This window comes from Grus americana, chromosome 28 (genome assembly GCF_028858705.1).
Source record: "Grus americana isolate bGruAme1 chromosome 28, bGruAme1.mat, whole genome shotgun sequence".
Taxonomy (NCBI): domain Eukaryota; kingdom Metazoa; phylum Chordata; class Aves; order Gruiformes; family Gruidae; genus Grus; species Grus americana.
The window spans coordinates 2285619-2500053 of record NC_072879.1 but is presented as its reverse complement, the minus strand read 5'-3'; the positions used below and the strand labels follow the sequence as shown (position 1 = coordinate 2500053).

At 45.9% G+C, this 214435-nt stretch overlaps 9 protein-coding genes across 33 annotated transcripts; 4 read left to right on the top strand and 5 right to left on the bottom strand.

Annotated features, from left to right (window-relative positions):
- Window positions 1-5822: 5822 nt before the first annotated feature.
- KLHL26 (kelch like family member 26) lies at window positions 5823-25655 on the top strand. Of its 7 annotated transcripts, none has more exons than XM_054805817.1 (4): window positions 17961-18166; window positions 18317-18499; window positions 21639-22768; window positions 25294-25655. In XM_054805817.1, the coding sequence occupies exons 1-4, from the start codon at window positions 18102-18104 to the stop codon at window positions 25368-25370; spliced, it is 1455 nt and encodes a 484-aa protein (XP_054661792.1). In that variant the 5' UTR covers window positions 17961-18101; the 3' UTR covers window positions 25371-25655. The 7 variants fall into 7 exon arrangements, with proteins under 7 accessions (XP_054661787.1, XP_054661789.1, XP_054661788.1 ...); XM_054805815.1 differs by having other exon boundaries at window positions 17963-18166; window positions 21639-22995; XM_054805812.1 differs by lacking the exons at window positions 17961-18166; window positions 25294-25655 and adding an exon at window positions 5823-6537 and having other exon boundaries at window positions 21639-24581.
- Window positions 25656-33505: 7850 nt separating this feature from the next.
- On the top strand, window positions 33506-84841 carry CRTC1 (CREB regulated transcription coactivator 1). Of its 8 annotated transcripts, XM_054805329.1 has the most exons (15): window positions 33506-33683; window positions 53520-53636; window positions 55182-55229; window positions 58139-58276; window positions 59066-59127; window positions 59795-59889; window positions 61196-61281; window positions 61690-61733; window positions 62043-62263; window positions 65044-65180; window positions 65764-66015; window positions 68219-68320; window positions 73461-73547; window positions 74394-74574; window positions 75289-84841. In XM_054805329.1, the coding sequence occupies exons 1-15, from the start codon at window positions 33558-33560 to the stop codon at window positions 75498-75500; spliced, it is 1908 nt and encodes a 635-aa protein (XP_054661304.1). In that variant the 5' UTR covers window positions 33506-33557; the 3' UTR covers window positions 75501-84841. The 8 variants fall into 8 exon arrangements, with proteins under 8 accessions (XP_054661304.1, XP_054661305.1, XP_054661312.1 ...); XM_054805330.1 differs by lacking the exon at window positions 55182-55229; XM_054805337.1 differs by lacking the exon at window positions 68219-68320 and having other exon boundaries at window positions 74475-74574.
- Window positions 84842-86737: 1896 nt separating this feature from the next.
- Window positions 86738-124586, bottom strand: COMP (cartilage oligomeric matrix protein). Of its 3 annotated transcripts, none has more exons than XM_054805778.1 (24): window positions 123978-124586; window positions 121798-122828; window positions 104902-105023; window positions 104631-104701; window positions 104009-104115; window positions 102875-103126; window positions 100691-100776; window positions 98453-98504; window positions 96116-96288; window positions 94698-94835; window positions 93814-93891; window positions 93505-93663; window positions 92845-92949; window positions 92555-92662; window positions 91935-92094; window positions 90598-90716; window positions 90103-90155; window positions 89472-89665; window positions 88859-89037; window positions 88592-88640; window positions 88146-88342; window positions 87829-88001; window positions 87527-87666; window positions 86738-87348 (listed from the first exon to the last, which is right to left on the bottom strand). In XM_054805778.1, exons 6-24 carry the CDS (start codon window positions 102948-102950, stop codon window positions 87302-87304), a joined length of 2286 nt encoding a protein of 761 aa, XP_054661753.1. In that variant the 5' UTR covers window positions 102951-103126; window positions 104009-104115; window positions 104631-104701; window positions 104902-105023; window positions 121798-122828; window positions 123978-124586; the 3' UTR covers window positions 86738-87301. The 3 variants fall into 3 exon arrangements, with proteins under 3 accessions (XP_054661753.1, XP_054661756.1, XP_054661754.1); XM_054805781.1 differs by having other exon boundaries at window positions 121798-121972; window positions 124375-124511; XM_054805779.1 differs by lacking the exon at window positions 121798-122828 and having other exon boundaries at window positions 124375-124514.
- On the top strand, window positions 124334-147564 carry UPF1 (UPF1 RNA helicase and ATPase). Of its 2 annotated transcripts, none has more exons than XM_054805777.1 (24): window positions 124334-124558; window positions 130963-131105; window positions 131538-131627; window positions 132171-132338; window positions 133242-133422; window positions 133996-134157; window positions 134827-134911; window positions 135087-135185; window positions 135377-135485; window positions 136327-136486; window positions 136609-136727; window positions 137001-137165; window positions 137384-137498; window positions 137694-137837; window positions 138267-138480; window positions 138699-138816; window positions 140374-140530; window positions 141543-141685; window positions 142391-142565; window positions 143276-143357; window positions 143655-143816; window positions 144164-144381; window positions 144849-144971; window positions 145093-147564. In XM_054805777.1, exons 1-23 carry the CDS (start codon window positions 124334-124336, stop codon window positions 144966-144968), a joined length of 3354 nt encoding a protein of 1117 aa, XP_054661752.1. In that variant the 3' UTR covers window positions 144969-144971; window positions 145093-147564. The 2 variants fall into 2 exon arrangements, with proteins under 2 accessions (XP_054661752.1, XP_054661751.1); XM_054805776.1 differs by having other exon boundaries at window positions 135368-135485.
- GDF1 (growth differentiation factor 1) lies at window positions 147551-151981 on the bottom strand. Its single transcript, XM_054805960.1, has 2 exons — window positions 151768-151981; window positions 147551-150726 (listed from the first exon to the last, which is right to left on the bottom strand). The coding sequence occupies exons 1-2, from the start codon at window positions 151979-151981 to the stop codon at window positions 149891-149893; spliced, it is 1050 nt and encodes a 349-aa protein (XP_054661935.1). The 3' UTR covers window positions 147551-149890.
- Window positions 147551-166553, bottom strand: CERS1 (ceramide synthase 1). Of its 2 annotated transcripts, XM_054805783.1 has the most exons (8): window positions 159150-159227; window positions 158818-159048; window positions 157613-157772; window positions 156869-157049; window positions 156390-156551; window positions 155374-155521; window positions 154623-154771; window positions 154132-154270 (listed from the first exon to the last, which is right to left on the bottom strand). In XM_054805783.1, exons 3-8 carry the CDS (start codon window positions 157725-157727, stop codon window positions 154228-154230), a joined length of 798 nt encoding a protein of 265 aa, XP_054661758.1. In that variant the 5' UTR covers window positions 157728-157772; window positions 158818-159048; window positions 159150-159227; the 3' UTR covers window positions 154132-154227. The 2 variants fall into 2 exon arrangements, with proteins under 2 accessions (XP_054661757.1, XP_054661758.1); XM_054805782.1 differs by lacking the exons at window positions 158818-159048; window positions 159150-159227 and adding an exon at window positions 166236-166553 and having other exon boundaries at window positions 147551-154270.
- Window positions 166554-168931: 2378 nt separating this feature from the next.
- On the bottom strand, window positions 168932-173925 carry COPE (COPI coat complex subunit epsilon). Its single transcript, XM_054805101.1, has 10 exons — window positions 173757-173925; window positions 173348-173410; window positions 172822-172922; window positions 172463-172615; window positions 171933-171986; window positions 171379-171460; window positions 170640-170795; window positions 170328-170396; window positions 169813-169887; window positions 168932-169284 (listed from the first exon to the last, which is right to left on the bottom strand). The coding sequence occupies exons 1-10, from the start codon at window positions 173880-173882 to the stop codon at window positions 169237-169239; spliced, it is 927 nt and encodes a 308-aa protein (XP_054661076.1). The 5' UTR covers window positions 173883-173925; the 3' UTR covers window positions 168932-169236.
- Window positions 173926-174051: 126 nt separating this feature from the next.
- Window positions 174052-179095, top strand: DDX49 (DEAD-box helicase 49). Of its 2 annotated transcripts, XM_054805095.1 has the most exons (13): window positions 174055-174239; window positions 174324-174447; window positions 174546-174631; window positions 174912-175033; window positions 175132-175319; window positions 175460-175600; window positions 175933-176008; window positions 176132-176208; window positions 176676-176773; window positions 177163-177237; window positions 177755-177843; window positions 178232-178303; window positions 178590-179095. In XM_054805095.1, the coding sequence occupies exons 1-13, from the start codon at window positions 174062-174064 to the stop codon at window positions 178764-178766; spliced, it is 1503 nt and encodes a 500-aa protein (XP_054661070.1). In that variant the 5' UTR covers window positions 174055-174061; the 3' UTR covers window positions 178767-179095. The 2 variants fall into 2 exon arrangements, with proteins under 2 accessions (XP_054661069.1, XP_054661070.1); XM_054805094.1 differs by having other exon boundaries at window positions 174052-174447.
- Window positions 178036-211053, bottom strand: HOMER3 (homer scaffold protein 3). 7 transcript variants are annotated; one of them, XR_008574269.1, is made up of 15 exons: window positions 210447-211052; window positions 201200-201344; window positions 199181-199337; window positions 198108-198239; window positions 197573-197680; window positions 194013-194134; window positions 192904-193060; window positions 190909-191019; window positions 189897-189977; window positions 188165-189029; window positions 187143-187470; window positions 186864-186903; window positions 184580-185027; window positions 183823-184029; window positions 178036-178442 (listed from the first exon to the last, which is right to left on the bottom strand). XR_008574269.1 is itself a non-coding variant. In XM_054805096.1 (10 exons), exons 2-10 carry the CDS (start codon window positions 201211-201213, stop codon window positions 188841-188843), a joined length of 1071 nt encoding a protein of 356 aa, XP_054661071.1. In that variant the 5' UTR covers window positions 201214-201344; window positions 210447-211052; the 3' UTR covers window positions 187963-188840. The 7 variants fall into 7 exon arrangements, 4 of the variants coding, with proteins under 4 accessions (XP_054661071.1, XP_054661073.1, XP_054661074.1 ...); XR_008574271.1 differs by lacking the exon at window positions 187143-187470 and having other exon boundaries at window positions 184580-185032; window positions 188747-189029; window positions 210447-211053; XR_008574270.1 differs by lacking the exon at window positions 187143-187470.
- Between the last annotated feature and the right edge of the window lie 3382 nt (window positions 211054-214435).

Below are 214435 nucleotides of genomic sequence, written 5' to 3'. Positions count from 1 at the left end.
GGGTCCCCTCCTGGGATGGGAGCCGGGCTACAAACCGTGGACAAGCTCCTTGCCTTTAAACTGGAGTCAGATTCCTCGTTGCTGGCTCAGGGTGCAGGAAACCATGCCCGGGAGCAGGTGAGGAGGGACCCCACTCTAACAAGAAGGAGACGCATGAAATTAGCTGGTTCCACTCCCCCCAGCAGGCAGCCGGGGTGTTTTCTGTCCGACGCTTTTCCTTCTCATTCCCTGTTCTATTTTGTCATGGCGGAAGCAAAATTCATGGTGTGTGGCCCCATCGGCAAAGAGAAGAGCAATGGGCGAGCCAGCCTGTGGCAGAATCGCACCCTCCATCCCACGGCTGGTGGCGAGGACGTGGGGGACCACGAGCCATGGCGGGTCATGTCCTCGCGGCGAGCATCTGTGTACCCACGCTTGCCTCCCGCGCGTCCAGCCAGAGGTCAGCAAGAAATCGCAGGCCGGTAGGTGGGGACTGTTAGCCACGCTGCGGCAAGAAGCGGCCTCAAAAAGCGGGGGGAGGCCAGCAAGCTGCTCCCCACTCCTCTGCCGTGGACCCCCGCAGCATCTCCCTGCTTGCGTGATGATGCCGTTGCTTGGCCTCCGTGCTGGCAGTGGGTAACTGAGGGTTGCGGGGATCTCGCTGGGTTCAGCGGTCGCCTCCGGCTGTTCTCTCCGTGGCTGCATTGGGCTGCTGTTCTCACCTCTGGAAAATGCCCCCTCCTTTTTCCCGCCCCCGGCAAATCTCAGCTGCCGGGAGCTGGCCCGGCTCCACCACCGCTCGCACACTCCAGCTGAGGAGCCAGGCCACGCAGCGAATGCATTTGCGCATGGATTTCCCTCCCCTCTTGCCGTCTGCTCCCGACGGTGTCGTTCTCCTGTGCTCAGGAATGACTTTGGGAGCGCTCGCAACTCCTTGTCCTGCTGTCGGGTGCCCGGAGCCCTGTGCCGTGTCCTGCCAGGATGTCTCTGCTTGGGAAGAGTGTTGGGGTCCACGGTCCAGGGATGCACGCAGGGCAGAAAGCCCAGGACTGGGGCTCCGAGAAGTCCCTGCCTTGCACACGTGCGTGCGGATCCCTGTTTTCATGATCTGCGATCAATTCTCCCGACTCAGAGCGGACGCGGTGTTGGTTCACCTGGGTCTGCACCCGTCGCTCCCCTTTGCTCCTTCGCACTCGCATCCTGGGGAGATGCTGCTGGACACAAAGCAGCCGGGGGGAGGTTTCTTCTCGTCTCGTGTGGGAGGAATGAGGGTCTTTCACGAGAAAGCACAATAAGTAAGGGTGAAACGGCGGGTTTGGGCCCTGCCAGAGCGGGGCCTTTGAAGATGTCAGAAAAAGAGCCTGGGCTCCTATCTCAGCTGGGGAAAGGATATTCTCTAGCTGCTCCAGCTGCTTCTCGCTGCCCCTGGCCCGGCTCCTGCTAGCACATGGCTGAAACCCGGTGCTGTCCTGACCAACACAGAGCTGTAAATTCAGCTTTAACCCCAACGGAGCTAAGTCTCCATCCAGAGGTGGAACAAGGATGAGGATGCAGGGTGGAGAGTTGGACGAGGGTTCAAAGCGAGCTGGCCGCGGCACCGTCCCGACCCCGCACGTGGGAGCCGAGCCCTTGCCCTTACAAATGCTCCTTCGAACCACACCAGGCACCATCCTGGAGCCAGCAGCAAAGCTCATGTGGCCTTCAAGGATGGAAACCTCACAGTGCTGCCAAAATCAGGCAGCCAGGCTGGCAGGGGAGCACCATGCCCCGGACAGCCGCCCAGGAAAACGCATCGGTGGGTTTCCTCTCCCCATCCTCCTTCCTATGACCTACCCCAAGGAAGCGGAGCCGCAAGTGATTCAACAACAACAAAACCAAACGAAAAACAATCTCCTCGTGCTAATGGGATTGGTTCTGTCCCTACCACGCACATTCCAGCCCGGCTCGAGGGACCGCTCAGGGCGGGGGGGAAGGGGAGGCTAATGAAGCCAAATTATTCTCTGTCTTCAAATGTCAGAGTTCAGCGCAGTGCCGCTGGCTGGACCTGGCGCAGCTGCTGCGCCGTGGTGATGCCGTGTGGAGGCGAAGCACCCTCTCGGCAGCCGGCACGGAGCGCCTGCGCGCATCCAGCCCGCCGCCAAGTGACATGCATTTTCCATTCCCTGGGCTTCATTACATCTTGGAACACAGACCTTGCTCGCCGGCCCGCGAGGGGCTTCGCTTCCCTCCGTGTTTATTTTTGCTGCTGTGTGTTCTTTTGCCAGGTGAGGAGCGCAGCCAAGCTGGTCAGGGAAAGCAGGGATGTATGGTTGTGGTTTGGCTGGGCGGGTGGGAATCGGGCTCCCTTAAGTGCCGACGCGGCAGCACGGCACAGCACCTGCTCACCTTCAGGCGCTGGAGCCATCCCACTGATTTCATGGGGACAACACGTGTGCCTAACACCGTAGCACGTGCAGAGGGGATTTGCCGGATCGTGGCCTCGCACTGGTGCCGAGTGGCGCTGGGGACAGCCAACACCTCCAGCTGGCGTCGGAGCCGGCTCCCGCAGGTGCCGCATGCATCAGCTCGCCCCGCTGTGCGTGGGAGTGGAAGGAGCCCAGGATTCGTAAAAGAAGGTGTTCAGCCTTCCGCCCAGCCAGACTGCACGTGGCTCTGCCGTCTGCTTCCTGCTCCTCCCGCCCGCTCTTCAGCGCAGGCCGTGGCAATACCTTACACCTGCCAGCACAGGCGTACGCACACGCGGGTGTTATCTGTGCTGGATGAGACGGCACTGCTGCTCCATGGGGTGGGTAACACTGCCGGGGTGGGGGGGCAGCCTGGCCAAAGAGCCAGGTCGTCTCCATCCCGGCAGGGAGCGGATGCCGCTCGGCCGGTGTGTCGTGCCGGTGCCTCAGTGGCGGCTGCTGTGTCAGTTGGGGTCTGCAGCAGGAGATCAGGGACCTGGTGGCCGGTCCCATGGGGCTGGTGGCCGGTCTCAGCCATGGAGTTATCTGCAGTGGCAACTGATGGTGCTCAAGGAGGGAAGGAGAGGGCATCTCACCTTCGCCAGCCTCCCAGGAGAAACCAGTCATCCCTCGGGGAGCTAAACCATCTCCCTGCCTGAACACAACCGTGGGGAGATGCAGGGTATCCTGACGGGGCAAAATAAAAGGGAGAAGGATCAGCTCACGCAATGCCATGGCCCATCTTTACACAGAGACCCCCGGCTCCACCAGCACATGCAGACGCACCCCAGCCCGCATGCTCAACACCCCCCCCGGGCTCACACGCTCGCCGGGATTACATGGGGATTAGCAGAGAGCAGTCTACCAGAAATCGAGAGGGAATAAAACCAGCCAGGAGCACAGGCACCGAAAAAGCCCACAACACCCTCCAGACACGGCTGACAAGCAGGAGATGGAGCATCGCTGATGCCGTGCGGAGGCAGGGAGCGAGAGGGAGGTCACTCACACACTCCTCCATAACAATAGCAAATAAAGGAATGGAGAGGCTTTGTTGTGCTGGGGAAAATCTAGCAAGAATTGGGGAAAAAAAACCCCAAAACCTCATTGCGGCCAGCTGTCCGCCTCCTCCACCCAACACAAACCGCGTGGACCGATGGTGCTGCGAGCTGCGAGGAATTCCTGTTTCTGAGCGCTTGCAAGGATGAAACGAAAAGGTCGGAGGAAAAAGGCAGCGCTGCCAGCTCATGATTTTGTCATTAGTCTCACAGTGTTGGACGCAGATTTTAAAGCCCCAGCTGTGGGAGTCGTGGGATATGCGAGAGCTTGGCTTGCAGTAAAAGGTACATTGCTAGACCTCATGTTTTGTAGGGGGGGGAAAAAAGTGAAAATATGACTCAAATACATCCTGATGGCTTAAAATGAAGATCAGAAAGAAGAATATAAATAGTTTGGAGTTTATTCTTTTTTTTTTTTTTTTAACCCAGTAAGTTAGACTTGTGATTTTATGGGCAGACCACCGCTCTCCACAGTAGGAATACCAGGACTGCCTTGATACACTGTGTGTGCGGGATAAATATATTAAAGTTGTGCGAGTTGCTCAGATGCTGTGCTAACACTGGTTGTAAAAATCACCTTAGATATAAGGCAGGCTCCTTGGGGAAGGGGCTAAGTGCACTCAACGAATAATGAATAGAAATAAAAATAAATATCAAATGGCCCATAAAATCAAACAATAATGGTAACTAAAAAGTTCCTGGATTTGCTGTGAGATATAAAATCCCATCAGAGGTCTAAAATAACGAGAAATACCCCCTTTTGGTTCCTTCTCCACATGATACAAGTCAGCGCGCCTGGTCACCAGAGTAGTTATGGAATACATCTTCCTTCCAGCATCGTATAAATGCATTTTTCATGCTTTGAGAGACCTTCTGGGGTTCGATTTAACTATGATCTGGGGAACATGTGAAAGGCATTTACAGCATGCGGCACAGCCTGTTTTTTCCTGCAGGGGAAGCAGAGGTGTAACGTTCACAGCTCCCATCCGCCGACCCACCTGGGACGGAGAGGTCCGCAGCGAGCGGGCAGCCTGGCTGGGCTAGCTATCAGCAGGGCTGCTTTATTGCTGTGCGTTTATCGAACCAAATTAGATGCACTTAAAATATCTATATGGACCTAAAAATAATAAAGGGAAAGCGTTTATTTTAAACCTTTTAAAGAGCGGGGTGTGCTGCAAAGCTAAAAGCTACAGAAAGCGGCCCCAGGAGAAAGTGGAAGGTATCGAATGAAGCAGAGCTGGTGTCTGAGGAAGCAGGACAAGCGCGAGGGGTTGGGAAGGAGGGGCAGGAGCCCCCAGGCACCAGCAAAATGCACCGAGCAAACGTCGAGGTGGGGGGAGAGCTGGGGTGGGAGCCACACTCGCTCCCGCAGCTCCAGCAGCACTGCCTGGCGGAAAGGGCACAAGGGCGAAACACTGTGGACGGACCGCTGCGGGCTCTGCCGATGACTTACGGCATTAACTTTCATCCGCTGCCTCTCCCCGCACTGACATCTCCTCTTCTGTGTAGGTCGGGTCTAAAATAACAGGGCCCCGAGGTCCTGGCTGGGGTCTCCGTGCGCCGCAGCAATACAAATAGCAAATTAATAAGTACTGCTTCCTTTTCTCCCAAAGGTTTTACGAGGCTTAATTAATGAATGTCTGTAAAAAGCATTTGGAGCTGGGAATGAAATGTGCTGTGGAAATGCCAAATATTTTTAATGCTCCAGCAGATTTAGAAGGTTTAAATAAGAAAAATACACAGCTTCGCCTCTGAAACAGATTGCTCTCCTTGAAGCGGAGGGCTCCAGAACATGAAGTTTTCATCAGGCTGACTTGAAAGAGCATTTTCACGGCTTTCCAAGTACGTTTATTCTCATGTACGAATTCCCCCTTTCCCTTATACAGATGTGGACACCGAGGCATGGGAAATCAAAGAAATTTACCCCCGGTCGTTGGCAGAGCCATCGCTATGAATAATTTCCTGATTTCCACTCCGACCGGAATGCCCTCTAGACCGTCCGCTCTCTCCAGATGCACGCTGGCTTTAAAAATTACATGGACCCCGCGACACTTGGCTGTGTCTCCACCAGTCGCTTTAGGGAGAGCCGGGAGAGACTCTGATGCCGACCATGTGTGGGGATGCGGGGCGGCGAAGGCATCTTTGGCACCGAGACGGCACAGCCCGAGTGCTGCGATCTCCAACAACAAGACTGCACCCTCTGGAGGGTACTGTTGCTCTTGCACAAAGCATTTATGGCAATAAAACCTGGTCCATAATCATCCGGATGGTGTGGCAGGAGGCTTCGTCCCCAGGGTGATGAGGAACAGGGTTGTCCCCACAGTCCTGGGCTGGTTGCACACACGATGGTCCCTGCAGGAGACATTTAATGGTTGCAGGTGAAATCCCAAGGGAAAGCATTAAGCGGTTGGGCGCAGGCTGCAGGCAGGGGCCATCGGCTGCTGTTGGATAATGGTCGGCTGGAGGGTGCTGGCACGAGGAGGCCCATGGCAGCCTGTGGGGTGCTGACAGACCCCCCCGGGACCCCTCAGCCATGGGGCAGTGAGACACCCCCCCTCCCCACATCCCCTCAGCCCCGGGACCCCTCAGCCGAGGGATGGGGACAGACCCCCAGGTCCTCTCAGCCACAGGACAGTGACAGTCCTCAGAGACCCTGTGGCCACGGGGAGGTGACAGACCCCCTGGCTCCATGGCTGTGGGACAGTGACAGCCCCCCTGGCCCCTTCAGCCGTGGGGCACTCACAGCCTCGGGGCCTCCTCAGCTGTGGGGAGGCAACAGATGCCCGGGCCCCCTCAGCCCTGGGGAAGCGACAGCCCCTGGGCCCCCTCAGCCGCGGGGCGGTGACAGGCCCCGGTGACAGGCCCCGGTGGCGGCGGGGCGGCGCCAGGCCCGGCGGGAGCAGAACGGCTCCCCGGTTCCCGCCGCGGGCCCCGCTCGCTCCTGCGCCTTTAACGCGGCGGCTCCCGCCGCCTCCCAGCTCGGGGCCCGGCGGCGGCGGCAGCGCAGCGAAGATGGCGGAGTCCGGCGGGGCCGAGTTCGCCGCGGAGCGGCCGACCAGGTGAGCGGGACCCGGGCGCGGCCTAGGCCGGGGGTCCGAGGGCGGGCGGCGGCGGCGGAGCGGAGCGCGGGGGCCCGGCCGCGGCGGTGGGCGGGGGCCGGGTGGGCCCGGCGGCTTCCCCGCTTTCCTCCGGCGCCGACAAACGCCCCTGTATTCTTATTTTGCCTTTATTTTTGGCGTTGCCGCTCCCCGGGGGTTCTGGTGGGGCGGAGAGCCCGGCCTTGTGTCTGGGGGGAGGACGGGGACACGGATGGATGGGGAGGCCTGAGCAGGGCCCGGCGGCTGTGGGTCATCTGAAAGATAATGATAATAATAACGCTTTCCATGGTGGAGTTTATGAGGAGGAAAGCTGACGTTTGAGGGAGACTGTAAAATAGAGAATATTGTGAATCACACCTAGACCCCGCTTAGGTAGGGTTTGTAGAGTCACTGGCTTTGTGGGTTTACAGAGACACCAGGTTTTGGGTGTTTCAGGCCCGTTCTGTTGCCCCCCATCCCCTCTGTTGCCCCCCCAGGCTGCAAACCCTTCTCTGGGTCTCTGGTTTTGGTCCCCGTGGGGTCACTCAGCCTTGGAAGGTGTTTTGGTGGGTGGATGGTTGTAGTGGTACCTGTACGTGGAGGAGTTTCTGTTCCCAGGGCTTTTCTATCTGTCATCATCCAAAAGTTACCGTGTTGGACAGTGTTCAGAAAGTTGTGTTGTCTGTCTCTCGGATGTTTTGCTGTCAACCTGTCACTTCACTTCAAAGCGTCATTTATCCTCAACTTAACTCTCTCTGTGTTCACTCCTGAAATAACCACCCTGTATGTCACGCCAGAGAGAGGGAAGCTCTTACAGTCATTGTTCAGCACTGGAGAAGCCTGTCTGAATTCTCACCATATATATATATATATTATTTTTTTTCCCTAATGACCACCTGTGTAATTTATATGCTGTGTTGCCTGGGGCATTTCATTTTATCTCTCTGCACCTTCTTTTTCTTCCCTCTCAGAACAGGAACAGCAGCACTTCGTTCACACGGGTGTCGGTAGGACTGCTTGCTCGGCGCTTGGAATTTTCTTGGTGCTGGGTGTGTAGCAGTGAGAAATGGAAGTAATTTGTTTCAGGGCTGTGATAAATCACCCAGACTGGAGCTGCAGCAGTTTTGTTCCCTGAGCTGTAGCTCTGTTGTGTTCCCTATTGCTGCGTGTTTATTTTCTTTGTTAGTTTTAAAGTAAAGCCTGTTGAAATTTGGATACTGCTTCTTGTTGGTCGTTAGTCTTGTGTTTTAGAGGATGGATTTATTGGAGAATATAGGGGAGAAACCCGATGGGGGACATTGGACATGCTGTGTCGTGTCTGTAGAGCAAGAGGAGAATTTCAAGGGCATTCCCTGTCAACAATGATTCCTTGTTAGGTGCTTCCACTTGTGACTTTTTTGCACTTACTGAGTATTTACTCTCTAAGGCAAAAGGACAAAGTCCTCTCTTGCTGTTACACACATGCCATTTCGGTGGTGCGCTGTTACTCAAACAGCACGGACAGAATTTCCATCTTTGGAATTGCTACCGCATGGCTGCTGCTAGTTACCCGTAAGTGTGCTAGCTTCCCCAAAGCAAGAAAATGAACTTGTCTGCTGGGGATCCTGCGTTTTCTTTCGATAAGGAGCATGCTGCACCAGATGGTATGGGCAAAAGCCTTTGGCACACTGATGGCATGAGATAAGGCCATTACTGTGCATTGAAAAGCAAATGGCCCAAATCTTCTATTTTGAAATAAACTTGCTTTTTTTTTTGCTTTTTTTTTTTTCCCCTCTATGGATAGAATTTCATGAGTTACAAACGGCTTTCATATTTTACTCCCAGCCCTCAGTATCATGTGGAGGGAGAGTTTCAGGCTACATAATTCACTGTGCAATACTGCGCTGCTCCTGAAGATGTGCTTTGAGATTGGTGAGCAAGTAAGTACAGAGGAAACAGTGAAATCCATCGGTACCCTCGGTGAGAGAAGTTTTCTGTGCTTTAGACAGCAAGGCACGTGAATTCCGCTGCAGTGTTGGTTAGGTAGGGTTGTACAAAGCAAAATGACAAAGATCTAGGAAAAACATCTCTTGAGATGCTGGAAAGGATGTTATCGGGCAGGCCTTTAAGCAGGAATTAATCGGGGTGTCCAGACAAGCTGTGGAGGAGAGCTGCGTGTCTCTCAAATCGGGAATAATCCCTTGAAGAAAGGAAGGCAGCCAGGTTGTATAAACACTTTTCAAAAACCTCCCTAATATTGTTACACGCTGGCGTGTTTGCTGAAAGCGGTCCCACCTGTCAAAACCAGAATGAATGGGTGAGGGAGACCTGCAGGTCTTCCTTATCTAAAAGTACATACATCTGGGTTCACATCAAGAGAAAGTTGACCTGAACTCCTCTAACCTTATTCCTTCTGAAGAAAGTGGTGGGAGAGAGCGAGCAAATGTGCAGGAGGATGGAGTAAAACCACGTTGGGGGAAGATAATGATAAGGGTTGTGAGTGTGCCTTGGTTTTGTCCTCCTGTAATCTTATATAGCTTCAATCTTCAATTAGACCTTTTCTTTTTTCTTTTTAAACTGTTCAAAGTTTAGTTTTGTGTGGTTTCTATGTTCTATACTCTGCCACATGGCAATTTTAAAACAGATTTAGTTGTTAGATCTGGTAGATGTGGTGTAAATGTTTACACTCTAATTGAATCACTGTAAAAATAACTGCTGCTTTCCTTTTCAACATTGGGAGACTTCTGAGCTGGAGGTTTTATTTAGACCAAAAGTAAACTTCAGTGATTCTTTAAAGGTTCCTGTCTTACCTCCAAGTGTTGCATAGCATTAACTGCTTTGTAAGGAAGAGCCTCGCGTCACGGGATGATGGCTAAGGAGTCTTTTCCAGTTTCTCATTTATATGGAAGCTAAATGCTGAACTTGCACAGAAATCAGTGAGCTTTAAGAAAAGCTGCTGTGCTTCTGGTGGTCTTGGGTTATTCCGTTCAGATGACACAGTGAGGGTGGCACGAAGCCTGTGCAGAACTGAACTGCCCAAGGAGCTGAGAAACATAATGATGTTTAGAATGGGCACGAGCCTGTCAGAAGGTAAGTGCAGAGGATTTAGGTAACGAGGGAAAGGGGCTACAAGCAGCTGCAGTGGTAAGAGGATTTGATTCTGGAACTGAATTGGAATTGGTGTTACAGTGCCAAATGCTGGGGCAGCTGCAGCATCTGCTAGAAAACAGGACTTCTTTAGTTTGAGTTAAAGTGATGGTAGGTTTCTTCTGTCATCCACTGTTTCATCATTTTATGTTGCTTTTGCTTGAGATCCCTAGCTGCTCAGGGGCAATAATCTGGAGGGTGGAGGTGCAGGGAGAGGAGAGGCATGCTGCGGGTCACTGCATGCTGTAGTACCTACTCTGCGTGTAACTAGTCCCGTCGTTTTTATTGCAAAACTGCCCAGAGGATGCAATCGGATGCCACAGAAACAGGCTGGGACAAACACTGGTCCGAGCACCTCGTACTCTGATTTTGAAGTTTTTTCTAAGTTTTTCCAAGGCATGGAGCAAAGAGCCCGGTATGGTTGTGTGGGAGAAGGTCACAGAGTGATTTGCGTAGTGGGGGGAACTTTTTGCCCTGCCAGGGGCTGCTACCAGAGCTGAAACGGGCCGTCCCCAGGGGGAACGTGACCCAGCCATTGCTGACTTGTGACGAGCCGGGAAGCTGAGACAGGTCCTGACGGGTCTTCAGATTAAAGTGGTGGTAGCTGCGCCACGGATCAGCTTTGCTCTGTTTATGAAGGCAAAAACGCAATGCTGGAGTGGGGCGGATGGAAGAACAGGGGTGGAGGGAAGAGCAGGGTGGTATCTAGAAGGCCAGCAGTGAAGCAGTGCTTGGCGCTGGGCTGGGTGTCACTTTTGGGGTGGCCTTGGTGGCTCTGCTGTGCTTCCCGACACCACTAGGTGCCTCTCGGCCTTTGCACAGCGGCTCTGCCACGGGTGCTGCTGGAAGAGGTGTGCAGGGGATGGCGGGCACAGAAAATACCCGCTGCAACTCCTGGCTGCTAAAACGACCGTGGTGGTGTGTTGTAAAAGGATGGTTCTGCTTTTTGCAGTTTTTTGATCCGACATCGTTGTAGCTTTTCTTTTTCTAGAGCCGGGGTTGGCAGGGTTTGACCATATGGTGGGGGAAACATGGAACTGTTTAAAGCAGCACCGTCATCAGGAGTATTGAGTGTATAAAGAGCCTGTGCTTAGCTGTGTACCGTGGATACACAGGCAAATTTTACGTGGTGTAAAATCCACCGTCCTTCTGGGGGTCCTTGTGTGCCTGGCTGAGATTGGGAGCAACAGAGAACAGCTGACTTTTTCATTGCTGTGATACCGCCTGGGGCTGCCAGAGTAATTTATATGCTTAGAGTGATTTTTATATTTGCTCAGTTTGTTCCTGGCTCAGCGGGATTAGGTTTGGGGCTGACAAGAATATAATCACGGTAAAGTTTGGGGGGGTGGGGTAGTATCTTCCCGTTCTTGCTCATTGTAAAAATACAGGTTGAGATTGTGGAACGGCGGGATGTTGTTAGTGATGGGTGATGTGTGTCGCCTGCGCCGGCTCCATGCGCTCTGCTGCCGAAAGAGGTTTGGGGCAGGGTGCCCCAGGAAAATCCCTGTACAGGATAAGATCCTCTGCGATAGCTCTGGATATGGGTAGACAGAAGAGAAATGGCAGATCCTGGGGAATGATCTCAGCCCAACATTTTGTGCCCCTCCAAGACCCCAGTGTGCAAATTTGGTCTTGTGGAGCCCCTACCTGAGAGTTGCATTGGCCACTTTGGTTGCTGAATGAAGAGGACCAAACTGCTTTTCCCATTTGTCCCTGCACCATCATAAAGATGACTCTGGCTCTGTGACAAACATTTTTAATAATCTTGTTCTTTCTTCCCGCCCCCGCCCCAAATTTGTCCCGGGTATAGCACGTACTGACCAGTGCCTCACGTTGAAACTCCATGAGGTGGCACAGAGTTTAATGTGTTCATATATTTCACCCTCCACTTCTTTGTTCCGTGCTCCAATGCTCCATTTTACCAGGCCAGCCAGCTTTTGACAGACATCCAGTTTTATTAGTGCTTTTAGCAGTAACCAAAATCCCACCTCCTTTGGCTTGCAAACAACCTACCGATTGAAGCCTGGGAGCAAAATCTATTCGTGTGTGTGTGTCTGCTGGGCCCTGTGTGAGTCCAGCTTGGAAAAAAATAAAAACATAAATTTGGAAATGTGTCTGGGACTTCTCAGGGGACAAAAAAATAATATTAAAAAAAAATATTGAAAAGCCTCTTGCTTCAACTTGCTGCCTTACCTTTGGGTTATAGGGTTTCCTTGATTCCAGCTTGGGAGAGGCAGGATGCAGATAAGCAAATAAGGGGATCAGCAGGACCTGATTCAGAAGGCACTTAAAAATGAAACGTTAAGATGCCTCCTGGCTTCTGTGAAATATGTCTTTAATTGCCGTTTTCACTAAATGCAAGGCTGAATCAGGCGTGGGTTGTGTGGCAGTGGAGAGCGTGGGAGCCCAGCGGTGCCCAGTCCCGTTCCAGCATCAGGCAGTCCATCTTTTGAGACCACAGTTCCCTCTTTGTGAGAGGGCCAAGCCTACTGGGTCCCTGTAATGCAAATAAAAAAGCTTGGTTTGTTGGGCTTTGTTCTTTCTTTAAAATAGTGAATGTTACTTCTTCTCCCTTTGCCAAATGCTAACTTTCCCTAAATTTTGAGACTCGAAGTGTAAAAGACTAAAGGCAAGACTTGTCAAACTTCACTATTCAACTTCAGGCACTTTACAGAAGACCATTTTTTACACACAAAGTATTACCTCTTCGAAAACTCAGACCGATTTATAATCTCTTTATTTGAGCACTTCAAATTGCTAGTCACTTCTACATAGAGATATTAGTCTCAGGCTTTCTACTTGTGTTTATTGCCTTTGATGAAAGAGAGAGTGTCAGGAGAGGAAAATGAGTGGAGGCAGAGGGGAGGAATAGGAGAAATTAAGGGAAGGAGGTGGAAAAGGGAACAAAGAAATCGATTATATGATTTTGCTCACATATCTTTCCTAAGGATGATTACGTTTCTCTGGAAAACATCCCCTCATTCGATGTGTTAATATTTATTTAGTTGCTGATCATTAAGTGCTTATTGTTGTTGCTAATTTGGACAGGGAAGCAATGGTAAATGGTGTTTCTGATGGGCTGCTGGTGACAATCTTGCTTGCTGCTGGGAATGTAAGTAGGTTAACAGGGCAGGTATTTTTAAGTCTCATTGCCTGGCAGCATCTGATCTTCCTTGCACCCAAACTTCAAGGAAACCTCTCGATGCCTTTTTGTAGGGGGGTGCAAAGGCCACGAGTGTGCTGTCCGAAAGTCCCAATACGAGTCCGTGAAACAGCAAAGCTAGAGTAAAGGGTTTAGCCTTTTTGCCCTAACGTAACATTTGTTAGTGTGAGGTGCTGAAAACTCATTTTCATCGTTTGAGCATGTGATATAAAGCCTCAGGATCTGAAATATTATAGTAACCATGGCTACCAGTGACTTATCTGAGGGAGTTTGACTTTTGTTTTGATTTTAAGTGTCTTAATTGTAGTTTAAAAATCAGAATCTGAATGTGTTTTTTACTTAGGCATGAAACTAAAGGCATTAAATGATTTGCATTATTAAAATATCTATAATGCTGCCTTTCAAAGGTTCTTAAAGAAGGTCCTTAATATTCATACCCTATGTTCTAAATAAAGTTACTCTTCAGCTTTATGTTAGTTCTGCTGCTCTCGCCAGAAAAAATTTCTCGCAGGCTTGAGTGCTCAGAAGGTGCCTCCCTGGGTGTTTTGCAATCCCGAGTCCTTTGTTTATCCACCAAAAAGCTGTGGCACTACGTACTTGATGCATGGGAACACACGCACACGTGCACACACACACACACACGTGCACACACACGCGCGCGCACACACACACACACGCCGCCGCCGCTGCTGCTGCTTTTCCTCCCTCTTCTTTTGTACCCCAGCCATGCCCCGCGGGGTCCTACCTTTAGAGCTTGTGTTTACTGTAGAGGCTGGCTGTTGGAAGTTTGCCCTGCTTAGAAATCTTGCCAACCCCCTTGAGTTTCTCCCATATGAAAAATTACCAAGCACCACCTGCCCAGAGAGTGGTAAAACGCGGGTGAATATTAGCAAGGATGCTGAACTGGGATGGAGAGCGAGCCTCGCTAGCACCGAACTATCCCTCCTTCCAAGGAGGCCCATGTTATAAAAGAAGAGTAGGAAGATGACAGGCAGTTGTGTAGCAAAAGATTTTTCTTATTCTATTCAATCACTGAAATGTTATAATCTGGCCTGGTATAATTCTCTCCATTTGTACTTGTGCGGTAGTTGCAAACATGCTGAAATATGAACTCATGCTTGGTAAGCCTTTAATTCCAGCTTTGATGTTTTTAATCATCAGTACAGATTTGGTAAAAATGATTCATTAGCTTGAAATGCATCTTGGATTACACATGATGTTGTGGAGAATTGAGGAGGCAGAGACAGGGGACACTTGTTCTTTGGGCCTCATCTGAACTGATTCTTGAAGTATGGCCCTGAAATATGTCTCAGCCCCTCACCTTTTGGGTGCCCAGCCCTGCATTCAGATGCCTCCTCACTGCATCTGTTTCTGGTCAAAAAAATCAAGCAGTCCTCGCTCAGAAACATGTCAGCTAAGGATGTGCTCAGCGTGCTTGGGGCAAGGATGAGCACATGGCCCAGCTCCTGCAATAGGTACAGCAGCAGGAGGAGGATTTCTGAGCCTGTTTGTTTGTCTTCCCTACCTGCTGTCTGGCTGGAACCACTCCCTTAACCCTTGCTTTAACATTTTCACAAGCCTGCAATGTGTGTACAGTTTTGGGTTGATTTTCCCCAAGCTACGGTCAAATACACCATGCTGAACTCTATCCTGCAGTGCCTGGAGAGGATTGAAAACAAGCTGGCTTCAGAGCAGCAGCTTGGAGACAAATCCTCAGTCCTATTACTTGTACCCTGGCAGTCCCTTTTTGAAAGTTGGGTACTGGCGATGTTATCGGAGTCTTTGCGGGTGCTGCCCAAAATGGATCGCCCTTCTGAATCAGCGTGACTATTGAATTCTAGCTGCCCCCACCATTTGTGCAATGGATGCAGTTACATGAATATAAAGGTGCCTTTCACTGCTACAGCTATTTCCATATGGAAAGTGGGATTTCTGTTCCGGTAAAGTCACCTTTATACCAATATATTCATGTTAGAGGCCCCGATCACGTAAACATTGACTTGCAGATCACAGTGGGACGTGCAGTGGAAGTGCTGCTTGATGTGAATATGATTTTTTTTATGTTTTACACTTTTTCAAAGGATAAATTTGACTGGGTGCAGCCAGACACACTTGACCCCACTCTGAGCTAGTGTGCTCAGCCCCTGCCGAAGGATGCTTCGGCCACAGAAACCTCCGCAAAGCTCTGCGGCAAAGGAAGGACTTCACTCAGTGCCGTCCTTTTGAGGACAAAGACAAAAAACTGAGGAAAATTCCAGAAGCTCTCCAGCCCTGCCTCCATCAGAAAGGGAAGGGGGAAGGAGCAGAATAAACACTTTCTCACTATTGTGTGGTGAAAGGCTTTTATCTTGGAGGCATGTTCTGAACTGCCGAGAAGTAGATGCAACTCTTCCGAAGTTTGTCTGCAAGGCTGTTTCTTCTGTAACAAATTGTTAACCAACAAGTACACGGCATATTCAGATCTCAAATAAGATAGGGACAGCCTCACAAAGGCACTTTCAGATGTTCAAGGCTTCCTTTTGTGCTTATTTTTATTATTTTTTTCAGTCTCTGACATCCAACTGCTACCTTTCTTCTTCATCTCTTCCTAACTCAGCGCAAGGAGTGGAAAGCAAGGCCATGCAGCATAATGCACGCCGCTGCTATGGTGTGCCCCGTGGTACGGCAGCCTGCTTTGACCCAAGCCTGCTTTTATCACAAACCCCTTTTACTAACCGTGGTGCAAACAGCATTTGTTGCTGTTTTCTCACCTCTCCTCCCTCCAGCTTTGGTTTTTGTAAAGTCTCTTACTTGATTTCTTCTGCTTTGTGTAGATTTTATTTTGCTTCCAGCTTATGTGTTTCTTCTAAAAATTCTTTTTTTTTCCAGACTGAAGAAAACTGGACATTATCAGTGTTTCTCTTACTGTTCAGTTTTGTTTTGTTTTGTCTTTTCTCCCCCCCCACCCCCCCCGATTGTGTAATCATTGGATCCTTTTATTCTATACCTGTAAATAGACAAAGGAACTAGTACAGGGAGTTTTTTTCAGGGGTAGCTGTTCACAATTACCTATTGAAATGAATTGCACATGCAAACATGTTTATTCCAGCACAGAAATATGTACCCACCCAGCTTTAGTCCTCCATCTACCTTAAACTTACACTCTGGTTATCAACAGTGCCTGTAAAAGTTAATTGAGAAAAAGGAAAAAAAAAAAAAAAAAGAAATGTTTGTTCAGGTAAAGCTTGTTGTTTGAAGAGGCACCCGCGATGGGAACGCTGTGGATATAGTGAAAGCAATCCTACATGGGTGAGCCCTTAGGCTGGGAAAAGGAATATTTAAAATTCATATATAAAAAAAAAAAGCTGAAGAAAATTCCCATGAGAAGAATCCTGCAGGAGATCGAGTCTAATGAAGTTACGGTAAACTCAGGAGTTACTATCTCCCAGATGAGCCACCGGAGCTCTCTGTGTATTTTACCTGTCCAGCGTGAAGCAAAATGGGTTTGCTCGGTGAATGATACTGTGTTCAGAGGCAAGATCATTTCCTTGCTTATGCTCGATGTTTCCTCCAGCGAATCAAAGCCATTGTTCCAGAGAGGAGAGTAAAATGAGTTTGACGTGATGAATATTCATGTACTCGCTCCTTCCAATCTCCTTCCTCTTTCGCCGTGGGAAGAGCTGGAGTGGATAGATGTTTCTTGGCTCACGGAGTAAAGGATAAAGGTCTTGTCAGCAACTGACTTTTTGCTAATCCTTCTTATTATAGGAAGGATGTCGTAGCTGGACTCCGCTCTCTGAACTAAGACTTTTTAGTATGCTTTGACTTTAAGATAGGAATTTCAGACCTGTGCTACAAGAAGCACAATTGACCGGTATCAGTCATTCCAGTAGGAACTTGTATGAATTTTGAGGCACGTTCCCAAGCCTGAGGAGTTTTGAAACAGACTGCAAAGATTTGATATCTGCATCCTGCAGCATCCCAAAGAGCTCTAGAGCTACTCACACAAAGCGGCTTCCCTCTCAGTGTTCTGATGAACATCACAGATTTCCCCTAACTCGCCTCTTCTGTAAAGCTAGCAGGAAATTGCAATCCGATAAGTTAGGCAAGTAGCAAGTCCTGACCATTGTTCCTTATTGTTTGAGGACTGTTTACATCCCCTTTTTTGTTATCCCATCTCCCTGACTCTTCTCTGACCTTGCCTACTTGTTTCATCCATTGTGTGTGGCTTTTGTTGTTGTTTAGGTAGTGAACTTTTAGGGACAGTTGCTAGCGAAGGATGGGATAATACAGCCCCTAGCACACTGGGACCTAGTCTCTGTACTATTTATTTTTGGCTTTATTGGTTTATGCTACCTATAGTAATAATACCCTTTAAGCACAGTGTGCTCTCCCACTGCGGACTTGGGAGCAAGTAATGCAGCTTTCCAGATTCGGTCTGATCTGCTTGGGATTTTTGTTATGTCATGCTTCCATAAAATATTTCTTAAAATGCGGAGACCAGATAGCAGGGTGCTTCTGAAAACATAAAACTCATCCTGAATACTGCTTCTTGTGCATGTTTTCTTCCCAGAAGGACTCGGATCTTGATCCTGAAAAGTAGTTCAGAATTGGATTAAATTTGCAAATGAATTTAGGATTTCATGCTTCTGTTGGCGTGAGTGGACCCCGTTCAGTGGGCAGGGCATGCTGGCCTACTATTGCCTTACTCAGGAAATCAGCAGCATAATTGTGGTTATTTTCAGAGGAGCACAGAGCACCTAATAGTCTTTTCCACTTGTGCAGAGATACTGCTGAGGTTCATCTCCAAATGCAGCATTCTCATTGACAAGTGCATCTGAGGCCAAGTGAATCTAAGAATGATGCTCTCTGCGCTGGGGAATACGTGTGAGAGGCATTGGGAAAACCAAGGAAATATTTACACTGGGAGGGGACTGTTTACAGTGCAGTTCAAACAGCTGATGTTATTTAGAGCAGCCAGTCCTATGTAATATTTTGCTTTTGCTCTTCATGAGGGTCAGGCATCAGGAAAGGATCAAATAGGGCTAGCAGGGCTGTCCTTGGACAGTACGGAGTATCTAACAGCTGCAGGCAGGATAGGTGGTGAGAAGAACAAGCAACTGTGATTCAGTCTCGTGGTTGAAGTCAAGGTCAGGGTGGACTCTGGGGTAGTTGTAGTGTGGGGACACCAATGTTCGTTGGAGCTTTTGGCCCCACTAGCTGATGTTTGCATGGTCTCTGAAGCCCCTGTGTGCTGCAGCGTGACGGGTTGTCAGTAATGCGAAAATATAATTTAAAACTTTGGAAGTCTCTTTTGTACTGGGAGAAGGAAATACAACTGAGGTACTGATGTCATGATGTTCTGTGTGGCTATTGAGCTGGGAATTTGCGCTCCAACTGTTCATGTTACAGTATCTTCCCCAGCATGCTTTGTAGGTATACCACATATTGTTTTAATTTAAAACCAGCCTGTCTCTCTTGTTCTGTTTTTAGCATGGCTGACAAGAACAGCACCCTGAAATGCACGTTCTCTGCTCCTGGCCACAGCACCACTCTACTGCAGGGACTGGCCTCGCTCCGAGCTCAGGCTCAGCTGCTTGATGTCATCCTCACTATAAATAATGAAGTGTTTCAGGTTCATAAAGTTGTCTTGGCTGCCTGCAGTGACTATTTCAGGTGAGAATCTGATAGGGAAGCAGGCATTTTTACCTTTCCCATCAGTTTTCTGTTTCCCCATCCTCCCCTACCCTGACCTCCCCACCACGCCCCAAAATCACACCCACGCACAACCCTCTGGAGGTACGGTTTGCCCCGCAGACCTTGGTGGGATTACCTGCAGGCATGTAGAGGCTCGGAGTCAGTCCCTCTGCGCGCAGATGAGGTTTGTTTGACTACAGCTGCTGGGCCAAGATGCGAGTTCAAGCCCAGGTCTTGAACCCACCTGGGCAGCACGGGTAGGTGCTCTGCCTGCTGAAGGAAACAGGATTTTGCCCTGGAGCTACTTGAGCTGATTGCAAAGTGGCAGCAATCTGAAATGAGTCATCCCATTGAACGATGGTGCCCATTGTAGATACACTCATGTTATCTTTAAATACCACTGATCTGTCTATAGTGCTGTTCACAGGCTGAAGAGTGTGATGCATTGTGTGTGTGTGTATTCCCCAAACCCCAGGACATCGGGGAGAATTGTCCTATTGTGAAGCATGGAGAGGAGTTTTCTCAGCCAAATTAATGCAGAGTGAGCCAATTGCGGAGCAGGAAATTCAGTCTTAAGTGAAAATTGGTATTCATCCATCTCGCCTCTGTCAAACTCCTTTGTAATGGTTCTCTGACTTGGAATGACTTCTCCTTTGAGTTGGGGATCTTTTCTGGCAGCACCAGCGGCAGCGTCAAGTGAGGGGCGTGCTGGAGGCGAGGGGTGTAGTGGAGGTTCAGAACAACAGAGAACTCCTCCTGGGTGTTGTTCTAGACTGCAGGCCATACCGAGGGAGGGTGGAGAAGGGCTGTTCAAGGGAGTTTGCAATCCCTTGCTGTCTAGGTTCCTTCCTGACTTGAGCAGGCTGGTTTGCTGAGCAGGTAACCAAGAGCAAGGGACTTCAGTGTCCCTTGGCATATCTCCTGGATCCCTTCGCCCATTTCTTCAGCTGCTCTCATGATGTCTGTCTTACGTACGCACAAATTTTCTAGGCCGTTCCCTTCTCTCTCCCTTTGGTAACATAAACCTCCCAACCTTATCACTCTCCCTAATGGGCATGCAATTAATGATGGAGCTGATCTCCCACCAAATGCTAATAGCACTATTTGTATTCATAAATGCTGTATGCAGTGCCACTGCTAGTGTGTTTTCACTGTCGAACTATAATTGCTGAGTAGGTTTCTTGTTATAACTTCTGTGGTGCTAAGGAAGGTTGTCCTGGGGAACAATGACAGAATAATCTAGCTTTTGAAAATATGCTGTTTTTATGCAGAAGGGGGGAGGGAAAAGAGCGAAACTGAGGCATTTATATAATCAGCAGTTTAGAACCGTAACACTTTTTAAAGGAATTGCATTCTATCTGATGAATTGTCTTCATCATGGCAACAATAATGCTTTTCTTTCCTTATGCACGTTCAGCTCTGTATAGCTAATGCACGAGTACACATATGTCTGCATATCCTCTGGGGCAAGGGATCAGGGCAGCGCACTGTTCTGTGACATGGGATATGCAGGGGGATTTTAGCAGAATGCTCTCATTTGCTGTATGGACAAATAATTGCGAACAGTATTCCTGGTCACTCAGTTACAGAAAGCTGATTTCATATGCAGGTATTTCCTTATTTAGGTCATTTAGGATTTCTTGGGTTTATGCTGGACAGCAGCAGGTTTTCTAGCCTGGTTTGGACAGGAAACTTGGAACTCCTGTCTTTTGACAGTATTCCCAAGATATTCCTTTATTCCTGTGTTGATGCAGAAGAGCAGGGTCTGTTCAGCATTTTTTCTTGCACCTTAGAGTCACTGCAGCTTCCTAAGGCAGCTCTAATGACACAGTGCTTTCACAACCAATTTACCTTTCCGATGGAAAAAGAATAGGTTATCGATGGTGGGAAAACCTGCCCAAAATGTGCAGGCAGCTGCCAGCAATTTAAAAGGCCTTTTGTATGATGGTCCATAGCCTTGCTGGGATGTGCGTGTGATGGCAGTGAATGATGAAACTCCATGTGATGGTTCTTCCAGCAACCTGTTTTGACTTTGGTTTCCCCACAACTGCTACCGCTTGTTCTATACTACACAGAGCACAAACCTTTGCCCCCGAGCTACCCATATATAACAAAACCTGCTGAAATTTCATGTAAACGTATTAAAAAAGCCAAATGTGCAGTTATGTCCCCATCACGCCCACAGGCCCCATAGCTGGGAAATGCAGCGCCGCTCTAGAAGAACAGTTTACGAGATGTCTGTGCGCAGTCCTTGGCGTGGTGTGTGCTTCCTGTGGAATTTAGAAGCCTCCCAAGGAGGTGATCTAGGGCCTAATCTCTGCGTGGCCTGGTCAACTGATGTGCTTGCAGCTGTGCTGTAACCAAATCTTTTCTTTTTTTTTTCTTTTTTTTTTAATTGCCTGTTAGCCCCCTGCTGTCATACTGTGACATGACAGACGTTTTCTGAAGTGGCTGCAACTCCTATTTTCTTAAGGCGTTGGGAATGAACCTTGGAGAGGAGGTTCTGTTGTGTTTACCAAAGCTGTTCCTAAGATGTGTTACATCTGCAGTATTTAAGCCATTTCATAGCTAGCCTATGCTATAACGGGCTGAAATCTTTGCTTAAAGGCAGTGCTGCAGGCAAGCTCAGAGGATCTAAGCACAGGTTTCTTCCAAAGTGTATTCTTTCTTTGTGCTTACAAATCCTGCATACTTTAACTCTTTAGGGTCTGGTTACCGATCTCTGCTGGTGCAGATCCCGTTGTATCCTTTGGTTGTTGAATATCATGGATTCATCTGTGTCCAGTGTACTACGGTCCCTGCTCTGGTAGCTGTACCTACTTCCTGAAGCTTTGTCCTGTGGACCACTCTTATTTATGCTGCCAGATTGAAAAACTTAACTTTCTGATAGCTGAATATTACTTCTCAGTGCACTGTTTATGCAAGCTTTACGTAAGTAATTGCATACTCTAATTTCTCCTGGCTTTTAGAGATTTAGCCTTGATTTATTTCCCCCCTTCCCCATCCTCCCTAAGAGAATCAGTATGTTTAAAAAAATAAAATAAAACTCTGAAGTGATGCATCATTTTACGTGTATTTAAAATGGGGGAAAATTTTTGTTTGTGTTCTTGACCTCCAGGGCAATGTTCACAGGCGGGATGAGAGAAGCCAGCCAAGATGTGATTGAACTGAAAGGTGTATCTGCAAAAGGACTGAAACACATAATAGACTTTGCGTACAGTGCTGAAGTGACTCTTGATCTTGACTGTATTCAGGATGTGCTGGGAGCTGCTGTCTTCCTCCAGATGGTGCCTGTCGTGGAGCTCTGCGAAGAATTTCTGAAGTCTGCCATGAGCGTAGAAACGTGTCTCAATATCGGGCAGATGGCCACCACCTTTAGCCTTGCATCCTTGAAGGAATCAGTAGATGCATTCACTTTTAGGCATTTCCTCCAGATCTCCGAGGAAGAGGATTTCCTCCACCTGCCGCTGGAGCGCCTTGTTTTCTTCTTGCAGAGCAATAAGCTGAAAAGCTGCAGTGAAATAGACCTCTTCCGTGCTGCCGTCCGCTGGCTGCAATATGACCCGACCCGCCGTGCCAATGCCAGCCAGGTCCTCTGTCACATCCGCTTCCCGCTGATGAAGTCCTCAGAGCTGGTAGACAGTGTCCAGACCTTGGACATCATGGTGGAAGATGTCTTGTGCCGGCAGTATTTGCTGGAGGCTTTCAATTACCAGATCCTGCCCTTTCGTCAGCACGAGATGCAGTCCCCTCGGACCACCATCCGCTCGGATGTCCTGTCCCTCATCACCTTTGGCGGCACTCCCTACACCGATAACGACCGCACTGTGAGCTGCAAAGTCTACTACCTGCCGGATGCCAGCGTGCGCCAGTTTAAGGAGCTGACGGAAATGGAGGTGGGCAGCAGCCACTCCTGCGTGGCTGTGCTCGACAACTTTGTCTACATTGTAGGAGGGCAGCACCTGCAGTACCGGAGCGGCGAGGGAGCTGTGGATATCTGCTACCGTTACGATCCGCACCTCAACCAGTGGCTGCGCATTCAGGCCATGCAGGAGAGCAGGATCCAGTTCCAGCTCAACGTCCTCCACGGCATGGTGTATGCCACTGGTGGGAGGAACCGGTCAGGGAGCTTGGCTTCCGTAGAGAAGTATTGCCCCAAAAATAACGAGTGGACTTACGTGTGCTCCCTGAAACGCAGGACGTGGGGGCATGCTGGAGCCACGGTGGGAGACAGATTGTACATATCAGGTGGGTACGGTATTTCAGTGGAAGACAAAAAAGCCCTGCACTGTTACGACCCCGCCATGGATCAGTGGGAGTTTAAAACCCCAATGAATGAACCCAGAGTTCTGCATGCCATGGTCAGTGCCAATAATAGGATTTATGCTCTGGGAGGCCGCATGGACCACGTTGACCGTTGCTTTGATGTTTTGGCTGTGGAATATTACGTGCCTGAAACAGACCAATGGACAACGGTGAGCCCTATGCGCGCAGGTCAGTCGGAAGCTGGCTGTTGTTTACTAGAAAAAAAGATTTATATTGTAGGAGGGTACAATTGGCATCTGAACAATGTTACAAGCATTGTGCAGGTGTATAATACAGAAACTGATGAATGGGAAAGGGACCTGCATTTTCCAGAATCTTTTGCTGGGATAGCATGTGCTCCTGTTATACTACCGCAGGTAACGACCCAGAGATAACTACGCGCGACTGCGTCAGCCCGTGAAATCACCTCGTGTTGCATGTTATCAGGATGCTGTGTTGTTTCTTTGTTGTTTGCAAATGGTATTGTGCATTTTGTGGGTGAGGGAAGGAGAAAAATTGCTTGTGTTCCCTCCTCCATAAAGTCCCTCCTCCTCTTATGTAGTGTTCTGGCAAGCGTGTTTCATCGGAAGCACTTGTCAGCTAGTTAGACTTAACAGATGTTACAGCTGGAAAAAGCTTTTCTCTTTTTTTTTTCTTTCTTTTGATGGGGGGGGTGCATTTTGCCAGCTTTTCATTTTTTTAACAATGTTACACATTGCAAACATTGACAGCTCAGGAGTAACTAACTACTGTGGTATGTTTCAAAGAGTTCAGGTGTGATTTTTATCAATAGCTCCAAAAATCATTGTACGTCACTTAGTAGTTTTTTAGCAAACGAAAAAACCAAAACCTGTGTAACATACTGACCTCCAGAAGCAATAAAGGGACAGTGGGAGCTAGAAGAGCTCAGGTGCTTGGATTATGAAATCATATTCTTGCTTTTCAAAGGTGACTCTTTTTTTCCTCCGCCCTCCTAAAAGGGGAACACTTATCCCTGCACACCTCTGGTCTTCGTTGGTTCTTCATTTGCTTGGATTGCGCTGCAATTCCAGATCCCTTCCTCACCCCCTCCAGATCGCAGCATGATACTCGAGTCCAGAAATTCTCCCTTAATCGGGGCATCCAGAGTTTGCAACACTAAAGCCATGTCGATAGCTTGATTACATGTAAACGGGCATGATATTTTTTTTAATAACTGCCAAACATTTCTTTGGCTTTACTGGCAATAAGAGCTCTGCAGCTGTTCCTCTGGGCTGAGCCACTAAAGCAGAGAGCACCCGGAGTTTCTGGTTAAGACCTTCGCCTTTCCGATCGCTCTACCAATACACGCTCATCCAAACTCTTTTCGTACCGTGAAGGAGGTGGGTGCTCCTTGTTCATACGCTTGAAGGTTTTCTCCCTTGACATGTAAATAAGATACTTGGCATCATAATATGATGGAAGTCAAAGTGGAATGGGTTTTTTTGTTGTTGCCAGTGGGTATTTTAAATGAAGAGATTCATTTTAAGATGACTCTGCCATTTTTGTAAAATCTGTGTTTACTGCACAGAATACTGTTACTTCCTGAACTTTCCTTTCCTCCAAGCCATTTTTTCTAATTAATTTGACTGATTAATGAATTGAAAGTTTCTCCTTTTATCAGGTATTCTGTTTCAAGGGCTTTGTTTTGTACCTGTAGAAGTTTGATTTTGATGTATGCAGTCCTCTTTTTAGAGAAACTGTTGCATTCTGCTGTTAAATAAATACTGTGCTGTAACCTTTAGAGACAATATGTAATGTCTGTTCTGCTAACGAATCACTGAGCAGGTCTGTGGAAAGCATGAACTCCATACCTCAGATTCACTTAAAGATATTTTTCTTTATTAATAAAATCAAAGCACCTTTGGGTATGTTACGGTGAGGGCGCATGCTCCTTAGTTAAGCTCTCCATTCTAAATTTTAGATAAAATGATGGCATAGTTTCATCTGTTCCTATCTATTTCCTGGTTTGCCAATAATAAATTAATGAAAAGTACTTGTTGTTGTATAATATGCTAAAGTCAGTGGGCAAGCTCCACTTTCTAGCTCTTAGGCAGCTAATTCACTCCATTCTCTGTTCATTTGGTCTGGCATAGAAGCTAGAAACACTCCAAAACAATCTTGGCAGATAACAAGCACATTTTGAAAGGATGAAATGTAACTCAATACAAGCTTCAAAGTTACAAAATAATGGATTTTCTTTTTTAATGCTTCCATATGTTTATGAAAAGGGTACTTTCTTAGGTTAGTAACAAATGGAAGGTTACTTGCTTTCCTATTTGCAAATACGATTAATCCTCTTATGAGTGTGTCATTCCTTCATCATTGCCTTCTTAAAACACTTAAGTATTCTTCCCTATTTTATTTAAATTTTCCTACCAAAAGCATTTCTATGGCAGGAATTGATGGTTTGGGTGTTCTCTAATAACTGAGTTTTTCTGAACGTGCAGCCGTAGTGCTCATAAGCCACACTACATCAGATGACTGGAGAACCCGTGCGATGACCATAGTTGGCATCTCTTCGTAAGGAAACCGTGCTTTATTTTTCCCTTCAAGCTTCTAAGGTACGTGTGCGTGTCGGAGGGGGTGAAAAAAGAAAAATCCTTGGAAAAAAGGAACCTGGGAAAGGTTTCCAGGTTCTTTCACTGAGGCTTGTGACAAAGCACTGCTGTGCACCACCTCTCTTTGTTACTGGAATGTTCTTTTTATAGCAATATAAATAATTATTTTTCATAACGTTAGCTAGAAATATTCTAGCTGTTCTAAATTTAGCTAAAATATTTGTGGAAGTGCATCTCATCTGTATTGATAATAAAGTTTGTTTTACCCCTGTGAAGTATGCAGTTGTGGCTCTGGGCTGTTCTGTGCATAACCTGTCTGTTATTCTGAAAATCAACTGATTTGATTCTTTTGCTGTATTGAAACGACTTGACAGCGAGATGAAGGTCTTCACATAAATATCTAAGTGATCGTGCTCCGTGGGTTGGGGAAAACGCTTCGCAAGATGCCCCGCATGAAAAGCAAGTGGCCTGGGCTCCTCTCTTCCTCAAGAATGAGCAAAGCCAGATAAATGTTTGATTGCACTCGGAGTCATTTATTAGTCTCAGAGCAGCAATAAACATTATAGGGGTAAACCTGATTTGGTACATTTTAAAATACCCTTGAACAGATGGGGAACAGTAAAAGCACAGCATCATTAGTTCTAGGTATTTGCAGAGTATGCATGTCCCATTAGGGACTCCTGTCATGGCCAGGATAATAGCTTCTGTCTTCTCTGATGTTTTATGGGCCTGAAATTGTACTTAAAACTATAAAGAAAGAAAGCACTAGAACTCTTGGCAGGGTGCAGAATGGCTGGAGATTGGGAATGTCTGCATCCTATTAATGGTGTCACTGACCCTTTTCCAGAGGGTCTGTCGGCTCAGCAAGCCGACTGTCATTTCTCCCTATCCTAGAACCTCGCTAATTCGCGCAGACATGTCCTAGCTTTCATACTGAGGTCTTGGAAGTTTAATGGCAGCGGAAAATTTCATTTCTTTGATTTACAATGAATGAAGGCACTCCCACTAGCTCTTAGTACCCTGGTGCTGATTTAAAACGATGCTATGCAACAGAACTGCTCGGGACCTCTTGTAAGCCACATCAAACCTCGTCAGACGTTTCCACTTCCATGTCTGTGATAAGGTCTTTAGTTGCTGAAACTCTGCAAACTTTAGGGACATTTATCATGCTAGGATTATTGAAGCCAGACTACTGTCAGAATAAATAAAACATGTTTCCCAGTGCAACTCTAATTATGATTTTTAGCCAGTTGTGTAATGTGCAGAACTTTATTTACAATAAATCTTCTAGTTGCTTGCATAAATGAATGAGATTTCATCACTTGTGACTTAAGGACCAGGAAAAGTTAATGTGGCTGAATAAATTTACAGTCTAGCCTGGGTGCGTTGGCATGTCAGGCGAGTGAGGGAGCAGAACCGGCTAGCGTTGCCTTCCTAAGAGGGCTCAGCTATCTTGAATTTCACCTGGGAGCATATATATATATCATATAGACATGTCTCCCTTCAAGTTATTTTTTACAGACACAGCTTAGATTCTGCTCTGCATTTTAATAGTGAGTAGGCACAGTATCATCCCACAGACTCCAGAACTTTTGTTTCTCATTCCAAACTAATAACTGAGTTTCAGTAACACAAGTTTAGCACTTTTCAGTTTAATATTTCAACTTTAGGGAGTTTCACAGAGAAGTTTTAAAATTTATTTGTGGGGTGGGTATGATTTCAACTGCTCCAACATCGAGTGTTCCATAAAATGAACACGAAATGTGCTTTCTGCTTGGAAACAGCTGCTGGTTTAGCTGTGCAACCTGAAATTAGCCTCAGATTGTAAGACAAAGGGTAAAGACTTAGTAGAGAGCGATGGTGGGGGCCTGCAGGAGGGCAGCGGTGGAGTAGTGTGTGCAGTTTGCAATGGAAAATAGAAAAGCTGTGAGAGCAAAAGTTTTTCAGAAGGTTTTTATAAGCTGTAGAGAGCAAATCAAAGGTTCTTGGCTTGGTCCCTGAGGCTTTGCAGTTGCTATTTCACACCCAGGCCCCTGTCACGTAATTAGCTAGAACTAGTTTGTATGGCTCCTTAAAAAATGAAAATCTTTTTTGCTTGTTTATGCAGGCTACAAGCCAGTCTGCTTCTGGCTACACTGCTCTATATCTGGAGCAATTCCTTTGAAGTCACTGGAGTCGCACTACATTAACACTGGAGTACCTAGAGCAGAATTTATCCATTTAGCTGAGTTTAATATTTTTGATGTGTATCTTCCGGTCACGATGCTTTGAAAAATGTACTAAAAACTATTTTACATGTATGTTTGTAATCAGGCTGCTAATCTGTGTCTCCCTACAAAGTTTGCAATTATTAGCTTTAAATTCATCCTTCTTTTCCCTCCCCCCCCCCCCCCCTTGCCTGGGGTCTTGTTTAAACATGTGATCCTCCTTATGGATGCAGATTTACTCTTTGGCAGTATCAATACTTGCATTCAGTATTAGTGCCTTAAGGATAGTGGTTTACAACTGGATTTAGAAGGAATGTATGAATTTCACTGAGGTTTGGAAGAGAGAAATTTGCCCCATGGTGCTGTTAGCATGTCTGGACCTTAATTTTGCATGCTTCAGGGTTCTCACGTGATGAAAGCTTCTTTATGCCAAAAGCGTGTACTGGCCATTTCTTAGGAAGAAAATCAGAGCATGTCCCATGGAAGGGGGGTCACGTTTAGTCCTTGGATGAGTAGAGATGCTCTCCATGTGCAAGCACATGTGTGTTTGCCCATGAGTTGTGCAGGCTAGGGCAGCTGTCCCGTGCTTCTTGCAGCCTTCCTCTGCTTTTATGGGGCTGCTCCATGCTTGAGGCTTTTCCTTGTGGTATCCGAGTCTTTCTGGAAGCCTGGTGCGTTCTGTTGGACTGCAGCTGTTGCAGTTACATGGGGGGTAAGAGAGGGAAGGAAGGACGACTCTGTCCTTCCCGCTTTTGTTGGTAGTAAGTGTCCACCCGTTGTAGAAATGTGTCCACCCGTTGTACCGTGAATGACCATCAAAGCAAACCTTGATCCCAGGCCAGATGTTCGGCAGGTTTTCAGCTCAAGGCTTATAGCTTGCAGTGGAGAACCTCCCATTTTCACAGTGAAAAATAAGTTGTTACATTCCTTCTGAGGACTTTTCAGGACACCAGTTAGAGTTCGAGCGAATGACTTGCTGCTGCTATCCAAGAGGCCCGAAAGGAACTTCTTAGAAATGCACTTTTTTCGAGGCACAGTTCCCTCATCTGCAAAGCCCAGAGGCTTGCAAGTAGCGCAAGGCACACATTCTGGGAGGCACTTCAGATGGTATTGCAGTCCAGTGCAGAGTTTGCTGTTAAATATACGCGTAGGTATTTTGCTGAAATAGGGTATAACCGCCATGCACTGATGTGCTCTGCTGAACTGCAGCCTTAAAATGGCTACAGCCAGATCTGCGCTACAGACTTTGCAAGAGAAAACTGCCACTGTCCCTGATCCCATCCAGCGGGTTTATCAATGCAGCTTGTTCTGCTTTGGTAGCAGGAAGAGGGAGGGAGAAAGGAGGCGCTTATACTTTACGGCTACAAAAGAGTTTGTAAGCACGGCTGCATCATAGAAGAAATTAATTGCTGATAGGACACACCACTGTTCCTGTCCCAGTAAAGCAATCCTCGCAGAGACGTAACCTGTGCTGCATTTGCACACCTTATTCGTTTGGTGTGCAAGTGAAGTTGCTGCGCGTAGGGCAAAGAGAACGGCTCTGTCCCAGAAGTTGTGCGGTTTCACGCCAGGGATTGTTGCCTACCCTGTAGCTGTTTTATTATACCTGAGTGCTCAGGAAACGTCTGCAAAAAAAGTTTGGATTTTAAATCTGTTACTTGTCACCCTTTTAGCACACGTCTCTAGAGCTGAACCGTGAGATTTAAAAAGAAAATATTTTCTGCTATGTTCTGTATAGAATATCACCAAATCTCTGAACTTTGATGTGACAGACGGCTATGGAAGGAAACATCTTGCGCTCTGCCGTGCTTCTCTGCCTGATCTACAATTTGATTTGCAATGCTGTAATCTCCTAGTGGTAAAAAAAGTATTTCCCAGTTTCCTGTTTGTTTCAATAAAGTGCACGATTCTCACTGGTGCCTCCCTTTTTAGTGCTGACTGTGACTTTACCCGCATAGAAGACCTTGCCTACCATTCAAGCATTATCTTTAGAAGGACACAGAGTGGCTGCCGCTTTACCGGCTCACCACATCACCTGAGCATCATGGGAATACGTCTTGCTTCAGTGGGGCATGAAGCCAAGCCTTGATTCCGGGAAAAATAACCGTAACAGAATCCTCTGTGTGGTTGCCAAAGTATTTCAGAGCAACAGAAGATACGACTCGTAGAAATGAGAGTAATATCTTCTAGCAGTCGGTGTTTGCTTGCTTTCTGTAATTTTAGAATTTAAAGGGAATGGTAGAGAAACTAAACTGGAAGGATGGTGAGGGAATATTGGTATAGAGGGCAGAACCGAGTGTTCTGTGTGACTCTGAGTTGGTTTGCTTGGACGGCTCATCAGATTTGATGAGCGGTGTAGAGAGGGTAATTCAGGTGCTTTTATCTGCCCTCTGGAAACAAGGATATCTTCAATTAAAGAGATGGTCACAAATTACAAGTGAAACAAGAGAATGTCTTCCCCCTGAAAGTATGATTTGGAGCTCAGTTCAAAATAGCATTGGAACTAGGGACTCTGTGGACTTCAGAGGATATTCTTCTCTGAGGATAATGGGAACGTCAACAGGAACATTAAGTAGGAAGTGTGAGAGATCAAAATCTTTGTGTCTGTAGGCAAAAAAATGTCAGCTTATTTGTCAAGCAAGGCGCAATCTCCTGCTGTCTGCTGTTGTGCAAGTTGTTCGACCTCACACCTTCCTCTGAAGCCTCTAAGGGAGAGTACGGAAGTAGCTGGATCTCGTCTGCCAGAGCAATTCCAGAGGACCTGGAGGATAACAAACAAGTGGTAAGTAAACACAACCTCCTCCCCGCAACCTGCGTGCTCTCAGCTGCATCTGCTCTAAGAAGCTGCAGGTTGCTCAGTAAGGAGTTTGTTTGCAACAAAAGCAGATGTGAACACGACAGCCCGGTTGTCTGATGATTCTTTGCTTCAGAGCAAAGCTCTGATTCTCAGTTACAAGAAACTTTTTAAAAACGCGTCTGGAAGGCTGGGGGAGATAGGACTGCTGTCTCTGGGGATCCCATCGCAGCTTTCTAGTGAGATCAAGTTGTTCTCACATGGTCCCATATGTGCTCAAGGTGAAGACGGCAGGAGACATAAATAATACTTATGGTATGAGCTCATAATTTTGTCAAATGCATGGCATATCTCCTTCGGTGGAGGAAGAAGGAAACCTGGCACCCGTCTCAAATGTCTCCTTGCCAATGCCTTAATGCAGTCAAGATTTACATTGTCTGCTAGGTCATGCACTTAGCAGCCATTCAGATCCACCCACACCCCAAAACGTGGAGCCGTGAGTGGGTGAGAAATTCCAGAAGCAACTCAGCAAACACAAATGTTGTATCGAGGAGAAGTTTGTTACACCAACTGTTTTAAAATTGGAGAATTTAAGAGCAGAAGCAGGGTCCGGGTTGCACACTGGAATTCAATCTGATAAAGCTGCACAGGCGAAACAGTAAGAAAAGGGAGGAAGATGTAACCCCCCCACCTCCCTGGCCATCTGCATTCCTTCCCTGCCAACCACAAGCAGGAGCAGCCGTCGGAGGGGAGATTTCACTCTCTTCAATCTTGGGAGATCCAAGAGGGGAAAATTTATCAAGTTTCATCTCAGGCACTTAATCTCTTGGTGCTATAGAAGAGGCAGAGTGGCAGCTGGGTCTCTAGATGTTTGATATTACCACCTATGGTATTAAATCCAGGGTAACTCAACAAATTATCGTCTCGCTTCTCAAGCCAAAACAATGTGCATAATAGGTATCTTAATTTTAAATCTTTATGATTTATATGCTTTTAGCATGACAGGCCAATTTTGTAGGTCATATGCTGTTCATGTGCACAGCTACAGGGTATTTAACTGAATGTGTGTGCTGGTTGTTTATTCCTGGTGAAAAACGCAAGAAGTGGTTAGACTAACATCTGTCAGGAATGACAGAGGAAGGGCTGATCCTGCCAGGGCCTGGATGATCTTTTAAGTCCTGGCTCTGTGTTTCTGCGATGGTATCTCACACCACGTTATAAACTTTAAGTGCAAGTTGGCAACAAGAATTTAGGGTGGGACGTGACTTTGTGGCTAACGCTAATCCTGACAGTTGCTGAACTGAGTTTCATCCATCCATCTCAAACAGCCTTGCAGCGGTGGATAATTATCTCTTTATTTTTATGTGGGCAGGAAACGCTTATAAATGACTGGTAAACTGACTAAACCAAGGCCACAAAGGTGATCTGTAGTGGAAGTGAGAGCAGAGTTTAATTTCTTTGATCCGATAGTTCAACCATGACTGGATTTGGTTACTGGAGCAAGCACCAAAAAAGGAGTGTGTCCATTTTATCTCTGTCACTTTGTAAAAAGGAAAGTGTAAAGGGCAACGCGTGGGTGTTGGGAAACAGTACTGTCAGGATTTATTACTGCCTAATGCGTGTGTCCTGCATATCGCAGTGCTTTGCACCAATCTGATGTTAACACAGCTGGAATCAATGGCTTAGCAGCCTAAGCTTGTGTTTTGAAACGGCTGTACTCCCTAGAACTGCCCACTCACATCCCAGCAGGGTCATCTCTGCCTGTCATCCCGTCCCCGTGACAGATACGCTGCGTCCCACGCACATCACTGGCTGTGTTGGCCAAGGTCCTTACTCCTTGGGGAGAGGAAACAAGTCTCTGACGGTGTTGATGTAGAGTTGAGGGTTCACCGCGAAGAAGCCTGCGTATGCAGAACGCCACGGGAGAGGGAGAAGGGAGTTTGGCAGTGAAGACGTGCTCGTGTGGGATGACTGCACCGTTTTGTTCTGTGTTGTTCAGAACAGCTGTGGTAGCATCTTCTGCTCACTGTGCACCACACCTCAATGGACCATGAAAACAGGAGACACTCCCAATTCCTAAACCTCTCCCAGAAATAATGCCTTTACTTGGTATCTTGGAACTAGATTTCTGATGTACAGGTATTGCCTGTCTTGTAGCTTCACATCTTACCTTGCAGGAAGAGGCAGAGTAGGAACTGTTGCTTATCTGAAGACTTGCTAAATGAATTCGTAGCTTGTTTTCCTCTCCCTGTCTTTCCCTGCTGCAGTGGAGGAGCAGGAGCTGGCTACCTTTTTCACCTCGAGCCTCAGCAGGGCCCAGCAGCTCTGTGTGAGGTGCTGGGACAACAGATTTGTTCAGGAAATTCTCCCAACTGTTTTCAGAAGTGGGGGAAAAAAAACCTCTGCAAGAAGCCAACTAACATCTCAGTAACTTTAGATAGAAAAAAAGTAAAATTGAGATTTTTAAATTCGGTGGTTGAAAAATACCTGGCGTTTTAGAGATTTGGGATTTGCCTCCCACTTCAGGATCGGGAGTTTGCTATGTCAGTGCCCAGCGGCAACACACGAACGCACACCACACCCCCCCCGTTGCCAGGCCTTCTCGGTGTGCCGCGCAGGACACCGGAGGCGACGCCACGGACCGCGTCGAGTTTCGGCGGGAAGCGCCCTCAGCCGCGACGCGCGGGGCCTGCCCGAAGATACCAGCCCGCCGGGACAGCGCGACGGCGGGGATGCCCGCCACCTCCGGGGGAGGATGCTGCGGTCCCAAGCGAACCAACTCCCGGGGAGGCGATAACAAGGGGTGTGGGGGAGAGGGGCGGGCAGCGGCAGGAGCGCAGGGACACCGATGCCGCCGCCGCCGCCGCCACCTCAGGACGCCCGGCCGGCAGCGCGCATGCGTGCCGCGCGCCCCCTCCCCCCTCACGTCGACGGGGGAAGCCCCTGTGCTGCGCAGGCGCGCCGCCGGCCACCACCTCCCGCGCGCGCCGCCGGCTGCGCCGCGCATGCGCTCCTCCGCCCCCTCACCGCCCCCTCCCGCCCCTCGCCGCCGTCGCGCAGGCGCCCTGTAGTCCCCCGCCCGCCCGGTCGGCCCGCCCGGCGCATGCGCCTCGCCCCCTCCGGCGCGGGGAGGGGGATGCGGACGGGGGAAGATGGCGGCCTCGAACAACCCGCGGAAATTCAGCGAGAAGATCGCGCTGCACAACCAGAAGCAGGCGGAGGAGACGGCGGCCTTCGAGGAGGTCATGAAGGACCTGAGCCTGACTCGCGCCCACCGGGTGAGCCGGAGCTACCGAGCGCGCGCGCGCGCCCCCGGCGCTGCCCGGCGCGCGCGCCCCCGGCGGAGGCGGGCGGGGGGGGGAGGGGCGGCGCCCCCCGCGGAGCCCCCCGGCCCTGGGGCAGCGGCGGCGCGCGGCGGGCGGGGCGGCGGGCAGCGCCCCCTGGCGGGGGCGGGCGGCGCCCTCGGTGCGGGGCGGGGGGCCGCGCGCCGCCCCCACCGCTGCTTTCCCCCCCCCCCCCCCCCTCTGCCGCTCCCGTTTCCCCGGCACCGGGCCCAGCCCGCGCCCCGGAGCATCCTCCGAAGAGCGGCACCTGCCGCCAGGCGGGCCGGGGCGGCGGGGGGGCAGGTGCGTTCCGCGGGGCACCGGGGCAGGGCCCCGTGGGGGGGCAGTCCCCAGTGTCCCCGTCGGAGGGGGGCGGGGGGGGCCTCTGCGCCGGGGCAGGGGCGGGGCAGCCCCCCTCACGTCTGCGCCGGAGCGGGCCCGGCTGGGTGGGAGCTTCTCTGTGGCGGGGCTGGGGGACCCCTCTCTCCCCAGGCCCGGTCTGAGGGGAGGGTCCCGGTTCCTTCACCAAGGTCTGAGGGGAGGGTCCCGGTTCCTCACCCCGGGCCAGGCCCAAACTGGGGCGGAGGGGTCCCGGCCTCCCTAAGGAGCGCTTCCCGCGGGGCCCTGCGGAGCATCCCCCGCTCCTTCAAGTGCGGCGGGGCAGGCTCCGGCCCCAGGCCCCGGTTCCCCCGCTGCGGGGGCATGTGGGCGCGGAGCGCCCATGGGTGTGCAGAGACCTGGCGGGAGCTGCTGGACTCGTGTCACTAATGTTGTTCCTGTTATACTCCAGTTGTTGTAGGCACAAATTGCTGCACTTCCAAATCCTCCCTGCCTTCTGATGTCTCTGCAAAGCCCATCAGCAGAAATTAAGGGCATAACGAATGCGCTTTCCGAACATCAGATGCCTTTTCTGCTTTAGGTATAGGGATGTCAGAGCTTTTCTGTACGGTTCTTGTTTCACCTGCTTGTGTCAATATTTTTGTTTTTCTTTTAACTGTTGAAAGAAAATCTACGATCTTGTTTGTGGCTGAACCCTCACAGGAATGGGAACAAGAGAACATAGAGTTAGATTTGCAGTAAAATGTTTCCTTTTATTCCTCTGTGTCAGGATAGGGTAAATATTTGGTTTGAATTGTTGCTGCTGGTCAGATGTAATAGAAAGGCATGCTGCTTCTGTCAGCTCTCGCCTGGCAAGGTGTGAGGCCGAAGCTTCGTTCATGCTAAACTATTTGTTGATGTTTCATAGAAGATGCTGTCTGAGTCGCTGTTAGAGTTAGTTGAGAGCAGAGTGAGGACGATTTAGAGATGTTTGCAGTTGCTGGAGTCTTGTTTCTTGCACCTCTGTCTGCCTGTGTAAGTCGGTGCCCCGGGGTTTTGCCTTTTGATGGTCAGTCCTTGGCTGCCACTCAGAGCTGGGTGTTCTTGAAGTCTGCAGTTACAGGTTGTCCTTCGATTAACTCTTACGTTTAACATTCATCTTCAGCAAGATAAGTCGGAATCCTAATTCAGTTTCTTGCAAATCTGAGTGTTCCTAATCCAGGTTTTGCAGATGGAAACCCATCTTATTTTCAAGAACCTGGTACTGAGAAAAGGACCCAAGATGAATAAGTTGTCTGAGGATTCTGGGTACTGAAGTGATGGAAACACTGACCAAATAGCTGAGTAAAATGTCTCCTTTGTAGACTTTTTCTTCTAAATTCCATGATTTCATCTGTGTTTAAAATGCAGTATGAAAGCAAAAAGGGGTTAAGCACAACTTTGCTGTTTGCTCTCATTTTCATTTGGCAACCAGCACTTTGCTGTCAGTTTGAAAATGCGTTACTCAGTTTGTGGAAGCAGCCCAAAATTTCTGTTGCCTTTTCGTTATTAGTAATTGTCTTTTTGCAATGTTTACCATCTTGTCTGTATTATTGTTAGTTACTGATCGTAGCAGAGGCAGAGAACTACTGTTCCACCATTTCTTGTGCATACGCACGCTGTTTCTGAGCTTGCTTTCTGACTTGGTAATCTTCCACCTGTTTATGCTGTTTGGTCTGAGATTCTTAAATTATGATACATCTTTCTTGCCCAGGACAAAACAGAGCATGATATTAACTCCTTCTTTCTCTACTGTGCTCACCATTCAGTTGAAAAAAAAAAAAGAAAAAAAGAATTCCCTTGAAAAATAAATCGTTTTGGTTTCAAAAGTGTTCCCCTATTCTCAGGAGCAACAAAATCCTGTCTTTCAGCTGGCAAATTCAAGAATGCGTTTTAGCTTTTCTGGGAGACACAGACCTTGTGAAGAGTCGTGGAGGTGGGTGGCCGATAGAAGCACTGGAGCTGCTTAATTGTCTTGTGAGTGGGACCTTCGTGTTTATAATCCAGAGATTTCTGCGAGTCCCATAGTAACAAAGTGGGTGAGAGGAGGGGTTTTTTTTTTCTGTGTGACATTGACTCCTCTATTTTCCTTGTGGTTCTGCTGCTTTCCTTTTTTTATGTGAAGCATGAAAATTTAGAGCTGCACTGATTTCTGTGGTTTAAGGATGGGTTGTTTACCAGGGCCTTCTCTCAATTTCTGTTGTAATACAGCCCAGTGATGCTTGCTGCGTTGCATGTATTTGCTCATGCAAGGCTGTTGCTGCTCTTTAAGATTGTATTTAACAAAACATTAACATGCAGGATAACACAGATAGTGCTGAGCTCTTCAATGTAAGGCTCTTCAAATGCTAGAGAATAGAAGATTTTAAAGAAAATTTGGGCATAGCTTGTGACCTGCATTTTAAAGGTGCTTCTTATTCAGTTGGAGATGCTCTGAGGTTTCCAGGATTGTTTTTTTAATATATATTGTTAAAGTCACTTAGTTTTGATGGATTTCAGTTGGAGCTGTGTTTGAGCTCCCTCTTATGGACCCTGCAGTCTTACCTTAAAAAATAAAAAAAAAGACATTCCCCCCCCCCAAAAAAAACAAAAACAAAAACCAACCCCAACCCTAACTCCAAAAAACCTGACTTCACCGAGCCCCACCTGCCTGGAGACCTGCGCTGATATTGATGTTACTGGAGTGAAAATGGAAGAAAAAACAGGTTAATGGTGGTGTTTGGAAACATTCTGTGAAATTCCAGCACTACTGGAATTCCAGTCTTTTCCTGCACACAAAGCCACCCGTGTAGACAAATTGCAGAAGGTGTTTCAGTGAGCTACTACTAACAGCACTTCTCAAAAGAGGATTTTTAGTAATAACCCGTCTTCCTCAGTGATCCGAAATTTATTTTCTGTGTTCCAAAGTACATAATTCAATGCTTTGTCAGTCTGTATGATGGTGCCGTGACAGGGTTTGCTTGCATACTTTTAGGTGTTACCAAAAGTTGTGTGTGCTTGTGTTGCTTTTTCAAGTTCTTGAAAACTATGTGAAGTAAAAAGTCAGTGATTATGTTTTAAACCTGAATATTTTTAATATGAAGATCCAATTTTAGTTTAATTTTTTCAACTGGAATATACTGTAATGGCATAGTTATCCACAGATGGCCATTTAACTGAAGTGAAATTAAATAAAAATTAAGTAAAACCCCCATAGTTTGTATTTTTGTGTGAAACATAGACGGGGCACGCCTCCCTGTAACAAAATTTGTACTTAGGTATGAGACAGTCACTCATTTACTTCTTCCTGCTGGCTGCAGAAGAGATCAAAATGTCTCTTTGTACATTCACAGATCATCGTTCAATGTAGATAATATGCAAAACAGTATTTAAAAGCTCAGTTACATCGGGAATGCTAATCTGCGGTTTTAAAAATGAGAAAAGCTGCTGCTGATGACACAGTGTCGCAATGTTTCCTAATATCTTCAGCATGTTTTCATTAAATAATTTGATAAAAAAGAAATTCCTGACTACGTAATGTAGTATTTTTGAATGTCTGAAAGATATTAAAGAAATGCATCAAAATCAGGACCGAGCCCTCCAAGCATGGTGATTAATGCTTTCAGCTGGAAGTAGTTTTGGTCAATTTAATAGTATTGTGATTTTCTCTCAAAACAGAAGTGTTAATTTTGACTTCAAGCTCTAGACGGTGTTTTTCTTCTTTGTTACTTTCCCAAATACAGGGTTTGGCCCCTATATTTGCACATTTCCAGGCCAAGAAACTGGTCACTTAGGCTTCATCCGTGATCTCCCTCTGACTTCTCTGGTGAAGCAGGACACAGAACCAAGTCGGTTGGTTTCCATACTGCCAAATAACGCTCCCCACATCGCAGCATCTGTACCCCTGGCTGTGGCCGTCATCATTCTTTTGACAGACACAGGCTGGGCGAGTAACTGCATTGAACGTGCTGAAGTAACGATGCAACATCGTTAATTCTTTGAAAGAAATACTGTAAATCAGAGAGTGAAAATGCAGAGGTGAGCTACCCGCAGGGGCACAAAGAATCTCTGTTCTTGTGCAACAGTCAGCTTTCCCTAACTCGTCTGAGCTGTCCAAGGTAAACACGCGAGTCGGCTTCTGATATGCCATGCTGGAGAACTTGCATACTTCAGTCAGCAGTGTAATGTTCCTTCTGGTAAACCCCATCAGTTTTTTGTTGTGTTTGGTTTCTTAAGGAGACAATGACTTTTAAAATTATTATTCCATCATTACCATGCGTTACAGCTGCTTGCTTGAGCTCTCGGACAAAGTCTTTTTCTGTGCAGTGGCCAAGTCCGTCTGTTTTGATGATGTAGCAAAGCTGTGAAGGATCTGTAGGCACGTGAAACTGTGATCGTACAACTGCTATATTTCAATGTATAAATTGTAATTCACAGGATGAATGTGTAGAACTCAGCTCGGTGTGCTGCATTTCAAAGTTTTCTTTAACTTCAGCGGTGGAGAACATTTGCAGTAATGTGCATTTATAGATGCTACTCATTTAGTAACAATATGTTCTTGAGGTTATGTACAGTCAGCTCTTCCAACTCTTTGAGGGTGATTTGGGGTTTTCCCTCAAAGAAAATTGCCGAGCTGCAAAGCCATTCTTGCAGAGGGGAGCTTTGCCTGTAGTTAAGATGCTGAAAAGTTTTAGGTCTAGATACTGATTTTCTTGGTCTTGTATTTACAAACTGAAGTATGTAGCTGTGATGACTTTGAGTTATAGTTGCAAATGGAGGAGCTGCAAACCTGTAGAAGTTACAGACATGGCAAAACCATCAGTCAACAGGAGTTGATGCTGTGTTAATCTGAATCATGCGCTGGCATCAGTAGAAGGGCAGAGGTAAACGAGTATCCTCTGCGTAAGGAAAGCATTAAACCACAAAACGGTACGACAGGACTCGTTCCTTAAAGTATTTTTCAAGAATACGTTGTATTGCAAAAACGATTTTAGTAGCCATGTGGCCTATGCACAAACTCTCTTTGGTACCTGTTAGATGAAACAGAAAAGAGCTGTTCTTTGCATAGTGCAAAAAGAAAGGAAAAAAAAAAAAAAAAAGGAAGGGGAAACCCCTAAGCCCTGGAAAGCCCATAATGTGATTGTGTAAGGATGCGGTGTTGAAAAGCAGTTTTAACTGTAGTTAGGTTTCTCAATTAGATGACTTTTTATTTGATTTTTTTTTTAATCATGTAAAATACATTTTTATTTTCCTAACCATCTTGGATTACCTGTGCTAATTTGGAAACAACGCTTATTTTAATCTGCTGCTCATCAAACCGCTACTTCTAGCACTAACCATTTATTTTCAGTTTTATAATCAATTTATCAATGTCATTGATTTTAGTTATGAAGCATACCGTGCCTTATCAGCATCGAGACCCCGATTCTTTGCTGAGACAGCAGTGTTATGCGCGTTTAAGCTCATGTGTTCTTTTACTCCTGTGGCTGCCCAGCGCCGTCCTAGTGCAAGCTCCGGCATGGCTGTGCCCACAGTGGGTTGTGTCAGGGGTTGACCGTATTAAACCAGATGGGTTTGGGGTTTCTTTGAAGTGTGCTTTAGCAGTTTCCTGCTCTGACTAGACGTCTAAATTGTACTGTAAGAAATTATCAAGTATTTCTAGAGGCTTTCGTTGTAGTGGTGATAAAATGCTAATATGGCAAAAAGTAGGCATCTTCTCAAAACTGATCAACAGGGATTTAAACAAAATGTCCTAAAGGGTAAATATTTGTCTTTGGTTTCTGTTATCTACCTCTAATTGCAAAGGAGCATTTTCTTGGGCTGCATTGTAACGGTTTTGTCAGTCTCCCTGACAGCATCGATCAGTCTCTAATGGTACGTTCCACGCTGGCATCAGTATTTTTGTGCCTACTGTAGGATCTGAAACTCAAGTATACTTCAGGGCACTTTTCAGCAAATGTAATACTGTATCGTAAAAAAATAAAATAAGCTTTTCTTTTTTAAAATAACGTTTCTGCTTGCAATGGTTGGAATTTTACCCTGGTGTTTTCGTAGATGTGCTGGAGTAGCTGTTGCTTTGTAGTCGAGGATATATGGTAGCTGACAGGATTGGAGTAAGTGGGTGAAAAGAAGCAAACTGTCAAAATCTGGTAGATTTTTTTTGTGAGCATAAGCTTGCAGTAGTGTTCATTTTGTGACAGCAACCGATTGCAACCTCGGTGCTCCTTCCCTTTTTTTCTTTTGGTCTAAACTACTTGCATTTCAATAAACAGACGCGGTCCCAAGGGCTGTGGTGTAAACTTGAGGTGGTAGCCAAACTTGTGAGTATTAACTCATTAGCTAAGATCAGCGTATCTGATAGTGCGTAGGAGTTAATGTTTAAAATGTGCTTTGATTTAAATGGTTTGCATAGCATGTTTTGTGCTGCGTAAGTGATATCCAGGAATAAGATTTCTGTCAAGATCTCCACTGGTACTTACTGAGCCAAACGAGCGTTGCAAAAGTGCATATTTGTCAACCAGGGATGTTTTTGTATGATCTCATTGGTACTTTATAAAGTTGTAACTGAGTGTTGATAATAGTCTTGTTTTGCAAATTATTTCTTGGGAACTGAAAATTCTTCCCCTTGTACGAGAACAATCCTTTGCAATAAAACAACACCACCACACACCCACAAAAAATAGGTCTTAAATAATGAAGTAGAGAAGAATGAAACGATGTGTTCTGGCTTTAGGCTTCAGTATTAATTCTACAGCACTTCACAATCCTTGTCTAAAAGTCTGTATTTTACAGGCAGATTTTTCTTAATGTGTATTTTACATTCTTGCCTGCTTGGTCTATCACTTTTCTTGATGACTGGGAAAATATCCTCTGTGATATCCCTGCTGGGCTACTTGCTCGTGTTTTTTAGTATGGTTACTTATCACTACATAGTAGTAAGATGTGTTAATGGCAGACTGCAGTTCTGTTAGATGAATTTTCAATTAATTTTGATACCCAGCTATTACTATTTATGTTAGTATTATTTTCCTTGGACAGCTGAGGTCTCCAAGGGGAGGGAATGTGAGCTGGTTTTCCAAAATATATGTATATTCAGGCAGATGGTGATAGTTCTCAACTCAGCGTATCAGTTATTTGTGACTTGCCTTTCTGTACATTGGTGCCTCTTTAGACCCGTTGTAGAAGCAGCATCTCGTAACGATGAGAAGCTGTGCAGAAGATTTCTCTATCTCTAGAGTCCTTAAGTGGTGTTTCAACACCCATAAGCTGCATTAAGGGAAAAAAAACCCGACCTCAGTGGCCAGGGGGAAGACAGTGATTGTTTAATATACTGACTTTTCACCTTCTTCTTTCCTTGCAAAGTCTTATGTAGATCGTATTCATGGCATCCATTCAGCAGCCACCAGTTATTGGAGTGGCATTACTGGGTTTCTCCTTGTTCTCTCTGTACGAGCAACAGACAAGGCTTGTCCTTGTTGCAGTCTTAATCACAATTCCACAAGACCCTGCTCCCCCTCGCCACCTCTGTGGCATTTCTCTTCTAGTGAAGGAAGAACAAAAATATTATCTTAAATATTGCACGAGTTTCCACCAGCCTACTCAGATTCAAATGTCTTATTGACCTTCTCATTGTAATTAGATTTTTTCTCTTGTGCAGTGAAATGATTATGTTGGACGAGTCTTTTGCATTCAAAGAAGTTTGACTCTGATGGCAGATATTATTAATGCCTAGAGAATTGTCTGATGCCTCATCTTAAGAGCTTCAAATGGTTTCTTGAGCTGTAATAGGAGGGCTTAAGGTTGAGCTGCAGTGGGAGGAACTGTTGGAGAGAAGAACATGCTGCAAAGGCCATGGCGGTTTTGGGGACTGGTGAAGTGTTAAATGGTATCATGGACTGAAGGTCATTGTGAAAAGGCTTTCTCTGCCTCGGCAGCGGCTAAATCACATGTTTATTCTGTACCAATATGTTTTTAACTGAACCAGCTGTGCTTGTGGCTACTGTCGGCACAGAGTTAGGTGCTCTCCTGATCGCTGATCAACTCCAAAGAGCGCAAACGTGCCCTGCTTGTCTCCTAATTTACGAAACTTGTAGGGTTACATAACTGAATTTTCATTCTTTAGCTAAAAATAAAAAATGGAACATAAAAGCTATTTTTATCGTGCTTAATGAGGGCATCTCTGCTTTTATTTCATCTTTTCTGAGACATTTCAATAGGAGGAATGGGGATGGTTTAGGAACGATTTTTTAGCCTGGACGCTCGTTCTCTGTTGTTCTCTGAAGCGTTGTCCATCAACCAGCAAACATACGTTGGGCTGCTCAGAACGAGTGTTTTCTTAAAAGTATGCTGTTAGCTAATAATGATCATGAAAATAAATAGATTTTGAGAGTGTCGCGCTAGATTTAAATATATCAGAGAGGCAAAGAATTCTTTTTGCTATCAAATAATCTATGAGCTTCAAGTACGAGTCCTCGCTGATGTATTATATTGAATTATCAGCAACATAAATGCCTTTCTCTTTTTAAAGCCCTTTCAGAAAAGAAGGGCGGCATTTGCAGAACTGACACGGGAGCTGGTTTGTTTTTAAAAGCAGTGCAAATCAGGTTTGGTTCATATTGTAGCTTAGCTTGGCGCTCTGCCCGGTGATAGAGCAGAACTCTGAAGAATAGTCACTATTTTAAGTCTCTAGTTGTGCTGTATCCTGTTTTTACTTGCTACTCAGTTGTGACTGTTAAGTTTTAAACAGTAAACCTTTGTTCACCAGAAATAGCAAAGTGTTTTTAAACACAGACTGACAGCCTGTGTATTAAATTTTATTGTTTATTATTTATTATTATTACTTCATTTATTCAAATTCTGCAAGGTGTGTTCTTACCAATTCTTTGCCCCCGAACCCCAAAATATCAAATAGTTCATGTTAGTTCATTTTTTGGAGAAAGTTAAATGCAGCTAATGCCTAAAGAATTGCCACTATGCAAAGTTCTGCTGGTGTAAAGCAGAAATTAATAATAATAATAAAAAAACCTGCAGCATGAAAACCAACTACCTTCTTCCCTCTCCCCTTCCCCTTTCTCCGCAAAAGTTAAACATTCTGGTTTGTTCTCTTTGGGTGCACAAGAAAAAGGATTTTTGTTCCGGAGTGCAATGCAGATTTGGGGTGGTTTATAAATAGTAAGTGTACGTTAGGGGGTGAGATCTTTTCACTTTCACATGAATTCTAGAAGACATCTGGGGGCAGAGGTCTGAGTATGTGTGTAATTTTTATAACCCCGTTTCCTCAGAATTTTATAGCTGAGGCAATCTGGGGAGTTGGTTGCAGCTCCTGAAGGAGAATGTAATGGTGCCTTGGAATTTGTAGATGACTCATAACAGGACAAAACAATCCAGTTAAGTGATTTGAGGTCTTAAATAATCTCTTCAACAGGAAGGTGAAGAAAACATCATGAACTCATGAGTAATAATTGGCTCTCTTGGAGTGCTAAAAGTGCAGTGATCGCTAGTTGGCCAGGATTCAGATGATTCCTGTTTAAGCTTTGCTGATCAATATATATCTCAGCTCTTATGAATGAAATTTATTTGACTGGACTATAATGCTTTTAGCAAAGCAGCATTACAGTTAGCAGTTGGGAGAAGTTTATTTTAAATTGGTTTATAGAAGTGACGCTTTGCACCTCAGCTGCGCTGGCTGGGGTTACGTCTAATCTTTTCGATCTGCTTTTTCTCCTGTTCTCTGCTCTTTGCTACATGAATCAGCCAGGTGACCAAGATTGTTTTTCAATGAGGAAGAACTTACAATAACGGCTGCACCTCCTGAAACAGAGAGAAGGTGATTGTAGTTCTTTGCTTTATGGACATGCTAGCTGCAAAAATTAAATGGTTTTAGATAGTCCCGAAAATAAACTAATAGGAATACCTTCCTCAAATGACTAGCATTGTCGTGAACACTAGAGATAAGAACTTATTCCATCATCTCCTTTCTCCTTTTCAAAGCACAGAATCATTCACGACTGCCTTAATTTTGTAGACGCTTTTATGCAGCTGCGAGGGACCCACGCGGGTGTTCCAGCAGATGCACACCCTTTGAGACCTCACAGTTTTACTGGTGAGCAACTGGAATTGCAGCCTACATGTAATGCTGTCAGGTAACCTTTAAGCTTAATCAGGTTTATAAAATCTGCAGTTAGCTATGTTGTTCTCCCCTTTGCTCTGCTTAGCAAATATCATTAATGATGAAAACCCCTTCTTCTGATTCCCAGTTTATTTTTTCATGGTGTGTGGGGAGAGCTCCTCTTTCAAGCTCTGGCTCCGTGAGGTAGAGGGGGAGCATTCTGCTTCCCCTTCCCTCCGTGCAGACCCTCGCACTGAGTTAATGTGAGCTGGGATGCTCACGTGCTGTGGCAGAATGCCTTTGGTTCTGGTCCTTGAATGTGTCGCTTCCCATTTTGTTGTCTGTTTCTGAAGTCTTTGGGAAAATTTGGGTGTTTTAGTGGATTGGGAAACGCCTGGATCCTTGAACAGTGTATTTGGTGGCATACTGTAGCTATCCACTGGTAAAAATCAAGTGCAGTGCTGGCCTTGTGTTTGCAGTTCTGCTATGAGTAAAAAGTTGGTTGTGAAGTGTTTCAGTGTGGCAGAAACAAAGCTGTTGCTCTTTTGTAGCGGCTAAATTCCAATATATTACAACAGATTCCTTCCCTTAAAAAAAAAAAGGCAGGAAAAACGCATTTTTTTCTTTTCTTGAATTTTTATTCTTAATGACTGTGTTTGGCTGGCCTGCAGAGTTTTTCTGTTTGTGTCCTGACATATCGATGTGATAATGGAACAAATACTTGACAGTGACTTAATTGGCAGTTATGGGGATGGAAGAGTAAACAATGATGTAGCAGTTCTAAAAGCATGGGTTCAAATCCAGTTCATACCATATGTCTGGATTTTTTCGTGGTAATTTTCACTTAGTTTGTAGTAGACATTTGGCTTCCTGTTTTGGCTTGGTAGTACTTTTCTCTGCAATATCTATTGCGCTAGGATGCTAATAGCATTAGAAGGCCAAATATGATTGGCAGAGGCAACAAGGGAAACTTTTGCTTGGGTTGTCCGCACTTGTCTGTTTGTAGCCAGTGTTAAACTCTTCACTTTTATGAAAATAAAACCATACTAAAATTAAAAAAAAAACCCCACACCATTGCAACACATTTTGTTACAAAGCTGATGATGGAATATTTTAAATCCCGAGTGACCCAGACAGAGCAGCTGCTATCACTGCGGATTATACCTTTCCTCTAAACTTCAGACTTCATTTCCTTTACCAGTCTTCCTGGGAGGAACAGCTGTGCATTTGGATCCATCGCTGCTGTTGGATCGGTACTTGAAACTGCAGGAAATAGGTTACTTTAGAAATCTGGCTTGATGGTGTTTCTTCCTGATTGTGACAGCCCAAATGAGAGAGAGAAATGCAAGGGATTCTCTTTTCTTTTTCTTTGATAAATTAGTCTGTGTAGTCTGTCTCCATTAGCCAGGAAGAGTTGTGAAGAAGCTAGCTATGCTTTTTCTATTCTAGCGTTACTCTGTGCGCCGTGTTCGCTTTTCGTTGTTGCCATGAATGGTCGATTATTCAGAAATAAAAGAACAGTGTCGCTTTACAGCAGGCACATTTAAATGTGTTCTGAATTTTAGAGGAAGACAGTTTTCAGAGTTCCTTTTTTATATCTACAACGTGCATTAGCTTTAAGGGGCTGATAGACTGTATACTTCTGTGTAATTCTAGATGTTTTTTAATCTAGCTCTGTGGCCAAGCCTTTTCTAGAGAATCGGTGTCTTTTGATAAAAGAACCTGAACTCTAGTTTTCTGATGCTGCACCTTTTTCTTTATATTAGACAGAGCAAGCATTAGGTGCTCTGAAAGACAATTTAAAAGAAGTGGATCTACGGCATAACACTTACTTCCCCTGACCATCGGGACATACTTTGGATTGAAAAGAAACCTCTATCATGTACATGCTTCTGCGGGTGCATGCTCAGATGAAAGGGAAAGTATTGATGTTGTTAGATTTGATCATCTAATTTTTAATTACTTGGAAAACAAAAGTAAAGGGCTAAAATTGCAAATAGACACCTATCTCTTCCTTAGCCACCTATTCAGCTATTAGATAAAATGCATGGGTGGATTTTAATCTGTAACATCTAAATAATGGAAGTCTTTTTAATTATTTGCAATAAATTGTCAAAAACTTGATAGCACTATAAAAACAGTCAGTATTAACTTATCAGTTGTACTCCAACTATAAAAGCATTATATAGATTAAAAAGTCAAGCATTCCAAAAAGTCTTTCCAATCTTTCATAATCTCCTGCGTGAGCAGTATTAATTAATTTATCATATATTCACCTCTCCCCTAGTGAGACTGAGACCCCTGCCTCTTTGGGCACAAAAATAGATGATGGTGGCTTACTGGGAGACTGTTAAATATCTTGATTTATCTGCATTGTTCAGTGTGTAGCTCTGGGCCTCAGAGTGCACCCGTCAAACTTCGGTTTGCTGGTAGGATAATTAAACCCTCAGGGAAGTGCTCTGCGCCTTACACTGTTAAGGAGTCTGAGTAGTTCAAAACCAACTTAATCTTTACAATGGTCTTCTGGTGTGATTACTCTCATTTTATGGGAGGATAACTAAGATGCAAGCAGTAAAATAGAAGAGATTGATGCCTTGAATGTCCAATTTGATACACTCGGTAGTCAGGGGAGTGGGGGGAACCCAACAGCAGCTCTTCAGTTTTTAAAGTGCTTTATACACTCATAGCACAGGTCCAGTTGACTCGAGGGGAAGGGGTACTTCAGACCCCAGTTGGTAATTTTGATAGACCCTTCGTATTTTATGTTGAGTAACCTGAAAACTAGCAATTGCCTCTGACAAATTGCTCATCTAGTGTCCTGGGGAACGTTGGTGGCAGAAGGAGGACAGAAATGACAGGTTGCCGTAACGCCAGGCCCCATTCTCTCGTTGTTCGCTTGACTCATTCTTTTCATCCCTTCCAGCTTGCACGAGAGTGAAGGTGAGGTTTGCTCAGACATCAGCTTCAGTAGGCAGCCCTGAAATATAACGTGAGATTGGACCATACAGCTGAGTTAGTCCAAATACTGAAGAACTCGTCCTTTTGTTGGCTTCCGCTGCTCTCTCCTGTTTCCCTTCTGCTATCAAAAATTCATCTGGTTGTGGGGTGAGCAAGTTAAGAGAAACCAAGCCAACCCACAAAGTTTTTCTGCTGGTTCAGCTTCTCTAACCAGATTTCTTTCAGGTCATAAGAGTTCTGGGGCAAGGAGAGGGGCAAGGTTAGACAGCTTTCCCGGGAAAGACGAGGCAACCAGAGCACTGGGACCATGTTCTCCGCAGCGTGATCTGCTTGGTTGGATTATAAAACTACATCCTCCGTGGCTCATGAAACTTTTTTTCTGCTAATAACTTTCTGTGTCTTCTCGTTATTGATATTAATTTTAGGTTCTTGGCTTTAATGAGATTGAGTCTGGGTCTGTTGATGTAGAGAGGGACTGGCAGCTGAATACCTGCTATAATTCATGAAATTGTGGCTAACATTTAAATTTTCTTTTCCTTGACTTACCTGGATTCTCTTTTATTGATTTATGAATCCGTCCTCATTTAATTAAATAAATTCTAGACAGCTTTCATGGAGGGTGGTTTTAGTAAATGAGCAGCTATTTTGATGTATATTAATTTTAGAAATTGGTTGGGTAGCAAGTACAGAGTTTTTAAAATTCCAAATCTAATACAAACTTCAGAATATTAACAGAAAAGGGTTAGTTTGAGGTGAAGGAAGGAGCCAAACTCTTTTGGTGGTCAGAGCAGTTAGTTAATTATTGGATAGTTTTTGGCAACTTGGACACAAACATAAAGAACTTTTAATAGTTAGATGGGTAATTAAGTGATTTTTTAGCTAGCGGCTATATTGCCACTAAGTCTAAACGCAATAACTGTGAATCATTAAATTGATGTTAACTTATCTTTCTTTTTAAGAGTGTATTTGCTTTTCTTATCAACATAAGGATTGTGAATGGGAAGAAATCTGCCTTTGAAGAAAACACTTCACTGACTTGTCTTGAGGGTTTGTTTGACTTCGTGTTTAATTTCATGCTGGAGACAGAAGCCAGATTAGTAGTTTGGGAGTCTCAGCCCTCTGCTCGCTCACAGGAGAGGCAGAGCGTGCACACTCGACCTGGAACGTTTCTCTCTCGCTGCCCTTACCTGTGTAACTTGAAAAGTCCAGTTCTGAGGATGAAAGGGCACTTGATCTCTACTGTCTGTCTTTGGCTCTTCTGCAGAGAGGCCAAAAATAGTGCTAAAAGTGCCTTTTCATTGAGGCAGACATTTCTACCGAGAGCTGGGCTGTGAGTTCATTCCTGGGGAGAGATCAGAAAATAGCAGTGACTTGCTATTGAGGATGCCAAATCAATCCCAGTCTGTTCAAAAACTCCAGGCAACTCTACATTCTTTCCTGTGGCAGGTCCAGCCTCTGGTTGCTTGAGGAGAAAGCCTTCCTGAGAAATTTCAGACGTATCCAACTGGGAAACTTTGAGCTGATTTGAACAACAGGATTTACCTATAATGCAGTCTCTAAAACTTCCAGTCAATCCTTTAAACAGAATTTAATTTCCAATTAAGCTTTCATAAGACATTTCTAATTTTAATCTGCACTTGTTTTGCTGCTTATTAGCCTCAACATGCTAAAGAGAAAGCTTTCTAAAGTGAAAACCTAAAATTTATAAGAAAGCTTGGTATGGAAACTGCAAACCAGCAAAAGAGCAGTTATCATGAAATCTTACTTCCTGTATTCATCAGATATCTTAGGGTTTTTTTCATCAAAAAGGTCACTCCACCCTTTTATTACACTTATGGGAATCAAATTTTTATGTATTAAAAAGGGCATTTAAAATGAAATGGTTATAGTGGATTTTGATTGACTTCATTCCAGTATCAATTTTGCTGTTCGATTACAGTTGAATTTTGAGTTCTGTCCATAAGTTTGTAATTTGCCCAGAATTTTTGGAGAAGAATTTAGAGAAGTTGAAGTGTTGAATTTTAATAAATGCTTCCTTTGATTCACATCTGCATATTTTGGACACTTAGAAATGTCTGTAGGAAAACTGGATATGCTTTTAGGGATAGGTTTCTCTTTTTTTTTTTTTTTTTTAATTTTTTTTTTATTGTATAACTTGAATCTCTCCCTACAAACACAGCTGTATGTCCAGCACATTTTAACCCAATTTAAATGGAAAAATTGAAGTAGTTCATGTAAATGGATTCACATAAAAACTAGTATCTGGAAGAATGTTCCATTGTTAGCAAGTCAATAATTATGTTAAATCTAATATTTTTGATTTCTTACCAAAGTTGTGTGTGTCCAGCTCCATTAACCAGAGTAAGGTCATGTCGTGTTACTCAACTGCTGGCTGAGTTAAGAATGTGATTGCTTGCAAATTCCTAATTACTATGTGGAAAGGTAATGATTCCTTTCCTGTTTGCTGTACAGATGCTGCTCCTGCCTCACAGATTGTTACTCTTGCAGCTTTGCAGAAATTTATTGGTTTTAACTTAACTTCAAATGTGGCGAACCAACTGTGTATCAACCTTTTATTTGGGGAACATTTTCAGCTATTCTAGAAAACTGCTTATGCAGAAGTGTTTGATTTTTAACAATTAAATGGGATTTTAACTTAAAATAATTTTTTTTTCTTTAAGTAGCATAAGAGAAATGCTGGTGGAGGGGAAAATTACATATTCAGTTAAGGTCTGTTGTTTGGGAAACATTACTTCTGAACAAGAATGCCAAGCAGAAATAAAATGGTTTAACAAGCAAAAGCTTTTTCCTTACCAAAAGCTTTCTCAGGAAAGAACTGGAATATTTAGCAATATTTTCAACTGTCAAGGAACTGTTATCTTGGCCACATAATGCATAAATAGAAAAGCTGTAATGTACAGTCACTAAGTTCTCGTGGTTCAAGAAATTAATATATCTGGTGAACACTAAGTAATTCATTATCGTACTTCACTATCTAAATTCGTATAGAGAGCAAGTTGCCACTAATTGAATCTAACCCCAGGAGATAAAGCTAGAGTTGTCATGAGACTTCTTAACATTTTAAGAGTAATCTGAATTTTTCTATTAAGAAAAGACCTTTTTTTTTTTCTTACTTTTAAAATAAAACCCCACAATCCCCCTCTTCAAACCTAATCCCCAGTATACTTAATTTACCTCACAAGGTAGTTTTACAGGAAAAGGAGGAAGTGTTCGTTTTAGTTGCAACCCATGTCTCTTTTCATTTTCAGCGCTGCTTTTCTTTGTGCACAGGTCCTCTTAGCAAGCCCAGAGATTCCTGAGTTATCTCAAAGCACGACAGTGAAATTTTCAGGGTTTTTTTGCCGATCCTCTGCTTCGAAACACTTGACGTCTCCCATCGGAACAACAGCAAGGTCTAACGTTGCAGAACTTAAAATTGCTGTCTTACCAGGTAAAAAGCTGGACGTTTGAGGCGCTCAGCAAACCGGCCTGCTCTGCTTACACTTGATCTTCATAGATTGCGAGTGGCAGTTGTTGATGGTCTCCTATAAACAGCGTAGTCTGGGGGCCGCTCGCCGTTAGAAGGCAGGAGGCTGGAGAGAGGAACAAATACAGATCTACACACTGGTGTAATGATCGACGAGAGCAATAACAAGCAATCAGTTTTCTTATTTTTGGCACGGATCTCCAAAAGTGTTTATCGAAGGTAGTGTTACTAAAATTAATGATACAGCAAAGCCATTTAACAAGCTCGTTTTTGAGAAGCACTTTAGTCCTCGCTCTCTTGTGTTTCCTCATTTCCACTTTAACTGCAGTGGAAAGACAAACAGTGGTGACCTCCCAGTTACATTATGCTTTGAGGTAGGTATGTACTGGGGGAGGCCAAAACATTAAAAAACATAAAGCAGCACCCCCTTCCCCCCATGCTGGGTGCCTTGTAGTAGGTTCTTTAAAAGAAACCAACACCTGTTGAAATCGTTACTTCAATGTTTGGCACAAATCCCAAGCAAGCCTTTTTTTAACAACAAAAACATATGTACGGGCCAGGCAAAAAGCACAGCTAGTTCTGATATTGTGCTTTTAGCGATCTGCAGCTCTGAGTTAGAGGGGCTGTGACTCATTAAGTGATACCGGCGCAGAGCATTTCTCTTAATTTCATGTATTGCTTGGAGAGCGCTGGATGGTAATTGCGTGTCAAAAGATTGCAAAAGAAAAGCTGGGGGGGGCCCTTTCCTGTTTTTGAGATGGGATCTTGTTGAACTGTTTGATACAACATGCTGTGAATATTTTATAAGTCTTCAGACTGAGGGGATTTATCTGCCCTTTGGTTAGAAAAAGCCCCATCAGCCGCTTTGTGACTGGGATCCTGCCCGAACAGTTGAGGCTTTTGAGAGCGCCCTTTCGTAGAGGTTTCATCTCTAAGCACTGTCTCATAAGTTTGGGATTAATTTGGTCTCTCAGCTAAAGCAGAAAGATTTTGGCTGTCTGTGTATTTGGAAATTGGTGGCTTCTAGGGGAGATTCTGTAAATAAAGGGTATTTGAGTTGCTTTCCTAGGGATAGTTTTAAAGTTGGAAGAATGCACGCACTGTTTTCCTTGGGGTGATCCCATTTTCTCCTCCTCAATTCAGGGACTATTTGAATATATATATATGCCTGAGTGTCGGCATGATAGACACTTGAAGCAGACTGGTCCCTTTTCTCTCTGTCCTGTCTCGGTGCTATCAGTGTGCAGTGTGGTATCTTCACTGTCAACACTGCTCAGCATCCCTCCCCATGCTATTACCGTTTTATCAGAGGACTCTGCATAGATCACCTTGTCACCACGGATGGCGCTGGCTCTTCCTCTGCCTTGCTACAAACATCTTCATTCAACCTGAGGGCCTTTGTGCTAAAGGTGTAGAGGCAGGGCTGCTTCTTTCCATCCTGCCATTTCCTTTCTTCAAGAAAAGTGTAAAGAAAAAAAAAAACACAAACAAAACCAACCATGTAAACATCCAGTTTTGGGGATGCCGTGTTTTCTAGTACTTTTCCAAACTTTGCTCTTCAGACTTCTGGCATTGCAAGGCAAAGGCTTTCAGATGTATTTGAATGAGACTAAACCAGATTTGTTGATGTACACACTACAGTACCTTAGCAACCAACCTGCATCTAGTCCAAGATCTGAACATTTAGTCTTTAAACAATTCTTTGCTACCAATCTAGGAATGTTCTTGCATTGCAGAGTGCAAAAACAGCCAGTTGACATCTAGTGAGGAACAACATACATTATAAAATATGTACTCCTCCACAGTGGGAGGAGAGGGAACTTATGTAAGCTCATTTCTTTGCTGCTTTAATTGTAGTTTCTTGAGTCTTTGGAAGATGCATCCCTGGGAGCAGGATTGTTGTGTTCAGATGATTGCAAATTCTGCTTTATCAGTCTAAAATAGGACTTTGGAGGCAGCGTGGTATTAAATCTCGATGTGTTGAGTGGGAACATTACAGAATTGAATGAGAAATTATTTTAAATATTGGTACTACTAAATAAAAAATTGAGAAAGGCCACTGACAAAAGATTAATCAAAAGTCGTAGCTCTTATTAATCAGCTGTTGAGACAGTATAGTCTTCTGAAAGAAGTGACAATGAAAGTAAGTTGACGTTTGAGTAGAAAAGAAATTACTTTCTTGCACACTTTTTGTACACCAGAAACATATACAACTATGGGAAAGCAGACTAGGATATTTCAGTGTAGAGGTGTCATTCAGAACTGAAGAGTGATATCTGGCATTTATTGAAACTTTGCAGACTGTCACATTTATTTTCATGTATACCTGAGTTCAGTAAGGAATTCTTTGCTGTTTTTTTTTCTTTGGTTGGTGTCTCTTTGAAAACCTGTGTCTGCCCTTCCTACAGAGCTTTTCCTGGTGCAAGAAACAAGAACACTTATCTAATGGTGGAAAGCTACATCATCTCTGTTACCTAGATAGCTAAAAGGGTGAATGGATAAAAGGTATACTCGATATACTAAAGGAAGATGACTTTTTTAATGTGTACATCACACACATGAACAGCTTGGCTAATTTTGATACTAGAGTCATGATCAGACTGACATGAGGGTTTACATCCTGGTTTTCAGACTAACAGGTGACATAAGAACCGCGTGGTGGTTATTTGTTGGAAATTGAACTACGAAGTCGATTTTTCTTCCATTGCTTTACGCTATCACACAAGACCTAGTGTGGCAGTTTGCCACAGAAGGTTGCCATGCAGCCACAGAAGTTGAATTTGTTCTGTTTATAGACGGTATCCATTCTCAGTCATAACGGATACGGTGTCAAGTTGAGTCAGTTAAAACAGTTGAAAAATAAATGAGTTGCCCTTACACTTTCCTCCTCCTTTTCTTTTAGTTACAGCTGCAGAAAACCCAATATTTGCAGCTGGGACAGAGTCGTGGCCAGTACTACGGTGGGTCGCTGCCAAATGTGAATCAAATTGGAAACAGTGCCATGGATCTGCCCTTCCAGGTGAGTTTCATAGGATGTTTCCTTCTTTTTGTTGATTAATGCTGTGCCTGTATGCTATTTTTAATTTCACAGGAGACCATGAAGTAGCTGCAAGTTCAGGACGTAGCACTGTGGCCTCAGCACATCACCCTGTTTTAAAAACTTTTGCTCTTTTGTAATGGAACATAGTCATGTATGGGATGTGTGGATATTTTTGTATTGTATATATCTAGTGTTAGATATTAGTCCCTGGTTGTGATGCTTTTGTGTCAAGAATATGCAGAGGCGATGCAATTTCTTTGTCAGCAAACGTTCATGGTGGTGGTGGGGTTTTTTGTTCAGTACCAAATTCTTCATGAAATCTTCTGCAACGATACTGTAGACTCAAAGCAAAAGTGGAAGCAAATAATGCAAGGGGATGTGGAAAGTGCTGGGAGATGGGGGTGTGGAAGAAGGTACCCCACGGCAGCGTGCATGTTCCATGGGAGTAATGCATGGGATTTAGGAGAGGAGAAGGGGGAATGGCACACAGGCCAGTATTGGAATAGTCACTTTTCTTTGGGCTGGCTGAAGAGTAAATGTAGGGATGTACTGGCTGCTTTTTCCCCCTGCAGTTGTGACTCCAGGGGTAATGCACTATAAACAGAAAATCAGTGTTTTATATGAATGTTTTGCTGTTAGTAAGCATGTTTGGACAGAAGGTGTTGTATAGGGGAGAGGAGTAAGTGATGGATACTTCTGGGACTCCTGATTTCTGTAGTTAGTTGATTTAGGGTGCTCAAAATAATTAAAATTTCTGTATTAGTTTTCCTTTTTTTGAGCAGAAACATTTATATTTTCTCTCACAAGGATGTGGTAAGAATTAAATTTTGCAGTTTGTGGTTTTCTGATGAAGGTTGGCTTAATAAATACAGATAAACTATTGATAACATCCTCTATGCATTTTGAAATACACATAGACAGCTGAATTTGTGGAGGTTAACAGCTTGAATCTTGTGCAAGAGGAGCAGCAAACGTCTGTTTTAATTTGGTTGCCTTTAGGGAATACAGTGCAGAGGTTTGTAATGTTATGAAGTCCTTAGTACTACTCTACAAGTGTCTGGTCTCTTCAAGATTGAGGAGGTTCATAGTTCCTGTTCTTTTTAAGCAATAGTATTTCAGTATTTTTGTGCTTGATGGCCATTACCAGTGGTTATTACAAAGACTTTTTTAGTCCTGAAACTAAGGGAGCGCTTGAAAGTGAGTATTCAAAAATTTGTGAATGACTAGAGGAGGATACGGAAACAAATTGTTCTTAAACTCCAAGTTTTTATGTATTTTTTTTTCACACCCACACACAAAAATCCAAAGTTGATACTGTTACAGATAACAAGTGGTGACAAGCAATAAAATAAACCCGTGTATTTGTATCAGTGATGAATGCTTTGCAGGTTTTTCAGTTTTAAGCTAAGATAACGATGAAATTGCCAAAAGATACTTGTACGATGTGCCAATGAGGTGAAGCCTGTCTGGTTGTCTCTGGTGAGAGCGTTAGTGTCTGAGAATCTTGGTTCTTTGCATTTACAGCACAACGGAGCTCTGGCAGAAGCCTTTGGAGCAGTTCCTGTCTCTTTGGTAAACAAGTATTTAGGTTTGTGCAAATACGTATTTAGGACTGGTGTACTGTTTGCCCAGGTAGATACGTATTTTAGCACATGTTACACTTTTTCTGGTATGCACAGTATTTATTTGATTCACCGTCCCAGCTCCAAAGGAGTTATGGTCTGTCACATAAATACAGGTTTTGCCATGCATCCCAGTTTGGAACATGCATAATAATTCCTGTACAGACTCCCTGGACTTGCTGTGATCTGTCATGTGATTACTTATGATTTACGGGGGATTAATTTGATGCAGACGGTGGTTTATTTGGCACTGTCTTGGCCTGTGATTTAAGCAATCTCTGAGCATGTGCACTTAGCCTGCATGTTAAACTCCATCGGGAAAGGCAGAATGATTACCCAAATGCTGCTTGTCACCAGGAGGCACTGAAATGTAAACTGTCAGTAGGTACAACTCCTCACTTTCCCCCTCATCCACCTTGCTCGTTTTTATTTCTTAAGTCTTGATAAATCTTAAAGGGACACTGTTGCTGTAGAGCACTGAGCTTTTTCCTTCCTGTCTGTGAGTGTTTAGGGGGTTTTTAATGTTTTGTGGAGGTTTGGTTCTCATCTCAAATCCTTGAATGTTTCTCAGAGAAGCGAAACGGTTGTAGTTCTTCATTTTCCACATAAAATTGATGCTCAGATCTGGTTGGTGGTTTGTTTTTTTTTTTTAAAAAAATCCCAGTTTACTATAGTTAAACACCACGTGCCCTGCAGGGATGGGGATTTTAATGACGACATATTGCCTGGTATTTGGTTCAGAGTAAGTGTCATGGGATGCTTGCCGAGAGAAGCCAGACCTGTTGGAGGTGATACCCGTTTTCTCAGGTGTTTGTATTCTTTTCTCATTTCCCTAAGCAAATTAGGGATTCACTTGGGATCTTTGTTCCTGGAAAGCCAGAGAACAGCATTGCCCAAAAATTCCTCGCTCTGTAAATTGTAGCCCTGTGCCGGGATGTGGTCCATGTTTACTTGTGCCACTGTTGCACTCAAATTAGATTTTTGTTGTGTTTTCATATGGAAGTTATGCCAAAAAAAGGGAAAACATAACTATTTTTGTATTCAACTAATATGCATTGGCTTCCTTTTAAATTCCAGGTGAGGTCTGCATTCTCTGTGCTTCAGACAGGCTTCTCCTTTTTTAGTACATTGTGGTTGAGACCACTGACATAGGAAATTGCTTCTCCTGTTGACCTTCCAAGCACGCATGTATTTGCAAATTCTGCTGCCTCTTGGGGTAGAATTGATGTATCAACAGCGCAAAGAAGAGTTTGAGACCTTTTTCGTGGTGTTTTAGAATTATGAATATTCCCAGTTCTGCGTGGTGCCTGTTAGGTAGAACCAGATTGTTGTTTAGTGTTTGCAGCAGAGATTAAACCAACCTGTTTTAATTTGAATTACTTAAAATGGAGATGCTATGACTTGAGGTTTCTAAGTCTTTGTGCAAATCATACTTACTAAGGAACTGAAGCAAAACACCATGTTCTTAATGGCTGAGAGTACAGTAAGAAGTCACTGTGCTCTCTTGCTATTCCCATGTTGACCTAAGCAATATTCTGCTGCATATAAAGTGTTGGCCCTGAAACGAGAAAATAAACACCACAGCCACTTTGCATCCATTTATATTAAGACAGGTTGTGTGTGCATAGAGGGAGAGGAGACTAATATTTGCTAAATACAAAAGAGTTTAAAATAGTAGAAAGACTCTTTAAAAAGTTATTACAAACAAAACATTTAAAAATAAATGTAAAACTTTTTAGAAATAATCTTTTAAAGAGCCAAAGCTGGACACTTTAAAAAAAAAAAAAAAAAAGAAAAGGAAGAAAGATTAATGTGGAAGCCAGATGGTTTCATGGCTTGGCAGACAGGACAGTGCATTTGCCACGTGCAGCACCTGAATGGAGGAGGAAATTTTGGATTTCCAAACAGATGGTGTTGAGGGACTCAGCAAAGCTGTTCACATTGGCAAGGAGTGGAAGACTGTGTAGCTTTTTTTTTCCCCCGGAGACCCATATATTGCTGTTGAAGTACGAGTAGAGGTTGACCATTCGGTACTCCCTTTCCTCCCCCCCCGCAGGTATATACTGAAAAGGGCTTTTGGAAATGTAGAAGTTTTCCAGTTTCGCCTGGGAATTTATCTTCCCTGTCTTTTCTCTGCCATCCTCGTTCTCTGACATCAGTTGCTGACAAGTAAACGCTCTCAAGATAGCGGCACCAATAAGATTCAAAGTGGAATCAACCCACCTAGGTTCACCACACAACCTGAACAAAATGAAAATCACTTTAAAAATATTGGATGCTGTAACTTTTTCTAGACAGAGGAGGAAGGAAACTGCTTTTCTTTTTCTTTTAATTCTATCAGTGTCCCCTTAACACAATTATGCTGAAAGGAGGGGTGAAAGGAAGTTTTGAGAGAACGTGGCGTGTTCCGGTGAACATTAGGCTCACTGTGCATCTTCTTCCTGCATCTCCTGCCCTTGTAGTTTAAGCTCTGGTTGTCAGCATGTTCCTTCTGGATGCATGCTGCATGCTACACTGAGGGAATGTAAACAGCAGTTGTCAGTAGGCTCCCTGCCACACTCACTGGTGGTATTTTAGAGATTACGAAGGTTGGAGAGCAGTGCTGATTTATGAGAGGGCAGATCTAGCATGGTCTGCCTTCACTTGTCTCTAGTCTCTGTCTGGAAGAGATAGCCTTGGTAATTGCTTTCCATGGCTGTAGTGAAAATGTTGTTGGAGGAAAAATTTACATGGTTACACTTGTCCATATCTTTTTTGAGTTTTATTCTTTAGAATAAGACAGCCTTGCATCCGATATGAATAGGTTCTGGGTGCTCGTGCGTGTGTTTTTCTGCTTGTAACTTCACGTGTCTCTCTCAGACTCCTTTTCAGTCGTCGGGATTGGACACAAGCAGGACAACTCGGCATCATGGTCTGGTGGACAGAGTGTATCGTGACAGAAACCGTCTCGGCTCCCCCCATCGACGCCCTCTCTCTGTGGATAAACATGGAAGACAAATATCCTTTGGTTTATGAGCTGCCAGGGAACCTTTTCAACAAGATCACAGTTTTCAGTTATTACAGTTCCCTTCTTCCTCCCCTCCTCGCCTGTCAGCGGAGTTGCTTCCCGTCTCCGTGCAGTCAATGTCATCTGCCTTTTCTGAACTGCGATCTAGTCTATAAATACCTACTGTTCTGTAAAGTAAGCATTTACCTTTCTCTGTTCCCTCAGCTCTAAGTGGGATAATGATACACGTGAAGCTGAGAGGGATTGAGATCCTTTGATGGAAAAGGCAAAGCAGTCTTGGTGAAACTGAGTTTCCCTTCAGAACTGAGTAAATCCAAACCAGAATAATTCTTTGCGGTTCATTGTGCATTTTATTACAAGTTGATTCATCAGTTTAGCATTTGCCAAGCACTATTTCTTCTTGCCATTTGTGAAAACGAATTAGCTTATTATTTCTGACTGGCTTAAAATGTGCCGCAATCAGACTGGCTTGATGGGGCTAAAGGGGCTGCGTGAGTAGGGGCATGGAGAGGTGACGGCTTCTTGAGGAGTTAGATGCTCAGAAAGGGAGGAGGAGGATGGTTGTCCTGTTGCTCGAACATTACAACAATCCAGATAATATTTTGTTTTGAGTGTCCTTTTAACGTATGTATGTTCCCTGTAGGGGGTCTGCTTGGCTTTCTTATGTGAACTTAATGGTTCTGACAGGGTAATTTGAATTATTTCTTAGGAAAAGTTTTTATATAGGCCTCCTACTTAAGTGAGAAAGTGGTGTTCTTCCCCTTAACTGATGGAATCACGTGGACAGCTGTCCGTATGGCACTGTGTATCTGTCACCTCCATCAGACACAAGCTGGAGAAGGTTAGTAGCATAATCGTACGCCTGTCTTAGTAGTTGGACTGTGTTCTCTGGTACTACAAAGGCCTTTATTGTTCCCCACAGCAGTTGGGCATCTGAATTGCCATGACTTCCTGAATTTACAAATGCATTTTTTTTTGTCCATTATATTTATTCTTTTAGATGACCTGCTTTTAAACTTAAAGTGTGTCAGCTAATGGGATCGTTTTAAGGGTAAATGTTGCCAGGTGTTCCAAGGCATACCCCAAAATTGTTGAGTTATAAAAGATGCCAGTCATTTTCCCTCCCTATAAAACAGGGATGCTTTCTTTTCAAAGACTAGTAGAACAGAAGTATGTATAAGCATCTTTCAACTTAAAAATTGCATTATTTGATCATGCATAATCCTAACAAAGCATATCAAATTATCTTCTAACTACGGCAACCAATTTATCCTGTATTCCTCTCAATCCCATTGTTGAAACAATTGCTCTTCAAACTTGAACTAATTTGTTCTGTGAATTGATTGTTTCACAAGGAAATTGTGCCTGGTACATGCCATATATAGATTTTGGGTTTTTAATGCAGAGTATTCAGGTTTTACTGAGTTGGTTACATTTATCTGAGATTAAGCATTCTTTTATTTAGAGAAACTGACAATAAAAACATTTATTTTTGGCCTTCCTTTCAGGACAAATTCCGATTCTGCCTTGCACCAGAGTACTATGACTCCAGCTCAACAGGAATCCTTTTCAGGAGGGTCACAGGACATGCAGCAGAAAAGAGGTAAACAGAGAAAACCAGTAAAAATATTTGTAACATTCAAAGTGTTGTACTTCAGATTATATGCACAAGTATTGGTGTTCATCTACTTCTATAAATACATGTATGCATAACACTTTCAAGACTCAGTTACATGGGAACAAAGGACCATATTTACTCTTCTGGGTACTGAAATCTGAGGTAGAGCATTTTCCTGAACCTCGTATTCTGTTATTCGAAGACCTTGCCCTACAGGGAAAAGTAATCTGGGCTCGTGGGACTCTGATGGTCAGACCGCTCTCAGCGGTACTAGAGGTTTGCAGTTTGTAGTAACTTCCAGACAAGTGTAGAGATCACAGGCTTTTCATGGTCAGTGATAGAATATCGTCTTGCGACTTCATCTAGATTTTATTTATAGTGAATATACCCTCAGAGGCAATGCTGACAAACAGTAGTCTGATAACATCTGTGGTTACAAGCTGGAGCAGCGCAGCCCTCCGGCACTAACAATTCTGGTGCCCTCTGCTGGCCCTTGTTCCTGCTGTCAGTTCAAGAAATACACGAAAACCTCTTAAATCTGTGTAGAGAAATTTCATTCTTAAACAACCACCCAGACAGAGATGAACACGCAACACTCAAATGCATATGTGCTGTTCTGCAGCTCTTCCATATACTTCCAGCGCTGTAAAGCATTAAATAGTGATCATTTAAACAGTATTGCATAAATATGGATTTATAGTCATCAGTGTGAAAGGCTTCTGTTGATACATCTCTCTGACTGGGCTTTTTTTTGCTGTTTCTTTGTCACCTTGCTATTACCATGATGAAACAGTCGATTACTTTGAACAAAGAAACGTGCCTGGAATATGGAGAAGTAACAACTTTACAGCGTTTCTCTATCCCAGGGGAGATGGTCCGGATTTTTTTCCCCCTCGAATTGTCCTATTGGCCACCCGTTAGCTGTAACAAGTGTACATCACTTTTGCAAACTGCAAAAGATAGGAAACACTAGTTCCCAAGATACACTCTTTCATTTAGATCTAAGCAAACTACATTGGAGGCCAAAATTTTTGAAGTATTATTTGGGGTTTTTTGGGTTTGTTTTTTTTTTTTTTAAGTTGATAATGTCTCCTTGCTAATTAAATACAATTTTATTCTCTTCTGGTGTTTTTTTTGTTTAAATTTTGATCTCGTAACAGTAGAGTGCCACTGTTTCATATTAATTGATAATAGGTTACTTAAGAGTTTTCAAATGGCTAAACTTCCAGTCTGAAAATTCTTACCAAGAAGATAATATTATGATATGATTCCTTCTGTTCTTGTTTTTTAGTTTTATTACTGACTGTCCCTGGAATGGAGGAAACCACCTCGGAGGCAGACAAAACCCTCTCTAAACAAGGCTGGGACACTAAAAAGGTAGGAATCTCACATTTCAAAGTATAGAGATTTAATTTGTTAAATTTTAAGGTAAACTAATGCTCTAAATATTGTCAACCAAACCAAACTCCTTGCAGAGATTAGAGATTAAATGCTATTTTTAGCAACAAATCACTAAAGATTAGGTCAGAAAGGCACTTGATATGTATGTGTGCATGCGGATGTTTGATTATATCAGGAGAAACTCTTTAAATTTGAGCCTCGTTGGGCCAGTAAAGCAACAAAAGTGACAAATATCTTCTTAGAGCTTCACAGAGCTCTTGTGTAGAAGAACAGCTCTTCTGTAGAAATGTATTAAATTAAATAAAACTTAATAATTGAAATATATCCTAAGCATTAATCTCTGGCAGTATCTTTGCCTTTAAAAATGTCATCCTTCTATTTTAGACTGGGTCATCAAGACCTAAATCATGTGAAGTTCCAGGAATCAAGTAAGTTTTGAGCAATTTTTATTTTTTTTTTTTAAAGAGCATTGAGATCTGTAAGAACGAATGTTATATGTTGAATGTCCCCTTGAGTTTTCAGTTTAGATAGTATAAGACTGCAATAGATACAAGACAAGCCAGAAACTCTGAGTGACCCATTGGCTATTACATCTCTGGTTTATCAGAAATACAATATATAGTTCTGTATATGGCACCTTCCTTATTTAAAAAGATTTTATAAAGATCTGTCCAAGCTCAAATTTAAATTGAGATTTGTCTTTTTTTTTTTTTCCCCCTTCCTTCTCCCTTATTTAGCATCTTTCCATCAGCTGACCAGGAAAACACTACAACACTGATTCCTGCTACGCATAACACGGGTGGCTCCCTGCCAGACCTGACAAACATCCATTTCCCTTCCCCTCTCCCTACGCCGTTAGATCCTGAGGAATCCACATTCCCAGCCCTGAGTAGCTCCAATAGTACCGGGAATCTTGCTGCCAATCTGACTCACTTGGGCATCAGCACTGCCAGTCAGGGTAAGATCAGAACTCTGAGGTGTTTTTTCAGATTGTCCATGTCGCTTGTCTTAAAATTATGGAAGTTGCATTGCTGAATATTACTGTTTTGTCTGAGAGGTAATTGCACTTCACCTTTGATTGACATTTCTTTATAAACAAGTTTTATCAAGCCATTTCTGTACGAAAAAGTGAGAAAGCTGTATTTAGTTATATGACTTACAAATTGTCTTTCATTTTTCTCATGTTCTTGGTGCCCAAATCTGCTTTTTAGGGTGTGTGTTTGTTTGTTTGTTTTTTAATTTTCTGTATAAGACTACAGGAGAGACAGGATCCAAAGCCTTGTAATTCATTGTACTTAACCCCAACAGCACTTGTGTTACGGAAATATCTTCAGTAGATCTTTTGTTTAGAATGTCTTTTTTTTTCAGTGTGAGGATTCTTTTGGAGAAAGAATATTGCTTGCTTCATCTGAAGCAAATTTTCTCTTTAGAGCAATCAAGAATGATGTGGAGCCTTAACGAGGTGTGCTAGTTTTTCTAAGCTTGACTGCTTAAGTTTTGAAAATACCCTGAATATTCACGCTGCAGAATATAGCAGGGCTTTGGGAAATAGTATCAAGTGCACACCTTAATTTCTAACAGCTCTCACTATGGTGCCTTTGTGTTGAAATTGTTGCCTTCCTAGCAGTGCAGTTTTTGTTGCAAGATCTTCTCAAGTGCTGTTGCTGTTTGAGCTGTTCAGCGTGGTGAGTCTGAGTTGTGTTTGTTGGGGTTTTTGGACTTTGGCAATACTGATAATTTTATTTAAAAAAAACCCAACAAAACAACAAACCACAAACATTATTTGCCATGCTGGTAACCTATAGTGTACCGATCACCTGATAATTTCAGTCTCAAATTTAACTTTATAGGCAAATTGCCTAAACTGGTGATTGTTATTTTTTAAATAATTTGACTGGGTCACACTCAAACAGTTGTGAACAGTTGTGTAACAGTTGTGTTTGTTTATTTTAATGTCAGTGACAATTGCAGCCAGTTGATTCCTAGAATAGAAATAAGGCGCCATATCCAAAAATACAAGTGTATTTCCTGTGTTAGGCAGGATTCCCTTACCCACTTAAAAATCCTCTCACATGTTGGGAAGAGGAAATAATTATAATCAGGGTAATGTAGTGTTATGTCTGAGCAGTTCTAGTTAAGAGTGAAGCAAGAAGACGGTTTAACCGTTTGAGTGCAGAGCAGGTCAGCAGCTTTCAGCATCCTTTAACCAGTTTTCTGGTCTCAAAAGAGACTGTACACAGTTTCCAGAGATTCGAGTAGAACTCAGCGAGTCTGTGCGAAGAGAGCTATTGTGTGTATAGAAAGAAACAAACTACTTGCGTGGATTTAGGCCAGATTTGGTGGCTAAATTTTTTTCTGTATCCATAATTAGCAAAGCAAACGGTATAAAACCAAACCAGTAAGTATATAATTGCTTTGAAAACACTTCCTGATCTATCAAAGACATAACAAATTAAAAAGATATACTCACTGATGATTTTCCTGCTTCTCTTTGGAGACTATCCCATAGTTTAATCATTGGCATAGTCAGTGTTTGGTGCTTTTTGTAACTGATTTTTCTAAACCTTCCTTGCCTCTCTTCATCTTCTAGCTCTTTAGCAGAAAACGTAAAGGCTTTTCAACTTTTTGCAGGAGCTCTGCATGTTGCACAGGCATGCCCTCGGCAGCCCCAAGAAAAGGTGGGGAAATAAGCACCTGTCGGGTTATAGAGAACTACCAGCAATTTCAGACTACGCATTTGTGCATTTGAGTTTGTCGGTTCGCTGACATGTTCCGTGAGACGGTGTTGATTTTGAAAACATCGCAGGGGAAGCCAAGGCAGTCTTCAGAATCCGTGCAGTTTGAGCCAGTTTGCCTGCTGGCTCCTTGGCAGCCCGGACTTCCTGGCTCCCTGGCAGCCTGCCTGGAAGCCTTGAATGTTTGCCAAGTGCCTAGGAGCTCTCAGGCTCTTGTGAATTCCTCCTTTCTGGCAGCTCTAGAAGAACAGCTCGCTAGCTAGATTGTCCTGAAATCACTTTTCAGGGTGTCTCGGTTCCTCTAGGGTGAGGCAGAAAACGGGAGGTTTCAAAATTTCCAGATTTTTGTCTTGAACTTGAACAAAATTACAATACTTGAATTGTTTATCCCTACCCCCTGCTAGGTCATGGCTCTTTAGAGTGTGAAGAATATTTCCTGCCTTCTTGTGCACTGGTATGCCATTAAAAATGGAGAACTTCCTGTGTAACCAGTTTTTCTTCTGCATTTTCCATCAAATAGGTGCTCGCTTTTATAATATCGCAAGTGCCCTCTGATTAGTCTTGTTATATGATCTGTTATCTTCTTCCTGAAGTTTGAGCCCTTGCAAATAGAGCAGAATGTGCTTCTCCTGGGTTCAACGTGTGCAACCTGGGAGGTGTGCGAGAACAATACCTATGGTTTCTGTAAACCGCTGAAGCTGCTCTGCCTGTTTCCATTTCAATTCAGTATCTGTGCCCAAACCTGAACAACTGTGACTGGTTTTGGTCCAGGATAAACCACAGGGATCTTCCTCTCATCCTGATGCTCTTCAGCCTGACAAAATTAATTGCAAATTAGCTAACGAGTTTCAGCCTGGTTGGCCAAGGCACATTCAGCACTTTGCCTTAAGTGGTTGTCCACTTAACGCCATTCATTTTTCATCGTTTAGGTAATTACCTCCATATGAGTATCAATAAACCATTGCTGTGTTCCCGTTTAAGCTGGTTTGTTTCTTCCTGGCAGGAATGACGACGACGCCAGCCCCTTCCCAGCAGCACCGTCAGCCAGCCGTCAGTCCTCTCTCGTTGAGTGCAGACTCAAGACGACCACAGTCACAGCAGATGTCTCCTACGCTTTCCCCTTTGTCACCGATTACTCAGGTAGGAACTTACTTGGAGAGAATTAAACATTTTCAGTCACAGATTAATTGTTTTACCTAGGGAAAAGCTGGCTGTAACTTCATCTCTCTTGTTCTGTAATTTTCTTCTTTAAGTATGTTCCTTAATTCAGAGCTGTAAAAAGGGAGAGGTTTGTAGAGGACACAGATTTTACTTCTGCTTTTCTAGACCGTGGGGAAAAAAACATCTATTAGGACACTCTTCTGTAATGGTATTGTCCTAAAGTTAGTTGTGAAATTCGAAAGGCATTTCTCTAATTCATGAGAGGAGCTCAATTACCTTTTTTAAATTGAATTCATAGGTGTGGTGACTCTGTGACTGACTAGGTTATCAATTTCTGACCTGGACGTTCAACTGTGCTTTTAGAGTGTGTGTCTGTTGTACAGTGGAGGTGATATTAAGTCCTTTGAAACATGTTCCTGACTGTTTCTGAACCTCTAGGTAACATTTTTAAAATGCAAGATGAGATTGACTTAGTACAGTTTACTTGGTGTGAAACTTGATGTGCTTGAAAATTAAGGGGAATTACGTGCCAGCGTGGATGATTTTGATTCTTCTTTTTAAGGCCGTGGCTATGGACGCATTGTCTCTGGAGCAGCAGCTTCCCCCATATCCGTTTTTTACCCAGACAACTTCCCAGCAACAGCAGCAGACCCAGGTGGCGAGTACCCTGCCTCAGAATACTCCTTTAATGCAGACCTCTGGTTTACAGCGAGGAACACAACTCCCCCCACTCTCCGTCACGGTACCTTCTACCATCCCACAGTCCCCTCCAGGAAGCCAGACCCAACCGTCAATGGGAATAGACATCAACTCGGTAAGCTTGGGCACTGCCGAAAATGAGCTTTCGTTCAGAAAACGTGGTAGTGTGCAGCTTAGTGTCAAGAGTTCAAGCTGGACAGCCCTTGGAATAAGTATTCTTTTAGGCAGAGTCTGAAGTAGAATGGGTTTGATTGAATCCACGCTTCAATGTTTTATAGAGGAAAATTTGGTTTTAATGTGTGCTTAGGGTGGCCCTGTTTTCATAAAACGGTGTCCCTTATGAATCCTGTGTTTGATTAGACCAGCTTAAATATATCAGCATTTATTTCATACCTTGCTGCTGCCATTGCATTGATACATTTTCAGGATTAAACGGAATGCACCCCCAACACATCGTGTATTACTAAGTGTGCTGTAGGCTGGAGGAATTAACAGAACTTTGATAAAGAAACCTGCTAACAAGCATTTTCCAAAAGTTGGAGATAACCGGGTATTTTCTATGCTTTCTATATTTAGAACCCTTTCATTTTAAGGAATTGTAAAGCATACATTGTTATCTTCAAATATGGGATTTGTGCCTGCATTCAGATGCCGAGGAGAAATGGAGTGTATATGTATATATAGCTATGATTTATGGACAGATTTCTTTTCTTGCTTCTTTTAACGTGGTCTGTTACAAAATGTTGGGTCTCTCTCTCTGCATATGAAAACCCAAAATGCAGAGCAAGATGAGGGTTAGAGGCTAGCGAGGGAAGAACGTCACAGCTCGTTCTCTGCAGGATCTTGGTTGTCCAACCTGTTGTGTCCTCCTGGCAGTGTTGTAGTGACAGTACCTGGTTTGAGAATGAGAAGAAATCATTGTCTATTGATCTAGCAGCACTTGATTGTGGATTTAATTTGTGGATGAAATTTTTAACAGTTGGTGCTAAGTGCTTCTTGAAAGAAGCTGCTTCCCTTTCAGGGTTGGAAGGGGAAAAGGGAAGGACAAATCCAGCAGTGGAAAGGATACCGACCCACTCAAAATGTGTCCCAGGTTTTTGATTCTAATGCTCACGTTGTTGCCAGTACAGATGATTCTGATTTTCATTCTTTGCTTTCTGTGTTGCTTTCCTCATCCTAAACTTCTTTATGACCTTAACTTTTAGGGTGCTGTGCTTATCTTTTAAAGCAACTGAAATAATTCATAAATAAACATAAATTTAAAGCTAGTTTATCAGAAAGCCATTTGGGCTGTGTTACACTCTCACTGACAACTATTAGGCAGTTTTTGTAAAGCAATACTGAAATTAATTTTGCTGTAGTTTGGATGTCTGCTTAAAGCGCATAAGTAGCAATGCATAGCAAAAAGGGTTAAGACATACTTTCTGGAGATTTGCAGAACTGGGTGTCAGACAGCATTCTGCCACACTGCAAAGCTATCTGATTAAATTACTCCTTTTCTTAGAACTACTGGATTGCAGGTTTTCCTCAATCATCTGTTAATTTCCAAAGGAAGTATAATGAGAAGAGCTATACTTACTACTAATGTTAATTAGCGCAACATTCTATTTAAATGCCACTAAGATTATTAATTTGTTCAAATCCAGGGTTCTTTTTGACCAAAAAAAGGTAAATCTTTGAAGATGTGTTCTCAAGGCGACTGAGAACAACGTAAATGTTACTGATACAGGCCTGCAAAGCACAGTGTGAATTTTCAGACGTGGTCTGTTCCACGCCCTGGGGCGAAATGCAGCTTTGAGAAGGATTTCAGTCTGCATGGTTATACACTTCAGTCTCGGTAGCACACCCAGGCTGTTTGAGACTAGGCAGAGTAATACAAGAAGGATTTCCAGAGCAATGTAAACACAGGTTAAGAATGTGTGGGTATGGCAGTTGAATTCAAGAATAAATTACATTACTTTTGAGTTATTCCCAGCTTTCAAGACTTCTTTTCCCTAAATCATTGGCTGACCAGATTTTTTTTTTTTTTTTTTCAATTGAGCATAACTGAGAACAGGGAGAAAATATTTCAAGAGTTTTGCTTATACAACAGCACTGCGCTGCTCTCAGCCGTTCAGTCAGATGAGACCATACCATGCTGATATCTTAACTCTGTCCTTTTTTGCGGCATTGTTCACAGTAATCATGTCTTCATACGTAGCCAAGAATTGCTGAAGAGGATGGTTTCTCCCAGCTTCCTCGAGCTGTATACACCAGAAATTTATAACTTTCCAGCTTTCCATCAATCCCATGGTCTTTAATTCTGTGTTGTTCTGTAGGCTTCACTCCAGCAGTACCGCAGTAATGCTGGGTCCCCAGCCAACCAGTCTCCCACCTCTCCTGTCTCCAATCAAGGCTTCTCTCCTGGCAGCTCCCCTCAAGTAAGGGACTCTGTGCTTCCACAGGCCTTGCTTCTTGTGTTTGTTTTTAGTTGAGTCTCTCCATTACTGACCCATAGTTGTCTCACTGTAATTGTATGTGCTTCATGCATTACTGATGTCTCATCTTGTTTGCAGTTTCATTCAGTTCCAGAGTTTTTCAATAGCTGGTGAATTGCCTTTTTATTGATCAAAACTACTATTTGAACCCTATTAATACTCATGGGGGTGTACCGTGGACAGAACCTCCAGGTAGACCCCTTTCAATTAGCAATATCATGTAGGAGCTGATGGATAAGGCTGGGAGGGCAGGGGAGAGAGGGGGGGAAACTGAAGTGCCTCCTGCAGCAGGATAACTCCTGGGGCACTAAATACCCTTGTGTGGCCAAATGCATTTACATCAGGACCTTCTTTTTACATGGGAAAGAAATAAAACACTGGGGGAAATGATCTTAAAATTAGCAATTGTATCTTGTGGCTTGCAAGTAATGGGTTAGTAAACACGCTTTCTTGCATGCTAGCTGGTTTTTCTTCCTGTGTGTGTATATACTTGTGCAGCCACATCCTATACACAAGTCGTGGCTGGGGGTGTGTGTAATCCTATGAAGGGGAATTTTTATCCGCCAGCAGCAAGACAGTTAAAAACAAGGCAGTCTTTGGGGTTGCCCCCATGTAGGGCAGTGAGGGCATTTTCAGTACGGAAATAATCTGGTGCTGCTAAACCAGCTCCACATGGCTGCCCTTTTCCTAAACCCCCCTGTAGAAATGAGGTGCAGGAAATTCTTACAGAGCATCACAACGGAGTCTGAAAATACATTTTCTGTTTCATCGTTTAACGTTTAAGGCTGTAAGGAGGATCCTTTCTAAATAAGTGCTGCCCCTTCATGGTTCCAAAGCAGAAGCTTCGTCTCTCCTTGCCATTAGCCAGAGACAGGTCACTGGTAAGCTCAGTACTAGATCCGAGTGTCAGGACTGTCTGGATTTTCTTAACCCTTGCTTAATTGCTTAACTTCTCTCTCTTCTGCCTGCTTCTGCCAGTTCTGCTGTGTTCTGTGTGTGGCTCAAAGAAAACAAACACTTAGTCCTCCAGGCTGTCATGTAGAGCAAAGCTGTTGCCAGTCTTGCTGCAACTCTCAGGCCCAGTTCTCATTTGGGCAGTGCATCTGATTTTGATTTTTTGCGTTGATTTTCTTTCCCCCTTGACTTCTCAGATAACACTTTCCTGGTTTCATCCACAGCCTTGTTGCCACTGGTCAGTCCAAAGTACTGGAGTGCAGCAAGCACTCAACTATAATTTTTCCTACTGGGCCTGTTTTATCCCGTAAACGCTTGCTCAGGTTTTGCTGTTTTCAAGTGGGACACCATAACTCCGCGTGAAAGGAAGAGAGTTTATTAATATTGCTTACTTTAGTATTGGCCTCTTAAAAATACCCACATAATTCTTTGTGTTTTGCTAAATTAAAAATGAGACAGCTTTCCTGCCTCCATCGATGAACCAAAAAGCTAGTAGTGGTGAGGGAGCAGTCTGTGGTGGTGGTTGCAAATATTAAGCATGGAGATGAAGCAATGGGGGAAGAAAAAACAGTTCGGAAGAAAAATTTGGGTCGGTTGTGATTATGGGGGCAGCTCCCAAATAGCAGGATCCGTTAGGCTGTAGGTAATCTGCCGAGAGTCAAGGCAGGCAGGTTCCAACAGCAGAACGTGCCCGTTGTGGACCAGTCTGGCGCTGCCTGACAAGAGTGGAATAAAGTAGGTGTGACCGGGTAGGCGTCCCCCACTTGCTCCTGTTTCTCTGATTAATTTTAGGTTAAATTGTTCTGTAGGGTATCAGTATGATGAGTGACACGCTCTAAAAATAGCAATCTGTGGTTTGATTTTTATCACGTAACGGTTCATTCACCAGAAGTTATTTTTCATCTTTCCACATCTCCAAATCTATTTGCTCTTGTGTTTTAGCTGTGGTGTTTGTTATATGAAGGTCTTCCTGTTCAAACATGAATTGAAAAGCTCTGCTTGTAGTTCTCAGCTTTATGTTTGCATGGCTTTTCATTGACAATGGCTTGTTTATTACTACTTCGCTTTTCTCCTCTAACACCTGGCATACTGCTCCAATTAGATAGAAATCTGCTTTTTTTTAGTAGAATGGCTGTGTACTGGATAATATGGTATGTATTTTTAGATTAATAATTTAAGCCAGGGGTTTTGTGGCTTGGGTTTGGTTTTTTTTTTTTTCCTTGCAGTCACCACATCATTAACCCAAGAAGATGTACTGTTGACAAAACAGACCTCATCTAGTGTTTCTGGAGGAGATGGTGTTAGCAAGATGTTTTTTCACAGAGTTGTCAATAAATTATTTTAGGACTGAAGTGTTGAAGTAATGACATTTCCAGTTGATTTCCTTTGGGAGTTTCAGTGCTTACAGATGTAATAACCGGTATACTTCAGAGCTGAGGAATAAATACGGGCTTGTATGTTTTGTTAGGAGTTACAAACGTAGACTTGCACAAATAGATTTTGGTCTCCTGTTTATTATTTTTCATCTTGCCCAAACTTTTTAGGATGGGAACAATGCATAGTGGAACGCAAAGATTTCAGGTTTAGTCCTACTTCTGAAAAGCCCCTGTAAAAATGAAGTGTCAGAAGTTAAAGGAAAAAAAAAATCTTGATCCTCTTTGGAGCTCTGGAATGCAATTGTATTTCTAGTGCCGGTCCAAACTGGCTTTGATTCACGTCGAGGATGTGACACCCTGAAGTGCAAATTTGTCATTAGAAATCGTTATAAAGCATCACATGGTTCTGAAGCCAGGCCTGCTGCTTAAGATGAGAACAGTTTTCCACGATGGAGTTAAGCTTGGCTGGTCCTGATCTGCTTGTTTGGGTTAGCTCTGTGTCCTGACTCCATTAAACCAGAAAGTAACAGGTTGAATAATGTGAAGTTTGAGTAGTTGAGCAAAGTGTGACTGGGCAGCAAGTAAGATACCAGTGGTTTATAGAAAAGTGTGGGGTTTATTTTAAATTTAAGTAGTGCTTTGCTTTTGTTCTTATCAGTTATAACGTGGCTCTTGCTTGTGATGTTTGATAACTTCCTCGTAGCCCTGTCTCATGTGAGAGAGAGAGCAGCCACTGTAGTTTTGAGGACCGGATGATAAATTGGAAGACTGGTTCCAATTACAACCATTTTCCATTTTTATCTGCTTCTAAGGAGGGCATCAAGTAGGGTGTTAAGCTGCAAAGATGTCATTATTGTTCTGTGCTCCTTGCTGTGACAGATCATAAATGCCCAGGAAAGGGAATCAAAATGTTATTTTTGTCCGTAAAACCCTATTCTTGGCTCAGGCTCTATTTAATCAGTCTCGAGGATGAGCTGGCTTCGTTTCGTTAAACCATTTCTTACTGAGAAGTTACCGTTATGATCTTCTCTGACAAAGATTTGGAGGCAGGTGTCTGACTCTGCCAGTATCATGCTTTAAATGCAGCACCGTGGAGGTCCTTGTGTTTCCAGGGCCCTGACGTTATCCAGCAGCGCTGTTCTGCGGCAAATTTCTCTCTCCTCCAAGCGCATTCAAATCGTACCCGTGCCCTCGCATGCAGCGGGTGGGAAGAGCTTTGCAGTGATGCTCGGAGCAGTTCTTGGATCGGACGGGATCTGCTCGGCGAGGAGTTGAGCAGCACACGCAGCATGTGTTGAATTTTCGGCCACCTTCCCCCACGGAGTCTCGTTCTCAGGCTGTGAATTCTTCCCTTGATGCCGCTTTTATCCAAAAGCATCCATGTAATGTGATAGCCGAGGATTCTGGTTCAAGGTGCGAAGGTTTTTGTTTGCTTTACAAAGAATATATGGTTGCTTCTGTCCTGATAGTCCCCTTTCATGGACGTTGTGGGCAATTCAGATGATGTGGGTTTTTTAATGCAAGATTTCCATTCTTTTCCTTGCATGCAACCTGCAAAGAAGCTGCGCTGAGATACGCTCCTGATGTAGGAGGGAGACTGTTTAGAATGTGATGTTTGCTGAAACTTTGACGTTCACTGTAGTGGACATCATCCTGTGGTTTTGGAGTACCTTAATCTTTGGCTGCGGTCAGTGCTTTTAACTGTGGTAGTCTGATATTTCCTGGGCTTTTGCTTAATTTCACATGCTGATTAGGTTTCTAAGGAGAAAATTTGTAGCCTTCCTTTTTAAATGCGTAGATAAAACAGCTGGAAAATGCTATGCAGGGTACTGAATTTTTTTCCCACGTTTGATACAAACTCTCCATGCAAATTGTCTTTCAGAGACACCATCTTTTATAGGTGCTCTCTTTGTCAGTAGATTTTTTTTTTTCCCCCCAGCTGGAGTATCAGAATTTGTGACAGTTTTAAATAAGAAGCGATCTCTCTGTGATTTCTTTTATATCTGACAATTCTTTGAGACAGTACTGAATAATATTAAAACAGTGACCTCAAATTCTTGGTCACTTTTAGAATAATTGATAAGTGATGGGGAATAACTGATAAATGCTTGTCGTGCTAGAAGGGACAGTAAAATTATCAAGGCTGAGGAATTCTTCCTGAGATTCTTGCCTTCGAACTGCTGATAAAATGCTTTACCGGGCTTTCTCATTAACTTTTCTGATCTGCAGCTAAAGTGAAATGACTTTAAAATGTCAGTTTTATTTTGGCACGTTGTTGTCTCGGTGAACCTGGCTGTTCTGTGAACACGAGGTTGCAGAGATTGTGAGCTAGTCACCATTTAATGCGCAGTTTAATTCAGTGTGGGGTTTGTCTTTCACATAAAAAAAAATAGTAGTTCACAAAAAAGCTGAAGTTGCAGAGTGATTTTTATCTCTTGTGTTACCTAGTGCACTCGTCTGTATGCATAAATCAGAAGTTTTATGTGTTGTACGTCCTCCGTGAGGAAGTTTGTTTGGTTTACTTGACTGTATTTTTGTGCTTACTGAAAGGCAGCGTAACACGGAAGGATTCGCGTGTCGGAGGGCATTACTGAACGTTTTACGAATTTGCTGATGGTTAGTGGTGGTTCGTAATAACGGGTGCTGCTAACTAACTTTGAGAAGAATTGGTCGGAAGGCTCGAGACACTCTCACGCCGTGGGTACGTCTGTTTGTGAGATTTTTGCACCATAAAGACTCTGTTTTGTTTTCAGCATTCTTCCATTCTGGGGAGTGTATTTGGTGACTCCTATTATGATCAGCAGATGACAGCTAGGCAGGCTAATGCCCTATCCCATCAGGTGAGCAAATTCATCTCAGATTTTCAGCTATATTTCGGCCACTTTCAGCTTAAAATAAATATAGCTCAACTTCTGATTATTTTATGTGAGATCACATTTTGTCCGTATAGTTTTACTTCTGTTATTTTGAGTTTGCAATACTCGGGGATTTCTTTTCTTCTGTTTGTTTTTGGTTTTTTTTTTCTTCCCCTTCCACTCTTCCTTCCCCTTCCCTCCTCTTAGCCATTGTAGCAGATGGTTTTAAAGGTGTTCTGCCAAGTTTATTGGATTAAAAATAATGAAAATAAATTTAAAAAACACCCCACATCTCTGGCCGTAGTTGCATTTGGGAAGGATTCACTTGTAGGTGGTAACAATATTTACTCCTGAATTTGGCAAACAGCTCGTGCATGGTACCAAACCTAGCCAGCAGACCCATCCGTGCCTCCCTTAGTTTGGCCAACCGGTGCACGGACTCCTTCCACCGTGAAATCTGCTCTGGTAGCAGGAAAAACAGTGACCGCTTCTGAGAGGCAATGCTTGATGGGCAGATACCTGAGTTAGTAGCATGAATTATGGGGGTTTTTTACTTTGTTTTAAAGCTGCCTTTTCTTTTGTTCTTAATATCGAAAGCAACAATTTTATTTTTGCATCCCCCCTCTCCTCATTCCCCCCCACTCTGAATTTGGCATTAAACTATTCTGGAAAGTTAAGTGAGAATAGACCGCATTTTGATCAACGGAACCTAAAGATGAATTTGTTTGCCTGTCTCTTTCAACATTACTTCCCGTCCTTGAGCTTTGTAAGTTGTTTTGCTGTATTTCCTGATGGTTAGAAGTAATAATTCCTTTGTGCCTTGGTCTTCAGCTTGAACAGTTTAATATGATAGAAAACGCCATTAGTTCCAACAGCCTGTACAGCCCTTGTTCCACCCTTAACTACTCCCAGGCAGCCATGATGGGACTTACCGGCAGTCATGGCAGCTTGCAGGACTCGCAGCAGCTGAATTACTCCAGCCATGGAAACATCCCCAACATCATTCTTACAGGTAAGAAAATCACAAGTAAAACCATCCCCGTGTCGGTGTTTCTACTTCGTGGTGCGATGTTAGAAGTGAGCCAAGGAAGGAAAAGGGTGTTGTTGCCTTTGAAGGTTTTGTTTCACCTTGTGTAGATGTTTGTGTTCCCCCAGTGCCGGGGAGCCTGACGGCTCTCGTTAATCCCAGCAAACGGGTAGAGCAGCACCAGCAGCACTAGTTGTCTTACAGACTTTCCCCGCCTCTGAATTTACTCAGCGAGGGAGAAGAGGCGAAAGCCCAACTTCTTCCTCTGCTGCTCTGGTCCAGCTTACCAGCAAAGGATTTTTTTAGTGTCACATACGGTAGCGAATCTGGTCACAGTTGGACGTTTGGAAACAATTTGTGCACAGGTCACTGAGAAAACTGTGGTTCAGTCCATATTTCAGCCAAGGACTTGCTGATTAGAGTCATGTAAATTAAGGTGGTTGCTTGTAAACTGAAGGGAGAAGAGAGACTGAAGTGACCCCACAAATGTGTATATATGGATTTTGGTTTGTGTTAGGCTTTGAGGTGCTCTGACAGACGTGCAACTCATCCAGCTGGAGATGAGGATAGAAGTTTCCCATCTGAACTTAGTTCCATAAATTACTCCAGAATTTTTGCAAGCTGTTTTCTGACTCATCCGCCTGGAGAATATGTATCTGCTCAGTCCTACTGACATCTTTCTCTTCCTCTTCCCTGCAGTGACAGGAGAATCTCCTCCCAGCTTATCAAAAGAACTGACCAGCTCTTTGGCAGGAGTGGGAGACGTCAGCTTTGACACGGATTCCCAGTTCCCTCTGGATGAACTCAAAATTGACCCTTTAACCTTGGATGGACTGCACATGCTGAACGACCCAGACATGGTCCTCACTGACCCCGCCACAGAGGACACGTTCAGGATGGACCGGCTGTGAAGCGTTGGACACCAGGAGCGTGGGAATGACGCTTGTTCCTGGCGCCCAGCCGAACTGGAGAGTCCGATGGGTCAGTCGTGTCAGAACAGGAGCTGCTGAGAGCGGTAGCTCTGTCCTGTACAACGTGTACAATGAGTAAAGCTTGTCGTTCTAAGCTTGCAGCGCTGCAGACCCCTACTCCCTGTCGCGCCGTATTTCACCCCTTTTTCCACTCATTGCCATTAATGAGTAAGGAGTTTCCATCAGCCTTTTCCTCTCCAGAGCCCCCCCTTCCCCCCCACCAAAGCTCCAGCGTTAAGTTGTCGATTTATCCTTTGCACTAGAAAGGGGGCGGTTTGGGGCAGGCGAGGCAGGTTCAGAGCTGAGGGTAAAGAGATTCTTTCTAATGTACCAAATTGTTGGCTGCTGTTTGAGACGGGGAGGGGGGAAGTGCAGATTACGGCTCCCCCTTTCCCCCCCTACACCGATTCGAAAGCAAATCTGTGTTGCCACCCTCCGGGAGGGGCTGGGGGAGCTTCGGCCGTTTTGACTCTGCTTTGTGACAGCTGCTTTGTAGAGTAAAACGCTTCTTCCTTTATGGATCTGCCGTGTTTGTTTTCAGGTTTTGGTTCCTTGACTGTCGTCCTGCACCCACTGCCCCTTCTCGTGCCCCGAGCAAACTCGCCCACTTGGCAAAGCAGAAAAAGCAGCCTGGCAGCCCAATGGCCTTTTGTAGCCAGCTAGTCAAAAAAGGCAACTGTAAACACTATTTTCAAAGCTTTTTTTTTTTTTTTTTAAATATATATGTAATATATATATTTATAAATATATGTATACATATATATATAGCATTTCTGAGCACACAAAAAAGTACTATAATTCATTACTTGATTAGCATGGAGGAAGGATCAGAACATTTTAAAGCAGCTAAAAGAATATAGGAGACTAACCTGCAGAGCATGTTTCTAATTTTCCTTTGTGAGAGATTCCTGGGCAACAGGAAGGGCATTTCTATAGCAATGCCTGGCTCAAATCATGATGACTATTTTTTATTTTTTATTCTTATTCATTACTTATTCTGTTACCATTATTTATGATCTTTTTGGTTGTGTTGGTTTTTTTTTTATTTAAGTATTTGGATATTAGGAAAGTAGCTAAACTACATACAGCCAATTGAAGCACTCTACATAATACTTGTACAGTACATCTTTTTTGTGTTTTTATTCCAGAAATATATTATATATATATTATATATATAGGTATTTTTAACTAACTGGAATTTTAAACAGATGTTGAGCGGAAGTAAGGAAGCCTAAGGCAAGTCTAGATGTTTTCCTTTTATATAGTCAAAATAGGGTGGCAGGAACTTAGATATTCCTTCTTTCACCCTGGGGAAAAAAATAGCTTGCTCCAGTGAATAGCACTGTACCCTCAAAAATGTTGAGATTCTGTTAAATTTATAATAGACTATTTCTGTTAGTCCTTGTTAATATTCTGCGCTGCAGTATAACGGACCGGTGAATGACACTTTATCAATGGCAAATTAAAAACCAACCCGACCCCAAACCACAGGCCGCCCATTGACTCCAAATGGGTGATGCCACCTACGTGTCATGGCTGGATTGATGATGGTTCCCAGATCTCTGGACTTGGGACTCTTCCCAAATTTAAAAAGGCGTTTAAAGATCGATCAAGAGCCCAACGGGCTTATTGTTAAACCGCTGCCTTCGTTACACTATAGTCTGCACAGTAACAGAACCTAGAAGTACCTGACCCTTCTCTTCAGTAGAAGTTACGAATTAATGTTTGAGTCTTATTAACAAATTAAAAGCGACGTTGCGCCTAACAGCCCGAACGTGAGCTGAACCACTACCTGCTAGAGGAAAGCATTTCCATGTGGTAGGGGTTGAACATCCACACCTATTTTTGTTCAATAGAGCCTCAATAAAAGAGCCGGTTGAGTTTTCATTTCAAGATGAGTTGTGTTTTGTTGATCCCCCCCTCCGGCATGGTAGTTCCACGTCTGCTCTTTCGACTTGGTCTGCATCAGCTGGATTTCTTTTTTCTCTAAAAACATGTCTGTTCTTTCTCAGACGTCATGACTTTCAACCAAAACCAAACCCAAATCCAACCTTCAGCACTTCTTCCCGTCCTGTTCCCCTCGAAAAAAAATTTTTTTTTTCCTTTTTCCTTGCTGTTTTCAGCAAGCGGTGATGAAGGTCGGCAGAGGAGCTGGCCTTCTCTTAATGAGTTATACTAGGTTTCTGTGTGCTTCCAGAAATCGGTGGGATGCCGTCCTGGGACTTGTGCAAACACTGCTGAGCAGAATCATTGTTGGGATCTCTCTAACCTGGGTGCGTGTTTGCTCACATTTGTGCCATTCGTTGACCATTTGCACTAAAAAATGTTGGGTTTTTTTTTCTTTCAATCTCTTAGCTGGCGTGTGTCTTTTTTGTTCCTTGCCACGCAACTGAAAGGTTATCCTGCATCTTTTTTGTGTGTGTCAGGATTTAAGCCTGATAGTATGTGTTAACTCCTGGTGTCTGCTTATTTCAGATTGCTAATGCTTTTTCAATTTAAGGAGGGAAAAAACCAAAACAAAGGTAGCTTCAGACAGGAGGATACCCTAAAAGAACGGGAGTAATTTGGGCATAGGGGACTCGGATCCTTTGCTTTGAAACAGCCACAGGTACAGTGTGAGTCGAATACGCTTCTTGCAGTTCACGTAGTTCCTTGATGGGATTTCTGCCTGTATTGCGCTCTTGTTCAACGTGTAAATTCTTGTTTGTGATTTATTTTTTTAAAACCAGAGTCACTTCCGAATGAAGCATCCAAGTAGGAGATGAGATTCCTCACTGGAGACTTTTACAGGGAGCTGTTGCTAAATGCTACCTTCTAATTTTTTTTAAACTACATGTGTATATAAGAGATCTTGTTTATTAGACTTGTAAGTAGACATTTAAAATGGCCTTAATTTAAGAAATAACATGTCTGGATGCAACTGTCAAAATTAGGGACCATCTAGTTGAGAGAAATCCAGGTTTTGTTCCTTTCGTGCGGGGCAAATGGAGAAGGGTGCTTTGGGAGTAGGAAGGAGGCGGATGAAGTCATCGTGGGAAGCAGATGACGGCTCTGGATGACAAGATGTGCTTCATCTCGTAAGCCCCGGTAGCGGGCAGGCAAAAGCTGCTTTTAGTCCCGACCCTTTGAGAACCGGAGCAGTTATTTCAACAGCTCTTGCATTTTGCTTCCCGGGGGGGCCGGTTTCTTGACAGCATCATGTAGGAGCTGAACAGTGAGAGGGATTTTTTTTTTTCCCCCTCTCCCCTTAAAATTTATGTTTTTGTAACGTTGTGTGTGCATAAGGCTGATTTTTTAAAGCAAAACCAATCTATTAAGTTGTCAGATCTAAGCGTGGAGCAGTTCCCCAGTGTTTTTGGAACAAGTAATCTGATTTCATTTGAAAATCTACTAGCGTTTTCATTTTAAATTGTGCACGTAAGGGCGAGAGCTGTCCGGAGCGGCTGGTCCTTCCCGTCCAGGGATGGACGAGGGCGGGAAGAAAAAAGATCACTAAAAAAAAAAAACCCAACCAACCAGAAGTAGTATTATTTATAACTTTTTCAGTTAAATGATGTTGAAACTGTCTGGTGTCTCAAAGGGTTACTGTCCAAACATACCTGCTGAGTGAACCCTACCCCTCCCTACATGTGTTTTTATATATATATATATATATACATTAAAAAAAAAAAAGTTCCCAAGCGAGACTGTTGCATCTGCCAATACAATGGGGAAATAATAGGAATAAACCTTCAGTCTGTAAAATACTGTGATTTTTCAAAAGCAAACCAGAACTCCGCTGTTGGTTGCAGCGCAGGCGGGCGGGAGGGGGGAGGCTCTTGTCATTGTACATAGTCTGCTGCATCCTTGGTCAAACGAACCCGCACGGGCCGAGTTCCGGTCCCTCTGCCGCATGCGTGACTGACCGCGGCAGCACCGAACCTGCTTCTGCATGTCAGTGAACACTTTGCCAGCGGTCTGTAACTGTGCAAAACCTTCCCTGTACAGAGAACCTTTGGGTTGTTTTTTTCCTTTTTATTTTTTTTTTTAAAAGAGGGAAAAAGGTTTCCAGAAAGAGGCTGCAAAATAATTTAAGAAATTGTTAATTATTTGTACATTTCACTACCTTATTTTAAGTTTAATTGGGTTTTCTTTAAACAAGTGTGCCTGAGAAAAACCCTGGCGCGAACCCATGCAACAAGAACGCTTATGGATGAAAAGAAAGCTGCCCTCTGAGTTTGCGTAAAAGCAGCATCTGATAACTGACAGAATTGCTTAAACTTCCCTCAAAAATAAGGTCTTGACTGTGCTTGTTTGTAAAAGCTTGGATTTCTGTAGAATTAATAATTAAGGCTTGAGATCTGTCCCTTAATGAGCATGGTACTCACCCTGGAAACCCCCTCTGTACAAGAAGGAAGAGGAAAGCCCCCTCGTCGTCCCGTAGGTTCCAATGTACGCTGTGCTTTCGGGGAAAAAAAAAAGGCAAAAAAAAAAAAAAAAAGCGTTTATTCCTCTGAAAAATGGAACCCCCGTCACTGTGATGGCAATGTGAAAGCGCAGGTAGCGTTTGTTACATGTGTCTGTTCTTTTTAAAAAACAAAAAAGCTAAAAAAAAACCAAAAACCAAAACCCAAACCAATTTGTAGTGTTCCTGTTCTTTGTATTTTTAGTTGCATATTATTTATACTGCGCAGTGTAGGCATGGATTGCATGTCAGTTTTCTATGCGGGCACCATGATGACATTATAACTGTGTATTATAAATCATTTTTACCTTTTTAAACAGAATCATTGTGTGGAATTTCTATACTGCAAAACAAAACACTACATTACGTACTATCTTCATTTGTGTTATTTATTTTATTATTTTGTTGGGGGGGAGGGGGGTGGTTTTACCTGTGGTGTATATTGCCTTATGTGGGCTTGACCAATTTTATCAAAATAAAGGCCTAAAGGGGTAAAATACGTTTACTGTTTTCTTCAGTAAATTGGCCCGTGGCTGCCGCAGAGGCAGCTGGGGAAAACTCTGCAGTAGAGAGCACGAAGGGAAGCAAATCCGTAGCGTAGAGGATCTGTGCAGAAAGAAAACGCGGCTGTGTAATTAATACATTAACTACAAGTAGGGAGGAGCTCGTCTGAGAGTGGTTTGAGTCTTACGTGGCAATCCGACATCGGTAATCGTGTAGCGAGTCTGAGGAACCTTGTCTGACCCTTGTGTGTCCCGATTTCTGTTAAACTCGACGCGGTCGCCGTCTTTTGGACCGGCCGTGGAAATTTCTTCTCACGCGACCTTACCCCAAACTAGTCCTGCGGTTCTGATCCTAACGTTGCCCACGCAGCAGCGCAGGTGCGTTTAGAAGACCCCCGCTGCTCTGTATCTGTCACAGGTTTTCTGCTTGGGAAACGGGAAGCATCAGTCCGAGCGCTGCAGGTTTCTGAAGGTAACGAGGCCAAAGAGAAAAGAGCAAGAACAGGCGCCTGCACCCCTTTCCTCCGGTTCAGATGCCGCGCGGCCACTGGGGGAACGTCCCTGGCGCCGTGATTCTGGTTGTCCCTGGTACTTTGAGTTCCCACCTGCAGTTTGGTGCTCAGAGTCGGTGCAGATCCTTCGCCCCTCGGGTTTCAAATAGAGCGAACCTCTTCTGCCTCCCTGTTTTTTGTCTGGGAACAGCGTCGCGGTGACGCGCTTCGCACGTGTCGGTGCGGGACCGCGGGGCCGTGCTGGCGGCGGGTGCCGTGTGTCGGTGGGGAGAAGCGGGTGGCTCTGGCGGTTGGGTTCTGGGAAGGACGGTGCCGTCGCATCGGCAGTGGGGCGGCTGCTTTTCCTCCCTGCTTGGATTCCGACCCCGGCTGCCTCCTCGTAACCAGCTCAACCTGCCGCTGCTTTAAGGCTGCACGTGTCGTAACAGCAGTGAGCAGGGAAACGCCTAAATAACACTTGTTTTGGTTTATCTTTGTTCTTTTTACTTTAAATTTGGCTGTTAAGTAGCTACAGGAGAATAAAGCAAATGCTACATGTTGAATTTTCTGATGTACGTTTTCTGCTTGCTGGAGAATCACAGCGATCTCATGTTGGTGTTTTCCGGTGTGTACAAAGGTCCCGTTTTGTTGATTGTGTTTCGGTTTAGTATATTGGTTCAGCTTCAAGGCAACATAATTCAGGGCAGAAAACCCACATGGCAGAAACACCTTTTTTTTTTTTTTTTTTTTTTTTAAGAGACAAAGGGAAAACCGCTGACAGTTCTCGACGTTTGCTGTCACCGTAGGCCTGGTGGACCTTGGTAGCAGATTACCAAGAGCAGTTCGGCTGTCAGCAGCTGATGGCTGTTGATTTGTTCAGGGAAGAGCAGTAAACCTACCAGCGGAAAAACTACTCATAGGATTTGCGGGAGCCGCGTACAGGACTGCACAGGATTAGGGATAAATTGCATTTTCTTGCCAACCTCGGCCCTTCGGTTTTTAGGAAACTGGGATCTGCCATTGCAGGCGGGCACATGGTGCAGAGGTCTGGTTTGGAATGAGGACGTGCTGATGTTTAATTTGTCGCTGGCTCTAGTCTCCTTTTATTAAAGGAGCTTGAAATTCAAAATAACTTGAGTGGTCAGTCCGCTTAGCGGGGATGTTAATGACCCGTTTCCACCGGCTGCGCTGCAAACTGACCGTTCTGTCTGTCTGCAGAAGGGACGGCATTTCCCGAGCTGCTGTAAGGATTCCTCCTCTTCAACAGATCGATTTTCAATAAGGACGGTGCTTTTCCTGCGTTAGTGTAAACCTGAGCTTGAGGTTTGCTTTAATTGCAGTTTTAGTAAGACCTGAGCTACCTTTGGACTAGCGTGCTGGTAACGGTGTGGTAGAAACTTCTCAAGGAGGGAACTTAATCTGGGTTAAGGCTGGGAGCTCAGGCAGCCCTGCCCTGGCTTTGAGTGACCAGGTGTCTTTGCGTTAGCACGGCTTCTGTCGGTCTTAAAATTGTTGGGTTTTAATCTATGTTGGATCGAGTTCTTGGTTTATAGTATTTTTCTTCGTTTTGTGCAGTGGATGAGTCAGAACGAAGCGGGCCTCCCTACGCTGGGAACCGGTGGGTGTTGAACATGCTGGCAGATGGCAGTTGCTGTCGGATGGTATTTGACTCTTCTGCTCAATGTTTTCAAAACCCCGAGAGGCCGAGGGACACACACACAGTTAAACAACGCGAATGCACCTTGATTTCATCTCCCGGGCTGCCTTAGACATGAGAGAATCCTTCGATAAATAAATCTCGCTTTTGTCATTTGCAGGGGGCTGAACCTTCTGCTAGAGCAGAACTGCTCACGTATGTTAAATGTCTCCGGAGCCGGTGTTTACCCCTTCCTTTGGGAGACGCTGCCGGGATCGATCCGTGTCGCGGCACGTTGAGGCTGCTGGTCTCTGGTTCTCTGGTGGAACCGCTGCGTGACAGCACATAGATGGGATGTAAATTTGCCAGGCTATAAGCTCTGATTCATTCCGGTTTTCTGTAGTGAATATGGTTACAACCTCCTGCAGAGAAGGCTTTAACGTCTGGCGAAGGGCGCCCTGTGCTGCAAGTAAGCTGAGAGGTTTTTAATTGCGGTTGAGATTTTTAACTAGGAAGATGCAGAGTTACAGGGAAATGTGTATTCTCCCCCAGGAGCGTTATTGTCTACCAGATGCAAATTTTGCTAAATCTTTAAGGATTAGCGTGAGACCTGTGCAGATTCATCCGCCTTTTGGTTCTTTCCTTCAGTGTGCAATAGGAGTTTTTCCCTCAATAAGCTTAAATTGTCAGAACTGAGTTAACAGTGAAGGGAAGCCTTGGGTGAGGCCCCAGCTGGCGGTAAGAGGTTTATGTTTGTAGTGAATCTCGAGTAAATCTGTGAAAGCAGGGCAGGACTTTGGGTGCGGAGGCGGTTGTCTGGGATCCTCTAAAGAGCAAAGTAGGAGGTGATGTCCCGGGAGAGCGCCGTGCGCGCGCTGTGGGCTCTCAGGAGAGACTTCTGCTTGTGCCGTATCTCACTCGGCCTCGGAGCTGCTGTATCTGTGCAGTGAAATGTAAAGTTCATTTCTATGGATTATTCAATCCAGCTTTTTTATACCGCGGTTTAGGAAAAAAAGGGATGAAAGGTCTCCATTTATACATCTAATTTAAGAACTGGTTCCTGCAACTGGAGTAGTGGAGTTGTCAGCATTTCCTTCAGAAATTCTACAGGCTTAAACTTGCTCATAGAAACCGAGTTGAATTATACCATGCGAAGGGCCGTTTTTTAATTCAACAAAATCTGCTCTGGCTGTTTGTCCAGTCAGAAAAGTGAGCGGTTCTCCAATACCCGTGCTAATGTCTCATGTCATGAGTCTCTGTTTGAAAGGAAAATGTGAAACTCGACTTAGGTTGGGAATTTCTAAGAATTAAAGATCGAGATGATAAATAGGTAAAGCTTCCGTTCTTGCAAAGTAGATGGTGAATATAAAAGTTATAATATTTATGGGGCAAAATGTTGGGGGGGTATAGGGCTTGCTTAAACAAAACGTTCTTACTGGATCCTGAATATTCATGGCATGAGCATCGACGCAGTCGGAAGGTAACTGTGTGTATAAATGTACCACATACGTGTCCGCCGGTCTTCAGTCAGCATTATACAGCGTAGTAATTAAAATGTTGTATTTCAGTCAGCTGTTAACTAATAAGACAGTAGATATTGAGGTTTGATTTTGGGGAGGAATTAGAACTTTTAGATACTTTTTCTTCTGACCCTAACGGAGCCCCCACCTGTGGAAGGATTCCTTGTAGATGTGGTGGAAGTTATTAGTATTAGTAGTCATGAAGGGAAAGTTTGATTTTAATAAAACTAAATACAGCTGCTTTTGGCAGCTTCTCTCACAGACTGGCAGCTAAAAACAACTTTATGTAGTTCATTGAGCTTGGGGAAAAATGTCAGATTTATGCATTTTCAGAGACAGTATAATACACTGTTCTTTACAAGCTAAACTTTTTCTATTAAACTAATTTGTGGATTATTTCACTGATATATGCAATCCTATATTCAGCTACAGCGTTGGTGGCACAGGAACTCTGGAAAAGTTGTCCCTGCGACATAAAAGTTTTATTTATTGTGTTTTTCTATAGGTAAAGTGGAAAACTGAAGTTGGCTTTAAGTGTTTGCAATCTGAGAAATGATGTGAAAAAGCAGCTCAACTCAATGTACATTCTTTTCAATCTTTTCTTTTTTGTGTGAAGGCTTTTGTCTTTGTATCTTTGCATTATTTGTAAATGAAATGTAATAAAAGTTCAAATGTTTTTGTCTCTGGCTGCTTAGCTTTTTCTTAGTTTCGTTTGTTTGTTTGCTTTTCAACCAAGGGGTTTCTGTGCTGAAATATTGGTGTTTTCAACGGTCGTGTTTATAAAAAAAAAAAAGAGCTAAATCAAATTATTTTGGCTAGCTGGCTTCTTACAGCTATGAAAACTGAACTCTTACTCTTCAAGAGGAAACTGCAGACTGATCTCAAATGCAAAGCATTGTGCTGAGTCTTGAAATGAAGACCATCTCCAGACGCAGCCCCTGAGCTCTGAGGTCTCCTGGTGATGGTGTGATGACTTGTCTCTGCTTTTCTCCAGTCAGAGCCTCCGTCCCGTTTCTGGACTGCGGCAGAGCTCTGGAGCTTTCGGGGTAAGGAGAGTCTGTCTGAGTTGTTGGAGTTTTGAAAGAGAAAATGAGTGTGTAAATGTCGGGACTTGCCTGATGAGGTTGTCATACGTGCGTGCTTCAACGACTGGGTGGAGCTTTCAGCACAGTAAATCTTGACATTAGGTTGGTCGTCGAGGTAAGTGGAGCCAGGGAGGAAAAACGTTTTACGGTACGAAGGCAGCCGGGACAGGAGGACCAACCCCCTCAGCTTGAGCAGTTGTTTCATCACTCTTTTGAATGGCATTCATTTTTTTCTGATAGTTTTATGCTTGTCTATGGGAAAGCTTCATCTGCGATTGGTATTCTGACCTGAGGGACGGGGTGCTGAGGGGGAAAGCTGTCCTTCTGCTGGAATATTTTGGGGGAAGCGTAGCTAAGTGGGTCCGCAGCAAGGCCGAGTGAGTGCACCTGACTTTTTGGTGACCAGTGTAAGTGAAAGGTGGTTCATTTCTGCTCTCAGCTTGGGAATGCTCCGTCTCTGGCCATATCCGCTCTGGAATCAGTTTCTTAGAAGCTATATAATGTCCCTTCAGCACGTAAAGCCATTTTGTGTAGCTGTTGTACTTGGGACTACCTCATCTGTTGGGGAAAGAGAATGGTGAATGGAGATGTTCTCTGTGCTGTGATCAGCAAATGAACCATCTCTAAACATGCCCATTAGCAAAACTAGTGTTCTCTTGGCAGAGCTCTGCTTACGCTGTTGCCTCTGGAACGTGAAATTCAAATGCGCGTAGCTGTGGAGACCTGTGCTTGGTATAAAGTGCAGCATTTGCTGTCAGCTTTCCAAGAGGAGAGGGGAAGCTGTGTTCGCACCTTGCTTGTTTGGTAACGGTGCACAGAAGCAGCACATCCAGTGTATGGTCTGTAGCATACGGCCTCAGTCTGGAGTGGAACTCCAAACTAGCTTGCAAAGCTGCACTGCTCAGGATTCGCCAGGAACTGCCTTTCTGATGAAACCATGAGCAAGTCTCCTGAAACCATGAGCAAGTTTCAGTATAATTAACATGAACTGCTTACCTGAAGCATCTTGCAAAATCTGGCTTTTATTACCTCTTTAGGCAGACTGGCATGCTGCTAGGTTATCATTTACCTGGAAAAGACTGGGCATTACAGGGGCGCAGGGTTTCAGACTTTCCAGATTACTGACTACGGAGGCCCTTTGTGAGTGGCCGCTGTTCCCAGCTCAGGTGAGCACCCCTGATACTACCAGCTTCAGTTTTCACAGTTCCCCGACTGTCCGTGGGGGTCCTGGCATGGTGTCATAAGACAAATCAAGCTCAAAGCCTTCATTTATCGTTCTAAAATGAACTGCTGCTTACAGGAACCAGGTAGGACAGTCTAACTAGAGGAAGGTTCTTGAATGAAAAAGTGGCCCTGTGCATTTGTACTGCTAACAAAATTAGGAATTCAGTTGAGGGCTCTCTAGCAGTGCTATTGCTTTCAGCTTTTGAGGGTTTCTCTGTTACACATTTGTATTGGAAAAGTTTCAGAAGAGGAAAAAGCAACATGCACGAGACCATGGAGAAGTCTAGTATTTATTATCCAACATTCCAAGTATTTATTATCCAAAATTCCAGAACAAAGATACTCTCCTTAAAGTGCTTTTTTTTTTTTCTTTTAAATGTTTTGTGAGCAACTTGTACATAGGCTGCTCTCTGTGTCCTTTTCAGACTAGTGCTGGGTTTGCTTTGCAGTAGGTCTTGAAAAGGAGAACAACATTCACACTTGAGAGCCTTTGAGTAGGGAAAAGATTCCTGGGACTCATCCATGCTAAACTTACTCGAACAATTCCAGCTACTGCAGGTAGCTTCTCAGCACATCCTTTTCCATCTAGTGTAGAGAACTAGTGTTTACAGCAGCACAGGCTTCTGTTCATGCTCACTGTCTACACCTCTGCCGTTCCAATAGCATTTAAAGAAAGTTGCTGTTGTAGAAAAGATGCCAGATAATGCATTGAGAGTCGGTGCTGTGCGGAGTGCAGTGGTACGTTACTTACAGTTCTTTATACCAGAACAATAGTGGGGCAGCTGAGCACGTTTTTTTTTTAAAGCAAGTTTGGCTGGACAGACGTTTGAAGCGGAGGTTAGTCTTGCTGAACTCTAAATGTTTCATAGTCTTCTGGAATGGTGTCTGAGGAGGATGAGATTAAAGCAAATACAAATTAGGAGTAGAACCCAAAATAAAAAATAGAATAAGCTACTGCATGACATCCTATTACAGCTGTACGTGTAAGCCAGCCAAGAACAAATTAACATCTTGAAAGCAAAATGGCAAAAATGTCTGTATTTGACTTTCAAAACTAACTCACCATTGCAGCGATAACGCAGGTTTGACCAAATAATGTTCTCTTGGGAGAAGCAGAAGACTCCCAGGCGTCCTCCTCGCATAGTTGTATCAAGGACCACTCCAGTGTCTGCTACTAGTTCAGGGCCTTCGTAGAAGCGAGCTCTAGGAGAGAATAAGCGTGTGTAGGACAAGAACGTGAGAGTGATACACCCTTGTAGAAATTGTTCCCGTGTCGGACGCTCTCCCTCCTCTTTACTACAGAGATGCTGCTTTTATGTGTTAAACTTCCACTCAACCGTGCAAAGGAAATTGTAACCCCCTCACCTGATGTACCCAACTTGAGGCCGATGCTGCAGGAACCAGCGGTAAGATGTCTTGTCCTTCCAGCCAGAATTGCGAGGGTCCTTCCACAGCAGTTTGACCTGGTCTGTGGTGTCTCCGGTGTGCCAGAGAGAATTCCGGAGATACTCACCTGGGCCTGTTTTAGACTTCACTGCCTGCAACAGAGAAGAGACTGGTAAAATGTGTGGATAAAGGATTGATTGAGTGTAGCTGCTTGCCCCACGGTATGTCTCCCAGCAGCACAGCTAAGGAAAAGGCAAAAATCCACAACTGAACTCTTTTTTCAATGGCGGTTTTACCTTCAGTTGAATTCCTGGTTCTGCTACTGCTCGGAAGGGGTTTGCCTGCCAGTATGTCTGTTCCATCTGCTTCCACATGACCACGTAAAAGCTGGAGCTGTCCTGGTAGCCAAATATGAAGCCAGCATAATCATCATCTGTGACAGTGTTGACGTGGAATGTGCCCTCAAAGTCCACTCCATTGAATGCCGTGTAACCTGTAATAGGTAGGAAAACAATTATCTGTATTTTTGAGACAAAATGTAGATCCATTTCTTTCTAGATTCATCTGGGGTAAGTGGATTTTGCTAAGCCAAATCTGAAGACACTGCCTACTACAGAAAATTATTTTCCCAAGAGGTGGATGGAATCATTAAGTAGTGTCTGAAATACTTGTAAAAGCTGCACTGAGAAGTATGCAGTTAAGGAGTGGTGATTTTCCAATAGGACAAAAAAAAGTGCCTCACCTACAGCCAGGCCAGGGTCGCTGTTCATGGTCTGGACAATTTCCATGCCCTGAGAAAGATGAATGTTGCCTCATTAGTAAATTTGTTCCAAACGCACTAACTTTACTGTTGTTAAGCGATCAGGAGAGAGGTACACCAGGACTCCAGGATTAGGACAGTGTTGAACAGTACCATTAAGCCTGCAAAGTCTTTTAATGAAAACTGCATCTAGTTTGGTACAGGCCTGTTCCTACTGACTCACTAGCCCGTTCTGGAGCAGCATCCTACCTGGTTGAGGACAATCCAGTTGGGGTCAATCTGTGCGTCACCCTCAGGGTCCAATACAACCGTCTGGAAAGCCCTGAAGTCTGTTAGTGTCACTTCTGCGTTCTCTGGGCACACATCAATTCTGTCAATCACCATGTCTCTGTCAAAGTCATCTTCACAAAGGTTTCCCACACCGTCACCTGAGAGTGTGAAGGGAGAAAAGGAGTAACGAGCTTTCATCAATTTCTCCTACCCCTTGCACCTGAGGTTTACTTGCCCAGCTTTTGGCTAGCACCATTTAAGGCAGCTACATCTATGCAAAGTTAAGAGGTGTTCAGAGCACTGGTACGCTCTTCCTTTAAGACAGCTGCAAAGAAACCCTGAGGCTTCTGCTTGCAGAGATGCTCTGAACAGAAGAAACGCCTCACATTGTAGATACTGCTGGAGGAGAAATTTTCCCAAATAAGATCCTGATGTCACCGTTACTGGAGATCTGAAAATGATGTCAGACTGTCTCAAGTCAGTACTGAGGCGATCTTGTTTCCTGTTTGTCTCTAGAGGGCAAACTGACAGGCATTGGTGCCCAGGAATGGAAGACCCCCAAGCAGAGCTAATGTGCAGCCATTTCCCTTACCATCTGAGTCTTCTTGGCCAGGGTTAGGGACAAGCCGACAGTTGTCAGGGCCTGGAGGTTTCTCATCTGGAATCCCGTCATCATCGTCGTCATCGTCACATTCATCTCCCAGCCCATCATTGTCTGTGTCCACCTGGGAGCTGTTGGGCACTGATGGGCAGTTATCCCGTGTGTCTTGGTGGCCATCCCCATCACTGATGGAGAAAATTGCAGGTAAAGATTATCCACTGACGTGCTTTTAAAATACGCACGCAACGCCTTTCTAGGAGCTGGGATCCTTGACAAAATAGCAGAAGTTGGTGATTTTAGCTTTGTAAATTCTTAAGCTATTAGTTACACCAACAGTAGATCAGAAATATTCCAGCTGTAGTGTATGAACAAATCTGTAAGTGGTAGCTAATGATGAGCAAGCCTGCTGTCAGCGAGCGTACATCCGTCCGCTAGCCTTTGGGCTATGCTTCCGCTGGCAAGTTTTTTTTGAGGTTTGAAGAAAATTCCACCTCCCTTAATATGTCTTTTTATTGGGTAAGGCAAAGCCAGGTTGTCAGGGAGGTGCCAATGCTTGCCTTTTTCCCTCTCCATCCCCAAGATTTCATGCAACCTAAGTATAATTTTTGCAGCAAGCTCTCACCTGTCCTGGTTGGTGTCACAGACATCTCCCACTAGATCATGATCGGTGTCTTTCTAGTAAAATAAAGCGATAACCATTTAAACTTTGCATAGATCAACAGGAGAATTAGGCAATAAAGAGAACAATGGGAGGTGTTAGCCTCAGTGCTGTGGTCATTCTGACTGAAACCAGAGCTGACAACGGTGGGAGAGTTCCTTCTGCAGTATTTGCAAGTTGCCGTGCTGAATTCAAGCAGCGCTATTTCTAAACACAGATGAAGAAGGTGGGAAGAAAGAAGTCCAGAGTGCAACGCTTCCTCTCTGACTTACTCTTCTGTACCCCAGGACGTTTGATCTCGAGGGGCTATACTTTTGTAGGGCAGGATGGCAGCTAAAATTTGCAAGCAGTAGTGTTGGTGAGTTACCAGGTATTCGCACCTTAGGCAGGTGACACGAGCACTGTCTTGAGGAAGAAAAATGAACCCGTAGGACTGCAAAATTGGGAGTGCTCACTTACCTGGTCTGGGTTACTGACTGTTGGGCAGCTGTCACACACATCTCCTACTCCATCACCATCACCATCTTTCTGATCAGGGTTAGGAACTCTCTTACAGTTGTCCATTTGGTTTTTGATCCCTGTAAAAGATGCAAAGTGGACCTATCAAGGCAACAGGGCTATTAAGGTCTATGCAGCAAGATCTCTTTTAGATGTAGAGATGGCAAAAAACCTAGGACAGCTGAATTCATGTAGTAAAGCAACAATTTCAATTTTCGTGTACATTTTGCAAACTTTTAATTTAAGTTACATCCTAGTAGCTATAGAGGATGGAAGAGATCAGCAGCAACAGATCTTAAAACATACTCCAGACTGCATCATCGGCTATTGCCCATGAACCTGAGAGGAACTGTCCTTAACCGCATTCCTTACAGAAAGCTAAAGAACTGAAGCCCATGTCTCCAAACTGACATCATATCTGTGCAGGAGTGAGTGGCCAAGAGGATGAAGATGAAGCTGTCTGCGGTTCCTTAAACCATGACAGAGTCTTTTTCCTCTAAAGTAGACGTCTATACAATTATAAAATAAGTCAAGGTTAATCTTGGCTACTTGACATGGAAGATTTAGACAGTGCCTTTTCAAGGTCTGAGACAGGACAGGAACAATCTCTAATTGGCAACCTGTATGACTTCACTTCCCACTTCTCTGTATTTACCTACTACACCAGCAAATCATGCCAGCAGGGAGCTACTTGGCAGGATGTAGCCAGACCCAAACAGCGCTAGATGCACTGGAAATACTCTGTAAATAAGTATGTCTCGGGCCAGCAGCAGTTGCGATTTCTGGCTTTTGAAAGCAGGCTTTGTGCATATACAGCACCATTAGCACACAGACTGTTTCTAAAGCCAGCCAGGTTTTTTCCCCCAGAAGACAGCCCTGACACATACTGCCTTGAGCCAGCAGCTGCTAACAACTTGGATATTCCCGTACTTCTTCATAAGTTTAAACTGCAGCACAAAGTAGTGTCCTTGTCTGGCCTGAGATCAGTTTGTCTGTCTTGTCCGACACAGGTTTGGTGTGATTGCGCATAGCAAGAGTGTTAATAAAAATTGTTAGCACTATCCTGAAGATAGATCTTTAAACCCTGTGAGAGCTGAACTGTGAAGGATGCTGGCTTGACTGCTCATCTTTGCATCTTAAGAACTGAGCTGTGCTTCAGCTCATCAGAAATCAGTTCTACTCCTGTAGAGCTCAAGCCTTTGAAGGCTGGTACGTGCCATGAAGATCTCTACCTGCATGCTGAAGAGCTTTCTAGTTCTTAGCTCAGTGTACATGCACCTCTCTGAGGATGCTCTTACCATCTCCATCCATGTCATCATCACACTCATCACCCTTCCCATCGCCATCAATGTCCCGTTGATCGTTGTTCTTCACTTGGCGACAGTTGTCACAGGCATCACCAAAGTTATCCTTGTCTGCATTGCGCTGGTCTGCATTGCGTGTGTACATGCAGTTGTCCTGTGGGAGAGAGGGACTGGCTGAGGGGAAATGTTTGGCACTGAGCGTGCAAGGAAAGCAAAAGTTCTGAGGTGTGTGACCAGCTGCTCTGAGAAGCCCAGCAGCCTGTCTGCAGCCAGTCTTGGTTTCCTCTGTTCCACCTAGTCACTGCCTGTTCAGGGAATACCAGTAGCACCTGAAAATATCGCCAAACAGCACTTGACCGAGAGAGAGAGAGAAGAGAGAGAGAGAGAGACTCCCTAACTCTCAGGGGACCGTGACTTGTAAAGTCCCTTCAGTGTCATGATGCTCTCTCCTGGCTGCTCGTTTTTAGAGTCCTTCAGACCATCCAGATTAAACAGAAATATTGCATGCTGTGATCTGCAGGTTCTCTAAATTCATACTAAAGGTGTAGGCAGTTGCTTTGCAGGACCTCTGGGTACATTTAAGTATGGCAGGGCTTGAGCATTAGAATTCAAACCTCAGAATTTAATATTCCATCTCCATCAGCATCATCATCACAAGCATCTCCAATTCCATCTCTGTCTGCATCCTCCTGGCCAGAGTTGGGGACAGTCATGCAGTTATCCTGAAAGGAAAGCAACAAAGGGCCTGTTAGCAAGATCTGCGTGTCATTTAGTCAGAGTTCTGAAGGTTGGCCAGGGTCTCACCAGCGCCCAAGGCCTGCCCTCAGATCAGAATTGCCCGGTTCCGGTTAGGCATTCCTCTGACGTACTGTTTCCAGCTAAACATGAGACAACTGCATCTTACCTTGCGGCATTTTTTGTCCGAGCAGCGTTGCTTCTCATCAGGGACTCCATCAATGTCCGTGTCCTTCCCACAGACATAGCCGTTCCCTGCCCACCCCACAAGGCACTGGAAGACAGCAGATGATAAACAAAATGAGGCTGCCAGTGAGTCCCCCAATGGCCGTATGCCTCCAAAACTGAAGGCTTTACGTGACAACCAGCACAAAACATTGCAAACCCAGGTACACAACACTCTACAGGAAAAATATTGTCTGGACAAACAGTTGTGCTGTAAATAGTCTTTTAAATAGCTCAGACACAAGCTCTCTGCTTGTTCCTGACATTATAAAGACAGATACAGCAGCAAAACTTTTTGGCTCCAGCTGGTTGCTGAACAGTGCTTCTCCCTGCTCAGCTGCATATAATGTTCCATGACTGACAAATTTGTAGTGCTTCAGGCAAAAAAAACCCCAAACAACCAACAGTGGATCTGAGGTGCCAGGAGCAGTCCACTTCTCCAGAGAGCACTGAAAGAGATGCTGCTGTAGCTCAGGTGTTAATGGAGAGCAAGTCTGTGTCGGGAAGGCATGCTCTCCAGGAGAGGGCAGTGGCAGACCCAGGAGAGCAAGCACAGTGCAAAGTGAGCAGGCAGACCCCAGTCGCAGGGAGGTTTGGACCTTACCACGCAGGAGATGGACCCGTCGCGCTCCACGATGCACTGTGCTTTCTCGTGGCATGGACTAATTTCACCATTAGGGCAGCGTCTCACTGTCTGGCTCTTGCAGCCAGTGACTTGATCCCCAACAAAGCCAGGTTTACAAGCCCCGCACTTGTAGGATCCCTGCAAGAAAAAACAATAGGGGATTAACTACTACATGAGTCTTGGCAAACTTCTGCTGTAACCTTCCTCAGCAGCTGGACTGGCATGGCTAACAGAGGCCCCAGAGCCTGGGGAAGAGAGATCCACATGAGGCTTTCCAGTAATATTTACCCGTGTATTGATGCAGATGGAGTTTGGGACACAGTTTCTGGCAGCACCTGTTTCACATTCATTGATGTCAGTACAAACCTGCCCAGGAGGAACAAAATAGACATTAACTTCACTCTTAAGCAGATACCACATCAGATTACAGAATTAGGGCATTGCTAGATGCAGAAGCAAAGCCCCTGACACACCTTACTAGGACCCACAGCTCAAAGTTTTCCTTCAGACAAGCTTGAGCCAGATCCCAGCAACACTCCTGACCCCAGGCAAGCTGTTCACCCTCTACAGTGTCACCAGAGCTTTTAGCCTGGCAAAATAGCTTAGCTCTGAGCTGAGCTGTCAGAGTATCTCCTTACTGTAAAAGGATAGAAGAGAGTCAATGGAGCAAGAAGGTCAAAGACTGTGTCCTGTGACCACCTAGCAGCTCTCTAAATAACACAAACCACATGCCATTCCTGCTTTTGGCAATATATTCTTATAAACCATACTAGGACTAGGTGGTGTGGGGTTTTTTTTTTTAAACTTTAATCTGTCTATAGCTGTCAGGGAAGCAGGGGGGGCAGTAGCTGCATCAACTCTTCTGTGTCCTAGTATGAAGGTATGAAGGATTCCCCAGGCTGGCTTCACAGGCACAAAGGGGTCAGAGACATAACATTCTGTCCAGCATAAATTCAGCAGAGGTAAGGTCTTGGAGTGGAGGTTGCTATGCTGTTGATGTGCTAGGACATCCTTGGCAAATCTCTCCTCTCACTGCCTCAGTCTTCCCACCAATACAATGCAGTCATCTCATATTTCCCTCCCATTTCTTTGAGGGTTCCAAGACCTTTGAATTACAATTACTGAGGGGAAAGAGTTAATCTGAAGGAGACAGAAAAGTTTCTGGGCCTTACCTGTTTGTTGGCCCTGGCATAAGCTAGTCCAACCCCTTCGACCATTTGCCCAGTGAAGCCGGGAGGGCAGGGATCACAGTGAAAGCCAGGGACGGTGTTAATGCACTGGACCTTTGGAAAGCAGGGGTTTGCGTTGCACTGTAAACAAGAAAGAGGTTATGCAGAACCGTGAGGCAGGCTTGCTCATTCGAGGCCAGCTGTGAAGGCAGCTCTCAAAGCAGGCCTTACTGGGTGAGATCCAGCTATTGTACTTTTTATTTTTAAAGAATAAACCAAAAATGCATAGAAGTTCCTGGCTTCCCTTGCAAGTGGAAAATGTAGCTTCCCCATCTCAGTTGTTCTCCCAAGTCCCAGTATGTGCAGACAAGTAAAACAAATCAACTTTCAGGACTAATTCTTCTTAGGTGACATCAATTGCCCAGGCAAAGAGCTGGCTTCACTTCACACTTTCCTTCCTGGCAGTCTCTGAATCCAGAGAACTGGATAATTTCTTACACTGGTTTTGAAAGACAAGAACAGTTGTTTGTTTACTACTCTGGGAAGCAATTGTCTTTCCAAAGTTGCTATTAATGCTTGCTTTGTTTTCTCTAACACTTCATTATTTTCCCTGAATTCTTACGCTCTGTACTGGCAAATGCATTACATTAATACAGTGATTCCCACATTTTGGTGGCTAATAAATTATCATCAATCTTAAAATGTCTCATTGACCCTTTCAACTTCAGCAGGGTTTTAAACTGAAACACTATCGAGGTGATATGGCTTTGCAAACCACTTACAGGTGCTCGGTGGACTAATCAGCAAGTACAGGACTACGGTTTGGGAACCACGGAACTAAGGAGTCTTATGGACACGCAACATTATTGGCAGAGTAAAGCTTTGCCTACACACAAGACAGTAAACTTGATGGAATGCCACAGTTTCTAAAAAACCCCAAATTAAACAGTATCTGCCTAGCAAGGTTTGATTTAAAGGCAGAAGTAAAGCAATACAAGTAGCATGGTAAGATTTATTGTATAAAGGACTATTCGGGTAGCATTTGATTCTGTTCCACACATAATAAATCTTATCTCTAACAACTCATCAGCCATTAGCTCAAAAGATTGTAAGACCAGAAGGGACTGTTCTCGTCTTCCAAACCCACCTTCCTGTGTGGTACAAACCCAAAGATTTATTTTGTTAGAGCCTGTGTATCTTTTAGAAAGAAGTGCCTAGCTAGACTGTATATAAAACTAACATGCAACAGAGCTTAAGGGAGGGTGAGATACAGACTTCTTCCAGTGAAATTATGTTTCTGTTGAACTTCAGCTCCTAGGGGAATTGCAAGACTTTTTTTTACAACCACAAGACAAACCCACGACAGTCCAAGAAAAGCGAGCCAGTTTTGTAACTTCCAGCCTGTCCTACTTGTTTTTTACCTCATTGATATCTGTGCAATGGGACCCATTGCCTGAATAGCCTGGGGGACAGGGTCCGCAGCGGAAGCCAGTGCCAGTCTCAGTGCAGGCCACACCAGGGAAGCAGGAGTTTGGGAGGCATCTGTTAAACTGTGTCACGGTGATGACAGGGCCTGTCGCCTCGGTGTGCATGCCTAGAGGACAAGAGGAACATTAAGAACAGAGCTGTCGCTGCCACAGACTATCATCAGGCGGTCCCGTCGGCTCAGAAGATAGCAGTGTGCTTCGATTTCCTTGCATCCTTTCTGAGGGTTGAGCAGTTGTAGCTCTATTTTGTAAATGGAGAAAAATGAAGCCAGAAGCAGCAGCTTGACAGATCTCTGAGTCAGACCAGACCAAAAAAAAAAACCCCATAAGAAACCCCACAAGTCTTAGCTCCCAGTCCAAAACTCTTGTCATGCTGCTCTCCTTGTTGGTGTAATGCCCTTGCTTTTGGAGTTCCACTGAGATCAGTTCTCTCCCTGGTTCCTCTACAACTACACCTCACTGATGGTATGGACTCAAGACACCTCACATAGCACAGGCTTAAATTTGGGAAGCATTGCAGAGGGCTGTCAGCCAAAACCTCCGCTGTAGAAGGCAGGAATGTTAAACAGGCCAGCTTGGTCTGTAGCGGGAATACACTTACATCAGGCTCAGTAAGGCTCTCATGCCATGATGTTATGCAAAACATGCTACCTGTTAGCTCCACAGGGCCAGGAAACCTCACTTTGTTCTGGTATGGCAGATGAGAAATCAATCTGTTATTTAGTCAGTCATCATTTCTAGGCTGGAATACAGCAATATGGTCTATCTAAGCATGAAGCGTGTGATGTGTAAGAAATTCTAACCCATATAAAATGCTACTGCAGTGCTATTCAGAAGCACTCTGTGCACATCAAGCCTGTGCCCACACTGCTGCACACCAGCTTCCCTTAAAGTTTTAGGCCAAATGCCAGGTTTTTGTCCTTATCCTCATGACTTGACACACAGCACAAGACAACTTGCAAAATTAATCTGGATGGGATGCAGAACTTCACTGAAGGCCAATTCAAGACTGTGAATAACCCCTCCCAGACACTAGATTTGTCACAAGTCTCCCACACCCACTAATCTAAGTGGCCAGGACACTTTTTGCTCCTGCTTTCTCCTGCTTAAATGCCCAATATAAGAAAAACCTGCAACAAAACAAAACCAACACTCTACCACCAGCAGCAAAACCTTCATGGCCTCCTCTCTTCATGCTTCTCTTTCTAAGAAATAATGAGAAGCACATGACTGCTGTGAGTCACGTTTTTCAGTGCATGACTAAAAAATGCTGAAATTCTACAGTAAGGAGCACAGGAGAAGAACACATATAAAGCAGAATGCAAGTGGGGAAGGCAGAAATCAAGTAACAGAGAGAAAGTTCAGGACAGTTTTATGAGCAAATTATTAAACAATTTCTGTGGATGAATGCATTTCTGTACTGCAGGTCCCAAAAGCTTTGGCTAATCTCTTTTCCAGCAGAAGTACAATCTCTCCAAATGCAGAAATGGTTATTGCTCCACCCTTTGAGTGTACTGGCAAATAATAAAGCATCTCCAAGAACGATGCTTTCTGAAAGCCAGATATACTGGAAGTAAGTTCCAGTCTAGAAAAAAACATTTACTGGGGAGCAGAGGGCAAGATTTATATGGGAAAATTTATGACCCTATTTCCTGAATCCTCTGTAAACAATCTCTTTGGATGGTGGCAGCACTAGGATGGAAGGAATAGCAGAGCAATGCCTCTTGGGGGTGATGTTCTCTTCCACTTGCAGCTCAGGAGTAGCCAACCATATCCCACAGGATACCCAGCGTGCATTCCCAGGCAATTCTAACATCGGCCATGTGCTGGGTTATTAGGAGACGTGGTTGGGCAGCTTTCCGCACTAGAATGCAGCTACCCTGAGAAGTACAGTGTGGTATGTCACAAAACCACTAACAAAACTTATTTCAGAAATAGTGAAGGTAAGTGAATGCTGGGGTTTTGCTGGAAGGAAAGATGAGGTTTTTAAGGCTACTTCTGCACCCCACGCTGAGGAAAGGGGTAATAGCTTCAGCTGCCATTGAACCACGAGAACAGCATGGAACACTGGTCCATGCATGCAGAATGTTGTGGAGGAAAAAAAAGCATCACTAATATTGAGTATTACCTTGTGACACTCAGAATAATTGTGAAACAAGCTATTTCCTTTGGGGAGATGGTCACAGATGGCATTTTACTACTTCTTTGGACACAAAGGTATGAAGGACTTGGAAGAGGCAGTTGAACATAGGACTCAGCTCAGTAACTCACCACAGGCATCACACTCCATGACTGTATTCTTCAGGAATGTTATCTCCTTAATCTAGAAGAAAACAAGAACCACCATTTAGCCAAAGGCTGAGTTGTGCTCCCACGCAAACTAATAGCCCCACTGCCAGAAAACAGGGTGTCTCTCTGAGACTGCATAGCTACTTACAAACAAATTAACTCTTACCCCAATGTCTATGTGGCAGTCTTTCTGGAAGCTGAGGTGGCTTGTATTCCCTGCTGTAAGTCACTCCCTACAGTGGTGTTTCTACAGGCCATCACAGATGCAGGAAACACTTGACTTGGATACACAGAAACAAGTGCCATGAAGAGGTATCTACTTTATTTGGGTCTTCTACTCTAGAAGATGCTGAACTAGCAGTCCTAGAGAGGTCTGCTTTATCTGCAGTCCAGGCATAAGTAAAGTCAGGAGGAGGTTCCCCTGTGAGCCATTTTTGCAGATATATGAATAATCTCCGACGTTGCTTATGCCATTTTTTTGGCCCTAATGCCCTCGCCATGAGGATATTTAGAATCTATTCACGAAAACTCCTCCCTCCAGACTCCTTCTGATCTCCTCTAGGCTCCTGTTCCTTCAAGCTTGCTTCAGTAAAGAGGCAATCTGTAGTATTGGCAGTGCAAAGATGCCGTCCCTTTGCTGAAGAAGGAATATGGGACAGGCACAAGTAAGCATGTCAGTCTCAAGCTAACATTTATATGACTCTAGTATCTTAGATAGCAATCCTAGCAAACCTCTTTCCTGCAAAGGGCTATCTACAACCAATGCTCAGGACCACCCTTCCACACCCTGTGGACTTCATGTTTCCACCATTAAGTCATTTCACTTTGTACTTTGACAAAAGCTTCTACTCATGTCTCTCTGCCAGCTCCCAGGTATAAGAGTAAGCTTTCATTCTATGTTAGATTCTCTCTTCCCTCCAACATGGCCTGGGATCATGTATGTTGAATAGTTAATGCAGAGCTAGATCTAACCCAAATCCCCAGAACATCTCCCATTAGAAGTGAGTGACAGAGAGCAGAGCAGAGAATTTGGAGCACTGCAACTGAATATCAGTGGTTTCTTTCGGCCAAGAATCCTTCAGCCTTTGGCTCAGGAGAGTAGATCTGGCCTTTTTTTGTTATGTCTTTTGCCATCCTTATTGCCAACATCCCAAGATGCTGAATCAAGGAAAATTAGGTTTTAGAAAATCTTTGCACAGATGAAGAAATTATGAACTGCCACCCTGGCTCTCCAGTGGTATATGCAAGCTTGTCTTCTGAGGAAGAGTTTTCTTGAAAGTGCTGTTGAGAAAAAGGCCATGGATAAAAAAAAAAAAAAGTAGGTGGCAAGAGCGAGAGAAAGAACAAATAGAAAACCTGTATAGAGAAGCGGTGCTAAGCTGGAAGGGAACACTGGAAATCATTGCTCCAGGCTGCCAGAAACCATGTCTGACCTGATTCCTAGTAAACACTGGGTATTTATGCAGCAGCCTGAAATGTGAGAGTAACTCAATGCAACAGATGTTTTTGCAGATTAGAGGCCGCCCAGTTTGCACTGGCACAGAGACCTGTCTGCCATTCCAATTATCTGGCAGGCAGAGGCTGCTGCCCTCAGCTCCCAGAGTGGATAAAGGGAGAATGGAACCTTTTTCTATACTTAAAAGAGAGTTGACCAGACAAACCACCATCTCCTCATTAAAATGGGACAAGATCTAAGCACCCAAGAAGTTCCAAATTCCCTAAGAAACAACTGGAGCCAGAAAGGCTTAGGATTAAAACAAGGGGAAAGAGTGAATACAGAGCTTGTTTAGACTCCATATGACTTCCCTTTCCAGGACCCTAATAGATGGCTGAAAGGTCTCTTCCATCTTCCAAGTTTGGACTCTCTACTGATTTCATGAGCCCACAAAACCAAGGAAAAAGTGACTTGTTTTTCCAGTTAAATATATATCCACTGTGTGTGCGTGTCTTTTAAAAGCTCATTCTCCATGTATGCTGTTTTTCAGCAGACACAGTTCTAAGCAGCAGAATTTGGAATTCAAATGAATCCACTTTATCTCAGAATTACAGATCTAATTGTGAGACCACTGCTTGATCTGGCTTCCAGAGCAATAATTCTATTGCTCATTTCACCTAATGCAAAAGAAGTCTCCCCCAGTTCCAGAACTCAGCACATAAGGTAGAGGATTCAGAGATCTCTCTTGTGCAGCATATAAGGAATTAGGTGCCTTTCTCACTTACCTGCTGTTTCAACAAGTCTCGAACTTCTGTTAGCACACGGTTAGTTTCTCTCATCTCTTCCAGCATTTCTGGCCCAACTTCACCTCCTAAAAAACCCAAAGTGGTTGGGAGAAACACAGAAGAGCCATTAGTAGTACAAACCCAACTGATACTATTAACTTCAGCTTAATATTGAAGATACAGATTCCTCCACACCAGTCTTTCCTAGTTCCTAACAAGAAGTTTGCTGGAAGTAACGGAGACTTGCACATGGGGTAGAATTTGCCCCGGGCAGGGCAGACAGTGATAATCAGCCATGCCTGTCAGGTACGTAACAGTTACCCCTCAGCAAACAAATTGGCCTGGCAGTCTGGCAGTTGTGGTAGCTGTTAATCTGGCATGGTCTCCGCAGTTCACACATAGGAAGGCTTTGCTGCCAAAAGAAGCAAATTAATAATTCAGTGCTGTGGAAGCTGCTATGAAGGGCACCGCTAAAGTAAGGCTCTTTGCTGAGTCTATCCCAAACGTGCTGCCAAGCACTGAACGTGGAGAACTGGCACATCAGCCGTTGCCTCGCCTGTTCTCAAGGTACAGACTTTTTTCTTGCTGGAGACGGGTTCTTTTTGGGTAGCGGCAATTTTAAATTGCCATGTAGTGGCTTTGGGGCACAAAGGATACATCCACTCAGCCATGCAACATGGCAAAATCCTGTTTAAGCTATGCTGAACAGAGGACATAAATCATCCTATAAGGTCATCTAGGGCAGATTACCGTGACTTTTCCCTCCCATCTGCTAGATTCTAGACTTGCCTAGTCCTTTGAGACATGCTAAAATCTAGTCTATACTCCAGCTTCGCTCAAGAAGAATGAATGGAAGTAGCTCATTGTTTCTAGAATTATGTAAGTTTTAAGAAAACCTGAACCATTTAAAAACAATTGGACACAAAGTTCAACTCTGGTATTCTCTTGTCTGCCATGAGAAAGTACAACATCATTTCTCTAGTTTTTTCTAGATTAATCGATCTTCTAACACAAGTCACACCTTGCTTACAGTGTAAGCAAACCTTTCTGAAGAGAGAAATAGCAGTATCTTCTACAAACAGCGCTGTGTGTTCAGGGGAAAATCAGCTGGAATTAGGGGTCTGCCTCCTTGAGAATGAAGAATTTACCAGTGCCAAAGGCAGGATGTGAGCCTGTGCTACTGACAGTGCAACTTCAGCATTCTCATGTGACAAATGAGCCTGAAAGCCTCAAGGGTCTTCCCTGCACAAAACCAAGAGGACTTTATGAATATTTGTAACCTCTCCACTACATTTTGGTTTGGGAACTCAATTGAAAGTACCACAAAAGTGTCATTCTAAGACAGAAAGACTGAATTAAAGTGATGTTTCTTATTTTATTGAAACAAGCTAACATATAATTTCTAACTTCAAACAGAGGTTTTGAATAAGTTCTGCATGAAGGCTTCAGGCAGCTTCCGTTATTCCTGGGAAGAATTTTCCATCCCCAGTAGCAAGATGCAATTTAAAATAAAAGTTTGGGGGTTTTTTTTAATATTCAAATTCACAATAATGATTCAACCTCTCAGGCACTATTTCCAAAGAAAATCCGCACTTGCAGACATTTCCATTACCATGCATCCTTCTCCGTGAACTTGTTCTGTCTCCACAAGCAAACACCTGAATCTCTGGTACACAGTCTGAGTCTGCTGGATCTCACAGATCCTTGTGGAGTTAAGCATTCCCCTAACGGTGGAAGTTTTGTAACGAACTTAGCATGGCTACGTCCCTAGAATTCAGGGCTTCCCTGAGCTCTATGTGCACAAGCAGAGAGAATATCTAAGGATACTGCTATAGGACTTGCTGTATGATCTGATTTTTTTTTAACTTAAATCACATGCAAAATGGAGATTAATGTAAAATGTCTTTTGCAGGTCATTACAAAGCACAACAAAATTTCCAGTTGCCCTGGAATAACTTCACTACTCAGGAAGGGAACTAGGGAAAAATCTAAGACTGAACATTTACACAGTTAAGCTTCAAGTTTCATATGAAACTACAAAATTCCTAAACATTGCTTTTAGGCTTCAGAAGATGCAGTCGAAATGTTATTTTCTTCCTCGTTCCCTTCTGTAAAACAGAATTTTCATAGGAGTCTAGAAAGCATACAAGTCCAGAAAATATAGAGATAATTAAAATGACTTACCTGCTCTTCTTTGCTGACATGATGAAAAAGGACAAGAGAGGCAGAGGAGAAAAACAAATGCTAGAGCTGAACTCATCTTTGAATCTCCAGGCAGTGTGGATGTGTGGGCTTCTCTTGCAACAAATTTTTAACCTGCAGGTTTGCCTCTGCTCCCCATTAGAGTCTGTGGTTTGCTATTTATGAAGTTGCATTCCTTCCTCTGAAGTTCTTATTCTCTGATGCTGGACGAGGGGTGGACGTCATTTCTGGCTGCTAGTCCACAGAGAACGTTACAAAAGTAAACAATATGAGAAACTCATCAGGAGAGTAGTTTAATTTTTTTTTTTTAGACCGGCTTGCACCAAAATAGGTCAGAAAATTCCAGAATTAAATGGATTCTTTTTGGATTGGGGTTTTTATTTCTTCTTCACGGACACAGGATAGATGGATGATTCATAGCCCTATCCCTCACAGATTTTCCTTCTAAAAGTGCTCACAAGATCACAAAAGCTACGAGACATCTGGACTTCACTAGAGTTTCAGAAAAGGCTCTTTAAACTCCCAAAAGACAGTTTCACCACTCACACTTGGGGTGGAATTATTGAATCATCTTCCAACTCCAAAGAGGAGCTATCACATCCTACTTCAGAGAGGGATCGGGCAAATGTACCAGCCTTTAGAGGCTGATGTTCTTGTTACCCCCCACCCAGGCTTGTCTAAAGGAAGGATGCAGTGCAGAAGTGACGGCATGAAAGGAAGGTAGACTTTGCTGTTTCTTGTCTGTGAAGGAATGAGTCTAAATCCAGCATTTTCCATCAGTCTCAATCCAGCACTTTCCATCAGAAGACACAGAGCGGATTGAGAAACGCATCTAGAGCAGCCAAAGAAAACCTGCCCAAAGAAAATCTTAAAGCTACTACATCAAGGAAATTGCAAGTTAAACTGTGACCTGTAAAAAAGGTTAGTCTGAAGACCAGTGAAATCCTTGATCACACATTCTCACTGTTAGATTGTGAAATCTGTCAGTACGTTGATCATACAACACCCTTGAGGACACAGACAGGAAAGCCCCAGGAAACAGTAGGTCAGTCTTTAAAGTGTTATAGCAGCAGGATCCTTGGATATTTATATAAAGGATTTTTTTCTCATTTTTACCTCAGACCTCCCGTGTTCAGGAAAAAACTTCCCATCCCTGTGGCTGTGCACAATTCTCGAAGGTAACTGGGTGCAGTCTTGCAGGCGCTGGGGAGCATGCATGATCACTAAAGTAAGCAAATAAGTATTATTAGTTTTATATTATGGGAATGGTGCAGCAGACAGATTTTACACTTTCTTGCACCAAGAAAATTTATACTGAAAATAAAGTTAATTTGCATGTGTTACCTAGGCAGCATTTGTATGATTCTGCTTGTCTGGTGCACATGCCATCTCATGTTACAGACAGCAAGTGACTTTTTGCTGTCAACCCACAGGTAAATCAGCTTTGAGTGTTTGATACTTGTGGTAAGCAAAAGTGGTTTAGCTGGATCTCAAAACAACTCAGTTTCCCAGGTTTTAGCATTTCTAGGTCCTTCTGGACAAATCAAAACCATGGCAAGTGATTATTAAAGTATAGAGAAAATATACTGGTTTTTCTAGTGATGTTCTGGGAAATATTATATACAATTTTTATTTTAGAGCAGCAAATGGGGAGTGAATGAAAAATGCCCTGTCATCCACCCCACAGAGACCGAGTCTTTCACCTGAAACAGTGACAGTTGATGTCTGTCCAGCTTACGTTTGAAGGTGCTGTTGTCAAGAGGTGAGAGAGACATTCAGACTGCGCAGACTGCTCAGTCCAGGACCCTGCTAGATGGCAAGCAAGGAAGCCCATTAGTACCTGTTCTGATAGTGGAGAGTGTTAAGGGAAAAGCACATTACTTCAACAGAAGCCCGATAGGTCATTAATAAAGGAAGGTTCTTGCCAACTATTCAGAAAGAATCTGGGGTTTTTTTTTTCCAAATGGGGAGAAGTCATAAAACTCCAGAAGGAAAGAAATGTAACTCACATGGAATGAAGAATGGACAAGGGTCGCTTGTGAGGTCACCTCGGAAACGACTGACATCATATTTGCTTTGTATGGAGAAATATATGTCCATATAGAATGATGAGACAATCAAAATCCTAGTACTACAAAAAAGAAATGAAAAAAGGAACTATTCAATACAAGGCAAATAAAATATGTATGAGCAGTAATGATGTTTTCTGCTAAGTAAAGTATTATTCAATTATATCAGTACATAAAACCAAACCAACCCACATAAAAAAACCCACCTTAAAGTCAGACACCTAATTAAAAAGTTGCTTGAAAGTCTAGTATCCAGCTTCTATGTTTCTAAGTTTTCAGGCGCCAATGCCCCCCCCACCCCCCCAGGTTTTGAGGAGAGACAATAGGCTGACTGGAAGCAACCACTTCTGAGACCATGAGAAATTGGCTTGTAAAACAATGTGACCCGCAGCCAGCACAGGAGCGGTATTTGTATCTAGGAAGAGCTGTTGATGACTATCAAGGGTCCTGCTTCCTCTGTGCAGAGTTCAGCATTTTTCTGAACACTTGCAGCTGCCCAGGATCACATGCCCTTTTATAATACTATACACTGGTAATCAAGTTATATGTATCATTCATTATATTTTCTAATATGCCTGTTACTGAACATCCAAATGAACTCATCAAAACCGTATTATAGAGGTTAGATAATTTTCTTTGTTTTTTACTATGGACTGAAGAAACTCAAATAATTGACATTAAAAAGAAGAAACTCTCCCAGGCTCCTGGAGTCACTGCAAAGGACAAAAGGCAAAGAGTGAACCCCTCTCTTCTGAAGAATACCTTGTATGGATAAGTCACCAAAGTACTTAAAACATTCAGGGCTATCAGCAGCAAACCTGGATCTCTTCACAGGGAAGAGGACAATCTGCAAAGGGGACAATCTGCAACTACATCACCGTCTGTTCTCCTCTGCAAGAGAGTCACTAATAATGAATTTATTAGTGACTGGAGACTACACTGAACTGGCTCACGAGGAGCACAGAGTTCTAAGTAACTTTGCAGTTAGCTGTGGTGTTACAGCACAAGAGGAAAACTGTGAGTATGTACTTAGACAATGAAAGTTCTCAAACTCAGTAAAGTCAGGACTGTTCACTGATGAAAAATGATGTTTATTTCCCTCAGCAACAACTGGTATAGAACAGCGTGGTGACAGAATAGTGCTTATTATTGCTCACTTATTCTAAATTAAATGAACGAAAGCATATTAAATCTGCATTACACCAATTTTAAATATTTGAACAAGTAAATCTTCTGCATATTAAGGAAGCAATCAATATATCTTTACATTCTTCTAGAAACCTGAAGCCATGTCTCTTTAGTCTGCAACAGTTCCTGGGATCATTTCCATTCATTTACGGTAAGAAAATCACTGTACAAATTAAAACATAGCTAGTTTCTATAGAGCTTTCTTAGGTTGAGCAAGACACGGTGTCTCCACAGGGTGAGGTCATTCCTACCTTTATTTTCCTTGGACTCATTTCATACCTTTCTATATTCAGATCTGAGGGCAAGAAATCCCTGTAAATCACTACTCTAACACAGCTTAAACACACAGTAGCAGATCAGAGGGTGTTTGGTCATGACTTGGTTATTTCTGGGTGCCTGTGTCTGTTTCAAAAGGACAAATTAAAAAGTAGCTGATATATCTGAACATGTTATTATCTGATGGGGAAACATCTTCCAGATTTGTCAATATCATTTTTTAAGCATTACTGATTAAAAAAAAGAAAAAGTGAACAGTGGATAGTGTTTATTTGGGCTTCAGTGTAAAAGTGTTTTTGCACTCTGTGCAGTGCCAGGTTAGTTACACCTTTTTCCCTGACTGGAGCTGACATCACAAATGAAACCAGCACACAAACAAACAACAAAAAGAAAAGCTCATAGTAGTTTAAAGTTTAAATATTTTCCATCTCTCTGTTTTTAACTAATCTTTGCCAAGTGAACAACTAAAGTCAGAAGGAAAAAGTTATTTTTCAGTCTTGTAAGGTCAAGTTCTAAAAATAAGTGAAAAACACCTACACCCTCTGAAATGGTATGCTAAGTGTTTTACAATGTTTCTTATACATTTATGGTCGTAAGAAACCGAATTATATAAAAGATGACGAGTAAGGATTTCAAAAAACATCTCATCCATCTTGTCCCAATACAAGATCAATAGTATCTATGGCACTCTTCACAAAGCCTTCTCTACCCTGTTCTTAAGTGCTTCCAGCGATGGAGACTCCACAACCACCCCAGGCTTTACATTCCCACTGTTAGAAAATGTTTCTGAGGGATGCTATTTAAGCCCATTGCTTCAGATTAGTCCCTTCTTTGAAGTAGCACTATATATTTGAAAACTTGCATTTCAATTCTATACTTTTGTAAAAGAGCCTGGGAATGTATGCAGCTTCCAGGTTTTATACAATCAATATAGAAAGGTGGAGATGAAAAATGATGGTAGTCATTGCAGACTGTCAGCAGTTACGCAGTTCAAAGAGAAATAAAAGTCTTGAAGTCTCAAGTAAATCTTAATCAGTCATGAATTTTGTTAATTGTCACAATACATAAACTATGACTCAGAAGATACATTATCTGTTGTGGTGAACTGCTAGACTACAACTGAAGTTGAACCAACCTGACATGTTTATGCAATACTCATTTCTGTTTCACTCATAAGTAGCTCAGTAAGAAGCCCAGTACATCAGAATTTCACAGCACAGTTTTTTCCCGTTTGTACTTATTTTGAATGCTATTGTCTAAAATTTGCAAATTCCAAAGATACACACTGTGAAAAGGACTGGACACTGAAGTTTGATGCCCAGCTGCCAGCAGAATCTTTAGTCTTGTCCTACCTTTCTACTACGTGCTCCCAGGCAAAACAAAAACGTTTCAAAAGTCTGCAAAACATGATTTTACAGCTTGATTATGTACAAATACTTATTTCATCCGTTGCTAAAACACAATCTCAACAAACAGGATCCCTAAATGATCTGTACTTAGAGCTATTTGCAGTCCTGAGGTAACAAAGTTTAGGTATTAACTAATTGATGTAAAGAATAGCACCAATGCTTTATGGAAGACAGATTAATTATTTAACATAAACACCTGAAGTGATGCAAATATTATACACAAAATCCATCAGTCAATAGGCAAGAACATCCTCATCCCCTCTCCGTATACCTCATTCATTGCAAGATGGAATAATCCAGTACAGGTTGTGGTTTGTTACATGTTTGAAGAGTTACAGCTTGCTGCAGTCTGGTTTATGTCTCTAACTTTGAATTCCTCAGGAAAGCAAGGCACCGAAGACCTTTTATAAGTACTTTTAGTGGTTTTTTTAATTTAATCAATGGCAAAGTGCAATGACAGAGAATCAAGCCTGCAAAATATAATAAATGGACATGGCTCCATTGTGCGCTATGCTAACTTTATCATTCGTTCGTCTTGTTTTCTACTCTACTAACGGAATTTGACTAATGTCAGCAAAGCCATTTACACGTGCTAAAAAAAATAAGTGACACAACTCGCTGTGGCAATAGGCAGAATAATGTAACACTGGGTCACAACCACAGTATCACAGCATTGGCACACTGTGACAGAGACATCTCCTGGGAGGAAGCTACTGCCTCATGCCACAGAAAGTGGGGCCTTCACTGAAGTACGATTAGAGTTCCCCAAGGGTCCGTTTTCCTCCAACACTATTATTTGATGACTTTTCTGCATGAGAAAGGCTGACTTTCAAGGGAACATCAGTTTTTACCCTGAACATTTTCTTTGTTTTAGAATGCTACAAAACACAAACACCATAAAGTTAGTGGATAAAAATAGCTGCAAAATGGTTTCTGAAAAAAGGCGCAGAGATGCCTTCCAATGTCTGAGGGAGGAATCCCACAAAAAAGAGACCAATGAGCTGAGAACACATTCAAACTCTTTGTTTTATCCTCAGCTCCTAACCCCAATCAAAAATAGCAACCAGAACCAGTATGACCTGAGTAGGGGGTTTCCAATATTTTTGCTGTTGAATAGCCAACACAACAAATGCACATTTCAGAAGTCGGAGACCTTTGTAAGCCATCAAACCCACATCAAGAAATTGCTGCCTTTATTGCCTCTTTTTTTTTTTTTAATTCAATGAATGCTAGGGTAGGTGGGGGGAAAAATGGTGCTAGTCTCAAAATTTCTAAGTGTGTCATCAGGATAGATTCCCTGCGCCTCTGGACCTGACCTAGGAAGCTACCAGTAACAATCAGAAGCTCCTGTCCCACAAGGTTTTTTATTTCTTGATCTCTCTAGACTCCAAAGAAGATAACCAATTTGTAGCAACCATGAGAGAGCTAAATGGCCTGACTTTTTATTGCCACATTACTATTCTGAGGAAGGAAGAATCCTGCTCTACAGACATGGAATGGAATCACTCGGAAGCTAAGCAGCTTGCACTAGGTCACACCATGCAAGTAAAGTGAACCTGGAAGCCCAAAGCTCATGCCAGCACTGTGAAAGACTAAACCGTCTTCCTTCTCTGAAGAAGGGGAATCTTCATTCACAAACATTGGCAGGGAAAGATACTTAAAAAGAAAAAGAAAATGCACATTCATCTAAAATAAGTGATACAACATATTGTCTGGGCAGCCTTACCACCACTGTAAGTGGCTGATCTTCCTGGAAGCGACATATTCTGCCCCCCTTGGCTGAGAGAACAACACACAGTGGTATAGGAACTGTGAGGAGCAAGAAAAGCTGTACTTTTACAAGAGAAGAAAACATCAAACAACTATCACCCTGCAACAAATAAAAAGTGTCTAAGTACGCAGTAAGAACATCACAGTTCAGTTTCATCACAGATGTGATACTGAACTTCCAATACTCAGAGAGCAGCAGGAAGCATGAGTGAAGCTAACCTAGACTGTTCAGGTAGTCTTGGTTACTAAATTACTTGGTTACTAGTAGCTCCATCCAGGGAGTCTGCTCAGGAGCAGCTGGAGACGAAGCCAGCGACAGGACTGGTGACAAAGCTGCAATATAGGTCCAAGGTCTATCCAGAGACAGGGCTACAAAATCACCCTGAACATTGTCCTTCATTTAAAATATGGAACTTCCCAATGCCTTGCTGAGTTTTGATAATCTAATTTGTTGTCTCTAGAAAGGTCACAGCACTGTCAAATGTTCCACACTCCTGGGTCCCACACTGATAATCCTACCCCTTCCAAAATGGCTGAGACATGATGTCAACATAATCCTGTCTGAAGAGAACTAAGACACCTGGAACTGAAATGCTTTTTAAAAAAACTGAGGGCAGGAGGCCAGTCAAAGGGCCCACAAATTTCTTACTGGTCATCATTCAGTTTTGCTCTGCCTCTCATTTAAGCCTTCCAAAACCAAACTATGACAAATCAGAAGCCCAAGGGGCTGAAAAGCAGTGGCATGTTCAGATCAAGAAGAGCTGTCTCCCATCCTTCCCTTCTTTCAAGTAGCTTGCTGTAATGAGGCTTACAAATGAGGGTGTAAAATGCTGCCAGAGCTCCTTCTCCCCACCACCACCCTGCTCAAAATTATTCCCCAGCATATGTCATAATCATACACCCAGGAGGGTTGTTAAAACCTTACAGGAAACATCTCACATTTTTTCCTTTACTATTCATGCCATTTTCTATTAGAGACAATAAAGACTTCTAACACTGGATTAAGCTCATTTGCAACAATAAGCTACTATTGCTCCAGGAGCCAGCAGGAGCTCAGACTCATTGAGGGAACTGGGAATAATTAACTGAATTGTACTGGAAAAAAGGAGAAGACTGAAGGCTGTTTTGACCAAGAGAGATGCAAACTGATGCAATGGTGAAGCCATCACATCTTGCTGGGAATTATTGTTGGGAGTATCATTAATGCTTAGAGTATGCAGGTTTTTTTCAGTAAAACTGCTTTGGCCGTGGTCTCCCTTTTTGGTTTTTGCTACTAAAAGACACCTCCCAGAGTCATAATGACAATAACACAGTTTTACTGATTGCTTTCACTCGTTGCTCAGTATGCACTAAGTCACTTCCCAAAACTCTTAGGGATGGCAAACCTTAAAAACAAAAGCTTTTCTAAGCAGACTGGGTTTTCTTTTCCCTTAAATGATGTATATAATTCATCTCAATGGTCAAACCTTCTTATTGTGTAATCCAGGGGTCTTCAGTAAGAGTGTAAACAGGAATTGTCTCATTACAGAAGGGACTGGAAGTGCTCAATGCTCTGAGATCACACATGTAGGTGGGCAGACAGCACGTACACTTTTTAATAGTCTAGGGACCTCTCTTAGGGAGCATTGACTTGGTTTTGATCATGTACCAAGACTATTAACTCAAAAGAAACATCTGGCATTGACTCCTTCATAGGCAGAATACTGAACCTGAGGGACCCTGGAAATCTACTCTGATATGTTGCTGGAGCTGTCTGCACGTGATTAGTCCAGTAGCCATACATAAATGCACATACTGTGTATGAATAATACTATTTCTGTATCATATATACAAGTATTACATAGATGAGTATTTGCTGTCCTCAAATTACTGCCTTCTGGCCACAAGCTGGCACATGCCATTAGCCTTTTGCCATGCAGATTCAAGAAAAAGATGAAGTTTCCATCGTGCCTTTCAGCAAGGAAGATCCCAAGGAACTTGACAATCTATTCATACCTAATACCACCAGAACATCGACACCTTTGGGACAGAGAGCACAGCCAAATACATAACAGAGGGCAGGACAGCAGAAAAAAAGGGAAACATTTGGCTTGGGGCTGCAGAGAAAACCTTGCTTTTTATAGAGAGTGCCAAGAAATGGTTAGCATCCATTCATGGGAGACAGAACTGTGCTTTCTATGGTCACATCCCAAAGACACACAGTTTGAACTTCACAGTTTATTCTGCCTCAGAAGTATGAAGTGGTAAGATACCTTTCCCAACAAGCTGGACCAGTAGTTCTAATAACTGTGTTCAGACAGACCACAAAGCTGTCCTTTCTGTGGACATCTCAAGGGAACATCAAGAAATTTTCCACGCCAGAAGTTATATTAAGCAAACCTGTTCAGGCCTCCTGGATACATGCAGCAAAAAGCTGTAGCTTTTTACTAAGTGTTGATTCAAGATTAATGATAGTCCTCTTGACATTTCCTCTCTTACTGACTGCAACAGGGGCCATTTTTTTTCTTCCCATTTGCTCTTTTTTACATAACCTCTCCATAGCAATTAGCTCTACCGCTTACATTAAAAAAACCCCACCAAACACCACACACCAAAAAACAGAAGGAAGATATCTGGTGTGATTTAACAGCTGGAAATAAGCAAACCCAACACCAAGCAATCGGGTCTTTTCAGGACACCAGTGATCAAAAGACCACTGTTGAGGTACTCTGTAAAACTGCAATTTGCAGTCAGTTGTTGCAAGAGACAAACTTTTTCAGTGTTGAAAATCAGAGTTATCTTGAATACAGACGAAGAAAGGATAGATCGCATTGTATTAATCCCCTCTCACATCTTCACTGGCTATGGGGATGCTGAAAGCATGAGGTCAGAAACCTGACCATTGCTTTCTCCCAACTCAACTCTTCAAAATACTGGATGGGACAGAGAAAGGGGGGAAAGAAGTTGATCACTAAATCAAATACATTTTGTCTCATCTTAGGAAGACACTACGCACTTAAGTTCAGTTTTAATATGAGTACTTTAACACTTGCATGCAGAAATATGACTTTTTCTTACACAAGGGAAATGGGGGAAAAAGCCTTTATGAATTACAATGAAAATTCTTCAAGTGTAGGTGCTTTCTTCAATTGCCATGGAATCAGGATGACTAGCAGATTCATGGAGAGCACAAAGAATAGAGGAATATAGGAAGCACCAGCAGATTGTCAAGGCTATTCTCTCAAGTGGTGTCATTATCCATATGTAAAATGAGAATCTTGAATTTGAAAAAAGAAAACGGGTTTATTATTACAGCAGAGCCTTAGTATTCCACAAAAATTGTTCTTCCTCTTATGATGGTGGTAGAGCAGAATATCGTCTCAATCTTCATTGCTTATACCTCACTTCAACTGATTAATAACTTTTGTTAGATTTTGAGCAAACAAAAATGGATCTTCTTCCTGGAAACTGCCTTTTATGCCTTTATTAATTGTTCCCAAAATCTTGACCACAGAAAGATGCCAGGTCGTCAAGGATGAGTAGAGAATGACAAACCTGGTATCTTCTAGACAGACCCCATTATATCACAAGGCAGTATATTCTCCACGCTGCTGTCCCCCTTCCAGTGTTTGCCTGAGGTGTTCCATAGGCTTTCTGTCAAAGATAATTACGGCTGTCAGGGGAATGAATAGACAAAGATGTTCACAGGGCCCACGCTCTGGGGGTGGGGAAGGACAGGTATCGTCCTCAGAAGCAGGAGCACTTTGTCTCTCTCAAAAGAGAGATCTCATACAAAATGATGATGAATTTTCAAACAGAAATAATAGCACAGAGCCAGGCAGCCAAGCCCTCACTCACATTTGGTTAGATAACAACGTTAAATGCTCAGCTATTCTCATGCAAAAGTATCTCCCCACTCAGGCCTGAAAGCATAGCGGTAGGACTCAAAAATGTTATTCAAGTTGCAGCTTTCACAAAGCCGAAGGGAATGTTTGTGCTACCTGGTCCAGGCCACTAGAAAGTTATTGACAGGTGCAAGTCAAAAGAAACAATTCAAGAGGCCTATTAGCCTTAAAGTAAACAGCTTCATTTGTGAAACTGCTTGTTTCACCAACGTCATGGATTGTGGAAACAAAGAAGCCACTAGCTACTAAATGCCTGCTTTTCCTGGTGCACATACTGTCAGTTCATCTTATCATACATCTCTTTTCACATGCACATTTTATTTTCATAAGCTTTGAGACATTACAGATTACTGGCGTTATCCAAAAATCGTGCTTCTTTGTACATCATTTATAAACTCAGAGGAAAATTTAACATCATCCAGACTATGGGCTGGTTTTTTTTTCACCCCTAGAGAAATGGAAAAATGTCGTGTACACAGGCTCACAAGTGGTGGGAAGCTCTCCAGAAAGATGGAGTCTGGAGACTAATCCAAACCTCTTGAGTTTTCAAGAAAATATCAGACCAAAAATCTCACAGGAATGAACTGGCTCTGGAGATTTCTGGCAATTCCTTCTCCTGACCCCACCCAAAACTGAAAAACAGCCACAAAAGCAAATCTAATATTTTTCACAATATTTTTCAGTATCACGGTCTGTGTAAAGATTCAGAGTAAGTCCTTGCTTCATCTAAACTGCTCTTCCCATCCAAAGGTTGCAAGGATACATATTTAGCCTAATTGTGATGGTCACAGAATTACTCTAATTTTAATTCCACATGGAAACCAGAAGTTTGATCCTCCGTATTTGCAATGCTTCCTTCAATAAAGGCCAATTGCTTTTGGCTAGCACAGCAGTCAGTTTCTTCCATTAACCTTTATTCAAGCCAAAACACTTTGGGTGTAAGTGACATTCAGTTCCTGAGACAATGACGGCCAGAGAAATACCTATCATAAGAGTGGAATCCGAGAGCTCTCCCTAAACTCCAGCTGCCTTGTCTCTCCTTGACATCTTTTCAGCCTTTGAATGCTTTCTGCACAAGCCATTACACCCTTCAACACTTCTTCCAGGAAAACGCACACAATTCCAGGAAGCCCGCGCCTCAGGTGAATAGCAAGGACAAAAGCAACTTTCTACTGGCAAGGCAGGAGACAATGTTGAAACTTTTAAGCCTCTATACACAAACGCAGTAAAGGCTACCATGATGGCCAATATTTCCCAAGGAAATCAAATATCAATGCATTGTTTGGATAGGAGATCTTCTGGAAAGAGTAACGAACATGTCTAACCCTGTATACTCAGCAAAATCTGATCTCACAGCCTGAGATCATTTGCTGGCTTCAAGTCACATCTGGGAGTTACTCCTAACAGCGGGAAAAGAAGTTGTTTCTAGGGACATCCAAGTTCCACTTCTAAATCTCCCTATAAAACAGGAGCTTTTGCCATTTAATACTGCAGGTGCCCCCTCTTTTTTTTTTTTTTTTTTTTTTTTTTTGATGAGGTTTGTGGTGGCCTCTAGTGGAATGTGAAACAAATGGTATAAAAAGGAAAAAAGGAGCAAGGCATGTGCAGCCTCCTACGAAGCTGACCAGGCCTTCAGCTATTCATAGCTGAATTCAGTGGGAATGTGTTTAAAACTGTATGTACTTGCTAGTAAAGGGCTAACCTCTATAACCCTAGCCTGAGAGTGATCCATCAATTCAGACCACTTGCAGCACCATAATGAGTCATCCCATAAAGAAAAACCCTATAACAACACAGTTTTTAAATGATACTGTTGATGTTTCCTGATGTTCATCAAGTTGTCAAGTCTACAAGAATAATATCCCTTGTTCTGTTTCAGTGTTTCTACTTCCTCAGTAAAGGAGATGGATGCACGTTATAACTGGATTTGTTTTGAGCCCCAAGAGAGCAGTTCAAGATCAGTTTGGGATTACAGCAATCATTCACACTGTTCCAGTGCTCCAGCTAGCCCAAGATTTGGTTTCTGCCTTCAAGACACATGGACCCATCATGAGCAAATACACTATTTGACTAGAGTTATAATACCTTCCTCCCCTCCATTCCCTAGTAAGCCATCACACTCATAGAAAATATTGGGTTATTTATCCTGCTGCTCCTCACTATTATTTTAATATGGCTTTTCCATCATGACCTTGCATGCTTTGGACTTTCCACAAGTTCTTAATTACACTGTGCAAATTCTCCTGCTGTAGAAGTTCTGCATCTTGGCTAGTGGCCCTGTGTTGCTCTTGATCCAAAGGAGTTCATTGCCCAATGTTTAAAATTACTTTTTTTGTTTAAATGACATCATTACCAAAGCGCTATTTAGAATTATTGCTCTCCAGACCTTCTTTATAACCTTTTTGCAATCATCTCTTCCAGCAAATTCACATACTGATCTGCTGCCAGGAAGGTGGCCTAATATGTTAGTATCTTGTCTGAGATTGGGATGCCACTTACTTGCCAGAAAGTTTCTCGTAGCACCTTTGCTCTGTCTTCATACTATAGCTGAAATAAAGGCTGTAGGATCTAGTTCAACAACATTTCATTCTCTTAATAACATGTGCTAACAACTACATAAAAAAAATTCTGTGTTCTGGGTTTCCTCCACATGACAGAAGGCTCATGGATTTCTGGACCAGAACTGAGAAGCTGTTTGAAAACTGCTGTTTGATCATACATCAAGCCCAGTAATTACCTTTTTAGTGAAAACAGCCCCAGTTCGGAGTTTCCAGACTCCACGATGGGTTCGTAGTGTTGCCATGGGCCTTGCTCAGGGTCCAGGAATTCAAGCAGACTCCATTTTCATTATAGCACCTGTAGCAGCTTCGGCAACGTGAATCTCAAATGGCACCACTTCATAATCACTGGGCTGCGTGGAAGGACTCATTCTCTATCTTTTCACAGCTCTTCCTGCACCCTTCCATTTATTTACTTGCTGTCACGCTGGCTGCCTTCCACAGTGGGACCTCTGCCTCCTCACATAGCACATGGAAATGCCAAAAGCAAAGGCTAGCTAGGCAGTTAATTTGGAGGTGCTGTTGAAAGCCTGGTAGAAGGCAGATTGGATCGGGTCCAGAGAAGGTCCCAAGGTGTTACCATCAGGCTGCTGCTGCTCCCAGGGCAGGTCAGTGGGTCTTAAATTGGCCAGTCTGAGGAAGTCTCAATAACCAGCACCACCAACTTGGGGTGAGAGAATCACTCCACCTCTGCCCTGGCTTAGCAGCTGAGAAGCTGGCTATGTAACCATACTGAGAAAGGGAAAACCAATAACCCTTAGCAAAGGAACTACCTTAAACACTCCTTAACATCAATCTGATAGTGGGAAACCTTGTTTCAAGCAAGTAGGGGCAAATCTACTGTATTTTAAGCCCACTGTGTTTAAGAAGCTGGTGGTAAAATCAACTGTAATGTTCACTCTCAGGAGTAGTGCCAAAATCTGGGACCCCACTGTCCTCTTGATCTTTTCATTTGCTGTTTGATGAAATTCCACAGTGGCCTGGGTACATTTCCAAGGAACTCATGACTTCTGGGAAAGCATTACAAAGCTACACTGTAACCATTCATGACCTGTGTTCAGTACTGGCTTGGTTCCTCCTCAAATCCACAGCATTCTGCAAAGAAAACATTCTTTCCACTTCAAGTAAGCTTCTCCATCCTGAAACCAGTCTGGTTCAGGCACCCAACCTCTTCTTGCCCTGCACTCACGCCCAGACATCAAAAATACAGGGTTTCCATGATGGCAAAGCAATGGTGACACCTAATAATTTGGGCTCCCTCAATTCTAGATCTGTGTTTTGGGGTTTTTTCAGGCAAGAAATGAAGGAAAAGCAACTGTTAATATTACTAGTGCTACCTATAGCCACTACTACAGTATGAAAGTTCTTGCACTCATTGTTTTCTGAATCTTTAATATTTTGCAATGAAAAGATAAGGCCTAGCTGGTGAATTCTGTGTTTCACATCAAAAAGAAAAAAGCCAGAGAGGATAATTCTTGAGAGCTAGAGACCAGAAAATTAAATGGTTCGTATTTCAGAACAAGGACCATCTTGGATGCAGGTGTTTACTTCAACAGGAATCTGAACCACTCATATAGGTCATGTAGCCACATTATATGTATGGCAAAACACACATTCCTACCCCCCCAGCAAAAGCCAAAGGGCAACACACATCATTATTAGATCGCTTACATTATTTTGTTTTTAAGACAAGTGCCAAATTAACAGACTTCTCCCACAGCAGGAAGAAGGATTTACTTGGAAGGATTTACTTTATATGTAGAGAATGCAAGTATGTTATTCACTTAAACAAAAAGCAAAGAAAAAGATAGGGTGGGACTCAAAAAAATACTGGTTTTCAAATTATTTGTTCTCTTAAGATCCTCTTTACAAAAACAACCTCATATTTAACCCTGTGCATGTTACCTTCCCCAAAAGCTAAAAACATGTCTGTAAAGCACTAATACTTTGAGAAGAGAGCAAGCCTTTACCATATTAGAAGCTGTGTTGCTAAAACTCAAAGTATTTATAAACTTAAATGAGACACCAGGGATAACCTGAAAATTCACCACTCTTCTTTTTCCTCCACTAAAACAGAGGGAGGAACACCAGTCCGCAAGATTCAAACACACATCAAAACCCTTTGTGAAGTACTGGATTTTACATTATACCAAAATAACCTCACTGCTTCTCCATCTGCCTAGGATAACTGCCAGAAATTAAAACAAAGAAACATGTACGCTCTTTGTAGACAATCAAGAGCTTCAAAATTTGTTTTTAAGCTCAGATACAACAACATCTGTTTTGAAGAATTCCCACTTAAAGAAATGTTGATGCCCCTTTAGAAACTGAATATTTTTAACAAGTCTGCTCCTTCCAGAACTCCTACCAAAGACAGATTTAATAGGTAACAGATACTCTCAAATATCTTCTTGAATATATCCATCAATTCCAGCATTTTTTTCCTTGGATTTTAGAAACTATGCCTTTTTGCTAGCAATCTTTAACTTCTGTGGCCAGTTAAAGAGAAGTCGATCACTTCACGTAGGACTTCTGCAACCAAAAACCTGCAGAAAGCCAGCACCTCTGTTCTTAAAAAGATTTTCCCCCTACATTAGTTCCTTGAATTCAGATTCTATGCTAACGTGGCGTTGTTTAGGATGAACACACACTTCAGCTATTCTCAAGGAGTAGGAGTTACAAAGGATTTTAATATATTTTTGGAAGGAAGGATTTCAAATTCTATACCGAAATGAAGTATTTTAATTAGTATTTTAATATTAAGTTACCTTTTAACAGTTTATTAGCTTTTTAGTATCCACTTAGCTTAGACAGTGAAAGAAAACTGGTTTATAGCATAGTTTACAGCTAGTTTCATTTACTGACTTTCATATGCTGCTATTATCTTTTTATGTCACTCATCACCTTAAATATCTAAGTGCCTTCTTCATTCAAGATCACTGAAGAAATGTCAAGATTTTCTCCTCCTTTTCCTTCCTTGTTTTAAGTCACCTACCCATGATTTGCTTCAGGAATACTTTTTATAGCCACAATTGAACCTGCAGGTAAAGCAGTCGAAAGAGAAATATTACACAACTTGCTGAAGGATAAAAGCATTGAGATTCCCCTGATAATGAGTAATAGCCCTTTTCTGTGAATTCTCTGTACTACATTACTCACACTCCTGAAATCAAAGCTGGGTTGCATTTACTGTTGCACTTAGATTTCTAGCGCCTTAGAGAAACTCTTACATTTACACTATAATACTTTTCTGCTATGCTATGTTGTGAAAACATTCTGTGCTTTATAAGGCTTTTTTAAAATGACCGTTCAATCTAGTACCACTTGACAGAGATCTTTTAATGTGATGTTAAAATACCTGTCATATAAATTTAAGCATTAAGACTGAAGTCCATAAAGCTATAATTAAAAAAAAAAAGAGACGTCTTTATTTGCACCTTATTCAGAACAGCCCTTTCTCCAACATTACTGTTCAGATCCCATAAAGCCACATGTCCAACTACTGATGCCTCTGTCTCACCACGGCTGGAAGTAAAGCTTTACTGACATCAGGGATTAATAGACCACATATCCTTAAACATACATGCTGCATTACTTTCAATCTAGTGCATATTAGGACTGTGCTTTTTAATTCCACATGAGCCCAATAAACCCTTCAATATTTACTTAAGGGGATTTTATGGTCCTTTTGTTTCGTGAAGGCATTTATATGAGCTCTGATCTTACGACATTTGCATCGTCAGCCATTCATTTGTGAAAATTAAATAGAAATAAACAAAAATAGCTCCATAACATTCTTCTCCACATCCCTACTAAATGCTGCAATATTTGTTGGTCCAGTAGCTAGAGATGGAAAAAAATAGAGCCAGCATAACCGCTCCCTGTCCTGACACTACTACAGACGTTCCAATAGGAAAAAGCTGAGGAAAGATTATGAAGTTCTGGGAAAAGATCCATTTTAGCTATTAATGCTTATTATCCCATTTTCTAAGGTCTATAAAGCTTTTTAAAGATTATACGGGATGAAGGAAGCTATAGAAATGTAATGATCCCAGAAGATCTTCCTAAACAAAAGGAAAATCTATGTTGCTATGAACTTGCATCAAGCTGTTCTTTTGATTTTTTTTTCCCCCCAGCGCTGCATTAGCTTTCCTTCTATGTCCCTCTTGTGGCAACTGAGAAGAATTGTAACACCTGCAATGGAATAGCTAATTCATAGCCTTCAAAAATTTTTGCTTTGTTGCTGTGTTTTTGGTGCATTGTTTAAATTAAAAAAAAAAATTCCTTTATTGAAATTTTGTGAGTATACAGCAGAATAACAACAGGTATTCTTTGCTGTTCCACTTACTAGTACTCTGGCTAGGTAAATGAAGTAAAATTGAATAGAATTTTCATTTGAAGATTTGTTTTAGGGAAGAGGCAAGCAAAAGGAAAAACAGAGACAGAAAATTAAGAACTTTTAAAACAATATGAGCTACCTGAACATTAAACAAAAAAGAAGAAATAGAGATGTGAAGTGACAGAGCAGATAAGAAGGTAAAGTGATTAATAATGCATAAAAAATTTACTGACTGCATTTATTGTTCTATATGTTAATGTATCGCTAACAACAGTACTAATGATAAAGACGCATGATCATTAGATGTGTAATGTGTGAGCATTCCTTAAGCATTCTTTGTCAAGAACATCTGATCTCTGCTTCATATTCATTTTCCTCTAACCTGAATTGTTTTATCCCAGGATAAAAATACACTTTTTTTTTTTTTTTTAAATCCAACCCTCTCATTTGAAGTAGCAGTTTTGCAAAGATTCCTCACACTCAGTTTGATTGGCTCTGAACCCCTCACGTCATGATGACACTTTCTAGCACTATCTCCATGGCTTGGAGTTTGCAGAGACCAATCAGTTCATTCCTTTTCATAGCAGCTTGTTTTCAGCCCTCTCTTGTGCAGTCCTGAGTGGAGGATGTTATCAAATACCAGCACTACTGTGTCTTGGAATTGAAATGAGTTTCAAGGAAAGTCCTCTGGCAAAGCCAATTATTTTGAATCAGGACTGTGTTATTTCTACCAACACCTAAACTGCTGTATGCATCAGTTTTACACTTATAATCATCAGGAACCTTTATTATCACCTATTCAAGATAATCACCTTAAACTTTTTAGCTCATGGAAGCAAGCAGAAAGCATCTTTTCTTAAAATTAAATTCACCCACATTTGTTGTCTTGGATAGCTTCTTACAGCTAAGTATGTCCTGTGAATTCTAGCTTCTAACCATGCATAAAAATGGTAAAGCAGCAACATTTTCAGAGAATGTGTTCCAGTTTTCTGAAGTGTTACCTTTTTAAATTTCATATTGGATACACAACAGTAAAACCAATGAGTCAGAGTGCCATTTCTCTGCATTAGCCCAGACTTAAAAGAGAAAACTTGCACGAAACATGACTTACACAAAAAATATTGTCTAGGAGCTTTGTGGTGTAGTCTGCATATGTGCCTCCATGTTTATCTTTAAAAGCAGTAAAGTAGTCCAGAGTTTCCAGCATGCAGAGAACCACGATTAAGCAATAATGTCATGAAATTCAAATGTACCCTCTTCACATGCCATGCTTCTATATTGGTATAAAGACTAATCACAGAATCCATTTTTAAACACAGTAGCCAGGAGCCCAACGGCCACAACTAATTGTCAGTTTGATCCCTTGTCAAAATAAATCAAAGCGAACTGCAGGCTTTTCACACCCGACTCACTGTGGTTTTACTTTTGCCTTGTGTGACGGGGCAGCAGAACGTCCGGTGTAGTGGGGGATCTCCTCCCAGCCCTCCAGCTTCAGCACCTCAGACAGCAGCACCATCTTCTCCGTGATCACCAGCCCTCGTTGCTGCCTCCATATCAGAAGATAAATCTACCTTCTGAGCTAAGGACCTGTAATTTTCAGTGAGTTTTCCAAACAACATCTCTTTAAAAGCATTCTTATTTGGTGTATTATGTTGGGGGCAGGGAAAGAAACGCAGCAGTGTATTAAAACTTTGATCGGTTTCCAAAACTTCTGAGGATTCTGTAAACCAGCCAAATGTTGCAAGGACATTCTGTTTATTAATAAATAAGTGTTCATACCAAGCAGCCTACCTAGTTTTAGAAATTTCTTCTTTAATTCTGCTTTCATCCTGAAGTAGGATTTTGTATTTTCTCATCACAGTTTTGCTTTTCTCTGAACGACGAAACAGTTAATTTGTGGTTTGTTTTAAGAAAGCACCGGTTTAGGTCATCCATGGATGCTTTCCAACCAAACTTTCAGTGGGTTTTAATTCAGTCACGTTTCACCTTTAGGAATCAAGAGTCTCAACATTTAAACTGTCTTCTAACATTGATGAACTTATGTATGGGCATACGCTGACCATGTTAAACTGTAGGTGTAACAACTATAGTTAAACTGATGTGACAGTCATAATTCAACAGTCAATTTACCATTCTGCCTTTTGATTTTAGTGGCTTGCTGGATTAACCTACTTTAACCTGAATCCTGAATTATGTATTTATGATGTTGTGGTATGATAAACTATTGGTACAGTCTATTTCTTCATAGAGGCTTAAAGCTAGATTCATTCAAACAGTCTGTATGCAGAAATGATGACTCCTGTATTCTCTCTACTCGTTCTTTTCCCCTTTGTCCTGGGAGCATAATATTCCTAGGACAGGGATGCTTTTCAATCTTCATCTAGATCTTTTCAGCCTAACAGCTGCAAATCTGGTACATGCTGTTTCAGTTCCAGGTTTTATCCTACACCAAAAGCAAGAATAAAAGTTACTTATAAAAGAAGACACATATTTGCATCTTATAGTTGAAGGCTTTAGTAGGGAAGAGGGACAGAATATCTAGCCTTTCATGTCAATGCTTTTCACAGCACACAGAAGTTATCTTAAAAGAGATTTGTTTTGTGCTAATAAAAGGATGTTGAAATGAGGGCTTCCAAATCCAAAACTTTCTGTTTATTTATGGTTAGAAACATGTGCTACGCACCTTCAGTGCACAACCTGGTCTTTCACCTTCCTTGACCTCAGAGAATTTCCATGGTCAGCTCCACTACCCTTACCTCATAGCAACTCAGCTTTCTGACTATCACATTGTTATATTAGGTATTACAGGTATAATAGGTATTACAGCTAGAGCAGGTATTACTATAATACCAGATCCTTCTTAATTACCATGTCTGTCTCAAAACACCTAAAGCCCCTGCATAACTCCCTCACCCAGGCTACATCTCTGTTAGCCCACACCCTAAACACTCATTTCAAACCAGGACAAGAGGCAGGCAGGCCACAGAACCAGCAGTTGCAGCTCCAGGCTCACAGCGGGCACAAGGGCATAAAGGGCCCCACGTTGCCTCCGGAGGGGCAGCTGCCACCACACCTCCCCTCACACAAACCCGGTACCACCACAGGGCTCCCACCACCACCACAGAGGCCGCAGCCTCCACAGGGCCCATCCACCACCACAGCCCCCCAACCCACCGGAGCCCACCACCACCACAGCCCCCTCCATCGCCTCCACAAGGGTCGACGACCACCACAGCCCCTCTCCTCCCTCCAAGCGCCCCAGGGCCCTTCGCCACCACAAGTGCCGACCGCCACCTCAGGGCCGAACCGTCACCACAGCCCGCCACCGCCTCCACGGCCCGCCTTTCCTCCTCATCTCGAGGTCCTATTGGCTGACAGAGCAGTCAGTCAGAAACAGGCTCCGCCCCTGCCCGCGAGGGGGTGTCGGGTGGGGGGGAAGGCTCGCTCCCCCCCCCCGCCGCCCAGCCAGGTGGCTCGCGGCACCTCCCCCGCACGCCGCGGCGCGAACCCCTTCGCGCCTTCCGCGGGAGCTCCGCCCCCTCGCCTGCCCTCCCCAGGTGTGTGCGTGCTACGTCACCCCTCCCACGCGTACGGGGCGTGCTGGCGTCGTCGTCCTCCGTGCGCTCCGCGTCACCGCTCCTGGCCTGGCGCGCGGCGGCAGCAGCGGCCGGACGGTTCCGCTCGCAGCGCCTCGGGGTTCGCTTCTCCGGCGGCGCCCGCCCGCCGCCTCGGCCGCTTCCCTCCGCTGTTGGCTCCGGCCGCGTGGGACCGCCCGAGCCGGGCGGCGGCGGACTCGTTGGTGGCCGGCTCGCGCGCGCGGCCTGGTGAACGCGGCGGATCCCGCCGCTCGCGTAGCGCGGCGCCCGGGCTCCCTGAGGTGAGGCCCGGCCGGCTCGGGCGAGGGGAGGGGGTGGGGAAGCGCCGCTTCTCCTCGCCGCCGCCGCCGCCATGAGCGTGGAGGCGTACGGTCCCAGCTCGCAAACCCTCACCTTCCTGGACACCGAGGAGGCCGAGCTGCTCGGCGCCGACACGCAGGGCTCCGAGTTCGAGTTCACCGACTTCACTCTCCCCAGCCAGACCCAAACCCCGCCCGGGCCCGGGCAGGCGGGGCCGGGACAGGGCCAAGGCCCCCCCGGAGCGGGGCAGGGACCGCCAGGACCGATCGAAGCACAGGTGAGTCCGCGGCCGGAGGCGAGGTGTGCGTTGGGGCGGGGGGGGGGGGGAATCGGGGCGTCTCCGCCGCCGGGGTGGGGGGGTCCGGAAGGGGCGGGCGGGCCCGGCCGTGGGGCCGGCGAGGGGAAGCCCTGGGCGGGATGCGGGGTTGGGCGCTCTGCCCCCGGCAGCGCCGGACGGGGAAGTGGAAGCCGCGTGTGGCTGCTGGCCTGCCCCGTGTAGAGGAGGCTGCCGGCTGGGGAGCGGGGCCGCCCGCTGCCGGTACACCGCAGGCTGGCGGCCCCTGGCCGGTAGCGGGGGACGGGCCTGGCAGCCGGGCGCTTTGCTTCTGCCCTGGAAATACAGGGAGAGCTCGCTGAGGATAAAACTTGCGGCCGGTTGTCCGCTGGTAGAGCCCGGCGGACTTTAAGGCTGTATCGTGACAGTTGTGTCGCCTTTGGGTGCGATGTTGAAGTAAGAAATCAGGAATGCTTCTGGATGTCGCTTTAGTTTCTTTTGCTCTTTACAACAGATATGGCTGTAGGTAGTTGAGTACGGTGGAAATTCAGTACTACTACTTTTAATTTCTTTCTACAACTAAAAGCATATTTTGCTTTTAAGGGTTTTTTGGCCACTTTTTCTGCTGCACGGTTGCTAGGCTGGTTTGTTTTGGGTTTGTATGGGAGTGACAGTTGATATGGCCTGAGATTTAAGTTCAGAGGTCTGGTTCCTGATAGCTTAAAAACAGGTGATTTTTTTTTTTAAATATATATACATAGCCTGTTGATGGTTGGTACATATGTGACAATTTAATTGTATTTATTTAACAACTCACAAAAGCAAAAGAAAAGAGGGAACTAGAGTTATGTGCTCACAAGTGGAGAAGTGTTGCAAATGATACTACCTGTCACTGTACTACATCCTCACTGTGTCTGTAGTAAAAAAAAAAAACCAACCTGAAGAACTCTCCCATGTTTGTTAAAAAGTCAGACTTTTCTCCATATAAAGATCATGGAATATTCTGCTGTGTTTCGTTACATTTAGATAAATACTTATGTATTCCCATTGTTAACAATTAAATGTTTGTAAATTATCCATGTTTTAAAGGATGAATTTAAAGAGGAGTTGAAATGCTTTAGATAAGTTTCTAATCTTGAATCTAACATAGTTTGAGTGGGCTTGATTTTAACTTTTACTTGCAAACCTTGATGTATCAGGGTCTGTAAATGATAGAGCTGTGGATATAAGTGAGCAAACTGAAAACAGGCCAGTGTGTCCAGAGAACACAGGTGTGCAGTGCACGACTGAGGGTGGTATTATCCCATCCTAGCTGTATCGGGTTTATCCCAGGACGAATTGAATGACTTTCTTGTGCTTGAAAGTGCTCAGCACGCTGGGTGTAGCTGCTGTGGTGTGACTTGCTCCAGGTTAGTGTGTTCATAACACAGAATTAGAGATGTGACCCTCATGGGCTGTTTGTTTATTTTCTGTTTACTTACAGATTTTGGGTTTGGTAGACTTTATCCAGTTTGAGCATTGATATATCAGAATTATTTAGTAGTAGTAAAATGTCTCTGTACACTCAGACTAAACATTAATTGATTAAAAAGACAGTTTTAATAAAATCTTAGTTTTTAAAGCTTTAATGGGTTGTGATCATCCCAGAACTCACAGTGGAGAATATGTGGCCAGAAGAAGAAAAATCACCCCAAAATAAGCCTCATAAGCTAAAAGACCAGACAAGAGGATTAGTTTGTCTTTTTTTGTCTAAACATGTTTGAAAAGCCTTTGAAGTAAAAAGAAAAAAAAATATCTGGAGAGCACATTCAGGTACTAGTATGTCTATAGCTATCTGTCCTGCCAAGAAGGAAGGGTTTGTGGGTTTTGTTGTTGGTTTTTTTTTTTAAACCAAGTGCGTTTATGATGTTTCTGCAAACTCCTGCGCTCATCCTGATCCTCATTTTGATCTTAGAAGTGTAGGTTTTTTGGGAGGATGGGGAGAGGGAATGGACTGATTGCAACAAGAGCTCTCAGAAGTGTAATAAGTATAGTGTCCTCCTGAGCTGAAGTACAGCAAAACCCAGATCCCTGGATCTGTTCAGACTTGCATGTTTCAACAGTTTCATCAGTGATAAGATCAGAAATTATGTGTGTTTTAAAGATTTTGGGGAACATTTTGCTGCCTTCAACAAATAATTTAAACTTATTAAGTTTTTTGGCAGGAAACATACTAAATAATAACTTCTAAGGCCCCAAAATTGATCACATCTTGCTTAATTAAATGTTGTCACTGGGATTATAATTAAAGCTACTTGAATAAATAATCTTTATTTGGAGCTGATTAACAGTGGAGGTATGTGCTTTTACTCTGCTATTTTATATTCTGGTATCTTCTTAGTGTCCTAATGTTTAAACAGATTAGTTGAGCAATACAGAGCACCTAATTTATTAAGAAAATGTGATTTATTTAGGCAGTCTATAAGAGCTTTCTTTCTCAATATATATTTAATAGTTTAAGAGGATATTGTTAGAATTGATTAGTGGCCAATTGACAAAAGATAGCAAGAGGTTAGTAGTGCAGAAGCAATGTTTACTGTCTTCTCTTCAGAAAACTGTATTTCCATTGTTTACATATAATTAAAATCAAGCATAGGAATAGATTTTTCAAAGTATTTTAAGGTAAACTCTTAATTTCTGCCTTATTTTTCTTTCACTTTTCCGGGCAAGGACTTAGTTATGATGCTAGGAAGCATTCACATGCACAAGTCTGTAATGGACAAGGCATATTGTGTTAAGGTGTTAGCCAAGCTGTTTGAGTCAGTGGTTGAAGGAGGCTGGATCAGCTATTAGATTTTTTTGGTCAAGACTATGGGGGCTGGATTTAATTTCCAGTTCTAACAAAGTCTTTTTGTCTTAGCAAAATGACTTACTCCTTGTTGCTCAGGTCCCCATCTGGAAATACAGCTTACTCCACACTGCTTTGGAGGTGGTGTGGGGGTGAATGTTCTCAGTAATATCCCCTTCCTTATTTTGAAAGGGAAAGCAAATCAATAATATAATAAGGTATGGTAAATAGACTTTAGCTTTAATGTAAAGAATCTACAAACAACAAATAGTTGGGTTAGCCGTGCAAGTCCAAAAGTGTGTATTTTTTTCTCATGCATGAGGGAAAATTACCTGAATCGGGACAGTGTGACTGGGTGTCCTGTGGCTACTGTGCAGCGTTGAAGTGCGTTGCCACAATTGATTGGACCGCAGTCCTGTAACAAGAGTACTCCTCTAGCAAAATACCTACTTAACTGCAATTATTTTTCTTGTTACAGCTTGAAATGTACCACTTTAAAGTAGAACTGCATTAAGAGGATATAGCTGCATTCTCCTGTGGATCAGCTACTGATGTGGGTGGGGTATGTTAGAAGCACCGGGAGAAATTGGGATGGTAATACTCTGTTACCACTGATCTGGGGAGTCTCTTACATGGTCAATAGAAACCACTGCATAAATCATGTCATCTGGTTTACTATTCTGTAACTCGCTTCCCTGGACCTTTGCTGTTATCTCTTGACTAATATTTTAGAAGCCAAAAAAGGAGCAAGGGAGGGACCGGTACCTTGGTGATAGTTTCAGAGCACCTCAGTGTTCAGATTGTTGTAGCTGTTAAACTTGCTGTGCCAGAAGTTTCAGTCAACACTTTTAAAATAGAGAAGCTCCCCCCCCCCATACCCTTATACAACAGTTAATGGTGCCAGATTTTTAATAATATGCACATAGGCTAACATCACAGTAGGTTTCAGAACAATAGTTGAGTCACTTCCTCATTGTGTGCCTGCCAAGGCCTCGTACTCACTGCTGGATTTTCATAGTAACAGGTGACATCATTGCTGCCTAACTCTCTGAAAGGGTAGGAGCTCCCTGGGGTGTAACTAACAGTCACCTGGTGCAGAAGTACAAATAGCTTGCAGTTGTTGTAGTTTCTTGGTTTTCTGCCTTAAAGCTTTACAATTTTACTACCACTCAGCAATCTGATTTTTTTTTTATGAGCACCCAAAAAATTTGATTAAACTTGTCAGCTGATGTGTATAATAATGTATTATGGTTCTTTGGAATAGGCTGATAGACATGCACCTGTGAATGCCTGGTATTCATGCTTCTAAGAAATTCAGATTAATTTAAGGCTTTGGAATTCTACCTGTTCCATGATCAGTTAATAAGTTATCTTCATATTTTGTAAAATGGCACTATCTATTTAAAATGGATATTTATCTTCAAACATCTGTGGAGATGCTATTACACAGTGAGCTGATTGGATTTGAGTTCATCATATTAATGGGTTCTTGCATGCTACTGCAGTTTCTTTGGGGTTTTTTTTTTTCCTTTTTCCCTCTGCTTCTTTTGCACATTCTGTGCTGGCGGTTCCTTTTGGCTGATTCTTTCTATTAAAAGCCAGTACTTGGAGGTAACATCAATAAAAAGTCATACCATTTAGATTGTGTTTTATAAATGCACCTCATATCATTTGAAGATAATGAAACAAAGCTTGTGTCATTGAGTCCAGTTCCTTACTGCTGAGGGCAAATGTGAAGTGGCTTACACTTCTTTTTAAATTTAACTCTTGCAATTGGCTGTTAAATTTTAATGTGCGATACTGAAACTAGCTTGAGTGGAATCTGAATGAGACTTTCGGAGAAGTAAGCTTGTCTTGATTTGCTTATGAGTTGTAGCTTTAAAATGCTACGGCAATTTTATTGCATTTCTTTTCATAAAAGATTTAGTGTTCTTCTCACTGTGGACAGCTTTCTCATCTCTTGTCAGAATTAAGTTACAGATGCTAGATAAATTGTATTAAATTTCTAAGTGCAAAAGGGTTACTAGCTTACTATATTGATAGACAATTCCTATTTATTAGTTAATCAAAATTTTCAGAAATAAATATTTCTCATCTTGTCTAACCCAATACCTTTTAGAAACAGTTGGGGGTTTTAATACATCTGATGGTTTTGCTCTGACAGGAAGTCTCTGCATCACAGCACTCATCCCAGATATTTTGTTAATATTATGCTAATCATTATGTGCTAATCAGTCACTTTGGTGGTCCCTTTACAGCCTTTCTCCACTCAAAGTTAATGTGGATTATCATATGCTTATCTCCTCTCAGATTTGAGAGGGATCTTGCTGAACAGGTCAAAGAATCCAGTGATGGAGTGCACAAAGTTTTGGGAGTGTGGGATCTAGCCATCTTGGGGGTTCTTGGCAGCATTGTGTTAAGGTGCTGAAGCTCCCCGTGGCTGTTAGTCTGTAGGGGTGCAGCAGTGGAATTAAACTAGAGCACCGGTGAGGCCTGAGGGGCAGCGGCTGCTCTAGCTGTGCCAAAATCTGATTTGTGATGTTCACACTTCTTGATGCTCCTTCCTGGTGGTAAACACACTGTACTCAGTGTTGCCAAAAAGGAGTTATTTTTAACGTGAGTAAGACCTGGTGTGTAAAAGTGGCTGACGCAGCACCAAATGTTGCAGAACTTCATGGTTCTGGCAGTTAGTGTATCTCAGTGGAAAGAGAGCACACCTCGTTTTATGTGCTGTGTTAGCACGCTGGAACTCTGAAGTGTGGTGTTCTGAAAACTCGAGCTGCATTACTAGTTTTGATGGACTTCTGCAGTTTTCTTGGATAACTTGAAGAGGCCTCATTTTTTTTAAAGGAAATCATATTGTAGCTAAAACAAATGTAAGTAACACAACAGTGGCTGTCATACCTGATGTATTTTGCAAGCATGTTTGTTTGATTCAGAATGTAATATGGTTAGTACGTCTTGAATGAGTGATACTGCCTGGAGAGTTAGATACTCTGCTGAAAACCAGTTTCTGTTATTTCTTGCACTTTCAAATTTATTTTTTTTAAGTTAGGCTTATATGAGAACAGGTTTCTTGATTACCTGCTCTCTATTGTCCAAGTGTGATGAAGTCATGCTTCTGACACTTTGGGGGGGGAACATTGATTTGGTGGATAGAGAACAGAAATAGGTGGGGAAAGTCCTATACAATAAAGATCCTGTTTTCAGGTAGATTCCTGGAGTGAAATAAAGGATGAAAAAATAACGTTTGATACTGCTGGAATTGTTTAAATGGAGTCTTGTGTGTTGTGTGAGACTGTATGGAAAAATGTAATCTGCAGAACTGCAATCAATCTCCTTTTGTTAACTTTTTTCTACTTATCAGTTGGAGTTTAAATAATCCTGTAAAATAGGAGCTAACGAAGCAAGTATTGATTCTGTAACTGGCATGTGTTTCAGCTCTCACCAGTATTTTTCTTTCCTTTTGAGATTTTCTAAATTAAACACAAGTTTTTGAGGAGTAGGGATTACTGTCCCTGGCTTTATGTTTTGGAGGCTGTTTTGATGGTATAACTTAAGCACTGACCTTGTATTTCAGGTTAATGGACCTGATGGCATTCTACAGAATGGAGCTGTGGATGATAATGTGGCTAAAACCAGCCAGCTTCTGGCAGAGTTGAATTTTGAAGAAGATGAAGAAGATACCTATTACACAAAGGATCTTCCTGTGCATGCTTGCAGGTAAGACCTAATCTTTGACCCAGGCTTATTATTTCCAGAGGTCAGGAGCACTTGTGTGAGTGAAAGGTGTATGCTTAGAGGGTTTTTGGATTTTGAGAACAGCTTTCTTGGAGATAGCCACGTGCCGGTAGGAAAATGGTGCCCTCTGGTGAGCTCTTGTATACGCTTACAGCTGCCATGTCCAGTAGGTCTTTGACCTCCCTTGAGGAGTAAAGGCTAACCTGCGGAGGGATGGTAATGGTGGGAAGTGTTAAAATACTGATGACTCAGAACAGAAATTTAGCTTGTGTTTGATACTTTCACCAACACTCGTGTTCCCTAATTTTTACTTCCCCTTGTTTTTGTACACCACTAGGTAGTTTAAATCTTGTATTTGAATTTTCCTATAAGTGAGTGCCCAATCACTTCCTGTTTTTTCATTTTTAATTCCAGTTACTGTGGTATCCATGACCCTGCTTGTGTGGTTTACTGTAACACCAGCAAAAAGTGGTTCTGTAATGGGCGTGGAAATACATCTGGCAGGTAAATGGTCAAATGATGGAAATAACAATGACAAACTTGTTTTAGAGTGTTTATTTTGAAGTGGTATGATGGCTGTGACTTATTTTGGTGATAATTGAAGTCTAGTGACTTAAATTGTGAGTCTCCAGCCTCCACTTTCACTTTTCTGCTGTTACTAACTTAGACCTCGATCTCAGCAAAACTTGAATTACTTCTGTGAGGGAAGAACCTCATCCATGTTCTTAGAAAGTGCAGTAGAACTGATGCTCTTGACCTGTGGAGCTTTGATAGGCTTCTTTCAATTGTCAGTAACATAAGAATTTCTTTTTATGTTACCTGTTCTTTCACACTCATCTATCTTGAAGCATTTGTGCACTGAGAAACCAGTGAAGCTGTGTTAGTAGAATCTTTGCTTAGATTTAAAGAGCAAGATTTTAGCAATGTCTGCCACAGTGTAAATAGATTTTGATTGTGTCTTTTAATAACTGAGCTAATATATTAAGTTAGGACTAAATCTGATTTTCCTCTTAACTTCATCTAAATGTATGTCCTCTCTGGTTTCAGCCACATTGTTAATCATCTTGTGAGAGCGAAGTGCAAAGAGGTGACTCTCCATAAAGATGGACCTCTTGGAGAAACTGTCTTGGAATGTTATAACTGTGGATGTCGTAATGTGTTTCTCCTTGGCTTTATTCCAGCTAAGGCAGACTCTGTGGTGGTTTTGCTGTGCAGGTGAGAGAATGCCTTTGCTGGCATGTTTGTCAAGTCCATTGCATGACCTTATTTCTAAAGGGCAATGCTTGCTTTTATTTGTACAAATATATATATTATACTCTAATTTGCCACCAGTTTTCTTTTAGGTGATTGTATAGACTTCACGCGTTGTATACAAGTAGATAATACAATAATGGAACACTCTGTTATGCTGCACAAATGTCTTAGTTCTATAGAAAAGTATTTCTCTCAAATTAAGCAGTCCTTAATGGAAGAAGGGTGGTTTTCCCCTTTGTTAAACTGTGATTTTTTCCAGATTTGGAAGAGTAACAGATCAGTTCAGGAAATTACTCTGGAGCCCTACTGAAGTAGTAACTCTATTACAGAGTATGTTTTTCTGTCAGCTTGTAGAATCGTTTGAAGACGACAGTAAATCGGAAATAGTTCTCTGACAGGATTTATCAGAAGTCATGATTTTATAACTATGTATTTTTATTAAATGCTTAACCATGTATTTGACAGTAGAAGGTGCGTTTCTACGGAATGAGTTTTTCTATCTGTTTAAACAACAGATAGGAAGTAATCCCGAGTGTTTTCAGATACGTTATATGTGTGCATAATCTTAATGGACTGTAACCACTTTCAAAGGTGAGTGTCATATTTAATATTTTAGATGCTGAAATTTTCAGTTCTAGACACACCCAAGAAATACTACTTAGGATACTGAGCCTTCCCAGTGTTGAAATAGCAGATATAGGAACTAAAAAATGAATTGACACAGCAGGCTAGGGTTGTTTTTCCCTTTTAATTGAGACTTGAGTTGTTTTAAGTGCATAATAAACCTATTTTTACACTTTACACACAGACTTGTTCTTACACTTGTCTAATTTCATAATTTTTTTCAATATTTTGGTTGTGCAGGCAGCCATGTGCCAGTCAGAGCAGTTTAAAGGATATAAATTGGGACAGTTCACAGTGGCAGCCTCTTATCCAAGATCGCTGTTTCCTTTCGTGGCTGGTAAAGATTCCATCTGAACAGGAACAGTTGAGAGCACGTCAGATTACAGCTCAACAGATTAACAAACTGGAAGAACTTTGGAAGGTGTGCGCTGCTTTTCAAATACCGGTTGTGTTGTACCAAGTGTTAATTTTGTGGTTTTATGAAGGACAAGACTGTTTTAGCAACTGTATAAGACAGGGAACTTAAATCACAAGGTTTAAATCTGGCAGATTTGACAAGCAATGCAACTGAGAATTGATCAAAGGATTCAGGAGATCATTTATCAAAGTAGGAAAGTTTCATGCTTAGATTTCTTAGCTCTGTTCAAGTTGCACTGTCAGGCAATCTGAAAAAAAACCAACTTCCTCATATCAAGTCTTTTACTTGTTTATCCCTTACATGATGACTAGCTGAGTTAGGGAACTGTTGGTCCGCGTTTGGTATTCACTTCTTTTTGAGGGGGTTTGTACATCCTTTAATGCATAACAAACATGACTGGAGTCATGTGAGTGAGCATGCCATAGAATGTCTTGGTGTAGTTTTAACAGGTTGTTATACCTTGATACAACTTCCTGTAGTAGTAGAACACAGCATTATCAGTCCTGTTGCACAGTGAGAGATTGTCACTTGTTCATGCTTAAGACTTTGAAACAATGTTGGTGCTTTGAATTCTAGGAAAATCCATCTGCAACCCTTGAGGACTTAGAAAAGCCTGGTGTTGATGAAGAACCGCAACATGTCCTGCTTAGATATGAAGATGCTTATCAATACCAAAATATATTTGGTCCTCTAGTCAAGCTTGAGGCAGACTATGACAAGAAACTCAAGGAGTCTCAGGTAGTATGTCTGAAATTTGGCTGGCTGAGGGGGCTTCTGACCAGTTCTCTGGTATCAAACACATGGTCACTGTTAACAGCATAGAAAGAAGGCTCGAGTGAAATAAATATTTTTATTACAGTACTGTTACATCACAGTAGTTACAGTGGTAATGATGACGTATGATAGCAGGGAGAGGAAAGAAAAATCCTCAAATTGAAGTTTTAAAGAGCTTGAAGTACATGGGGACTCCAGTCTTTTCTGTGTTCAAAGTTTATCTTTCCAAGAACCATACTCTATCGTAGAACTGCAACTTGGCCACCTTCTCTTATGTTGTTATCCTCATAACCTGCAGTTACCTTTGTCAGTCAGAGTTTCCAGTCAAACTTGAATTATATGAGGTCATGCAAGCACTTAATGAATGTTTTAAAGGTGGGGGGAGAGGATAACACAGGTGGTGATTAGGACTTTGTTTCTCATTAACTAAGTAACTCTCTTGAACAGAATTATCTTCTGCAGATGGTGTGAACTCAGTCCATAAGAATAAATACAGATATTTGTCTATACTGTGACACTGGAATGGCAAGTTTTGTATTTCTCCCCTATTTTGAAGTAGAGGACAGTGAGGACTGTGGTAGTTGGTGAACAGCTCTTTAAGAACATAATAGGTGTCTTTTCTTTTCCTATTAGACCCAAGATAACATCACAGTCAGATGGGACCTGGGCTTGAACAAGAAAAGAATTGCTTATTTCACTCTGCCAAAGACTGATTCAGGTAATGACAGCTTGATTGTGCGTTTTGTCTGGTTTTTTTTCATGCCTGGTGAATAACATCGGTGCTTAAAGAAAGAACTGTGATGATCTCGCCTGGGATATAAGATATAAGGTTTTTGTGTCGGGGAATAGTTGTTCTTTGAATATTCTGAGAGCATTTTTGCCTTCCTTTGTAGATATGCGTCTTATGCAAGGAGATGAGATCTGCTTGAGGTATAAAGGAGACCTGGCTCCTTTATGGAAAGGAATTGGTCATGTTATCAAAGTTCCTGATAGTATCCTTTACTTAATGAGCCTTCAGGAAAGCTTAATTAAGGTTGAGATCTCTCTGAGAAATCAGTAAATGTGTATAAAAGTAATTTTGAGATTATTTTAATCTGTCACAGGGGTCTGCTAAAAAAATCAAAATTGGGAAAAATAAAATTCAAATTTTTGCTATAGATTACTACTTAACGAGGTTCTACAGATTATGGTGATGAGATAGCCATTGAGCTGAGGAGCAGCGTTGGAGCGCCTGTGGAAGTTACTCATAACTTCCAAGTGGATTTTGTATGGAAGTCTACTTCATTTGACAGGTACTCAGAAGGCACTTCAAAACTTGGCAGATAACGGGTGGAGTTGGTGTATGTGTTTACCTTCGGTGGGAATTTTTGAACAAGCTAGCAATCAGAAATCTGATTATGCCAAATATTTCAAGTCTATGAACACGGGACATCCACTTCATAGAGCAACAGGCCTAACTTTTATTAGAAATGAAATTAATCTGAATGCCAGCAAACTGTCTACAGTTTTTCTCATTTTGAAGGCACAATTAAGGTTTGTCACAAATACATGAAGGTAATGCATAAACCGAAGGGGAGGAATTTACCTTATGTTTAGTAATACTTGGAATATAAGAAGAAAGAATGTTTTGTAGTTCATCTTCCTCACGCTGCTTCATCATGAAGTGCTCCCTGATTTTAGTTGGCCTTCCTAAGCTTTGAATTGCTTTAGCTGAAATTTCAAGGCATTTGATCAACTGTGGGGTCAGTAGGCTTCAGAAATGTCTGTACTGTGTTTTGTAAGATAGGAGTTTGTTTATTACCCTGAAAAGGGCTGTACTGAGTACAAATTTTCTTCAAATCTTGCACCCAAAATTACTATTGCAGATTCTGTCAAAGACTGATGTTTCTCTGCAGATTTTTCTGGATATAATACTTTGTAGTATTCACATGAGGGAGAAACAAGATCTGTGTTCTCAGGGTCTAATTTTTGTCTCTTAATTCTGTTAGTAAGTGTTCTACACTGTTCTCTTTTTCCCAAAGTATATTTTAATTTGTACCTGATGATTGATTAACCTTTGTGTAGGACACTTGTGGATAGCTGTATTTGAGGTCATACTGATTTATTTTTTTTCTGTCCTTCCCTCAATTTCAGAATGCAGAGTGCTTTAAAAACATTCGCTGTCGATGAGACTTCAGTGTCTGGGTACATCTATCACAAACTGTTAGGTCACGAGGTAGAAGATGTAATTATTAAATGCCAGTTGCCAAAGCGCTTTACAGCACAAGGACTTCCTGATCTCAACCACTCTCAGGTAACCTCATCTCCTTTTTACTACATGCAAAGAATATGATAAAGGATTTATGAATAGGAGTTGAACAACTTTGTAACTTCCTATGCATTGAATGTTAAATAGCAATAAAAATGTTTTTATAGGTTTATGCTGTGAAGACTGTCCTGCAGCGTCCTCTGAGCCTTATTCAGGGTCCCCCTGGTACCGGAAAAACAGTGACATCAGCCACAATCGTCTATCATCTGGCTAGACAGGGCAATGGGTAAGAACTATTCTCTCTAAATCTTTATGAGGTCGCTTTGTTAATGGTCAAAGAATCAACTTGATTTTAAAAATCAAAATAATTTGTATCATTTGAACCAAAAAGGTTTTCTAGAAGTATATTTTTCTGGGAAGACTTGTGGCTATTTCAGAAAATGTTCTTCCCCAGCATATTTTTAGGGGACATATGTCGTAACACATGATTTTATTATAAGTCTAGTGGAAAAAAATTCACAGCTCATTGAGACTTGATTTTTGCTTAATTTTTTTCAAGGCCTGTGTTAGTCTGTGCTCCAAGTAATATAGCTGTAGATCAGTTGACTGAGAAGATCCATCAAACTGGACTGAAAGTGGTTCGTCTGTGTGCTAAAAGTCGTGAGGCAATTGACTCTCCTGTATCCTTCTTGGCATTGCACAACCAGATCAGAAACATGGATAGGTAAGAAATGGTTGAGGGAGGGCAGGGGAACAAAAAAAACGGCTTGAATATTGTGAATGGATGCAACTGATTAACTGTGTAGTGATGACAACATTATTTGCTTGATGTGATAGCTTTTTTTGGTTCTGTACATGTGTCATTTAGTTTTACAAATTAGTTCCGCTATAATCCTGCAAAGTTGTTAATTAGGCCATAAAGCAAAATTCCTTTTTTTGCAGCATGCCAGAGCTTCAGAAACTGCAGCAGCTTAAAGATGAAACTGGAGAACTCTCATCTGCTGATGAGAAACGCTACCGTGCACTGAAACGAACAGCAGAGCGTGAATTACTTATGGTAAAGTTCCATTGGTTCTAGCAGCTTAAATAATTGCCTTCTCCCACTTGAGGCTTAGTTGCAATTTTCTGGTGGAGACCAGAGTACAGGTTAACTTTGGGGGCAATTCGCGGAATAGTCTTGAATACTCTTCCACGTAGAAGTCTTGTCTGTTGATAGCCTACTTGATTAATTTCAGTTGCGTTTCTGTCTCAGAATGCAGATGTGATCTGTTGCACGTGTGTGGGCGCTGGTGATCCAAGACTTGCAAAAATGCAATTCCGCTCCATTCTGATTGATGAAAGCACCCAGGCTACTGAGCCAGAGTGCATGGTGCCAGTTGTCCTGGGAGCAAAACAGGTAGGAGCCATTGGATTCCATTAAAGAAAACAGAGTATAAATAGAGGAAGTAGCATCAAGCAGTAACATTCGCAGCGTAGGCACATAGGGATACAAAATCCTTTCCTTTCATGGAAGGCACTTCCATAATACAGATCTAAATGACTTTATTTTTGTGTTAGTCCTGTTAGTTTTCTGTTTCCATGGCATAATCTTTGCATAGAACATGTTGGTCCTGTTGGAACAATCTGGAGACTGAATAAGATTTTGTTTGAAAATGATCAGCTGAATAGCTAGTTGACACTAAAGGTTTATAAGCCTTAGGTTAGATCTGAAGCTTATTACAAACCAGACTGATTAGTTCCAAATATAGTAGGATATTGCTATTGTTTCTAGCTGTTCAGCAAGCTTGAGAAAATACCAACTTGGGTCAAACTTTCTTTTCTACAGCTTATTCTTGTAGGTGACCACTGCCAGCTTGGTCCTGTTGTGATGTGTAAAAAAGCTGCAAAGGCTGGTCTATCTCAGTCTCTCTTTGAGAGGCTTGTGGTGCTGGGGATTCGTCCAATTCGCCTGCAAGTACAGTATCGCATGCATCCTGCGCTCAGTGCTTTTCCATCCAACATCTTCTATGAGGGTTCACTCCAGAACGGCGTTACTGCAGGTAAGCAAGAAAAGCACTTCTGCAAATTACTTTCTTTTCCACTAAGGATAAAAGGAAGGATTCTTTAATCTAGATGAGGGTTTTTAATATAGTCACTTAAAAAGAGAATTGCCACTGCACTTAGTTTTGAGTCTTTAAGGTGCTTTGATATGAAAATCAGTGTTCTTTCTAGTAAAGCAGTGCTAACTTCTTTTACTTACTGTTTTTGTGCACTTCAGCGGACCGTGTGAAAAAAGGTTTTGATTTCCAGTGGCCACAGCCAGATAAGCCAATGTTTTTCTATGTTACACAAGGACAGGAAGAAATTGCCAGCTCAGGCACCTCTTACTTGAACAGGTAAACAAAATTCAACACTGAGATATAAACTTATTTAAAAATACATTTGAGACTCTTAAATGAATCTGTTAATAATCCTGCGACATCCCTTGGAGATGGTCACAGTTAATGAAGTCGAAGGCAAGTGCAATATACAGTTCCCACTGCAAACCAAATATCTAAGCATTTCTCTATCCTTCAGAATCTCTGCAACAAAATCTATAGTATTCTGTATTCACCATAACTTGTGGTGCCTTGCGATGTGAATTAAAGGCCTAACAGCTAAATAAAGGCTTGTGTTTTCAAAGAGAGGAGGTACTTTGTTTCTGTGAAGGTGGTATCTGTACTTCAAATGAGCCAACCCACAGACCTCAAATGTGTGCTGGGATACAGTACTTCAGTGCTATTGATGCTTATGCTCTAGAGTAGTTCTTCTAAATTAATAAAATGTTGTTTCGTATTAACAGCTTTGATTGAAACTGCTTGCATGGTTTTTTTAATAAGAGCTGCCATCAAAGAATAGTGCAGGCTGAGCCACATTTCAGAGTTGATTTGCCTTAGGCTTCCTTTACAGTAAATGAAGAGAAAAAGGCATCTCCACTGGGAGCAGTTCAGATCTTAAGTGGGTTTGAATTGTTCTGTGGAGGTGTGTGTTTTCCTTCACTGGTAGTATAAGGAGCATGGGACAATTAAGTGCCTAATATGTGGGATGAATTTGGGCCAGCAAGTAAACTGCAGTTGCAGCAGGAAATGCTGGTCAAGTCCCATTTCGAAGTCAGAATTCCAATAGCTCCTGAGGCAGAGGCCTAAGTCTTAGATTTTTTTTGTTGGGATGTGAAAGGGATGGGAATTTAATTTTCTTTTTTCTGTCCTTTTTTTCCTGCACATTCCAACTTTTTCAAAGAGTGAGCTTAAAACATTTTGCTCCTCCTGGTGGTATGCATTTGTTCATGTGCCTGGAAGGGAGACCAGACCAACTTATGAAAAATATCTGCTGTGATATTTTTAATCTCAGTCTGTTTCATGAACAGCATGTGCAAGACTGCTGAATGCGGCAAGCCAGATTGTGCACAAACAAATGGCACAATAGTTGGCTGACAGGGAGATTGGCATTAAAAACATTCTATATTTAAAACTTTAAGATAAAGCAACTGAAAGACCTGCTTGCACAGCAGGCTGGAACACTTCTAATGATCACTCAAAAGTACACGTGTACATTTAACTCTACTAAGAAGTTCTGTTTCAGAATGAGGATGGAAGTGTATGTAAGGAGAAATTTCTCTGTCATTCTAGGATGTTTTTTGAGGTGTTGGCTTTTGCACGTACTCCTCTGTCTGAGAATATCTATGCGTGGCCTAAGTCAAGAGGTGATAGTGGTAAATGTTCCTGCAAAGCTTAAACTGAATTAGTCGGAGTGCTTGAGCAATGCAGTGTAAAATTGATCTTTTTCTTGAAGTAGCCTTTCTGCCAAAAGGCTAGCACAGCAATCCTGTTCAAGTGATTTTTAGACCCATTAACTTGCAAGAAGTTAGACCTAATGCCTTGATTCTCCTTAGATAAACAAATCTCTCTTTCTAGGACGGAAGCTGCCAATGTGGAGAAGATAACTACAAAGCTATTGAAAGCTGGTGCCAAACCAGACCAGATTGGCATTATTACTCCTTATGAAGGTCAACGATCCTATCTGGTGCAGTACATGCAATTCAGTGGTTCCTTGCATACAAAGCTCTACCAGGTATGGAGTCATTGCACATGTGAGAATGCTTGGCTGCAGAGAAGCTAGAGGAGTCAGACATGGTGAAACTTCATGATATTTTCATTTTTAGTCTGACTTCTTAGCTGTCAGTCTGTGTTTATTCTTGAGTGATCTTTGAGTTTTTTATTTGAATGTAGTTAACGTAGACCAGGGAGAAGAGTTAAGGAGGTATCAAATGCCAGTAAGTGTCAGGGGAGCAGTTGGCCAGATAAAGGAGAAAGCCCTGTTAAGGTCCCTGTTGAAAGGAAGGCTTCAGTGAGTCCATCCTCTGAGGATTTGTTGAGGCACAGAAGGGAGAGGTCACTAGTGCTTCAGCTGTGGAAAAGCTTCAGTCAGCTTGTGTCTTAGATAAAAGCATCAAGCCAAGAGACACGCAGGAAACCAAGTTCCATAAATTCTGATGGTCATAGTATTTATTTGCTTGGGATTATGTCCTCCCATCAGTGGAACTCCTCTACCGAACATCAAAATTTGTTGCTACAAACAAGGTGGTTCTATGTTTAATATAGTCTGTTTTGCAATACTGAGAACTTGGTCAGTGTTTTCACTGAAGGAAGACTTGGTGGAAAGACTTTTACTCCTGCCAGGAATGATCTGTCCTTCTGATTCAGGTTTCTCGGTAGGTGGGAGCAGCAGTGCTAATTTGGAGCTGTCTTACTATGAGGTTTTGGAATAGCCAGAATTCTGTTTGGCACCATACCTAGGAAAGGGATGCTTTCCATAGTGCAAATGCCAGTTTTGGGGAAATATGAGAACCGTAAAGCAGTGAACATAAAAATAATTTGTTCTAAACTGAGACTGACTGTTCTCCTTTAGGGAAACTATTTAGTGACCAGTGGAATTACCAAATCATTCATCATTACAAAAAAATAACATTTTTGTCAAATGATGGGAACTGCTACTGCATAGCCAATGTGTTTTGTAATGCCTGTTGGTAGCATAACTGTTTTGCACTGTGCTTCCCTGATTTACATGTTTTCCTCTGTTTCAGGAAGTGGAAATTGCAAGTGTGGATGCCTTCCAGGGACGAGAGAAGGACTTTATTATCCTTTCTTGTGTGAGGGCCAATGAACACCAAGGAATAGGGTTTCTGAATGACCCCAGGCGTCTTAATGTAGCTCTTACAAGGGCAAGGTAAAGTCAAATTGGACAGCTCTTTATTCTAGAGACCTAATGTGATCTGCTCAAGCATTGGTACAATCTAACTAACAAGAGGCCTGTGTTTTGTGGGTAGCAGGCCTGTTCCCCACCCAGTTTAAAGGAGCCTTGAGTGATTTCCACATTCCCTACAGTTTACCAAGAGCAACCTCAAAATAAGCACTGTTACCATTTGGCATCAGTAGTGTGTAGATGCCAGCATGTTGTTCCCCTTCGTTTGCAGGACAGAATTCTTCCTTTCATCTGTTTCTTTACTCCTTCCAGCAACTATTTTTTACCATTTTCCTTCTCTTAAAATGGATTTGATTACTGAGAAGGGTGGTGTGGAGTCAAGGCTATATCGGTTGGCTTCCTCGGTTCCTGCAAGCTTTCAAACCAATACAGTGCGGTTGGTCAAGTGCAGTGACATGTTTGTCAAGCCTGCAAAAGGAAGCTTGTGATTATTGAGAAACTGACTGCAGCAATCTCCTTTCAAGTGTTTTGTCATACTTCAGAAATTGTTTGCTGTAAACAAAACAGTTGCATCAGGGTCTCCTGCACCTGCTGTCATGAGTTTCCATTAGATGCCTTGATTTTACTGCAACAGAGATTGACCTCGAGGCTGTTCTGACACTAATGCGTAAGATGGCTTTATTTTTATTCAAAGTTATTTTTAGTTTCTGTTTGTCTGCTGCTCTGTAGGTATGGAGTAATTATTGTTGGGAACCCAAAAGCACTGTCTAAACAACCACTTTGGAATCACCTGCTGAATTACTACAAGGAGCAGAAGGTTCTGGTGGAGGGACCACTGAATAACCTCCGGGAAAGCCTTATGCAGTTCAGCAAGCCCCGGAAACTTGTCAATACGATCAACCCGGTAAGTTGACCTTTCTTGTCTCTCAGATGTTTGTGGCATGAAGCAACTGGGGGTTAATTGATCAAGTACAAATGGATGGAATAAACAGTCACCCACGTACCCTCACACATCCGTAACTTTCATTTTTGTTGCCTAGTTAATGCAGTATGACCCAAGTAAGTTGCTGTTTCAGCTGTTCCTAAGTTGAGCACTTGTAGAAAAGCCTTTTTGGTGCTGTTTTTATTGCACTTTATTTACTGCAAAATTTTATGAGGGGGTAATTTCTGAGGTGAACAAAACGTAAAGTAACTGTTCTGTGAGATGGCAAGATCACTAGGCACGTGAACTTAATAGCATTGTACTCTAATCCTCAGCCTGCAAGTTTTATACTTAGTCCTTTAACATAAGTAGTCATTTTGGGGGAAGCTTGTCAGCCATCACAGAAGAACAGTGGCAGGAACAGAGCAAGGGAGGAATTATCATCGGAACCTCAAAATAGACTGAAAATTGAAGTGTTTCGCAGTTTGAGATAGGTTGCCTGTAGAATTTTTTTCTTGTCATGTTGAAATGATAGTTTTCCATGTCTTAGAAATAGTTAGTTTCCTTAGCACTTGTACAGTATGCATGACCTGTGGAGTTTAACTGGATTTTTATCCAAAATAACTTACACTAAAGTTGCAGTGCAAAGTTTTCTATGCAAAGGCTTTGTCTAACTCCTGTAATGCTTCCAGGGTGCCCGTTTCATGACCACTGCCATGTATGATGCACGCGAGGCTATTATTCCAGGATCTGTCTATGACCGGAGCAGCCAAGGTAAAGGAAGCTATCAAAATTAACATCTCTAAAGATCTATTTTCTTTCCCCCAACTAGTCCTTGGGGTATGGTATCTTACAGACTTCAAACTTTTAAATGTTTGAAGAGCCACTACAGAAAAATAGGAAATTTAACAAGTGAAAATGTTCACGATGTGCCTGGATTTTGCTCTCTGTATGTAGAAGCCCCTGTAGTCTAACTCAATGTCTGCCATTACTGTTAAAAGCAGGAACGTTAATTGATTTTTAAGTATTTGGTATGTCTGAAATCACTGTGGCTTTTCCTCCCCTCCCCAGGGCGCCCATCCAACATGTACTTCCAAACCCATGACCAGATCGGGATGATTAGTGCTGGCCCCAGCCACGTCACTGCGATGAACATTCCTATCCCTTTCAACCTTGTGATGCCACCGATGCCACCGCCAGGATACTTTGGCCAGGCTAACGGACCAGCCGCAGGTATGGGGGCAAGGGGGAAATGCTACAGAAACAACATTTTAGGTCTAAAGTTGGAGAATGGTTTTTGCTACTCTTGCAGCAGTGCTGGTGAGAGCAGATAATGATGTTTCAGTAATAAATCTTAGTTGTATGGAGCACAAACGCAATAGCGCTGCAGCCTCTAGTGAGTGGCCCTTTGCCGTGTCTACACTGGTGGCTCTGTCTTTTGATTTCTCTGCACCTGCTATGCTGAGTACATACAAAACATTGCATCTCGTGAGTGGTTGAGTCTTTACAGGAACAGTTAATTCTCACAGGTTTGTATGTGTAAGACTTCTCACTGTTGGTTGGAATACACGCTTTTCCAGGACGTGGGGCGCCAAAAGGAAAGACTGGTCGTGGTGGGCGCCAGAAAAATCGTTTTGGGATTCCTGGAACTAGTCAGTCAAACCTTCCAAATAGTCAAGCAAGCCAAGATGTGGTGTCCCAGCCTTTCTCCCAGGGTCCACTGACTCAGGGGTATATCTCCATGAGTCAGCCATCGCAGATGAGTCAGCCTGGGCTCTCCCAGCCAGAATTATCACAGGTAAGCAGCATTTGATGTACAGTCTGCTCTTTTTCCTGGGTTTTATGTTGCGATCTGTGTGCGTGCACATACTTGTTTCCTAGTATGGAGGAAAATAGGAATTAAAACCATTTTCTATGACTTAGCCTCAGCACTTCATTCTCCTCCACTTGGTGGACTCTACACTCAGGCATTTTACTTTTAGTGAAATGCTGCGCACATAGACGTCAGCTCAGGCCCTGACTTTGAGCTGCTTGCCTGTTCAACAGCCAGCTATCACAAAAACCTTTGTGGAAATTCTGCAGCAAAAAGAGTAGATTTAAAAAAAAAAAAACCCAAAACAAAAAAACCCCAAACAAAACAAACCCAACCCAACAAAACTTCTCAGACTTTATCATTAACCTTGGCCGCCAGGTATTCTGCTCCTGTAAGGGGAACACTTGAGCTTGATAATGAGTTAGAGGCTTAACACACACTTTCATTTTCAGGACAGTTACCTTGGTGATGAGTTTAAATCTCAGATTGACGTGGCGCTGTCACAGGACTCTACTTACCAGGGTGAACGTGCATATCAACATGGCGGAGTGACGGGACTGTCACAGTATTAGAGTGTAAGGCACCTGAGGTTCACTCCTCTGCTTCTTACTCCCCGATTTAAATTCCTGAACACAGTGTCTGTCTTAAGAGTGACACATTCCTAATGCAACTGTTGTTTTGCTTTCTTGCTTTCAGGTTGAGGAAGAAGAGCTAAGCTTGTGTGGAGCTTAGTTCATCAGCATTTTATTCTGGGTAATAAAAAAAATAAAATAAAATGGATACCTGTTTTCCACTGCTAAAACTGAAGCACCACTGTGTGAGAGCAACAGGAGAAAGAAACCAACCAACGGAGAGGAGAGAGAGAGAGAAAGGAGCGCGCGCGAGAGAGCCCACTGCTAGCTCACTGAGACAAGGAGACTGACCGGAGAGGAGAGAGAGCACCAAAGGACTGGCTGGCGCCTCACTGGGAAGGCAACTCGCCCCGAAATGAGTGGTCAGCCGAGTCCCTGCTCCCCCAGTCAAACAAGCTCGAGAGAAGGGCCTTAAGCAGGTTTCACTTCATTCCATACTTCTCTTTGCGAGCAGGGCATTACTTTTCAGAGCAGATGGGGAGAGGAAAACCCTCATCTCAGAGTTGTTCTCGTTTTAAAGGGGTACTATATTTTAGCAGTAACTGTTTACATTTTAGAAGCAGAGTATCGTGAGAGAGAGAGAGTTCCTGACTAAGTGACAGCAAGCCAAGCAGAAATCCAGCAGAACACAGCTGATGCTCAACTCTGAGATGCAGGTTTTGTTGTCCAACACTGGCTCTGAAATCCTAGTGTCATCATGTCGCCCACATTCTGAACGGGTCTTTTGTGACAAGGTGGTTTTAAAGAGATTCTTTCAAAGGAGCACTGAATTTTTAGAAGTTTGTCTCTGAATTCTTAGTGGTGGACCTGGGAGATCCTTGTTCTGAGAAGCTTACAAAAAGTTTAAAACAAAACTAAATTAGAGCACCAACCTTGAGAACTTTCAGTGTGATTTAAAGTTGCAGCAATCAGCCTCTTCTTCCTACATTGGATAGCAGTTAAGAGTGAAAGGAGCCTGCGCGCTCGAGCAGGAGGAGGGTTTCAAAGTGTTTTCTGTATGCTTTAATTGGCTACTGTCTGGACTCTACTCTGTGAAAAACAAGCCTTTCTGTAAGATGAACTTTGCGCTTGAAAGGGGATGGGTTCCTGTGCCCTTCGGCCCTGGAGGAAAAGATGCTAACAGGCCTGCTTTACTCGCTCCCTCAGATCTGGGGAAGAAGTAGTGGAAACTGGGGATTATATTGGTTTTGAAGTAAAGACTCTACAATGTTACTGAAGCAGGTTGGGAAAAATGGACAAAGCAGGCGGTTGTTGGAAGGTGGCCTCTGATAGCTGGGTATAATTAGAGATAATGGGTTAGGCTTTTGTGTGGCTTCTTCGGTGATTAATGCAGATAGCTGAAAGATTCAGGTGTTGAAAACCAAACCCGGAGCCTATTTTTCAGGTAGTGGACACGGCTGTGCCATCAATGCTGGCTTGAGAAATAGCTGGAAGTCAAAACTGAAAACAGCACATAAGAGAAGCCATCCAATTTCTAAGTTGTACCCATGTCTTAAATAAGTCATATGGGAACACTGGGAGCATTTTATTTCTGTCTAAACCTTTTTAGAAACAGCGCAGAGAATTTAAAATTCCTACAGACCCATTTTTATTGGATCCCTAAATTAGACTAACCTCTACCTCCTAATTGGCAAAGAACAGTAGAGAGTGATTCACTAACCTAGGTGTTTTTAAAGTTTGAATTAAGTTAGCTTTATACTCAAAGGGCTCCAAGTGTTTCTAGTCTTTTTTTGGGGGGAACTCAAAAAAAATACCTCTCATATGAATGTACTTAAATGATGTAAAACCCACTTTTTGTAACTGGGGGGAAAGCCCTTTCATTACTGTCCTTTCTGTAGATTGTTGACCCACTTTCATAACCTGTATTTGCTGTAGTTTTTCAAGAGTGTCTCTCCCCCAGTGCAGACCTGGTGTAGCATACCCACAAACCGTGAGTAGCGTGCACATAAACATGGAACAGGTGTTCAAAATTTTTGTTCAGTCCTGCAGTGAACGTAGTTCAAGAACTGCAAAAGAAACTTTCTGGAAATGAAAACCCATTCTTTTCTTATAAAAAGCCTCCAGAGTTAAGACTTCTAAAATGTGAAAGAATGGAGACACAGGCCACCTTCCTTCCTTGTAAGATGGACTGTTTTATTTATTAACATTGCCGAAGGGCTTTTTAATTTTTTTTCCTTCTGTAGGCTGCGTAGTTGCATAGACTTTTCCAATAGGTTTAAGCTGTAACCCTCTGTGCAATGCAATCCATTGAGTAATGTAACCCCCCCTCCTCTGCCCTCACCCCCTTTATTTCACTGATGGGAATGCTTGCCTCTGCTTTGTGCTAGTTTTTTCCTTTGTAGAGTTACTCTGAGTTTTATAAATCCAGACATCAGTGCTAGCACGGTGTTACTCTTTTTTGATTTTGTCTCAGTTTGTTTTAAACCTGTTTGTCATCAATAAAATATTAATAAACAGCTCTTGCATTCAAGGTGGCCCCTAACTTTCAATGATGAAACCATGCAACATTCATTAAAACTTAGTCTGATTGTATAAATGTCAAGTTTATTACTTCTTTTTTTAAACAGACTAGTACAAAAGTGAGGTGTGTGCATAGCATACATGGGTAAGCAAATGAACTGTAGAAACTCTGTTCAGTGCCCTACCCCTCTTCCCTCCTCTGCTTCACCATCCCAGGGGCTGCAGGAGTTAGGAAAGGCTGGGACTAGAGGTGATAGGTCCTGCCTGGCAGCTCTCCTCCTCTTCCTCCTTCCCCTGTGCTGCAGTAAACATGAACATGGCATTTACCTGCAGTACAGGGCTGGCTCAGCAAAGCTGGGCCTGGCACCACCCTGTGTATCAGCTCACTGCAGCTGCTCCGTGTCGGGGGTGAGGCGGGGGGGGGCAGTCACCCTCCATCATGTTGGAGAACCAGGGATGGCATCTGCCATCCCCACCCTATGTGAAGGAGAGCCTTAGTCTGCCACAGGTACCAACTAACTAATACTTAAAGGTTTTCTTAATCCTGCCTATCCTAAATGTGAAAAAACTGACTCCTGCTTGCTTTAGTTAAGCCCTACTCTAAGCCCTTAAAACAGTTAAGTGCTTGAAATGGGTTTCAACATCACGCTTGGTCATCTGCTGGAGTAACACAGGGCTGGTCTGCGCTGGAGCCCTCTGCTAGGCAAGAAAAACATTTGAACATAAAAACATTAGTATGCTACACAGCTGAAGTACTTCAGCTACTCCAGTCCTGCTCTGCAGCTACACAGCTCAGGGGTGTTAGCAAAAACTGTCCCAGGGGACAGGAAGACAGTTCCTCTGCAAGTCCAACAGTGGTTAAACCTTTAGTGCTTTCCCAGAGGGAGAAGGCCCAGTTTAGCCTGGTAATACTTCATCAGAGCTTGGAGACAACACAGCATTGGTACAAAAAAAAAAAAAAAACCAAAAAAACCCCCACCCAGCAAAAAACAAACACCACCACAATCTATGCTATGGTGTCAGGTTCACAGTAAAACAAAGAGACAAAAAAACAATTTCAAGTCTAATTCAGATTCCTTTTCTGTTCCCCCTTTGCAAACCCCCCACACACACACAAAAAAAAAAAAAAAGCAAAGCAAAGCTGGATCCAGAAAGCTGCAGCTGGACAGGCTGGTGCTAAACCCCAGTCCAGGGCCAGGCGTCGGGTCCCATCAGCTGTTTGACACCAGCCAGCACGACACAGGGACGCCCAGGCCCAGCTGCCCCAGGGCCGTGACTGCTGAAAGGTGGAAGAAAAGCGGCAGCTCCTCCATCGGTGATCACCGCTGCTCAGAGAAGACGGTGCAGGGCTGGGTCCCTGCCGCACTGCTCTGCTCGCTCTTGTTAGCGGCATTACAACACTTGCTAAGAGCATGGCCATGCTACTGCAATGGGCTGGGTACGCTGCTGCGCGGTGCGGAGCTGCCGTTGCTGATGCTTGGCTGCCATCTGGCTCCAGCTGCGGGTCAGGCTGGTCCGGCAGGGCTACACCCACCCCCGGTCTCTTCAATTTGCAAATGAGGTAAATTAACCACTGACTCCCAGCAGGCTGGGAGGGAACAAGATGCCACCGACTCCCCCCCCCCCCGTACCACCCTGTGCCCACCTCTGCATCGGGGCACCGCACCCCCCCCCCCCCCCCCCCCACTCCCCCTTTTCTTTCCTCAGCCACAACCACCCCTCCGGCAGCACCCTGCCCCTCGGCAGCTCGGAGCCATGTACAGCCCCTGCCCCCAAACCGCACAACAGAAGTAGCTCAGGCTCGATTTCCCCCAGCAAGAGAGAACGAAACCCGCGCCCCTCCAGGCTCCGACACCGCTGCGGGAAGGGATTCAGTCACACAGAGCCGCAGCGATGCAGCTCGTGCTGTGACACCATACATCTTCCTGCAGCAGGACCAGAGCTGCCACGTCACCTCCTCCCGGCACAGCAGGGCCCCACCACCATCATTTCACCAAAAAAAACCCATCATTTCTTTTTGCACTAAGCAAGCTGCAGCATTTACCCAAAAAAGCACAAGCCCTGCTGCGGGTCCCTCGCTGGGACCAGCGGCAGCTTGGCCAAGCACGAGGGGTCTGGGATTCACAACCTGGTGCCAGCATCATAAACAAACTAAACAGCCAGCATCAGACTTGATCATAATCCCATAATAAGCTGCTGGCTGTAGCAGACAGCCGCGGGGAGGGCCGAGCACCCGGCTATTAGTAAATCATGACTCCAGGGGGGAGCTCCGACACTCAGCGCCCCAACGGGACCCTCCCTGACCACCAGCACAGAGGGGATTTAACACACTTGGATTTATTCCATCACTCATCCACCGCCTCAGCCAGGAGCCCACGGCACACGCTTCCCCCACCGCTCCGCTATCTGCAGCCACACTCGTCCACCACCATGTCCTCGTAGTGCCTCAGCACCACGTTGTCGTTGTTGTCGTAGTAGAGGATGGAGATTGGGGACAGCCTGACGGGGACGCAGCAGGGCTGGGGGGTCCCCTCCGGGTCCAGCGAGTGCACCATGGTTTGGAGGATGGCGTGGTTGGTGCTGTTCAGCTCCGCGGTCAGGGGAAAGGGGCACTCACCCAGGCAGTAATTAGCCATGTAGCCCTGCGGGGCAATGATCCAGTTCTCCCAGCCGACGTCGCTGAAGCTGATGTAAAGCCGCCTGGGCTTGCAGAGGTTGCTCGGAGTGACGGGGGGGTAGTGAGCGCTTCTCCTCCTCCTGGAAGCCTTGCACTGCTGCTGGCTGAGGGTCACCACCAGGAGAGAGGTGTCCAGGAAGGAGTCGATGCTGGCACAGAGGCTCTGCAGCTCCCCGCTCATCAGGGCTGATGCACCATCTCTGCCACTCACCGAGATCTCCAGGATCAAGCCCAGATTCCTGCTGTATGTTCTCCAGTCCTTCGCCACCCTGCTCAGGTTGAAGAGAAGAGACTTGTGCAGCTGGGCGAAGGACTGTTCCACCAGCAGTTTTCGGCCGTGCTCGTTGGGGGGCATCCCCCGTAGAGAAATCTGGGAGGTTTGGTAGAGCCTCAGCTCAAAAACCTGCCCCTGGCCGGAGGTGTGGTAGGAGTTGTGGCTGAATTTGATCTCTAGCTGAGCCATCGTCAAGCGCTCGCCCTCCTCCAGCACCGAGAGATTAAAGTACAGACGCTTCTGCAGACACAGCAACCTCTGGGGCTGCCCGTTATGAATGAAGTGGCCTGACAAAGAAGGAGAAATAGAGGCAGCGGTGGTTGAAACCTGTTACGCTGAGCAGGATCAGCCTCCCAGTGCTCCAATTTAAGCTCTTGGCTGCACAGCGAGACAAAGATGGGGCTGATGGAGGCGGGCAGCCAAGCACACCCACAGTCATCAGATTGAGATGACAATGATGCGATAGGGTCTATCAGCCTGATGGCATGGCCTTCAGAAAGGTCTGGAGGCACAAACACTAGCCTGGGCTTCAGCCCGTGGCCCTGGGATGCTACAGCCATTCCAGTATCTCCTCTACTTAACGTCTTGGTGAGTTATTTTTTCCTCAGCTGTAAATATCTCCCCCCAGTACAAGGGGGTGGTTGTGGGTGCCAGATATTTGGGATGGAGGGGAAAGGAGGGCGAATAGCAGCAAATGTTAGGAACTGGTAAGCTGCCTGTTGAAGCCAGCCCAAGGTTTCCGTTGGAAACCTTCAATCACAAGAGAAGCGAGCTCCATGGTGTCTTGAGACCTAGAGGACACCGACCAAACAGTTCCCACGTAACTGAGAACGGCTCAGAGAGGCCCCAGGCTGAAGCAGCCAGATGTGCTGCGTGGTCAGCCAGAGGCACGAGGGCAAAAAGGAGGGGGGGGACACGACACAGCCCAAGGGCCGAGCATCCCATCCCCACCCAAAGCTGGGTGCTGGTCTCACTCGCTGCACCCACCACCCCGACGGGTCAAACCAGTCACCTGGGATCAAACCAGCATCTCTGGACTGCAGGAGGTGACTCCAGGACAGAGCCTTACACAGCTCCACACCCTCACCCACCACCTTGTCTACCGATGCATTTCTAAACCGTAAATAATTATCTACAACATCCAGAGGGACCAGAGTTTACACAGCAGCGATTTCTCCTGGAGACCGCTTCTGGCCACTGCCCCGTCCTCCCCCAGCCTCTCCTACCTACACCCAAGAGACAGAAAGGGAAGGACCGGAGCAAATCTCCCAGCCCAGAGAGCAGCGTGGCTTCCAAAAGGCAGGACCCAACCCATGGCGTTTCTGTACCTTGGTCAGCCAAGACACGGATGATGTTCCCAGGGACATTAAATTCCTCCACCCTACAGGCATCCGCCAGGTCTTTGTTTGTAGAAGGCAGCGTCTTTCTCTTCTGGAAGATCCGCCAGAGCACGGACGGCACAGGAACGGGGGTTTTCGGGCTGGGCTTGGCGCTCAGACCCAAGGATTTTAGCAGTAAACTTTCCTGCAAACTCAGCTCCATCCCCAGAACCACGCTGAGGAGAGCCCAGGCAAGGCCTGCTCTAAAGCTGGCGTGCGTGGGGAGAAGCCACATTGCTTTGCTCTCCTTCCCGCAGACAAAGAGCGGCTGGGGCTGGGGACCTGAAGACAGGGGCCAGGGGGGTGTTGATTGCCTGATTGGAGCCTTTGATCGGGTTAGTGCTCAATTAGCACAGAGGGATTCCCAGGATTGGGCAGAGGGTGTGAACGGCTCCCCAGGACCTGTTAACCCTTTGAGGCTGCGTGGCGGGAGGGCAGCTGCCCTCGGAGCTCCTACCGTCTCTCCCACATCCCTACGCCATCGAGGTCCAACCACAGAGTCCCCAGAGGCAGGGAAGGACTGCTGTACAGATCCTCCCCATCCAGAGCTGCCAGCAGGTCAAGCACTGCTCCCATCCGCTGCAGACATCCCACCCAGACCCAGGGACAGACAAAGACCAGGGTCTCCTCTCGCTCCCTCCTCCCAAATCACGGCATCTGGCACCTCCCTACTTCCAGCGCAGCAAATCTTTAAACTCTCGCTTCAGCTCCCAGCCGCACGCATGCCACCCTGCCCACAAGACACCCAGCCCCAGGGCCGGCACAGAAAGCCGTCAGCACCCTCCCCCAGCACCCCGTCCCTGCCCCAGCCAGGCAGAGGAGCCCCGCGACCCCCCCTGTCTGCACAGCCCCTTCTAGCCATCGCAGCACCGCTGCGGGCAGCGCACCCGGTTTTACACACACACGTGCCGCTGGCCGAGTTACCCAGCTAAATGTCGAAGCCTGGGCAAGCCGATTCTATGAAATTCAGTTTTCCTGCGCACGTGCTGACCAGGTGCTGCCGTTACCCCAACTTGGCACCGGCGCTGCCCCAACTCTGCTACGACTGAAAAAGGCCTGGGATATTGGTTCCCTTCATTTCTTCCTTCCTTGAAAGCCAAGGAACTAAAGCACTGAGATGCCCCCCCCCACCCGAAACCCTGCCAGGCGACGACGAGCGAGCGGGTGACAGATCCTGCCGCAGCGCGGGACAGTTTCCCCCAGCCCAAGTCACGTTTTGCCTTCTGTTTACCAAGGAACATTCCCCCGTGGTTCATGCAATGAGCCTGGAGTTGAATCAATATGACAGACCAAACAAGAAAAAAAAAAAAACAAACCCCACCCAACAACCACCCTCCGATGCCTGGAATTAACACCCCGAGTCCCCCCCTCCACTGCCGGCCGTCCCCAGCTGGGAGGGAGCTTCCCTTCCCTGGGAGGACGCAGGAGCTGCGTGTCCCGGCCCCAGGAGGGGAGAGCGATGGGACAAGTCTTGGCGTGAGCGGCTGTAAAATCCGCAGGGCTGCCCAGCACAGGGACACACCGCCCAGCCCAGCCCCGGGGCCGGTGCTGCCTGGAAACCCACCACAGGGAGCAGAAACTATTTTGTTCTTCGCTTGAGCAAGCGGACATCGCTGGGTGAGAGCCAGAGATCCCTCGGCAGGGGACCCTGCAGGACTGGGACAGGCTTTTTAAGCAACTATGAGACTTACATCAGCTTTTTAAGCAAATTAAATCTCCTGGCCCTCATCCGGCAGGACAGGAGGCTGCAATAATGCTCCAGAGCTGGGTTTCCAGGCAGACCTGCTCACGAGAACCGTGCTGGGCCTCCAGATACACGTGGGCAGCTCTGTACTGGCGATCCCTCCTGAGGAGGAAGGCTCGGAGCTGCACTGCATCACCTCTCTAGTCCCTGCTTGGCAGCTAGAGAAGAGCTGGCTTTGGGCTCCCCTCGCCTGGGACGGCGATGCCAACAGAGGAGAGGACGCTTCCTTCCCCAGTCTCACGCTGGGTCAGAGGACCCTTCGGGGCTGCTGAGGAAGGGTTGGTCGGAGGGTCCAACAATAAAGACAGAGGAAATCACAAAGAGACTGAAAATAGCCGAGGAATGGAGTGACAGAAGAAACACCAGGGGACCTAAAGCCAGCTCCAAATCCTACCTGGACCAGCAAAGTCACCAGCCTCTCAACTGAACCAGCACGGACTGGCTACAGAAAGCACATCAGCATCAGGTGAAGCCTGGTCATAGGCAAGCCCCAGGAGGGGCCCGATCCTGCCAGTGGCATCTCTTCCCCTGCTCCAGGCAGGGGATGAAGGGGTATCGGGGATGAAGTTCTCCTTGTGCCTTTCATTCGCTGGGTTTGAGCACAGGGTCCTGGGTCAGTCCCCAGAGCCAGCCAGGCTGCCCGGGCTGCAGCAGCCACGCTTCCCTTATAACCGCTTGTCTTTGACAAGTCCATTCTTCAGGTGCATCCTGTGAAAGAGAGCACAGCAGTGAGCGCACGCTCCGCACCGACTCTCCCTCCCTTACTTTCACAAATCGCCGCTGAGGTCAGATCTGTCTCGATAGGCTCACGCGGACAATTTGTTCCCATCAACCAAACCTGCCCTGTGGGATCCAGCATCTTGCCAGACTTTGCGCCCACCGCATGAAGCGCAGATGCTGCTCGGAAAGAACAGCCTCAAGCAAAGAGCCGGTCCTGTGTGGCAAGCAGGGGCAGGGGCGGGTTAGGGTTCTCGGGACAGAAAGATGGACGGGCACACCAGCATCCCCCTCCCCTAGCCCACGGGTGCTGTACGTGCGTGTCACCCCCCTGCCCACGTACCCTTCTTTCAGAGCATTGGGCAGCTGGAGTCCAGCCTCTTTCTTCTTGGCCGTTGTGGTTTTCTTGCTGTCCTCCACGTCGTACTCCCGCACATCGTTCACCTCTTGCATCTGCCCCATCAGCACCTTGGCCACAAAGAGGACGATGTACTGTGGGGGGAGAGACGCTGTCAGCCACAAAAGCCAAGGCTTAGAGCTGTTCCACCCGACCCACTCGCTCCCGTTTGCTGAGTGGGACCTTTCTCTGCTGTCCCCAACCCCAAGAAGGGCAGGGCAGCTCCCTCAGGGATGGCCAAAGCCCTGGGACGTGGTGGATGACCCGCAGCAGAGGGAGGCAGCACCCCTGCAACAGATTTCATCCCCACAGGATGACGAACTCAGATGCTACTCAGCTCTGCCCAGGGTCGAGCTTGCTGACATGAGCCCCCCGAGTCCACCCTTCTCACCCCCTCCCCAAAGCTTCGGGGGACGCCAGAGCAGTTACACCCATATCAAGTTCCAGCCTGCCCCAACCGCTATCATTGCTCCCCCCGCCATGGATCCCCAAGGTCCGAGACGGTCGGAATTCCAGCACAGAGGAGCCCCCCAGGCACTGCCGTGGGTTTCTCTCCTCCCCCCCGCACCATCCCCCAGCTCTCTGAAGTCTCCCCCACCCCTGCAGTGCCCCCAAGACAGGCAGGCAGCGGGCGCTATGCAGGAGCGGCAGAGGAGGGAGAAGCTAGCGTAGGGGTTGCTGAGCTCCCCCTACTCACCAGAAACCAGTAGATGTTCATCAGAGTGAGGACAAGGAGCAGAGCATTGAAGAAGAAGTAGAAGGGGATATTAGGGACCGACTGGAGGCTGGAGTAGCAAGTGGCGTAGAGCACCTTGAGGGGGAACCAGTAGAGACGGAACCAGAACCTGCCAGGGCAGAGGGAGCAGGGTGGGTTTAATGGTCCTCAAGGGAGGCGTGAGACCCAGCGCAGCTTCCCCCCGGCACAGCCTCCTGCCTCCAGACAGCCCTCGCCAGCTCCCCTTGCAGCCCCCGAGCTTGGGTCTGGCTTGGGCTTCCAGGCTGGCTCTGGACAGGACTTCACGCAGACCCTGTGAAAGGGCAGCTGCCGAAGGGAGGTGATTTCTGTGGGCAGAGGAGGGCTTTCTCAGGGTAGAGAGGCAGGTGTCAGTGCAGATTCTCTCAGCTGGATGGAGGACAGGATGGGAATACAGCTGGGAGGTTTTCCCAGTCCTGTGCATCCCTAGTTTATCCCTAAAAACCTTCGCCGTTCTCCCTCCCCTCAAATTGTTGCCACCCCTTTCAGAGCAGCCTGTGGAGGGGGAGGAAGGAGACAAAGGGACAAACGAGTGACGACCTGCGAGTTACTCGTCTCTACTCTTCATCTTTATTTTCTCCTGCCTTGCCCCGAGAGGAATTGCAAGGCTGGAATCTAGGACAGCCCCACGTCCTACTTCCTTCTTGCAAAAGCGCTTCTTACTGCTAAAACCAAGCCAGTGGGAACATGGAAACAGCTCCCCCTCCCCTGGGGTCATTTGTCATGCTGCAAGCGAGATTTCACAGGCACTTCAGTGGTGACAGACGGCAAAGTGACTACAGAAGGATTCCAAGCCCAGCATGGGGTCAGGCTCTGCGGGAACCTCTTCCCAAACAGTTTTTGAAAGGGTTTGTTCCCATGCGCAGCCGGCTGTACCCCGGGGGCACGGGGGGGGGTTTGCAAAAGCTGGCAAGGACGGTCGGAAGCGGGATCAGGGCTGGGCAGGCAGGCAAACTCACCAGCTGACGCTGAAGGTGAGGCAGCCGATGTTGGAGATGACGTCGTTGAGGCGATGATAGACTCCCCCCCGGTGCTTGAAGTAGACATTGAGCTTGGTGAATTCCAGCTGCACATCGTTGACGTCGTGCAGGAAGAGCACGAGGATGCCCACATTGTGGTACCTGCAGGAAAAAGGGGAGCAGGGAGGGAGACGCGTGGGGAGGCGGGTCGATATTAGCACCCAGGGTCCATCAGGCCAGGAGCAGACAGGCTCCCCAAATAATCTGCGCGGCAATGTGCTGCAGGGTGGGTCTGGCACTGTGCGACGGCTCACGGGCACCGGGATTGCTGCGGTAGCGCGGAGGCAGGGGAGAACCCGCGCCGACTCCAGCGACGTGCCTGTGAGATGCACGCGAGCACAGAAAGGCTGCACCTTTTGCTGCGTAGCTGCCCAAGGCTGGTCGGTGCGGAGGGGCAGCATCGCAGCCAGGGACCTCACCTGAAAGCGTAGGAGAAGGCTATGAGGGTCAGCGTGACCACGTGGTGGAGAAGCATGACAACGGAGTCCTTGCGCCACGTGTCCATGTAGGCGGTGGCGTAGATGGAGTGCCCGTAGAAGCTGCACTGCAACAGGTAGGCGATGGCGATGTCTGTGGGCACGTCCATGCCCTTCTTCCAGTCTGGGGTGGGACAAGAGACACCCGGGTGAACCCACAGCCACGAGCACGGAGCCTCCGTCAGCAGCAGAGACAGGAGCGCGACCAGCGGGGAGCCCGCAGCAGCCAGAGCTGCCCCAGGCAGCCCCCGCGCTTCTTTGCTGTGCTCAGGCGCTCCCATCCAGAACCTCGCAGATGCGGAGGAAGCAAAGGCTGGAGGAGAACCGAGGTATCCTGGCTCCAGAACCCTGCCTTTGGCATTGGACCCACTCTCTCCCCTAGAGCTCAGGGGGAAGCCTTGATTTACTTCTCTCCTGCCTTAACTACTGGATCCCCTTGCCCTCGGAGCGGACACATCCCCGTCCCCGCTGTGTGCAATAGCCACTAGGTGACTCTCTCGGTAACGAAATGAGCAGAGCCAGCCTGCTGTGCCCCTCCTGTCCCCACAGCATCCCAGAAAAGGCAATTCAGGGGCTCAGCCTTCTCTCTCGCTCACCCCAAGCCCCGTTCCCTTGTTCCACCCAGACGTCCTGCGAACCTACGGACATCCTAATCCATCCCCGCTTCTCCCTGCATTCTTACTGTACCATAAAAGACAGACGGTGGGTCATAGAAGAAGGGGTAGTCGGTGAAGAAGAGCAGGTAGATGCCATACGACCAGGATAACGTGTAGAAAAGCAGCTTCCAGGCGCTCTCGGGCATCTTGGCAGCATCTTTCGGCTGCAAGTTACACCACTCCCCAAAGGGCTGCAAGGAGAGGGGAGAAGGATCGTCACACAGGGCAGAAGGACAGGCCCAGGGGAGCCCAGGGCAGAGCCCACCACATCTCCAAGAGCCTTGAGCGCTGCATGCCGTTTGCACTACCAGACAGGGTCCCAAACCCCATTTTTCCTTCTTTACAGCATGAATAAGGAGGTGAAAGAGGCTCTAGACAGAGCCTGAAGCAGGGAAAAACGCAAGGCTGGAGATCCTTCCGCTCAGCCTTGGCCGTGCTGGAAAGCTCGCGGAGAAGGCAGAAGCCTACGGCATGCATCCCACAGTCTGGGCACCGCTCCATCACCCTCGCTCCAGGAGCGGGGCTGACCACAGCTGGCTTTTGCAGAACACAGTCAATAACTAATAAAATAAAAATCGAGTCCGATCTGCACAAGGAAACCCAGAAGAGGTATCCTGCGCATACGGACCTTGCGGCGCTGCCAACTCCCAGAAAAGACTCTTTCAATAGAGGAAGCAAAGGCTTTGCAGAGTCCTAAACGCACAGCCGCTGCTGCTCCCCAACCAGCACGGCACAAGACCCCCTCCGTGTGTGCAACCAGCATTGGAGGGGGCCAGATTCGCAGGTGACAAGTCAGTAAAGGCTGAGGCACTGGATCCTCTCGCTCCCCCACACCTACCCACGCTCACTCACGTTCCCAGCAGCTTTTCTAGCTGACCAGTGCTGAAACACTGCTGGTTTTTCCCCTCCACTGTGGTTTGAAGCGCCCCTCCCACCGGTCAGGACTTAGAAATAGGAGGCAAAGCCTCCCCAAATATGGCCAAAGTGAGGGAAGGGAGAACCACCAGTTCTGCGGGTTGCTCGCACTAATCAGAACGAAACTTTCTCACGCCGAGTTCCCCATGCTCCCGCGGACGATGAGCGCCAACTGCCCAGCTCTCCCGACACTCGCGCTCTGCAGCGGCGAGAGAGCTGGGGCGCCGAGGCCAGGGACAACTCGGAAACCACAGTAAAAGCAAAGCCCCAGCGTTAAACAACCTCAGCTCCCCAGGAGCAAAATGGAGCAGCTGATGCTACCCTTCATCTCAGGCCGGAGAGCGAGTGATGCTGCACGCCGAGCGTGCCCTGAGCTCGGCCAGGCTCCGGGCACGGATGTTTTCCCTCCGTGGCAGCTGAGCAACACCAGGCACCATTTCTGCTTCTCGTCACGAGAGCGACAGAGCCGTATCAGCCCAGCCAAGCTCCGCAGCCCGCAGCTGCAGGGGAGCGGTTGACACGGGCGAGCGTTGCTGAAGGTCCACTCGTTGCCTGAAACACAGATAACACCCAAAGGCCCCTGGCTGAGAGGTCCCCAGGGAGAGAGCAGATAAGCTCGAGATGAAAACAAAATGCCTGCAACGTAACTGTACCCTGCCCCAGGTCAGCACTTTCTGCAGCTGGCGCTCAGCTCCTCGATGCTCAAGGGCTATATTAAGGCCCCAGCTGTCCCCAGGCAGCGGCTGCTCTGGCTTTTAGCCCCTCTCTGCATCAGATTTTCAAAGGACTCCACTCCAAGCATTGTCCCAGCCTAGAAGCGCTTTGTTCTAAGCTCTGAATTTCTCAGCACTGGTCAGACCTGGAAGCACCAGCCCCACAAAGCTCTGCCAAGTTGTCCGTATCCCGTCCAGCTAGAGAGGGGCAGCTCTGGCCTCCCCTACGCATCTCGCATTCAGAGCACGGCTGTCCTCGTTGAGAGCGGGAACGTGCCGCTGCCAAGGCTTCTTCCAACAGGAGCCACGGCAGGAAAAAGAGAAGGAAGCTTGAAGGGTGAATAAATAATGCAGAGACAGAAAGTCCTGAGCCCAGAAAGCATGAATTATTTGTGTCTCCATACAGCGGAGCACAGAAGCAGCTCGGATATGGGGACAGCTCACCACGCCACCAAGCTGCAGAGGCCCCTGCCCTCCTCAGCTGGGGCTGAATTTAGGATGCTGAGCTCAGCCTCAAATCCCTGTTGCAGCCGATCGCCAGCCAAGTCATTTCGCTGCTTCTCTGCGCCTCAGTTCCCTACCCACAAAGGGTGAAGGACATCACGTCTCTACCCCGGGCAGGCAAAGCTGATGACAAGGACCATCACCCATGGGGCAGGCACATGCTGCATTTCACGGACGCTCGGACCCTCGGCAGAGATGGCAGCAGCGTGGCAAATCGCCCCCGTGAGCCCGCAGTCACGGCCTGATGACCAGTCCACTGCAGGCATGGCAGCAGCTCCCAGTCCGGAGCAAAAGCAAAACCCAGGGACGGGTTACCCCACTCCAGCCCACGGCAGCTAACGCTCAGAGAGGTTTTAGCCCTCGCTGCATATACGGTTCACGACAAGCCCTGGAGAGAGCCCTCCTCCTCCCTTACATAGCCACAGGGCATCTCAGGCCGTACCCCCAGCACTACAGAAACGGGAGCTGGCCCTGGAGCAGACACAGAGATGTCCCAGCATCTCCCAGAGCCCCGACACACACAGGGGGCCAGGGGGACACACAAATGAATGTCCCCAGGGAGGCCCCACCAAAACCTGGACCGCTCGCACGGGGAAGCGCAAGCCGAGGAGAGTGCAGAGCGGCCCACAGCAGGCGGGAGGCACGTCTTCCCTCTCTGGGGGTGGGAGATGCGCAAGGTGGGGGATGTCCTCCCATTACCCGGCTGCCGTTCCCAAGGCAACGGTGCAGAGATGCCTGTTGCTAAGGGTGACGGGTGCTGCGGCGGGAACAGCAGATCTGGCTCGGGCTGAAAGAGCCCAAGGCTCTTGGCAAGTGATGTAATGGAGCTTTGCTTAAAGGGCGAGCAGCTCTTCCTCCCTCCTCCTCCTCCTCATTACCCCCACGCAAACCTTCACAGGCATTTTCTGATTCACTTGTAAAATTATCCGGTCTGAGGGACGTGCCTGTCCCCCCGCAGCACCGCACAACCTGAGGGGTGGGGGGGAGGGAAGGAGCAAAGCAGCGGGTGAGAGCACACTGCGAGAGCGGTTTCGGGCTGGAAACAGAAACCGAATGGAAACTGTCGCTGCCCACAGCTCTGCTGAAGTGTCAGAAAAATACTCGTAGCAAAAAGCAGACACACGCTCTCTCCCTTTTTACAGCCTCCGGTGCTAGAGGAAAGCAGCCAGTGCCCTTAAATCTACAACCAGCTAAAGCAGCAGGACATGAGTCCTTCCAGCAACCTGGCAGGCTTGCAGTGATGGGTTATGAATTGAGGTTTGTTACAGAGGAATCGTATCCCCCAGACCGTCCTCATCGCCTCTGCCACCCCCTCAGCCTACAGACAGGGACGTGGCCAAATCCCAGCCGTGACGCGTCTGGCTTCTGGGCACGACGAGTTCCCCAGAGGAACACAAAGGAATGGCTGGCACGAAGCATCCTCAGCCCGGGGAACTGGCAGCTTTACATCAGCTTTTACTCAATGCAGATGATGATGATGATCAAGCAGAGCTCCAATTCAAAACCTGGCCGCAACCAACAGCTACGGCCCCTTCCGCGGCGGTGGCGCAGCTCCCCGCAGCCCGGTGTGCTGCTGCTCAGAGCTGCGACGTCCTTTCCACCCCAAGGGACTACGTCCCCTCCGTACCCAGCCTGGATGCCGCTCCCGGATCGGCTGCCACCCCCCGCCACATCGGGGACGGGGCGCAGAGCCTGCAGAAGGGAAGACGCAGTAAAGCGTCCCTGCTCTCTAAACCCAAAGCAACGAGTCCCCCGGAGCCTGGGGACCCAAGGGCAGCGGCTGTGGCCCCACTAGGAGAGGGGAACGAACTGAGCACAGCACAAAGAGCTCCAGCTCTCGCTGCTCCGTCCCTACGCCAGGAACACAGCGCCTGTTTCTCTGCCCGCACAGCAGCTGGGATACTGGGAAGCTGTGTTAGGCTCTGGACAACGCTTTCCAAATAAACGTGTAGAAAAAAGCACTATGACAATAGTGACAAACCAACAGACGTTATTTCTTCCTCGGTTCCTCTGCAAGCAGTAAAATTTCCCCCCTAAGAGAGAAAAGCAATAGAGGACGCTCTTTGAAGACAAGACACAGCTGCCCACAGGGTGCTCGGGGGCTGAATAACCGCCTCATGCCTGACTGCTGACACAGCGGCACGGGGAGAGCAGCCCCCGCTCCGAGACGCGGCAGCGCAGCTTCGTTCACCCGGGGTGAAGAACAGACCCATTGTTGTGGCTTTCTCCCCTTGAGTTTCCAGAGTTTGTGCTTCAAACAGCGGGCAGAAGGCAGCGGGGCCGGGCCGGGGAGATGGCGGTGAGGCGGCGGTGAGGCAGAGCATCCTCCCACCCCTGGGCTTGCTCGGTGTCCTCTGCTCTCAGCAGGGATTGTGTTGGGTGGTGGGTTTTTGGGGACAGGGATAATTCCCTCCCAAGTCACACAGCGACCAGGGCTTGGAAAAACAAATCTTGACAATACCGTAGGGTGGAGAAAAGTTGCATAAATCACTGAAAGGGATAACAGGGACCCTCTCTTTCCAGCTTCCACATCCTTCCTGAGGCTATACCGTATCACCTAGAAACCCTGCTTTCCAGAGCACATTTTCCAATTTACACAACACTTTTCCTCACAGAGGACACTGCAATGCCCTACAAATTTGGACACCCCTAAGACAGCGAGCTGACTAGCATCTGGGCCAAAAATGGAAAACATTTACCCACTGCAGAGAAAAGGCAGGCAGCCGTTAAGGACAGAGGTGACACCTGACAAACACCACCAGATTCAGAGGCAACTTTTATACTTTTTTTGTTCGCTTACGGATTCACACTTAGCTGACTTTAGGGACTTTAACTCCCAGCAGCAAAGATGGCTCAGGGTAGTTTAGGGCTGCAAGTGTCTGCTTCGGCTTGCCACAGCTATTCTGGATCATCTCTGTGCGTGAATCCAGGTGTGCTCTTAGTTTTAGCTGTTCAAGTTCCCCGCACTGCTCAAGACCTGCTTGGGAGAGGACACTGCTGGCACGGGCTTGTGAGCTCCAGGCGCTTCACCAAGCCTTTCCCAGGTGGAGTTGCCTGGTCCTATTCCAATGGCGCTTGGCCTCGGCGCTGCTGGGCTCAGCTGCCCTCCAGGATGTTTAACTGATGCAGAGATATCTGCTCAGGTTGCTGCTTTTTAATCAAACTCCTCAGAGCCTGGCCGCAGCCACTCTCCACACAGGGGACACCCCAAGGACGGCAGCTTTCAGAGACCGACGGAGCTCAGGCACTAACTGCGGCAGGAGGACAGGGGCACTCAAACCAAGGAGGCTTCCAGGGATGGGAACACTTGCCTAGAACCAGCTTGGTCTTTGCTCCCGAAGGCAGTCTGCAGCTCCAGAGAGCTCATACAGACGTGCCCCAAGTATCAGTGAAATTTGTGCACTCGGAAGCGAACAGGAGAAGGAGCAGAGACTCTCAGGCCAGACCCCAGAGAGGAAGGACACGTCCCTCAGGCCTTTGCAGGGATGCCCGTGCCCCCAGCATAGCTGACTCTGGGGGTCTTTCCCTACCCAATAATCCACATTTTCTCAGCTAACTGGGACCTTCCCCCCACCAAAACAACTCCTTTCTGTATTTGCACCAAGCAGGGATTCTGTGAAGAAGCAGCAAAGGGCCAGAAATTATCTTTGGTCTAAGGATGATGGGAAAACCACATCTAACGGACAGGCACCCGTAACAGGCGACAGTCCACACTTCAAATCCCAGCCAAACCCCTCCAAACAGGCAGAACCTTTACCACTTCTCCAACCCAACTGTGAGACCTTTTGCGACAAAGATGTTGCAGGATAAATGCTGCACTGGTCCTAGAAGAGAGCGAGGAACCTACCTCCCGTTCTCTCCAACCCACTGATAAAAGTCATAGGATCCTCACGGAATCCCAGACTGGTTTGGGTGGGCAGGGACCTCACAGCCCATCCAGTGCCACCCCCTCCACTAGCCCAGGTTGCCCAAAGCCCCATCCAGCCTGGCCTTGAACACTGCCAGGGAGCCAGGGGCAGCCACAGCTTCTCTGGGCACCCTGTGCCAGGGCCTCAGCACCCTCACAGGGAAGGATTTCTGCCTCACATCTCATCTCCATCTCCCCTCCTGCAGCTTCAGGCCATTCCCCTTGGCCTGGCACTCCCTGCCCTTGGCACCAGCCCCTCTCCAGCTTTCCTGGAGCCCCTGCAGGGACTGGAAGGGGCTCTAAGGTCTCCCTGGAGCTTTCTCATCTCCACGCTGAACAAGCCCAACTCTCTCAGTCTGTCTTCATAGGAGACATGCTCCAGCCCTCGCATCATCAAAACAGGCCCACACAGATGGCACAGGAAGAGGTATATGGCTTTTAATGCACTGGTTTCTCAGAGGAGGTCACGGCCAGAGCTAAGTAAGGTGCACTTTACGCGGCAAGCTTCAAGGTCTTGCGGTAAAAGTCACTTCCTCTTCAGATGCAAAGAATCACAATCCAAGCAGCAAGATTTATTATTTATAAATAACATGCAGGAAGGTAGAGTTCTCTGGACACTGAGTGGATTCATTTTTATAACCGTGAGTTTCAGTTCTCGCAGGGAACATGAAGATTCAAAACGAGGACGGATGCTCTTTCAGTCTGCACTGGGAAGCAGAGAGTCTTGACCACAGGAGAAGTTTCCTCCCAGGGTTAAAAAGGAGGGCTTTTTTCTTGCTGACTTTCCTCCTGAACCACCCCACTCCACCACTGCCCGTACAGGGACCATGCAATACAAACCAATTTCCTAAATACTGCCAGAGGTTTCAGAGGAAAGTCGCAGCCTCCAGCTTTCCCAATAGCAAGTCCAGCAGAGTAAACATAGAAAAGCTTCAGATCCTTTAAAAATACATATATAGGGAGAGTTGTCTCTCCCTCTTGCTACCCTTCTACCTATCTGCTGGGAGAAAACCGATGCTATCGCAATTTCGCTCAGCATCACTGTAACACATGCAGATGTAGCCACAAGAACCGGGTCTGATCAACCCCCCTCGCTCTTCTGCAATTACAAGTGTGACCCATTTCTCCGAGGGAACGATGCCTCGGCACTCGTACAAGCTGCCAAGCATCCTCCGCAGGCATCGAGCAGACTCCACAGCATGAAGAGCTTTTTTTCACGCTCTGATCACCACTCACTCTGTAAAAGCGAGCCTTACGCATGGAGGAAATGAAGCACAAAGGAAATTGCCTCCAATTTGTTGGACAGACCTAGGGTTACCTCCAACCTCGTTCAACCCAGTCCCGCTCTTCCCAGGAGCTGTGCACCGCCCGTTGGTAGCCACAGGCAGACAGGGGTAAAGGTAACAAGGAGAAATTCAGTCCTACGCACAAAGCCAGCATGTTACCTCGCCTACTTGCCACTTTAGCAGCTTCAAATGAGTCCAGGGGACTTAGACTGGAACCTTGTGCAAGGTCAAGATCCACCTTGCATTACCAGATAAGCTAAGGAAGAGCCACTTTAAAGGCAGGCTTGGCAGTGGGTAGGACAGAGAGAGGACAGCAGTAGCTCCTGATAGCCTAATTATCTAATTACAGGATGCAAGGTAGCTGTCTTCAATCTGTGAAGCAGCCTCTGAAGGAAGCAGTTCACCCAGGAAATGAGGCCTGCCCCATGGAGCCGCAAAGAACCACACACGCTCGTGTAGCTACTCAAGGCCTCGTGCCACCACACTCACGGGTAGGGGAGAAAAGGGTCGTCTCTGCATCCCTGAGAGCTGAGTACTATCCCCGGACCCAAAACACTGCATGTCTGTTGCTTCTGCCTTTCAAGGCCAGGGTAACCGCAGAGCGAAGCGCACAGCATCTCTCTAGGAAAGCAGCGTGGAAGAAATCGCCGCTGCTGGGACCGAGCCATCAGAAAGAGAGGGGAGGTCTCCTTTCATCACATACGCTTTTCACAGCAAGAAATTAAACGGAGCCGTTCTTGCTCTCGGGGATGTCCTGCTCGTCCTGTCCCTTACAAAGTACCTTATTATTGAGGAGGGGACAACGGCCAGCAAACTCGTTTGGGGGCTGCGAGGGTTGGATGCTCGCATCCTTGCATCCCCCACGCTCTGAGGAAGGTCAGCCCAGCACCGCAGTACGGCAGCTATCCCCACGCCATCCTCTCCACCACCGCACCGGGGAGGGAAAGTGAGGAAAGATCTTTTTTCATGCAAATCACGAATGACACGCAGAAATGTGGTCCTCTCCTTTGCCCCAATCCCTCCCGGGATGCAGCTAAGGGAACACGGGGTGCGGAGGAGAGCTCTCCCGTGCAGCAGGATGCTCGGTCCTCCGGGATGCAGCCCCGGGTGAAGGGGGGTGGATCTCTCATGCAACACCCCCCGCATGCAGCCCCGGGGGAAGGAGAACGTGTTTTCCCACACAACGAGCTCCCCAGGCCCCCGGGATGCGGCCCCGGATGGAGGCGGACGAGCCCTCCCGTGTCACGGGCGCCCCCATCCCGCAGCCCGGGCGGTCTCCAGCGTCCCGTCCCCCATCATCCCCGTTCCTCCCCGGCGGTACGAACTGACCCGAAAGACTCTCCGGGCGGCGGCGCGGCGCAGCGCGGTCCATCCCAGGGCGCAGAGCCCGCAGAGCAGCACCTCGCCCCAGCCCAGGTGCGCGTTTTCGGCCCAGGTCCGCCGCGACAGCTCCCAGCCGCAGTCCCCGCAGCCCCGCACGGCCGCCGCCAAGCTGCCGTAACCGCGGCGCAGCAGCTGCCCGTAGCCGGGCATGGGCTCGGGAGGCGGCATGGCGCTCCCCGCCGCGGCGCTCACCGCTGCCCGCCCATGGCCCGGCGCTGCCCGGCGGCTCCGCGCAGGCTCCAGGCGGGGCGGGGGACGGGACTCCCCTCCCCGCCGGTACCGGGCCCTAAGAGCCGCCCCCACCGCGTAGGGCCCGGCCCCTTCGGGCCCCCGCTCGCCCCCGCCGCGGAGTTTAAGGGGAGGGCGGGAGAGATCCGCAGCGGGAGAAGCCTCTGGCCCCCGGCGGGCCCAGGGCAGCGTGCCCGGAGGGGAGCGGCGGCTCGTTAGGTGCACGTTAATCAGCACGGAGTGGAGCAGCGGCTCATTAAGTGCTTGTTAATCAGCACGGAGAGTCGCTGAATGAAGTTATAGCATAATTTCTTACACAAAAAAAAAAAACCCAAACCAAAACCAAACAATGCGACTGCTCTCTTGAACGATGAGCCGCGACAACAGGCTGGGGTCACTCCAGGAGCAAGAACCATAGACAAATACTAATATTTCAGTATCAAGCGATGACAACCGACGATATAACAGTGGAAAACTGCTGCGCCTGCCAAGGGGCACCCTTCGGGCAGCCGTGGGGACTCAAAGTTACCCACAGCACCTTGGACATGCTGCCTGCCGCCACAGAGCTCCTACAGCTCTCCATGTTCAAAATTCACCCTTCAACGTTTTTGGGTTTTTTTTTTTTCTTTTTCATTTGATATGCAAAGAGAAAGATTTCTCCAGCTCTTTCTTTTTTTCCATACCTCTCAGCAAAAGCATAAGATTCAATCCTTCCTCACAAAGCATTCCGGTGTAGTCAGGTGTTTCCACCCTACCACCAACAGCTGAACTTCTTCACCTGTTGCAGTTAAGAAGGCTCTGGAATAATGGGATGCACCTGAAAAATGCAAACACACACTCCCAAAAGGTCACCCCTGATGAAAGATTTGACTGAATGCCTCCTCCAGAAGGCAGGCAGCTTGCACTCCAGCTAGATGCCGATTCCTAGAACAGCAATTTCATTATGTGTATGTTTAAAATTAAAAGCGATACATCTGCAGTCACATACAGTCAGACATTTGGCTTGCTAGAAGAAGCATGAGTTTAAGATGAAGATTCTCCTAAAATGCCAACACTTAAATTGTCTCATGGCAAAGCACAACAGGAACCTCAGACCAAAGGCGCTGGAGCAGCACAGGGGTATTCGGTTTCAGCCATGGAGGAATAAATGGAGTTCAGTTGTGTCCTAATGCAACAAAACTATCGGCTAAATTGCAGCTGTGGGATCCTTACTGCTAGAGAGAGAGAATAATTATCATTACAAGCACTCATGGAACTGTAGCTGGAACCAGCTTGGTCGGGAAAGAAAAAGACAAAATATAAATGAGTTTTATGTCATTTAAAGTCACTCCTCTGACCACAGCCATTCTGCCTTCCAAGTTCTCTGGGACCTCTCTAATTGGTCTGGGGCAGCAATGAGAAAACACAAACTCATTCCTTTCGGAGGTCCGAACAACATGTTCCCCCATTCTCGCACTGACAGCGCTGGCTCCTACTATGCCACTTGCTTTTATTGTTTACATTTTTAAGTCAATTTATCATGGCCCATCAAGTGGGTAATGGCTGCCCTGAACACACAAGCCCCTTTCACATCTCCCTCAGACAGCTCCACAAAGGAAACATTCATCCAAGGCTGGACCATGAATAACCCCTCATTGAAAATAGCTGCTCGCTGAACAAGCCAAGGAAGGAGACAATGAGCCCTTTCAGAGCTACCAGGGCTGAGGTGGGCACAAAGGAAACGCCAGTTAGACACATTTACAGTGTAGTACAAACCCCTCTTCTTCCCCTCCCCAAACACAACCCAAAAGATAATTCAAAAAATAATCTCAGTATTAGAGTTTGGGAGGTCCCAGCCGAGGGTTCCACTCGGACATCTGCTCTTTGCATTGCTGATAAAACACAACCGCTTGACGCATACGGTAGTTCAAAATGCTGGACAGGAGTCCGAGGCTACAGAAAAGCATAATCACGTAGTGCCAGACCACACTATGTTCCACGACACATCAGGTTCAACCACCACCACCACACAGAAGCGACTGGTGACGTGCACTTCCACACCCGCTGCAGGGGGGACATTGTTAAGCGAAGATCTAACGCTTTCCTGGTTCTGGGACACGAGCTACTGCATTTTACCAACTGAAGATTAAGCCTGAGCCTATTACAAACGGATTATTTTTATTTTGGGGAAGCTTTCCCTCTCACCAGCAGTAACCCCTACAAGCTGTGCACACGTCTTCCAGAGGACGCTGAGGTTAATGGAGGAGTCATCAGACTGAAAGAAGATCCATAACTCAGGATCCATCCGTGTACTTGAATGCAGATGCTTAAAATTAACCTTGATACTCTTCCCACAAGTATACCCTTGGTACAGGTGACAGGGCTCAGTCCCAGAGTGGAATTACCGGAATTCCAGAAATTAAGGGCCACACAGATCCAAGAAAAGGCTTTATTAGGAATGTTTAAGGTACAGCGTTGCATACTCTTGATTCACACTGTATTTTAAACAGCGTTCAGGACCCAGATAAGCCAGAACGCAGGCTTTTCGGCTACCAAATTGAAGTAGCTACACGTTATATACAGGTTTAGCACCGGCCTGCTGGATTGCGAGACCCTGCCACAGTGAGTTAAGCCAGGCTGACTCGCAGAGGGCATTTTTCCATGTTACCAGAAAGGTTTTGCGGATCAGCCCCGGTTCCCAAGGTATCAGAGAACAGGCCACAGGCTCCTTCCCCTCTCCTCATGCGCTGGGGGCATACTGCATGGCTAGCCGGTCAAAGTCATTCTCCTTCAAATCAGAAACAAAAATACAATGAACAAATCTTGAAATTACTGGTAATTTAATAAAACCTGCATTAGCTGAAGAGAACACCACTATCGCAGCTCACTAAGGCAAAAGGAATTCTAAGAAGCAAGATCACCTGTATCAGCTCTCAATTTCTTTCCATTTTATTCCATTTTCCCTTCGCTATTATCCTTATCCTTCTTTCTCCTTCCCCAAATTCTCCCTTCCAGAAGGACATTTCCACTATTTAAGCATAGTGTCTGACGGTAATGAACTTCTGAGTCAGATTAAGAGCCCGCATCACAGAGCTATTCTTTCAGGCACATTGCTCCTTCATTTAACGCCTGGTTTGCGTTTCCCAACATCTCACCAGGGCTGGAAAATTTGCTGGCAAGTGACGTGACGGAGAAATAACACAGATCTGCCCCCTCAGAACTGCAGTCACGTTTACTGGTAGAGAATCCACTCACCCCATCGGACACCGGTATGAGGCACGATAAATTCAATTTCATATCAGAAAGTAATTAGTACCTTTGCCTGATACTCCTTTATGAATGGATGATTTTTATGCGCATCTTTCAACTGTGACAAATAGCGATTTGTAACCTGATGGGATGAGATAGAAATTTAAATATTGAGATAACACGAGGAGAAGCCAAGAGTTTAAAACATCACACTTCAAGGTATTTGTTTACAGAGTAAAGACCTGGTTTTCTCAGTGTCCTAAATGTCAGCAGCCCCAATTAAAACCAGTAAGACCCGTGCATACTCTGCACTTAAAAATTAGACCTTAAATAGTGGGTCCAGGAAAACAGTGAGAACTGAACTTGGAGCTCAAGAGATGCCAAGTATATACCATCGTCTCCAACATCTGTTTTTCCATAAACACTTGACTGAATATTGAAGACGCGAGCTCCCCGCACCCCAGAGCTATTCTATTCTGTTAACGCCAAGTTACCACGTGCACTGGGAACACACAACCTGCCCTCAGCAGCAGGAACGGGCTGATCGTATCTGTCTGCCAAGTACGATAAAGCAAGCCTCACCTCTGGCGGTTTGCCCAAGTGCTGTGACAGGACAACAAAGTTGATCAGGGTCTCAGGATGGCCGCTGTCCTGAAAATGAGAACAATCACCTGATCTATCTGACTTACCTCTGCCACCACTAAGCGTAACACCCAGCAGTTCTGCAAGAACAAGTTCTGCCAAACCCATACCTCACTGTACTGGAAAAGGCAGATATATATAATGATATATATCAATGTATTGGTATTTTCATGAAGCTTAACAGCGAAAGCCCTTGCTGTTTTACTCTCTATTCCCCTGAGAGCGATTCTGCCTGGCAAAACCAGGAGGTACCTTGTCCAGTGCCTCTTGAAGTACTCCCTCTGCATCGTCCCACTTGCCCTGAGCCATATAGCAGGCTGCTTGGCCGTTGAGGAGGAGGAGGGTGGAGGAGCATTTGTCTGCCATCTCTTGGAAGATGTAATAGGCGTCTTGTAACTTCTCGCCACCCTGCGAAGGGAGGAGACGAACACCCACAGTTTCACTACATCTTGCTAAGAAGCCTGTACATTCTTGCCATGGTGGAAGGACTGGGCACAAAGTTCATTAATAGGGTTATAAAGCACAGGTATGAGCCAATGCTAACAGCTGTTGGCATTCACACGATCTCCTGTACCACAACAGATCACTGTCAGACCGCAGATGAAAGAAATGCAAAAATATTAAATATTAAGAATCACTTAAATGATCAAAAGATCCAGGTTTCCATTCAAAAACAAAAAAACCACTTCAAAAGAACCACTTCAGATGTTTGATGTAGTAAAGGATTATGAAATGAGATTTTTATAATTAAATGCAGATATAGACACCTGGCTTTTCAGAAAGTTCCAACTTCAGAAAGGTTCTACATGCAGCGACTTCCACCAGAGGTGGGAACCCTTGGGGAAACTGAGATCTTAAGGAAAACCTAGCCACACACGGGCCATGCTTGAGAGGTTTCAGAACAAAACTAAGCGAATGCTAGAAAAAGAACATTTCTCAGAACCTTTTTCTCAGATATTGCAGGCTAGGGATCCCCATTTAAGATACTCACTATGGCCAAGTTCACCCAGGCAGTTGCCAGCTGAGTAAGAGTCGCATCCTCATCCTGCTCCTGCATCTTCTTAAGTTCCTTGCTGGAGAAGCAAAAGTGGGAGTCACACAACAGGAAGACAAGGCAACACGAACAAAAGGTTGTAGTTTCCTCTCTCAGCTCTTCCATCACCACAGCACAACAGCCACAGCAAGTTGGTAACGTGGCACAAACACCTCTTAATATTTTACTGAAAGTCTGTGAAAGACCTCCCTGGTTTACTTCCCTGTGGAAAGTCAGAAACCCAGGACTAGAGATTCAAATCACATTCTCTCGAAGGTAGGATTAAACCTAGAGGTCCATCTCTTCCGTTAGCTGTCTCCAGCTCTGTTATCTCCACAGCTTTTGCAACTTGAAGAATAAAAATCTTCTGTGGCGCAGCCATACCTACACACAAGTTCTTCTGTGTTAAAATGCTGCACCTTCACCCTGGGGGAGGCTGGGTGATGAGAATTCTCTCAAAGCCCACCCCACAAAAGCACCGTTAGGAACCAAAGGGACACAGACTTACTTACCGAGCCAGATCCAGCCTGTCAAGCTTCAGAAGAATCTGTATCATCATGGCCATGCTGCAACGAATAAGGGCAAAGCGATTTTCACAACTGCAGGCTTTACAGCTCCCTGTGCTTTGCTTGGGTGCCTGCTGCTCAGCAGAGACGTACTGCCAGCACCCAGGGACAAGCCTCCCCGCCGCGCGGAGCCAACGGAGCAGGCGGCTCTCGGAGCTGGGCCCAGAATGGGGAAGGTTGCTCCCAGCTCCCAAGCGCTCCCGCGCTGTATCGACGTAATGCTCATCTCAGCAATTCTGAACAGACGCCAATCAATAAACCAGGTTCTTAAGTTTCACAAGGGAGCAATAGACCTGATATTGTAGGGTGAGCACCAAATCGCTTATTACTTCGAAGACAAACCTCAAAGCAGTTCCTCAACGGTTTCAAGGTTTTTTTAGAGATAAGCCAGACCTCAGCCATTTCTACAGCACCTCTCCCTGGACAAGAGAGAGGCACTGCTAGCACACACCTCCACGAAGCAAAGTCACGCTTACCACTCCAAGCTCTCCCCTTGATGCAGAGTGCGCAGAGCCGCATCAGGATTTTTGTCGTGGAAATAGATGGAAGCAGCCATCAGCAAGAAAGTAGTATTGGCTACGTCAACACTTTTTGCCATTTTCTTGTCCAAATCGGCAACAATCGCATCCCTAAGAAGAGCAAGGGTGAGAATTTGGGAGTGGTTTGTTACTAAACAAGACAAAAAGATCCTGCCTCCACATGGTTCTGCCTTTTGAGATTCATTGCAAGACCACAGAAAATCACAATAAAACCCAAACTTCTGCAAGAAACTCTCCATGTGGAAACATACTCTCTGTTAGACAGGGCTTGAGTTCCAACTTATTATCAGACTTACCTCTGATTCTCATTTGAAAGATATTCTGCAAACATCCTCACTGCTTGGAGTTCAGGACTAGCACTGGCTTTAATTTCATCCAGGACAACACCATATTTTCTCTATTGAAGGCAACGAAGAAAAATCTGTGACTTACTAATTTTTCCAAACACAGGAAATAATTGCTTACTTTCCACAACCTCAGTTAGAACAGCAGCAACAAAAAAACAGGAATGGCAAATTTCTGCTTTACGTCTCACATCATACTCCACAAACGCGGCCAAATTTCCTATTGCCAAAGAGGCCTCTTTGTCCGTATGCCTTTTTAACGATAAAAAAGTACCTCTCAGAGGTCTCCTCAGGTCGTCCTGACCCCGCACATACTACAGTTCACTCCTGTCAGGGAATGCATTATGTTCCAGGGCTGAAGGAGAAATTATTACCAAAGCGTACAACGCTGTGTTGACAGGACTCAGATTCACGACCTCCTCGACTCCAGCCCTGCAGTCAGATTATGCTGCTGCAAACGCAGCACTCGCAACCTCACCTGGGCGATGTAGGCTCGGAATAAGAACACATCCCTCTCCACTTCCTTCTCCGGATTAGACGGCTGAAGGGACGACAGGAGACAAGAACCTCTCTCAAGGACCCGTACAGCCATAACCCGACCCCGCACCACAACTCCGCACGCGAGGCTCCCCCGGAGAAACGATTCCCCCCCCGCACACACACACACTCCCGGTGCCCACGGGAGCCCCCCTTCCTCCCCAGTGTCCCCCTGCTAGAGCAGGGAAGCGGGGAGCACCGAAAACAGCCCGGGACGAGGCGGGCAGGGACGAAGGACGCTCGGGGAGCCCCAGGCTCCCGCCGGGGCGGCCGAGGGGAGGCAGGCTCCGGGGAGAGGCGCCGACCCGCGGCCCAAGGGACACCCTGCCCCCCCTGCGAACCGCCCCTACCTTGACGCGCTGTGCCTCATTGATGGCGGCCTGGTAGGCCCCGATGTAGAAGCTGTTCTTGACGTCGAAGAGCTCGTCGGAGTCGCCGCCCTGACCAGCAGAGCCCGCACCCGCCCCGGCCGCCATTGCCGCCCCTCAGACACGTCACCGGAAGCAGCTGAGCCCCAGCGACTGCCGGGAGCCGCAGTCTCCATGGAGACCTCCCGCGCCAGCCAATAGGCGCGCAAAGCGACGGAAGCGTCACCACAGCGCCGGAAGTCGCTGCCGAGCAAGGCATGCTGAGTGGGGTCAGCAGAGGGCAGCCAATGAGGGGGCTGGCGCGCTCGGTGACGCGTGGCCGGAAGCGCCGGGTGGCGGTGGGCACGGTCATGGCGGAGTTCCGGGCGCTGGGGCTGGCGCCGTGGCTGGCGGAGCAGGCGCGGCAGGTGGGGCTGAGCCGGCCCACGCCCGTGCAGGCCGCCTGCATCCCGCCCGTGCTGCAGGGTGAGTGCTCCCCGGCCCCCGGCCCGGTCCCCGGCCCGGTGTTAACGGCCGCTCACGGTCCCCGTCCCTGTGCCTCCCCCGCAGGTCGCGACTGTCTGGGCTGCGCCAAGACGGGCAGCGGGAAGACGGCGGCCTTCGTGCTGCCCGTGCTGCAGGTGCTCTCCGAGGACCCCTACGGCATCTTCTGCTTGGTGCTGACACCCACCCGGTACGGAGCGGCCCCGGGAGGGTCCGGCCCGGGCGAGCCGGGCTGGGAAGGCCCCGCCGTGGCGGTCGGTCCCGTATCAGCTCTCTCCTTCCCGGCAGGGAGCTGGCGTACCAGATCGCCGAGCAGTTCCGTGTCCTGGGGAAACCCCTCGGCCTGAAGGACTGCGTGGTGGTGGGCGGCCTGGGTGAGTGCCGCTGCGGGGGGGGCTCGGAGCCTCTGCCCTTCCACCCTGGTCGGGTCGGGACGGAGCCGAGCGCCGGGGAGGCTCTCTTTCCACGCCGTTTGTTTTCCGCATGCTGCGGAGCTGTTAGCCAGTGGGCAGGCTCCAGAGGGTGGTGGGAATGAGAGAGGCGTTTTCCAGCTTCACAGACTGAATTATTTTAGGGTCAATGATTATTGACCCCGTGATTGTTTTAGGGTCAATGATTAATGATTAGAGCTCACCTCCACGGTTCTGGTTGCAGACATGGTGGCGCAGGCACTGGAGCTCTCACGTAAACCCCACGTCGTCATCGCTACGCCCGGCAGGCTGGCAGATCACCTCCGCAGTTCCAACACTTTCAGCCTTAAAAAACTGAAGTTCTTGGTAAGGCAGTTTTCCAGGTTTGTTAATTTTCTTTAATGCTTTTAAGATTTTTAGCTTTGTAGGTATGCATGCAGATGATCTCGTCTATTTTTGCCTAGGTGTTGGACGAAGCTGACCGGTTGTTGGAGCAGGGCTGTGCTGACTTCACCGCGGACCTGGAGGTGATTCTGGAGGCTGTTCCGGCACGCAGGCAAACGTTGCTGTTCAGCGCCACGCTGACCGATACGCTGAACGAGCTGAAGAGCCTGGCAGCGAACAGACCGTTCTTCTGGGAGGCTGTGTCCGAGTAAGTCCTCATCCGCTCTACTCTGCCTCCAATCTGTTTCTCCTCCCTTATCTTGTCTCCTTATTGTCTTTCACCTCCCTTGTTCCATCTTCTCTTGCCAAACTGGTGTTTCCTGGTGTTTTGCCTTCCCCTCCTGACAGGGTGCGGACAGTGGACGAGTTGGACCAACGCTACTTGCTTGTACCCGAAGCGGTCAAGGATGCGTACCTTGTCCATTTAGTCCAGACCTTCCAGGACGAGCATGAAGACTGGTCTATTATTATCTTCACTAAAACCTGCAAGTGAGTGACGTCGTTCCTCCTGATCACTCTTAATGCAGATGTGCCTTTACGTTTCTGGTTCAGATTCCAAATTCTAGGCGTTAGGCTGGGGTGGTATTTGCTTCCTTAGTTTACTGTGAAATTTGGTCAAGGAACAGCTTTTCTGGGAGCAATCCCGGGGGTGTGGGGTTGGCGTCCCATTCCCTGCCTCTGTTGGAACGCTTCTGTAACTGACTGCGCTGTGGTGGTTGTGGTGTGAGGACTTCTCCAGGAACCCCAGCTCTGTCCTGATCCATCACCTTTAATGTCCCTGTTACATTCTGATTTTTTTATTATTATTTTTTCTCTTCTAGGGACTGCCAGGTCTTGAACATGATACTCAGGAAATACAACTTCCCTTCTATAGCTCTGCATTCCATGATGAAACAGGTGAGTGACAGGAAAGATCTGGGAGATGGATACTTCCAGTTGCATCCCTGAGCCAGATGTGTGTCCAAGTCCTGTGGCTCCTGTGGATCACAGCATCCCTCAGACAGACTTTTCTCTTTACAGCGGCAACGATTTGCAGCTTTAGCAAAGTTCAAGTCCAGCATCTTTAAGATTCTCATTGCCACTGATGTTGCTGCCAGGTAAGAGAAAAATGCGATCTCTGTTGCCAGAGGTGTTAAGCCTGCTTTTTAAGGACCAGAACTACCGTGGAGATTAGGCTGGGTTTAAATTCCCCCTGCTTGGGAAGGAGTGGGTTGTTTGCTTCCAATGTAGAACATCTCTGAGCTGAGTTTTGGAGCCCAGTTGTGTGGGATGTAGCTCTGATCCCGGCTCGTTTTGCTGCAGCAGGGGTGGGTGTGTTCTAGGAGGAGAATGATTTCTATTTCTTAGTGTGTTCTCTGGGTCTAGGAGGGAGCGGCAGGCTGCAAGGTGACGTTGTATTTCGTGACTGGAGAGTTGCACAAGGAGAGGGTTTGTCCTAGAATCAGCCCAGTCTAATAAAGACTATATTCATGAAAATATGGGGCTCCTGGTAAAGCAGAGGATGGGAAGTTAAACTGCATGTATCAAAACAGTGTTTCTCAACTTCTCTTTCCCTGCTTTGCAGAGGTTTGGACATTCCTACAGTACAAGTTGTCATCAATCACAACACTCCTGGCCTGCCGAAAATCTACATTCACCGGGTTGGCCGGACAGCCCGTGCGGGTAAGCAGGGAAAACCAGGTGCCATCTGTGGCAGGGCAGTGCTGCAGCTGGCTAAAACTGGGATCCCAGTGCTGGTGTGATCCCTGAGCGGGTGCGAGGAGGCTTCGCAGCAGCTGCAGCGCAGTCCTTTTAGTCAGTGCCAGATCTACTAAAGCCAGATCGCTGGCTTGGCATCCTGCCTTCAGATCGCAACGATGGCTCACCCCGACTGGTGTCTGATCTGCACCAGTAGTTAACTGAATTTTCAGAGGAAATAAAGATCCCTCTGAGTACCCCATCACTGTGATGTGCTAGGCCGTCTCATGGGGACGGATGGAATTTGGCATGGGTCAGGCTTCATCTCCCTCTGCTTGTCACAATTTGTATATCACTGTGTTTTCATCACCCAGGTCGGAAAGGAATAGCTATTACACTGGTGACGCAATATGACATCCATCTCGTACATGCTATTGAGGAGGAAATCAGTAAGTGGAGCACCATTAATGCTGCTAAAATGTAGGACCACGTCTGTTCCTTTGTGTTTGTGGTACTCAGCCCTGATTTCATCAGTGCAGGGTGTATGATCCAGAATATCAGCGTAAAGTGGTTTCTCTCCCCTGTGTGGCTAAGGCTTGGAAAAGAGCAGGAGCGCTTGAATCTCCATCAGCGTTGATTCTGCTCTTGAGCGTGCCAGGCGTGAAGGTGTTTGTCTTCCATTTCTAGTGGGGGAGAAACAGTGTGCCGAACTTTCTCTGTAACATTTTTGTTAAAGCAGCCAGCTTCTTCCTTACTTCCTTGCTACTGTGTACGCTGAAGTGGACAAAAAGAACAGGTTGCTTTGCGTAGGTTCAGACTTCATTTTTTTTGTTGTTAGGAAGTAGACCTAATTAATACGACATCTTGTGCTACGGGGAATTGTAGGCAGCGGGGAGGATTTAATCCTTTGTTGTAGGCTTTGTTTTGTAACCAACTGTGGTCTGTAAACGTCTCACCCTGATTTAGAACTGAAGCTGCAGGAGTTCTCTGTGGAGGAGCGGTTTGTGCTTGACATCGTCACCCAAGTGAACGTCACCAGGAGGGAGTGTGAAATAGTAAGTGTGCAAACACGAAGCCCCTTTGTTCGGAGGATTGGAGATCTTGGGCAGCTGGGTGTAACCAGGAGATGCGTTGCAGTTTAATGTGCAGCTCTGGATATGCAGCTTTGCTCTTGAGCACATAAATAAGAATTTTTCTTCCTTTTTCTAGTGGAAGCACTTGAATGTGTGTGTGCGTGGACGGTTGTTTTAGTTATCTTCCCTAGGTTTGGTCTGTTATTGCACATTTTTGCAGCATTTTTATGCTGCTGAGTGTTGAGGCTGGTACTTTGGGGAGAAGGCTACCAAATGTGTGCACGCTGGTGGGGTTCTGCTGTACTGCTTTTCTCTGGGTCAGCCTTGGTGCTTGGTTACTGATTGTCCTGCTATGTTTTTGCTTTTACAGGAACTGGAGGGAATGGATTTTGATGAGAAGAAAGAAATAAATAAGCGGAAACAAATGATCCTTGAAGGGAAGGTGAGAGTTGCTGCTGTATAAACTATACTTTGATCAGTAGCTGGTGTAATGCCGTCAGTGTGGAAAAGGAATGACAGTTCCTCCCTCACTGCTGCAGTGTGTGTCTGTCTCGCTCCCCTTCAGGGTGGTGAAGTTTTACCTGAAAGGATGACTGATATTAAAAAGCACATTGGAGTAGAGTCTGACTTTCGCAGCCTACTTGGTCACAGGCTAAAAAGCAGTGTGGGCATCTAGGAAAGGCAAAGGGGCTGGCATGTCACCAGTGTCCTGGCATTTGCCATTGCAGGATCCAGATCTGGAGGCAAAAAGGAAGGCAGAGCTAGCCAAGATCAAGAAGAAAAACAAGCAATGTCGTGAGAAGATCCAGCAGACACTGCAAAACAAAAAGCAACTGCAGCTGAAGAGGAAACTGCAGAAGAAGATGGAGCGGCGGAACAAACTGCACGCTAAGGAGGAGAAATAACATCCTTTGGCCTCACTCTCTTGGCTCGGACTGCCCTGACACTGCTGCTGCTTTGGGAATACAGGGATCTAAGGCATTTTAATGTGGACACTGCTGACCTACGTCAGTGTTGGAGAGTAGAGGAAGGGGAGTGAGAAGGGACGCTTTGATAAACTGTCTCTGTTACTTTTCCTTCCTGCACAATGCTGCTGGCTTGGGCCATTCCTGGCAGGCTGGATCAGTCTCCTGGAAGAATGTCCTTCAAGAGCAGGTTTCCTTCCTCCAGCAAAGGAGAGGCCAGACCTGAATTCTTGGTGATGTGGAGAGAAATAAAGATCCTCTCTCTCTTCCCCCTTCATTCAGTCATTGCTCTTTCCCTTTCAAGGGCTGGTGCTTGCCACTCACACTTGTTTATATTGACAGGTTCTCCCCTGAGCCAGAATCTAAAAATACTGTGACCAAATGAGCTCAGCCCCTATCCGTGACGTAGCTCGGAGTTTTCAGAGAGGAAAATTCCTGGAACAAGTGGGGAGTTTGTATTGTGTGGTTGGTCCTGGGGTCTTCTTGGAATAATTCTGCTTTATACATTTAAGTGATGTTCTTGCTTTGGCTCAGACTCCAGGCCTGGGCTGCTACCCATGGCAATAGCAGTCATGGTTTGGAGACCGGGGCTGCTGGGGACTCTGGTTTCCCAGCTGATCAGTAAGTTCAAAGACCATTTCTGGCACAGAACAGCCCCAGGAGTAGCATTGCCTTGTTTCTTGTACCATCCAAGTGAGTGGATTATATCTGGGTCTGTTCTGTAGGTTTCTGTGCCTCTCTGTGTAGCTTTGCATCGTGTATGTTTGGAATAGGAGGCTGGTTAGGCTGGAGGGGGCTGAGCTTTCCTAAGAAACAGTTGTGTTTCCCTATGGAGCTTAAAATCCCAAAGTAACTGAGGCCAGAGTTTGGGCAGCTCCATTCAGATGTCAGGTCTGATCCTCAGTGCCTTCTCTAACGGTCAGAGCTTTCTATGACTTGAGACTGAAGATCTGTTACTTCTGTCCTCTGGCTTACAAAAAATAGTTTCTATGGTCAGCGCCAAATAAAATATTTATTGCAACAAGTGACTGGATGTTTGACCTCCAGCATAGGGGAGGAGTTGTGGGATTTTAGGGGTGGGAAGCAGAATGTGTGTAGGTAAACAGCTTGGAGGTAAAACCAGTTTTATTTCAAGAGATGAGTTGGATAAAGCTTGAGCTTCTTGTGGGTGTTCTATTCCTCAGTCCCCTCATCGGGAGCGCAGCTCCTTTCCTGGGAGCAGGCAGTCCCTGCGGTGCCTTTGCCTGACTCGGGCACGGTCTGTGCACAGTGAGGTCTGGCAGAGAAAAGCTGGTGTTTCCCTTGGGGGAAACTCCTGGTGCCTCCGGGCCGTGCAGGAGTGCAGCGCTGACACAGGCTTGGGAGGTGCGGGTCCAGCTGCTGCCTGGTGTGAGATGGGAGCGGTACCAGCTCCGAGATGCCTGAACGTCTTCCTCCTTGCTTCGTCCTCTTGGGTGCCCTCCAGGAAGGAAAAAACACTCAACAGTCTGACTTGTGGCACAGCTCGCTGTCACCCGTGGCAGCTGCTGCAGCACCAGCAAATATGTTTGTATCAGACCGATGCTTTCTGAATACTAAATGCTTCTACAGCCTCGTGCATGCTAATTTGTGGAGCAAGCTTGTTAGCTGTAGATTAAAAAGACATCCTCTCTGGGACAGGCTGTTCCTGCCTTCCTGGGGAGGGTGCTGATCCTGCCTTCGAGTGTCAGTTGTTCCCCTCCCTCTCACAGACACTTCTTAACCTGCTGTCTGAAGTCTCTTTGCTTCAGCCTGGTGGGGGTTTCACTGTTTGTCTCCTTCCACGTGTGACGTGGGGTTTGATCAAGGCTCTTGTCTTGAAGCTTTATTTAAAATTCCTTTTAATATATCCCTTGTCTGTCTTGAGCGGCCTTCTCTGTGAGGGTAGGACACGTGCTGGAAATAAGAGCTCTCTGTAGTGCTGACGAGATGTTCTTGCTTCAGATAATCAGTTTTGGGAGTGGCTGAGTAGAAAAAGAGGTTGCTGTGCTAGTTGGGATGTAGAAAGATGCCTTAAAGTCCCAGATTAGGAATTTACATCTTGCCCAGGGCCAAAGGACATTGGGTGACGGTTTTGTACGTTCTGTCAGTACTGCCCCCCAAGTAGGATATTCCATTCTGGGGTTTCTAAGCATTGTCATGGGATCCCCATGGAACATAAGGACTTCCTTCTCCTCACAGCCTAGATTGCGTCTTGGCTGTAAACCCACCCCCTCTGCATGCAGCTCTGCCTGCCAGCCCCCAAGCAGGCGCTCACACACTTCCCTGTCTGTGCTGTGCAAGAACTGGCCAGAACACGGCTGCCTTTTTATGTCCCGCTGCATCCCAGCACGCCCATCACCTCTTGCCGTGTGCCCTCCACACGCGCTGCTCACCCCCTGCCTTCAGCCCAAGCTCCCCAGCCCAGAGGGGGGGTTCCCTGTCTGGGTTGCCATGGAAACTCTTCTCAATTCAGCATCTCAGATTGCCGACTCTTCTCTCGCCCGGACCATGTGCAGCTGCTGAACACCACGCTGGCACGATGGCTGTGCCGGGGTGTGCAGGAGGGGATGGTCCTGCACCCGTGCCAGCCCTCCTCATCCTCCCGTCTCCTCTGGGTGTGAAACCATCACCCAGTCTCGCTGGGGCTCTACAAGCGTGGGCTCCTCCGCCTCGCACCTTGCATGGCAATTCTGTCTGCCCTTTACGCTGATGGGTCTGTAGGCACGTGCCAAGCCTGGCTGTTTTGTGTGTGTTTAAGGACATATTTGTCTGTTCCTGGAGGGTTTTCCATCATTTCTGCCCCTTATAGGGAGGACAGACATCTGAGGAGTGCTTCCCAGAAGTTTTGCAGGGAGAAGGGAGAGGCTGGGATCCTCCTAGGTGAGATATACAGTATTTGCGAAATCCTCCCTACTGGCAGTTTTGCTGAGCAAGGAAATGTGGAAGTGGGGACAGGTTTGGTAACACGGCAGTCACCTTCAGGAGCTGGCATCCCCTTCACCTATGGATGCTGTACCAGGCAGGAAAGCTCTGGATCTCTATGGTGAAGAAAAGGCAGCTGCAATTAAATAGTCTGGGGTAATCTTTGGGCCAGGTTTTTGAATTCTCTCTGCTGAGACAGTAGCGCTGCATTGGAGCTTATGTTCTAGCTCTGGTGGCTGCGGGTGCAGCCATTTTCAGCTCTCCCCTCGCAGGGGCTGCGCTGGGTGCGCACACGCCATCTCTGTGTGCATTTAACACAGCTGTATCTGTCTCCGTGTGGGTCCTTCACACTGTCCGAAATCTCACTGGTCCAGCCTGCGTTGTGTCAGCTGCTGCTCTACCTTTGGATCCTCTTTGCAAACACGCGCTCAGCTGATTTGAAAGCTTTAAAAAGCTGCCTAACAAGCTTTTCTACCAAGAATGGCCTTTTCCCCCCAAGCCCTTCCCCGGGGGCAGCTCGGGGTCGGGGGGGCCCGCCGCCAGGTTCGCCGGTAGATGGCAGTTGGTGCGCTCTGGACACCCTCGCTGCTGGCTCTGGGCCTGGTTCAGAGCGGAATACAGCACGGGGCTTCTTGCCCGGGCAGCTGGATAGTAAAGATTCAGCTTGAGAAAGCAGGGAGATGGCGGGGGGGGGACGGACAGGGCTGCCTGTCCCCAAGCCTTGCCCGTGCAGCAGTCAGGCCCCAGCTGGGTGCTGCTGCTGGCGGGATCCTCCTGGGTCAGTGCTTCAAGCCTCAGCATCTTCCCTCTCCTTGCAGGGCAGGGCTGATCCTGAACCCTGCAATGCTCCTCCGTAGTTGTGGCTGCTTCTCCCTTCCAGGGCTCTCCTCCCAACTCCTTGCAGTTTCTTTGTTGAACTTTCACCTTCCCTGCCAGTTTTTGCTGATTAAACTCCTCGTCCGTGGCACACCCTCATTCAAGGCTTGACTGCAGCTGCCCGGACACGTGTCTTCACTCTGGGTATGGCATGCTTGACACTGTAACTCCCCTAGTTCCTCCCTGCCAGCATCAGGACTCCAAAAATGGGACAGAGGGAAGGAATACCCAGAATCTTTTTTTCCTTCTATACTAAGAAAGCCTCCCTGCTGGCTCTGTTTAATTCATACCCATCTCTCACTCCCTGCAGCAGCTCTGTCTCCTGGGAATGCATCTCTGCATGACTTGCTTTGGATTCCTGTCACCTCTGGGAGGGAGAGCAGTTGTCAAGGAGCAGAAGAGTGTGCTCCGGCCTTGCAAAGCGAGGCTCTGAGCACAGCAGTGGCTCATCCCCACTCCATCTCCGCTCGGTACCTCCCAGTATCATTCTTGAATTCCCAAGCCCAAACAGCGTAAGCTGTGCTGCTCCCATGTTGAGGCCACAGGAGAGGTGACACGCCACCAATCTCTAGGTCAGACACCATTTTCATCTACCCATAACAAGGTCTGGACATTAATATCTCCAGCCAGTAAGGCTAGAGTGAAATGTTTTCCATCTGTTGCCTGCTGGGATTTGAAACCCTGTTAGCCCAGCATCAGTGGAAACAGAAGGCAGAGACTATCTACAGCATCCTCCGTCAGTTGTTGTTCTACAAGCCCTTGGGAAAAAATAAGCTAGCAACAGGGTGAGGAGGTAGTGCTGAGGCAGAGAGGCTGCCGCCTTCCCCCCGGAGCACACAGTGTCACACGTGCGCAGGCTGGGGTGCGTGAGAAAGGGGTGACGATTCATTTTTGTGGCAGCCTGTGCGAGTCCCAGGGAACTACAAAGGGGACGTATTGCCTGGAGAGCCGGCGCTGCAGCCTGCAGAGCCCTTCCCTGCACACCGTGGGGACAGAGGTGGCACCAGCCTCCTGCCCCTTTTCACCTTGCAGCCTCCTACAGCTGGAGTTGACAGTGTTATCCGAGGAAAGGGAATCTGGTACCATCAATTCTCACTTCCCAGGCTCGTGCTCAGCAGAGCCCAGGGAGCTGAGGGGATGCAAACGGTGCTTCAGCTGAGCCGACTGGAGTGTGCAAGTGTTGCTCCTTCACATTTACCTGTTTCTGGAGCTGCCACATCTCTTGTGTCTGAAGTGTCGCTTGCTCTTACCACAAGTGTCTCATTTCCAGCATTATTGCAGCTGCTGCTTTTTTGGTAGGGTGGAGGGAAGCCGACGGAGGAGGTAGGACCTTGTGCAGAGATGATTAGTGCTGTAGCTCATGTTCTTTTCCCTCGGAGCAGAAACTGCCTTTACACACCACAATCTAATAACGGTAATAATTATAAATTACTCTGGGAAAGGGGACTGTGAACCTCACTGGGTTTTTGGGGCTTTATTATGCGTTCACAGCCATTTTCCAAAACACACATTTAATTGCCTTCTCTGGTGCACACGGAAATTGTCTTCCAGTGTGTGCATGTGTGTGTGTGGGGGGTGTTACACTCGCAGAGTACGCTTGCCTGTGCTGTCAAGTGTAAACAGACCATTTCTGAACTAAAAATAACCTATCCTCTGAGTAACAGAGCAGCTGATCTCTGCAGCCCAGATGCAGGAGCTCAAAAGGGTTAGGTCACCTATTTTTCATTAATGGTGCTATTTAATTACAAATTCCCCCAAGTTTGATCCTTTGGAGATTTGAAACAAAGTGCCTAGTTGCTTCCCCTCCACCAAAAACTTGCTTCAGTGTGTTCTCACAAAAAATACAGATATCAAAGAGAATCCGTTAAGTAACTTTGACGTGAGGCTGCCTAACAACACAGCACACATTACCAGGGGGCTCTGCAGCAGCTTTTTGGGAAGAGAAAGATTTTTACCTCTTGTTCAAAATCACTCAACGGACTTAAGATATTAACCAGTCTGGCCTGCGCTAGCCTTTTCTTCTCTTGGCTCTCCAGGCACCTTGTAGATGTGAGTAATTGAAGCGCAACAGTCCTTCAGGGAGGGTAATTATCTACTTTGTGAAAGAGGAGGAATCAAAGCCCAGAGAGGCGAGGGAGTTTGCAGAGCAAGGCAGTGGCAGAGCTGTTGGTGGTCTGCCACTCTGACTGCCAGGTCAGCTCTAGGTCTGGACTGGATTTGCATTCCTCTTCAGCCTGGAAGGCCTGCATTGGCATGTCAGATGGAGTTTGCATTGGACACATCCTTTTTTCTGAGGCTCTGTTATTGGCACGTCCTGCAATAGCGAAGCTCCATTTCCTCTTGCTGAGCTGGCCAGAAGGACCTTGTCTCAGGTCTGGACTCAGAGCAGAGAATCACACCTTGCTGCTCTTCATCAGAAGGGCGTGCAAAGAGGGGAAGGTTGGAAGACTTTTTTATTTGTTCATCCTGATCTCACACGTGAACCATTTTCCCCATCTTCCCTTTACTAATGTTCTGTCTGGGTTTTCTATGAATAATTAAGTTCCTCATTTACCAAAAGAATTAGGTCTCTCGAGGTACCTGCAATCAGTAGCATTTCTCCTCCAGTAAGGAAGCCACTGTTAGTTGCTGACAGTAATTGTTATTGCGAGACAGAAGCAAACATAACACTGCAGCCTTGCCCTTCATCGCTGGTTTTTGTAACACAAGATTTTCCCCTTTTGAAGCAAGAGAAGCGTAAACAGGGAAGGGGCGAGGGTTGGAAGGTGCGCGGTGGGGATGTGTTATTAGAGCGCTGCTGTTCTGAAACACAATTGAAATCCTTTTTAAATGCTCAGTAGAGTGGGGCAGATGGAATTAGTGCTTTGCTGCTGTTCTGTCTACAGTGGGGTTGTCTCATTGCTAACCGCAGATTTAGGGCATTTGTGGAAATAGCTGGTGATGAATGGGTTTTCATTAGTTTAGAAAAGGGGAAGACTGCAACGGAAAGTGCCGCCCAGAACCATCCATCACACTGCCCTGCGATGCCTCAATAAAAGACTTTTAACAAATGCTGAGCACAGGACAGATCTCATCATAAAGCCACTATTCAGATTATTCTGGCAAGGAAAAGAATTGCAACTAGCACCCGTGGGGAAGAGTGCAAAGGAAAATGGCCTCTGTTCCTGGCTCCTGACTAGGGGAGAGCAAAGGAGCACAGCCAGGACTGTGACTAGCCAACAGAGCGACGCACAGCAAATGCATGGAAAGTACCGCCGGCCTCAAGGCAGGCTGTGCGCGAGGAAACAGCATCCAGCATCCCGCCAGGGACACGGCGGCTCCAATGGCAAAGTTTGCAGACACGGACAGCGCTGCTTGTTTGCAATGAACAGGCTGCTTGAGACGTTTAGCGAAGGGGCCCTCTTTGTTCCTACTGCAGCAGTGCTGATTTCACAAGGGCTGAGCGGAGGAATTTGCACTTAACGATATGACGGGGCGTAATACCTCCCCCACTAGAGAGACACGACTTCCCAGGGGTCACACCTCCCCAGGATATCAGATATTGAGCTGCTGAGTCGTGACAGGAGACACTATTTCCGGATCCCTGCGTGACCAGTGCATAGCACCCCTTCCTGTTGGTACCCAGATACCCTGTCCACAGTCTGAGCCTGGCAGCACTCTCAACGCCGATTTTACACACCATAACGATGGGAGACCTGGGGGCTAGGACTGCTTCCACAGGCACCTTGTGCACAGTTGCACCTGGGCTTTGGCTTCATATGGGACACGAGGATAAGCAGCAGCCTAAAAGTTGTGGTTTTTCATAGCACTGTGGGGTTTTTTTCTTGGTATTTTTTAAACAGAGCCTGGCCCTGGCTGCCTCTCCCCCACTCAGAGCCGAGTCCTGCTGGGATGTGCAGCAGCTTGACTCAGGTCCTCCCTCTCACTTCTTGGGACGGGTCCGAGCGTGGCCTCCCTGGGGAGGGATGACTCGCCCAGGCGTGGCACACGCTGGTCTGGCCAGCCCCATCACACAGGCACTGGCCAAGAGGCAGGGCTATGAAACGGGCACTGCCAGAATTTAAGGATCCATACCCAGCTCCTCCTTGTGGGTCGCAGCCCAGAAGAGAAGTGTGAGAGAGGAGGAGGAGGAGGAGTACAGAACATAAGAAACTTTGGCTCAACTTTCTTTCTCCCATACTCCCAAATCCCACCCTCCTCCCTCCATATTAGAGTGACGGAGATGCAAACCAAACACACCTTTCTTGGAGCTGATCTCTATTTCAAAAGAAGGCTGCTCCTGTAGGAATAGAATATGGACATTGGCATGGGGTGGTAAACAAGTCCCTAGAAATTTTTGCCACCCAGTTACTTCCTTCCCTTCTTAAACTCCCCGAAACAAATATTACTACAGTAGCTCCAGCCTCATACAGTTGTGAGAACGCTTCATGCAAGGAAAAAAAAAAAAAAAAAAAAAGGGAAGTAAAAACAAACAAACAAACAAACTCCCCAAAAAACCCCAACCCCAAAACAAAAAACCTTTCCATGGCTATGCAGGTCTGGAAATCTCAATGTTTCCTCATCACTCCTGGCACAGGGAAGGGCTTTGCCTAGACACAATCCAGCACAGAGTCACCAGCAGTTCTCCACTCCAGCAGATACCCGAGGTGCCAGACCTAATCCTGCCCTGACTTGCAGGCAGCGCGTGGAAGCTGTGGGTTCCTCTCATGGTCACCAGGCGAGTGAAAGGAGAGGCAGGCTCCGAGGAGCCGCACCGCCTTCCCACAGGTCTGCCGAGGTTCGGCTGGGTGCGGAGAGGGCAGTACTTGGCAGCCAGGCCTTGCTAAGTACCGGAGTTTCTGCAGACCTGCGAAACATTCCCAGGATTACTGCTGTCTTTGCCTAACTTATAGCGGCAAAGAGGGCAAAAAACCAACAACAAAATCCAAATCCATCAACACTCCTGTAAGGTTACTAACTACTTCTACACAGACACTGCTTCGTCATTCAGCACAGGGCTAAGCATGCTCCTAGGTAACTACGGGGGCGCAGCGGGTGCCGTGGGGGACACACACACAACTTTCCAGGTTTCTGTGGTGCCTCCCTCGGGCCTTGCTCAATTCTTATTACTAGACAACATCTATGTTAACTCACAAGCTTCCCACAGGCCCTGCAGGGCACCGGTCTCAGCATGCTCTGAACGCCTCCTGTTCTCGTTTCATCTGGCCAAGCATGGCAAGCTGGGACCTGTACCCTTCACAAGGAATACTGCACGGCTGACACCGAGCAGGACATCTCTGTGGACTGTTTCCCAATTAAAAAAAAAAAAAAAAAGAGAACAAAAGAAACCAAGAGCAACTGCGATTTGCTCCATTTAATTTCAATTAACTGCAGCCCTTAGAGGCCGGGAGAGATGCCAATCTGGCAGTTTGTTGGCCATCCCCTCGGGGATGTCCCATTTCTCAAGTGCCCCTTTCTCAACCAAGCCTCTGCTCTTCTCAGCTTAAAGTTTTAACGAGTCATCAAATCCCACTGTGTTAAACTAATAAGAGCTTTAAAACCTGCAGTTCTTTTTCCTCTGGAGGGTGTGACTGAACAGTGGAAAGGACACACGGGCAGGCAAGCGCCCTTCTCTGCAGTGGGGACATTGCTACCTCTGGAAGCTCCTGACAGTGACCAGTGTTACCGGATCCTGTTAGAAAGACGCGATGTAGTTAGGGCTGGGGAAGAGAAGGAGCAACTGTTGTCCTCAGTGTGCTAGAACTTCTCCCTCCCTCCCTAGGCAGGGAAACAGGCAGCTTAGTTGCAAAAGGCAAGTGGTTTCCTAAAAAACTACTGAAAAAACCGCGAAGGCTGCTCAGCCCCTTCCCTTAGAAAACTGTAAAAACGTGGGAGACACAGTGTGGCAGCAGGGAGGCTGGGAAGGCAGCACGGGGACAGCTGCTGTCTCTGGACCACGCCACAGCCATGACAGGGTCCAGAGAGGTCTGGCTGTGACTCGTAGATGCTCCCTGTAGAGGATTCAGGAGCTCAGGTCCTCTCTGCCCGCTGTCTGGGTGTTCAGCGGGCAGTAAGTGGCTGCGGCTGGTCTCCACACTGTCCAGGCAGCTGCTGGTATGTTGGCGTATCCTGCCCAAACAGACCTCGAGGCTGTTCTGTGACCGTAATTGCTGTCAGTGACCAGTCCCAGCTGGGGTTCCCCTCCTCCGGAGGTGTCTCCTCTGAGCGTGCTGCTGCTCAGTTGCTCTCTACCAGCTTGGCTAGTCCCTGCCGGATCTCACTGAGCTCAAATATCTTCACATCCATTATCTCTGCCACCTTGGTGACCTCATTCTGGATCTTCTCCCTCTCGGCTAGGGTCTCTGCCAGCGTCTGCTCAGCTAGGTGAAGACGCTGCTCCAGCTCTGCATTGCGTGTTTCCAGCTCCTGCCAAAGAACACACATGCAGTGAGGTGGCTGCCCCAGCACTGATACAGGCTGCTCACAGACCCACCCCCCCTTATCTTCACAAAACAGCCCTGCTAGCAGCCCAGCTCCGGGGTACCAACCCAGCCAGCCCAGGTCTCCATCAGTTCTTTCACCAAGGGATGTCCCTATCTTGAGCCACAGCACCCTGGCACACACACGCACATGAGCACGTGTTCCCCTGACCCAGGCATCTGCCCACAGTTTGCAAAGGTGCTAGAAATGCAGATCTCCTCACATGCCTATCATCTCCAGGTCTGATGGCATTTGATGTTCAGAGACATTATTCTGCCATGAAAGGCAGTGCCTGTGTACGGGGGTGAGTCCTGCAGCAGATCCCCTCGTTCAGAAGCTTGGAGGTAAACACAGGCAGGCAGTGCCCCCAGAGACTGCACAACAGACCGTGGTTCCATCTGTGTCCTTGCCCTGAGGTGCAGCACAGCTTGCATCCCTCCTGCCAGCCAGCCAGCGTCAGAGCTCTGCTCCCCAGCCATCCCTGGCCAGCCAGCCAGCCAAGCAGGACTTCTGAGAGATGGAGGGTCACGGGCCATCACGGGTCCTGCTCCACTCCCATGTCAGGGGCTACTGCCAGCGCTAGAGCAGAGTACGTGAAGGCTGGGCTTGCTATTGCCTGCTGACTGTGCCCCACGTCATATCTCAGAGATGCAGGGAGGGTGGAAGAAGGCAGAGACATAGGCAGGGACCTGTTCCCGTCATCCAGAGGCAGAGATAGGCATCGCAGCTCTGCGGCATTCACTCTTTGGCTCAAAGGAGAAATGGGGATGGATCTCTCTGAGTGCAGAGGTGTCCCAGATCTGCCATCCTTACCTGCAGCTTCTGCAGTGTCTCCTCACGCTCACCCTCTGCTTCCCATCGGCCACACTTCTGGCTTTTTAGCATCTGAATCTCCTAAAACACAAGGAGGAAAAGCATCATGTCAGATCCACCCCTGTCCCAGTGGGGCTAGCTCCCACCACATACCCCAACCAAGGCTCCTTCCCTCACTCTGAGGATCACATAACCACACTCAGCTCCAATTTTTAATATCTCCCTTTCTAACCTTCTACTTCTGCTGTACCTGCTGCCTCCCTCTAAGCCCCTAGTCCCTAATCAAGATGACCAGTGGAGTGCCAGCAAGGTTCAGTGGTCTCTGCACCCTGCTGCATCCTTGGTTAAGATGAGATCCTGGATTCTTGGGGCCAGGGTCCCTGCTCAGCTGTTGGGTGAAAGCCTCTGCATACTCTTGCCTCAGCAGGTCTGGGGAGGGGGGGGGGAGAGATCTCGTCTCACTAAGGATCAGGAACCCCAAAACAAACACCTCCCCCTTCCCTATCCTTGCTTTGTGGCGCCAACCCTAAGGCTCCGTCCACCCACTCTGCTGAAGCACAGCCACCAGAGCGCCTGCAGATGTGCAAATCAGAGAGATTCTCTCCACATCTCCCCTGCATCACAGCCTCTGTGATGAAAACTCTGCTTTAAATCATTCATTTAAATGCAGTGAAAGGGAGAAGCAATTCCTACACTAGAGGCTAACCACAGCTGCGGATGGCTGAGAGGAGAAGGGGTCAGACACAGCCCTGCCGTTTGCGCAGTGGCTGAGATTCTCCACTCAAGGCTATTTGCATGGCAAACTCCCAGCACGTTACTCTCAGTCAGCTTTGCTTCTCTGGGTGGGAGACCACTGAGGGGGCTGCACTGGCTTACAGAGGCTCCTGGCTTGCGTAGGCAGCACATGCAACAGCACGAGGTGCCCTCTGATCTCATACGAGCTGTAATGACACACCGGGTGTTGGTGACTGACAGGCCACCCAGCTTCAGGCTTTGCTTCATGGGGTATTACCTCGTCTTTAGCCTTGATCAGTAGTTCCAGCTCCTCCAGGGTTTGGCTCAGCTCTTCCTTGTTGTTCTCGCTGGAGGAATCATGAGCCCCCTGTGACTCCAGTTCTGCTACCTACATGGAAGCAAGCACAGGGAAGGCGTGCTCAGAGATACAGGAATGTCCTGACATCTCATCACCCACAGTCATTCTCCATCATGTTTTGGCTTCCTTGCAAACCCAACTGGGCTTACAACAGGATAGCAGCTCCCACCCTGGGGCTGTTAGGAAATAATTCTCTCCTCCTGCTCTGCCTAGATCACACACAGAAACACACTGTGGTGAAACCTGGTCTAGAGACTCCGTGTCTGTTTTCTCCTGCAGTCTTGCACTTCCAGCAAAGCTCGACTGGCTGACATCAAGCACACGAGCCTACAACCCAAAGCGATCGCTAGATCCAGCTCCCTTTGCATCCCTGGGCAGAGACTGCCGAGGGCGAGGGAGTGCAGCTCAACCACAGCAGAGCTCGGGGGAAGAGTTTGCACAAGTGTACTCCCCATTCCTGAAAAATTCAGCCCAGTGGCTTAGATTATTCATGAAAATGATTCATTTTTAAAGGCTCGTCAGAAGGTAAGCAGCAGCTGTTGCTGGGGCCCAAGCTCTCACAAGGCCTGCACTGAGCTCTACAGGAGCAGCTCGTGATGGGTACTCTCACGTAGATGGGGCTCGGACCCCGGTGCGACACTTTCCCACGAGCAGGGGCAGCAGGGCAACACCACCTGGATTGGGAGTCCACGTAAACAGTGGTTGGGAGCTGTCAGACTGAGGGGTCATGGCCAGAATCAACCAGCTCTGGTCCCAAAATGCTCTGGTTTAGGGACAATAATCTAGACGTTTCACTGAGTAACAGGTTCTTCTGTGATTCTGCAGAAGTCCCCAGCGGTTGCCCTTCACCCACGGCTCACAAAATCCTCACTCCTATCTCCTGGCTGTGAGAACAGCCACCAAACAGCTGAGTAAGCACAGAGCAATGGCAGGGAAGCGACAGCCTGTCCCAGCCAGCCCAAAACCACACATCTACACACGCACAACCAAGATCTCTGCTATACCTAGGGCAGCCTCCCACTGCAGAGGAGAAATTTGTTCCGTGCAGCTCTTTTACTGTCTGACTCCAGCACGGAGAATTAGCATGGGCACAGTGAATCCTGGGGGACGGCTGTTTGCTGCACAGACCGGCCACACAACAGCCATCAAGTGGAAACAGCCGTTAATTGCTATAAACCCCTGCTGTCTTTTGAATGAGCTATCTCGAAGTGAAATGGCTTTATGCTGCCTTCTCCAGGGCTCCGGAGTCCCTTCCCAGCCAAACCTCAGCTGTCCTAAAACCTTTCCCAAGTACTCTGCAGTTCTCTCCCAACATACCCAACCGTGTGACTGTCACTCCTCTGCCCAGATGCACACAGGCCTCCTCAGTTGATCTGTGACCTTTCTGACATTACATAGGTCAAAAGATCCTATTATCCCAACCGAACAAGGGCTTGTTTGTACTGTGTCACCCGGGTTTCATGATGTTGCAGCTTGGATTCAAGCTAATTATAGCAGATAAAGCAATCTTCATCCTTCCTGTCAGCAGCCAGAAGATTGCCCTGATGCCCGGCTTGGTGGGGGGAAGCATGGGCCTTACTCAGTATTGCTGGCAGCTGGGAACTGCCCCCAGAAAATCTGAAGGGAAGCTGGTATTCTTTGACTTTGTGCTCTGGTTTCCTCCCTTTATCCACAGGGACTCGACACACCCCCAACTTGCTCTGCAGAAAACAGGAGCTCTTGTTGAGAGCTCCCCAGTTACATGGCCTTATTCCCTGACATGTTTTCCCTGCCAGGCTCATGCAGCATCCTGGATTTCCATCCCATCTCCTGCTGACACCCATGGAAACTGATGGGAGAATGGGGTCAAGGGCACCATCTGCTCTGGAATGGGGCTTCCTCTGACCTGCTCTGCAAGGGCCCTCCTGTGCTCACCCGCTGCCGCAGTGTTTCCGTCTCCTCCTGATAAGCAGCCAGCTGCTTCTTCCACTGGTCCACATTGGCATTGGCTTCATGGAGAGCAGCCACGAGCTTGTTGTTGTTGTCCTGGAGGCTGAAGAATTCGGCCTCCCACTGGACCTCACTCACTGAACTGTGGGAGAGAACAGGAGAAGTGTGCAAGAGAGCATAAGAGAGTCTCAGCAGGAAGGTTTCTTCCCCCAGCGCTAACATGCATTGACATCATGCTCTTGGAAGTGCCAGGCAGCTCCTGCTCCTCCACAGTTTTCTGTTTGGCTTTCATATCGTTTTCCAAATTTAAATGCTTCTTCCAGCCCTGAATCTGCATCTCCTTCCTTTATACCCGGATAATATTTGACTTTGAGGCCACGTGTGCTTGCTTGAAACAGCAGAAACCACAATGTGAGATTAATAGGGTGGGGGAGATACAGCTACTATAATGGAGTTTTGTAATGTAGCACTGTGAATCCATTTTTAAAATCCTTGTTAGATCTGAGTTTGCTTTGAATAAAACCCTACCACCCCAGACTCAGGAGAAGGTAGCAAAGGACACTTGCTTTTGATTTAAAAATATTCTAAGTGTTCAGCTGGGAGCTCAACAGGAGCCACAGGGCAGAATCCAGCCCAGAGTCTTTTGAACAGACAAAGAGCAGAAGCAGCAGGGACTTTGCTGGAATCATCAGGGGAATTAACACAAATGCAGCCCTGGGCCAGCTGGAAAAGTGTGAACATCTTCTGGTATCACAAACTACTGATCTGTAGATAACTGGCATCAACTCATCCCCACTGCGGGCACAAAGCATTCTCCTTCCCACGCTGCCTGAACAGCAGATTTCACCTCCAAGCTGCAATAACTTTCTACTGGGGAAGAGGGGAAATTGGTACGGTGGAGGGTCTGAGCAGCAGCGGACATGGGGAATTACTCAGCTACCTAAAGAAGTGGCATTGGGTCAAAAACATTTGGGATGAGGCCACTCAGTCATTGAAGGGCTCTGCAAGCACTGGGATGACAGGGACATGCACCAAATCCTGCCAGAATAGACAGTTTAGGAGTCGGAAGCAGAGAGCTCTTGTGGCAGCCTCACCCTTCTGAAAGCATCTTCTTCAACCTCTCCTTCTCTGTTGTTATTTCGACGTCGGCACTTTGGCTCCGGAATAGTTTATCTTCTCCTGGCCCATTGGAGCTGATGATGGGGCTGGGAAGTACCTGGGGGATGAGGAAGAGGTGGTCACCACACAGCAGTGGAGACAGGCCGTGTGGCCACACGATCTCTGCAGACTCGTTCACAGGGCTAGTTCTCAGTCCCTGCACTCTCGTGAGAAACCCTGGCTTTCGATCCTAACTCCTAGGTAGCGCTGTGCTTGTCTACACGACAAGGGCCGCTCCTCATGTATGGCACAGCAGCACCCGTCACAGCACAGCAATGACTTTGGAAGCTATGCAGACACAGGGCTTTCTCTTGGATAGGTGGGTTAGCGCTTAGCTCTTCCAGCAGCTGCCCTACTGCCGCGTCCTCCCTTTCCCCGTCTCCATGTCACGCTGGGGCAGCGATCCCAGCGCGCAGACACCCTGAGCAGGTGGGCTCACAGCTTGCACACACCAGCTATTCCTCCCACCCGACTTGAGGTACTGAATTCTCTGGCCCTCAACTTCCCCTTGACAAATGCCAGCGATGTTACAGCCTGTAACTCGAGTCCCACGGCTGTGCACAACACTCGAGCTGCTCAAGCTGTCCGTTTCAGGGTTTTGCTGCAATCTTAATAAGATTGTCTTGCTAGTTCTCAGAGCAGTGGAAAGACTTCGTAAACTCTAAACACAGACCTGCCAGGCCACCTGGGTTCAGTTGTAAGTCCAGCTTCTGTACGTTAAATGAAAACACCAGTTGCCATTGGGACCGTGTTTCTCAGGCTTAAGGGAGGGAAGCTCTGCTATTGCTCAGATGACTCTGACACCCGTTTTCCAAAGGTGTGGGAGAAGAAACTCACAGCCCCTGCACCAAAGTATACCCTTCTCCATGGCTCCATATTCCTGCGCACATCAGAGCTAGCAGAGACAAACAACGCGGCTGGAGCGAACTGACAGTGGAGCAGAGGTGAATACGCAGAAGCCAAAGCAGACTCTACATCCTCCAGCCACTCCAGAAGACCCTGTCTGCATGGTCTCCTCTCCCAGCAGGGAAGAAGCTTGGCACTGACAGGGCAAACTGAGCTATAAAAAGGCTCTCTGAGCAATGAGTCTCTGGGATCCTACGTTGGGGGCTGTGAGACCAGATGGCTGGGGAGCCTGCTGGAGTTGGTAGGTAGCCCTCGATGCCTGCGGTAAGGACAGCCACCTGCCTTCGGAGTCGGCTGACATCTATAAATAGAGCCAGACAGGGCCATGAGATGTACTGAACGCCAGCTTCAAGAAGCCTTCCAGAGAGTGACTGAGAAGTGAGACCTGCAAAACACAACCCCACCTCACCGTTTCCACAGGGTGGGGAAACTGAGGCAGGGAAGGGGCAGAAATTTCCTGTTCTGGTGTGTTGAGTCCCTGTGAGTCCAACTGAAACAGCTAACAATTGAAGATGCTCCACACTGGTTTGTTGCTTACATTATCCACAGTGACAAACTCTGTGATGGGGATTGGCCTAAACGGTATGAGAGGACAGAAGAGAGCTGCTATCCTGGGATTTCCCCAGCTCCGAAAATCTGAAGCCCAAGTAAACTAGTGCAGATGCAGAAAATGAGGGAGCCCTGATTCAATTTCAGGAGACAGATCTGCTCTCTGCTCACTTGCAAACAGAAACACAATCAATTATTCAAGGACAAAAGTCATGTTTGAAGCTCTACTAATGTAGAGACTGTGAATCAGCAGTGGGAGAAGGGATGATGGGCCGATGGATGTACAGGCTGGGGAAGGCAGGACGAGATCTGCATGCCCACACTGCAGGGGACACCGCGTGTGTCACTGTGTCAGCATGCTGGCTGCCAGATGGCTGCAGGCAGGGGCCGTGCATACTTGTGTCCGAGCTCTCCCACCAAGAGCGAGCGTGGGTTCCCACTGTGGCAGTTTTAGCACTGCTGAGTCAGGTAAGAAGAAGGAACAGAGCCTCAGGCCATTCCCCTGATCTGTGTTTAACCTTCACCCTCTGACCTCCTCAGCCCTTCTGCTGCAAGCTGCCATCGCAGCACAGGGGAGATGAACATGTCCTGTTGTGGCACCTGATGAGTTCTGCCCAGTGTAAATAGAACAAGAGGGAGTATCTCTACTCCCAGCCTCCATCTCCTGGCCAGGGGAGCTGGACCCTGCAGCTGGCCATGAATCTCTGTCTTGGACAATTATTACTGACCAGGGTCTTTTACCTAAAACTTTGGTTCTGCTATGAATGCTCTACTCTACTCCCTTCTTCATTTGCCACCCATTAGGATGGGGCTTAGAGTTAGCAGGAGCCAAAAGCTAGGCAGATTTCCCCCATTTTTGCACCCCACATAACATTTCCAGTCTCTGCAGAGCCACCGCCTCCACCTCCCCCTCTTTTTCCTGCAGGCCAAGGTACTGTTCACACTCCCTCCTCCTCCTCTGCTGCCACTCCATCTGTACTCAGCCCAGAGAACGCAGTGTCCTCCATCCTACAGCTCCTCTCCTGCTGCCAGGAGCTCTGGGAAACGCAGAGTCACCTCTGGAGTGAACGATCTGGGAGGGCACCTCCACCATCAGCATGAACTGCTTCACCATGGGAAAAAGCAGGGTAGAGTTCTCCACAGCTTATCCTCTCCCCTCCATCCCACCACTGCTGGAGCTGGTTTAGCTATACAGGGAGAAAAGTAACAACTGCAAGTGCAACACACGTGAGAATGATCTGTGATGGGCTTAAGCTTTCTGGCTTGGTCTCCTGGGGGAAAGAAAATTTAATGACTGGCTGTCATGCATGCATTTCTACCTTAGGGGAGAGTTCTCAGGAAGGGGGAGTGATTTCTACTCTCAGAGCACAGCTTCTCTTCCACAGTGGAAACCTGACAGAAACAGAAGAAGTCTGGCCAGGACTCCTCAGCCACCAGCTCTAAGAAATCAGTTTTTCTTTCCACAGCCCCCCATGGACAACACCATCACCTATCAGAGACACTTGGAGAAGAACCCTCTGCAGCCCCAGAAGAGGAAGAAAAATGGTTGGAAATTCCCCGTGTCTTCCTTCCTATGATCTTCAACCAGGCGACATGCACTCCTGCATGCTGCTTGCCTGTTATTGTCACACAGAGCCCACCCAGCAGCTCTAAATAAAAAAAAATAAAAAAAAACCCCCAAAACATCAAACCAAAAAATCCCAACCACCACAACAAAACCCAAAAACTCCTCCAGCATGGCTTTATAAGACATCAAATGATTCTGATAGCTTAACTGGCAAAGAGGGAGGAGCATGAACCTTCCCAGGAGCTCCACTTAGGCACTAATTACTTAATCTACTTCATGTGTTTCAGTAGAGTGACCTCAGGGCCACAGGTGTCATCAAAACGTGAAGCTCCAACCTCAGTGTCTGGCAAGAAAGCTCTCGGAGAGAAAGGGACAAAAGGAAGAAGTTACTAGAGGAGATCAGCGCAGTGGCCATTTCCCCTAGCTGTGATGGTTCTGCAGTGAGCTTTACCCACGGCCCTTTCCAAGTGTTACCTGGTGAGATGTGATATTCAGGGCAGGATTGGTCAGCTCTGTTTTATCCTGGGACTTCTCCCTTGCCAAACGGGCTGCTTCTTTCACTTCCTGGAACTTCTCTGCAAACTAGAAGGGAGCGGAAAAGTAACTCTGGTGCTACGCTGAAATGAGGAACAAACTAGAATTGATGCCTGGGTTACTCCTCCTCCCTTTGCTACTTCATTCAACATGTTTTTACATGTCTCTTCAATTAATAACAAAATTCAGGGAATAGCCCCTTCCTGCCCCTGCCCATAATTCTGTTACTTAGGGCTGTGGGAATAGCTAAGTAGCAATGACAGAAATTGAGCCCAAAGTCCTAATTTCATTTGTGATGCTCAAAACACTCTTCAAATAGTACTTTAAAGCTCTTCCTAGCATCTTTGCATCTTGCATTAGATTTTAGTACAGTGGGAACAGCATTACATCAGGTTCCTAAAATCTTTTCTCCAGGGGCTGATCTCCCCTTCAGGGTTTCAGGGACATTCCCCCTGCCCAGCAGCTGCAGCGTTACCTGGGACAGATGTTGCTCTGAAGCAAAGCCCAATCCATACACCGTGTTGGCTCGGCTGTCTGCCCATTGTCCGAATTTCTGGGACGTCTTTGTGAAGGTCATGTTGGGGGTAATAGTGCTGTTGATGATCGCCTGCACAGAGAGGCAACAATGAGAGTCAGAGAAAACTCCGTCCTGCTGCCCTGGGGTGGTGGTGTGGGACTGACCGCTATAATCCCTCTGCACTCTAGGAACTAGGGCTAGAAGCTCTGGCTTTTAATCTATAAGATAACAGTTCAGAGTTCCAGTGACCAAAAGGCTTTCTAGTCTGGCTACATGACATGAACAAATCTAAATCATCTTGTCTACTGAAAAAGAAGAGAAAAAAAAAAAAAAACCTCCACCCTCCAAAAAAAGCTTCAGTATCATCAGCTCCATTGGGCCTCCACTGCTGGAAAAGAAGATAAGAGACAGCGTGTCTCTGGGGACTGAACAACTTTCTGGTGTTCTCCATTTTCATAGCAAGTAAGAAAAAAAACCAAAAAGGCTTCAACAGCAGTCAGGACTAGCTATTACGAAACACTCTCTGCTGGTTAGGGTAGCAACAAAATAAATTGCCTGGGAAGATTGCTGAATCTCCGCCATTGAAGGTCTTCAAGAACAAGTCGGGAAAATGTCTATCGAGAAGAGTTTATGGAGAGTTAATCACATATCGTGGAAGTGACTGAACAGACTGCCTCTGAGACTCCCTCAACCTCTGTCTGTGATTTCATTACATCTACAGGGGCTGGTTTTAGCACAGGATAAAGGCTCTCAGAAAACCCTTTTGCATGCTTGGAGCAGGTGGGGAGAAGAGAGTGGGGCAGGGAGGGATGACGTCAGACCCCAGGGAACATCATGGATTCTAGAGTCTAACACTAAATACACTCGAGCACGGAGGCCGTGTTTTACCTTCCATTCTCTGTAGTGAAGATGCTAGAGTGCCCCTGCTGAGAACTGACCAACTTAACACCAAAACCATCATCACTAGAACAGACTTTGGCTGGAAAAAAACCTGCTGTCAATCTGTGGTGCTGTCAGCAAACGCCCTCTACCTTGGTGCCCCCCACGCTGATGATCCGGTACACATTGCGTGTGGCATCGTAGAAATAGGAGACAGTTAAAGCGTGCTTGCTGGCGGGGATCCAGTTCCGTTTGGTGGCAGGGTCGATCTGGAAAACATGTGCCCTGGTGCTGAAGATTGGCTGCTCCCTGCAAGAGAAACGATCAGGGCTGTCAGGGTAGAGGGGAAGCTAAGCAACGGGGGAAGAGCATCGACTTCCTGGCACTTGTGTTGCATTATGCACCGCCAGCAGCACTTCTGCTATTCGCCTTCTCTCCCGGGATCCGAGACGCAAGGTGCTAAGCAGTGCGGCCCCCAAGGACGCAGCATCTCTCAACCAGCAGCCCTTCACTGAGCCTCTGTGCAGCGAGCAGCAGTTCCCCACTGTCTGGGCTGATATCATCTAGTGTCCTTTCTTATTCATGACCCAAGTTCTCCAACATTCCTGGGAATTGCTCTTCCAAGACCTCTGGGCTTCTCTGTGCCCTTCACAGGAGCCCTCCACATCCCTGGCACTCTTCTAAAGCACATTTTAGAAGCTGGGGGACCACTGGCTGATGCCCCTGCAAAGTAAAACCCCACAGCTGTTTATGCCTCCTACTTGCCCACCATCTAGGCAGTACGATGACAGCAGTTTTCACTGCACACTAGTGACCCTGGTCTATGAAAATACCCTTGGCACAATAACAAAGCTACCAAGGGCGCATAACTACAGGTTTTTACCTTCTTCTAGAGCTTCTCTGTCCTCCTCTACAGTCTTCGGACATTTCCAAAGACCACAGCCTGGTCATTCCAGCAATAACAGACTATGCCCTCAGGTTAGTAGATCTTATATGCATGTTCACCCAAGGATGGGCACAAAATTTGCAAGCAGAAATGCAAATAGGACATCACAGCCTCGTGTCTGGGGAGTATCAGATGGCCTTGCACAACACAGCCAGCGCGGCGGAGTTATGCTAATGATTAGGGGTTATATTATTTTTAGCCCGACTTGAAGCATTCTTTCACCATCCCTCGGCACCTTAGCGATCAGTTCACAGCAACTTCACCGAGGTACAGGGTTTCTCTGGTTGCTGTATTATTTGTACTTCACAGGATATCTCCAAGCTGGAGCTCTAGGGAAAGGGATGGATGGAGGATGTGTTTGGGATGTGAGCACAAAAAGCGCCTTCCCCTCAGCACAGCTCTTCCTCCCTTGACTCACGCTTGGGAAGCACATCCTGCAGCGAGAGGTCACATCGCAGGATTAAGAGCAAGTGATTTAACAATGAATTAAAGGAAACACTTCACCACACAATGTGCAGCTGCTGCAAGAAAGCACTAAACCAAGCACAGCCTGGATTATGTAACCAGTAATATCTGAACTGAAATAAGGAGATGAATCTCGGGCATCAGGATGCAAACTGAGCGTTTCAGGAGGCAGGAAGGAATGTTTCCATGACACAACAGTCCAGGTGCATCTGGGCTTGGGGTCTTCATTTGACTTTGGTTAAAACCCAAGGCACTGGCCACTGCCACACTCCTTACCCAAACCTAGTGAAACTTGATGTGACTGGAAACATCCCACACTCCCATGACAGCTGCAAACAAGGCATAGTCACTGCTACGTGCGAGCTCCCAAAATCCAGACATCTACATTTCCTCCCCATTCCAAGTCCTCACAGCTGCAATGAGCAGACCTTCCCATCAATCCAAAGACAACTGTACCTGGTGCTTTCTGATCCCGTCACCAAAACTTAGGAAGGAAATTAAATGCTCCCTGCTAGCTCAGAGGCAGACTGCACGAGGGTCTAAACCAGCCTCTTCTCAGTATCCTCTCTGACTGGTTTTATTCATTCACAGTCTGTTTTTGGAATGAGATTTAAATTTTCCAGGCTCCACTAACAGATACTAAATTTTACATGGATCGCGACTTATCCTTTGAAACACACTATCTACAGAGTAGGGAAAAACTGATGCTTCTCCCCCAGGTCCTGGGCTGGTGTCAGAAAGAAGAGAGGAAGGACGTTACCTAGTTGTTGACATTTGTTAGTAAGGGTAAGACAGACTACAGGCCAGTGGAGTTAGTACGCGTCTCTCCTCCAACAGCTTCCTTCTCAGGTCTCCTAGCTGGACTGAGGCTCCTTTTTGGTTTTGTCTCCACAGTGATTCATTTCCTAGCGATGGAAAAGTCAGCTGTTATTTATCACATAGAGCACAGACAGAGCGTTCAACCAGGCAGCGTTTAGGGGCTTCGTTTGTCCCAAACTCACAAAGCTTGTAGTTTGTAATGATTTCTCATCACCAAACAAGTTTTCTTCCCTGTCACGGGAGATAATTGGGTGAGCTGTGTAACCGGAGTAAATCCCTTTGGCAGCAGGCACTGGCTGTTGGGACAGGGCCACAGAGGAGCCTGGATGGCTCTAGTGTTTCCAGTCACGCACACATGATGCTGGCTGCATGACGGAAAACCCTCCTCAGCCATCACCCCTCGCACAGCAGCTATTCCTGTGCTCACAATTCATCAGCGAGGTCTGCACCCAGAGTCAATGGCAAACATCCTGCTGACTGCAGCGGGTTTCAGGCCAAGCGACATTTCAAACAGCCCCCTGCCATGCATCCTGACGGAGCTCTCTGACATTCCCGGAGGTAACCCTTCGCTGCCCGCAGAGATGGGGTTGCAGCAGCACCTGGGTATGCACCCACCATGTGCAGTCCCTGCCCTGAGCTCCACAGAGCCAGGCAGGATCCCAGACCCCAGCATGGAGGAACCCCTGCGGCCACCCTGTGCTATCTCCCCATGACACACGGGACAGCCGCGCTCTTCATTTGCTTTGTAAATTAGTCTCGCCAGTAAATGGTCCCCACCCTGCTCTCCCCAATATCAACTGAGACTGCACATCTCCAAAGGGGAGCAAAAGCATAAGAAAGTGAATTTGCATGACGAAGGATGCCTGTAGAGCCTCTCTGCTAGGTCTGCCTCCAGCTCTCCAGCTAAGAGTGACTTAATACTTGGAAAACCCCACTGCCTTCCTACTGATCCCTCCAAGACAGGGGAGGCTCAGGAGGCCACCCAGATGCCAACTGTCCTGTAATGACAGCGTCACTAACCACAAAAGCTAGCATTACTTTCCTTCTGAGCGCCAGGAGCGGAAAATAAAATGCCACTGGAAGGCCTGTCAGACAGGGGAAAAGCCCATCTTCACGGGGGTTAGCTTTTGCTTTTTCTACTCACATGAAGCTGATTTGGCTGCGCTCTTGCCCAGCACACGGCCCCTGGGCATGCATGCTCTTTTCCCAGTCTCAGGTACACCGAAATATGCGCCGCCGATGGTGCTGATGTGGAAGAGCACTCTACTTTTCCTGCCTTCACATAATCACTGCTGTCTCGACACTCCTCATATGTTTGTTTGTGCCTTATGGTCTTCCCTGGAGCAACAGAACTTCACGTTGCCTGCGAGAGGTCTATCCCTTGTAGTTACGAACGTGAAAGTCTCACAGACTCTCCGAACAGGCCTGCTGCCAGTTACACCAGATGTGCTTTGCTTCCAACAGACAGCAAACTGGCACCAACAGCCGCAGGGCTTGTCAGCAACTTCACCTGCCTGCCTGGTGCCAAGGAGGGAACTCCTGCACCCACCTCCCTCCGAGGGAAGCAAACTACGCGGAATCTCCTGAAATTATCTTTCACATCTCCTCTTTTTCTCACTGCAAATGGAACAGTTGCTGCCAACTTGCACGTCCCTAATAATGGCAACTGGAGATTGCTTTATTAGGCCAGCACATTATTGCCTTCTCAACTCCCTGAGCATAGTGCCAGCCTGGCATGGGGACAGGGCTTTCTAGGAAGCAGTTGCTTAAGTTCTGCAGGTAATGGTCAAGAAGAGCTTTATGCTCCGCTTGGGAACAGCACAGAGTTGTTCGTGCTCCTTTTGCATTGCTTGTGTAGGGGAAATAAGTCTTTGTTTGTTTTAAATCCATCAAATGATACAAATTGTATCCAGCTAGTACAAGAATTGCATTGTCAAGGATGCTGGCTAGCCTGGAAACCTGCCTTTCAGTACTCGCTTGTCTGACAAGGTTAAAGCCAATGCTACAAAACAAAAGCTCTCCTACAGTCCAAGTGCTGGAGCACAACAAAAACCAGAAAAAGCAGGCAGCAATGCAAACCAAGAGAGAAGCAAGAAGTCTGCAAATCTCAGGGCACATCTCCAAGAACTCACAAATGGCTTATTAAATGGAAAATGGCTCTGCCTCACCCTTTCTACGATTGCTTTAGCAGCAAAGGACCACGGCAGGGTTTGACACAGCGCAGCACAGCTGAGTGGATCAGCAAGGCAGGGACACTGGCAGGACTGCGGGGCACTGGCGTACGTGCCAAGGGAAGTTCAGAGCAGGGAAAACACAGGTGCTGAAAGCCAGGTCTGAGGTGCATGAGCAGAGTAATGTCTGAGGAGCATCCGTCTGCGTTCAGCTTGCTTCTGGCCAACCTGCTGACCTCTTGTTTCCAAAAACACTACAAAGCATTTAAAAATAGTCCTGAAAGTGCCTAGGATTCAAACTGTCATGTTCCCTCTCCCGCTACAGCCCTCTTTTCCCCTGTGTTTTAAGTGTATATGCTGGATAGCCACACATCCCTAAATGCTGACATTTCTTTTCCTGCTCCCAGCTGGGAGTCCCCATAACAATACAGGCATAGCAGTGAAAAAGGGCATGTGTAAATAAAACCACTTACATCCCCCCAGGGCTGTCCTTCGCAGATAATTAAGAAAAACCAAAGCAAATGACTGAAAGGACAAAGATCTGGCTGAGACACAGACACGATCAGCAACTGCCTGATGGCAACTGGAAAGGATCCAGGTCTCTCTGCTGCCAGTATTTGTTCCCAGCCCAGGGGGGAAGGGCAAAATTCAATATCCCATGTCCCACAGATAGCTTAAAAATGACCCGTCCCCACTGAACGTTCCCTAACACTCCAGTGGCAGGCTTCCAGCTACCAGGGAAAACCAAATAGCTAAAAATGAAATGAAGAGATGATCTAACCGATCTAGCTATTCCTAACGTGGTCTTCACATCAGCAAAGCAACTGGCTCCAGGATGCTGCCTGAGTAAAGACCCAAATACTTCCTCCTCTTGTGGCTTCTCCTTAAAGAGAAGCTGGAAGGAGGTCACTGGGTGTTTGGGGAGGACACGTGAGTATAGGGAGTGGATCAATTGTTTCCCTATTTGCTCACTGACTGGAGTCTCTGACTCAGTGATCATTAACACAATGTAAAACTGCACGCTGGTCTCATTTCCACCTTGGTTCTTACATTATTCCTCTCTCTACAGCATCCAAATTGATTTCTTAATGAATAACTGCTTATTTCACCATTTCCAGGCGAGCGAATCATCATTTGTCCTCTTAATTTATGGTCTCAGCAGAGCAGCAATGGACCGAGCAGGCCAAAGGGACTGAGTTTGCTAAGGCTGGATGACGGACCTTGTGACGTTAGGACACACTGCCAAGGCCCTGGAGGAGAAGCACACCCTGTGCCAAGGGGGTACAGATGGCATCAATTCAGACCCTTGCACCAGCACCACATTCTACCTAGCAGGAGAACAGTGGGCATAAAAGAAGACTAAAACCAGCGCTGCCCCCTCTGCTCTGTGTAATCTGAACACATATGTCACTGGGCGCATGGATTGTCCTTGAGTGTCCTGCCTGGATGTGGGCTCTACCCTCCTCTTTACAGGCAAGCGGGCCTCTTCCTAAGCGTGATCTTCTAAAACAACCCAGTGCCGCTACAACAAGAACGCAACAGAAAGGGAGATGAGCCACCTCCCAGAGTGGCCTCTCCAAAGGGGGGACTGCAGCATCTCCTGTTTAGGAGACAGCACCGGGGACCAGTGCCAGGATTGTCCCTGACACACCTGCAATGTGTGGGATCGTATGGACCGGTACATACACAGCCATCGCAGTAACACAGGCCCACCGTGCTGCAGTAAAACAGCGTCCAAGTTGAAGCAGAGCTGCTGCCACCAGGCTGCTGGGAGCTCAGCTCGCCTGCCCTGCCTCAGAGCCCATCTTGCACAGAGGGTTCAACATCTACCTACACTTTGAGCAAGCCACCTTTAATCCCTCTGCTAGGCACATCTTTAAGAGGACGATTTCAGAGTCCTCTCTCTAATCCTCACCAGAAAAACTCAAACCTGCAGATGAGTCTAATAGCAGAACAGAAATAAAAAGGTGAAGAGATTTTTGGTTTAAGCCACAGGAGTCACAGACAGAGCTGGGAACAGGGTGTGTTCCCCACTGCACCCTCCAGCCTCCCACTACAAGGTAATGGTCTGCAATCCTCTAAAGAAACATCTCCCATTTTAAGGGACAGCCCAGGTTAAAGGAAGGGACGGACAACCTTCAAAAGAGCTGTTCAGCAAAACATTGATCTTTATGTCTAAATTTCAGTAGCACTGTGGCAGCTCCAGTGTATTTTACTGCAGGCTCGCTACCTTCTCTCTCTGCCCCTCCCCAACTTCAGATGCCTGTTGGGGTCTTTACACTTCAGAGAAACCGTGGTTTATTAATTTTATTTTCTCAGGGTGTTTCCAATGCAAATAGCACATCTCTTTAGGAAAATCCTGTTTGACAGTTACAGGCTCACTCTCTCCAGCAGGTTCCTAAACCTAAAGGGCAACTGCTAAAACACAGCCCTCCTGCCAGACCTCTTCAAAATGGAGAGGAAGAAATCAGGTTTTTATTGTTTGCTTTAGATCTTCTATTGGATCCAGCAATGTCTTTGCTCGATAGCTCCTACACCGGTTGCGGGGAGGGGTCTCCTTCCGACTGCACAGCTGCATTTGACTTAGGCTTTGTCCTTGTTCTCCTCCGATTTTCTGTGCAATCTGGAAGACTTTTCCCACTGAGATCCTCTTATTTTTTTGTTCTCAGTAATTCTCGCTTCACAATCCTGTCTGCCTGCCTGTGACATGCCCATTTAGTTAACTGAATTACTTATCACATCCTGCTCACCTGCCCCCACCCTTTGCTGCACGACCAGAGAGAAGAAACCTTACGTTTGGTCTGAAGAGGGAAGCCTTCTGTCACCATTCTCCAAATTTATACTAATGTTTCTGTCCTGTTTTCAGTTCCAAAGCAAGGTGTGTGACAAAAAAGCAGGATTCAAACCTAGACCTAAGTATAGAGTTTTAAGAGAGAGATTTGGTGGGCGATTCCAAGTTCAAAGCACTTCAGGGACACAAATAGCGAATAGGTCTGAGGTTTAGAATAAAGTCTTTTGGCCACTTACGGCAGCAGCTGGAATGCACTGGGGAGGCTGAGCTCGGTCCTCATTAACTGCATTTGCCTTGGTGCTCCCAGATGGGGTTCAGTCAAGGGCATCACTAGGAAGTCCATGTGCTGTTCCCTAGCCTGCACCTCCTCTCGCTCACTGCAGCTTTTCTTTGCAGGGATATTCATTTACTTGTCAGACAGAGGAGCTTCTCTGCACTTGGACACAGAGAGGATAATCGCTTTAAATACCTTGCTCTGCATCTAGGCAGTCTGTGGTCCCCCTTCATCTAAAAACCAAACCAAAAAACGCCTTGCAAGAAATCACAAAGTACCAGACCAGCAGAATCATTTGTTCCTGTGGACCACGGGCACAACGGTACCCAGCCACAAGGGCAAGGAAGGGCTTTGGGGCTGTTCCTGCTGACAGCAGCAGGACACCTTCAGAGTGCAGAGACCTAGGAGCCTATTTTTGCACTGTGCCCTGTGGCTGGGCTCAACATGCAGCCACAACGAGCAAGCCCCCAAAAAAGAAGTTGTGTTCTGATAAAAGGCCCATTGCCAGCCACAGCAGCAGGTAAGGATTTTTCTGCTGCTGTGGTGGGACCATAGCAATTCTCACTGCTAACTTCCCAAAAGTCCTTTCTCCCTGCAAGGTCTGGTTTCCTGGATGGCAGTTCACAGGGCAGCTTGTGCAGAGCAGAAAGGGGTACGTGAGAGCACGTGAGCAAGAAAGATATGTGGTTCGGCTCTGGCGCTCAGCCCACTGCCATGCTGAGTCAGCTGGGAGGCCGTGCTGGCTGCGTCAGGGCCAGGGCTCTCCCTTCTGTTGGATCACCAGCCAGGGCACTCGGGTGTGAGAAACCCTATGAAGCAGCACGGTGTGGGATAATTTGAGGGAGGGGGGTGGCCAGGGCGGAGGGGGAGAAGTATGATTCAGACAGAGCCCAGTATTTCAAAAGGCAGAACTGGAGCACAGAGAGGGCATGAGAACCAATCTCCTCCTCCACTGCTGTCTGGCTTTGTTTCCTTTTATCTTCCCTCCACAGCTTGAATAGCTGCTGACTGTGTGTCAATGCTGTTTGGGGAAGAAGTGTGGGGTAAGGAGAGTCAAACCTCATCTCCTTCCCTTTGCATTTCTCCCCCAAGCCTAACCCTTCCTCTGAGCCAGGGATGGGGTGTAACTCCATGCAGAGCCTGTGGAAACTACTGCCGCACTGTAAATGGGTGCAGAGAGCGTGCTTTGATATTGCCTACCCCGGATTTGGGCACAAACCCCCAGGACTACAAACTGCAAAACTGCTTGGGGAACAAAGTTTGGGAGCACTTTGTTCTAAACACCAGGCAGGTTTTCAAGCCCTCTTAGCTGCAACTTTGCTTTTGTTCTGTGCTGCATAATGTCACCTTGGGGAAAATGCATAGATGCTGCTAGTGTCCAGATGGGATGGAAGAAGGCCAGACTTCTACCCCACAGCCACAAAGGGAAGGTGCAGTAATGCAGCTCCAGCAATGGGAGCTGGCTAGGGGCTGCTTTCCCTTCTGCCTCCCCCAGCTCCCAAGAGCTTACCCAGCAGGGCTTAGCACAAGAATGAAAAGCAGCTGCCTCACGGCCTGTCTGCAGATAAAGGGCAGCAAAGGAATCCCAGCTGAATATGCTCCTGTTGGATCGGCGTGGGCAACAGCGACAAGCATGCAAGGTCAGGCACAGAAAAAGGAGATCAAGGGCAGTTAAAGACGCAACTCAGCTGAGAGAGATTTTTTTTTTTTCGTCTTTTGGAAACCAGTCTCCATCTACAGAGCATCCTGGCTGCTGAACACTACGCTACTGGGTGTCTACAACACAATCTGTGCATTCACCTTCCTGGGACAACTGTTACTTCTGCTACTAAACTTCAGCAGCTCGCTCTTTTCAGACACACAGCCCTGTTGATGGAAGTCTGTACAGCAATTAAAGTTAAAAAACCCAGCAGACTCAGACTGCAGCTAAGTAATTCTTTATACATTCCAGAAAATATGTCCAGTAATAATTAGAACCAGAGAAGTGGAGATATATGCACATTTCAAAATGCTCCATGCCTCCAACACATTCTGCCTCTGCATCTTCATTATCATCTACAGGACCCATAGTAATTCCAGGCACAGATGCCTGCTCAGCTTCACTAGAAGAAGTCCCCAAGATCTGCTGCTATTTTCGACCTGCCCTTGCCAGAGCTCCAAAGGCACAACCAGCAGCCGCTCTGACAAGGCCAGTTCAAATTCCTGGTTTAGCAGAGGTCAGTGGGATGACAGTATAGGTAAGAGTGGGTAAATTTGTGTGTTTGATGTGTGTGACAAGTGGGTAAACTCTATACTGCTCAAATTAGAAGCCGTAAGTTGCATCTACCTGTATTTACATTTGACAATGCTATCAGCAGAGAGTCAGAGAAATGTTAAGTGTCCACTGAAGATTCAGGTAGGACTTAACTAAATTCACTTCCCTCAGGATCAAGTGTTATTTACAACTGTCCTCTTCAGAGAGGAAGCGCTAATGCATTAGTACCTACAGCGCAGTGGATACAGAAAAGTCCACGGAGAATTTATCCATGAAAACCAGAACATGATGTTACAAAGAAATCTAATATGGAGGAATGAGACCAGAATCCCTGCTTTAAAAATAAGTTAACTAAAATCAACTGCCAGAATGCGATGTAAGAGGTGATGTGCTTTTAATCTCTTTTGTATCCAGAGTAATCTAAACACTGCTGAGAGCTACTCAAAATCACCACGTGCTCAATGTACAAGCAAAAAGACACTTTTATCTCAGGAGTTAAGTGGAAATAAGGAATTTTGGGTGGAAATGTCATCTCTGGCTTAACAATAGTTTTGCTACTACATCACTATAATTACACAGTGAAGTCTAAGCAGACTGGGATGGTGACACTACCTCAACATTTTCCACGGGAGCTGGCAACCCTCTAAAGAGATCACGTAGCTGCTGGGTGTACCTGTGGTAGGTCCAAGAAGGCTTCATCCACTAACTCTAATAAAGTGCTAGTCCCAAGCCATCTGCTTGTTAAACCCTTCCTGGCAGTTCTAGAAGTTTTACAGTAACTTTGTGGATCACAGGAAAAGTTACAGGAAAATAGGGACGCTTTCTGATTTAACCTGGATCAGCACACACTCTGCCAACTTCAAAGGATCTATGCCAGATTTACACTGCTGTCACTTTTGATTCTTCGCCTCTACCTTTTCTGCCTCTTGAATCTGTGTTTGACTGTTCGATTTTATCTAGGTAGTCCAAGAGGAAAATTAGCAAACGGAAAACAAGCCCTAAAGAATGTTATTTATTTCTCTTGCATTGTCAAGCCCACACGTTTGGAGGGAGTTGATCAGATAGGCTTCCTACAGATCCACTGTGATTTTAGACAGCCACAAAGAGCTTACTGCACAAGAAACTCACAACAACACATCAGGTCCTTAAAGTTACACGACTGAGACTTATAACTAGCACATAAACTAAATACCAGACTAAGCTCCTACTTCCATGCCAAAATCCACTGCCACATCCATGCAGCATTATTTCACTCTGGGAAAATCTGAGGGGGATCGTAAACTAAGTCATCAGGGGATTTTCAATCAGCTATTTATCCATTTAGAAATGCAAACAGGATCCATTTTACTGAATGCCAAAGTCACAACAGCCAAACAAAATCCCTAATTTCTAACTTCTAGAAAAGTTTGTGAACATAACCCAGCTCCAGTCCTCCCGCCCAGCCTCCCAGTTTGGATTTCATACAACATATAGATCACTAGAGGCTTCCCTTACATACGAGTTTATTTAAAGAAGTTGCAGACACTTGCAATTACCTACTTTCTAACGCACAAAATAAATGGCAAGTCTAAACTGTAAAGCTTGCCATGTGGGAAAAAATGCAATTTAAAACCTTCCTTTCTTTTGCCATTACCTTAAAATAGCTCAGCGGCCATGAATAATAAAAGCAATTCAAGAATAATAAACTGCCAGTCTCACCCCATCTCTGCCTGGGTGTCAGCTTCTTTCTCTCCCGTCCTTTCTTCAGCTGCCTGAGATTCTCTCCACGTTTTGATTTATTTCTCCCTTCCTCTTTCTTTCTTTCTCCGGATCCGGATGCTCTTTAAATTTCCTCCGGAATTTCACTTTGAAATCTTGCTAGTTTTGCTGTTGGCTCGAAACGCCCAGTAATCCCCGAGCGTGCGGGGCAGCGAGGGCAGGGGCCGCCCGGACCCCCCCGCCCCGGGCTGCGGGCGCCCACACCCAGCACCAGCCCCAGCGCTCGGCGGGGAACTTCAGCTCTCCCCCGGCCGCCGCGACGCTGCAGTCCCCGGCAGTTCCCCCTCTCTGGCTCCCAGGATCCCTCCTTCCCTTCAGCATGGGAGGGGAGCAGCAGGATTAGGTGGTGCTTTTGCAAGCCCTTTCAGACAAAGCCGTCTGCTGGCTGCTCCTCCGGCAGCCCTCAAGTTTTCCCCCGCAGCCCAAGAAGTACAGCCACCTTCTGGATCGCGATTTCTTTGTTCTCCTTTTTTTTTTTTTTTTTTCTCTCTTTTTCCCTCCTCTTCCCTATCCGCTTCCTCCCTCTACCAACTGCCCCATCTCGGTCACATTTCTCCGCTTCTTCTCCCGACTTTATTCCCGGGGCCGGGGCCGGGGCCGGCTCGGCGGCACCACCTGCCGGGCAGTACCGGCCCTGCGCCCGCCGCCCCCGGGCCGCCGGCTGGGACACCCGGAGGATTACGGCGTGCTGGATTGCAGCCTGCCCGGGGATCCTGGTTACTCACGGAAAAAAAAAATAAATACTCGTGTTCTTTAATCATAGTCTAGACATCTCCTATGGGAAATAGGCGCTCTTTGTTCTGTCTTTTATGAAGTCATTTATACAAGTGGAAAATTTACATAGGCCAGGAATACATTTTTATGAAATGGGGAAGTAGCCTGGGAAGAAGAGAGGCTGAAAAGGCTTGGGGAAGCAGAGTGGGTTAATTAGCAATCAGCCACTCCCGGCGTGCCGCTGTGGCCAGAGGAGCTATGCATTCCTCAGCTGTGATATCCAGCATGGAGCAGGAGAGGGATAGGGACCTCTGCTCCCCCAGGAACCCTCTGCCCAGGTCTAGTGCCCACACCTTCAGGATGCTGAACAACTGGAGAGGGCTCACGGGAGAGCCATGAGAGAGAACAAACCATGCTCTGTATTGAAAGAATAAAAGTGCTCTATCTGCTCATCAAAGAAAAGGATGCAGTGTCATAACCATAAAAAACTTCCTGGTAGAAAGAAATTTTATACTAGAGTGCTTTTCTGTTTAGCCAGCACAGGTGTAACACACTCCAAGGGCTGGAAGCAGACACAGAGCCGGTTTAGGAGTAAGATTCATTTTTCATCATGCAGGCAGAGATGCACCAGTAGCCTGGCCTCATGAAGACAAGAGGCAGCCAGGCCAGGAACGGATCTCTTCGTGCCTGCTCCTTTTCTGCATTATACCCAACAGGTTTGCAGTAGAGAGTTTGCAAATGGCAGCTACTACAGGCGCTGCTCACGTTCTGTAGGCAAGGCCCGATGTGCATCCACCCTGGTGTTTCCACACGAAAGAAGGACAAGGGTGGGGGCCTGCCCTGAACACTGCCTAAAGTGTTTGTGACAAAAAGCAAAATCGACCAGTATCAACTGCAAGGTGAATCAGTTCTACTGCCTGCAGTTATTCTGGCTTTAAGTCAGTAACTTTGAAGCCACAGATAAGTTTTACAGAGTTTCTAGAGCAGGTAATAACTGTGCAAGCTTCTTGCACAAACATACCTAGTAAAGAACCTAAAGTTTGGCTTTGGCAGGAAACTATTTCCACGTTTCCTCCCAGACACCTCTACCAGTACACTCAAATCCTGACTGAACACCAATATTCCTCACTTCATTCCCAGAAGTGCCTCAGTTTTGCCTAAAAATATGCCACTACTCTAACACAAAGCTTCCCATGAGCAGACCCAGTGGTGCTGAGTTACATCGCTGCTGGATGATCCCAGTCCCTGTTATGCTCCCTTACTTATCAGGACACTTTAATAGGAAATCTTCCCAAGAGAGATTTTGTTAATCCCAGACAGTTCTGCGCATTAATTTCTCCGTGTGTTAATAACTTCAGAACTCACACCAAAATAGTAAGCTCTGCACTAGTAATTTTACAATAAAAGGTGGAAGTAGCATTCATAATTTCACAATATTCATATCAGAGTTCAATAAACAGCAAAACCACTAGCAATATCACCACTTCTCACACTCCATTTTCCACGTTTTACCTCCACCCTATTTTGGAATGTGTTTGGAAGAGAGATTTACTGAGACAGGCATAATTCCTTGTCTCCAGTGTCCCCATTACTATCACCCTATGCTTGGGGTTAGGGTTTGCTGCCGGTAATTTTAAGTGTGACATTAAGATGTATTCTGAGCACACTAAGGTAACGCTCTGTTTGAAACAATGGCAGCAGCTGTCAGCACAAAAGATTTTTGGCACCAAGAGAGCTGAATCAAGGTTAGGAGTAATGCGGAAGGTTTGGGTTTTCACGGCATATTGGTGTACGCTCAGAGAAGTCATTGCAGGGTGCATGTCGGAGCAGCTCTGGGCGGCTGTTCTGAGCTGGCAGCTGAACAAGCAGCTCAAGGACTACCGCAGCTCCGTCCTCTTGCCCCATATTCTCTGTCCTTCCTATGAGCAACGTGGCAACCAATGACAAAAGGACTAAAACTGCACCAAAGATCTACTGAAAGTAGGACACAGTATCTTTCATATCGACCTGTTAACTGTAACTTATCTACCACTTCTCTTAGAAGCTAATTATTTTACACATTTAAATTAGGGTAATTAGATCAGCAGGAATTGAACTAAACCCAAATGCTGGTAGCCTTGTGAGGATTTTCTGAAATGGGGTTTTGTATTCCATCTGTACTTCCTTCCACTAAGGGAAGAGAGTAAGTGTCCCCAAAGATGAGAATGGAAATTTCAATCACTTCCTCTGTTACTAGTTACATACCACTATCCAGTCTGCATCACTCATTTCCATATAGCCCTTTGCATATAGGGAGTAGGAATATAGGTAAAGGAACCCTCCAAGGAAGTAGACTCCCTTTCAAACTGTGAGACAAGACATGCACCTCAGATCTTGTTTCTGCATTGCACTGGTACAGTCACTGAAATGCAGCCAGGCGGGTCTTGGCATAACGGTTTGCCAGCAGCTATCCAGTCTTCTGATTTTCAGATGTCCGTTTTATATAGTTCCCTTGTCCACACTTCGTACCGATAGCTTCACCTTGCTAGAAATGCTGACATTGTTCCCACCTTTACATCCTTCCATGGAAAGTGCAAACCTTGCTGTGCTGGTAAGTAGCAGCATAACAGACGCACACAGTGATCCCTGAATTTGCTGCTTCTGAGTTCAACAACTGGCCTCACCTTCCTTCTATGGTATTTGCACATAATACACAAGAACCTGTTGTTACAAAACGTAACAGAATAATTGATCCTGGGAGAAAGAAGGCATCCTGAGACTGTGTAAAGAAGCTTAACCTATTTATGTTTTGAGGGAGAAAAAACATTGAATAGCTGCTTATCTGGTCTTTCTTCCCATCCAGGTATCTATGTTGTACACATCATCTTCATTTCCAAGCATTCCTGTTTAACTTGAAACCAGGTGTCTTGCTACAGCTGGTACAGACTTCCACACAGGAGAATCCATTTCCAAGCAAGTTTCTCCTTCCTATGTGAAAACTGGAAAAAAATGAGCTGTTCGTGTCTAGAAGAGCATCAACTTTGTACTTTATGCATGTCTGGCAAGAGACAGAGTGAGGCAGCACAGCCTTGTGTTCAGGGATTTCTGTGATAAATGAATAACCCATGTTATTTTCCAAACAAGAAAACATAAGAGAACATTTATTTGCAAATGAAGAAAAAAGTGCCTCAGAAAAAATGCTCAACTTTCAATGGCCTTTAAGAAAAGGAGATACA

What these genes read in the sequence shown, in the direction of transcription:
- CERS1 (XM_054805782.1), bottom strand. Translation starts at nt 166,457, where the DNA reads ATGCCGCCTCCCGAGCCCATGCCCGGCTACGGGCAGCTGCTGCGCCGC. An exon ending in CCCACCGTCTGTCTTTTATG is followed by an intron (nt 157,050 to 157,612) that starts GTACAGTAAGAA and finishes GTCCCACCCCAG; the next exon opens with ACTGGAAGAAGGGCATGGAC. An exon ending in CCCAATGCTCTGAAAGAAGG is followed by an intron (nt 154,271 to 154,622) that starts GTACGTGGGCAG and finishes TCTCTTTCACAG; the next exon opens with GATGCACCTGAAGAATGGAC.
- COMP (XM_054805778.1), bottom strand. Translation starts at nt 102,950, where the DNA reads ATGAGTTCAGCTCTAGCATTTGTTTTTCTCCTCTGCCTCTCTTGTCCT. An exon ending in CAGTCAGTAACCCAGACCAG is followed by an intron (nt 90,156 to 90,597) that starts GTAAGTGAGCAC and finishes TTATTTTACTAG; the next exon opens with AAAGACACCGATCATGATCT. An exon ending in TGTGACACCAACCAGGACAG is followed by an intron (nt 89,666 to 90,102) that starts GTGAGAGCTTGC and finishes TTTCTCCATCAG; the next exon opens with TGATGGGGATGGCCACCAAG.
- COPE (XM_054805101.1), bottom strand. Translation starts at nt 173,882, where the DNA reads ATGGCGGCCGGGGCGGGTGCGGGCTCTGCTGGTCAGGGCGGCGACTCC. An exon ending in CCTGGGTGAACTTGGCCATA is followed by an intron (nt 170,796 to 171,378) that starts GTGAGTATCTTA and finishes CTCCCTTCGCAG; the next exon opens with GGTGGCGAGAAGTTACAAGA. An exon ending in TTCAAGAGGCACTGGACAAG is followed by an intron (nt 170,397 to 170,639) that starts GTACCTCCTGGT and finishes TCTCATTTTCAG; the next exon opens with GACAGCGGCCATCCTGAGAC.
- CRTC1 (XM_054805329.1), top strand. Translation starts at nt 33,558, where the DNA reads ATGGCGGCCTCGAACAACCCGCGGAAATTCAGCGAGAAGATCGCGCTG. An exon ending in CCATGGATCTGCCCTTCCAG is followed by an intron (nt 53,637 to 55,181) that starts GTGAGTTTCATA and finishes TTGCATTTACAG; the next exon opens with CACAACGGAGCTCTGGCAGA. An exon ending in TGGATAAACATGGAAGACAA is followed by an intron (nt 58,277 to 59,065) that starts ATATCCTTTGGT and finishes TGATGGAATCAC; the next exon opens with GTGGACAGCTGTCCGTATGG.
- UPF1 (XM_054805776.1), top strand. Translation starts at nt 124,334, where the DNA reads ATGAGCGTGGAGGCGTACGGTCCCAGCTCGCAAACCCTCACCTTCCTG. An exon ending in AGAAACTCAAGGAGTCTCAG is followed by an intron (nt 134,158 to 134,826) that starts GTAGTATGTCTG and finishes TTTTCCTATTAG; the next exon opens with ACCCAAGATAACATCACAGT. An exon ending in TGTTATCAAAGTTCCTGATA is followed by an intron (nt 135,186 to 135,367) that starts GTATCCTTTACT and finishes CTACTTAACGAG; the next exon opens with GTTCTACAGATTATGGTGAT.
- HOMER3 (XM_054805096.1), bottom strand. An exon ending in CAGAGCAACATCTGTCCCAG is followed by an intron (nt 197,681 to 198,107) that starts GTAACGCTGCAG and finishes GCTCCCTTCTAG; the next exon opens with TTTGCAGAGAAGTTCCAGGA. An exon ending in AGACACTGCAGAAGCTGCAG is followed by an intron (nt 189,030 to 189,896) that starts GTAAGGATGGCA and finishes GTTCTTTGGCAG; the next exon opens with GAGCTGGAAACACGCAATGC.
- DDX49 (XM_054805094.1), top strand. Translation starts at nt 174,062, where the DNA reads ATGAGGGGGCTGGCGCGCTCGGTGACGCGTGGCCGGAAGCGCCGGGTG. An exon ending in CGTGGTGGTGGGCGGCCTGG is followed by an intron (nt 174,632 to 174,911) that starts GTGAGTGCCGCT and finishes TTCTGGTTGCAG; the next exon opens with ACATGGTGGCGCAGGCACTG. An exon ending in TGCTATTGAGGAGGAAATCA is followed by an intron (nt 177,238 to 177,754) that starts GTAAGTGGAGCA and finishes ACCCTGATTTAG; the next exon opens with AACTGAAGCTGCAGGAGTTC.
- KLHL26 (XM_054805811.1), top strand. Translation starts at nt 18,102, where the DNA reads ATGCGAAAATATAATTTAAAACTTTGGAAGTCTCTTTTGTACTGGGAG. An exon ending in GAGAAGGAAATACAACTGAG is followed by an intron (nt 18,167 to 18,316) that starts GTACTGATGTCA and finishes TTCTGTTTTTAG; the next exon opens with CATGGCTGACAAGAACAGCA. An exon ending in GCCTGCAGTGACTATTTCAG is followed by an intron (nt 18,500 to 21,638) that starts GTGAGAATCTGA and finishes CTTGACCTCCAG; the next exon opens with GGCAATGTTCACAGGCGGGA.
- GDF1 (XM_054805960.1), bottom strand. Translation starts at nt 151,981, where the DNA reads ATGGAGCTGAGTTTGCAGGAAAGTTTACTGCTAAAATCCTTGGGTCTG. An exon ending in CCGTGTCTTGGCTGACCAAG is followed by an intron (nt 150,727 to 151,767) that starts GTACAGAAACGC and finishes CTTCTTTGTCAG; the next exon opens with GCCACTTCATTCATAACGGG.